Source organism: Megalops cyprinoides, chromosome 2, assembly GCF_013368585.1.
Source record: "Megalops cyprinoides isolate fMegCyp1 chromosome 2, fMegCyp1.pri, whole genome shotgun sequence".
In the NCBI taxonomy this organism is placed as follows: domain Eukaryota; kingdom Metazoa; phylum Chordata; class Actinopteri; order Elopiformes; family Megalopidae; genus Megalops; species Megalops cyprinoides.
The window spans coordinates 23,935,650-24,224,007 of NC_050584.1; the positions used below are offsets into that span (position 1 = coordinate 23,935,650).

Consider the following 288,358-nt stretch of genomic DNA (forward strand, 5'->3'; position numbering starts at 1 on the left):
CTGGTGTGTCTGGCATCCTTTTTGAACCTTTTACTGGATTACCTCAGCAGACCACAATTTTGTTACAACTGACTTCTGATAACTACATCTGACAGGAGCTGTTGTGGGCGCGGTGCGTTTAACCAGCGTATCAAATAGCCTATGCAATTATAGAGTTGGCTGTCTTAAATTAAATACTGATTCACACTTAACTAATACAGGCAAATAATTGTATTGGTTTTCGTGTAGAACTAACAAATACACACGCAGAAAGATAGCAGCGGTCAGAATGTTGGAAGGTGTCAGTTTAAAATTTAAGCATTCAGCTGGCTTTATTGGAGCTAAAACTATTCTTTATTTACAGTTAGGTCCATAAGTATTTGGACAGTGACACAATTTTCATGATTTTGGCTCTGTAAGCCACCACAATGGATTTGAAATGAAGCAATCAAAATGTGATTGAAGTGCAGACTTTCAGCTTTAATTCAAGGGGTTTAACAAAAATATAAAACCTTATGAATTACAGCAATTTTTATACATAGTCCCCCATTTTCAGGGGCTCAAAATTAATTGGACAAATCATATATAAATCATATATAAAATGATCATTCTTAATACTTAATTGAAAATCCTTTGCACCAAATCACTGCCTGAAGTCTGGAACCCAAATTCTGGGTTTCCTCCCTAATGATGCTTTGCCAGGCCTTTTAGGCAGCTTTCTTAAATTTCTGCTTGTTTGTGGGTCCTTCTGCCTTCAGTTTTGTCTTCAGCAAGTGAAATGCATGTTCAGTTGGGTTGAGGTCAGGTGACTGACTCGGCCATTGAAGAATATTCCACTTCTTTGGTTGCTTTCGTAGTATATTTTGGGTCATTGGCCATCTGTACTGGGAAGCACCGTCCTATCAGTTTTGCAGCATTTGGCTGAATCTCAGCAGATAGTATAGCCCTATACGCTTCAGAATTCTTCCTGCTGCTTCTGTCAGCAGTCATATCGTCAATAAACAGTAGTGATCCAATTCCATTGACAGCCATACGTGCTCATGCCAAAACACTGCCTCCACCATGTTTTACAAATGATGTGGTATGCTTTGGATCATGAGCCGTTCCTTCCCTTCTCCATTCTCTTCCCGTCATTCTGGTACAGGTTAATGTTAGTTTCATCTGTCCAGAGAATATTGTTCCAGAACTGAGCAGGCTTTTTTATATGTTTTCTGGCAAAGTCTAATCTGGCCTTCCTTGAAGCTTACCAGTGGTTTGCTCCCTGTGGTAAACCCTCTGTATTTACTTTCATGAAGTCTTCTTTTGATTGTAGACAATGATACACTTACCTTCTGGAGAGTGTTCTTGACTTGACTAGATGTTGTGAAGAGGTTTTTCTTCACCAAGGAAAGAATTTTGTGATCATCCACCAAAGCTGTGTCCCGTGGTTATCCAGGCCTTTTGGTGCTGCTGAGCTCACCAGTGCATTCTTTCTTTTTAAGAATGTACCAAATTGTTGATTTAGCCACTCCTAATGTTTCCGCTGTCTCTCTGATGGGTTTGTTTTGGTTTTTTTTCAGCCTATGGATGGCCTGCTTTACTTGCATTGACATCTCTTTGGACCTCATATTGAGAGTTCCTAGCAACAGCTTCCAAATGCAAATTCCACATTTGGAATCAACTCCAGACTTTTTAACTGCTTAATTATTATTGAAATAATGAGGAAACAGCCCACACCTGGACATGAAACAGCTTCTCAGTCAATTGTCCAAATACTTTTCAGCCCCTGAAAATGGGGAGACTATGTATAAAAATTGCTGTAATTCTTAAGGGTTTATATGATATTTTTGTTAAACCCCTTGAATTAAAGCTGAAAGTCTGCACTTCGATCACATCTTGATTGCTTCATTTCAAATCCACACTGTGGTGGTGTACAGAGCCAAAATCATGAAAATTGTGTCACTGTCCAAATATTTGTGGACCTAACTGTAAATAAACCACTACATTAACCCTACATTTCCTAGTATTGTCAACAATTTAGAGTGTCAGGTCCAAGGGATCAACTGAAAATTTGTTTAAAAAATACAAACTGTGTTACACTGCTCAAAGGGGATTGGTGATTGTGGGGACTAGTGAAGATTATGATATTGATAGAATTTGAAGAATATGATATAATATGAAGAATATGATACTGATGGTCTTAAAGGAGAGGGAGAGTAGAAGATATGTGTATCCCTACGTTTGAGAGGTATGTCTTAAACAACACAAAAAATATATATCCTACACATGAAGGTATTCTTGTTATTTTTCTCGAGTCGGTAGATTTGAGACCTTTGATGAGAGAGGTCGAGATTCAGAATATTATAGCACTGTATCGCCACAAGAGGGCAGCAAAGGATAATCTGGATTTTGTTTTTAAAAAAAGAAGGGGGGTCTATTTTCCTTCGTGATCTACGCGATAATAGCCCGTTTGCCTTTGGGATGGAAGCAATGGGATCAAACGGAATCCCACACAATATAGACTGTACTGTGAAGGATCCGTATTCGCATCGCTTACTGCCCACATTTTCAAAAAGTGCATTTCCTTCTTAACATCTGTGGAGCTGTCTAATAATGTCGTAGCAATATTCTTTTCTCTCTCTTGAAAACTCCTCTTCGCCTCTAAAACACTAAACGGTGAGAAAACACCTATCTCAATAAATGCATAGTTAAAAATAAATAAATAAATAAATAAATGCACGGTTAAAAACCTTTACCTTTCAATTTACTTCCTTTTATGGGACGTAATAGGCCTACACCTAAAATCTGATGTCATCAAATGTGGATCTTTAAAGAGACAAGAAGCCACATTAGTGATCAGTGAAAATTACCACCGCCCCATACCCCTTTTCTAAAAGTGTGTGAATTCCAGCAGTAGGCACCGCTATCGCTGAAACCATCATGAAGGTCCAGTTTAACTGTAACCCGTTCAATGGTACAACGTCTTTTGCAAACCTGTAAATCTTTGTTAATTGCAGATAAATACAGTTTACGAAGCAGCTCATTTTTCAGTGTTTTGGTCGTATCCTATTATTAAGGGAAAAGACGGCACAAAGAAGGTCTTTGTTGCGGTTAAAAGGACCAATGCCCAATTGTGCGCCAGTGGTGCAATCATCTCGCCCGGTCTCTCCAATCAGAGCGCACTGGGTGACCTGGAGGGAGGGGCTTTCCTTCTAGATGCTGCTTACGATATTGAGCGCCGGACAGAACAGAGCGGGTTCTGATGACACGGCTTCAAATTAGGAGGCAATGCGTTTCTACAGCACGGGAGATGCATTTAAAGCGTTACTGCAATAACATGGCAACAGGATACAGGATGAGATGTTACGCGTTGGTCTAACGCTGAACTATGACCGTCGCACCTGCAGGAGGTCTGCGTTTATACAGGTGTGTTACCTGTAGCTTCCACGGAGAAGGGATTGGGTTTGCGGTATCAGCTCTGGACTCTTGCCGGAACAGTTTAGACACCGGTCTGCTACATTTCTCTTCTAGCCGGTGTTTCAACCAAATGGAAGACGTTGGCGGTGGAGGTCCGGCATACGTACGTCTGTGTCCATACCACGTTGGGGACAGCACAGGCGTCTTGATTTGAACCTGCTATCAACCTGAAGCGTCTATTGTTCAAAAGCATCTAGGACGGACCATAGCAGTCGCTTGATGAGCTTTCTGAAGAGGTCGCTTTTCAGTGTTGTGACTATTTTATTATTTGCGCACGGTTTGCTTTCTAGCAAGGGATTGGTGCATTGTGGAGACAATAACACGCGGGGTTGGCAAACCCGGCTGCGCTCCTGAATTTCGCTGAATATAGCACAATGGCCGTAGTTCGACTGGAAACTGTGGACCATCAGGAAAACGGCTTTGTGTCCTCAGAACCGGCTTTCGCTAGATTGCTCCCGCAGATCGATGGCTCCGTTTTGCCATTTCTTGGGGGATTTGGGAAATACCAGAAACAGCTAATTGTGCTTACGTGGATCCCAGCGTTATTTATTGGATTTAGTCAGTTCTCTGATTATTTTCTTCTAGCTCAGCCTAATAACACATGTGTGTATCCGGCTGTCAACAAGGGGAACTGGACTGGAAGTTCTCTGTCGTTAAATGTAACAACTGGCACAACGCCCGCTCCGTTTACTCAGGGCAATGACACTAAAAGTGATACTAACAACACCCAATGTATGTGCAAAGAATGGATATTCGAAATGGAAACTGGACTCATACAAAATGTGGTTACCAAGGTAAGATCTGTTGATGGCAGGTTTTTCAGAATTACCGCGACTGCGTAGGCGTTGCCACAGACTATTAAGGTATTATTATTATTATTATTATTACTATTAATAATAATAATAACAATAATAATAATAATAACAATGGTCGTATGGGATATATTGCATGCTGTGTTGTGTGGTTGCACGAGGACGTGCATGGATGGAATATTACTCTGTACCATGGGTAGCGTCAAATTCTCAACATATTACAATAATATTCCTTCCTTCCTTCCATCCTTTCACGTGTTCCTCTAAGCGCTTGCAACATGCATCGACTCATTTTTTACAAGTACAGTGGGTTGATCAAGCCGTTCTTTTACACATCGTTCGTGTGGCTTGGCCTCAACTGTGTTTGCTAAGACAATTACCTCAATCGATAAATTAAATGCGTGTTCTGTAATCATAGCCTAAGACAATGACAATGGCTAATAATTAAATCAGGAATAAATTAAGAATAGAACCGTGGAAAAGTGGAGGACGGTACCTATTGTGTGTGGTGCGTGTGATGATGTGCGAATCATTGAACCAGCTGATCGACAAGCGCGAGGTATCGCACAGAAGTTCCGCTGCTTTCCCACGTGCTGACAAGATTTAATAAACTTCAAGTCCACAAATCGACACAATCAGTTAAATTACTGCACTGCTGCTCCCATGCCTATTAAGCAAATTGTAGAGCGGTCTTCTACTTTGTCAGGCCCCCACAGTTTTCACCACAACATTGTTTTTTTTGTTTTGCAGAAACGTTATTTGAGCGATATAAAATGAATATCTAATATTACATTTACATTAAATAGACGTGCACATTATTTGTCAGGGATACTAACACAAATACAAGGATTGTGAAATACATCATACTGGAAGTTCACTTGTTGGTATCATACAAACATTTCTTGGTCTCCTATGTTTCAAGAAGTTGAAGTCTTACTATGCACAGTGAACCAGTGCAAGGACTGTGACTCATTCTAACATTCTGAAGGCAAAATGTGAACCACTAACACTGGCCTCTGAGCCTGAGGTAGCCCTAAGTTTTGGGGTTATTTAATATTAAACATAGCTAACACACTGCATCTGTAGGTCCAGGATAATGTTGTGGGGTGTATAGTTGGCTTCCAAATAATCTTGCTTTATGTATTTTGCACAACTGTGCATTTTTTGGCCCTGAAAGGCGCTCTTTCTGTGGAGCTCAGCTGTATTCTTCCTCCTGATTTACAAACCCAGGCGCCTTGGACAAGCAACACCCATGTGCTGCGTCTGTCTTGCGAAAAGGCACTCGGCTCACCTACAGGCTGTCAGAAGTGTGTCAGAGGTCGGTCCATAAATAGTAACCCATATTTATTGATAACAGATCTTGAGATCTCCTGTTGTGCTCACCGGTTGTGTTATAAGCATTGTGTTCAATCCCTTCTTTTAATGATCTTACAAGCATCTGAATGAGTCATAACATTCTTTGCTAAGTGTAGTCATCCCTATACTCTACCTACCCAGCATCAGCACCTAGCTATAAAGGTCTTATTTTGTTTTAGAATTTACACCCCTCCATAAGCTCTTGCGATGACATATGGCCGCAACAGATGAATTGTGCAATACAATGTGTCTTCATTTTATTATCTTATTTTTCAAATGCTGGATCACAGGATCACAATGTTGTAATCACACCAAACTTCTGCATGCCAGATTTTTCATGTGCAGTGGCAGGCGGTCTTGCCTGTCAGCTGTTTTCTCTTGAGACGCGTCACTGTAACATCCAGTTTTCGAAACACTGTTGCACTGTGAACTACATTGAACCCGTACCTGTCATCACATCTGTATCTGAAGCGGAGGTGAGGAGCACTGTGGGACAGATGGTATCCGTGTAAAATGGGTGTATTATCTCGCAGACTGAAGCCGTTTGACTGCCTCTCTCCCCCTGTGCCGCCACGTGCCCTCTCGCCCACAGCTGGCTGCGAGCAGAAAGCTCTGCACTTCCCCTAACAGCTGTCAATGTAGATAATCATGCCGTTGAAACGGCCCATAAATAAACCTATTAGGGACCGGAATTATTTTCATCGCATTGAGGCGAAGCAGAACAGTTTGCATCGCTTATTTATTGCTTAGCAGACGTATACAGGGAGACTTGCCTAACTGATTTTTTTGCATATTTTTAGTGCTTGATGTAGAATATTTTTGATTCTCAAGGGTGCAGAACCAGTATCCCGCCCAAGATTGGGACTTGCAGCCCCCTGGTTCCATGTTTTTTTCTTTGTTTATTTGGTTATTTTTTGGTGTTTCTAACTACCATCCCAAACTACCAGCCAAATATCCAATGGATGTTGTACCAGTGTAAATGTATGCCTGTAGCAGAGCCCCCAACCAACCCCCCCCCCCCCACCCACCCACACACAGACACACTCACTCACACTCTCACCCACTCACACACACACACACACACAAACACACACACTTTTGAGTGACAGCTATTTAGCCAGATATCACAGTACCAGACCTCAGATAAGTCCCCTGCGGTGAAGCAACCCTCATATTGATAAGCTCTGTTTGTACAGGAGTGCCCTTTCCCCCTGCTGTGTGTGCCGTTCCTTCCACGGAGGCCTTCATTCTTCCTGAAGCCGAGGTCATGAGGAAGAAGTAGGGACAGATGCAGGAAGTTAAAATCAGATGTGATGGTGCGCCACATGACTGTGTTCATTGGTCTTTCTCAGTGCCATGTATGTGAACAGGCAGACCAAACTCAAAATTAAATTTCACCTTTTTGAAAAAGCATTCATGTCATCAAATTTTTTGACGACTGAACTTTATACAAAATCCATATTTTTTGGTTTCAGCTGATTTCCAAAAATACTGCTCAAAAGATTAATTGGAATACCACAGAATATTTTTTTAAAAGCATAGAATTTACACTAATAAACACATAACATGTTACCTTGTGTGCTTACTGCCAATAGCTTCATGCCTGTAGTGCTGCATTAGTGCGATGTCAGGCATTATCAGTCCTGTGTTAAATTAAGCTGATTTGAGGGCCAACACCCAACTGGTTTGTTACCTGCCTTTCCCCTCCTTGTTGGTCATTTTGGATACCATCCACCATCCAGGCTTTCAAGCTAGTCAATCTGTCCAATTTTTTTTCCCAGTTGAAATGTTTGATAGCAAACATTCTCCTCTGAGGCTGTACTTGTCAAATTCAGTAACATGACATAGTAAAAAGTGGAATATTAAGATGTGCAAAATTAATTAATCATTTTAGGTTTGTAGAAAAATGTCTTAATGAAAGTTATTTGTATTTTTTTATCAGCTATTTTAAAAATTTGCAAGGGTAGCACTGGATTAAAGCTATTCATTACAGCCTGCTTGAAAATGACTGTGCCATTCTTTAAGTCTTGCATCATTGTTTGAGGGATGTTTCTTTTCTGTGTTGGGGAGTTTTGTGGGATTTCAGTAACAGCAGGGCAGAATTATTGCCACAGCTTTCAGTAATTTTACTAGGCCTTCCCACTTGTACAAATATTGTATTGTCCTCCAGGGAATGCTCCAAGAGGTGGAGTTTTATCAAGAGCAGGGCTGTGAACAGTTGTTGGCTTTGCATTAAATGCATATCAGTTTATTAAAATCACCCTCTTCCACTAGGATAGACTTGCTCACTTAGAATGCGGGAAAATTATATTTTGGGCAATAAACGGATAGCCACCACTGGATCGTCCATCACCCATTTGCAACATATTTGCATACATGTGTCAAGGCAGAGATGAAACATTCAGGCTGAACCCAACATTTCTTGCTCAGTTCTTACTTTCTTAAACATGGAACTAGAATTTCTTTACAGGAAAGGTGTTTTTTTACATGCTATTTAGCTATGGATGTAGCTGAAGGTGATAGAGGTCAATGTGCTCATGGAAAGATTTGAAGAATACTCAGCAACAAGGCTTGAGCTTGAAGTAGCCTCTTCCTCGGGGACAGATGATGAGCTGCGTAGATCCACTTTAATGGAGCTCAGCGGTCTCACAGGACACTCAGAGACTTGACTTAATAGGAGTGAACCTAATGAAATGGTGATGGAAAGAAACTACTGACAGGTCCAAGGCACTGCTGTGTCTAAAGTAGGGCAAATCTGTTTCACTAAATGTTATTCTCACATTTTAAGTGTCAGTGCCCATATATTTTATGTAGGTAATGGTTTTATTGAGCCATGTGGTGGATTCTCTCTAGGAGGGACATAAAAGTGAGATTCTTAATGTGGGAATCTCTGCTTAAATAAGCCCAGGAAGGCAGTGTAGAGGAAGACTGCCACACCTCTTCTGCTTTCTCATTCGGAGTATACATGTAATGAAGTCAGGAGACAACAGTTTAATTGAGTGTTTTACCATCTCTGGGACTTGCTCATGCTGACATTTGAAGTCGCTGCTGTCTCAACTTTTAAAATAAGCCACCCAGTTGTGAATCAGTGCAGATACACAAAGCCGTAGGGAGCCAGTCACCAGAACAGACTCAGTAACTCTGTCTGCTTGGCTTCCAGCTGTTTTGTCAGGATCACTGTGTCTGTATTTAGGGGTAAATTGTCTGTTGACTGAGCTGACCAAAGGAGATCAGACGGTTGACTCAGAAAATCCTTCTGGTGTGCTGGGACAGGTGGTCCTCAATGGTCATAGCCCACAACAACCTACCCCAGTTGCACATGTGGAAACTGAAGTCAACCGTGGGCAAGCAAGCCTTTTAACTTGAAAACCATTTGGTGCACAGGATGGTGCAATGTCTGGATCTGCTGAACTGCAACTGGAACTGCTGCCTCAAGTTATCACTGAGAGCAGGGCAGGTTCAGACAGTACTTTAACAGTTCATTATCCGAAAATGAAGTGACAAAAATGTGAACTGCTATCAATGGGATTAAATTTGCAAGGCTTATGTACGGTACACAGATGGTGAAACTGGCCTGATTGCAGATTGTATGGCAAGAAACTATAGCTAGTCACCAAGAATCGACAGTCTTGGCTAGTCAGGGGATATCGGGTTGATGTGTGAGCTTTAAACTAAATACACCCCTCCTGCTGGAAAGTGCTCTTTCCAAATAATTGAGATGTTTACTCAGCCGTGAGGGCAGTGGCCTGTCTCCAGACCCAAGAGCTGTGTGTGTGTCAGTAGAGTGGACCGCATAGGTGCCATGAACCGGAGCGAGATGGCTAGGCCACAGTGACGCGCTATTGGGATCAGTTCCAGTGAACTGCAAGTGGTAAACATGGATGAGAGTGCTTGACCTTAGGCAACACGAGGGCTTGGTGAGGCTGAGTTTTCTCCCATTGCTGTAAATGTTGCACTGTTGACTCGTGGAACGGGGCTAACACATGACTGCTTACCCCCCGAGGCATTGGTTCTGAGTAAGAGGTTTGCAAACATGTGGTGACTAATAAGCTTTTAAAGCTAAATATTTACGCCTGGCAATGACGTGCATTTCCACCCAAGCCTGCGTGTTGGTCCTTGCTATACCAGCACAGTGATACACACGCACACACGCACATATACACAGAGCTAACTCTTTCCCCCTCACTCTCTATCAGAGCACAGGTAAATTACTGAGTTTGCAAAGTAGAGCTCAGAGCTGCCTATATCAGTCAGCAGTTGAGCTTTGAATTCCCTAAGTAGCACTCGCTGTCAAAGGTACTCTCTGGTAATGAGACCAACACTTTTGCAAAGCCCCCTGCAAATTCCTCAGATTGAGGAATCTTAAACACATCATTTCTGGCAGTGGGGGACTGTGTTTGTGACAGTGTAGCATAGTGGTAAGGAGCTTGACTCATAAGTGAAAGGTTGCCGGTTTGATTTCCCACTGTAGCACTGCTATTATACCCTTAAGGTACTTAACCCAGAATTGCCTCAGTAAATATCCAGCTGTATAAATGGGTAACATGTAAAAAAAATGTAAGCTATGTAAGTTGCTCTAGATAGGAGCATTGCTAAATGCCAGTACTGCATGTAATGTAACATTGGTCCTACTGCATCTGTGAGAAGAACGTTTTCACGTTCGGCCATTGTGCTGCACCAGAGTGCAGCATAATGTGGAGTGGCATGTTGCGGTACAAAGCGAAATGGCCAAAACTGTTGACGATGTGTTTTTATTACGCATCAAGCTTCTGTGAATATTTGATTAAATCCATTAAATTGCACAGGCTCTTATTGAGGGAGATTAATAGTCTGAAGTATTAAGTAATGGACGGTTGGCAGGGTCTTCAGCTGCTCAGCATTTCACTGTGGTGGTGGAGTAAAATGCTGCTGTGTTTTCCCGTCCCATAATCTCATTGCTCCTGGTGATAGAGTGGTAAATATCAGTGTCATTTCATTTAGACCATATTATAAGCTTGTTGTCTGTGATGGAGAGCCCTGGCCATTGAACAACTTGCAAGCAGGACTGTAATTTCACCCTTCATGATTTAGGGTTCGGGAGGCCCAGTGATCAATACTTGTCTGTTCCCGTCAGGCTATTCAGCATCTTGCCTGGGAGCGGCTGTTCTTGCAATTGAAAGGTCTAAATCTCCGCTTGGATTCCAGCTCTGAATCTCTATCACAATTCCAGCTCAGAGATTCTCTGGTCTTTCTTTTGCTTTCTTTCCATGTCCCTGTAACAGAGTGGCTCACATCACACTGTCAGGAAGCCCAATTAAGACCTAAAACTTTATTACAAAGGAGCCGCCCTCTGGGCGGCGATTCATCTTTCATGTAAAATGCTTCTCAGAAGCAGCTGCTCTTCCTCTGGAACCGTCCCGGCGTGCTCGCTGTGTTAATCGTCTGCCGGGGGGGGTCGGCGAGACAGAAATGGCGAGACAGAAGCGTCGTCAGAAACGTGGCCGCCTCGTGCTGCCGGTGCGAGAACGCTCCCAGTGTTCGCTCGCTAAAGACTGACTCCGTTTGGCCCACACCGCTGTGCTTTAGCTTTGAGGCATCCGCTTGGAAAGGACCGCGAGGTCAAAGACGCAGTGAGCGCGCAGCTACACCCAGAGACAAAATCCAAAAATCCCTGTGCCCAGACAAGATGACATGACCCCCCCCGCCATATCTTGCCATATCACCCGTGACACAGAGACACACAATGCTTGTCAAAACGACCTGCAAAATGTGAAAAGAATACCCACACTGCCACTGCGCTCCCAAGTGACTCATTACCTTTTACCCGGCAGCAGTTTGCAATGTTTCGACTGTTCGGTCTTCTCCAGGTGTTGCATCATCCCTGTTTTCAGGTGACATGTATGTCGCGGCACGGTTAGTACTCTGCGGCTGTGGTCCTCTAATAGGTGTGGTCTGCACTAGGGGTTTGGAAGTGAGACCCTGGCTTCCCTCTTCTGTCCCCCCTAACAGCCCTGTCAGCCCATACAACACAGTCCATAGCGTCCTCTCCCCCAGCATGCTGCTTTCGCAGGACTCTTTCATAATGCCCTTATGCATAGTACTTAGCTGGGGATACAGCCTTTTGAAACCATAATTAATTAATTAATTATATAAGTGAGGCACTGACACCGTCTTGGTGGGAGGAGTGCATGGCAACTCTGCAGGTGTGTATATGTGTGTGGCATGTCCATGTTGTGTGTGTGTGTGTGTGTGTGTGTGTGTGTGTGTGTGTTTCAGTCACACTCTCTCTGGCAGGACTTGCTTCTATTGCACCAAATTGGCATTAGTGGCTGCCACACCACTCCCGATCGTTTAACCAGGCACTGCAAATAACAGCGGCGTGCAGCTGCCTGCCCCTGAGACCAAAATAGCAGAGGCTCCGCAGCCCCGCAGCCCCGGAGCCCCATGGTCCCATGTCCTCTCGACCTTCACTGATTGGTGGGATCGCCACCTGCTCATTGTGACCCGTGACGCTATGTTTGGTCCGATTGGTGGGAGCACCGCTGGCTCGTTATGACCCCTGACACCGAGACTGATCTGATTGGTGGTTGTGCCACCTGCTCATTATGATCTGTGACACTGACTTTGATCGCAGTAAATGTGAGCAGCCAGCCGTGGAGACCATTAAACTCGCTATTGTTTAAATGTTAAAGGGAGGGGGAGGCTGAAATAATCATCAAAGAAGCAGTTCACTTGCTGTCCCTCTGTAGAACACGGCCCATGCCATCATCTCTCACACAGTGAAGGTCGTTCATGTTTCGTGTGCTATGTCTCTCAGCCACACCCTGCAGGGCTTAGCTGTCAGGCAGCTGTATTGGGTTCCATCCTCCGTTCACCGCTGCCTTGATATTTACATTATGAGCCTAGAAATGATTCCTTTGTTGCCATGGGAACATGATTGGGGAAAAAACCATTAGGCATTTTATTATCATGAGGAACAGGTTCCTGTGTCCACAGAAAATTTTGAATATATGTAAAGAGTTAGATATAATTGAGAGATTTCATTCCTGTTCATTATATATATATATATATATATATGTGTGTGTGTGTGTGTGTGTGTGTATATATATATATATATATACATTGATCTATATATATATCGATATATATATGTAGATATAGATAGATAGATAGATAGATACACATAAAAACTTAAATGTATTTATGTTCACCTGATGTTGCCTTTTGTGTACCCCTATTAGTCAGTTGATCTTCACAAAAGTCTGCTGTTCAGTTTTTATGAAATACTCGTTGAAGCACCCAGGGTGGATAAACTAGCCTTTGCAATAATCTCCTAACCATATGGAGTGGGGTGTCCTAGAATAGATTTGCCATGTTTTAGGCCATTCTGAATCTGATGTCAGAGAGTTCTGGAAGGATTTCGGTAGAGTTGGGGGGGGGGGGGGGGTGTCAAAGCCTGACACGTCCCGTACCTTCCAGAGGGAGCTGAGAGTTTCTTTGTCCCAGGCTGGCACGTCCACACAATGGAAACTGTCTTGAATGTGAAAGACGCGGGCGCTGAACTGTACTCTCACCGGTGGCGGAGCCTTGAGCAGCTGTCCCCCTTCCCTTTGTGCTGACGGTCAGCCTGCTGCCCCCCCCCCCCACAGAAGGTCACGCCTTTCCACCTTTTCCACCTGCCCCCTCGGCTCCCGGCTCTCGCGGATGTTTTTCTAGTTCTTGCGCGGCCTTTGTGCTTTCCGACAGCTGGACACACCACGGGGCCCTCAGCCGCTCCAACTGCAGTCAGCTGGACACACATGTAGCTGCGAGACTTGTTCAGGTTTTTATACAGGGGGAGTAGCGCTGGGAGCTGCTCTGTATGCCAACTGGATATGTTTCAGGTGTGTGCGCAGCAGGCTTGGCGCAAAAAAATCGTAAATGCTATGTAGACATCGGGATATAAGGAGACGACTGGGGGTGCAGTGGGGTCAATCTGGGGGTGCAGTCCACCCCTAAGCACCTCCATAGCACCGGGCCTGGTGCACACACACTAGAAAGTGCTTTCTAAGAAACTTTTTTCTTATGTACCATAAGAAAATCCTTGTCAGTTTAGATATTCAGACATCAGTTAGTAAGAAGCTCGTCTGAAAATTCAGTTTAGGTGGTTAGTTACTTAGGTGTTCATCTACTTACACACACAGATAAACAATCTTGCATACAAAGATATGTTTCTGCTTACCATGACTGTACTAAGTAGGGTGTGTTTTACATGGCCATTATTTTTGTGTGGACTAAAGCCCTCACTTTTCTTCATATGTTGACCTACTAATACCTGTTTGTGTAGGAGATTGCTTTATCTAATCCAAATGCCAAGAGAAAACTTGGGAGGTCATTCCAGTAGGGCATTGAACACAGCTGTGAGGCTCGTTCGGGTTTCTCAAACTGGGGAGTAGCACTGGAAACTTCCCTGTATGCTAATAGGAAATGCATTTCAGGTGCGTGCACGGGGACTAGAAAGTGCTTTCCAAGAAACTTTTTTTGTGTTGTGTACCAAGAAAATCTCTGTAGTTAATAAGAATCTCATCTGAAAATTTAGTTCAGGTGACTTCTTTACTTGAAGAGCTTATCTGCTCAGTCCACACACACACACACACGCTCATACATACAAAGATACAATATACCCTGAATGACACTCCATCCTGTGGAAGTGATTCCTGGAATTCCCTGTCCATCACTCTCTGTTGCCTTGCACTTCAAAGTGAAGTGGTGATGGGGGGGGCAGGTTGTCGACTGTGTGGAATGATGAAAATGTAAAAAAGAACTCCACTCATCATCATGCACATCCTTGAGGAGTGGAAGGACACTCAATAAGAGAGGGGTCTGTTGGAACCCTAGGGAGTGGGCAGTATAACATGTCCCCTTGCCCCCGCCTCACGAACGCTGTGTGCCACACGAGGTCCACAGCGGGACCGAGCGATGCCGTGGCTCCTATTGCTAGTGTGCCAAAGATAGCCCCACATGACTACATTTGTGTAAATAAAGGCGGAATCGTGGTGAAATCCTGTTCCTGGATCCTGTTCCTTCTCCTGGGTAACCTTTCTCTCATTCAGCATGCATGAGTTGCGTGCGCTCCGACCGCACGGCATAACAACTCTGTATGAATAATAAAACTGTGTCAGTGTGAGAGCATAAAAGTCCGGGGGAATCTTGGGATATTCTGGTGCTATGCAAGCTTGCGTGTAGCACTCTCTTCTTACCGCATTGTATTTTGATGAAATCCTGAAATTTTTTCCCCTCAGCTACGTTTGAGTAATGTAATAAAACATTAGCTGTTTGTGTGCCATAATCATTTCATTATTGTCACTTAGCAGATGCTCCTATCCAGAGTGACTTACATAGTTTACAATTTTTTATGTTATCCATTTATACAGCTGGATATTTACTGAGCTGTTTCTTTGTTAAGTACCTTGCCAAAGGGTATAATAGCAGTGCTACAGTGGGGAATCAAACCGGCAACCTTTCATTTATGAGTCATGCTCCTTACCACTATGCTACACTGCCACCCAAAGTATTCGTAGATTTTCATGCTTGCAAGAAAAAAGTCATATCAGTTCTTCCCCTGTGAAAAACAGCATTGGGATAATGAGTTGTGAGATTTTTTTTCTGTCTAGGAGTTTGTGAAGAGTCAGAATTACACTTCAGGCATTGGTGGGAGCACAGCTCTGCAAACATACAAGATAGAGCTGGCATGCCCTGCCTCCTTAAACTGAAGTCTTCTAGCAGACTGAAGGTTAAACAGTATGAATGTAATATTGCATTAAACAAGCCCCCCTTTTGTGGGATAATGACGTTCCTATTGGCTGATTGCTCTTAACAAGAATGCCCGGCAGAGATTTAGTGTGTTGGATTTGAAACGGAATTAGGTATAAGTCCATGTGTATTTCACCCTCTCTCTGACTTGTCTCTCTCACTGTCTCTCCCCTCTGCAGTGGAATTTGGTGTGCGATTCCGCATGGAAGGTTCACATTGCAAAGTTCTCTCTCGTGGTTGGTTCCATTTTTGGATACTTGGTGATGGGAGTTCTAGCTGATTGGTAAGTGGGTCTCAACTTATGCTGTGTTTCAGTCAATTTGTATGCTACATTGTTGTGTTACTGTTTAGTGTTGCAGAGATTTTTGGAAACATTTTGATACTCTGTATAAGACAGACTCTACACTCAAGAGCTATGGTGTCTACAGGTTTTTGCTCTGCCCAAGCACCTAGCCACCTGGATCCACCAATCATTGTCTTTATTTTGACAATATGGGGTGGAATTTGCCAGGCACTACATTCATTGGCTGAAAATGTGTAAAACATGAGGCCAGACATTTGAAAAGCTCAAGCATAAATAGCCACCATGGGAAATTTCCTATTTGCATTTTTATTCTTTTCCAGGGGAATTTGTCTGTTAAGAAAGTACCATATGTCAGATTTGGCCTTTGTATTTTCCCCAAGTTGTGAAAGTGTTGGTGGTGAGAGCAGGTTTGATAAAATGTAGTGTAATGTAATAAGTCTCCAGGACCATGGTAAAGGTAAAGGTAGGTAAAGGACCTACACTTTACCAAGAGACAGCCAAAGAGGCTTCTTAGACCAGAGTACCTGCTGAATCCATACAGACCACCCTGTTTTTGGCAGCAGATAACATCTGCTGGTGTTGCTGCCAACTTTCCTTGAATTAGCTTTGATTTAATTGTACTGATTTTTATTTGACATTTAATCTGGTATGCACTCTTTGTGAGAGAAATGTGCCATTGGTGGTACATTTGTACTTGAAATTGTGTTGTTTGTTCAACAAATTTGGTTAATATTCATTTGCTTAGTTTAATTGTAACTTCACTTAATTGTTCTGGGCCTCAGTAATAATTAACAGGCTCTCAGGAAGTGTGTGGGTATATGAAATCCAAAGTGTGAGTGGGTCTGTATTTTTGCTAAATATTCACGCCCTTTCTACTCCCCCCCCCCCCCCCGTTTGGAACAGGTTCGGACGCCACCCCGTCCTGATCGTCTCCGTGCTGTTCATGCTGGTGTTCGGGCTGACGGTGGCCTTCTCCGTCAACGTCACCATGTTCAGCACCCTGCGCTTCTTCGAGGGCTTCTGCTTGGCCGGGATCACACTTTCCTTGTATGTACTGAGTAAGTAACCCTCTACCATTCCTGTCTGGCCGGCCTGAGGAGCGATTATAGAACAGCGGACTCCCACGATGGGTATTGAACGCACCGTTCACTGGTCTCCGTATGTGATCTTGTGAGGTTGATTTGATTTACCGATGATGGAGTTTGGTAGCACAGGAACTTACACCCCTGGGGTTTACATGGATAATCACACACTACCCACTATTATGCTGCTCGTAGACTGACTTGCTCTGGTGTGTACAATGTGACAGCCATCAGGGTTGTCCTCTGCTAAATTTAAAGACCAACTGTAACATTTCTGGCCATTTTTGCCCTGCTGTGCTGTACTCAGTGTTCTTGCACGTTAGGATCTTATTTAATTGCTCACTCAATCAATAAATTATACTTCAGTCCTAGTCAGGACACTTAGTAGAGGCAGTATGAACAAAGATACAGAATAAGATGACTCAATGCTTGCACGTGTGTGAGGAGACTAATTCTCAAGATTGTGTTGTGAGCCTGTGAGAATACAGGAAACATGAAAAGTTTCCATTCATGATAGAATTTCGTAATTTAGAATAGTGCTTCCCTGCCCTGTTTTTTGGCAGCACATCACATCTGCTGTGTTTGCTGCCAGCTAAGCTTTCCTTTAATTAGTTTTGATTTAATTGAATACTGATCCTTATTGGGCACCTCGACATTTAATCTCTACATTCATTCCTTGGAAAACCTTATTATTTCTTTATGAAATAAATATACTGTTGGTAGTGCTTTTGTACTTATCAAATTACGAAATTGTTTATTCAACATGTTTGGTTAATATTCCTTTGATAAGTTTAATTGTTAGTTCAGTTAATTGTTTTGGGCCTTGCTAATCAAATCACTACTACTAATTACAACATATAACAGTATAACTATATTATATGTTCTATACTACATAACAAAGTATTACTACATAACAAAGCTGAATACTTCTCTAGTTAATTGTGTTTTAAGGGGTGTAATTGAATGGAAAGTGTAATGGAAAGTTACAGTAGCAACTTTATTTGTCATAGCAAACACTTCCAACAACCCACAAAGCACTGACCACTCATACTGAGTTGTGGGATCAGTATCAGTTGATCAATATTTGATTGACAGCTTAGTCAAACATAATTAATAGAGAGCTCAGATGAAACTAAAGCCAGCATGCGTAATGTGCCCCCAGGACCAGGGGTGGAAAAATTGATGTAATGTAGTAACTCAGAGGAAATGTGCAGTAACAAGCATCACAAGGAGAGTCCTTTTAGAGGTAGGATTTGATACTCTGAAATTCTCTAGAAATTAGATATATTGTAATATTTTGAGAAACATGCTGTTCAGCCCAAGAATATATTGCATATACAATTAAAATACATTAATATAAATATGAAGCTAAAAAGGTATTCTCTGAAATATGTTCTCAATATTTGTTTTTTTTTTTATATGGGGAAGGCCAGGTAACTAAAAGTGCTGTGCTGGGCCCCTGGAATCCAAGTGCGTTGTTGATATCTAAACAAGCCTCCAGCTTCAAGGTCAGAAAGGCTGTGTGTCCCATGGAGTTATGATGAGGAGAGCGGTGTTCTCTGCACTGACTGGCAGCACTCTGTGTCGGCACGACTGTGGATGGTTGAGGCCTGTCGCACGGCCTCTTCTTCGCTGTGTGGGGTGTCTGTGCTGCAATCTCCCGCTGTGGCGGTGTCGGAGTGTTTGGACATTCGGGATTGGCTCACGCTGGAGGACAGCGCCGTTGTCGCCAGAACGAGAGGAAGGGGAGCCCTGATGCGGCTGTGTGTACAAAACACGGCAAATGTCAGAGCACCGCGGAGCAGCGACAGGGCTATTTTTACCGCGAAGTGCTCGTGTGGCTTCTCGGGTGGAAAAATCGGCGGGGCAGGTTTCGCGCAAAACATCAACACAGTTTTGTTTTTGCCAGTCCCGGCTCTGTCCCCTGAGCAGAGGCCTTTCCAGGAATCCTGTCCTTCATGGATAATGCTGGGCTTTCAGGACTGACATTTTATGTTCAGATTCATAGCAACAGAAACTCTGACACTAACCTTTCAGAAGAGTTTTGTCCACACTTTAAGCCTAACTGACATTTTCAAGGCAGGAAACCAGTACAGAAGGCACAAAATGTCCAACGCGTCGATCCTCTCTTCCTCTTCTCCCTTGTTATGTCCTGTTTTGGTGTTTCCTTACATGCTTTTTTCACTATGTGTATGACTACTAAGTCTCTTTTTCTGCAGTGTCTCTGGCACCGTGATTAGTTCAGGTTTGCCCATCTCATATAGTGGCATGTCAGAATGAGGCATCTTCTGCTTTGCGAAGCAATCTCGCCTTCCTCCCAGCACCTAAGGGCTTTTCTTAATGAACAAGCTCGTTTCATCCGAGAGATTAATTTCCTCAATTACAGTGAGGACCTTACCATCATGTAGTGGGCTTTCGATGACTCATGATACACTGGTGGAAACATTTGCTCAGGAAGGAGATCTTCACCTGGCCTCGCGGTAGGTCCACTGTTCATTTAAAACTCTCCGCTTTTGATGAATATTTATTGTTGTACAATAAAGTCAAGGGAAGCGGAACAGGGGGACCATGGTGTCCTTGTCATTCTAATTTACTCCGAATGGTCCATCTGCAAAGCTATTTGGACCCTTTGTAAGCTTGGCGGTGACTTGAAATAGAGGACCGATCATTGTTGCATTGAGTGGAAGGCCTAGAAAAGGACAGGTGAAGCCATTATGCTGGCCTCTCTCTCTCCCTGGCTGGCACGTTCTCCTGGATGCCTGACTTTCAGATGCACCAAATCAAGCATTAACCAGACAGTGACACAATTGAGGAGATAGCTCTGTGATGGGCTTCAGGGACTTGAGACTTGCGAATTGAGTGAAAGCTGCGAGCTGTGTAGCTTCTGTAGGAAATTGCTTGCGCGTAGAAGCGCGATTTCCCAGCAATGTAAGCATTACCGGGGGGACAGGAGCCCCCGCTTGACCCCATATCCAGCTGTGAGTGTGAGGCTATCTGAGTACAATTTAGCCACAGGGAACAAACCTCCTCCTCACTGATCCCTGGTCTACCAAAGTGAAGTGAATGTGGAGTGAAGGATGCTGGGAAGTGGTGTCTTGTCATGATTTCATTGTTTGAAAAACATGTATGCTTGGGGAATGCTCTGGAATGCGAAGTTGTTTGCAAAGGTTAACAAATTTAATTCCAGTTTCTTAGGAATGTGGAATTCAAGGCTTCCTGGCTAGAATCTTCACAATATTGTTTGGCTGGAAGACATCCATAATTGATATTTAGTTTTACTAAGGAGGGTGTTTGCTGATGTTGCAGTAAAACGAATATAACACGTGTATATAGAGCAGGCTGTAATTTTCTGTTGAGCCTTCAACGAAGGCCACATTAGTCTCCACACCTGCCAGAAACGTCCCAGCCCCCTCCCCCTGGTGTTAAAATAGACGCATGTACCAAGGAGATAACCTTCCCCCCTCTCACGCCTCTCTGTGTTTTTCCATTAACTGTTGAATACACTCCTGGGTCTCTGAGACTAATGAGATTAAATTGAGTGTCATTGAATTATTGCCTCTTAATCAGCTTTGCCTTTCCACCGAGGCGAAGCGGGAGATGGTCAAGGTGCAGCGCCGCGGCTCAGGGGAAGGAGCGATCGAAAGTGCACCTCCTTTTGCGCTCTCTGCAGGAGGACCGCTGCTTCTGATTTGTATGTGTCAGTCATGGCCTGAATTTAGCTTTCACTGTGCTTCGGGCATAATCTTTTCTAGACTGATTGCTGGTATTTTACACATTCGATAGATGAACAAGATGATTACACCAGAGCTGGGCTACGGAGGTTAAGCGCCTTGATCGGGGACATAGCAGTAGGACCCCATGCTCATTGGCTAATCCTTATTTCACAGTTTGAGTGTTAGTGCAGTTAGTGCATCTGTCTGTCAAAACCTTCTTCTCTGTCTCGCTCTCTGTTTTTCCCTTTAATTGTTTTGTTGGAGCTCATTGTGTCAGGATGAGTTTTTTGGCATTGTTAATTAAAGAGCTTTTTAGGAATCAGAATATCGCTCCATCTCTAATGTGTGCTGGAGTAGGCTTTCATGGCCATTATTACATTACATTATTGGTATGTAGCAGGCGCTGTTATCCAGAGCAACTTACATCAGTTACAGTTTTTTTACAATGTTATCCATTTATACAGCTGGATATTTACTGAGACAATTGTGGGTTAAGTACTTTGCCCAAGGGTACAGCAGCAGTGCCCCAGCGGGGAATCGAATCGAATCGAATCGGCAACCTCTCGGTTACGAGTCCTGCTCCTCAACCACTATGCTACACAGCCGCCCCTATTGGCCCTGCTGTTTAGAGGAGACTGCTGATGTGATGGGTTTTTTTTTTCCTCCTCTGGTGTTGTCACAACTCCAGCTCATGTTGGTGTTTGCATGGAGGTCTGTCTCAGGCCTGGTTCAGTAACAGTAACAGCCAAAAGGTTGGACACACCTGATTAGGATAATGAGAAACATGCATTCAAAGGCATTTTGATCTAAAAACGCTTAAATGCTTGAAATTTGTTTCTTATATGAATATAAATAGTGAAGTTGATGCGTATGTATTCATTTCTTAAAAAAATAATAATTATAAAGATTATTTTTGGCTACTTCAAAGAATCTAAAATGTAAGTTTTGGTGTGTTTAACACTTTTGGTCTCTGCATAATTCCATTTGTGTTATTTCATAGTTTTGTTGACTTTGCGATTATTCTAAAATATGGAAAATAGTGAAAATAAAGAAGAATCCCTCTGTGAGTAGGAGCGTGCAAACTGTTGACTGGTACTGTATATCAGACCTCCTGATTCCTGCTGAGGTCCTTTGTTTGGACGTTTCGGATCGCCGCGCTCCTCTTAGTTGTGAGCATGTTTCCATAGGAGTTGTGGAGAAAGTGTTCGTGTTGGCTCCCCTGTCCTCGAGTCAACCCTGTACAGCGCTTGTGGGTCTGAACGTTCCTCTGCTCCGTGTCTGGTTTCAGCCTTGCTGGCCGTCATGCTTGTCCCTGCCTGTCCTTGAAGACTGAGTTCACAGTAAAGTGCGTGAGCTACTCTTTACAGCTTCATGTCTGACTTGAAGTGTTTATGGGATACCGTTGAGCTCTTCCTGTCAGCTTTTGTGTGGGATGGAAAAAGAACTGTAAGACATTGTGAAGTAATAGCAAGAGATTGTGGTATAGGAGTAGGGGGACAAGTGTAACAGTTGTATAAGATTATACGTATTAAATTAATCTTATATACTATAATTGGGGATGGACCTTTATAATAATGGTTCTTTCACTCAGCATGCATTGTTTAAAATGGACATCATTCCATGCGCTGAAGACTACATGGTGCTGGGGTGACACCTGGGAGTCTCTTTTAAATGCGGCGGTGCTCAGTGCGGTACAGGGTGTATTCTTTGAGGTCACGTCGTCTGGCATCGTGCATTATTGATGTGATTAAAAGGCGGGGTTTGCCGAACGCGCAAGCCCTGAGAGAAGCGTGCCGCTGCAGTGAGAGCGGTCACGAGACATCCAGCTGGGCTTTTCGCTCTCCCCCCCCGCCTGCCGGAGAGGCTGTCTTTTACCCATCAACCACTGCAGCTCCAGGAGAAAAAAGGCTTGTTGGTCCCCGAGCGGCGTCAGCGCGATGTGTGAAACGCTGCTAGAGGAGGGAAAAAAACGCTGTTAGAAGAATGCCGCTGTCAGCAGGCTGTGAGAGAAGAGGGTGTCGTTCCTTGGGGTCGAATCACAGTGCAGGAGGGAGAGAGCTGATTGTAGCCGACGCCTAATGCTCCTGTCACTCTCACACCTAGGTTGGTCACCCACAGAACCAAAGAGAAGACAGGGAGCTCATTCATTACATTCCATTACTGTCATTTAGGAGGTGCTCTTATCCAGATTGACTTATATAGGTTACAGTTTTTGCATGTTATCAATTTATACAGCTGGATATTTACTGAGGCAATTGTGGGTTGAGTACCTTGCATAAGGATACAGCAGCAGTGCCCCAGGTAATGGGAGCCTGAGGCTTTTTGAATCCTAAAATGAGTGTAGCCAGCACGTGTTAGCAGTGACTCCCTGAGATGAGCCAATCAGTGCTTTGGTGTGGAGAGCAAACTCATTGGTTCATACGAGTCAGTGATTGACAGCACATAGTAGAACTGCCCGTTATGGGCCTCATGGAGCCTCACAATACCTTCACTGCTTTTAACTGAATCACCACTAGAAGTGACTTGCAGCTCAAAATCTGTGTTCAATAGGGTATCAATGGTTTTTGCACCCTCAGTGATGTTGTGCGAGTAGGTGCACACACACACATGCCTTCATGTTTATGTCTGCGTAAACTGGCACATGCTTTTTTGTGCCTTTTTGCTTGTACATTTGTGTATGTGTTTGTGCATTTGTGTACTGTATACTACTATACTGTGTACATGTGTGTTTTAGAGTGTGCAAGGTTGCAGAATGTATGCATGTGGAGGATGCACACAAAAGTTCCTCCTGAGTACTAGTCCTTCATGCCTATAGACCTGCTTCTGACATCAGCATCAGAGATCCGATATGAATGTGAGTGACGGCTGGTTTAAAGTGTCCTCAGTCAGGAACAGTAGTGCTGTTTTCATTTATATGTCTATTGTCACTTTGACATAATGTATTTCACATTCTTACGTGATAATTATCTGCTTTTTGGGTATTTACCTGATATTCCTCAGTCTCTCACACCCTCTACTAAAGTCTATACTATACTCTGTACTATATAACCTTTTTTCTTTTTTCATAAAGAAGAAAGAAACAATTTATTCTGTGATTTCTGATACATTCATAGCAATCCTTGTCATTTTTCAGATTAATTTTCCGAGACTTGTTTGTAAGGTGTGTGTCGGCAAACATAATTGTTTTACAAAGCAGGGTTATTACCAAAATAGGAACTGGATCTAGAGCGCTTCATCAGCATCACTGATGCAATATTGTACATGTTGAAGAGCACCTGAGAAATCCTATGCAAGGTCAGGCGCTGATGGACAATTAATGGCACAAAGGCAAACAGTTTAAAATTGGCTCTGTGTGTATGCTGTGAAACAAAAGCTGACTCAACAGGAATCCATGGATCAGAAACCAGGGGTGTGCCTCTGATGACATTGCTATCCTCCTCTGAGGAAACTGTAGTCTTTCTCCAGCTTCTGTAACCTGTGTATGTCCACCATGTAAACCGGTGAAGGCAAGCAGCACTGGCTAGTTAGTCTGCCTTATCAGGGTTAGTGCCTTTACCCCAGCTGTGAAACTCAAATGGTTGGCCAGTGGAGCGCCACTATTGCTCCGCGTGAACGAGCTCCTTCCTGTGAGTTTGATACCCACGCAGGCCAATCAGAACGGGCCTTCAGTATCCAGAAACGGTCGCTGTGCCTAGCGTTGCCAGGTGGACAGAGGCTAGAAAGAGGGGCGTGTGGGAGTGGTTTTTTGTTGTTGTTTTGTCGTGCTCGCTCCGACCATCGCACAAGGCCGAGTCTGAGTTCTGAGTCATGCTGTCTCCAGTCTGTATGAGGTCATTGTTACCAGCCTGTGCTTGAGTTTCTTTAGCAGGGGCTTGCAGGGGAAGATGCATCTCTCGGTCTCCTCCTCTATCCAAACAAACATTCTGTGGGATTCATTGCAGTTATTATAACCCTTTAATTACCTTGCGTTGCTTTGTTTATGTCAGTGTAATGGCTAAAATGTCTGATTTAGATTTCACGTCAGTCGGACATTTAAAACTCCACAATCTAACGGACAATAACATCACAGGATCAAGCTGAACATTTTTTTTTAATCCAAAGAATGAGCACTCGTTTGACTGTTTCTCTTTCATGTAAGGGCTTTAAGGATGTCAGGTTTCTCATGGAAATTTGAATGCAGGCATGCGTAATTCTTACGTGATATAAATATGATGAGAATTCATGGTGATAGCCATGAATAGCACAGGCCATGTTGTCATGGTAAATGTGTAGTATATGACAAGGAAATACTTCACAGATATATTTAATGTCGCAATGTTGGAGCCCTCATTCTAACGTATTGGTATTAGCACTAGGCTATGTAGTCATTGATAATTATTTCACACACTGCTAATATATCAAATTGTGAACTTTTGCATGATGACCAGTTGAACAATACCTTACGTGTTCCTCCACACTATTCTCACTACAGACTGATAAGAAAAAAAAACATTCTTGAATCTTACCATTGTTCAGTTTTTAGGTCATCTCATTCCAAACACACCAAATATAATGTAGTCAAATTGCATTTAGCACACAGTATATAATGTGAATATTTCTGTCGACTAAAATAATGAAACTACAGTCTCTCCACAACACAGTTGCTGGGAACAAAAGAATTAACAAATGAGTAAGTGTAACTGCATGCATATTTACCCCTGTCTGAAATGCAAATGTATTCTTGTGGGAACCAATTAGAGTCTGTCTGGAAAATTAATGAAATTCAGACATACATTAGTCTCTGTATGTTCAGTTGTGCTGACACAGTTATATTTTTTTCACATAATGCTGCTAACAATACAGGACCAGTGTTTTTTTTAATCAAACTCTCTGCTGGCACTTCCCATAATGCATCACTCTGCATCAAAATGCATCCTCTATGTGCTGTGCATTCATCAAAGCCTGTGCAAAGTGACAGACTAACTCGGCTGATTTGTCTAAATCAGAGAGAGACGGAGGGCGTTGAGTGAGGAGTGAAGCTCCCTCGGGCAGGAGGCGTGAGGAGGCCGTCTTGGGTGTCATTGTACCCCCCGTGCGCGCCCCCCCTCCCACCAGCTCTCACCAGACAAAGGGATCTTTCTCTCCGAGACGCTGGGGGGAACAGCTGAGCCACAACCCCGGCGTGCCAGCAGCTGCCTTCCCCCCCTGCGCAGCCGTGCGCAGACATGCGCAGCCGATGCAGCCACAAGGGGTTCTTTTTCCACGCTATGCACAGAAGCTGACTGGAAGGCCCAAACCCAAAATCTAGGGGTTCCCGTGGGCCTCCCCTTTCCACAATGCTGCAGTCTTCGCTCAGCCACAATGTGAAAACACTCCCCTGGGACGCTGAGACGGGCACGGCCCACGCAGTCAGAGCAGCCTGGGCCTGGGAGTTTGAGTGGGAGTGGGATTCTGAGTTTGATATTTCACAGCTGAAGGATTGCCAGACATGAAGCAAATCTCTGCGCTCGTGCCTCTCCTTCGATGGCAAACAGATGATGAGAAGGCAGACATGCCATGACCCTGACCGTATTGCACTAAAATATGTCTGTAGTTTACCCTGAACGCTATGAGCTAATTGTTTTGTCACATTTATCTCTGAGGCAAAATAGCATAGATGCCGAATGCAGCTTGTCTGCCTTTCACCGTGGGGAGGCTCTGTCTTGCTGTATCTTGGCTTGAGTCAGCTCTTTAACCCTCACTGGAAGCGCTGATCATATCTCCAGCCTGGGGCTCTTTAGCGCTGCCCCCAAATGTGGAAACTGAATCTCTGAACCCCAGATGCAGGCTGGGGGGCTGAGAGCAGTGTGAGGAGCATGCCATCCGAGTCCAAGCGTGAGCTGGTGAGTGTGTCAGAGGTGCAGGGGTCGAACATCAGCTCGGCAAGGCAGTATAGACTGTCAGTGTCAGAGTGGGTTGGTGTAATGACAGCTTGCTGGGGCAGGGGAGCCATGTGGAACCGAGGCAGTCTGATCTCCTCGTCAAAGCTGGATGGCCATGTGTTCTCCTGCGTTCTGCTGCCCTGTCAGATACTTTAAATTTTTCGTTGACTTTTATTCTCGCAAGGTCACTAACGCGCCACATATCCTAATTCTCCACTCTCCTGAGTTTACTGAAAGACATTCGGGTCAACAGTATAAGTATGTCACATCTGTTATGCAAGTCATGGCTGGATATCTTGTGATTTTACATTTTCCTTGTGGTACTGCTAGTGGTTAATAATGTGAATTACATTTCTGTCTAAGGGCAGCAGTGTGGAATAGTTGAAAGGAGCTTGTATCAGCTTGTAACCAAAAGTCTGCTGGTTCGATTCCGCACTGGGGCACTGCTGCTGTACCCTTGGGCAAGGTACTTAATCCAAAATTGCACAGTATACGGTATATCCAGCTGTAACATGTAAAATGGATAACATGTAAAAACTGTAACCTATGTGAGTCCCTCTGGATAAGAGCGTCTGCTAAATGACACTAATGTAATAATGTAATCTAGGGATGTTCCGGTGCCATTGATCCATCACAGAATCCTCAAGAACCTGCATTTGTGTGACAGAAATGGATTACACTGGTTATTACCATGTAAAAAGAGGGTGCTGGTAGGCCATGCTTACAGTCCTTCTCAGAAGCAAAATACCATGTGCCTCAAAATTCTGGGAGAGCAAGCGTTGGTGGTTTTGCCGCTCCAGACAACAAACCAGGCTCAACAAAGACTCCATTAAGAGCCTCAAAATGAATTCACAGCGTGGCTTGATTGACATGCCACCACCACCCACTTGCCAGCATTCCTGTGAGAAGCAGCTGGCCTGTCCGCGGGAACCCGGTCTCGTCCACCGACCACTCTGCGCCATGCCTCTGGTGTCCTTCCTCCAGGAACACACTGCGATGTGAGGGTGTGGCCTCTCTCATGCCTTGCTCCTTCCTGTCTGATGTCATGGCGAGGACAGGCCGGTATCAGGTGGTTGGAGACACCAGGTTGCGGCCTGAGATTCGGTGTCCCTGTGGTGGTTATATGTGTGCGCCATGGTGGATTATTTTCCTGGGAGTGCCTCACTTACGGCAAACAGATACATTACTAATCAAATGTTATTTTATTCTCTTCTGTGTCTCATCAGTCTGACTGAATTATGGTTTAATTATGATTCTATCTTGAAACCATGTACTTTGGAGAAGTTATTTGTTTTGCATTGCCATATCGTGTGCAACTGTGTAAACATGCGGCCTAAAGCAATTCTAGGACAGCTGGAACTGCCAACAGTTTCTCGAACAGCTCCCTAAACCCACAGAAGCTGTAAAATTACAAATGATATAACTGTGTGGCTCGATCATGAGGTGCTAAGGGAATGGAATTTGTAGCTGGAAGAGTTTTCTGAATCATCTGAAAAACAGGGACAGACCGGCCTGCTCACTGGGGTCGAGTGAGGCACGCAGTCATTTGTGGGCTTCTCGCTGCGATTGACTGACATACATGATTTCTCCTAGGACTTCTCGCTTTGGTCACAGCCAGAAAGGAATATGCTTTTTAAAATGGCGCTGTGAATCGTGGCTGCTGTCTGCAGCAGACACTCTGTGTCTTGGGAGTGGGTGTCATGTTGGCTGCATGCTGTGTGAGTTTTTTCATTAAAACCTCCCCAACCAGAACTGTAGACATGACAGAACAGTCCCTGTAATTGCCTGCGGAGGCTATGGACCCCTCGTCTGAAGAGAGACGGTTTTCCTTCGTGTCTGACAGAGAGAAGGGCAGCAAGGTGCAACTGCAGCCCATAAGAGGTCTGCAGGCAGCCAAGTGAAACATCTAACAGCTCTCATTTCACTGACTCCGACCAAAGCTTAGCAGTATTTGTAATCACAGCAACCCCCCCCCCCCCACACACACATACCTCCAAAAAATTTTGTATGTGCACAGAACAGGCTAATGTAGTTCACTGGCCATTGGGTCTGGTGTTTCACAAAATGGCTTTGTCATGTGTCACACATTGCACATTTTGTAATGACTTAACAGAAAATGGGATCTTCTCAATGGCTGTGTCAGAGGGAGGGGGCATTTCATGTATTTTCAATTACTCTGCCCTCTGAACTTAAAACTGTTTATTTTGAGTCACACTGACGGAATTTGGCATCATTGTACATAACAGGAACAAGGCAGAGAGCAGCATTCAGTATCTGCCAATCCACTGTAGGGGAGCTGATTATGCGGCCAGATGTAGAGAGGCAGTCTGGGAACAGGACGCTGGGGTTAAAGAAGGGCTGAACCTTCTATATCACAGGGGTCCCATGGCTGCAGGTGGGAAATGGATTTTGTTTGGCCCAGAGGGAAGAGTGCCCCCTACTGGAGCAACAACCCTACTTTGAGCAGAAACCTGGTTTTCCCAGGAAGTCTCCCTTCAAAGTGTTGAGCATGCCCAACCCTACTGGGCCTCAGTTGTTTGGCATGAGGAGGCTACAGCATGGTATGGCTTGATCACATGTTTCCTCAAGCCATCCACACATCAAGTACAGACTGTTACAGGCAAGTCTTCCCTCTTATTTAAGCAAACACTCCCATGGGAATTGACTGGATTGGTGGAAACCATTAAACGTGGTGACCACTTGAGGCCTCTTTTGCCTAACAGCCAGTCAGGCACTTACATTTGCACTTGTTCATTTGGCAGATGCTCTCATCCAGAGTGACTCAAACAGAAGAGGTGTAGGTTATAATGCCACCTGAACATCAGCAGAACACGTCAGACCACTTTTAAGCAAAAGTTTCATCTCATAATAACCACTGCTATACTGAAAAAGTGCTACTCTAACAAAAACATCCAAAATAACTAAAGTGTGACTATGTGTGACTGAGTGCTGTAACACCCCTGTAGTAGGGAAGGGTGCTCATTCTGTTTTGTGTTTCCTGAGACGGGGTCATAGGTGAAAGGTCACAGCTGGACGAATGGGTTTAGAGCAGGAAGTAGCTATGTAGAGGGGAGAGCAGGAGATATCAGATGGAAGGATATGACTGAAACAGCAGAAAGCAGGAAAAAGGATGATATCCTTTGTTCTGAGTCTGGACTGTTTTTATTATTTTTTTCCCCTGCCCTTTCACACCAGCACCTCTCATTCCTGACAGCTGCCCTGTACCCATTACCTTCTGTTGGCTCTCTGAACCCCCGAAACATGCCACTGTTAGGTGGCCACCCACACATGGCTGCGGGAGTAGAGTGGGGCAGGCTCTCTCTGTTATGACAGATCTGATCCCCCTAAAAAAAGAGGCTGCTCTGTGGAGCATGTTGTTTTCAGGTTAGGCAAAGCCCCATCCGCGAGTCAGCTGGGTACACGGTGACTGGCTCTCTCCCTCTCTGTGCTGGAACAAAAGGTTTCTGCATTGTGGGATTCCCAGAAAGTCTGGAAATCCAGCTGGTTCCCCTGTGACTCTTTGTGGGGGGTGAAGGGACATTCCTGACAGGGAGAGTTACACAGATACCTCAAGCCTGAACCTGCAGGCTGCAGCCGGGGTGATTTAAAGACACCAACAGGGATTTATCAGTTCTTGCATGGATTTGGTTTTATACGGGCTGGGGCGGATGGGATATGAACTGTCTGTTGCTCAGGGCCTGTTTAATTTCCTTGCTGATCGGGGTGATTTCCTGAGGGGTGCTGGGGCACCAATCCCCCCCCCCCCAACCCCCCTTCCTATCCCCACCCCAACAGTCATGCTTTCTGTCTGGGTAAGTGGGGGTGAATGAAGACTAAGCTGAGATCAAGCTGAACTCTGTGACTGTCAGTGTCAGTGTTCTCCCAGACATGACGGTTTAAAAGGTACAGGAGACAAACGCTATCATTGTGTTGAAAGCGCTGTGGGGATCAGTGTTGCAGAATCATGAGCCTGCGTGTCACTGGGAGCATATTGAGTCATTCTGTGCCGTTAATGAGCTTTGTTTGTGATACAGCGTGGGCGTCCTTGGCAAATGGTAACACATGGAAGTGAAGGTTGTGCCGGTTTTGAGGCCTATCTGCCAGACAGACATTCGGAGGTACAGGGCTGAGGGACCCCTCACTGGGCAGACACAGATGGGAACACAGCTGTGGAGACAGTGTGTGGGTGTCCCCGTGGTTTGGGTCAGTGTGGACCCCCCCTTTGGACGCTGTGTGGCCCCTGCGTGGGCCAGGCTGGCCTGGTGCCTGCTGTGATCTCGATCGACTGGAAGGATGTGTGCGACCAGGTCACAAAACTGGTGGTGCACACAGATATCCGCTGCACTGATCTCAGGCCAGTGGGAAAACAGTGGGGGAAGTGACAGTCATGCAGGGGAGTGGAGGTGGTGGTGGGGGGGGGGGCATGAATTTTGGAAGTACAGTGGGGGGGGTGGAGTGTTAGTGGCAGTGGGCAATAAAAGCTTAATTGGGGGGGGGGGGTGTGAATTCTGGGACAAGGGGTTTGGTGAGCGAGGGGGGTGAGCTTTTTGGGCAGGATGTTTAGACAGTGGAGGGGGTGAGTGTTGGTGATGTGGCATTTGGGGGTGGGAGGAAGAGGGGTAGAGCCAAGGAGGAGCTGAGGGTAGGTGAGGTGTGGGGGGAAGGTCAGAAGCTGAGGGAGAAGTATCCGGTTTATGATTAAACCATACGGTTCACTGGCTTTATGAATGAAGCAAAGAAGAGAGTTATTCTTACACAGTAAAGTTCTGCTGAATGTGTCCTCCTGCTGTGTCCTCTCTGGGAGCAGCGAGAAGGACACACACACACACACACACACACACTCACACACTCACACACACACACAGCTGGGCTCCACTCACTCCCACACAGCCTGGACTGACAGGGAGATATGGCAGGGGTCTCCACCTCCTTCCCTTTGGAGGGCTGCCTCTCCCTTTCTCCTGAGTGAATAAGAATTTAAAGCAAACAGCTCTCTAAGCATGAGGTCTAGCCACAGGGCGGAATGAGCTCTTTTCGTCAGAGGAGGGTCTCAGATTTATGAGAGAGCCAAAATAAAAAAGAAAAGGAATGAGCTCAAACTTTGGCTGCATTATTGTGTTGTGAGTGGGGTTTGGGCCCTTCTCAAACCCAAGCTAGCTCTTCATTCTGTTATGAGAGTATTTTAGAGAACAGATTTTGGACTGCTTCATCCAATAGTCGATTTATACAGAAGTCTTACTGTCTTCACAGAAGCATTATCTGGGCACACTAACATATATGAGGCCTCTGTGTGGTGTGACTTGCTGTAATGACATTACATATTGAAGAGTTTTTTTGTTTAGTACATAGGCTTTCGAAGCACATATTCAGTTTGCGTTCCAAGATCAGGTACACACAAAGAAAACCATTGCCTCTGTCAGGGATGTTCCCATAAAAACTTGTTAATTAGTTTCAGACTAATGCTTGTAAAGACAATGTTATAGTACATTTTGCTTTCAGCAGTCAAATCCCCTTGAGCTTTAAGGATAACCTGTGGCAGTGAGAGGTAATTCTCCCTATGGTCTTTAGCTGCAAAGGCCATATGTTACAAACCAAGTAGGACTCTTGTTTGAACAGTTGACCCCATAGCAGCAGGCCCTCCAGTGTGCTCATGTGATGGGGGAAAGGCCATGCTTTCATCACGGTTTGAAAACCGCACAAGCTCCCCCCCGTGGCTGATGCTGGATCTGCCCTATGTCTAACTTGTTTACTAACATGTATTTGGGTTAGATGTCAGTTCAGTGACCTGAAATGAAATGGAGCACTCACCATATGTAAAACACTATAGTGCTGTTACAGTTGTTTGTTTTAACTTTTATCCTAACTAATCCCAATCTTTTGTTAGCAGCCTAACTTTGTCTGTGAAATAGGGTGGTTTAGTAGCGTAGCTCCCAGTATCTGTCCTCAAATGACCTCAACACCCCCCACCCATGTTCATCCCAGGAGTGGGGCCCTGAATGGCACTGACCTGTGATGTTTTTGTTTGATTAGGAAGAGTTTGTATCTACGTGTTTGTGTGTGTGTGTGTGTGTGGTTATGTGTGTGTGTGTGTGTGTGTGTGTGTGTGTGTGTGGTTATGTGTGTGTGTGTGTGTGTGTGTGGGGGGGGGGGGGGGTATTCCAGCAGTAAACACTTGAAGAAAAGCCCAGAGTCATAGCATTTATGTTTGATTAGAAAGAGTGTGTGTGTGTGTGTGTTTCTGTGTGTTTCTGTCTGTCAGTCAAAGGTTCAGTGATAAATACACTGGAAGAGAACGCTGAGTCATAGTGTTCATGTTCACCCTCCATATCACTCAGCTACAGGCAGTGTGTCCTCACATGTAATGGAGTGGCATCCCCAGAGTCTGCTGTTTTGATGGCCAGTGCAATGCATTGTGGGACCTCTGTTCCTGTGGACAACTTTACTGTGCCTTCAAGCAATGAGAGCACAGTCCTTAGAAAGTCATTTTCCTTTTTTCAGAGCTGGAGTGTTTGTATGTGTGTCTGTAGTGGGGGGGGGGGGGGGGGGGTTTATGTGCGTGCATACAGTAGTGGTACAGTAATTATTCTACACAGTGAAAGAGGCTTAGCTTCAGTTTCATCTAATCTCTTTTGTAAATATTTAATCCTTTCATAAAAAAAGGTTTAACCAGCAAAACAAGAGATGCAACTGGAATATTGTAGCTTCATATCAGTACCACTGGTATTTTTTAACTTTTATAAGCATTATTTTCTGAGCATCAAAGCATTTTTGCAGTTCAAATGCTGGACTGAGAATCCCCTTCACAGGAAATTACTAGCTTAGACCTCTTTTCAGTCCACCACAATCCACTTTGTCCTTGATTTTGAAAAACAAATTCAAGAAAGTGTTCCACTTTTATTACTTAAAAATATAGACATTGATTTCAGAGACTGCTGAAAGCATGATATCATGCAAGAAGTAAGAAGCTGTATTTGCTGAAGTTCTTAAACAAAAGGTTGCGTCAGTGTGACAAAATAGAGGCCTTAACAATGCAGCACGGGGCCACACAGACACATCAGTTTAACCTCTTTATGCTTAGTGCTGTATTTCAGTATTTCTGCTCAGATCTGCTCGCCTCTCGCTCTTATTTAGTGGGTTAAACACAGCACTGAAGTCCGAGCACTCGGAGCTGGGCGTCTCTCCTTAATATGCCGTGACCGGACCCAACCGCTTCATTATTCGGCCTCCCGATACTGTCACTGAATGGAGGGAATTATTCCCTCTTCCCAGGGGTGCCTCATTGAAATTCCAGGCTCCTCTGTGGGACTTGGGGCAGGGGCTGGGCCGCTGCCAGGCGCTGTGCTCTACTCTCCAACCCCCCCCCCCCCCCCCCACCACCACCACCACCCGTCACCTTGAAATGGCCCATCTGGCCGCTGCCACCGAGGGGGTCGGTGCTGCGCGGGAGAATGGGCGCAGGGGGGATGTCATACTGTCCGGAAAGCGGTGGATGACAAAATGGCAACGCCGTCACAGAAGGGGGTACCCCCTTTTATTAGTGTTCCTGAAGCGTTTCTGGAGATGTTGGGGGGGCGGGGGGGTCGTCAGGGGGTGAACACTCAGCTTGCTGTAACCTGGCAGACATGTCACTTGTGACGTATGCTCCAAGCAGGCCAACCTCAGACTGATATAACACTGCCACACGCCCAACAATGACACTGTGCATGAAAATGAGTGTATAAATCTCTCCTGAGAGTGAACATAGGAGTCCAATTGCCACTATAATGCTCCCTAATGGTTTTATTTGCACACAGAAATAACATGGACTGTGCATCAGTCTTCACCAGGTTCCTAGGGTTTGAAACACCATCTGTCTTATTTATGTGTGCAAATAAAAGCACTTCGAAACAGTACAGCAGCATGCAGATTGTCGTTCTTGTATTCATCTAATGTTTTATTCCTTCACTTACCACAGCTTTCAGGATGTGTGTGTGATCACGATGATGACAGTCCCTCTAATGACTTTATCCAGTGCTGCGACACTGGGTAGCACTAACTGCTCTATGCAGTGACTGTAGGTCCAGTATTGGCCAACATTGATCAGGGCAGTATTGATCAGTCAGTGGCCATGGCCGTGACCAGGTTGTTAAAGGGTTTTCGCAGTTCATCCAGAACTGCGTTTCCATGACAGACCGAATTTCCATGACTGACTGCGTTTCCATGACCACGTACATCCTGTGTTGAACAGCCAGTGTGGTGACAGCAACAGCACTGCCATTGTTGCTGATTACAGTGTTAGACACTGATTCCTCTATGAGTGCTGCAGCATGCTGCATTCTGTATGTCCAGCACTGACTCATAGAAGTTCCTCTTTTTGTGCATCCATGTGAATGAAACGGTCAGCATGTGGGTGACGCACATATTAGACTGTGTCTCCTCTCTATCTGCACGGACCGAGCAGCATTTATCTGTTGCATTTGCATCTCATGACATTATTGTCATTTAGCAGACACTCTTATCAAACAACGTTATCCATTTATACAGCTGGATATTTGCTGAGGCAATTGTGGGTTAAGTACCTTCCCCAAGGGTACAACAAGCAGCACCCCAGCAGGGATTCAAACCGCCAGTTGCAAGCCCTGCTTCTTACCACTATGCTGTTACTAATACATGGTTATGGTGTATGACTCTATATGTGATTGCGACAGTCTGGTATATAGTGTATGTGAGTGTGGCAGTGTTTCCCTGTTACTGTGACAGTGTAACACTGTGTTGCACTATACAGTACCAAAAATTTGGACACACCTACTCATAGAAGAGTTTTTCTTTACTTTCGCTATTTTCCACATTTTAGAGTAATAGTTAAGATATCAAAACTATGAAATAACACAAATGGAATTATGCAGTGACCAAAAGAGTGATAAACAAGTAGCCAAAAGTGATAAAAAGTAGCCAAAAATATTACATACATAGGCGTTAACTTCACTATTTATATTTGTCCAAGAGACAAATTTCAAGTATTTAAGCATAAGTCTTTATATCAAAATGTCTTTGAATGCATCTTTCCCATTATCTTAATCTGGTCTGTCCAAACCTTTGACTGGTACTGATACACTCTGTGAGTGTATGTGAGTGTGACAGTTTGTGTGGTGTGTGCGTGTGGCAGTGCGGCAGTGTGCAGCGCAGTAAACTTTAACGTGTCCGCGTCGCACTGCCTGGTACTGGTCAGACTTACTGACACTGTGTCACATATCCCTCTCTGTCCCCCAGGGATCGAGCTGTGCCTGCCCGGGTGGCGCTTCTCCATGACGATGGTGGCCAACTTCGTGCTGCTGGGCGGGCAGCTCCTGATGCCAGGGCTCGCCGCCCTGTGCCGGGACTGGCAGGTCCTGCAGGCTCTCATCATCTGCCCCTTCATCCTCATGCTGTCCTACGTCTGGTGAGATCACCGTCCCTGCGTGTCCCACAATCCCGCAGGGCATGCATCACACGCGCTATAGTTACAACAGTGGAAGTGAGAGCAGTGAGATGTGACCAACTGCCTAAGAAAGCCACTAATGGGGCAGTTCACAGTTTATATATAGTAAGGTGACATGTAAGCAATTATTTCCTGACAGGATTAAAAAGCAGGTTGTGTGCTAGCAAGGAAAAAAAAAATAGAAAATTTCCCCGCGGCACTTACTGGACTCCAAAGATAAACTTTAAGAGCAAGCCCACTTAGTCAATGAAAGAGCAGAGCTACCTTTGATGGAAACCAAGCTGTATGAGAAGCCCAGCTGAGTCCCACAGAACCACCGCTTCAGAGCTTCTCAACAGACCCATCTCCAGGCTCAGCCTCCGCAGTGGAATGGATTTGTTGTCCGATTCACTGTAGACAGGTCGGACGACGGTGCCACTCTGTTGCTGGACATGCATAGTTTATCCGGCAGCGCCACCGTTGTGTGTAACGTAGCTGCCGTTCTCTGCAGGGTTTTCCCGGAGTCCTTGCGGTGGCTGCTGTCCACTCAGCACTACTGCAGGTCCAAAGGGCTGATGCAGCAAATCGCCAAGAAGAACCAGGTGGACACCGCGCTGGACACCAGCGGGATCCTGTCAGGTAAGACACGCAGTCAGGGGCTACTGCCAGGAGGGCTCCAGCATTTTTATTTTACTTTTTGCAGATGACATAGTGAATTTGAAGTCCCTGTTAATAATACGTTTGTTGAGGTTCCAAACAAAGGTTCAGAAGGAGATGTTTTAGACAGTGCCCACTCAATCCACAGACCCATCCCATCCTGAAGCATGAAAAAAACCCTCTCACCACTTCCTTCTCGTGTCAGCTGCTCATAGCATCCCTCCTCCGCTCCATCTCCTTTCTGTTCCTATGTATGATGTCCAAAAGGAATTGGTGGGGTGGGGGGGTCACCAACCTCGGCATACAGCAAGGTGCAATCCCTTCCTCAGACTGCAAACCAAAGATCTGTACCCCTATACCCTCATCATCAGCAGCACCCTTTATTATATTAAAGTTCATACCTATTATATTAAAGTTCATGGAGAGAGGCGGGCGCGAGTCAGAAGGTGACTTCCCGACGGCCTTCTGTGGAACATCTCCACAGAGCCATAAACCCAGCAGATTCCTGCAGCACTGTGACTCCGCCAACAGAATGGCAGAACACGTCATTCTTGTGCTTCTCTACTGTAGTGGATGCAGAAGTACGTCTTAAGTCATGGAGTATTTGTTATGTAATAAGACATGGTCCTGGTACATAATAGCCTAGAACATCAGCCCCTGTAATCCATACATTTTGGATTCTCTAAAAAATCAAGAAAAGGTATTGTATAAACGTATTAAAAGCATCTGCTCTCAATACTAATGAAACTGCAAACCCGCTTACCTTCTGACTGTTGGGATTGTTAAAGATGGCCTCACACCCCTTTAATGAATATTGAATATCCATATTGAGTGCCTCGCTCTCATGAGGTTTGGTGTAGGATTCAGGTATATTATTGCTGTAAAAATAGATTTACAAAGTCTGGATCCAAGGGACATTGATCATCACAGAATCAATGTGTCTGTTTTTAGAATCAACCTACATGAGTAGAGGAAGGAGTTCTGTGATCGTCCATTAGCGTCACTCGTTCACTCAGATCTTTTTGTTTTTCCTCTCTGTCTGTCTCACCCTCTCTCTGGCTCTCTCTCTCACCCCTCTCCTTTTCCTCTCTTTCTCTTGCCATATTTGCACAGTGTACTCTTTGTAGATGCTGCCCCCGTCCTCAGTTGACCATCACTATCAGGAAAGCTATGTAAAATTTATGAAGTACAAGAGGGTTCTCTCTGCCTGTGCTCCAACGGTGTATAAACATTCTAGATAACCTTTATCTTTCAGCTCCAGTGTAGCGGCACATTGGCCCATAGGCCTTTTGTAGGTTCTTGATAGAGAGATGGAGGTAGGAGAAGAAAGGAATAGAGAAAACTCTGGTATCCTATTTGTAGAAGAGGGTGTTGTCCATTATCTTGTTTGTTTTCTGGCCCACGCTCATAAAAACATACTACATCCCCTGTGATCATTTGAAGTTAAACTTCAGCCTATTCTTCATTAAGAATTTTGACCTTATAAAACCCCAGGTGTAATAAAACACTTTGACCTATGCTTATCTGTGACTACATTTTGTTACAGGTGATGGTATGTGTCTTCAGCTGCTTTAAGGTCTAAGGTCCTTCCTACGTTCAGAGGTTGTCTGTGATTGTAGATACTGTCACCAACAAAATGACCTCATTGCAAGTTCATTGGACGTATCCATGCTCTGCGTCAGTTACAGCAGCGGAACGCACAACATGAAAACACATTTGATTCAGTGTTGAGGCCTTTACTAGCCCTTTTAACTCTGAGTATAAGCTCTGTTTGTAGGCTTGTCAAGGCTTGTTAGCTTGCCCCCGCACTGCACTGATCAACAGTAGTGAGCTGCTGTACTGCCTTGTGAATTCGTGTTCTGTGCATGAGTGGTATTTTTTTTTATTGAGGCCTTGCTCTGACTTTTACTTTTATGTGTAAATAGAATGTATTACAGAAGCCTTGTAGTGCTGTCGTATGTGTGGCCAAAACAGCTTTTATTTCTATGTGCAAGTAGTATAAATGATAGAGGCCTTTTGAGTGCTGTTCAATAAAGTGCAGACGCTGAGTGGTGTGTATTACTAAGGGCTTTAGAATACTGTTCAGTGACTATTGGAGCCTTGTGCATAGTAGTGTATATTATCAGGCTTTAGAATACTGTGAATGGCTGTTGGAGCCTTATGCAGAGTGGTCTTTATTATGGAGCTTCGCTAGAAGCCACATCACTGCAGATCAGAGGGTGTCGATCCGAGCTGTGGAGCCTCTCTGCAGCCGCGCGTAGGTGATGAATCAGATTCGTCACGGAGATGGGGTTTCCATGGAAACCTCTCTGATCCCAAACTTTCACCTTGGCAGCAGCATTGTGGCTGCGGGCAGAGTCCCAGAGCAGCGGATTTTTCATCTGTGTCACGGTTCGTGTGGATGAGGCTCTTATGACTGCCACTAGCTCACTGCAGCGGCCAGATGGTCTCCTACAACCGGGTGGTGGGTTCTGATATAATCGCTCACATGAGCAAGGACAATGATCATAACATTGGGTAACCTCTTCCATGCCAGAAGCAATTGGCCACTTTTTATTGACCGAAGTCATGCACCATGCATGTGGCTGGTCTCACAATAACAGATATATCCATTCTCAATGTAGGTACCAGTATCTGAACTCAATGCAAGTGGTGTTACACAAGTACTCAGAAATGGGAGTGAAGAGGATCCTTTGCTATGTGTCTCAACCACCCTTATTGTACAGTCCCAGATGTAGTCGCCTCCCCCCAGACAGTTACATTCAGTTCATGTCTCATTATGAGTCTGATCTTTCCCGTCACACAGACAGCTGCCCATAAACACATGCGGGTATTGCTCTCTGGTGTCTGCATTCAGTCATTCCTGAAGAGGGATCTTCCCTGAGGGCTGTATTTATCTCTCTAAATGGTGTGCAGTCGTGCATAATGCATATTTTTGCTGCGGACTCACAACCGTACAGATTTTGAAGGGTTTTTTACTGTCTTCTTTTGTGTTGTTGTTTTGTGCTGCTGCTTTTCTGTGGGGTTTGAAGAACTGGAAAGGGAACTTCAGAAGAAGCCCAAGAAGACGTGCATCGTGAAGCTGGCGGGGACGAGAAACCTGTGGAAGAACATTGTGGTCCTGTGTGTGAATTCGTAAGTCTACGGGCTGAAACCACACCCCACACACACCTGCACTGCCTGCATCTGTCTTAGAAAGGCTGCCAGTGAGCAGTGGTGACAAATTTGGTGAAGCTGTGCTTCTGCGTCCACATGCATACGGTTACAACAGTTCCATGAGGGGACCTCTCCGAGAACACTCTGTCCCGTGCAGAGCGTGACTATCAGGAAAGCACGATGTATTTAATTACCCAGAATTCATAAGGTAGCCCCCCGATTAGCGCAAAAGCCTACTTGTGTGGAAGCGCACTTCTTATCAAAGGCAGACTGGCTGCATGAATATTTCATGAGCCGTGCTCATGAGGGTCTGAACCAGGGCGTGAGTGTTTGCTTACTGCACAAGACAGCTCAGGGCTGAGTTAATCACTCATCAGGGGTGGAGAGTGTGTGTATGTGTGTGTGTGCTTGTGTGCGTGTGTGTGTAGATGTGTGTGGGTATTAGTGTGTGTGCTTGTATGTGTGTGTTTTTAATGTTACCGTAGTTGACAGCTTAGGTCCAGGATACGAATTGTGTGTGCATTTGTCCAGGGATGTGTGTCTGTGTGTGTGGTGGGGGTATAATACTGTCCCTCTCTCTCAGGCTGACAGGGTATGGTATCCACCACTGCTTCGCTCGCAGTATGATGGACCCTGAAGCGAATGACCCCACCATGTTTCACAGCTTCTACGCAGACTACTTCACCATGGCGGGCATCGCCGTGGCGTCCTGCATGGCGCTGTGCCCGGCTGTGGGCTACATGGGCCGGCGGGGCGGCCTGCTCATGTTCATGATCATCACTGCCCTGGCATCATTGCTGCAGCTGGGCCTGCTCAACCGTGAGTCTCTCACACACACATATACATACACACACACACACACACACACACACACACACACACACACACACACACACTCATTTACACATACATACACACACACAGACACATGTATACACTTGCACACATGCACATATACAAACTGGCATACACATACACTCAATTGTACACATGCATACATACACACATGTCCATATACATGTACATTCAATCATATTCACACACATACGTTCACATGCATTTACTTTCAATTACATACACGTGTTCTTAATAGCATACAGACACAGAGACACACACATTCTTATACTCACATACTCTCATCCACTTGCACAAGCAAACACATGTTTGTGTACACACATAGTACACTCAAGTCAAACATCACATTTCACATCTTGGCAGAGGTACACACACACACACACAGAGGCACAGAGAAGCAACTGTGCACGCACATTGACAACACATACATACACTCCCTCTCTCTGAATGAAACTGGTTTGCTCTTCTCTCCTACAAATGAACTCACTGACCCAAGATAATGGGATATTTGCACTATAGTGCATGATCAAGACTAGCAGGCAAGTCCAATGACTGCTCATTTACTTTTCAGTCAGAGAAACAGCTCCCAACATTATGCACAGCACTGAGCTAAAGACCAGTGGCTGTTTATTTATATAGTAAAACGTGTGGGTGTTGGATCGAGGCCAGTCTGGGTCCTGAACATGCAGTACCGCCTTCACCTACGTCGAAGTGGCAACGTGTTCTGGAGAGCAGTATCTCATCTGAGTCTGATTACCTAACAGCCCTATCTGGATGTCATTATTTCATCAAAGCAGCAATCAATGTGCAATTCCAGTCTTGGTGCTCCCGATAACAAATTGAGTAATGAATTGATTGTGTTTAGTATAGCACTGCCATTAGAGTAATTAAGTCAGGGGCCTCATACGTGGAGCAGTGTTTGTGTGGGCCCTCTTCTCTCAGCTATTAATTTTTCCTATTTGCTAGATGACTAACAGTAACTTGTGTGCTCATTTGTATTAATTTGTGTGGGTTTTTAATTATTTTTTTCTTCTTTTCTATGTTGGACACAGTCATTGGGAAATACAGCTTGCACCACGACACAGGTAAAGTGTTGATCTTCCTGTCGTTTACCCTTTCCCAAGCATGAGTCAGTAGCTTCAGCAATAGGTTCATATTTCAGCGTTGATGGTCTGTCTCTGATTAAATGTACAGGTCTGCCTTGAATAGGTCACAGCATAGGTGTACGCCTCATATTGTTTGTCCCTAGGCTCACTGGTGTGAGAGATTATGTGATTTCTGCCTGTGTGGTATTGCTGCCATCAGACTTTCAATTAAAGATGGGGTGATACAGGGTCACAAAACACAGAACTCAATTTATTGATAAGCATCTTCCTGCAAACACTCTAAGGAACTTTTTATGCTAGAGTTCAGCTGTTCACTAGGGCATATTTTTTATCCTGTTTTCCTGCTAAAAATGATGAATAAAGTCCATAAAATCTAATGAATGTAGCTGTAGATATCTCATGTTGTCAGCTGAACTGTGTCTCCCTCCAAACCTTCTAAAACGTTTACGGTGAGACTGTACTCAAAGCAGGTTAGTGAAATTGACGACCCCAGCTGTTCCGTAAAAGGAAGAAAGTTTGAGGTCTTGTCAAAGGTTGTCCTGACTTGACTGATTAGGGGAAACTTCTGAATCTCAAACACAATAAAAAGAGATTGCAGTAGATAGGAAGCTGTGGAAAATACATCTCCGAAACTGACAAAGGACTACCAATCAGTTAGAACTGACAAAGGACTACCAATCAGTTGATTGTCTAATGCAACCACTTCAAAGCAAAGATCAGTCACCAATCTCCCTCTCGGCACTCAACAAACACGAGTCAAGGTTGAGCTGGTTAGACATAGCACTCTGTGTACTATTCCAATGTCAACAGTCTATCTGGCCTCTCAGGTTGAGGGAACGCATATTGAGTAAGATAGTGCAGATTACATAGGGGCTTGAAAGAATGCATCAGGCTCTAAGGAATGCCTAAATACCTGTCTGTAGATTTGCTTCAGTGCTCACCTGAGGGTCATTGGCTTTGATCCCCAGGTAGAACACTGCTGTTCTTACTTCGCAAAAGGTGTGTGCTACACTTCACCCCCATGAACAGGGATTACAGGAGAAAATATAGAATGTGTGAATTGTATAGGGTAAATTTCCTGGTTAGGGTGTCCACTAACAGCACAAAGTGTGCAAGCTCGCACATTCACTATCTACCCCATCTCCCAAGTTTGTTAATGGTGAGTAATTGTGAGACCCCCCCCCCCCCAGATGTCCTGTTCCTTTTATTACATTTGCCATTTTAATGATCTTAAACTCTTCTCTCTGTGGCCTGGGTGGGGATGCCAGAATCGCAGCCTCTCTCTCTCTCTCCCTCTCTCCTTCTCTCTCTCCCCCAGCAGTGCGGGAGAGCAGAGTGTGTGAGTCCATTGTCCTGGACCATGCACTCCCTGCCATGCGCCATGCACCGCGCGGCTTGCGCCATGCGCCTAGCAATCCCTGCAGGAGGCCGCCCCGCTGTGCTCCATAATGGAGAATTAAAGGCAGGGCCCCAGCCTAGCAGATGTCTCTTTTCTGACGTCTGAAAAAGAACGAGAGATCACGGCATGAAATAGAGAAAAAAAAAACCCTGAGTCACATAATCCTCTTTGTGAACTGGAAACATATGCTTCCACCTAGAGCCCTGCTTGAAAATGGTAATGCCAAAAAACCCTCAGCATACAAAGTACAGGCATATACAGGACCCAGCGTAACACAGGTTTCATTTTATTTGAATGGGTATCATCGGCAGAAGTCTAGCATAGTGGTTAAGGAGCAGGGTTCAATTCCCTGCTGGGGCACTGCTGCTGTACTCTTGGGCAAAGTACTTTACCCAGAATTGCATATACGTATACATATAGAATATATAAGAATACATATAGAATAATGTACGTGTTACTTATTTTCTACTTGCTGTTACATTCACTGGTAGGTAAGTAATGCTGATGACTGTTAAAGCAGGGAGTTTCATTTTTTAAAGTTAATTTGGATTAATTAATCTAACTTAATTACATTACATTATGTTATTGTCATTTATCAGATGCTCTTACCGAGACAGACTTACACAGGTTACAGTTTTTGCCCAAGGGTACAGCAGCAGTAGGCCAGAGGGGAATGCAACCAGCAACTTTTCAGTTATGAGCCGTGCTCCTTACCACTATACTGCACTTCTGCCCTTAATCAGATAACTTCACACTTGAAGATAATTTGGTGTTTCTATGTCTTCATCATCCTCAGTGCTGAGAGACACACTCAACAAGAAGTTCTCGGTGGCATTCTCCATCATCGGCATGTTCTCCTCCCACGCCGTCAGTAATCTCAGCATCTTCTTCTGTGCGGAGATCACCCCCACGGTCATCAGGTCAGCCTGTTCTGGGAGGGAGGGAGGGGTAATGCAGCGCAAATGTGGGGGGATCCGGAGAGAAACTTTTATATAACATCACATTACAGCACATTATTGTGATTTTAGCAGATGCTCTTATCCAGAGCACCTTACATAGCTTACACTTTTTACATGTGACCCAGCTATACAGGTGGATATTTACTGAGGCAATTCTGGGTTAAGTACCTTGCCCAAGGGTACAGCAGCAGTGCCCCAGTGGTGGATGGAACCAGTAACCTTTCTGTTACAGGCCCAGCTCCTTACCACTATGCTACGCTGCCAAGACAGGGGGAAGGGGGTACATAGTGGAGAGAGGGGAGGTGATATCACCCCTATGGTCATCAGGTCAGCCTGTTCTGGGAGGGAGGGGTGTTCAGCAAGAACAAGGGGTATCCAGAGAGAGACAGGGGGAGAGGGGGGCTGACATCACTCCCACAGTCAGTAAGTCGGTCTGCTCTGGGGAGCCAGGTTTCAAGTCTGGGAGCGAGGGTCTCCAGAAGAGAGGAGAACCCAGGGAACTGGGGGGCAGTGGTGAACCAAAGAGAGTGTGAGGGGAACCCAGAAAGAGAGAAACAGCCCTGGGGAGTTAGGGTGGAGTATAAAAAGTGGAGAGAATCTCAAGGACATGTCAGGGCTTTGTTTGTCACGGCCAAGGGAGTCACATGTTTTAGCTCTTAGTTGTCGGTTTCTAGTGTGAAACTCCTGCTGTCAGTCACTGGAGCGACCACAGTGTGTTTTTTTCCAGAGATTAGTCATCATGTTGTTTTCTAGTGACAGCTGAATCACAGTACCACTGTGTTCTCTAATCATTGATTTGTCACAGCACAGATGTTTTTTGTTATCAGAGATGAATCCGTGTACTTGTTTCTTTGTCCTAATCAGAGCACCTGTGTGTTGTCTAATAATAATAAATCATATTACCTTGGTATATGTGAATAATAGATAAATAATACTTTAATCTTTTTAATCACTTTTATTTTTGTGTCCATGCCTCTTCTGTTAGATGACAGGGTCAGGTACAGAGTGAAAGAGCAATTATGGTTATTGAAAATTGTGTCAAACATCCTATGGCCATAGCAAAGGGCACAGAGCTTGATAGAATGTTTTGAACACCTATATACTGATATGTCTTTAACTATTTAACTATAAGACTTAATCGTATTCTAAAGGACTAAAGATCATAAAGCCAAAAAACATCTATGAATTTACAAACATAAAATGTGCATTATCTGACATTATATGACATAATTTTGTGCAGTCTTTGCCAGCATAAAAACGAAGTTGATAAAGTTTCTGTAGTATAGATAATACATTATGGTAAGAAGGTTCACAGTCTTTATTACATAGACTCTTGTTACAAGTCATTTTTTGATAGAGGTTGAGTATTAGTTAGGAAAGGCCCTGGCCTTTGTGTGTCTGCATCTGTGCTGCAGTGTACTGTCTTTGGTCAGTGATATAGTAAACTGAGTCTACGCTGAAGTGTACTGTCTTTGGTCAGTGTTAAAGCTGGCTGAGTCTATGCTGAAGTGAACTGTCTTTGGTCAGTGATATAGTCTGGACAATGGTGCCCTTTGATCTCTACTGTTCTAAACCTGGTCTCCTTTTGCTGATTTTGCTGCTGCGTGCTAGATTTTTTTATGAACAGTAGCCGTAATCATGCAGGCTGTGGACAAGAATAGGGTACACAAATCTGAGTCTGTGTGCCATGTAATTATATGCTACTATGACTAATCCATATGGTGCTCCTAAATTGTTACTCTTCCTCTGTGGAGCTGAATGTGGCTGTAGAATACTGGGCAATCAGCGCCATCTAGTGGTGGATTGTGTGTCCCATGGAATTGCTGACCTTAGGATAAAAATGTCTCAGTTTAACATCACTTTAACATCATTCGCACGCTGTGTCCTTGTGAGACAGGTGGATAATTTGGGGTTTTCAGCAACAATGGAGGTTTGTTTAGGATTGTGCCAATTGACTCTGCTTTCGAAAAATTAGTTGTGCAGAAGCTTCATTCTATCTGACCTGAGAGGTGGTATCTGTGCTGTTCAGTGTGTGATGCAGAGAAAACCATATTTTGATCTGTCTGTGGTGTAGAAGCCCCATTCTATTCTGTGATAGGTACTGAGGCAGCACCTGTTCTGACATGTGTGTGTGTGTTACATTACATTAATGTCATTTAGCAGACACTCTTACAGTTATATCCATTTATACAGCTGGGGGCAATGATTGAGGCAATTCTTGGTGAAGTACCTTGCCCAAGGGTACAACACCAGTGGCCCAGCAGGGAATCGAACCCACAATCTTTTGGTTACAATTCCTGCTCCTTGCCGCTATTCCACACTGCTGCCTGTGTTGTATTTAGGAACACTCTCTAAATGACCTCTCTGTGCTCTGCCCGGGTGCAGGGGTGGGGGGCTGGGCCTGGTGCTGGCCAGCGCGGGCTTCGGCATGCTGACTGCCCCCATCATGGAGCTGCACAACCAGAAGGGCTACTTCCTGCACCATGTCATCTTCGCCTGCTGCACCCTCATCTGCATCATCTGCATCCTGCTGCTGCCTGAGAGCCGCCACCAGGCCCTGCCCGAGAGCATCGCCGACGGGGAGAGCTACACCCGCCAGCCCCTGCTGCCGCCCAAGAAGCCCGGCGAGCAGCACCTGCTGCTGACCAAGTCGGAGACCAGGGACTACTCCCGCGTCCAGGACACGCCCGTCCACCAGGCTGCCACCGGTGCTGCCGCTGCTGCCTCTGCTGCCGAGGTTGAGGTCTCGGAGAACAGCACCGCCAACGGGGTGAGGTCATCATGATGGCAGGCTCCCCCCCCCCTTTCCCTCCCCTCCCTTTCCCTCCCTCCTCCCCCCACTCTGCGGGAGGAGTGGCTTTCGGCGGCCAGGAGGCCCTGCAGTACCCCACGGATCCTGCATAATATGACAGAGGACTGAATGGCTTTTGTGCAAGTGTGCAAGCTGCTCCACCAGCAGACATCCCACGCGGTGAGGAGGAGGCAGGGTCTTTGTCCAGAAATGCCCACTTGGAGCCATGCGCACCTCCCCACCACACACAGGTTTGCTGACAGGTTTGTGTCCGAGGACATTGAGCAACGCTGTTTTACTGATGTGAAGCACCTTTCTTGCCTATTCTTGAATGTCATTGCTTGTATCGCACGCGGTTAATACCGAATGTTGGCTGAGAGAGCTGCCATTGTATCTTGGTGCTCGCCGCTCAAGGTGTGGAGGGTTAGCTGGGAGAGTGGACAGTCATTGAATGTGCACCTTTTTCATCTGAATCCGCGTGAACATTTTCAGACTTTTAAGTATTACATCAAACAGAAGGGAAGTGTGATCTCCAAAAAAAAAAAATCACAAGTATTTGCCTAGTTGGCAGGTTTGGTGTCGCCCAAACTGTGTCGCATATGAAGTAAAATAGCCTCATAATACAAAGTGTTTAATCCCAGAACCAAAAGGACACAAGACATCCCTCAAATGGACTGAAGAAATGAGTCTGATAGTAAACAGTGGTATAGTTAGTGTTTAGCGCTGTACAGTAGATGTTATAGATTGCACAAAACAACTGACCTGTGTGAATTATGAAAGTTCAAAGGTGAGGAGATGATATGAAATCCTCTTGCCCACATCTTTTCTTAGGCCATGAAGTGAAATATGTTTTTCACTATAATACCTTTTTTTCCATATTTTTAATTGAGCTTTTAAAATGCTGGTGTTGATACCGATAGTCTTGTCACATAAAATGATAGTTATGGAGGTGGAGAGGGTGAGTCAGTCCATGACAAAGCTGTAAGCCATAGTGATTACTAAAAATGTCAGGTTTTAAGAAGCATTGTGTTTTTCCTACACAGCTTTGGTCATTTTTAGCTCTAGAGCTTGCAAAAAGAAGTATCTGCTGTGAATCAGATATCACTATGGCTGAAAGATTTGTCCTGGATTCAGTCAGCCCTAAAATTGTGATTGTACCAAAAAACACTGCAATCCAGTTCCCTAGTTACTGTTACTGAATGATACCATTTGGCAAAAGAAATTGTTTATTGACTATGCCAAATTGGACTATGCAGGTGAATTGTTCTGAGGGTTGTATCCTGTGGGTGACAAGACTTTTAGGGTTCACCTTTTAACATTCCTTAAGTTTCTTGCACTAGATTCAAAGACACAATCAAAATGTTTGCCAGCTAATTCTTGTGAATGTAGTGGTGTGGGTCCTCTTTTACGTGTTGTGCTGTGTTACTAACTGATGGCTTAGTCATGCAAAAAAAAAAAAAAAAATAGATATTTCACAATTTTAGCATATGAATGATGTGGCCCCAGTGCATATTCCTGAGGGGTCTCTGTTACCATGGTTGCGTATTTTGAAGTGTCACTTTATCCTTAATGATGGGGTGTCCAACATGCATTGGTTCACCGTGGTGAAGGATGGCTAAAGGGGATTCTGTGAACTAAACAGAAAACCACTTCAGATCATTGTTACTGTAGAAGTAGATACAGTATGCTTTAATCTCTTGTTTGAGATATGCAAAGCAACTTGTTGTATGTACCGTGCCCACTGGTTGTATGATAATGTAACACAGTCCAGTACCTTGTGCTCCTTTGTGTTTTAGCATAATGTTACTGGATCTGTGCGGTAATTCATTTTTGAACCACTGTTTACACAAATGTAAAAAAACAAGTACTGTACAAACCTGACCTTTTAATTTATTTTTTTTTCTGCCTTGGGGGATACACACTGTATATTGCCAAGTAATTGTGTAATGGTTGAGCCAGCCAACAGTAACCCTCTTACGTTTGGATGACCTAACCTTTGGTTTGATCTCAAACTTGTATGAATTGTGTACAGCACCCCTGTAAATTATGACTTTACAGTTTTAGTATACCTATCCCAACCACGAACAAAGAATGACACAGGCAATGTCTTAAAGCACAATTTTTTTTCATAATTATGAACCCATTAATTCAAACTTTTTTTTAGTGTGGGTTTAGGTAAATATGAACATGTTTAAACACCACTTTTTAAAAAAAAATTGGACATGCCCCTCGCTCCCTCCTTTGCTGACTGAGGTGGAAGGGTAACCACAACAGCAATGTGTGTGTGTGTGTGTGTGTGTGTGTGTGTGTGTGTGTGTGTGTGTGTGCATGTGGGGGGTTGAGAGATTCAGAAAATTCTTGAGTCTTCCTCAGGGCAAAACATAATCTTTGAGTCTCCGTCACCTGAAAATGGAAGCGTGTCACTACTCTCCATTAAATGTACTGCAGTCCTTGTAATGGTTTTGAAAACAAATTAACTATACCATTACAGCCTAAAATATGATTTTAAAATTAGCTGTATATTTTATTACATGTGAAAATATGTCATATGCTAGAAATGTACAGGTTATTGCCACTGTCATATATGTAATTCTGTACATTTTGTAGAATGCAAAAAATATATTGTTTACAAAATTTGCTACAATATATACAGAGATGCATTTGAAAGTGACAATATTGTCATATTTCTAATCTGACTCATATTGACATATAATAAAATATATTCCTTACAGTTCTTTCATATTTTTGAACATGTAAGTTAAAGTTTGGTGAATGATTACAAAGAGTGAAAGAATGTAAACCACTATTTTTTTTTATCCATATGAATGATGCACTTGTACATAAGCCATACACATTGTTGGTATAATAAACCATATTATTTATTGATCACATATCAATAAATGAACATTCTTGAAGTGACTTCTCCTATGGCAAGTGTGTGACTGTGTGACTAAAAACGGTATGTGACTTCTTTTACTTCTACTTTGGGAGGTGGAGTGCACCAAAATGCCACAAGAAGACAACCAGCTTTTTCAATGAGAGATCAGATAGATGTATTACAGTCTCACCTTTACCTTTCCTTTTGTCTTTCCTGATGTGTCTCACAATGCAGTGATTCGAGAGATGCGGACACAGCTCAGCTCCCTCTGAAAAGTTCCTTTCATTTGGAGAGTGGTACAAAGGCCCTATCCCCCTTGTGTGTGTGGAACATCAATCATCCAGAATCTGTGTCTGCAGAGGCAGCAACAGCAGCCTTCCCGTCTGCACAATGCCTGCATTCTCTGTTAGATCCAACCGCTTACAGGTCATCAGTTCTGCCGTCAGTCACGCACAAGGCTGTGGAGGGTGTGCAAAGCTGCAGTGCGCAGTAAATCAGTGGGATTTCAGCAGTAACACTGAGCTCTGTTGGTTTCTCGTCATGGAAGATACACAGCCAGAAGAGGCTACTTCCTGCACAACATCACCTTTGCCTGCAATAACATCACTAGGAGCAGCAGTGTAGCGTAGTGGTAAGAAGCAGGGCTGGTAACCGAATGGTTGCTGGTTTGATTCCCCCCATGGGCACTGCTGCTGTATCCTTGGGCCTTGAGGTCCTTAACCCAGAATTGCGTCAGTAAATATCCAGCTGCATGAATAGGTAACGTGTATGTAAGTCGCTCTCGATAAGAGCTTCTGCTAAATGACTCACCAGCACCCTACCGAGGGCCCCGCGTTAAAGCTGAGACCAGGAGGGTGGACGCACAGGGGGCCGTGAGCCAGCCACAGAGCTGCCAGTGCACAAGGGAGGCTTACTGTATCACTGCGCACTTCAGAGAAACTGGCAGGGCAGTGATGGTGGCATGTGCCAGTATTTGAAAACACTAAGAGGTCAAGTTTCTGAACCATGTCACATTAGCCTTCAGAGAAGTGGCACTGCAGCGCACTGGGACAAATAAAGTGCTTTGCTGAATCGATACTACCATTTCAGAGGACACCTTGTACTTTTGCCCATTTATCAAATACCGTAAAAGGTTTATATCGTACTACGCTCTTGGAAAGAACAATGTCCTTAACCCCTATAACCTTCCAATTCCCTGGCAACATGGATCACACTTGGATTGTGAATTGGATCAGTTATTGCCATTGTAGTATCCAAAATGATCATGACGTCAGGCATTCTCTAACTGAAAGACATCCGAAAAATGTGCTGAACTGTCCGTAAAATTTAATACAGTAAATTGGAGCACTGGCAATGTGCTCCTTAATGGAATATCAAGCCAAAGCAATTTACTAATGGTTAAAACAAAACATTGACAGTGTCCATTAAAACTTATAAAGTGGTTAACCGAGAAAGTACATTCTGAAAAAAATGAACTACATTAATTCAGTTTAAAACATACATTGCCAATAAAAAATTTGTCCTCGTTTTTTTTTTTTTTTTTTTTTTTTGGCAATCAAACGTAGATCAAATTCAGCTTTCTTAGCTTCTTAGTTTACAATGTGTAATAATCTGGGCTTTAATTTCTGCATATTGGTAGTACGTCTGAATTTCATTGCATTTCGGAAGAGGAACGTTACATTTGATGTCCAAATGGCATTCCAGTTATGGAGTATCTGTAAGTGGTCAGAGTGTGCGAATCAATAAAGCTAAGTAAATACTGGTAGTGACAAATGAAGAGCTAGAGGTGAAAACATGTTTGTGGATATTCACATTACGCATTCTGTCAAATACAAATATGTTAATTTATCCAGAAGTAAGGCTACAAGGAAAATTGGTTGAACGATCAAAGGTAACACTCTGTTACAGTACAGGCCAGGGCAAGCACAAATATGTCAGACAGACTTTCCACCTGTGTGCACACTTATCAGAGAAGACAGCGGTCACATATTTCACTTCATCAACTGAGACACGACATGACACAGAATGATATCCATATCCCTTGTTATGTTTGTTATTTTTTTATTCATTTTCATATAAAACAAAAAGTCACATTAACAAAAAATCTAAAATTTGTCAGGGAAAAGCTCCATTTCTTTCTTTATTCTGTTTTCCACCAGTAAGGTGAGGTTGGCTTCTGTGCCAGGAAGATTGTAGCTGACAAAGACCTGCTTTTTTGTCTTCTTGGCTGAGACAGAAAAAAGAGTGTAGAGAATCAGTCCAACATTTACATGCTTTGACACAGATACTATTAATACACTTCACTACCATGGGGATACAAATTAAACAAATGGCAGACAACACAATACTTAAAAAGCAGTATCTCTGATTGTGTATCCCAAACTGATTTCAACTGAACTGACTTGTCTACTCTTTACAACAGTACCCAGTTACATTACATTACTGTCAGCTAGCAGATGCTCTTATCCAGAGTGACTTACATAAGTTTTGACATGTTATCCATTTATACAGCTGGATATTTACCAGGGCAATTGTGGGTTAAGTATCTTGCCCAAGGGTACAGCAGCAGTGGTCTAGTAAGGAATCAAACTTGCAACCTTTCAGTTACTTGCCCTGTCTCCTATCACTATGCCACACTGCTGCCCTGTTTGCGTTTTCAACTCCTGATCTAGTGTTGGTACACTGTGTGCGTTGATTTTAGCAAAATTGTACACTCTGGACGTGACATCACTTAACTGTTAGTCCCTTGTGGGAGAAATGACTTGTGGGAAATGTAGGCCATCTGCTAACAGTCCCATTTTTTGCGTTGTTGACAGTTGTTATTTTCAATTTAAATAATATTTACAGGTTTCATTATATGAGCGTTCAGTAGGGTCGGTCAAGATTTCCCACTTAGCTCTGGATACAGACTGGCTACTGAGCGGCAAGTGTGCGATTACAAGGGAACGTTTGACCAACCATTGACCTTCTCATGTCCACTACGGTACTTAAAGTCTAACAGAATGGATAATGTAAAATGACACCAACCCAGTCGTTGCGCTAAAGAATTTGGAGCAGTGTCTGACGGGTCCCCAAGCACTAATGTCGACAGAGGCATTGAGTCCTAAAGGGGAACATAAAATGCACTGGTTTTAGATAATGTTAACAATGCTCACATTTATCATTCAAACTTGTCTGGTGGCTATTGCTAGCTCGAGTTACCTCGGCTCCAAAATATCTACTCACACAATTCTTCGTTTGTAGAACTAGAGAGAAATCACTCTTCGATCTAGCGCTTCAGCTAGTTCACAGTGGTAACATTTCTTTTTTCATTAAATGGGCTTCTGTTGAATTTGCTACTTAGGTAGCTAACATTTACAAAACAGCACAGTCTCAGCGAAGACCGAGGAAATGTAGCTATATGTCTATTTCTAATATCTTAGTTGTTACTGCTGTTAGGGTAAGCTATATAAACGAGCAGATATTAAGGTATACTGTCTATAAAGTTGCATTACAGACTAATCCAATGCAAATCGAACTTAATCAATTAAATCAACGGTATCTGCCGGCGAGCCAGCTGGACTACGGCTCACCGCTGCCGGTAGCGAGCTAGCTTTCTGTTAGACTTCATTCAGATGAACCGGTCTTCCGTTAAAATAATCTTTGCTGTAATTTTATACGTTTTGAACTGTTGCTAGGCTGTCGACCCAAGTCCATCGCTCGCCATTCTGAGTTGCTGACGAGTTATAAGGAGTCCACTTGTATAAAAGAACAAAACGATAAGAAGCAAACACCATACTGTACTCACATATTTGCTGCTCATGGCAACAGCCAAATTGGAGAGATGAGGACTTGCACCGACCCAAAGGAAAAATCCACCTTTCATTTTCATAATGTGGAAATGAATCACCTGCTCAAGAATCTTCTCGGAAAAGTCGTGCACTGAAATGGCATCATCTCCTGCTGCCACTTGATCTAAATTTCCACATTCCACGTTATTCATGTTTTGGTAAGACACAAACCTTGGTAAATCCAACTACACATTCATTGCTTCAACTCATGTGTTGTTTCAAAAACGACGTGCAAGTCACTTCCTGGTTTCACTTTCCAGTACGTTGTCTGAGCAGGCAAAAGCAATCAATAACTGCGTTTATCATGACAAATAAAACTATGTTTGTACTTATTCTTATATTAACTCAAGTTCTTACTTACACGTTGTTTACTCGACTAGAATTGAAACAACACAACGTCTCTTATACTCCTCCAAATGCGATTACCATTCTTGAACAATATTACCGCAAACAACAGTCAATGTACTCCATTCAAGAACACTGACCTCTAGTGGTTGGACGACTTAAAGAGTACAGGTGTGGTATCCTGGCTGGTTAACTATGTATTTATTCCAGATGCGTAAAAGTCGAGGAGAATGTTGTCCGTACAAATTTATTATGCCTGGTCACTTCAAATCGCATATATTACAATACTATTCTCCAAATATTATTTACTCGTACGTTCATGTGGGAAATATTTTTTATGATATAGTTTTGGCAATTCATTAAATTGAAATTACTTTCCTAATTAAACTAAGTAGCCTACTTATTTTCAACTTTGTATAATATATCACAGTTCATGATTAAAATACGTCATGTTCTTGGTCATAGCCTCAGATCCTTGCAATTTAGGGGTGAGCCGAAGGAGTGACAGGCAAAACGTGCGATCCAATGCACAGGCAACAATCGTCTTTGAAAGTAACACTGCATCAAACCTGCGCCTGCCGACAGCCTATCAGCAATGCCCGTTAGCCACACTGATGCGGCCTTACCCAATCAGCTGAGGAACTGCGACCATGCTGCTACGCCGGGGAACGCTGGAATTTATAAGTGCTGATTTGGAGAGCGTGTCGCATCTCTCTGGACACCGGGGTACCCACACATCGCAAAGGGTGCGGCTGTTCAATAGTGAGGAGGCTTCACACCGCATTCGTCTTTCATCATGAGGGAAATCGTGCACATCCAAGCAGGACAGTGTGGAAACCAGATCGGTGCTAAGGTTAGAATTTTTTATTTATCCCAAACTCCATGAGATTTTTATGCTGCCGTACTTTGAGAAAAGTTTTACAATTCATTCTCACTTTAAATGATTCAGTACAGCTGGCTCGCCTACCCGACAAGTTTCATGTTGCATCATTATGACACTGTTGTATATTATGTATCAAGTTGGACTGCTGTCTGATCTGAGTTGAAAACTACAGATAGCCTAATAATGAATAAAATGACTGTCATATGCATAAATACATGAATTAGGCTGCATAAGAGAATGGTTTAGAATGGGGATGATTTATGTTCTAGAAAACATGTTGTAGGCCTAGTGATTGAGTCATTGCACATAAGCTGTATTTTGTCAGAAATATAAAGACAAACGAGCAGACCATAATCATACAATGCAATCGTGTCTGCTGGATGGGTGCGGCTATTAGGTGTGAGTCTCTGGTGTAGAGGTCTGAGAGGCAGCGTTTGTATACGTTCATAATATTATCCTAATTTTGCCCTTGAGGAGTGAGCCCCATCAAGGACTAATCAGTTAGAAGCAACTTCAATCTTTCTGTTCATGTTTTAAGCCAAGTTATATAGCTCATCGGAATCTCGGCAACTATTCCCCGTGTGTTGATCATTGGTATACGGATTAAACAGACTGCCTGTCTGTCCGTTACAGTTCTGGGAAGTGATCAGCGATGAGCACGGTATCGACCCTACCGGCAGTTACTATGGCGACAGCGACCTACAGCTGGAGAGAATTAACGTGTACTACAACGAAGCCACTGGTAACTCGGCGTACATGTCAGGACTATATTGATTTAAAACAAACACCTAAAAAACAGCGGTTTAATGTTGTGTTAGTATTGAATAGATGAATAAAAATTAAGCAACAATATATCTCCCTGCAATTTTAGCCGGGGGTTTCCTCTTAGGTGGAACCGAATTCAAGTAATTTTGACTGTCCATGATCATCTCTCCAAATAAAGAATGCCCATGTCATACTGCCAGGGGGCAGCAACATTGTAGTTGAAAATGAGAACAAGTCAGAGAAAGGAGAAGTAATCTGCCACAAGTTGGTGAGGGCAACGTGTGGAGAAGCGCAAAACGTTAACTCACTAGCTTTACGTCATTGTAGCTGTACGTTGTTCTGTGGAGACCACGTGTCACTTCCCTGAACATTTTTGTGACTAAGCAGTTACAAAATATTTTCCTCCTCCTCCTTCTTTACAAAATGTGCTACTTCCTTGTTTATTTCAGCAGAATCCATAATACTGAGGGTGAAAACATGCTGATACATCCAAATGATCTTACGCATATTGTACTGCAAAACAACTGCCAAGGACTGAAATTAAATATAGGTTTTTAAAAAATGAATACTCATTTTGTTCTGTTTGCTCTGACACCCAAAGCAGCTCCATTTTCCCTGTGTTCCTAGACAATTCTGTCTAGATGGAGCTGTAAACCAATTACACTTACTGTCTAGGCAGTTGGATGGCTGACGCTTTCAGTTCTTTTTGATCTTATGGAAAAAACAGCATGTGAGAAATGACTCTGCCACCAAACAGCAGGAAGTCAAGAGAGAGATCCCATCTTATCTTCAGCTGAAATAATTTGGAAGAGCTCAGCGCTTTTTTCTTTTTTCACTGGAACAAGCACTTTTTCTCATCTTGGTCGCAGTCAGTGGGGGCTGCTGCATTGTGGAGAGATTCTTGTTGTTTCAATAGTGCCACAGAAAAACGTTGCCCTGTTCACTCACAAAAGCTTCTCTGTTCCTCCCACAGGTAACAAGTTCGTCCCTCGCGCCATCCTCGTGGATCTAGAGCCCGGCACCATGGACTCTGTCAGGTCTGGGCCTTTCGGACACATTTTCAGGCCGGACAATTTTGTGTTCGGTAAGCGTTGATCCCCACAAGGAGTGGACGTTCCTTCTCTGATCCCGCTCTCAACTGAAAAAATGCTAACCATTGGGAAAAAAGGGCAATATTGACTTAGTTTGGAACAGTCAAGGTATAATCAATATGTACCAATGGGGGAAGGGCAGGAGGGACAGATGAAGCGCGTTGGGATGTAGCTAGGGCAGGAGGAATGACTGTCGAGGTGCGCTCACGCTAACTCAGTCGGCGGTCTGGGAATTGAGTGTGATGTGAAACTAGAGGCTCCAGGGGGCTGTAGAAGTGAGTCAGTGTGCTGCAGCCTGGTGAAAATGCCACTGCAGTGCAGATCGACAGGGAAGATACAGACCTTCCAAACCTCCAGCACGAGAGCGCAAGGACACACACACACGAGAGGGAAAACAACAAAGCCTTGTCTAATCTGGCCTGCGTGTTGTAGCTTTATCATTTACTCTCACTGTTTCTCTCCCTTTGTCTCTCCCAGACATGCCCCTCCCCCCTCCACACACATACAACAGTGAAAAACAAATCATTTTGATTAAGATTTTGTTAGATTAAAATCAGCTGCTGCCCCCTGCTGCGCTCTACATGAGTTGAGTTTCCAGGCTGTGATATTTTAATTAAACAACGATGATGACATTCTGTTGAGCCCCGAAGGTCATTTGACATCATCGGTGCTCCCTTGGGTGGCAGTATGTTGAACAGATGACTTCTGAGTTTTGTTCTTTTGGTGTTTGCACATGTAAGGAGCAAGGTTTCGTGATTGTGCTTCTGTGTTTTAAATGCACAGGTCAGAGCGGGGCTGGAAATAACTGGGCGAAAGGTCATTACACAGAGGGGGCAGAGCTGGTGGACTCAGTCCTGGACGTGGTGAGGAAGGAGTCAGAGAGTTGTGACTGCCTGCAGGGCTTCCAGCTCACCCACTCTTTAGGAGGGGGTACAGGGTCCGGCATGGGCACCCTGCTCATCAGCAAGATCCGCGAGGAGTACCCTGACCGCATCATGAACACGTTCAGCGTCATGCCCTCCCCGAAGGTGTCGGACACAGTGGTGGAGCCCTACAACGCCACACTCTCAGTGCACCAGCTGGTGGAGAACACGGACGAGACCTATAGCATCGACAACGAGGCACTCTACGACATCTGCTTCCGCACACTCAAGCTGACCACGCCCACTTACGGTGACCTCAACCACCTGGTTTCCGCCACCATGAGCGGGGTGACCACCTGCCTGCGCTTCCCGGGCCAGCTAAACGCCGACCTCCGCAAGCTGGCTGTCAACATGGTGCCCTTCCCCCGCCTGCACTTCTTCATGCCGGGCTTCTCCCCCCTCACCAGCAGGGGGAGCCAGCAGTACCGCGCTCTCTCCGTGCCCGAGCTCACCCAGCAGATGTTTGACGCCAAGAACATGATGGCAGCCTGCGACCCGCGCCACGGCCGCTACCTGACGGTGGCCGCCATATTCCGCGGGCGGATGTCCATGAAGGAGGTGGACGAGCAGATGCTCAATGTGCAGAACAAGAACAGCAGCTACTTCGTGGAGTGGATCCCCAACAACGTGAAGACCGCCGTCTGCGACATCCCGCCGCGTGGCCTCAAGATGTCCGCCACCTTCATCGGCAACAGCACCGCCATCCAGGAGCTTTTCCGCCGCATCTCGGAGCAGTTCACCGCCATGTTCCGCCGCAAGGCCTTCCTGCATTGGTACACCGGCGAGGGCATGGACGAGATGGAGTTCACTGAGGCCGAGAGCAATATGAACGACTTGGTATCCGAGTACCAGCAGTACCAGGATGCCACTGCTGATGAGCAGGGCGAGTTCGAGGAGGACGAGCTGGATGACGACGCGTGACTTCTCCGCCGATGGTGTCGATCCAAAGCACACTTGTCCCGGTTTTGGCCTTTAAAGCAATCCATCATGCTGACATGCTGAAACAAAAGTGCATTTCTAACCATTGCTGTTAATGTAACAGTGAGTTCTGGTGTGATTGTGTGAGCTACAGTAGCTACCATACATGTCCCTGAGCCAAAGCTGGTCTCAGGTAACAAATCATTCTCATAACATTCCTGTGACCTTTTAATAAAGTTATCATGTGGCCACAATGTCACAAGAATGTTAGCTTTGAAGTCAGTGTCTGTTTGCATTTCATATGAATACCTGATATATGGAATATCTGGTATATGATATACCATTTTCAGCAACAGGTGTGAATTAAGTGCTGCTGTGCCTATCTGGCCCAAAGAAATGTGTGAGATGTATGGAAATAACTGAAACTGAAAGCTGTTACAAATGTTATTAAACATTTATTGAGGGTCCATATTATACTAAGTGTCATGGCTGTATGTCCTTGATTTAATTAAACAAATACATTAAAAATTGAGATGGCTGATGTGTGCAATTCTACAGATAGCATTACAACAAATATGCTTTCGTAAGCTCAAATAATAAGTATATGACCTTGTTTGTTAAAGAGCTCAGCTCATGGTCACTGTTTTCAGTGTTCATTAACGTTTTAAATGGTATAGTGAGCATACTTAGCCATTGCGTTAGTTGTTTTGCATCCAATGCATCTGAGAAATGATGGTCATTTTTAAACTCTATAGTTCACCGCCCATGATATTTAAGTCTACATTCACTGTTACCCTGATATGAACACTTTAAAACAAAACATTTGAGAAAAAGGTTTATTATACAATCATATCTGATAAATGTGAACATCTCTTTTGTACAAATTATTACTTTTTCATTCAAAGACATTCCTTTATTTTCACAGTGAAAGGTCATACTCAGAATTGTGTAACTCAATGAAATGAAATACTGTGACATTTTTGATGGGAGTCTGATTCTTCTGCATATAATTTCAGATTATTATTGTCAGTCACCGAGAAATTCTTCCACCAGCTGGTTGAACTCGGCAGCAAACCTCAAGTGCAGGTTGTGTTTCCCTTCCGGCATCAGATGCAGTCTGCACAGAAATATAAATATACATATTCATTGTTCTGTCTGACAGTATGCATGTGCTTTCTTATACATAACTCCTCCGAGGCAACGTGTCAGAGTAAGGTGACAGACAAACACAGCAGACACAACTAAGCAAAGTGAAATGACTGGCATCCATACATTAACACAAATTACTTCCTGCAATGGCAGTATTAACCAGTGCAAAGAGGCTGTCTACAGTCATGTGATTAAAATACCAAACATGTCTTCTGTTTCTATTCACATTATAGACAGAAAAAATCCCTGGGAAGAGAAAATGGCTGAATCCAACTTTGAAGGAAGTCTGAGTCACCTTTGGACAGTCAGGCTTTTATTACGAAATCTTAAATGAGCCTTAACAGAATTGGTGTACAATATGTATATACATTTAACTGTAGGCTTACAGGAAGTTTAAGAAAAATACTTTGTTTAAAAAATGGACAAAGGCTTAATGAAATACATACAGCAAACTGAATACCATCATGGTATAGTGTGAAAACACTTCGTCCCTTGTGGGTGAGTGCTTGAACGAACTGCTGAGCATTCATTTGCTTGAAAGTGCCTTTCCTGCCAGTTGCTGTCTGCTCGCCTTAGTGTGCTGACTCATGCTTCTCGTTTTTTTGTGCCCCTGGGGAATGTGACTCAGCCCGTCCTCTCCTGACAGCTGCACTGTCACCACACCACGCTCTCCCACAGTGAGGCGCTGTTTCTCACCGAGAGCCCCGGATGCGCTGCAGGAGGTACTGAGGGTGGAAGCCAGGCACCATGGGGTCCTTCCCTCCATGCACGATCAGGGTAGGGCAGCTGATAAGAGGAAGTAGCTCTCGACAGATGCTCCCTGCGGAGACGCAGAAAAACAGGTTTCTCAACATCGTGGCAAGCGGGGGTTGTGGTGGGGTCAAAGAAGAGCTCACCAAATATCAGTCACATGACGGACAAATGGATGAAATGAGACACCGCGCTGATGCAGGCCGTTCTGCGGCCCACTCAATCAACACAGCAGACACGAGATACCATCTGACTGTCAATCTCAAAAGCATTTTGGCGGCAGTGTAGCACAGTGCTGAGGGCCAGGACTTGTAACCGAAAGGTTGCTGGTTCGATTCCCTGCTGAGATGCTGCTGCTGTACACTTGGGCAAGGTACTTAACCCAGAATTGCCTCAGGAAATATCCAGCTGTATGAATGCGTAATATTCTTAAAAAAAAAAAAATTGCAACTGATGTAAGTCACTCTAGATAAGAGCATCTGCTTAGCTGCTGTAATGTAATGTAAATTAGGTGTCAAACCAAGGTGTGAGAGGGCAGCTAGTGATGCAGCAGCACTCTGTCTGCTGGCAGTATTTCAGTATGCTCCGTGTCTCCCTCACTGACCCGTAGCTCCCCCATCCCAAGCACAGCTGCTAAATAGGCCGGGGGGCACTTCCCTCCGCTCACCGTCGGGTCTCTGGGCAAACTGGCTGATGCCGTCCACCCAGGCCTCCCAGATTTTGGCGAAGTCCCGGGCCCCGTACATGTCCTCCATGGGCTTCCTCATCCTCTCGCTCCACGTGGACACGTCCCTGATCGCTGGGGGAGAGGGATGCAGGAGGTCAGAAACATCCCCTCCCACATTCGCCGCAGGATATTCCTAATTCACCGCAGACAAGAATGCTGATTCTGATTTAACTCTGGAGCTTTTCTGTAATTCAGCACATATACAGTACCAGTCAAAAGTATGGACACACCTACTCATAGAAGGATTTTTCTTTATCTTTAGTATTTTCCACATTTGGACACAACTGGAATTATGCAGTTACCAAAAAAGTGTTAAACAAATCTTATTTGACCTATTTTAGATTCTTTGAAGTACCCAAAAATATTTTTTTAAATGAATTTTTTTTTATTATTTGAAAAATTCATACACAGGCATCAATTTCACAATTTATATTTGTCAAAGAAACTAAAAGTAAAAATTAAAAAAGTAATTTCAAGCACTGAAGCATAAGTCTTTAATTAAAAGTTTCTTTGAATATATGCTCCCCATTATCTTAATCAGATCAGGGTTTCCATTAGCCGGAAATTCTGGGTTTTTGCCTGGTAAAATTTCTAAAAAGGAAAAAAAAAACTATAAATTAAAAACATGCTGGTCAAAATGTCCAGTAATAATGCTCATTTTTGATTTCAAGTAAGCAGCAGAGGACTTTACCAATCTTTTGACTGGTACTGTAACTAGTAAGCGGTATTCATACAATTAATGCCACATATTTAAATTTTTTTTTTTTTAATACGAAACCTTTTGAATATCCAGCATGGTCAGCGTGCAACTGATGTGAGCTTTTTTGCTCAATTTAAATGACTGGCATAAGATTATATTAAGCTGTAAAATACAAAAAGCAGACTGTGCCAACAGCACAGTCATCGGCAGGTTAAAATAAAAGCATTCACCGTTATAAATCTTTAGGTCTTCCTCTGTGACATAAGCATTGGATCCCCAGACAACCAGCTTGTTGATGAGGGAGGGGTTTCGAGCTGCTGCAATCAGTGCAGTGATTCCACCGTCACTCCAGCCCAGCAAAGAGAACCTCTTAAACTTTAAAGCCTAGAAATCAGACGGGTACATTTCACAGTACTTAGAAACAACCATTTTATTTATTTATTTATTTATTTTTTAAACAGCTATTGCAGCTAACAGCTAATAAATATTGATGATGGTCTATACTGTCATCTGGGTATGCATAGTTGTCTAGCACAGACAGCTATGCTGTTCATTTTTAACACATCGAGCTTCTCCGACCTCTTTTTCAACAGATTTGTGGAAATCTCTGTGTGAATGATGCTGAAGATGGGATTTCCAACAGGACTGAAAGGAAGCAACCACTGTTAAGTGCATCATTCTCTCCAGTGATGATGTTTCTATTCTACCCATCCACATTTCGGCCAAGACTCCATTAATATGAATGGAACTAAATGTACATACAATGACTCTCACAAAGAGGAAGGATAATTCACTTCCTCAAGATAGGCCTGATCTGTATGTTGTCTTGTACTATACATAGTCAGTGAAATCAAAATGGTTTCAAATAATTAAATCGTATGAAGTAGAGTCTGACCAGCATCAGGTCCACGGCATCTTTGGCATCTCTGTCAAAAAAATCCAGGGGGAAGTCTCTCTGGGGCGGCCGGGAGTGTCCATACCCTCTGGGATCCCAGCTCACCACTGTGAAATGCTCTTTGTTCAGAGACTTCAACTGAGGGCCAAAATCAGTCTGTCCACTTCCTGATGAACAACAGTAATTCAGAAATACTATGTTTGTCCATTGGTATCTTATTTTTCCTGTAATACTGCAACCTAGACATCCAGTACCTAATGCACGTCTCCACACTATAACACTAGAGCATGCCATAATAAATGGTAAAAATCACATTATTTATACCTAATGCTCCAGGAAGTAGCAAGACAGCATGCTGTCCTCTTCCAGTTTGTTGGTAAAACAAGTCCACTCCATTTATTTTCTGTTTAGCTGATATTATAGAGGACATGCTGTGAAAAGTTGAGACACACAATTAATTAATTGAATTACTTGACTAATTAGCAAATAAATTCACAGTGAAGAGAATGTATGTGTTCCAAAAGATTACAAGCCTTCATTCACCACACAACTTAACTGAAACTATGTATAGTAAGTAATTTCTTCAGGTCATTTAAATCCCTTTGTTATGCGACTTATGTTGACAAGCTTTGGGACCTGTATTGGTTTTGCCATATCTCATGGCACTGCCTTGTCTCATCTTCAGGACAGGATTACAAGGGTTGCTTGCTATCTTCCATAACAGTTAGTTAGTGCTATCCACACCAACATTCTCTGTCAAGAATAATTCACTGTACCTTTTTGCTCCAAGCTTTAGTGGGTGGCTCTTTTGTGGTGGTTATCCATTGGCATATACAATCAGCTACACTGGCAAATACAAATTCAGTCATACTGCCCAACTGCCACCAAGGCAATGAAATGTCCTGCGCCATTTCATCCAAATGATATTCCTCTAAGCCCATTAATGATTATTTTGATAAGAAGAACATAACCATTGGGCAGTTTCTGTTTACAAAAATAGTACTATAAGGAATATCTCCTCTTCTGCACAAATATGTTTCCTCTTAACACAGTCTGGTTTTGTTTTCCACCTGGACCAACATTCATTATACAAAACTCAGATTTTTTCATTTGAGTTTTCACAGTCCTAAAAAGACATGATTTCTAGTGCTACTAAATCACACTTGATCTAGGACAAGGTTCTGTGGTTGTACATCTAGACCAGACATTTTTAGTGGCTTCCAAACATAATAATTTTACTAAAAAAAAACTTAATTAAACTGTTTAATTAGAACTTGGGCACAGCCGGCATAGAAAACGCTTTTCTGAACTTCATTTCTCCATTTCCACAGTACAAGAGTTCTTAATACAAATTTCTGTATACTTATCATCAGCGCAGAGTCCGTGTTTCTTCTGAAGTAAACAGGCATTTTAAATTGCTGGAATTTTATGGTTGATGGCTTTTGTACCTTTCGCGCTTCCGTAGTGTTGAAAGTGTCTTCCCTTCTCAAACAGTGGTTTACAAGAAGTGTCAGTCAGGGTTATTTTTAATTTAAACGAAAAAAACTAAAAGTAGATTAGGATTTCATAACTTGCTACAAGACATTAAGCATTTATACACCCGGCAGTTTAGGAGATTTTAACATGTCATTCGCTAATGTCTTAGAAGATAAGCATCCACTTAACTTTACTGCGCAAGATTCTACATTTAACCTTACAATTTTTCTTCTGTCTCTACTGAACTAGTACATTACATTTTTTAAGTTCCTTGCTGAGAAGAGCCGCTGTGTGGACCTTACACTTTCAGGCAACGCCCCCACTATCCGTCCAGCTTGGAACCTAGAGCTATTCGCTTCATACAAGACATTTGCAAGCAAGCGAAACGCCGGTTCCCGAAAGAGTAGGTGACTACAGGTTGAGAAAGGAAAGTACACGAACAACATTTACACTAGGTTCTGTACCAGTAGAATTTGACTCCTGGTGACGCAGCAGACAGAGTGCTTCGCTTTGTGCAAACTGAAATTAGTCCTCTTCTCCAGGCGAGTGCATATGCAGCCATGTTTTATGCGTTTGCTGTTGCACCTAAATTGCCCTCTTCTTCACTTTGTCTCGACTGAAAACGATTTGCTAGTTAGATAGCAAACTACTGCACACTGCGACTGCAGTGTGTTAAACAGTAACGCTTTACCTGCCTACAATTAATAAACAGCAGCCTGCACGCGTCCGATTCGGTATTACTATTTTCAGTTTGATTTCTCGAAAGTGCGGAGGCAAAACCTAAGTCAAACGATAGAAGGTGTTTGATGATAACTTATGTTTAGTTGAAATACAGCATAGGGTGATCATTTACTTGGCGACTAGAGTGGTCAGCGGAAGTAGATTAGAACAGTAGTTAACGATTGCCACTTATTCGATTATTATTCATATTATTATCTTATTTATGAGCATTTGTAACGCAATGTTCAATTTTGGTGTCGTCGCCAAACCCATATATATTTACACACACACACACACACACACACACACAGATATAGATATATACACCCACGTTTCAGGTGCAATACTGGAAAAAAATACAGTATTGTACCCAGATTGCTGGGTACTCAGCACAGTCTGTGATGAAAGCGACTGTTCGACAAAAACACATCTGCATGACTTTGTTGACGACACACTTTTTGCCTTTCCCTTCACTGTTTTAACCATTTTGTGGAAACTATTCTATAGGCTTTGAGCGCAAAAAAAAAAAAAAAAATCATGACTGTATCTATATTGTCAGGAACTATGAAGTGGTGTGACCCTTATCATATAACTATCTTTAATTACCCGATGTTTTTTCCTCAGTGTTGCAGCATTACATGTTCAATGTCCATCCTCACCATTTGATACCTTGTGTCCCTTGTTCTCACGTACAATAATAATAATAATAATAATAAAAGCTGTAGTGAGTTGCCCTTTGTACACTGTCATGTAATTACATGCTGTCATCAGTGATACAATGACGACATGAAATTATCAGTTGTCTTATGTAAAAATATAATAAAGTAACAGGTAAAAAGGTTTGTAGATGACTGACACACACTTTACTTGCAACAGGTGAAATATGTGAAAATGCATTCACCAATAATTTAAAATGATGACAACAACTGGGTTTTAAATAAATTTCAACTTTATTATAAAAAGCATACACATAGTTGCAGGTCACTGAAAAGTAACCCAAAGACAGAAATATGTTTATTATGGAGAAAAGCATTATTGTATAGACACCATATTGTGAGGTTTGTTGCAAAATGATCATATTTCCTTCAATCATACATTCTTTTGCATGAATATAAAGTACTTTTTCATCTGGTACAAGAAACTGAGAAAATTATGTTTTGGGACTGAATAATGAAAGTTAAAATGGTGAAGGCTAGATGTAACGGAGTCCACCATTGTATTTTTTTATGTTAGTTACCTAGAGGTGGAATAAAAATGGTTTAACTTTTACATTTGCACATTTGTAAAATTAAAGATAGTAACCTCAATATAAAACTAAACCACTATCCACCATGGATACATAATGTAATACCTATGAAAGTCATACTGAAAAATGCACCAGAAAATATCTTTTTGCCTTATTAGTATTTAGTGACATGAGATTTGAATTTACAAAATTTGATTTTTACATTTACATAAATGTAATTTACACAATTTGATGAACCTATTGGTAACAGTATTTGCTGAGAACTGTAATTTTGTGTAAAACGTTACGTAGAACAACACAGAAAAGCAGCACTAACTCCTGCGCCATTCAAAACTTTAGATCCACCCACCTAGATGCTGAGACTGCTAGGATCAACCTAGCATCAATGAAAATCATTTTACATTCGAAAGTACTTAAAAAAACAAACAAAAACAGTATAAAGTATTAGTTTTTAATACATGAAATATGTTCAAGTAAAAACACAACTAGGTACAAATTGGTTTTATCTTAACCTATAGCTAACAATTAATGTAATCATAGGAACTGTAATTGTGCAATTAGAGCCATAGCAAGTAATTTCATAGCATGACTATCTGATATTCTATAAATTAACATCAACAGTCCTGACAAGATCCTAAATCAACTTATTGCTTTAGCAGGATTACCTTTGGTGATGAGCTGTCTTCTGAATACACAAGAAAGGGTTTTGTAAACCTCTGCACTGTAATTTTTAAAAACAATTTGCCACTTAGGTTTTTTAGATAATGTTCTGCAAATATATACAATTTATTGAATACTGTAATTTTATTTCTGTGAAACCTGCTACCTGAAATCAAAGAAATATGTTTTGGTTGTGCATTCTTATAAAAAAATGTAAAAAAAGACTTTTAGTCAGCTCACATTCAGTACTCAGTTTCACATTCACTCAGTATCAATGGAAAACTTCAGTGTAAAAACAAAAGCAGAGAATGGCTGTAACCCACACATTTAAAATTACAATGTCAAAAGCAAGCATTTTATAGGATGACAGTGTCCAGGGCTGGGTATTGGCACAGATGCCCTGATTCGATTCGATTCGATTCCGATTCACAAGGTAACGATTCGATTCAATCCGATTCGATATCGATTTGATAGGAATGAGACATGAAATTCTATAGCAGCTTTCCATATTTTGAGAGATGCTTAAAAAACTCTAAAGGGAACACAAATTTACAAATGCAGAGTGAGAGTCACTGGAAACAAATTGTGAAAATCACTAAAGAAAAGGCCAAAGGCTTGTACAGTCATGCGCCGCTTAACGTCTATTCGGACAATGTCCGTTCGCATATACGTCCGTAGTCCCATAAGGTTATAATCAAGTTTTAAATCCCGAGTTTTAAAAGATCAATCCATAAGTTTTACAGATCGATATCGAATCAGACGAATTTTAAAAAAACAATCAAAAAAACAATATTTTTGCACACCCCTAGTCCAGACCTAAACTGGGTCTGTGCTGTAATACCATTCAAAAAACAAACATTTGAAAAAGAAGCATGGAAAAGTTATAGCTGTTTGTTGTAATATGGTTTTGTTCTAGATAGCATAAAGTTTTCGCGACACCACCGTGACACTGTAGAGCAGCAGCACAATAAGGTTTGAATATACAGTACCAGTCAAAACTATGAATTAACACAAATAGAATCATGCAGTAACCAAAAACGTATTATAAACAAATCAAAACTATCTTCTACTTTAGATTGTTCAAAATATGTAAAAGACATTTAAAAAAAAATTTCTGGAAATAAATTCATACATAGGCATCAACTGCACTATATGAATTTGTCTAAGGAACAAATTTTAAGCATTTAAGCACAAGTCTTCAGATCAACATGAATGAGTGTTTCCCATTATCTTAATCAGGTGTGTCCAAACTTTTGACTGGTACAGTATACTGTTCACATCTGCCGTCTGCCCAGCTTTGGTTGGGGTAGAAGGTGATAAGTGTAGTGCAAGAAGGCTTGACTGGCCCCCCTGCTCCAGCCTAGGAAGTCGTAGTGCTCTGGCACATCTCCAGCAGCTGGCAAAGAAGGTCTACTCTGACATTGTCCCGGAGCGCCCGGCAGAGCCTGCCCACTGTGCAGTACACGCAGCCCTGCTTCATCCTCCACTTCTCCAGCATCTGGTGCACCATCTCCTTCAGGCCGCCGCTGTTGTAGCAGTCGTGGTGGATGGTCTCCACCTCGGTCTCCGTCAGGCCCAGCTTGCGGGCGCAGTATTTCCAGTTCTGGCCGATGTTGTCCCGCAGCAGGTCCAGGTGCTCCTCCCTCACCGCGCAGTCCTCTGTCGCGGAAGAAGGAGAGCCGCACCGTGTTGAAAACGAGCAGGGTGCACACATAGCAAACACAGTAGGGGACAGTACAACATGGCGCGGTCATTCTAGGACCCTGCTCTCTAATGCTTCGTAATTCTGCATAGCCAATGTCACAGCAGGGCTGGTAACCGAAAGGTTGCAGTTCTATTCCCCGCTGGGGCACTTCTGTTGTACCCTTGGGCAAGGTACTTAGCTCACACCTGCCTCAGTAAATATCCAGCTGTATAAATGGATAAAATGAACCTACGTAAGCCACTCTGGATAAGAGAGTCTGCTAAATGACAATTATGTAACGGCTCATGCCAGGTTTGCTCAAAGCCCATCTTAAGTAAATTAACCCTTGCTAAATTAATGCATTTACTTACTGTATAATGATCACATATTTATATTGTACACATCTCACATACTGTATTCTGTATTCACAACCCTTAGGTCAAGGCTCTGACTCCTCAAGGACAGTTAACGTTCTTACCATATTTGCGTAGCAGCTTTTCGTAAATCACATTGGTCGGCATACTGGGTTGAAAACTATCCACACCGAAGTCTTGACTGCCATAGTTTAGGCAATTGTTATCTCCAATCTGTATCCCAACTGCTTGTTGTATAATAATTCTTCCTCCTGAAAACGTAGCACACATTTTTAAAAAGTGTCAGTGCTGAAAAAAATGAACAATACCAGATTAAGCTTTACAGCTTTCCCTGGTTAAAGCACATTTTCTGGGTGCGCAAGTTAAGGAAATCCCTAAAATATTGTCACAGTGTACTTTCAACACAATATGTCTGAAGGCACAATACAACAAATATTCCTGCTTATACATTCAGGGTTTTTTTGTTGTGTATCATTAAGGATCATGGCATCTGTTGGGAGAGTTACCTGACTCTTGTTGAGGTAACACCTTTGCGGAACCAAAGAGGGTTCCGTCCATGAGTCCACAAGCCGTCTCCTGTTCAGGGAATGCCGGCCAGGACCGGATGCGCTGGAACTGAGTCTGTTGAGGGTTCACAGGTTGGCTGGCGCCGGGGCTGGGGGTGGGAGCGCAGGAGGTGCTACGCCCTGCCATGGCTGCTGTCTTCAACGGGGTCCCACCCCTGAGGACACTCGTGTTTGGTGGTGGGGTGTCCTCACAGGTCCGCGACTCTACCGAAAACATTGGCCCGGAGTCAACAAGCCTCAGGGCAGGGAGGTTGCCCCATGTACTAGACTGGAGGTTGGAGTTTGAGTAGGGACTCATGTCTGGCTGGCTCGGGAGACTGCTCTGTCTTTGGTAGAGTGGTGCCTGGGCCACCGGGTCAAACCTGGATGCATCCATTTGGATGGAGTCCAAGCAATGTCCCCTCTGAAATTGAGGGTTCTGGACACCAGTCTCATTCGGTCTGCACAGGGTGTCTGGAGAGTTTTTTAAGAGACAATATGTTCACCAAATATGAGTTTGAATATTCACCCACTATTTGTACAAAACAGTTACATACAGAGAATATCACCATTAACAAATAATGACATGAAATAAAAAAAAAGATGTATGAGTGGTCATAAGCCATTTAATTTTTCCAAGAGATTCAATATTGCTGTTTGGAAACTAATTTCACTTGTAATAAAACATTTATACCTGATAGAAACCAAAACTGAGATGTCACTAGTGGCTGTGTATACTGTACCTGTCTGCAACTGGGGCTGTCCCAGTGTCAGTGAATTCATCCTCTGCACAACGTCATCAGGGCCTTCATACAGAACCTGTTGGTCATGGAGGAAAAGAGCTGAATTCAAGGTGTAGGGGGAGGTGGAAGGATTTGTACTGCCGAAAAGACTAAGAAAAGGAACAGTACAGCTGTTCCTTATCTTGTAGACATTTTAAAATGCCTGCTCTAATCCTATTTTGTATTCATGGCATGCATTATGTGAGCAACGTTTTATTTTGCCATTCTTTTGTGTGACTTTAATCATTATGTTATTCTGCCAAACCTGCACCACATCTGGGGATAGTAATAATAATAACTGTGGAAGAACAGAGAAATAAAAAGTAGAAGAATAATAGAATAGAAGGATAGGAAGATACTAGAAGAGAAGGATTAACACTGTTAATCATTTGTTAATACTACGGTAGATACATATTTGTGTGTTTTGGTTGTATCCTGACAACGTGAAGCAATCTACACAAACATGGACAGCTGTATTCCTTCCTGTTTTTAGAGCTAAAGTATGTGTAATTCTGTTGAAGACCCTGTGTATTCCACTTCCATTTTACAAACTGCCATGGCTAAGGTTTTTTTCCATCAGCTTCTTCTAATCCAGTTAGTGCACATAGTAATGTGTACGTGTAGCAGTATAGGCAGTGAGTATTTGGCTAAATATTTGATCTGCCACACATCCCAACTAAGAGCAGTAGGTGACATGAATGAGTCTGTAAGTAGGGAAGAAAGCAGTACTAGAATAGGGAGCTGGGGTGGAAGGCATTCACCGTTTGTTTTATCATTGTTATGCCTTTCACCCTCAACTGTTTTACTGGTTTTAACTTGTATTTATTTATTATAAATTCATCCTTTTTGTGATACTTCTGTCCCTGTTGTTTTTAAAAGAACTTGATTTTTCTGAGAAGCATCAGCCAGCTTCTGTCAGGGCTCCGCCCCCCTAGCTGTGGTGTTTTTGTTTCTCCCTGTCCATGTGCTTTTTGTTTTTCCTTGTGTTCCAGCCCCGCCCCGCTCCCCGCCTGGTCCCCGCCCACCTGATTGCCCCATTACCTTCACCTGCCCGACTGCTCACCTCCATCCCATCTCCTCATCAGCCCAGCCCTATTTCTACCCTGCTTGTTCCTGTCTTGTTTGCCAGTTCGTTGCAGTGTGTTTCGTACCTGTTTCGTTCCCACAGTTTTTTGAATGTCTGATTTCTCCTTGCTTGACTCTGCCTGCCCTTCGTCTTCGTTTTCTGCCTGCCGTTTTGTCCCGTTGCCTGATCGTTTGCCTGCCCGGTTCCTGACCCTGCCTGCTTCTGTTACCGACCCTGCTTTTGTCCACGGACTGCCTTCCGGTTTTCGACCCTGCCTGCTTTTGTTGCGCAACTTGCCTGCCGTCATTAATAAACCTGCCTGGAACCTGAAGCTCTCTTGGTCTGCAACTGAGTCCTTGCCTGAGCCCTTACAGCTTCACTTTGTCACATATCCATAATACTTGCCATGAGACTTTGTAAGTCCTTATCCACATCTTTTTCTAATTCCTTTCTGTAGAAGTAGTGGAAGGAGTCATAGCTGGCTGTACAAAGAGAAAATAATGAAATTAATACAACTATGCAAGTCATCAGTCTGAATGCTCTGTGAATGCACAACATGTTTAAGTGTGTAGCTATATACAGTTAGACTAAAAGGAATAACTTCTTTTTTTTTTTTAAAGTTACATTTCACTTTAAAATGCAATTAAGTTACCATTTATTCATTTGGACATCTTGCAATGAAATATATACAAATGAATCAGTACTGATAGATATATAGACATGTTTCATATTAATGTCAATCATAATTACCAATATTTTTCTGAGACATTTTGAAATCAGTAGATTTATGTATGTATGTATGTATGTAAGCAACATGAGCAGTCAAACAGATTTAAGATGTCAGATAGTTGGTACCCAAATAGCATGTGCATCAGTTGTAGAAATGGCAAACTTATTTAATGTGTTAGGAGGAACAGTGCTGAAAAACGTGATGGCATACAGAACTGAATCTACACCTCTGTGACCCAGTCAAAAACTACACTGTAAGCTTCACAAAACTGATATTTATGGTAGGCCTGTCATTCAGAAACCACTGATAACCAAGACCAATGTACAACAATGCATAACCTGATGTATTGAGCACAAAACCTGGACTTCTGAGAAATGGAAGAAAGATATAACTGTTAATTTCCTTCCCTCCCGAAATACACATCACTCCTGAAGAATCAGCATGTCTCACTGACATCTTGGGCTGGATGAACAAGCAACAGATCAAACTGAACATTGACAAGACCATGATAGTCTATGTTGCAGCATACTTGTCTCCTCTGAGGAACCTTTCAATTTGTGTTGACAATGCAAAGGTGGCAACCACAGCTGCCAAAAACCTAGGAGTAACCTTGGATAGCAATCTGTCTTTCAAAGAGCATATTGCAGCCACAACCAGGATCTGCGGATTCCTTTTATTCAACATTAGGAAGATCAGACCTTACCTCTCCAAATACACAGCCCAAGTTATGATCCAGGCTCTTATCCTGTCACGTCTGGACTACTGCAACTCACTGCTTGCCGGATTCCCGGCATATGCCATCCAACCACTGCAGCTTATCCAAAAGGCAGCAGCCTGTTTGATGTTCAACCTCCCCAAGCAGGCCCATGTGACACCTCTCTTTGAGTCCGTCCACTGGCTACTGGTTGCAGCAACGATCAATTTCAATACCTTGTTACTAACCTTTAAGGGACTTAATGGATCAGCCCTCCAATACATACAGGACATGATCAAGGCCTACAAGCCAGTAAGAGCGCTGTGCTCTGCTACCTTGGGTCACCTCTTTGTCCTGAAATACAAGGGCAGCATCTCTCGGAAACACCTCTTCTCAGTACCTGCTCCACACTGGTGGAATGAGCCTCCTGCTGAGATTTGTACAACAGACTCCCTGGGTGCCTTCAAGAGAAAGCTGAAAACTTATCTTTTCAAGCTGTATCTCTGGTCTTCCTTTCTGGTCTGGTACCTTCCTCTCTATGTATCCTATCAAGCCCTATTTTCTATAAAATGTCAGACTATAAAGGTCTGACTATGACTCTGCATAGTAGAATTATGGCTGAAGAATATGAAGACATTTTAGGTGCACCCTATGGTGCAAACATTTTCTTCGAGATGTTCCCATAGTCTAACGTAATAACACCCTCATACACATACACACTGCGGATTCAAGAGTTGTTTCATGAACACCAGGATGAAGTGAAACACATTTCATAGCCTGCCCAATCATCAGATCTATACATCATCAAACATTTATGGGAAGTTCTTGGATGTAAAGGGCAGAGTAGATTTCCATCTCCTTTCTTTTTGAAGTTAGTAGTAGTAGCAGTTAGTAAATATTAATATATTGTTTGGTGATTCTATTATTTTGTCTACCTCTGTATAAAGTTGAGCTTTTGATACACATAACCTGTAATTTTCAGATACAATTTTTTAATACAATAATTTTAATAAATGCTCTTCCACAAAATCTCAAAGGGAGAAGGTAATTTGTCATAATAATTACACAGCACAGCTGCATGTACAAGGGGACTAGAATCCTAGCCTCAACACTGAGGTGGAGTCTCTGGACCCCTAATGAGCATGCAGGACATGATGTGCTGACCTCCAAATGGTGGTCGTTGCCTTGGGTCCTGATGCCAGCATCTCCTCATCAGTGCTGTGATTGTAGTTGGGGTGGAGGAGAGAATGAGGGTCTCATCTGGACGGCAGCCATTCCGAACACAGAGGCAAATGTGGTCATCACTTTGGCTGTCTAGGGAAAAAAAAAACATGCAGTACCAGTAAAAAGTCTGGACACACTTAATTGATTTTTACAATTTTCTACCTTTTAGAATAATAGGAAAGACATCAAAACTATGAAATAACACAAATAGAATCATGCAGTGACCAAAAAAGTGTTATAAACAAATCAAAACTATCTTCTATTTTAGATTCTTCAATATATTTAAAAAATATATATTTATTTTTTCTTTTTTGGAAAGAAGTCCATACATAGACATCAACTTGACAATTTAGATTTGTCTAACAAACTAATTTCAACCGCTGAAGTATAAGTCTTTAGATCAAAATGTCTTTGAATGAATGTTTCCATTATCTTAATCAGGCACTGTACTTTTGACTGGTACTGTATACAGTGTAGAAATTTAGAAACTCTTAATGGGAAAGATTACAATACATTCATCAATATTCATCTTTAATGGTAGTGGAAGATATACATATTGCATGTCCAACTGTGGGAGGTCAAAGCAAGCTCTCAGAGAGTTCTTGGATCTAGTCATTGATAAGGACTTCTCTGTAGTTTTCCTCGGTGGCAGATTTAAGGTATTCCACCACAGCAAACAGAAAAGTATCCCCACAGATAAGGTCCAGAGTGGAAGAAGGAAGGGGAGCTCAGCCCTTACTCGCATAGGGCTCTTTGCTGGTGAGGATGACCCAGATGATGATGGCAAAGCTGTAGACATCAGACTTCTCAGTGAAGGGGGTGTTGATGTTCTGTAGGTGCTCAGGGGCCATGTAGGACAGGGTTCCTACTGCCCGGCTCATGGCAATTCTGCCGGTCCTGCGGGACTCCTCCCTTGTCAGCTTGCTCCATGTGTGACAAATGGCCAAGCCCAGATCTGCTATCTGGATGCATGAGAACATGTGTACCCATGAAGACACATGCATGCACACACACACACGCACACAAACACAAAAACTGCATGTACAGAAATGCATGCCCCCACACACACATACACACTCCCTGAAATATAGATTACACACACACACACAAACGCATGCACAGACACACACATAGAAACACATGCATCGAAAACATACACATACATCAGTGGCAGCTGGTGAGCTGGAAACAGGGGAGGCTGAAACATGACCTTTAAATCTATCATTATTTTCAACCTGTTCCCCTTTATCCTCCTTGATTAACAATAAAATAAATAATTCACAGAATAATTGACACCAATGCGTAAATAGAGTACATGATTATACTCGCGAAAAAACGCAGATTGTCCGTAGTGTGTGCGCTACTGCGAAAGCTACAGCATGACGTTGTTTAATTAACAAGGACGGCAATTTGAACAATTAAGTGGCAAGTAATCCCAAAGCGTTCTCTTAAATGTTCCACCTAATAGCTTTTTGTGTTACAAAATTCAAATTACAAAACGGAGCTAAATTTAGTTCGATTTTTTTAGATCGATTTAAATTACTGAGAATAAACTTTTAGGTTAGGTTGAGCGAACGTTTAGAACACAGACCTCACAAAAGCTGGATGTGTCATGAGCATTTAACGTAATTTAAATCGATAAATGCCATCTTTGTTAATTAATTTCATGTTGTAGCTTTTGTAAGCATACAAACTACAGAAAATCTGCGCTGTTTCGCGAGCATAAGCATTTACTCCATTTACGCGATTGGTGCCAATTAGTATTCTGTGAATTATTTATTTTATTGTTAATCAAGGAAGATAAAGGGGAACAGGTTGAAAGTAATGATAGATTTAAAGGCAATGTTTCAGCCTCCCCTGTTTCCAGCTCACCAGCCGCCACTGACATACATACACACACATACTAGATACACACATGCATGCATATACAAGTACACACACATACATACACCCAAAAAAATGCATGCAAACACAACATAAGCACAGTATCAGTATGGGATTTCAATGAGGCTTCTAGCTAACTGGGTGTGATACACAGTGTGTCATGAATGTTTCCTGATATATGACACAAAACACAACCCATACCTTAATCTTTCCTGGGATCAAAATTAACCATAATATTAACCCATCTACTGATGACAAATTAAAGAAAAGTAATGGTGACCAATTTGTGTCTGACACAATGCAACAGAACTAGTTACAACATAACTAGCTACAGAAGGCACTGTTGGGGAATAAGCATGTTCATATATAAAATGGGAATTGTAATGAATAATAAAATTCTAGCTGGAGTTAGCTTGAAAGGGTATGCTAACTGGAAAAATGGAATCAATTATGCCAGTTAGGGAACTCTCTGGTGTGAATTACTTTCCTGTTAAGTGGCTATTTTGTTAATGTTCAGTTTGCTTGTCTAAACAGCTGTCAGTCTGAAACATATGCCTCATACTACTGACTCAGAAGAATGGTAGCCAAACCTTTATGTGAAAATCCTTGTCCAGCAAAATGTTTTCTGGCTTCAGGTCCTTGTGTATGACTTTTTTGTTTGTTAAGTACACCATTCCTTCAAGGATCTCCAAAATAATCCTCCCCTTGATGGACATAGGCACTGTCATCTAAAGCAACCAACAGAGGACAGCGTGAGTGACTGACCTTTGACCTTATCCAGCCCCTAATACTTTAAACAAATAGCAGATCCGAGTAACCTTCATATGGCCACATCTTTTCGCTCAACAGCATATGATTGACACATTTGAACACAAACAGCCCAAACTGACCGAAACATCAAAATTAAACACACTAAACATATTACATTATGGCTTCACAACCCATATGCTTCAACTGTCTGTCCAGCCTGCTAGCCATTTTCAAGAACTCTTCACAGTGAGCCAGCAGGTACATGCATAGGACCACAGCCTGGGCTGGACATGAGTATACACACACACACACACACACACACACACACACACACACACACACACACACATACTGCATCATGCTTACTTTAACAAGCATAGAAAGTAGGTTTCCTTTCGGGATAAACTCCATGACCAGGGAGTAGTTCCCATCCTCTAAAACCACTCCCAGCAGCTTCACAATGCGGTTGTGATTCAGGCTGTGCAGTAAACAGGCCTCTTTCATAAGTGATTTTCTGTTTCTCCTGAAGTAAAAAAAAAAGCATGTATGTATTTACGTTTTGCATTAAGTTCCTGTGTCCTCTTTCCTGAACATGTATCAAGTGTTTTTTTTTCAATATATGCAGACATACAGATATTTCTACACACAGTACATACAAAATGTTTGACGCACGTGACAAATCAGCAGTACCATTGCTTTTTTCTCTTTCAATGTAACAAAAGAGGAAGTGTTAACAAGCCATGGCTTCCTTTTATCTGGGCTTAATATTTTACAAGAAAGACCACTGGGGAAAACTTTTGAGTGAGTGCATACAGACAATGAAATGGCATTCTTATTTATGTCATTGACTGAGAACACATAGGCGTCTTACTCGTTGCGATTGGGCCCAGTGTAGATAGTTTTGACCACCACCTGACCGTGAGTGCTGTGGTGACACAGGTAGACCTGCCCAAAGCCACCACAGTCCAAGGACACCTTCGCCATGAAGTCCGCCTTGTTAAAATGGATGAAACCCTCAGCCTCAGCCATGACGTCTTTCGAAACTGTTCTTCACAGCATGCAGATCTACAATAACACTGACACACACAAACACAAACACAGAGGGACAGAAAGAGAGATTTTTTCTTCACTTTGTCATATGATGGTATGTAGTTAACACAGGAAGCAGCATTAAAATGTAAAAGGACAACTGAACTGGTCCTTGAAGTCAGCCTTTCTTTCTTTTCTCTCTCTTGATTGCCAGTCAACATCATCCATTGCATCGCACTACATTCTGTGTATTTTTACTGGGAGGGCACAGAAAGATTTTTTTAGCAACGCTATTTACCCTAATAACACCACAGACATTAATTGTCCACATAGTGTGGCACTGGCACCATGACATGTACCGTACTGTTAGCAAAAAAAAACAAAAAAAACAACAACAAACAAACAGTTGTTCTATTGGCTGCACGCGTCTCACTCCACTGCATTGCTGCGGCGAACTGAGACAAATGCAGACGTTCCCAATTTCCGACTCGGATCTGTCTTTGCCTGTGACTAGCACGTTAAAAGGAAACACATCACATTTACAATGTCTAGCCAGCTGATGTTATTTGAAAATAAACCACTTTGGTCTAAAAACTGCATATATTCCAAGAACGGCAGGCATATTCAATTACAAACTTACCTGTTTTCACATGTCACCGATCACTGTGCAAAAACATCTCCACACTTCCTTGTTCCAGTTCTGAAACTGAAAGTGAACTACGGAAACTTCAGGAGTGTCTCTATTCTTTACAGACATTCTACCAGTACTGCTGATTCTGGATCAGCTTTGATTGTTTCATTTAATGGGTAGGTATGCGATTTCAGTTGGATAAGCAGATCCTGGGTCGGCTAATTAGATAATAATTAAAACCACATTCCTTTAAAAAGACCGGCGTAATCACAACCGTATACCTTCGTAAAAGGTATGAAAATTAACTAGCAGAATTCTTGCATTATTATGTCAAGAATTTCATTATTGTTTTCGGCTGTCATTGTTATTGTTTTCATAGTGATGGTGGTGGATGTTTTTCTAATGTCCTACTTACACTATATCTAAGAAGACATTTTGTGTTTGGACTGCAGTGTAACATGGTGGTAAGGAGCATGGTTCATAACCGAAAGGTTGCTGGTTTGATTCCCCGCTGGGGCACTGCTGCTGTACCCTTTGGCAAGGTACTTAACCCTAAATTGCCTCAGTAAATGTCCAGCTTTCTACATGGATAACGTGTAAAAATTGTAACCTATGTAAGTTGCTCTGGATGTGAGCGTCTGCCAAATGACAATAATATAATGTAATGGTAATATACGATATTTATTTCAGATTTAACGTCATACGGGTAATAATATATCTCGTGTCACCACAGCGACAACTCTCAATGGGCCGGATATTCATTACCACTGTTCTTTCATAAATAGCGGTGTGAGGCGAGTCCTCTCAACCGCATCCTGTGCAATCAGGAAAGTGGGCCACCGTAAGCTTGGAAGGACGTAACAAGTCGTGCTGTAAATGCTTTGCGACGTTTCTACTTGTGTTAAGGAATTTATTTTTCCTCTTCAAATTCATAAGCATACGTGGTAATCATAGGTGGTAATTATATTTGTATCTTGCTCCCTACACGTTTACTGTAGGCAAGGCTTGTAGTTAATATCTGATTTTTGCGGTCTTTAGGCATCTTTTCTGACCCATCTTTTGAAACAATATCCCTTTAAATTCTTCGAGATTTCGCTCAGATAACTCGGTTTTCCCACGTATGTGCGTGACAAGCACCGTATACAGTACAAAACGGCGCATCCTCCGCGAATGGTCCATTTCAAGACCAACGAACTCATGACAACTTAGCAACAACAACGAAATCCAAATATTTGACCTGCGAAGAGTTCGGTTTGTTGAAATATTCTTTGAACAGTCCGCCTGTGTGCTCTTCCTTATCCAACAATGACAGATATAACATACATAATATATTCGACAGAAAAACTAATTAATTCACGTAAATACAAGCCTACCGTTGATGTGTTATTTATGTTTACACTGATGCCTAGACGTCATGTGACGAAGGTTTTGAGAGCCCAAAATTTCCTTTAATTACTTGATACGTACGAATGTATCCACGTGTTTTCACATATTAGTTTCAATCGTTCTCACCGGGAAGCTTTCGAAGCGTTTCACAACTTCATTATTCATTCACAGGAATACAATTTACTGAAATAAAATATAAATATGTGTGGATCGAAGCTATATTTTACATGAAATATGATCAAATGATCATGATCTAGTGTTTGCAAAGCAGTGTCACGCTGAATATTGTAATAAAACAACACATACAGTGGGTTAAATCAAAGTTTCATTTTAAAATTTCTTTTATTGACGTCAGTGTAAAATACCCTTTTATAATGTGAATTGAACCAATTTACGGAGAGCAATGGCTCTGTGTTTGAATGTATTGTACTGCCATCTATTGTCGATTATAGATATTGCAGACATTTTGTCAAGTAACCAACCTGCTGAATCATCGTCTACTGCGTCTTACAATAGGTGTGATTCTGGATTCTGACCTTCGTCGCCAAATGTTCAGAGCAGAAAGTATAAAGCATATATATTTTTTATTACAGACCAAACTTAAAAGAGATATGGCTGTATTTCCAGGGAGAATAACACGTTCAGTGGATATCACTTTTATGTAACATACTATTACTACAATGTATTATTCTTATTCTTATTCTTATTCTTGGTAGTAGTACTTCTAGTAACTGCTGACTGGTTGACTGGGTGCTCTAGCACCGAATTCATGTTTCCAGACATCTTTTATGATTTATGGTGTTTGGACTGTGGTTTGAAGATGAGAGGATATTGGATAGGGAAGAGGGTAAACTGGGAAAAAAAACAGCAACAGCACCAACAGAAACATGCAGATTATTTGTATCTTTTTTTTACTGAGTGACTGGAGGGAAGCAATAAGACCAAAGCAATCAACTGAGTTGTTCATTACATTACATTATTGTCATTTAGCAATGCTCTTATCCAGAACAAATTACATAGGTTTCCAAGTTTTAACAAATGTTATCTATTGTTACTTCTAAATATTTTCCTGAGGCAGTTGTACCTTGCCCAAGGGTCCAGCAGCAGTGCCCCAGTGGGGAATCGAATCAACACCCTTTCAGTTACCTGCTCCTTACCATTATGCTACGCTTCCTGCTCACAAATCAAAGAATAGGCCCAGAACCTCCTCTGCTCCCACCTATGTACCACCATAAAATCTGCCTTCATTATTGCAGAATCAGTATATTGTCACACCACATGCACACCTTTCACTGAGATTTGACCAAAACTAATACAGCGAGTAAATATCAATGAATATCTATGTATGTCACAGGGCACACTTATTCCACCTTACACAGATGTCTGTTGCCCTGAGAGGGGAAAGTTAGAAAGTAAATTGCTTATGTCATTATGCCTAAGGAATGTAATAATAATAGTCATCATCATCAAGTGTATTTATGGGAGTATTTGTCTTATTATATTATAAGTTTAATGGCTTTATGCTACACGTGAAAGCTTTCCCTAAATGCACCTTTCCCTGGACAGCATCTTGTCTATTGCACAACCAAACAGACACCACATCCAGAGCCATTTACTTTTGAGGAATCAATATGCAAGCATTCAGAAATGAACCAATGTGCCCCCCAAATAAATAAATAAAAAAGCTGACCGATCACAAATAAGATGCTGGCAAAGTATACAACTATTTACTTCTACTAAGTCATGCATAGAGATAATCTCGATCAGAAATGTAAAATTTGAATCTTATTCACAGTTATATGTCAGCGTGCAAATTTCTGGGGATAATAGCAGCCAAAAATTCCAGCAAATCATGTGATATGTAAAACAAATGTATTGCTCATAAATACCAGTATCCCAGCCCTACCATTTGAACCAAAGCTTATTTATCTTTTATTTATCTTGAAAAAAAAAAAAAGGGTTAGGTTAAGGTATCTAGAAGGTTTCAGGAATTTTCATGCTAATATCCAGGATTCACAGCAAAATGTGTTTGTGCTCTGAATTGGCTGATGTGGCAACCATATTGTTACACAAGACATTAAAGAGATTTCTAATCATAAGTTGTGATTCATAAATTTCTTGCCCAGCATGGAAAAACTTGCATTTTCTTGCGCAGCATTGAAAAACTTGCATTTTCATCACGTGGTACTGAATGGTTTTTAGAACAAATTACATTCAAACTTTGAGTACTGTTCATGCACAGTCCAAATTGTACGTCCACTGAATTTGACATTGATTGACCCCAAAAGGGAAATAAAAGTTTCAGGGCATTGCACCTTGCTATTGATTTATTGGATCGTATTTTTGTAAAGTCAAAATGTGGGTGACATATTGGGTATGTTGCTAAACATAGACACAGAAAAAGAAACTGGCATCTGTTTTCAATCAACTGCTGGGGGCACAGAGAAGGTGATCGCCTGAGGAGCAACACATGGAGATGCATGCGGTGCACACACTGTGCAATGCCTTACAAGTCATTAATAGACCATCTCAGTGTCAGCTCTATACACAATGGGGAGCCAGAGAATGGAGGGCAGAAACAGTGGACAGAGGCGGAGAAGAAAAAAAAAGAGACGAGGAGAGAAGAGAGAAAGGGATAAATTTACTCTGCATTACTCACACAAACATGGTGACATTTATACAAAAAATACACATTTATACAAAAACCAGTCCTATAGAATCAGCAGTTTACATAATGCAGTACTGTACATATCGGTTTCCAAATATATTTGCTAACATTTTACGCATTAATTGACTCTGTTCTTACAAAATGAGGAGATAATTGCTGTCCTTGACTCTCTTTCTCCTTCCAAAACCTACTCGGGTGAGATATTTCACCTCAGTCCTGTAGTCTCAATGCCTTTCATAGCCTTTCTGAGCCTATTTTTTGAGAGTAGTCAGAGTGCCATGTACTGATATTTCTCATCTTATCGTGATCACCCATTACTTTATGGTCTTGTCTGTTTTAGGAAGTGCTAGAAAACATTCAAGAAGTATACAGTATATCGTACTATCCTCTGAGGAGCACCTCCTACAGAGCACACTAGGCAAGTGCTGTCCTCATGGACCAGAGAGAAAAAAGCCCCCTACTGGTTCACCAGAGACACTTTCATTGGAATCATTTTCCTAGGTGGTTTTAGTCATGGATTAGTAAAGTCTTGGACTGCTCGTTATAAATGGTTTATCCAGAGAAGACTGCATGCTGCTGACTCATTTAGACAGATAAGGTGGTATTTCTGTTAAGCCAGTGAAATATTGCTCATTTCAAAGCGGGCTGTTGCTCATTTCAGACTCGTGTTTTGAGGTACCCCTTTCCAGAAACCGTCCTGCCGTTGACAAAGTCCAGCAAGACGCTCATTCACAAGAACCCAATTTAAATGAGGGCACAGCGTGCTGAGGAGAGGGAGAGGGAGGGGAGACATTCATTGTCGCTGTTTTTCTCCCTCTGTTTTTCACTTTAACAATTCGTGGGACATCCCCGCCCTGTGTGCAAACAAGCAGCCCCAACGCCTTGAAACGGAGCAAATTTCCCTCCATTCCTCCATCTCCCTCAACCACAAGCGTTACCCCCCCCCCTTTCTCTTCACGTGTCAGAGTCATTTCCTCAAAGTGCAGCTGCACCCAGCCTGCACCCCCCCACCCGCCTCTCCTCGCTTACCCTCGCTTGCCCACTTCCCTCCTCCCATCCTACTGTTTCCTGCCAGACGCCCACCACCAGCGTGCCGCAGGTTCGAATTCCCCCACCTCCTGTCCCCCCTCGTGATTCAGCACCAGCGCTGACGGTGACAGAGAGCATTATGGGGTTTTCCTGTTAGCCTTCTGCGTGACCTTTTCACAGTGCGGATGGACCTAGGAGCCGATGACAGTCCAGATGGTGCTGTTTGCATGGATCCTGTGATTTATGGTCAGGTCTTTTTCTATTTTTTTTTTTTGGCTTTTTGTGCAAATATGAACAAGCACTATGTGGATGCTGGGTGACAAATAGAGAAACATTATGGCATTGCTTGACATAGTTAACGCCTACCACAGGAGGAACAAGTACAGCTACAACCCATTTCATGTATAGAATAGTTATATAGCTATATAGTACAGTACAGTAATATAGTAATAAATATAGTACAACTGTAAATAGACACCAAATAAAAAGACAAGCTCAAAAACAATTCTAAAATAGAAGCAACCAACAGTGAAAACAAAGAGCCTGGCAGAATCACACTTACCTCATGCTAAAGTGAACGTAGATCTCAAAAAAGTTCTATTAAAATAACATCTTAAAATAACTATAAATTATCTTAAATCATAGCATTTACATGGTGCTGCAAAATGACCCAGAAGAACAGCTTTAACTTGCGTCACACTACCATACCTATAGTAAGAACAAAGAGCTACTATTCACTATGTCAGAATTCACTTAAAGATTCATTAAAAGATCTGGATACGTATACTAGGTATACAACAGCCCCAAATCCTGGAAGCCAAAGTAACATCAGAACTGATTGGTACTGAAAGATGGTGTTCGATTCTGTAGCTCTAAGCAGTTGCAGGTAGCCCATTCCACCAGTGACAGTCCAATAAGGAAAAAGAAATTGGGATGCATAATCATAAAGAGGTAGTGTAAGACGTCAGTGGTCAGCAGGGCAGGCTGATAGGGAGCAGTAACAGCCAGAGGTCACTGAGCAAGATGGTTGTGCAGGAGGGTAAAGCCGGCAGATCATATGCCCATAGCAACCAGTGAACCAGTTGTACTTGTAGCTCTATCTCTTACCTTGTATTTGTAGCACGTTTTTTTGCCTAGGTAGTATAGCGGTACTTTATTGTCCCAATGATTGTATGTGATATATGTACCCTTAGATCAGATTAGTTCTGTCTCGCTACACTGACCTTGTGCTCAGCTTCAGCACTATCTGCTTTGTATTACCTTGTATTACCCTGACATCTTGCCCTTGTGCCTGTGACTGTTTGCCCACTATATGCGCTTTTGTACGTTGCTTTGGATAAAAGCGTCTGCTAAATGAATAAATGTAAATGTAAATGCACCTGCAGCTGGTGATAACACATGAGGTCATGTAGACTAGAGAAATGAGAGTTATGGCAGAAGAAACCTAAGGTGGTATTGTACAAGCTGTATCCACTTATTTCTCATAAGGATACACTTTACAAACACACACATATACTGTGCACATATGTGTGCAGTCTCTTTCTTGAGTGTGCCCTAGACTCTTCCCACACCCATACTTTGATTCCACATATATATTTTTATAATCGCTGAAAGCAAGTTACCACAGCTTCCATGATGCATCACTGTGTGTATTTCCCTATGTGTGCAGACGAGGATTTCCAGGGAGCGATGATACAAAAAAGCACAGAGACATCACAGAGAGAGGTCTGATAACTGAAGTAGGTCTACATTTTTATTTTGCTTCATATTATACGATACTATTTGTACATGCAAATAATCTGTGCCATTCTTAAAAATCTACTGCAGTACAGTCAACACACTAGTGATGCATGTAGCGCTGTGAAATCAGACTGACGATGCTGGCAATATTTCCGTATGTAATCTTTGACAGCTCAGTCAAATGTACTGCTAGAACCAGCTGGGAGATAAAATGAAAGAGTTACAGCTGCAAAAAATATAGTTGTGTGAGATCAGGCCTTACGTTGATCATTTTAATGCTTAATGTTTAATGATAATGTGTTATTGTATTACATCTCAGTCCCCTAAATTTAAACATGCAGCAAAAAAAAACTGTTTCTGGTATTTCAACTACTGTATTGTACAATGACATTATGAACAGCAGGTTTATGTCAATAAATGTGGCATTGATATGTTGGCAATATTGCCTCACGATGTAATACAGGTGGAACAGTCCGAATACATGGAATGTTTACAAAATGTTTAGAAAGTTCCTCTTTAGTGATTACAGAACAGTGAGGAAAACTATTATTTCCAAGCAGGATGACTCATCCTGTTCAGACCAGATTCTTATATAAAGAGAAAGATCACACATTGATTAAAAAAAATAGCAAATCACTTTCTCTGTGACGCCCTGCAAAACCACTAAACTGGAACATTCTTCAGACATTTGATGACATGCGGCAGCAGTTGCTCAACTCTAACCACTTTCAAAATGTTGCCGTCTGTAAACACCTCCTCTGTTTTTCTCATGTGTACTGCTGTATACAAAACCACAAATCGAAACTGCCAAACCAGAAGCAAAGACCTGCTTTAAATAAAGTACCACACAATGGAAGAGCATTAAAAATTTAGCTACTGGAAATGACAAGACAATTATTATCTTACATAACAAACACGCACCTTTACTTTCATATAAACAATGGTACAGTATCAAAAGGAACCAATATAATAAGATACAGGCAAAACACAATTCACCAATTCCATACATTTAATTAAATTCCATACTCATTTAAATTTATTTCATACATATATTTATCAATTGTCCATCTACTTTATTTAATAGCAGTGGCAACAAACTCGATAAACCTCTTTGCAAGTACATAAAAATAAAAATTGCAATGCATAAAAATTGCAATTGCATAAAAAATGCAATGAAGTATCACTGTCAACATTGCAAAGCAAATTAATATTTTGGTCTGTGTCTGAACAAGTCCATGAATGAGTCCAAAAGGTTTAGGTCTAGCTGTACTAGTCTCTTCCTTGTCATTACTGTCAGATTTGCTCAGCCAAACATGGCCTGCTTGGCAACATCAACAGTGTTCATACAACCAGGTCAACGTAAGTGAATTTCAAGGCAAAACAATGACGTCCATGGGGGTGTGACAGAAAATTACCTATCGAGATCTGAACAGTACGGTGCAACCAACATATTGTTTGTTACACACAACAAAAGATCCTTAATGTAGAATACATGATAACTGGAACTTCTCCCTCATGAAGATAAAACAAAAGTTCTTCTTACTCGCTCACAACTTTGTTACTCTGCATGTTAGAGAAATTAGCAAAGCAATCTCTCAGTACTTGGAAAGGGAGCAATGGTAATAAAACCGAAAGCAGGATGCGTATTCAAACAGAGCAATACAGAAAAGTACCTTGTGCAAGCTTTACGGGCAATTCTTAATCATGATTTACTTTTGGAATGTCTGTTTCCTTGCACAGGTGCCTGGCCTTTTAATAGCAAAGTGAGGAGGAGGGACGAGGAGGAGGTCTATGCTTTTGCTGGCAGAGCAACAATGGCTGTAATCAGGGAGGTCTAAGGAGGGAAGGAGCGCAAAGCTAAAAGCTTTCGTCTGAGGTAGTCTAACTTCTACTTAGCAAGTGTGTGTGAATTTCTCCCCCACAGCTGGGAGGGTGGGTGGATGGGGATGGGGAGCAGAGTTTTGTCTTCTAGTGAACATACCTAAAACAGCCCCAGACAAATCGGCCTCAGTAAGAGGCTTCCTTGCTGTTCACAGCGTGATTGGATGACGTGAAGAGCCAGCAACACCCCATCCAGGATGTTGATATGCAGTTATATAGGGGTCTACTCTGTGCCAGGGGAGAGAGTAGGTACACAAAAGGGTGGTAGTGTAGAATAGTGATAACAGGCAGGGCTCATAACCAAAAAAAGTTGCTGGTTCAATTCCCTACTGCGGTGCTGCTGCTGTACCCTTGGGCAAGGTACTTAATCCAGAATTGCCTCAGTAAAATATCCAGCTGTATAAATGGATAACCTGAAAAAAAATTGTAACTGATGTAAGTTGCTCTGCATAAGAGCGTCAGCTAAAGGACAATAGTATGACGTAATGTAAGTTGCAATGAGCCTCCCAAACTGAATATTGACAACACAACAATCACAGATGAGTCATGACACTGTGGGAACAATGAGACAGTGGAGGTGGTAACAAGAATTAACGCCATGCTGTAGTCCTCTTTGCTGTTACAGTGTGGTGTCAAGGTCACTCTCTCTCTCACCAAGCATGAGATACATTTTTACTTAAACCCAGTGGCTGATATCAATCTAGTGGTCTGTTTGTGGTGGTTTTCAGACAGTGAGTCAGACTGAATACCCACTGGTGGGTTTTTAAAGGGGATAAAGCGAGTGTCCAGGTATATGTGAGAGACACAACACTGCGCTGGCTCTTGTATATGTTGCTGTTTTGTATTTTAAACATTCCATATCTAAGCAACATAGATATGTTGATACGTAACTGAAATGTTGCTGCTTTGATTCCCTGCTGGGACACTACTACTGTACCCTTGGGCCAGGTACTTAACCCACAGTTGCCTCAGTAAATATCCATTTGTTTAAATGGATAATGTGTAAAAATTGTAATCTATGTAAATTGCTCTGGATAAGACTGCCTGCTAAATGACAATAATGTCATATAATGTAAAGTAAACACACGTCAGGCCATGTAAGTCATGATATACGTTCTTAACTGGGTCATGAGAATAGAAGGTTTGGGAACCCATGGTCTATAGACATAAATCAGCATCAAGTTGGGTCATGACCCTAGGACGCTACATAAATGGCACTCACTTTAACCTGAGGGATGCAGGTTTCATTCCCATTTCTGGCACTGTGATCTTTGATTACATGATCTTGGTACCTTTGATTAACACACTTAACCTTAATTGCTTTGGTAAATATTTGGCTGTGCAATTGGCTAATATGAAAAGGCTTGTTTTCTCTCTACTCTAGTATGCTATGTTGTGTTAACTGTAAGAAACTTCTGCTGAATTCATAAATTATCTTCATAACTTTAATGTTGACCAATTGTAATAGCAGCTCCACATTTCGCTCTCTCTTGCTTGGGAAAAAGATTTTGTTTCGGCTATGGTAACATGGATTCTATGAATCTCAGCCATTAATATGTACTTGAAACATGTGAATTTATCTTCTGTTTCATTTTATAAAACCAGCACAAGAAAAAAGGTCAACTACTGGTGCTACCTTACAAATCTCCAAGGACACATGAGTAAAAGATCAGCGACCCTACAGACTCTTGGAGATGATGGCAGACACAAGATTAATATGATTTAAATCTCTGATGACTTTAGACTCTAATTGTTAATTGTTGTCCATTAAAACCAGTAATAACACCAATAAATCTATATTTTTGGTTCCTTCCCTGTGAGGAACCAATGAATCCCACGGAGACACACCTATATTTCTAAACTCAATATATTTGCAGATGCATGCATCCTTCTATCCACCAGAAATACCCATCATAAAAACTAGAATGCTGTTGCTGCCCGTATATGGATGTTTCAACATTTAGTTAATCTTATCTACTTATTTATTTGTTTATTACTTTGGTTGTTTTATTTAAGGAAATCAAAGCGGGGGTAACTATGACACCCTGTGTAGCCGATCTTGATAGCATATCAGAACCTGATGGGCTTCAAAGAACTGAACTTCAGCCTCATATGGAACGCCTTGAATTACACCATCCCACAAAACGTACATTTAAAGCAAAGTAATTTTGGAAGCATAAATCTGGTAAATGTAGTGCCTTTCGAGTAGAGAATCGAGGACTGCCGCTAATAAAAACTACATATCCCAAGGTGCTTCGCGAACGACCGACTTTCTGGTGGTTTGTCAGGGCGAGCTTGACAGCCACCTCCAGGGAGGTTAATGTAATCAAATGGTGTAGTATTTAGCTAACAATATAAGAAAAACCTCGATAAGGAATAGAAAATCAAGGCTGCAGTTCGCCGTTGTGCGCTACTCTTGTGAACGTCGGCGAAGATGGGAAACGGCATAAATAAGGTAAATTGCATCTCGCACGGCTGTTGTCTGCGAATTGATAAATTGCTGCTGTCTAAGTTTTGAGAATCATGGGTTACTTTTCTCCCGTGCGGGCGAAGTTTAAGGAAGAAAATGGCGAAGTAAAAAATAAAAACCGTGTCATTCTATCACACATTTTCCCTCGAAAAAGTTCTGCCTATTTTAACCTAACACGTCCGTAGGTATGCAAACCAAGTAGCCTAAAGTCTATAAATGGTAATGATGCTGCTTGGAGAAATCTACACCCCTTGTTTTTGTTCCGTGTTCCACTGATTCGCTTTTAATGGTATTTTCGTTGCGTAAGGCTGCGAGTGTTAGAGCTACTATGCCATAGTAATTTACTTGTCTCACACACCCACACGCGCGATTGTGGGTGGCGAGCTAGCTTTGTGCATTTGCCTGCGTGCGTATGACAATGGTTTATAATCGTTTGTTCTTCAGCGCCCGTATCATGACTTAATTGAATGAGATGAAGGATGAAAAGTTTTGATGATTGTGCATATGCTTGTAAGGGCGATGAAACTGAAAGTAAGCATCCAGAGCATAAGCAGAAAAAGCCAAGCCCTTACAGAGCGAAGGGAATTGACGGAACCCTGGAAAGGAAATGACATTTGCACCGGTGTTCCCAAATGCGCCTTTCCTCTTTAGCCGGAGTATTAAATAATTACTAACGTGTCAGACGAATTGAACCGGCCCGTTTCACATATTACCCAAAGAAAACCGCGGGGCATAGGCAGGAATGGGTAAAGCAAACTGACCTGTGTTATGACAACAAGAGATATGCACGTCGATAAGTCCGTATGGAAACATTGTTCCCTAAGTGATGTTTATTTTAGATGAGATAGTGGTGATGTTGGGTCCCTTTTTCAATCTAGCGAGCTGTCGTTTAATTTCCCACTGATGATAGATATTAGAAAATATAATTTTGTGCTTCGTGAAAGTGACTGATTCAAATAGTAACGATAGTGTCTTATCGTTTGAATTCTGTATTAAGCTACATGAAAATTACATACGTTTTGATATTATATTTAACAGTCACTCGTGATCCTGAACTCACTAACACAACATAGTTCCTCAAGTGTAGTTTTTTCATTTCTGCTTTTTCTGCCTCCTCTTCAAATGTAAGCCCCTACTAAAAATAGACAATTCTTTGAGTATTATCTCACAAAACAAAGAAATGTTGGAGTTCAGGATCACTGGTTCCTGCTCAGTCGTCAGTGTTGGTTCTAGAAGACTCTCGGTGCTGTGACATTAGTTCCTGGAGCCACTGCCCAGACCCCCTTCCATTTTTATTTAAAACCTCATATATTTTCTTTCAGAAATGTGTAGTCCCCTTGTTTTTTTACAGGTCACGTGGAGTGTATGTAGAGATTAACTCAACCCACATTCTCACAGGGTATTATCGCGCAGAGCAGTGTGCGTTTCCAGTGTGTTTAAATAGAGTGTCAGGGCTAGATAAGAGGTATTAACACTCAGGACCCCGGCCCCTCTTGTCCCCCCTCCCTTTCAAAGTGAGCTTCTTAAATTCAAGGTCATTTACAGATCAGACTGTCTGCCAATGAGAAAGGAGCAAGCCTAAAGGGAAGAATGGCTTGTGAGGAGAAGTATGGGCTTGCTGGGGGTTCTGATGGTGTAGTTGGTGCTACACCCCCCCCCCCCCCCCCCCACCCCCACATGGCTCACACCTTGTGCCATCTCATTTGATCACAGCATGGCTGTGTCGCTTTGTCAGTGCACACTTTTAGCTCCGGGACTGCGGCCATCTGTCTGCGGCGTTAAATATAACAGCTCTCTCTGTGTCCCTGCGGGTCGTTTGTTATTGTTGCCATTGTGGGGTTAATAAGCAAAGTCACGTTTTGGGATTTCGTTTTGAGCCCTGTCTGTTACTGTGTGTCGGCTGTGTGTATTTTCAATTGCGATCATATGAGGTATTCTGCTCACTATATGTCCGGTCACAGTAGTATTTCAATAAAACATTTTTTTTTCATCTTACTATAGCGATGTCATGTCAAATGTTGTTTGGTAATAATTCACCCTTCAACTGAAATCTTGTTTTCACGGGATGGTTATGAAATAATATTGTAGGTGTAAAGGTGATAAAATCTAGCTCAGTGGCTTCACCTTTGAAAACCGACATGATTGTAGTGTTAATGCACTCTGTATGAAGTATTAAACTGATCAATCATCAATCCATCTCTCATTTCTCATTGTAGGTCCTGCCGGATTTGTACCTGGGGAACATCAAAGGTATGTAACTTTCCTACTCACGGATGAGGTACTCTGCTCTGCTTAGAAATTTTTAATGATGGATGATACCCTTGATATATGTGTTTCAGTTCCCCCTCTAAAGTATCACTTGGTGAAACGCAGGACTGCCCCCAGTTTCAATAGGTCTATCAGTTGACATGGATCAGCAGGCGAGGGTTGTGGCCACAGTCCCTGAGAGAGAATCGCAGTCCTTCCCTCGCAGTGCTGATCCCAGAACAGTGAACCGGAGATTTTGAGGTGGGTAAACCACCATGAAAATAGGTAGATGTATTTGGATAGATGGGGGGCAGGTATTAAAACATGCAAAGCGATATTGGCGAACGATATATAACTGAATTTCGTTCTGACTTTTGTGGATTCCTACAATGATGAGGGGAGCGCAGCGAAGGCTTCACAAAAGTTTGAAGCCACTTTTGGTGAGCAATATCTGAATGAATTTCTCTCAGATAACTGGAAAAGTGAAGGGTTACACATCCTGTCAGTGTCATGTCTCGTTCATTCACGCCGATCAGTGCTACTCTCAGCTGCCGTACCAGCAATGGTTAAGGCAACAGTGAGACCTTGTGTTGCTACATTATTGCCCTCTGCAAAAGGACTGCAGAAACCTGGGACAGGGACTGTATCGACGTGCGGAAGGGCTAAAAGACTTATATGATTGTTTTGTCAGTTAGTTTCACACAGAAGACAAGGACAAGGGGAATCCCCCTCAGATGCATCTCAGTTTTGCCCTGGGATGGAGAGACACGCTGTTGGCAGTGCGATGGTGTCGTGGAGCGGGCCCGAAACCACCCAGGGGCGCTCTCTGTATGTGCATGGGTGCTGTGGAGATTGGCACCCACCTTGTGCCCTGGCGGAGGGCGGGTTATTGGGTTGGGGGGGTCCCGTGAGACGGAGGAAAACCATGCACTGAGCGCACATTCAGCTCCCCACTCTCAGACTGCCCAGCTGAGACTTTTCTGAAGCGGCTACAGAGACTACCTACCTTCTGTCATTTATTTTCTATCATTACTTCTGCAAGGATCTGTTATTTATCCTGACCAGATTTCTTTCAGCCTTTTATTAATGATTCAGTTTATTTTAGAATGAATTGCCCGACTAAACTGGCAAATATGCACAGCATCATCATCATCTCATGCAACTTTAACTGCATAGGTATTTCTTTGGAGGTGCTCAGTGTTTTGGGACATTTCACATTGTTCTTGCACTGCATTCTTAATAATCACGTTATTATTCATTCATAATCAAGTGTGAAATAATAAAAATTGCCAGTTGTGTAGCCATGTTCTTTGCTGAATCTGAGCTCTTACAAGATCAGTACTGATACAGACATTGTATATTTCTGTTCCAGGAGAGCAAGAGTTTGTGAGTGAAAAAATGCTTCTGTTTATTTGCTGTGTAAGGCCAATCTTTGATGGAAAAGATTGGTTTTGTATAATTTTAGTGGATGCGCCTCTGATCTGTGTGCTTTAGACCCCATTACCTCACATCCAGACTTGAAAGAGGAAGTCATCGTCATACCATATGGTCTGCATTATATTTTGATAAATAAAACGGTTGAATAGCGAGAGACTTTGATACCGTGCTCCTTATTGTCATATCCTGCAATGTATTTATGATTGATTATAATTTTGAGGAACAGAGAATTTCTGCTTTGTGAAAAAATGACCCGAAACCAGGCCAGGTTTTGATCTCGAACAGAAAGTGATGCTGCTGTGGGTACACAGCTTAGTTGTTTGTCTTATTAGGTCTCCTCCTTAACAAAATGTATCCTCATCTCTTTCACATATGTATTTGATTGGGCTCAGATTACTTTAATTACTTTAGATACAGCAAACCTTGCTGTCTAGGGTTGCATTAATAAAAGATGTGTGGAATAAAGTAATCAGTAGTTAGAACAATTAAAACAAACCATCCATGTTGGCTTTCAGTAATCAAATTACTCCTCTTGAGAAATGACTGTTTTTAAGCACGATTAGTTGTAGTCTTGCAATTTTTGTTACATTTTTAATGTACTTTGTTGACAGTTATTTTTTATTGTTTGCAGTTTATGTGACTGTTTAAGTTGTGTAGCAAAAAATACCATTCTTGGAAAATTATTCTTTTTTTGTGCTCACAATTAAATTTCTTTGCTTGAATATGGTTGATTCAAGTATATAACAACATGAAATAAATATTGAACTGTGATGAAATTATATTTCATTTTATTAGTATTATTTGCACACACTGTAGTTCTGCGACTCTTCACGCCCTGCCGCTGGGTCCACGAAACCATTTATTTGCATAATAGAAATTAAACTGTACAGTTCAAGAAAAAAAGCAAGTAACTCTGAACTTTTATTCAGACCTAAATGATTTTGTCTCGCATGCATTCCGCCCTTGTTTTTTTTCTCTCATTTTTTGCACATTTTGCACACTGCTGCCTTGTGCTGCCATGCTCTCCCTCTCACAGCCCCTGCACTCTCATCCACAAAGCCTGCGAGGGTAGTCTCAGCCTGGAAATACTACGGTATCCTAGAGCCTTCCACCTGCAGAAATAAAACATAACTCACCCTCTTTGAGGAGTGGGCAGTTTATCTAAGAGTCCCCTTGCATCCGACAGCAGGCATTGTAATGGTAATAAAAACAAATCATTTGGAAAAATGTTCACTTAATGTTCAAATAGATCTCACCTGTTCAGAAAGTTTTTTTTTTTTGTATGTTTCTGTTTGTTTCTTTGTTTTTCTCAATTATTGAGGGTTTATGGTGGTTAATCACATCAAGATTAAGGATTAATTTGTCTGTTGTTCAACCTGGTCTGTATTGAAGGTATATACTTTGAATTTTTATTCTGAAACAAATTAATGACCTTTTTTCTTTCATGTAAACATTAAAATAAATCTATTTCCTTGAATCAATCTGAACTGCACAGGAGAATCTCCACTGTCTGGGGGCTATAATGAAATAGGTAATGAATAAATGCAGTACATATCCTGTTCATTGTGCATTTGACTCGCTTTCTCATGAGACGGTTTGCAAAGCAGCTTGAAGCCATTCCACAAATACATCTGTACAAAGCAGAAAACTTATGGCTTCCTTTTAAAGAACAAATTTGATTATAACATTTGCTGTATGGTGCTTTTGAGCCAAGGTGTTGGACTGTTTTAGAAACACTGGTTTTCCGGTTTTTCTTTCAGTTCAAGATGAGAAAAGTCTGTTTTTCTGGCCTTGGCCTGGCCAGCTGAGGTGGGGTAGGGCTGTTGCTGGATGGCAAAAAATTGTATTTGCTTCACGGATGCAGAAAGGTCCGACCTTATTGGTTGAGTTGAATCAGAGATGGTTTTTTCTTTTTTTTCTGCCCTCTCAGATGCACGGGACAGAGAACAGCTGGCGAGGCACAACATCACCCACATTCTCTCCATCCACGACAGCGCTGCTCCGCAGCTACCGGTATGGTCAGCTCGCCCCGCCCCTCACAATGACCACCTGGCCCTACCTGACACAGTGTGGCAAAAGGCACTGTTCTGAGTCATGCTGTAGCAATGCAGCCCTGCTGTACAGAGCTCTTACTTCCTAAATGCAGCAGGGTGCTGCAGGAGTGGTTTGTCACTTTTTAGGCACTCAGTGGGACATTCATGGTATCCAAGGTTACTAGTTCCACATATCAAAACAGGATAAAGTTCCAAAAGAGCCTAACATGGAAATTGTAGTATTTCAGAAAAGAACTAGGAGGGAGAGTTTGAGGACAAACTAAAGCTGGCTTGAAAAAGCCTAGCATGGTAGTAGCTAGTAGTTACAAGCTTTGCTTGAGAGACGGTCTACACAGTAAGCACCAGCAATGCCATTCCATACTAACTGAAGCCATTGGCTAAGTATCTTAAGTGTAGATGAAAAGCTGTAGGAGGGGTTACATACAGAAAATGAGTTGGAATAACAAGAGAAAGAACCAAACTTTATTAAATTTTATCAAGTATGGTGAATTTCAGAACAGGATATAACTGATAAATGCTTTGGTAAGTAGCAAGTTCATGGGAGAGTCATGGGAGACAAGTTGTATTTGAATGTCCTGAACTGAATGGCCACTTGCTACTAGGAAAGGCCAAAACAGTGATGAGAGCACTTTACCTGTGTGTATGCACATACTGGATTTGATTGGGTCTGGGAAGCCAATCCTTATGACCATGTCTTACGTCACTAACATCATCAAGCAGCCTCCTATTAAAAGAGCTTTGCCAACATTGTGTCTCAAACCAAAAGGGCCAAATAAAGGTTGTTTTTCACACCATGCATGCTTCCATTTTGATTGAAAAAGCATAAAATAGTGTAAAATAACATTAAAAACCAATATGTGCCATGAACCAAATGTAAAGGAAACATACATCCTTTCAAACAAAAATATTTTCAAGCACCTTTAACTTGAAAGGGTGTGTTTGCTGTGTGGCACATCCTGTCTATCTGAAGAGGGTGTTGGATGAGGCCAGTGTTGTACAGCCATGCACAGTGCAGTGAATGAGTCATCAGTTTTCGCTAACTGTATGATAGAGCTTTGACAAGCCACAGCCTTATGGCTTTATCCTTTTTAACTGAAAAATTAAAATAGTTTAAAGCTTAATCTCAAATTTAGTGCTGATGACATATCAGATTGTTTTATCTGACTTTGCTGCAGAAAAATTTTAAGGTCCATTGTATTATAGTGATAAATTCATTCTTCTCATACGTGGGAAATAGTGTGTATGTGTATTTATATATATATATATATATATATATATATATAATGTATTATCCATATATGTGTTTGTATATGCATTATACATTATGCTGATGCAGTATACATTACATTAATACAATGTGTACTAATGAATGACAAACAACGCATTTATATGGAAAGTAAAAAATCATGCTTTCTGGCATAGTGACATAATGAAAGACATATTGATTATAGCTTTCACCTCATACAGTTACACAATGCCTGGCTCAAGTTCCATGGTTTGAATGGAACTACCTTTGAAAGTGTTACTTGCTCTTAGTGCAAAGAAAGTGCCTAGTCTCAGTAAGGGCTGAAGTTTTCATCCTGAGTTATGTAACACAATTAAAGGTATACTGAGCCTGCTCTGTGCAGTATGTTCAGTTATTCACTTTCTTGCTTATTTACAGCTCAGGTTCGGATGTAAAGAACGCTGTGTCCCACTGAATGCACTGGCCAGTGTTTTTAATTGTATAAAATTGTATTTAATTGTATAAAAGGATTATATCTGTACTTGCTTGGGGTCTTGAAAGTGCAACTTTCTAAAAGAGTGTTTCTGATTTCTCGGATGCTGCTGCTTTTGGAGCTCAGATGTGTGAGAGAGAACTCATACTGAAAACGCCAAAAGTAGACGGTGTGGTTTGGTCTCCTGTATCGAGACACCTGATTCTGGCTGTTTCGGTTGCAGTGTGCTCTAGAACCAACAAACAACAGGTTTATATGATGATGATGACTCTCTGTGTCCAGCAGATTGCATCATAAGTGATGATGCTGAACTCATCCCGAGTGTGATTTGTGACAGTGTAAATGAGACAGTGTGACAGTGACACTTTAGTGGTGTATCTTTCTCAGTATTGTTCAATAATTTGATGGTGATGCCTCAGTAACAAGGAATATGTCCTTCTTGCCATTAATTCAAGTTTACTTACAATCCTGATGATATGCGCGTAGGTTGTATTTTCACCAGATGGTCATTCTACCAAATTGCAATGCTTAAACCAGTTGGACAGATTCAGCATTGGGACTGTCTCACCTCAACTCAGGAATGTTGGTTGTTCCCTGAGAGAACCTGCTTGTTCAGATGTCACACCCAGCAGAATGCTCTGTGAAATACTGAGTGTGCTGACACAGGCACTTTTCTCCCAGTGCCTTGTGGGAGCATTCCGGAAATGGAGCCCCAAGGAGTTCTGGGAGCTCTCCGGGTTTCTGTGGCGTGAAGCAGCCGGCTGTCCCAGCGGAGGTGGTGCTTACCCATGGAAAGCACTTCGCCCTAGTTTATGTCTGCAAATGTCAAGAAGAATGACAAGACAGCTTGAACCGACTGAGGTGTTTTTTGAAGAAAGGTGTTCTCTGGGGGTGAGCTGAGGATCTTGCCTACTGTGAGTGGGAACACTGCCACAGATGCTCAACTCTGTGAGCTCAATATTCAGATACTCAATATACAGAATTCCTGTCACTGCCATTGTTGAAGCTAGAGGTGTCCAGATGTGCTGTCTCGTTAGAAGGAATGTGGTCAAAGATGGAAGAACAGCTAGCATACCAAGGTGAACAGCAATACAACCTTTTGAACCAGATCCGATTGAGCTGAATTTGGTTTGTCATTTAATGCAGCCAAACCAAATTGGAGGACATCACTCTTTGACTTAAGCCTGATCTACTGATCCTGTCCTAGACACTGAAATTTGGAGGAAGGAGGAAAGGCAGGGCTAACAGTTCCTTGTTTAGCTGTCTTGGGTATCACCATCTGTCTCAGAAATCTGCTGTGATCTACACTTTTGATCTTAGGTCACTTTTGCTTTGACTGATCCTTCACACCATTCAACCCCTGTGTTTTTCATAGACACAGCGTATGTCTTTCTATTTTAAAAATGTAATAATTAGATAAATAAAGAAATGAAAATGACACCATCTTTAATCGTTTACTTCTTTTTTGTCCGCAGAAAAAAGCCTTGGAACTGATGGATTTGTACTCTCATTAGTGCAGTGTTATTACAGTGACTCTGTCCCATTCATTAGCTCCGGGTAAGGCTTCTTCCGGGAGTGCTTCTAGATGGTCTGAGTGCAGTGCCCTCTCATGACTTTCTTCTCTTTCGTAAGGAGAACAAAACTGAAAACCATTCTGAAAGCCAAAACGCCATCTCGACAAAGTTTTTCAAAGGTTCGCTGTGTGTTTTCACTGCTTCTCAGCTGCGACAACAAAGCAGTTTTTGTTGACCTTGTTGTCCTATATGGAGCCTCACTGGCATAGCGCCAATCAGGTCCGTGCTGAACATCCGACATTCGCAGAAAGAAAGCTCAGAAGCTCACTGTATTCAGTTTGATGTCCACTGTTAGAATTGGAAAATTGATCAAATCAAATACGTCACACCATTTTTTAATGTATTCTGTATATTCCATTGACCACTGCATTGTCCTGTAAGGCATTTTCACATGTGTATTATCATGGGAAAAAGGTCAATTTGATGCCATTTTCTTTACCATTATTAATACTTTCCTCTTGATTGTAGAAAATACCGTACCATAAGTACAATACCGATAAAATGCTATAGACTTATACATGCCATTGTTTTCAAGAACATTTTATTTCTACAGGAATGATAATTATTGAAGCTTCTTTTGACCAATATTCCCCTTTTGGTGTTGTGGCTTTGAATGAAGCTCACTGCTGCTTCCAGTGTCAGGCACTGAAAATAACCTTAAGGAACCTGGAGGCCTGAAACATCAGTGTGCACTGCTGATCTACACCAGTCCTTCTCTGGGAATATAGGATATCCAGTGACACTGTGTACTAGTCTTCTCCATCAGTGTCTCTCAAAGTATATATTGAGTACTGATATTCATTCGTTTTCAACTGAAGTCATTCAAAAACATATACCAACATATGTTTCCTGTTGAACAGCGGTCCCTCTCAGAATATATACAAGTGTGTAGGATGTATACCAACTCCTCAACAGCTGTCCATGTATGTGTTTATAGGGAAGTATTTATACAGAAGTGTGGTATAATTAATAAGCAGTTACTCTCTTTAATAGAAATATTTTATTAAGCAGTAAATCTGCGGGAGGCTGTATAGTAAGTACAAGATTGTGTGGTAGAATTAATGAGCAGTTACTCAGTGTGTAGTATAGTTTATGACAGGTTTCTCTCTGGGTATATACTGAATAGAGTTTGATGAGCCAAGTAGAGTTTAGCAGAGATTCTGGTAATATAGTTTACTGTGTAGAAGTGTGTGTTAGAGGTAATGAGCAATTACTCTGCGTATATACTGAGTAAAAGTGTGTATCAGAGTTGATTAGAAGTTACTCTCTGGTAATGTACTGAGTATAAGTATGCAGTAAAGTTGATGAGCAGTTATTTGCTGGGTATATGCCGAATACATGTGTGTAGCAGAGCTGATTAGCAGTTACTCTGTGGGTATATACTGAGTAGTCCTGAGTGTTCGATTCTGAGTCTGTACATTATACTGAATAGAAGTATGTGTTAGAGGTAAGAGCTGCCACTGTCTGGGTACAGACAGAGTGGAAGTGTGTGTTAGGGGGTAATGAGAAGTTACTCTTTGGGTACATACTGAATAGAGTTCAAGTTTGAGTTAGTGGGTGTTCGTACTCTGCGGTTGTTGAGTCAGTGCTTCTTCGGGGCAGGGATGTGTAATGGTCATACTTCGGTGGTCCCAAATGATCTGTTCACACACTCGACAAATGGAAAGAGGGCGCCCGCATTTACATCTGAACCGTAATGTCTCACCACCAGCGCCGTAAAAGGGTTTTTTTTTTTCTTCAATGTCCAGTGGGTATGACTCGGCGCTTTTTTTTTTTGGTTAGCGTGACGGATGAAGCCAGGTGTCTGGGGTTTTAGCATTTGCATACCTGACAGTCAGCCCTGTGACCAGTTTCTTGGAAGTCAGATGGAGGGGTCGATCTGATGCAAAGGTTTGAGCCCCACCCAGATCAAAAAAAAAATTCATTAACGGATTTCAGGAGCTGTTGCTTTGTTATAACTATTAAAAGTAAACCAAAAAAGGGTGGTCAAAAATGAAAATGTTATATTTTACTTCCTTTTCCACTTTATATATGTAATTCATGGAGCATATATAATAATATATGCTGTCTGTGCTTACTTTTACAGTATGATATTTGTGCATGTCACGGATAGAAAAGATAAGAAAAACAGAACCATAGATAATCAAAAATATTTATTCTAGAGCCTGTCCCTGGCATTCAGTCTTTGAACACTAATTTTATCACAACGACGTTGAAGTTCTTTACTTACGATTCAGATTTCACAGTTTCATCAAAGACAGAGATAAACATACAAAGCGGTACGATAGCATAACGGTATACAATCGCAATCAAAGCAACATCGTAACACATAGCATGAGTTCTCTTAGGGATATGTAGCGAAAGGTTTAATATGTTTTCTGCAGTTTGGTTAGAGTTTGAAGTGCTGCACTGAATGGCGTACTGCCATACTGAATAGAGTACCATGGTCTATGTTTAGAGAAAACCCCGTCAGTGGTATATTTATATTTGATAACCGTAGATTACTAAGCATTTTTAAAAGGAGAAGAAGATGGACGTGCTCAGTCATTGCTCAATATTGACATGACGCACAGTCTCTCCCAAGGGACCCGCTCAGCTTGTGCACCCAAAGGGAGAACAGGATGTACTATATCACAGAGTGTATCAAGTGACGGACCTGCGGCTCTGTGCAGGGTCTTATGTTCACAGTTATTTTGAAGCTGTAATGCACAATGATCTCTCTCTCTCTCTCTGTATATATGCATATATAAAATATACAAGATCATACTGTATTAAATAACACTAAATGTTTGCTATGGGAAACCTCTATCTATCTCTCTTGTGGACACACATATGCAGGTATACCTTGATTAGCTAAAACTTTGAGAAAAAAGTTCCTTTTTTCCCTGAAATTGTCACTTTTTTCGTGTCAATATTGAGTAATAACTGAGCACGTCCATCCTCTTCTCCTTTTAAAATGCTTAGTAATCTGTGGTTATCAAATATAAATATACCATTGAGGGGGTTTTCTCAAAACATAGACCATAGTACTCTGTAGTACGCCATTCAGTGCAGCACTTCAAACTTAAACCAAACTGCAGAAAACATATTAAACCATTAGCCATAAAGCTCTAGAAAGACTCATGCTATGTGTTATGATGTTGCTTTGATTGCAATTGTATACCATTACACTGTTGTTTTATTTTGAAAATCTCCAATGATCGTTGGATGTGACTCAGCTGTGTGAATCCACTCTCTTTTGTTGCGTCTTTCTTTTAAGCAAATGGTCCCTGTCTTCTCTCTACCTTCTTCATGTCTCATCAATGGCAGTGATTAAGTAACTGGTATCCGAAGGATCTTTAATGCAGCTGCCTTCTTGGGAAAAGGCCAAATCAGAGATGAAACATAATAGAGTTTCTGTAGTCTGTAAAAGGCAGATCATAAGAGGGTACAGTTGGGAGAAATGAAAAGAGAAGTGGCACAGTCACGGCAGGTGAGCACAGAACATCGGAAACCGTTTTAAATGAAGCAGAAAAGGTGATGGGTTCCGTGCAGCATGCTGTTGACACTAACAGCTGAAGCTAAGCCAGTGCCAATTGAGCCGAGTGCTAACTGAGAGCGAATTGTGAATGTTAATGCATCTTGGTTAATGCATGATCATGTAATTTTGTTAATACTTAAAAATATTTTGCTATCTATCCATTTTTGAAGTCCTGGAACAATTTTAGCCAATGCTGTTTATATCTCCAGTAACCTGATAATGAACTATGTCAAAAAATGCATGTACTTTGTTAATTGAGTAATACCTCTGTATCTTATTTTTCATTGCCTTGAAAACATGTCTTGAAAAATACTGCTGTACCAGTACCTGAGCAGCAAAACTGACTGCAGTAACCGACAGTGGACGAGAGTCAGTATTATATACATAGAACACAATAATCATTTCTCACTTAAGAAAGCCAATTATATTTCTAAGGGTGCCCCTGAGATACAGCAGAGAATTTTGCCCTTTCCTGGCTGCAGCGATTTAACTGAAAACAAAGAGATTGTCATGGTTTCAAATTCCTGCGGCATCACTTTCGTGCACAGGCATTGAACTCATGGAAAACAGTACTCTCTAAAGAAAGAGAAAGAAGTGTCACCTAGTAAGTAGGGTTTCTATGTGCTGCACTATTGTATAATGATGTCTTGTGGTAAGGGCTTTGGTCTTTGTTTCCTATCTCAGTTGTGATTTTCTGCGGATTCTTTCTGTAGATGAATGTCAAAGGAACGCAATATGAGTCCGTGCACTCACGTTTATGCTGTGTGCTACTCTGCACAGCAAGTTTACGCACGCATGATAGGGTCGTACTGCGTCTAGTGGCAGAGCTACACATATACGATCAAGCTAGGCTATATGATCTCGCAAGCCATAATAACACACGTGATCATGCCACATGGCGCACTGAGTGCATACCATCATCTGCTGAACTGATCCTCAGGCTGCACTCAGTCCTGTACACTAATGTCTCCTGCATGGCTGTCCTCCAGGCTGGGCTCTGAACTGCTGTAATTTTTCCCCCGGGTGGTTCGCTGAGACGGCCGCCTTTCAGAAGGACAGCCAGGTCCAGGGAGGGACCGCAGGGTTCGTGTTCTGCGCCTGTGCAGTACCAGTCAAAAGTCAAAAGTTTGGACACACCTGATTAAGATAATGGGAAACATGCATTCAAAGACATGTTAATCTAAAGACCTATGCTTAAATGCTTGAAATTTGTCACTTAGACAAATATAAATAGTGAGCCTATGTATGAATTTCTTTCCAAACCAATTATTTAAAAAAAAAAAAAATTGCCTACATTGAAGAATGTAAAATATACAATTTGTTTTCAATGCTTTTTTGGTCACTGCATAATTCCATTTGTGTTATATCCTAGCTTTCATGTCTTCACTATTATTCTAAATGTGTAAACTAGTAAAAATAAGGAATGAAAGTTAATCGTAGTGGCTCTGGAGTATGTGTTGCCTTAGTCTTAAACCTCAGGTTCTCATTTCAGTTAAACAATGTAAAATTGTTTAAAAAATTTTAACGGAAAAAAAAAGTTTGGGTTTCTGCTCATAAGCACATGGCATGCACTATACTGCAGGATGCAATATGACTGTTTCATATGTATTTTATGAATCAACATGAGACATTGAGATTTTAAAGGGGATGAAGGGCTGTTTTCTGAAAATAAATAAATAAATAAATATGTGTATATATATATATATATATATATATATATATATATATATATATATATATATATATATATATATATACATTCAATGTATATATATTTACCCTGCTGTTACATATATACAAGTGTCCCTAGACCAAAATGAAACTTTATTAGTGTCAAATGTCAAATGACTCAGTATGTATTTTAAAGTACACCTTAGGGAATAGCTGTAGTTGAACATTCAAAATATACATTCCAGGTAAGTTGCCCTTAAAAGGCTTACTGATAAATGCTTATATAACCAACCAAACATGTTCCCTGAGCTTTATTTCCTCTCAGAACCACTCTGGGAGCCATTTTAAACCACTGACATTAGTGGGCGTTTGCTGGTCCTGCAACCGGCTCAGCTGCGTATCCCTGGAAGGAAAGAGGGGTTTATGCAGCACCAGTCATAAGGCGAAAGATCGTTTCGGGTAGCGCGGGCAGGTGAGCTAACGCTCGTCTGGGGGTTGTCACGATCAGCTGCTAGTTGCAGGTTTGCTCAGATTCTGTGTGTAAAGCCAACTTGTGAAGGCATGTCTTGTTACCCCGCGTACACACGCCGGGGTAAAGCAATTGGTCCACTGGGCAGGCAGGTGCTGGCTGCGTTGCCTTAGGGGCCTTAGCAGTAATCCGTTTCAAGGACACCTCTCAGTTTTACACAGAGGGAGGTTCTGTGCCCTCTTCTCACAGCTCTGTGTTACATTACATTACATTACAATATTGTCGTCTAGCAGATGCTCTTATCCAGAGCCACTTACATAGGTTACAGCTTTTACATGTTATCCATTTATACAGCTGGATATTTACTGAGGCAATTGTAGGATGAGTACCTTGCCAAAGGGTATAGCAGCAGTGTCCCAGCCGTGAATCGTATCAACAACCTTTTGGTTACAAGCCCTCCTCCTTACCGCTGTGCTACACTGCTGCCTATGTTAAGTGGCGCGATGTGAGAGACAGCAGCAGTAACCTGTCAGGGATTCGAACCACAGCTCCCCGTGACTCGGGCCCACAGCTCCTGCTGCTGTAGCATAAAAGAATGCTGACAGCGATCCACTCTTGGTATGTTTGCTGCAATGCAATACAGGTGATCGCATGTCCAACGTGCGTCTGTCAGCTCTCGTGTAGCTGTGCTTCAGGGCCTACGCCAGCTGTCCTTGTCTGGTTCCCCTTTCTCAGGACACACAAGTGTCGCACCTCTTAGAAAACTAAACCCCTCCATGTTCCTGCCTGGCCTCTTCTCCCCTCTGCTCCCTTATAGGTCTTCCGAACTGACGTTCACCTGTCATAACCGATGCTAGCTTTGATCATCGGATTATGTTTCCATACAAGAATCCTGCATTGCATTGATTGGTTTTGGGGCAGGTCTAGGGGGTAGTTTATGAGAATGCTGATGCATTCCCACCTTGGTTGGATGGAAACTTCCAAGCAACATGACAGACACTGTTTGGCATTAAGCCAGAATGAATGTCCCACGGTGATGTTTACATGCACACAGCATGCTGGGTAATGGTTCTTATCCTGGGTGCAGTCCTGTTCCAAATAAGCTGTTAACATGCATCATGAAATATGATCACTGCTAACACCCAGAAGGAGCCCTGTGAAGGACAGGTGTGAATTTTCCTGCTGACTTGGGAGAATGCCTTGGAGCATACACCCTTTTTCATAATTTTTTGGTATTTTTAACATTTTTGCAAAATGGCTCAGAGAGAGCAATTGTCTCCTTATCAAACCGGTATGCAAGCTTTCTTGTTGTCCATGACAGCTAGCTGGTGAGTGAATTATGATGCAAGATTCCTGGGAATTCATTGAACACGTGCTGAAGTAACAGGAGAGATATGTGTCTACATATTTCAGTTGTGCTTACCAGAATAAGGTGTTTATGTGAATCATGTCATATTTAGAATACTTGACTATTTGTGTTGACACAGGAATATCAATGGATAAATATAGTAAGTGGAGCCAGTGCAGTCAGTATGTGATAAATATCTATTTACATGGCTTGGTATTCCTTTTTACAGAAGAATATCCCACTTGCGATATTTATTATTGCAACTGTAATACTGTGTTATTCAGGTTGTGCTTATCGGAATGAGGTACTTGCATGAATTTGGTTATATTCAGAATGATGCAATTAGTGGAGCCAGTGCTGCAGGTGCTACTACCCTGCTTCATCTGTTGGTGTTGTAGGAGAGTTTCTCTCTGCATAGTGCCTGAATGAGGCGCTGAATACATGCGTGTCTTTGTCCCTTTTAAATCAGCACCGCGCCAGCCCATTTCCACAGCAGCTGTGACACTGCAGAGCTGGACAGAAGTGGAAGATGAGTGAATCGGGGAGAGAGAGAACCTCAACGGGGCTAGCTGGTGATTGAATTATGACCCAAGATTCCTGGAAAGGCATTGAGCATGCACTTAAGTAACAGGAAGAATATGTGTTTACATGACTCAGTATTCCTTTTAAAAGAGGAATCTCCCACATTTCATATTTATTATCACAACTATAATACTGTGTGATTCAGGTTGTGCTGACCAGAATGAGGTATTTGCATGGATAGTGTTACATTCAGAACACTTGACTATTTGGGTTAAGATGGGAATATCAATGTACATATTTCTGTAATTAGTAGGGGTTGTGCAGCAGGTACCATTGACTACAGTGAAATATAAATGTATTCTGCAAACACTGCTTCATCTGTTTGTGTTGAAGGATTATTTCTCTCTACACAGCACCTGAATGAGGCGTTGAATACATGCCTGTCTTCTGTCCATTTTAATTCAGCACTGCGCTAACCTGTTTCCACAGCAACTCTGAAGCTGAAGAGGAAGATAAGTGAATCGGAGAGAGAGAGAGAGAGAGAGAGAGAGAGAGAGAGAGAGAGGACGCAAACGGGGGACGAGGCAGCTATGTGTGAACCATCAAAGCAAGCAACAGTTAACATGTGCTCAGCAACATATGCTGACTTATCTGTTCACACAAGATGGAACGCACACTCAACTCAAAAAGCCGCTTCATGGTATCGCTGCTCCCAGACCCAAGCTACAGAGATGAGGTGCTTCCCTAAGGGGCACCAGCTATCACCGCAAGAGGCAAGATAACAGCAGAAGTAAATAAGATAATTAAAGATAATAAGACATCAAAGAAAGGGCTGTTCTGAAAGAACCACACAGTAGGCTACTCGCATACTTCTGTGAAAAAGTGTAGCCCACACAAAGTGGTTTGATGGACCAATCCTTGTAATGGCCAGTTATGTGTATATATGTGTGTGTGTGTGTGTGTGTGTGTGTGTGTTGGGGTGCTAGGTACCCCCCAAATAAATACTGTTTTCAATTCCTTTTCAGACATCCATTGATTTGTCTCTGAAAATTTTATCCTCAACATTTACTTGGCTTCTCATAGTTTTCTAGGCTGTCTGGTGTCAGGTTAGCACAAGTTAACTACTAGTGGTAGTGCTTGAATGGTGTTGTGTTCACACCAGTGCTATGAGAGTGTTGTTAGCCTGGTCTCATTCAACATGGATGGATACACTTCTGTTCTTTTGTGCTGGAACTTGCTCTGGATAAGAGCATCTGCTAAATGAATGTAATGTAATGTAACTACTACAGTACTGGTGTGAAATGATAAAGGTCAGCTACTTTTCTGTAGTTTATTGCTACCTGTATGTGTATTAGGTCAGCTTAGTGAAGTGGAAATGTCAGCAGCAGCAGGGGAAACGCGTGCTTGGTGTGCAACGCGCTATCCGTTACACTCCTCTAACCCCTGCGCTCTTTCGTTTGACCGTGTGATACTCCGTCATCGCCCCTTCCTGGGAACAGGTCTCCCCCCGCAGATGCTGGGCAGATGTTGACTACCGAAAAGGACAGGTGCTCCCTTGCGGGGATCACATGGTGTTTCTCCCTCTCCTTGTGTTCCGCTGTGTACTTTCCTTGGGTTTTCCCTCTCCGCCCCTTTGTGAGAGGGGCCCGCTGAGGGTCCCGGGCCTGCGGCTGGTGCCTCCCCACGCATGACTGGCGCAGCAGAGAGGAAGAGGGAGTTCTCATTTGAAGAACGTGACCCCCCCACCACACCCCCCACCCCGTCCCAGCCACTCCAGCGATGCATATCTAATGACCAGGGGGGGGTCTTTTGCAGCGTCGGTGCACAGAAGCGCAGGGGTTCCCAGGTCTGTGCGCTACCCAAAGCTGCCTTTGTCAGTGTCACTCGGTTACAGAAAGACTTTTGGAAATTAAAATGTCAGAATAAAGAAACAACTTGTGCGTGTGTCTGTGTATGTGTGTACAGTGTTAACATTCTGAACAATCTGTTACATTTACCTGTAGCAGGTATTCAAATGAAAAAGCAGGCAGACTTACCCTGCAAGCTCCTCTGATTCAGTTTAAACCCAGTTTATCTGGGTTTTTATTTCCCAACAGCTCCGTTGTTGTCTCACAAATTTCATGTACTTATTTGGACAGGATACATTCACAAATGTTCAGCAGAGGTTCTGTAAGTCCAGCTATATTGTCTTTTATGATGGAAATAAGGGAAGAATGCCTGGAAAGGCAGTACGGCGGCTGCCATCAAAGTGATAGTATCTTTTTCACATTAATGAAGGCCTGCAGCAGATTCCTACTGTGATGCGAACCCAGAGGAGGGGAGAGGAGGGGATTTGCTCTGACAGTGCATCTTATCCAGTCTCACATAGGTTACAATTTTAACCATTTATAGAGCCTTGCCCAAGGGTACAGCGACAGTGCCCCAGTGGGGAATCAAACCTGCAACCATGTGGTCATGAGCGCTGTCCCCTACCACTACACTGCAGTGCCACCCAATATATACACAGATTCAAGGGTACCTGGTCCCATAATTCCGCCATGCCCCAGACACTCACACCGTACCCCTAAACCTGAGGTGTCCTGAAGACAGAGTGGAAACAAGGGGTTTACATAGCAATCCTATCCAAAAAAATGTGCTTTTCACATCCGGTGTGTAACCTGGGATCTTCTCTTTACCCACAGGAGATGACATACCTTTGCATTCCTGCTGCAGATCTGCCTTCACAAAACCTGTGAGTATCTGCGCTGAAGGGTGGCTGTTATTCACAAGACCTTACCTGGCTGTAATTCACAAGTTCTGACCTGGCAGTAAATCACTTTACCTCACCTGGTTGTAAGTCATATGACTTTACCTGGCTGCTCACAATTCACAAGACCGATATTACCCCTGCCACCCACCTTTGGCTGCTTGAGACAATCATTACACATCTTGACTCAGAAAAAAAAAACACGGTGGTTTGAAACACTAATGTGCCAGTCAAAATCTGGAACATGGCCTTAGATTACATGATGATTACACAACTTCAGCATGTAGGTTTGAGTTGCGGCAGAATGTGTTTTCTCGTACCCGTTTTCCTCTCTGGTGGCTTGGCCAATGTGAACTAGCATTGACACCTGAGAAAGGAAAACACCTAGGTCTTGTGGTGACCCGTGGAGCCTTTTCAGCTAACTGTTCTCGTGTAGACGAAACAGCTGCTTGCACCGTACGCTTTGGTTTTAAAAGTGAATTAACTACGACTGAAAATGAGATTAGCGAGTTGCGAGAATTTCTCATCAATGGCTGTTTCAGTACATGTCTGGTGGCGTGCCACTTGCTGCGATGGTTACTCTCGAAAACATGGAACACTTCAGGTCCGCACTTACTTCCGCCTCCGAGGCTTCGGTTCGACCCTCTCTGCCCCGAAAATGAGCTACATAGATAGATGTAGGCTAAATGCTAGATATGATAAATAATTGTGGCATCAACTTAGGAGGGACCTTACCTGGAAGTGGCCATAGGGCCCAGTGCAAATCATGACAAGCAGAAAATACACAGTCCATTTTGAAACCAACCATAATAGCATCAGTGATAATTACTGTAATCGGGGGACAAACAATGACGCTATCCAAAAATCTGTTTTAGAAACGATGATATTCATGTGTATGGTCCCCCATGATGTGACATCACTTCCTGTCTGTGTCTGCAGACAGTGGGTGGAAGTGTAGTTTTGATTTGAGCTCATTACTGCAATGTTTTGAGTGTATTTCTCAGATGGATTAAAATAGTGTTGATCTAAAGAATGGAAATGCACTTGATATCCTTGGATGCACATTCATACATACATTGAAACATTCAAACCCTGCTGATTTGCTTTGCATTTCCTTTGAGTCAGAATCAAAAAAAGTACATCCTTTATATATTGAACAAAGCAAAAATGTCCCCCTTTCTCTTTTGTGGAGAGACAATCTTGTTTAGGTTTCTGATCCTAAGGCATCATGCTGAGGTGTCACTCTTGCACACTTGTTGCTGGATAGGACGTTCGCCTGGCTGTGCTGGGGGTCAGCGAGGTGGTGTTTGACCTGAACTCTTATGAAACACAGAAAGAAACAGTTACACACACACACACACACACACACACACACACACACACTCACGCACACAGCCTTCCTGTCCAGTGGCAGCAGCCAGGGAAGCCTGGCCCCCCATTGGAGGAAGGAGGAAGGAAGCTCAGGGCCGTGCGCCATGACTCTGCCTCATCTTCTGGCCCAGCGCTATTTTTACAACCCCCCCCCCCCTCCCCACCCCCACACCCCACCACTGACTCCCCCCCCCCCCCCCCCAGCAGCTTGCAGGACTGAAGCCCGAAACCTGCCTGTGAAATCTGAAACTGGCCCCTCTAACCAGCCTGGACACATTGATGGGTTTCTCTTCCTGGTCACATCAGCTGCTGCACTCAGGGAGCAGGGCTGAGCAGGGTCAGAGGTGTGGAGCTTGCGTGTCTGCGTGTGGGGCTCAGGGCCCAGGGCTCTGCACCTGAAGGATGTGGGTTCAGACCCAAAATTAGACATCACTAATAGAACCTTGAGCCAAGTACTGTGCTTTAATAGGTCCATTAAAAAAACAAAAACAAAACATCCGTATAAATGGCCTATGGGTCTCAGGTAAGAGCATCTGCCAAACAAATAACTAATGTAGCATTCTGGCACAGGGTGAGGAATAAAAAAACCTCCAGAGAAGATGGGCTTCTCTGAATCATCATTCACGTTCTTGCACAAACACACACCATACTCTCTTTCGTTGGAATTATATACGTAGAGACCCATTAGGGAACTTCCATTCCTCAAGGCAGTTACGTTTTGAAAAATTCATGATTTATATTTGCCTCCAGCACCATCTCCAAACCGCAGAAGAGCACAAACACACACAGTGGTGTAGCCTGTTTTCTTACTGACTCTGCCCTAATTGTGGGATATGACCTTCCTTCCCAGGGTCCAGCACTTCAAAGACAGCATCGTGTTCATGCACGAGTCCCGGCTGAAGGGAGAGGGCTGCCTGGTGCACTGGTGAGTGAGTCCCCCCTCGGGGCCTGTCTCTCCGCTCGGTCTCCGCTCCGCATCCAGACACGCTACTGACTGTTCTCCCCAAGCTCTGTCTCAGTGTGTGACAGCACACTGGCGAATCGCTCCGGATAAGAGCGTCTGCTGACGAATGTAACGTAATGTAAAATCATTCATCACGGGCAGTTGCTGCCTATTAGAAAAGATCAACTGCTGTGTGATGAAATGTGCCCCCCCCCTCCACCACACACCTTCTTAGTTCAGTGACTTCAAGGTTTTTAAAAATTTCTGCAGAACAAACCAACAGCCAAACCGAGTTGTGTTCTGATGAAGGAGGTAAAGATCATGCATAACTCTGAGAGAGTGCAGATAAGTAGGTGCTAAAGGAAGGCTATTCTTGAACTTCCCAAATCTCTTCGATAACGGTGGGCGCGTGAATAGCCCCTTCACCACTGCAGACTCTCGGGGGACCCCACAGACAAAGGAAGAGCTAGCTGCATCCGTAACCGTGTTCACAGTCCTGTGGTCTTCACTGAGTGATAATTATTCTCATCACAGAAATGCAAAGTCTGACACTGTCCCTCGTGTGTAACACATGGATAGCTGTGTTGTTACACCATTTTGAGTGAGTGCATTCAGACTGCTGTGAAAAAATGTCAGTATAAGTACAAATACGATAGTAGCTTACAGCTCCATATACCACTTCACTTTAATGCAATTGTTACTTTTCTCTTTAATTCTGTATAACAATCTACTCTCTTAGGGAAGTGCAGATAGCTACAAGCTGAAATTTAGTTGTTACCACATTTCTGCAATATTAACACTTAACTCTTCTTAGCTGTAATGTAAAGTGCAGCCAAAATTTCCATAGGTATTCTCTGATTACATTTATCTTAAAAATATCTGGAGAAAAGCGTTAATTCATTGCAAAAAGGAATGACTTTAGTGAAAAGAACAGAATTAGTCATTAAATCCTTACTTAGATGATCTGCTTTGCTTAGATGATTGTTTGCCTGTTATGAAACCTCCTTGTGTCATGTTGCTCCTGCAGTCTGTTTCTTGATTTGTATTTTTCCCTTATCCAGCTATAATAAGACAGTAATTGCTTAGTGTGTGAGATATATAGATAGTACTCTGAGCTGTCAGCTGAAAAGTTGTAGTGTTTTTGCTTTGAGTGAAAAAATGTTCAATTGCTGTTCCAGAAATGTTCTTCACAGTCCATCAATGTTCAATGCTAGAATTAAAAATTGATTAAAATACATACACATTTGCATTGTGCTATATCATAATGCTTTAAGATGTTCTGCTTGCTAATTAGTAGCAAAGGACTCTGTGAAACTGTACATTGATTGATTGATTGGTCGATTGCTTGCAGCCTAGCGGGCGTGTCCCGTAGTGTCACTCTGGTGGTGGCCTACATCATGACGGTGACAGGGCTAGGCTGGCAGGACGCCCTGGCCGCTGTGCGAGTGGCCCGCCCCTGCGCCGGTCCCAACATCGGCTTCCTGCGCCAGCTGGAGGAGTTCGAGAGCACTCAGGCTGCCCAGGTGAGCTCAGCGCCCCTTTCCTCTGGGACACAGGCCCACAGCCTGTCCATTTCTCCTGGGACATGGGCCCAGGGTGCTGCTCCTTCCTGGAACACAGGCCCATGGCTCCCTTCCCTCCTGTGATAAGAGCCTAGGACTCCCTTCCCTCCTGGGACACGGGCCCAGGATGTGCCTCTTTAGTGGAGATTTATGATGTGTGAGGCAGCGCAGACACCCACTCACTAGAGGGTGTCATGCCACACTTCTTCACAGAGCTGAGGGGGATGCACTGAGGCCTGGTGCTGAAGGCACAACAGCAGAAAAGCATCATTTTCTTAGTTACTGTTAGCATTGTTAACATAGCACCGGTTGGTAAAAATAATTTCAAACTAGAGAACACAGACAACACAGAAGTATTCAGGGTGTACAGGAGATCACTCAATACACCCTTCATTTAACCTGCAGCTAGATAAATGACAATAATAATATAATGTAATATGGACATTATAATGTCCAGGTTGCTTGCAGTTTGAAATATACATTTTGAGGACTCATGACTTGAAATAAAATACCTCATCACATCTTAACTCAAGCCTTGACTTAATCTGGAACATTGTGGCTCAGGTCTTTCCTTGAGCTGTAACCATTTGATTTTTAATAAAGTGAATCAGATGAATGCACGTGGTTTGCACTCAGCTGTTTGATTGAAATGCTGACTTTAAGTTTGGATTTGTCAGATGTAATGCACTGTTGAATGGAAATCGGAAGTGAATGAATGGATGTGACAGCATGTACTGTTATTTCATTCAGATCTGGAGTGTGTAAATGGATTTGACAAATGCAGCAGACTGCTGGTTAATTCAAATCAGGAGTGGGAGGACGGATTTGACAAATGCAAGGCGCTGCTTTGAATCGCCTCTGTTTCCCCCAGTACAGGGAGTGGCTGAAGGAGAAGTACAAAGAGAACCCCTTTAACGATGAGGAGGAGATCAGGGTGCTGTTGGCCAAGAACCCTAAATCCACCTGCGTGGAGACACCACCCCCGGCGATGCGGAACACCTGACGGCATCGTCACGGTGTCCGTCCACGCAGCGTGTCCCCTCCCACACCTGGGCACCGCATTCGGAGCAGAGTATTCTTCGCCAATCACCTCTTTTCGTTTTACAGGAGCGTTGGACCGAGCCGTGCTTGTGCACGCGCGCGTGTGTGGGGTCGTGGCCTTTGCTCTGGGAGGGATGAGAGCGCATATTCAAGCCTGTGAAAGCATTGTTTGCAATGGGCAATGCAGCCTCACTCAGTTTGGTTGATGGGGAAACACTACTGTCCAAATCCACTTTTTAATGTATGTAAATAAGTACACTATGTATATTGTTCACAGTTTTTTTTCCAAGCCAAGGAAATTGAAATGCCATTTTATGGTACTTTATGTAAAGTTTTGAATTTATTACGCAATGCCAAATTATATTACAACTTATTGTGTAATCTGTTTTTTTTCTTCAAAATAGCCAAATTGGATAAATGTGTGCTAAATATCTGTATAAAATATCTGATAAATAAATGTTGGGAAGCGCTGTGGAGGTAAAATGTACAATGGCATAATGTACTGCCTTAGAAAAGTCTTCTTAATTTCTTCCAGTAAATTTTGAACTATAGAACATATGATAAAACACCGCTTACATGGCTCTTTAGGATGCCTGTCATGTTTTGGGTGTAGTTAGTTTATGCTTTGCCAAGATGATTAACATTCATATGTTGCATGTTTTATGAAGTAAACTCACAAGGAAATTTGCAATGACACAGCGGAACCCTAGATAACACCAGTATTAAGACTGTGCCTTATTTGTATAACTGGTTAAGGTATTACTGTGCCTTGTGGGGACTCTTGGAGGTGCGTAATGGATTCTAGAACAAAGATCAATAGTCATTATGTGCATTCTTCAATTATGAATACGGTCTGTCAAATAGCCTCCTTACACCAGTTTTATTCCATTTAGCGCTGACTCTGAGCAAATGAGGGACGATTAGGCTGTTAGGCCCAGCATTTGCATGAAGTCACACCAAAGTTCATGACTTCTCGAATGCATGCCCTAGTGTAAACACGGGTGTGTGTTCTGCAGTGGATCTGGAGAGGGGATTTTTCTTCAGTTGAATTCATTCGGTTTCTGAGGGGTTGAGGTGAAACCGTTCACGCACCAGTAACCTTCACTGGATTAAGACAGGCACGCACACATGCACACACGTTTGTGCGTGCACACATGCACACATGGTCATGCATTCACATATATGCACTCTTACACATGCACATCTACACATTGATTATTGGACTGCTACTTTTTCTAACCTCTGACAGTCTACCTGTCTACTTCAGGAGTGTGCAGGATGGAATTTGCTGAGGGTATTGCTTAGTGGACCATCAAAAATAATAATGATAATGAAAATGATACCATTTCTAAATCCTGTCTGCTAGAGTGTGTTTTTATCAAAGAGGTGTTTCCTCTAGCACTTCTTCATTTTTCTGGGCTGGACTACATTTCAATCAAAACATAAACAGTCTCCCCATAACACTCTTAGCATGGACATCATTTTTCTCCGTCAGTTCTGAGAGAGATTTACTGCATGTCTTTTTAGTGAAGGATGGGTAGTTAGATTTGTTGTATTCATCATAGGTGCCACCATCTTTTAGATGTTTTCAGATGATTTCCTTTCCATGATGTGAAGACATAGGAACCAATATGTTGAATAAACATTTTCACTGGTGTTGAACATAGTACTCCAAAAGAAACAGTGATTGGCATTGTATAAATTATCCTGAAAATACTGAGTTGAATAATCAAATAATTAAGAAAAAATAAGTTCAGTAAGCAGGGTCCAGTTCTTATGGAAGATTTTAAAACATAAATTGTACAAATCATATAAAAGACAGTGGGAAATAGATCAGCATAAATTAAAGTTCCAGCTATTTTGAGAGGAAAAATCACAGAAAATGTAGAAAGAAATCTCAAACACTTTTTGGATGTTATGATGCAAAAATGACAGCTGATGAAGTACAATGTCATATTATAATCGGAAAGGGGTTTTGACAGTTATGGCAGATACAAACATACACTTTGTTGAGAGGCTCACCAGAGAACAGGTCAAGAATTTCCCTAATTCCAGCTGCTGTCCCAGCAAGTAAAGAATGTTGAATTAGGGGACGCTAAAGTACTGGAAAATTACAAACAAATTACTAGTCCCTGATGGTATATCCCCAAGAGTACTTTAAGGAGTTGGGTCAATAATGTATATGCAAAACATAACTATCAAAAAAGTTTCTGTAAGATCTAGCTGGAGAAACTCCTGATGACTGGATGGGAGGCCATGTCATACTAATACATCAGAAAGAGAATCACTCTGGTCCAGGAAGACATGTGACATGCAACTGACATAGCTTTTTGTGGAAGGAGATTGTTCTAAATTTTAATATTTTATCATATATGTAATATTTTAATAATCACCTGGACTTCTTCAAGGAGGGTATGAAATGTGTCCCTTCAAATTTATGGTATTAAATATTTGAAATAAATAAATAAACTAAAAACTTTTGACTGGGTACCAGAGAAGTGACTCATCAAACTGAAATCAGTGGGCCTTAAAGCAGTCATTTCAGTGATTCATATTGGGTTTCAGCGAATGAAAAGTGGCAATACAATGAGTGAGAGATCATGGCTGAGTAGATTGGGAGGTCCTCCATGGATCAACATTGGGACCTTTGTTTTTCCTTATTTACAAAATTGAAAGTAAGAATATCAATAGCAGAATATTTTCCTGTGTTGATGGCACAGCTCTCATCAGCATGAAGTAAACAGTTTGATGCCCACCAAAGTAGATCAAGTAGAACCCAAAATTAGGCAGACACTTGTTGAATGAAAGTTAATGTCATCAAATGTGAAGTTATACATATGTCCTGAATGAAGATTCACGAGGAGACTTTTCAGACGATCCCTTTGCCATTAACTGAGCTTAAATAAACCAGATCTATCTACTAGTACCACCTACTACTTCCTTTCTATGTGATCTGCTCACAGCATCCTCTCCTCATCCTACCACCTCATTTTTTCTATTTAAGACAGTCAACAGCCTCATCAATAGCCATGTATGACCCCCTCAGCAGATATCAAGCCACTATCCCTATACTGAAGTCAAACAGCCAACCTCTACACTTTGCAGTACATAGGCCTACATCAGATTTGTCTTGAAATCCATATCTATATCTAATCCATATCTATAAATCCTATATAAGGCAGGATTATCTTCTGGGAAGTACCAAGATAGAGTTTTCACAATATGAAGAATACATGGGTGTAATAGTACATTCGATTTTCCCTAACTCTAGACTCTAACTGCTAAAGCAGTTAAACAGTCAAGCATAATGGTGAGGTGTACAATTATGAACATTGAGTATTAATAAAAGCAGATTGTATTAATGTTAGAAAATGACTTTACCACATTTAGGGTTTTGTACTCTAATTGTCGGTGAGTGAGTGCACCTCTGAGTGCCACACTATCAATATAAAAAGGACACAGAGGTTCTCAAAAACAGTAGAGGGGGCTCCAGAGTGGCTCAGTTAGCAAGTTATTCCTCCTCAGTACAGGCAAGGTAGAGGTGGGTTTTTCATCAGGGTTTCCTTGTCTCTCCACTGTCAGGCATCATGCCACTCAGGATGTGAGTGGAGCCATGCCTATCTTTAAATCAGTGCTCACTTTATTGTAGTGTACCGTGGGACATGTGGTGTGAAAAATAACCTTGGCTGCTTAAAAATATTGGAGGATTGCGTAACTCCAGTGCACCTGCATGAGGCTGTTGCTGTAAGACAAGCCTAATGTGAAACAGGCAATTCCAAAAACAGGTTGCATAAAGGGGAAAAGGCATTTAAAATTAAAACTTTCACAGAGGGGAATCAAGACTAGTCCCAGGGAACAAGCATATACATTACAAAGAGTGTGAAGACAGGGTTCAATCAACATTGGTCTTTGACAAATTCATTACACAATTTTTATCTATATTTTTTTTTTCATTATTGCTGGGCTATCCAAACTGAAGAAAGATGACTGCATTTCATTTTTGAATTGAAGGAGGAAAACTGATTGCATCTGGGAGCTAATCTCTTTAGTCTAAAAGGAGGATTTTATGGAGACTCTGTAAACTTTTAAAAGGTAGTAATCAAGTGGAGTATAGAAGCTTTCAAGAGGTCATGGGTGGAAATGAGTTCAAACTAGTTTGAACACTAGGAGGCTTTTCACATCGTTGTGAAAGCAAGGTAGGAGTTTGAAGAATTCATAGTGGACACAGAGTCCCTTGGAGTGTTCAAGACCAGGTCTGACACAGTCTTGGAGGCACTCTTGACTTTTGAGGGGTTGAATGGCCTGTTGTCATGAGTATACTCTCTGTATGCTTTTAGGTTCCTAACAGCTTCCAGGCAGGACCCTGCCAGTGTTGGTTATCTATGAAACCAGCCACAGCAACCTTTCACAGACATTTCCCAGACATTCAGAAGTCTTACCGTTTCTGGGTGGTCCCCTAACCCATTTGGCAGGTGTCCATATATTTGAATACACCGACTAAGTAGTTTCTCAATGAATGATAAAAATCAAATCGGGCATTACCGCGTAGTCCCTCGCAATTCTTTGTAAATGCAAATGGAAAGTATTATTCGCGCACCTTAAGGTAGAGTAATGTGGTGATTGCCACTGCACTTCATTCTAATCAGATGGTGTTATTTTTATGCTCTGTGGATGGTGGAGGAGATAATTTGCGTTCAGTCACAGCTTCACACTTGAAAAATCTTAGAAATGGATGAAGATAAGAGAGGATGTGTGTTTTGAAGCAGTTGTAGAGAACTGGGTCACGCATGACCTGTGACCATGCCTGCAGCGTTCAGAGACGTCGCGTATTAATGTGAGTAAACATAGTATTAGGTGCTCATCACGGGGAGCAGATTCAAAACAGGTACCACGAGGAAACGTGGCCATAGAATTTCATGCGTTCAATGAATTTGGGTTTAAAAATGAGCTGTAATTTGATTTCTGGTTTGAGTAAAGAAATATTGTATGCCGTTTTCAACAACAGACTGTCGATGCAGACCACCATCCTGAGCTGTTTTTTTCTACCTCTGAGGAAACAAAAGTATGACTTGGAGAAACAATTATTGGAAGTTTCTGTTTGCTTGTATCCTTGACTGGAGAGTCAGTTGAGCTGAATGGTCGATTAGTAGAATACTGTATCTTGATAGTTTTCTTTTAAGGATGTTGGTTTGAGGAATACAAAACGTGGCCGACCTACTACTTGCACAGCAGAAGGCGCGCGGGCGCGCGCGCGCGTGTGTGTGTGTGTGTGTGTGTGTGTGTGTGTGTGTGTGTGTGCGTGTGTGTGTGTGTGTGTGTGTGTGTGTGTGTGTGTGTGTGTGTGTGTGTGTGTTTGGGACTGGGGGCTTCTATGTGATTCTAGAAGACGCTCCTTAGTGTCCCGTTCCTTGTCACAGCTCGAGAATCGAGCTCTCTGCTGTTATCTCGCGCATGCCTTCCTCTTACTGTGATATACTAGAGTGGCCATGCTTGAAGAATTCAAAAACATTCATCACTACTGTGATCTCAAAGAAGTGGAATGTAATAGAAAAAAGCACAAATAAATGAATAAATAAGGCTGGCTGCAACAGCCCCGTCAGCTGCCTGTAACTGTCACTTTCCCTGGTTCCCCCTGGCTGGACAGGCAATATCGGTCTCCCATTCAGTCAATCATTTTGATTCACATAAAACATTTAGGGAGTTCCCAAAGGTAAGTACACCCACCACATAACATTTTTTTAATCTATGTTGTCACTGTTGCCATCTGTTATTAGAACATGATAATAAGGCTACCACATAACGCGGAGGTTACAAAACAATTCCTGCCATGGTTCATTTGTTTGTTGTGATTATGTCTGTTATTTGTCTGTGTATGTATGTATAACATATGTATCTATTTTGACCAGACATTTTATACTGTTTTTAATTAAATTTAGAAATGTTGAGTGCAAAAATAATATAGCATTTTAGCATAATATGCATTTTATATAATTCCTTATAATCCAGATGTACCGATAAACAATTATATTTTACTGAGCAAGATCAATTAGCAGCCTTTCAAGTTTGTTATCCATTCCATGTTCGGTATTGTTCTTTAGGAGTGTATTATTTGATTAATCCTAAAAGAAATGAAAGCGTTATAATCATGACTGTGGATAATGTCACTCTTAATATTCAATCTGACTTTGTAAAAGTATTACTGATAGAGCTCCTACATATTTGTTTTACAAATTTATTAATTATGGAATGGAATGTTTGTTTGAATTGTATTTCCTTACTTTGCACATTGGTGTCGTATCGTCTTTTGATTGAGCATACGAAATTAGTTGTTTATTTACATATGCGGTACAGTCTCTGGATATGTTCATATTGTTCTTTTTGAACCTTCACTTTTGGCAATTTTGTGGACCAGATTTGCTGTACTGCAATTACTCTCAGTAACCAGATGATGGCAGTCGCTCACGTACAAATCGGCCTTCAAATAATTTTTCAAGGTCCCAGTCTCACAACACAGTTGGCAGGGAACGACAATAATTCGTGGTACTTTGTAGACAAACACTTTGTTCAGACGCCAGCACTTCAACGGTTAAATTATTTACCATAATGACCACTTTATTTTTTTTTCTTGATATACGTGCGGGTTGGGCAGGCTATAAAATTTGAAACAAATGAAAAAAAAAATTAAGAGAATAGTAAAACATCGGGGTATTTGTAATAATTGCAATTTATAATGTTTTTTAATGTATTGAAATGTGTTTGTTCCACTGTCCGTACGTTTGTCTAGAATTTTAAGGTTAATGCGGGGTTTCCCTTGTGTTTACGGTAGGTCCTCACCAGATAAGCTTCACAGAACTTTCGTGTAGCTTTCCGCGCTACACATCCCCTTCAAGCGCGTTAGAAAGGACCAAGGAAGCTCCTCCCATCGCGACGCCCCTAAAGACAAGAATATTTAAAAGAAAAAAGCTTCTGGTTGAGAGCTGATCTGTTCAGAGAGTGATTGATTTCAGAACTTAAGCTACAGGGTTTCAAGTTTCAAAGGTAAGAAAGCGCGCTCAGCAGTAAGGAGTTTGTTGAAGTAATATTAACAGAAGAATGTTAATATGAAATGCTGTGGCTCTTGCTAATACCTGTAGTGGTACATACGCTAATTTTTATATTTTTAACAAGTCCGCTCTTGAGGGGAAGTTATTTGTAAAAATCACGCTGTTAGCATAATGTCATTTATGAAGCATCACTTTAAGATGACTTTAGAGTAAATATAGAGCGTGTGCATTTACAGAATACATACATGTTTATGAAAGGAAATAAGAACTGAATACTTTTTTGAAGAAGCGGTACAGTAAATGTACTAAACCACTGTGCATGATTGTATACTCTACTGTACTCTAGTACAGTAATACTACTACTGGTATTTTTTCCACAATGTTTGTCTATTCCGTGCTTTGTCTTAAAATGAAAATGTAGCTGGTCGCAGGTTAACCTTGTTTAACAAATGAGTAGCATTAACTAGCAAAAGCGAACGTTGTGTAGTGAAATTTTGCATGCTATTTATCAATTTCTCTGCATGATATTTTAAGCGCTGAACACATTTTACCTCATGCTCATCTACGTTCAGTTTTTTGTATGTTTGAGATAAGCATGTGTTTGCATTGCACCTGTCTTGTCACCTGCTCAATGTTCTGCAAATGTGTCTACCCTCAATCACCTCCATCTACCCATTCTGTTGCATGCATTTCGACAGAGATGAACTTAGACAATGACTGCAGCATGTCAGTCAGTTGTGGCAATGGGAAGCTTAGGCAATGGCTGATTGATCAGGTTGACAACGGAAAGTACCCCGGATTGGTTTGGGAGAATGACGAGAAAACCATTTTTAGGATCCCCTGGAAACACGCCGGGAAACAGGACTATAACAGAGAGGAGGATGCCGCACTCTTCAAGGTACGTAATTGTACGCGCGCGCTCTCTCCCTGCGCGTGTCAAGCAATGAATGGAGCCCGGTCACTTGTTACCTGTACTTACAGAGCTGGCGAACTCGTGTTCTGTCAAAACTCACCGAATCCGCTACAGACTCGTGTAACTCATGTTGCCATTTTTAGCTGAACTTTTTCCCCTTAAACTAAACTAACAGGCTTGCACCTGCAGTGATCGCCACGAAGCATTAGAATTGCCCTTAGGGTGATGTACATATTCATTTTGTTTTTCATTTTAATTTTCATGTAATTTTTTTTATCGTAGTTTTTGTCATGTCCACTGCAGCATGAACTCATATTTATTTCATAAATAAGTAGTGATGACTGTGATCGTGCACATGCAGTACAATTCAAATAAATCAAGTCCAAAGTCACAAGAGAAAAATGTTGGCATGATTGAGTGTGGGAAGTTATAATCTGTGTAAAAAATACCGAGTCCATGTCACAGTGTAGCTAAAACATTAATGCAATGTAAAACAGTAATGCAATATGATATGTAATATCATCTAATGTTGATGATAGTGATGGTTATGTTAAGACTGAGAGCATGCCTCTCTCCGCTCCTGTTGTTGCAGGCGTGGGCGCTTTTCAAAGGGAAATATCGAGAGGGGATCGACAAACCTGACCCCCCGACATGGAAAACTCGTCTCCGATGTGCACTGAACAAAAGCAATGACTTTGAGGAACTGGTGGAGAGGAGCCAGTTGGACATTTCGGATCCATACAAAGTTTACAGGATCATTCCTGAAGGAGCAAAGAAAGGCAAGTTCCAATGATTTTTTAAATGAATGACTTCATAAAATGTACTTTGCTGTACATTTATTGTTTTGTCATCTAACTGTGTTCAGTTGGAGATTAAGTTCTGTCAGATATGAGCCAGAGATGAATTTAATTCACAGAAATGTAAGCTGTTATCAGCAGACCTTTGTTCAGGGGTTATTTTTTGCCTGTTTGTCGATCTCACATTGCAACCACATGGACGGAGTTTCCAGTAGTCAAATTGTAATACACACTCATGTGGCCTTCAATCAGAGCTGAAAAATTATCGACACACAATTTGATCACACTCAATGAAGCAGGAAATGCTAAGGAAACTGACGCATGTGCTAAATGCTTGAACGGTTTTTGATGAGGGCTTCAGTGACTTCAGTAGAAAATGTAACAACATTGCCCTCCCACAAAAAGGCGGCTGTATTCAAGAGGAGACAGTTGAACACACCACCGCCTTCGCGGTCTGAACATGGTGCAGTGTTCATGGCTTTGTTTGTGAAGGGATTTCCAGAATGTTTCAAGAAAATAATGAACAAGTACAATCAATCAAATTAGATTCAGCACAGCACCCTCTTTCAATACATTGTGAAGTGGTGCTCACAGGGAAGACAGCCACAGACATGCGTGTGTGCAGGATGGATGGCCTTTTGGTTGTTGTGAAAATATCACAGGGAATTGATATGAGCCTATTTCTTTCTTCCTTGCAGGAGGGAAACAGATCAGTATGGAGGAGCCCACAACACACATGAACACTTTGAGCTATTCTATGCACTCTCCATACCCTCAACTGCAGACTCAGGTAATGCCATTCTCTGCAAGCTCCCCAGCTGGCTGTAGTGCAGTGCTTAACCCTTAGTCGACTAAGTGATTTGACAGAACACAACATATATCTCACAGCCCCAACAGAGACATTTATTTAGTTTATCACTAAATCACTTGAAGCAAACGACTAAAGTAAAAAACTAAAGTAAAAAGTTCATGTAAACTCATTTACATTAAAGTAAAAAAAAAAAAAAAACGCTATATATATATACACAGTTAGATTCATGGTTGTGAACTAGTTGTGCCTGCACTGTGCCCTGTATCTCCTGACTCTGCAGCTGAGAAGCTGAGGGTTGCCTCAGCTGATAGGCTGCTTGTATGGCTGGTACATGCCCCTCTGAGTTCTGACATAATACGTGTCACATTGATTGATCCCATTTCCCATTTCTGGACAATGCAGCATTTCCAGCATCCCCTGTGTTAGAGACTGACTGTCACACCCCTCTTTCCCCCTCCTCTCCAGGTGCCAAACTACCTGGTGCCCCATGAGAGGAACTGGAGGGACTACGTCCCAGAGCAGCCCCCACATCCGGACCTGCAGTACGGGCAGTGCCCCTACCCCCCACGCAACCTGCCCTGGCAAGGGCCGCCCGTCGAGAATGGTACGAGGGGGGTCCGGCCCCATGGCAGCACTCACCGGGCATGGTCAGAGGGGTGACCATGAACCCCCAGCACCGCATTGTGTGAATACCTTTCCCCTGAGACAAAGAAAGTTGATTTCCAAACTCAGAGAGATGTTACCTAAAATTATTGGCATTTAGCAGATGCTCTTATCCACAGCGACTTACATTGGTTACAGTTGCTTACATGTTACCCATTTATACAACTGGATGTTTATTTAGACAATTGTGGGTTAAGTACCTTACCCAAGGGTACAACAGCAGTGCCCCAGCAGGGAATTGAACAGGCAACCTTTTTTTTACGTTACGAGTTACGAGTCCTGCTCCTTACCAGTACGCTACACAGCCATCCTGTAACAAATGTACGTAAAGAAAACAGACAAAACCAGTTAGAGTGCATGCGTTTTGTGAGGAAGATACCTGCTGAGGTCCAGCTCTGTCTGCGTCAGTTGGTGCTAATGTCCTTTCCTCTCCAAACGTTGAGGGTTTTATTTAATGAGCAGCCAGTTCCTGCTGAGAAATGAAAGGCCCGCATTCAGTCACACTTTGTCTGCAGAGGCCACAGCGACCTGTGAACGCCCAGGTTGTAAGGTCCTTAATTAAGGAACCAGAGTAGATAGCATGCAGATGGTAAACTTATCAATGGCTTATGTGTTCCTGGGACTGGCGAGTCTCAAACAGCCTGTGAAAAGACACATGGGAGGTGGGAATGTTTTTTTTTTGGGTGAACCTGTAGTCTAACTGAGCGAAAGAAGCCCTTTTTGCAGACAGCGTGTTAAAAAAGGTTGACAACTTCCTCTTCTGCATTTGAAGTATGTTAGAGGTGACGTCTTGCCAGTCTAGCACTAGAAAAAAAGCACACACACACACATAGCTGCTCTCTGAGAGATGCTGTCCTCATAAATTGATAAAGAACGAGAGAATACTCTTTGAGTGTCTCGTATTTCTGATGTCATGCAGGGTACCAGATAACTGGATCGTTCTATGCGTGCTCACCCACGGATTCCCAGCCACCAGCGTTTTCCCTGGATCCCAGTATGAGATCTGCAGAGGCTATGGCCCTGTCTGGTAAGAACATGCCAAACTCTGCATCCACAGTCTACACACTCACACACACACACTCGCAATCACACTCTATTAATGTTGTTTTCAATAATAATTTATCAAAAATTCAAGGTTGTGGACTACAATGGTACACATTGTTGTCTGTTTATAGTCGTAGTAGTATAGTTAGTTTATTGTTTCTGACCCAGGACAACAGTGTTGCTTTGTACAATGACTTCCCCATTTTACGTGTTTTTTTTTAAAAATCTTACGTCAAACTTTGGTTATAAGCCAGAAATAATAGTTGGTTTTTCTGTGAAGTGCTTTGTGTTCTTGCCTCAGTGTATTTAACATTGAGAAGATGGAACGTATTCTTTTATTAACTAAATACTAACGTATTTCATTAACTTCAGGTATTAAAACTGCCCCTTACCAGTCTCTTAACAATACTGTAGCTAAAACTGAAAATAAATAAGACCTCAGTTGTTGTATTTGCCCTTAAAAATTAATTTGGACAGATTTGTTTAACTAAAAATAGAGAGATTGAGGAAATGTCTCATAATTTCTTCTGCTAAATGACACGGATCTCAGACCTATTTCAGTAGGTAGCTAAAGTATTAAATTAAAGGAATTTGTGGATAATTCCATTTCTTGATCATCCTTCACATTCTGAATCCGTCATATAGTGGAGATGAAAGCTAAGTGTTGAATCTTGTGTCTGATGCCCCAGTTAAGCAGCACAAGTCACCATGGTCTTTCAGCTGAGTTACCGCTGTTGCCCACATTGTCAAATATCATCCACAATTTAACACTCCACCTCCTTTCAGATTTCCGCCTGCACATCTCCCTCTTCTACCGGGAGTCCCTAGTCAAGGAGGTGACCACCACCAGCCCGGAGGGTTGCCGAATCTCCTCGTCCCTGGAGGACAAGCTTTACGGCAGCATGGACCACGTGCTCTTCCCCTTCCCTTACCCACAGTCCCAGAGGAAAGGGGCGGAGAAGCTGCCCAACACGCTGGAGAGGGGCGTCCTGCTGTGGATGGCGCCGGACGGGCTGTACGCCAAGCGGCTGTGCCAGAGCCGGGTGTTCTGGGAGGGGCCCCTGGCACCATACGCCGACAAGCCGAACAAGCTGGAGAAGGAGCAGACCTGCAAGCTGTTCGACACCCAGCAGTTCCTCTCCGGTGAGCCCCTGTGCTGCTTCTGCACCTCTGCAGCGCCTCTGTCACGCCCTGCGGCACAGTCTCGACCATCTCAGGGAACACCAGGGTGGTGAAATTAGGAAAAATGCATGAAATAACCCACTACGATACACCCAGCTTTTTAGTAAATAGTACGTAAAATAGTAAGTATTTTTCTGCTGTTGAGTGTAAGAAGCTTCATGTAGTTTGTTCAGCATCAATGCACCCAGAATTAATTGATTTACAGGATTTCCTGTAGCATTCTAGAAATCAAAAGTTTATTCCTCTAATATATGTGAACATATACTCTCCTCTTTGGACCGCTACCTGTTTGAGTCCCATTTCTTCAGATATTTGCCCTCAATATCATGCAAGGGTAGCTCTTCAGTTTTGCCAACCTCACAAAGGATAGGTGCCAGTTTCTCCATGACTGAGGTAGTGACATGTCACTATCTCCAAAAAATGACCTTCTGAAAGTGATAAACTGATTACAGTCGTCTAACAAAGAAAGAGACCAGTGCCTCGCCACACAGCAGCCAGTGTGAGTAATATTCTTGTCATGTGCACAGTGGCTTATCAAACTGAGTCTCCCAGCAACAGCCCCCACCCACCTGGCCACCTCAGCTGGGGCCATCTTCCCACCAAATGTTTGATGGCTAATTACATCTATTTGCATATGCGTTCAGGACTTTCCAGTTGATTTGGCCTCAAAGAAATGCCTTGTATATCCTTTTCTCGTAAATTTGTACCACCTACAGCATGTAGCTCTTATACCAGTCTAGGTTCAACAGCTGCTTAACTTAGATATCTGGATGCCTTCACTAGATGGAAAAGTCACTGAAATGAAAGTGCCTGCTTTCTCACCTGCTCCTCTCCTCTCTTTCTCCTCTCCTCAGAGCTCCAGGGCTATGCCCATCATGGACGCCCTGTGCCCAGGTTCCAGGTGGTTCTGTGTTTTGGGGATGAATACCCTGACCCCCAGAGACAGAGGAAGATGATCACAGCTCAGGTGCCTGTCCTATTCTACTCATCCTCCCCCACCCAGAAAAGGTTTTTCACCAGAATACTTATAGACAAAAGCAAAGGATAACTATGGCTGGCTGAGGATTTTTTTGCATTGACACATATAGGGCTCATAATCAGTGTTCACCTGTAATGATTTATTTATGATAACTGCCACTGTTGCATTCGGTTTCCATTCCTGAATCTTTCAGCTTAAGTGAATAGGAGGGGGTCTATGTCTTGGTCTGTCCAAGGGAGAGAAATCAAACCACGTTGTACGGTTGCAGAGCAGGGAGAAAGTGGAAGCAGCCTCTCACTACAATGGAATGCATCTTTGCTTTTCTGGAAACAATTTCCCTTTGGTATGGAAAGGATACTGCGTTAGCGAGCATTGGTCCTCGTTTGTTATGCGTCAAACACAGATTCAGCTGATTGCAGCAGTTAGCACCTCCGCAGGAGGCCTGATAGGTTCAGAGACCTGCAGTGAACCTGAGGTCACACCTTTCAGGGGTTCGGCCCTGACAGTGACTCACTGTCCGAGAGTAGATGTCAACCATCAGTTCCCTCGTTCCTTCTCTCATCCATCGGTTCACTCATTCACACTCTCATTCATTCACTCAGAATTATTTTAGTCTTGAGTAGGGTGACCCAAATGGGGAAGTAACCCTCTCAAAAAAGCAGAACCTTAAAAAGTGAGTCATGTAAAATATGCAGCAAACAATACAGGTAGTTAAAGCATCTTTATGTTTATTACAAGTTGATTAATTATTATTATTTCAAGCATAAATTATCCCATATATTGTAGAATTGCTATATACATTGTGGAGGGAAACATTCCACAATATATAGAAGTACTTTAGGAAAAGTGCAATAATTAGTACTTGTCATATGTACATTTTTATATGTACGTAACGGAAGTGCCCCATCATATTAGAAAAAGCATTACATGCATCATCATGAATGGATGCACTGGGTCACTGTGGACTAGGGGTCGACCGATATGGTTTTTCAGGGCCAATACCGATGCCAGTTATTAGTAATCAACTGACTGATGACCGATATTAGGAAGCAACATACATTTGCAGTAGAAATGAAAATCTTGGTGTCAAAATTTAGAATAACACAAACTCCAACACAAAACTTCGTTGAAATGCCTTTAAGCATATGTTTAATTAAAAGAGAACTTTTCAACATTATCTTAAAACAAAAAGTGCAGGGAGCTCCCAGCAGCATTTCTTACAAGGTTAACTGAAAATTTTAATAAATAAATAAACAAAATAGTGCCCCGAAGCTTTATAAAGTAAAAATAAATAAAACTAGTAAAACTTAAATTTGAACTGAAATTTGAGTCTTTAATTAGTAGTCCCAATTCAGCAGCACCAGACTGTGGTGCAGAGAGCAGAGTTGCTCAGCGTGCTCAACCAGTCAGCTGGCTAAATCATGGATCAACAAATGAACTTGTTGACGTTTGCTATCGCATTCAAGTTAGCTCTACGAGACTCAACATTAGCTTACGTTATTATGATACAATTCGGATCTTGTTAGTTGCCCTATACCCTGTAGTTGTATGAATTAGCTAGTATTTGTTAGTTGCCCTATACCCTGTAGTTGTATAAATTAGCTAGTACTGCATCCTCAAACAGACTTTGCTCTCAGCTGAGAACTACTGTCTCATTGTGGAACTCTATACATCCTGTCCCCGTACTCTCGCTATACTTACTGTATGCACTTTTGTACGTCGCTTTAGATAAAAGTGTCTGCTAAATAAATGTAAATGTAAATGACCATCGGCTACCTATAACATATACATAGGTACACACATTACATAAAAACACAACTCATACGGGTGAGTAATGTTACGTTTGTAATATGGTAGCTAAAATAAGTTCCAGTTGCACTGGCACCAACATTACTCAAAGATATAGCTATCATTACATAAATAAACTCTATCGTTTCCTTATAGTTAACTGTATATCACTGCAACAAAGTGCATTATTCCGGCATTTTCAGTGTAACTGGGAAACTGGGCATGCTTGTTATCATAGAAATGGATCATAAGATTGTGGTGTTTTTGAAACTTCAGCGTAGAGGATTGTGAAGTTTATTGCAACTTCAGCAATATCTGCTGCCTTGCCTTCAAAACACAGCTCCGCTCACTCACCAGAGCTGCTCCAGTCTGCAAATGTGCCCGTCTGTGGCACAGTAGCCTTCAGTGTTGATAGGCTATTACTTGTGACGTGTAACCAATCAGATAATGTTGTTGGCAGGACATTGCTCGAGGCCACAGAGTGGTGACTACAGACAGAGAGAGGCAGTTGAATCAGAGCCAAAGTAGCACATTTTTAAATTTATTTATTTTATTGGCAATCAGATAAAAAAAAAAAAAACGATTCCGATAATCGTAAAAATGCTGAATATCGGATCCGATAATCGGCCAGGCCAATAATCCATCGACCCCTACAATGGACCTGGTTAGGTGAACGAGACACCTGGACCTGGTTAGCCAAAAACATGAAGGAATTGAAACAAGAGAGACTGTAGCCTGACCTGCCTTGTCCCCAACACTGATGAAATTCCTCAAAATGATCATTGTTACTATGCATGCATTTGTAAGCAAAAACCTTCAACTTGTCAGATGCAAGTTGTTTAAACTTCTAACATTCATAGCTCTGACACTGAAGTATAGATTCTCTTTTTTTTTGTTCTGTATAATAACGGCCATCTTGTCCTTGGTCCTCCAGGTGGAGCCCATGTTTGCCAGACAGCTCTTCTATTTCACGCAGCAGACCAGCAGCCATTACATCCGGGGCTACGACTTCCCTGAGCACGGCGTGTCCCCAACGGAGGACTACCAGAGGGTCATTCACCACAACCCTCTGCAGGAGTGACCGGCCCTCGCCCCGATGGGGCCTGTCTTTCCCGGGACAAAAGGACTGAGACTTGCGAACATTACTGAGAGCCGGGAGGAGGCTGGAGGTCATTTCATCCCCAAAGCAAAGATTCCAGACACCCTGGGGAGGAGCCTGGACTGAATCTACCCAGGCTGGACAAAGAAACCCTTGCCCTGTCTCTCTCTCTCTCTGACTGACTGTAGAGTAGAAGGACTGATCTTGCTTTGGCTTTGTACGAACCTGCATGTTAACTGGATCAAACTTGGCGGCCCACCCCCTAGCTCTTTACTGTGATGTTGTACTCAATATGGTGGACAACCCGGCTTCACTTACTCCTGCTCAGAGCTATTGAACATGGCTGTTAATGCAGATGTAGTTTTTTTTTAATCTGGTTTAGTTGTGAGTGAGTGTGAGTGTGAGTGAGCTGACATGACTGAAGACACATACAGTTCCTACGATGTGATGAAAATTTAATCTTGTAGCCACAACTAAGAATGGTTCTAGTAGCAAATTGAGATTAGCAAATTTCTTGTCTAGATGGAAATACCAACAATGTGTGCATATACAGAATGGCCTTAAGCATGTTGAGTTTCAACTGTGGTGTCTTTGTGATTATTATCACGGTCTTATACTTGATGTGATGACTGTTTTCTGGGTGTGAATGCAGTATTTCAAAAGGCGGACATTGCCTTCAATACTACTAATACATGCGAGTGTATATGAACACAAAACTCTGCAGCAAACACCGTGATTTAATACGGTATTCTGCTCAAAAGTGCATACCTAGCCTCTGTGCATGTGTAGTGTACTCTAGGATTGGACAAATACCATATTTTTCTCTCTCTAAACTGAGTCAAACTACTTTTTCCAGAGCCAGTCTGAGGAAGCTATTGAAAACTTGTAGCGTCCTCATATTGCCCATGTGCCTGTGTATTTCTCCCCTCTTTCCTGCTCCTGCACGCCATGAATGTTGAAAACCTGAGAAGCACTGCCGCTCGCCAGGCACGGACAACGAGCGAAGACTGACATTGCGCGTGCTTCCACTTTCGTGCGAAAAATGGCGACACAAACCCTTTGTACAGTACAAGTATTTTTTAAATAAAATGTTTCATGAAAAAAGACAGAGGTGGCTTCACAGGTTTGCCTGTCATTCATAAATCTGACATTTGAGTTGTTGTGCGGTGTGCTGTGGGGATGTTCATTGTTAGGCCAAGGTCTGCCTCTGAGGTGCGTTCTATTTCGCACTTCTCCGGGGTGACCCACAGCACAGCGGTGCAGATGTGTGTGCACGCACATGTGTGTTTCCCTTGTGGGGGCGTGAGGCAAGGGGTGTCTGTGACGGGTGTCTCTTCACATTTGTGGAGCTGCGTCACTAGTGCTGTGGGCCAGCCACGTTACCTGTGGCCCTCCTGGCCACACTGACGCCACCATCAGCAGGGGGTCTGCGTCAAGGCAGCCAGGAGAGCCTCAGGTAACGTGGCCGGCCCACAGCACTAGTGACGCGGCTCCACAAACGTGAAGAGGGGGAGGGGAAAGAACCTGCGGCGAGGGAGACAGGAAGGCTCACTCTGTCTGTCTCTCTGTCTCTCTCTTTCTCAGTGTCACCTGCCCTGCCCCTCGCTCTGTCACCTCTCCCTCACTCTGCCTCTCTCTCTCACACACACATACACACACACTCTGTGTCTTGCACACACATGAACACACACAAGGTCTGTCTCAGCCTGTTACCCACTTTCTCCTATTTGCTCTTTCTCACTGTCACCCGCCCCTCGCTCTGTCTCCCTCTCCCTCACTGAGCCTCTGTGTGTCTCTCAAACACATAAAACACACGCACACACATGCACTCTGTCTTACCCTGTCATTTACTTTCTCCGATTTGCTCTCTGACTCTCCTTCCCTGTGTCTCTTTGTGTCACTATGTCTGTGCATGTATGTGTGTGTGGGTGTAGGAGTGTGTGCCAAAGGCCTCAGATAGCACTGAAGTGTTTATAAACAAACAACCCCCAGTGCAAATGTACTAAAGCACAGTGCTGATGGGCTTTCCCTCATCAAATACAGTGTGAACAGAGCTGAAGATATTACATACTCCAAAACATGCAGATTACACTAGAATGCTGCTATATGGGATCTACAATTCATGCTGTCTATAAACACATTGACATGATGTGGCAGGGTACTATGACTTGTATTACGATGCATTTAAACATCATAGCTAAAGTCAAGTGCAGGAATATCTACCCTAGAGCAAGTCACTATCCTACCCTTCCCCAGCATCAGTCACTGCCTAGTTCTGCAGGTGTAGCATAGTGGTAAGGAGTAGGGCTCATAACGAAAGGTTACAGGTTCGATATCCCACTCAGGCACTGCTGCTGTACCCTTGGGCAAGGTAATTAACCCAGAATTGCCTCAGTAAATTATCCAGCATTATAAATGGGTAACATGCAAAGTTGTAACCTATGTAAATCACTCTGGATAAGAGCATCTGCTAAATGACAATAATGTAATGTCAGGTAATCTGTCCTCACTCATTCTTGGAAGTAAATAGTACAGGCTGTCTTAGAATATGAATGCACCCCCCCCCTTAAAATAACAGAACAGATAAGGGAACAGAAAGGCCTTCCCCCAAAACACATACATATACACACACACACACAAACACAGACACATGCACAGCTCTGGAGAAACTGACCTGCAGATTAATCATTCAGACAGAGAGGAGAGTGGCCTCACTGACACGCAGCTACCAGAGCAAGAGATTTGGGGGGAATAATGTGACTTCTGAAGACCTGAAACAGGAAGCATGTCACAGATGCACAGGAAGGCTACCCACAAGAAGAAAAAAAAAGCCTGTACGCATATAAATAATACTCGCTTCTAATCCCTCACAAATGCAATGTGAATGCACAGAAAAGCTCACATTCCCTCATTAATTCTGTAATCCCTTGTTTCCAATGCAAACTGCCAATTGACAGGATCAATGTGGGGATACCACACATTGGGCATAGGGGATACTACAACATCTCAGAAGACTGAATAGGCTTATCTATATCCATCACACTAAAATTAGATTATATTTAAATTAGCCCACAATGCAAACTGATGTTATACTGGGTTCAAGTGTACTGAGATCCCTTATAGGCTGTCTGATTACATAAATGAACAGACTGATAACGTCCCATTCAAATGGCCAGATTTAAACTGAGGCAAGACTCTCATGGTATTGTAGCATTGTTTCCAAAGAAAAATGTCTAAGGGGAGATACATATGTTGCTAAAGATGTGTCCTGCAGAGACAAATGTGTACTGTGGTGGGATGTTCATATATGTGGTTATGTTGGTACAGATGAAAAGGTTGTCATACACAGTGTGCTTAATCTGAGATAGATATTTTGTTTTGTTGGAGGATGTAAATCTCATGTCAAGATGGTGGTGTGTGAGGGTTTTTTTTTCAGAGATAAAGATGGTGGTATGTAGGGTTGTGTCACGATGAGGATAAATTGGGGGGTATGGCTGTGGTAAAATTATGATGGTGTATAATTTTGTAATATGTGACATAAATATATTGGCATGTTCAAGTTTGCTAATCTGACACAATTATGTTAGTGTGTAGGAGTATGTTAATTTAAGACGAAGATATTAGTGTGTGGGGTGTGTGTTAATCCGAGATAAAATGGTGTGTAGGGTTTTGTTAATCCGAGATCAAGGTATGTGTATTGCTGTGCTGAAAAGGGATGAGAGCGTTGGTGTGTAACGCTGCGTTAAAATAATACGAAGAGGTCGGTGTACGGTTGCGTTAAAATGAGACGAAAGTGTTGGTGGGGTTATGGTTCTTGTGTAACCACAGGAAATAGTGTTCAGAGACAGGAAGGTGATGGTTAAAAGGAAAAAAGGCTGAACCGAACAACAGGAGATGCAGAGTGTCACGGCAGCAGGGGATGCCGTAATGAACAGCATGTCACTAGAGTTAGAGGAAGAGGAAGTGTACACGTTCCACGGGCAATGGAACGAGGTCTGTTTACTGTTTTGCACTTGCGGAGCTGGGTTTGCCCGGCCTTTTTAATTTTCTTCGCCTGTTATTGAACATTTCCACTGAAAAACATCCTCAGTAGAAAACAAATATTTATTTACCTTAAAATTGCCTTCGATGTTCCGATTGTCCAAAAGTACCGAGGCTGCGGCGGTCACGGTTTTAAGTTCTCAGGAAGCCTCGTACGCTAGATGTGAATGGAAGCGTGCACAAACAAATGCGCTGGGTGCTCAAAATAGTTTCCAGAAATATTGATGCATGCACAAAACCGTCAGAATGATGCAGTCTTTACATGAAATATCGGGTATCTTCTGGCCAATGTTTTGGCATTGCCTACATATATGAACAGCAAACATTATATTAGACATTAGAAAAGCTGCTATTGAAATGAAATTAAAATTATTTAAAATAAATTTGTAATTTTGTTTTAAGAGTTGTGCACATACGATAGACCTATCGTATGTCGTCTTGCCCACACATTAATCCTCTTGAGACGCCTGTCTTCTCACAGTCCAACTCATTTGCTCAGTTTTGCCGATTAAAACACCAATTACGTTGTGGATTCCAGTAAGCGAGACTTGAGAAAACGTGAGGCGAACTGCTAAAAAAAAGAGAAGTATTTCTAATTGCACTCGGTATGGGCCATTTCTGTGCACTGTTCAATCATTCAGTCTTCTATCCATTCGTCCATGCACTTTTACATTTCATTTGGTACGATTCAAGTAGTATTTTGATGTTTCTTTTCGAGCCATATTCGGCATGCATTTCACATGTTGAATTCTGGAGAATAACATTTTGCAAGACCTTCTGGATAAGAGTGTCTGCTAAATGACCAAAAATGTAAATGTAGATCTTTCGCCCGATCCTTGAACTGCGTGACCTCTGTGAGGGAAACTTGCTTTGAAAAACAGAATGAATACCTAGAAGACTAGCTTGTGCTGTAACCGGGAACCGCCGACTTCACCTCCGTGGAATTCAGAGATAAGGATGTCTCTTTGTGAAATATAAGCTGCATTGTGACCAGGATGAAGATCATGCACTGATTTTAATGAAGATGAGACTCACGCGAAGCTCTCCCGTCACAGTCACCGATAGTGTCAACAAGCCGTTTGACTCTGCCGTCTTTAAATCTTATCATCATCATCATTACCAGTAAGTAATTTAGCAGGCGGATTTGCAACAAGCGCAAATAATTATGCATCAGACACGATAACCATTACACTACCAAACAAAATCAAGAATAAAAAAAAAACTCTAATAGGCTACTCCAATGAGCTAAAAACTTAACTTAAGTAAATTTCGGCACCGAGCAAGAATCGTGAGCAAAAAAAGACAATGAATGATCACACAAAAAACACCAGGGATTTTACACAACTAAAATAGTCAAGCAGATGATGGTAATACAACAAAGTAATCAAATTTAAAACTAACACTGCTCATTCCCGAGGCTTCATGTTCTGCCAGGTAGTTCCTACTGGGATGAAATAAGGTCACAGTGAGCAAGCGATTCTTGAATCAAGTTTTGCATTCAGATTCCAGCAACTTCTAATCAAGTCGGTACAGGTAAAATACCTACAATGCTGGGACTCAGGGTAAGAGTGGTGTCATTGTCCGGGTCTCAAGATGTCTTCGAACCCTTCTGGGAATGAAATAAATCACAAGTTAACTGCAGTTCTTGGAAACAAGCACTGTTATCTCTGTGTCCAGTATGTCCAATATGCAACCTCAGTGTTCACTATGGGTCAAGTCCCTTGACAGAAAAATATGTACAAATAAAAAGTAAATAAACTTTCTATGTTCACCATTTACACTGTACAAAGTTATTATGATGTGGGCCAACAACATTACACTATTGCCATTTAGCAGATCCTCCTATCCAGAGTGACTTATATAGGTTACAGTTTGTTGGCTACATGTTATCCATTTATACAGCTGGGTATTTACTGAGGCAATTCTGGGTTAAGTACCTGGCCCAAAGATACAGCAACGGTGCTGCAGTGGGAAATTGAACCAGTAACCTTGTGCTCACGAGCCCTACTCCATATCACTATGCCACAGAATTGGCTCACTGAACTCCAGCTGGAATGAAGCTGTCTGGACCAGAAGTGTCCTCAACCTCAGCAGTAAAAAAATGTTTGCCCACAAACTCTCAACACGAGCAAACCGGTGTTATGAGTAGGTAAACGAATGCAGCTGAAGTACAGTCCCCGTCAAAAGTTTGGACACACTTCTCTTTCTTTATTTTTACTATTTTCCACATTTTGAAATAATAGTAAAGACATCAAAACTATGAAACAGCACAAATAGAATTATGCAGTCACCAAAAAAGTGTTGTAAACAAATAAAAACGTATATTTTAGAGTCTTCAAAATTACTAAAAAATATTTTTTTAAAAATGATTTTTTGAAAGAAATGCATACATAGGCAACAACGTCACAATTTATATTTGTCTAAGAAACAAATTTCAGGCATTTAAGCATAAATCTTTAGATCAAAATGTTTTTGAATCAGGTATGTCCAAACCTTTAACTGGTACAGTATGTGTTTATGACTTCTAGGTGTAAGACTGAATCCTCACAAAACCACCACTCTGGTACAAAAATGTACCATGCTGGTGCTGGGGTCATGCCAGCATCTGCCCCTGCTAGACCGATACCAAATGTGAGCATACCACAACTGTTGTCTGCAGACTGGAGGAATACCAGGCCCCTCAAAAAACTGTTTTTTTGTATTTATTGTATGAATTACAGGTGAAAAAAGCTATACTTTCTCACCATTGACATTTTTTTAATCCAAAAAGGGGAAGAGATAAAACCTAAGTCTTGATGAGATGTTTACTTTGACTCTGCTGATCAAAATTTATCTGGTCTTTTTTGACAATAAGAGTAAAGAGAAATCAAATAAACTTTCTGAAAACCTGTCAAAAATAAGAAAAAAAAGATAAGGTTTGATGTAATAACACAAGAATCAGAAGGTCTGAGGGCATTAGGTAGCACATTCCAGCAGTGCATGGCTGTGCTGCAGAATGTTGAAGTGCAGGGCATACACTCTGAGCTGACTGGTGATCAATCAATCATGTGCTCCTGCATAATATGCCCCGCAACTTACTGCAATGCAAATCAAGTAAGTATAGGTTCATGGTCAGTCAGTTTTTCCATTACATTATTGTCATTTAGCAGATGCTATTAGCCAGAGTGACTTACACAGGTTGCAGTTTTATCCTTTGATACAGCTGGATATTTACGGAGGCAATTGTGGGTGAGGTACCTTGCCCAAGGGTGCAGCACCAGTGCCCCAGCAGGGAATCGAACCAGCAACCTTTCACTTACAAGCCCTGCTCCTTACCACTGCACTACATTGCTGACACACACACGCACGCACGCACGCACACATACACACACACACCACGCATGAAAACATGACCCAATGTGTTTGTTTTGCTCATTTTTAAACAGAACCTCCAAGATGGAAAAAAAGTGTTTTAAAAAATCCCTGCATTACCTTTTGTTACAGTAAACCCATTTAACTTGAGAGGTGTTTTTTTCATCAGAGAAGAAAATACCTTTGAACCCACCTTTTGTGAGTGAAATCCGTGGGTGTTCAGGGTGCTAAATTTGGCATGAAACCTCTTGTTTCATGAAAGAGAAAAACAACTTGATAGTTTCCTTTTGTTTTCAGCTTGGGTAGGGAAACAGTTTCACTCTTTGTACCTGTACATTCAACCAATGGTGTGCCTTCACAGTGTCCTTTGCTCAGAGTCTTCTGAATGAAATCCTAAACTGATGGCTGAAGCTATTGGCTCAGGACCCACAGCTCATAATCAGTCACCAAGGAATTTAACCAAGAATCAGTATGACACTAAAAGCTAAAAATAGTTGTAAACTACAAATCCATACTCCAGAAGTACAGATGAGTTACATTGTGAACTGTGAACTTATACAAATTGTATTTCCAATATTGTTTCTTATAAATTGTATTTCAAATCCAGTTTTGTGTTACCTGTGCTACGTATTGATGTTATAGAACTGGTTGCTTGCACAGTCGCGTGTGCGCACACACACACACACACACACACACACACACACACACACACACTCACATCACTACTTTTCATGTACAAAAATTGACTGTTCCTCTTGTTCTAGGCTCCTTTTTGATTTCCTCTAGATCCCCTTTTGCACAGATTTCTTGAATTTGAAGCACAACTTTTTGGTTGTATTGATGGTTGGAATTGAGGCCAGTTGCAAACATTGATTTTTGCTCAGTCTGTGCTCAGCATTTCTTTGTAGGTTTTTCATTACATGACATTGATTTAGCAAATGCTCTCATCCAGAGCAACTTCCAGGACAAGAGAACATACAAGACGTGGACAAATTTGTTGGTACCCTTACAGCTCATTGAAACAATGCTTCATTCCTCCTGAAAAGTGATTAAATTAAAAGCAATTGTCTCATGTATACCTGCATGCCTTTGGTATATCATAGAGTAAAGCAAAGAAAGTGTGAAAAGAGACAAATTATTGCTTATTCTACAAAGACATTCTAAAATGGCCTGGACAGATTTGTTGGTACCCCTAGAAAAGATTAAAAATAATTGGATTATAGTGATACTTCAAACTAACTATTTTCTTTAATTAGTATCACACATGTCTTCAATCATGTAATCAGTCATTCAGCCTATTTAAATAGAGAGAAATAGCCACTCTGCTGTTTGGTATCATCGTGTGCACCACACTGAACATGGACCAGAGAAAGCAAAGGAGAGAGTTGTCTGAGGAGATCAGAAAGAAAATAATAGACAAGCATGTTAAAGATAAAGGCTATAAGGCCATCTCCAAGCAGCTTGATGTTCCTGTGACTACAGTTGCAAATATTATTAAGAAGTTTAAGGTCCATGGGACTGTAGCCAACCTCCCTGGACGCGGTCGCAAGAGGAAAATCGACCCCAGGTTGAACAGAAGGATAGTGCGAATGGTAGACAAAGATCCAAGGAAAACTTCCAAAGAGATACAAGCTGAACTCCAAGGTCAGGGTACATCAGTGTCTGATTGCACCATCTGTCCTTTTTTGAGCAACAGTGGGCTCAATAGAAGAAGACCCAGGAGGACTCCACTGTTGAAAGAAAAACATAAAAAAGCCAGACTGGAATTTGCTAAAATGCATATTGACAAGCCACAATGCTTCTGGGAGAATGTCCTTTGGACAGATGAGACATAATTGGAGCTTTTTGGTAAGTCACAGCAGCTCTATGTTCACAGACAAAAAATGAAGCTTTCAAAGAAAAGAACACCATACCTACTGTGAAACATGGAGGAGGCTCGGTTATGTTTTGGGGTTGCTTTGCTGCGTCTGGCACGGGGTGCCTTGAGTGTGCAGGGCACAATGAAATCTCAAGACTATCAAGGCATTCTGGAGCAAAACGTACTGCCCAGTGTCAGAAAGCTCTGTCTCAGTCGCAGGTCATGGGTCATCCAACAGGATAATGACCCAAAACACACAGCTAAAAGCACACAAGAATGGCTAAGAACAAAACATTGGACTATTCTGAAGTTGCCTTCTGTGAGCCCTGATCTGAATCCTATTGAACATCTATGGAAAGAGCTGAAACATGCAGTCTGGAGAAGGCACCCTTCAAACCTGAGACAGCTGGAGCAGTTTGCTAAGGAAGAGTGGGCCAAAATACCTGTTGACAGGTGCAGAAGTCTCATTGAGAGCTACAGAAATCGTTTGTTTGCAGTGATTTCCTCTAAAGGTTGTGCAACAAGATATTAGGTTAAGGCTCCCATCATTTTTGTCCGTGCCATTTTCATTTGTTTTATTATTTAAAATATTCTGTTGAATAAAAAATCAAAAGCAAAGTCTGATTTTTATTAAATATGGAATAAACAATGCTTAATGCCAATTACTTTTGTCAGTTTCAAGTTATTTCAGAGACAATTGTGGGTTTTTCTTTTTTCGTGGAAGGGTACCAACAAATTTGTCCATATCTCTACTTGCATCCATCCAATTTAAATGTGCAAGTGTCAAACTAGGTTAACAACACGCCCAGACCAGTGAGTGTGTGCATAACATCATTCAAGCACTACAAGTAGTTAACCTGTGTTCCCCTGAAACTAGACAGCCTAGAAAACTAAAGGAAGTCAAGTACATATATTACACATCAATGCTTTGGACCCCCCTGTCATATTTCACTGTGAGCATGTTCTGTTTTCCCCAAAAAGCGTCGCGTTTTTAAAGCCGTTTAACACATGACACTATTTAAACACTTTGTATCCTGAAGCTGCCAGTTTGTTTTGGAGATGTCTTAGTGTCTTAGATGTCTTTGGATATGTATTAATGTAACCCTGAAACTAACACATACAAAACACACTATATTTAATCTTTATCAGAATAAGCTAACTATAACTCATTCTACATAGTCATACCTTACTGGCATCCCAGCCAATGCACTCTAGACGTACTGCACTACGAGACAATTTATACTGACGAATAACAGAATATATTCATTAAAATATTTTTGACTTATTTGCAGAAATTACAGCAAAAAGAAGTCCATCTACATTTCACTTGCAAGACACGACTCTGACTCTTTTATTCTGTGTATCAAAGTTTAATGTGACCAACTCATTTTCTGTTCTTTTTGGCCATGTAGCTCAATTAATTCAAAAGTTGTGGCTCAGCAAAATGTCCAAATTAGTCATCAAGATCGCAAAATGTGATTTTTTTTTTTCGACAGAATGTGCAGTTTCTTCAAACAGTCTGCCTGTCACATCTTCCCTACAGCCACACCTGCGTGCGCGAGTTAAAGGGTGTGGTAACCGTGATTCTTAACCCTCACAATCGGTGGGAGACTGGCGGGCTAGACACCAGACCGCGCTTACCACAGTTCAGATATTGATATCTGTTTTACACATTCACTCCCCGTCCTGTGTCTAACTGGGTCCCGCACCCGCTGCTCTGGACACGCCCGTCACCTTAGTAACACGTTTAACCGTTTATTTCAGGAATGACGCAGCCCCTAGACGCTCCACCGCTGTCCTCTCGCTGTCTCTCTCTGATGTGGAAAATTGCCCGTATTAGATCCCCCCCCATACCCCCCTTGTCGTTTCTTAATCGTGTCAATCGATAGATAACCAAGAATTGCAAGCTACCCCCTTTCACTATGTGGTGTTAGAAATGAATAATTAAAATGTTTCATTCGTGGACTCGTCAAAAATGTGTGACACTGAACTGAACACTGACACACGGGTTTCCTTCCCTTTGAAGTGCCAGTTTAGCTCAGAGAGGCTGGTAACAGACGAGCTAATACACCGCCACACACTAAATCACACACTAAAAAAATATATATTTCTGCAAACGATGAAAAATCATCTGCAGAGCGTTCTACATAGCACCAGAAAGGGTTATTCTGGAGCAAAAAATGAAGAAGAGAGGGAATAGGTAAGTGATATCATGTAAATGGAGACAACTAATTCAGAATAACTATAACTTATTACCTCCAGGTAGAAAAAGAACTGCAGCACCTTGAGCAGCTTGCAGAATAACACTTTGATTTTCTGAATACAGTACCCAAATCCAGTCGCCTCCGGTTTTACATAAGAATTGCTGTTCTGTGCAAGACTATTGACAAATATTGCACCCTCTTGTCCACTGGGCTTTTTAATACTCAACAAAGGGTATTTATTAAATATAAGATAAACTGCAGTAGGGAGAGAACCCCACTTTCCATTTGGGCTAACAGCCCCTTTTTCCTGAGTGGCTGATTCAAACCAATCAGTGCAACCTTGCTGCAGGCAGTGAAGTTCTCCAACCTGATAGTTTTGAAGATGGATTCATTCCCTTGATGCAAACTGTGGAAGGTGCAATACTTTGCGATGCTCCCTTCAAGGTCCCTTTTGCCTTCCACTGGTTTTATCATTCTATTTATCACTGTTCCTGACTGTGCTGAGACACTCAGAGGGCGGGTGTATTCACTGAAAAGCTAAACTTCCCAGAATAAACAGTAATTTGCACGCAATGCTTCAGTGGTTTACTGAGTGAGAAGGGGAAATTTATACTTGGTCTACGTTAGACTAAGGGGAAAGCAAAAAAAAGTAATTGTGTGTTAACATACAGATTGCATGACTAATCATTTTTCACTGAAGCAGAATGATCAAAATGTCAAATTACTAAACCATTATGTTACATCCTTCAAGAAGATGATGGCACATGTGAATCTTTGTTTATCAACAATTTACCCTGCTCTCTACTTTTACTTATTCTGACCTCTTTTTTTAAACTTAGGGGCGAAACTTCAAGTCATTTCAGAAAGATCCAACACTCATAACTGGACATACTGGCTTACTGTTTTGAAAGGGAGGTCTATTATGGAAACTGCTGATAGGAAAATGCATTGTATGCCAGTTAAACCATTTGCTGCATAACAAGAGCAAGCACAAGAACATAAGGCCCAGTAAGATGAGGGACAACTGCTGCAGCAATGTGGACAAATAATTTCAGTGCTGATGTAGGAGAAATGTTTGTGTTATGATGGTGGAAAGAAGCCATGGATAGCATACATAACCACTTACTAATAAAATATGTTAAAAGTTTTGCTCTGATATTGCTTATACTCGGGTATGGGCAGTATTTCTCTTACATGTATTTGAAATACATATTTGAAATACTTTTGTGTATATTATAGTTTGTATTTGATGGTCTTGGCAAAATCTTGATGTAATTTGTATCGAGATACAGTACTTCAGAGAGACATATTTTTGTATTTACAGAATACTGAAATCACTTCCTGGTCCCCCTCTCATTACCCCCATAATAGACCTATAATTTTTCTATGAAGTCTCTTTGATGTTCAAGTGAACACAGGTAAGAACCACATGAGGCTGAATGCACCAACACATTTACCACTCCCTCACTCTGTTTCATGTCTTTTCACCTGATAGGCTCATCCACTTGTGTTTTGTAATCTCATAATGTGATTCATTGTCATCCGCTTGTCATTTTTTTGAATCAGAAATACTGCACTTACTATACTGAACTACAGAAGCTTGGCACTCTGCGTTGTGAACTAGTGCAGTGTTTGCGAGCAAGGCTGTGTATCCAGGTGGAAGGTGTAGCTGACTAGCTATCTAATATTGATTTTCTACCATTTAAGTTCTAAAAATAAAGTAATTTTAAGAACTGCAGTATGCTGTTAACATTTGACATTGAGCATTTCATAAGTTCAGTACTTTTAGTTCCACACTTCTGTTATCTGATAGCTAGATAAAGTAATCACTTGAAATAGGCTATGCTGCCATAATTTCTAGCTAGCTAAATAGCTGATGCTACTGTAGAACACCACTTCATACATTCTCACTTGATACTTTGAGAAATGAAAGTTATTTAAAGTTATCCAGAAAAGTTTGTCTACTCCCTGTGCATTGAAATATAATCATACATTTGATTTGTCCTGGAAAATATATTTTTGTACTTTGTTCAAATAAATTATACTCGCTATATTTCAGCAAGTTCAACTAAGAATATCACCGTTACTAAACAAAAGTGCTGCATAGTGAGTGGAATAGATTACAGTTTATTATGAAATTCTGAGCTTAATTCATTAAAGTACAGACACTTTAAAACATGCCAGTATTGTTTTTTTTTATCAAAAGACAGAAACCCATTATGATACTGACGTGTTTTAGGTTAGTTACTGTCCAGCTTACCCCTTTGTGGACATTTAAAAGTCTAGAAGTGATGGCAGAGTGAGTGGTCATTAAGGGCAGACTGATAATGCTGTCAACTGCTTTGATCCAATTATAGTGTTCTCCTAAAGGCCGAAAGTCATTTGATTGGTTCCCACAATTCAGTGATTAAAAGCATGTGGTAGCTGCAGCCACCATGAAACCTCAGATGTATGACTGACGGAAAATCACAATGTTTGACCTTCAAACTTTTTTTTTTTTTTTTTGTCAAAAGCAAGCTATAAATGGATTCTTAGAACTTAGAAGCATTCCAGAGTAAGACAGATGACAATGGCAGTTCCTCTTGGCTACTTTCATTATAAATATCCCTTGTGACAAACATGCATCCAATTCCTGTAAGAGCGCTAAAGCAGCGTTCTCTGACTATGGTCCTGAACGGCTTCACACATGCCCCTCAAGATAAACCACCAACCACCGCAGACAGCCGCGTTACCTTTATCGCTCAGTTCAGCAGGTGACGGCTTAATTTCCAAGTGACTGAGGACCCTTTTTTAATCGTTTTAGAAGAGTCATGCCTAAATTCTTCAGACTAATGCCTACATCTTACCCAATGACAACAGTGCCACCAATGATGTCTACTGAGGATAAGAGAAACGTGTCACCATGGGAGGGAAATGAGTGATTGTCAACACTTAACTCTAAAAAGGTATGACAAAAAAAATTCAACTGTAAAGTCTGAATCACTTTACAGGGGCACCATCCCAAGAAAAAGGCCTTATTTTTCATTACAAAGGATGCCAGAACACATTCTAAAAGGGGCTTTTTATTTTTTTTGTAAACATCCAATATGTGACAAATTATTCCGGTACGTACGCAGCCGATGGTATCAGTCGTGTAGTGGTAGGGGAAAGGAAGCTGTGTTTGTAAATCGTTTCCTCCTCGCTTTCAGGACGAGATACCAGACTTACCTAAGAGGCACGGTTTCCACTTAGTGGAGAAAAGAACCACACGCCGTGTGAATTCTTCTCAAAGTGTGAGCCTTGCCGCGCCGCTAATGGAAGATGGCTACAGTGAGTGTAATCATCGGAAACACTGAAACGGTCCAGGGCGATACACAGATGACAAGAGAATGGTAAAAACACGGGAGTGACCTGACAGGTTCATAGCAGCAGCTGTCAGGTGGATTTTTGGTGAAGATGAGTCAGTGATTCTTTGAGGCTGACATTTTAGGGCCCCTACAGCTCTGCTGGGAAAGACATCTCTGCCCTGGCTGCGAATAATCACTGATAAATTTCAGGGGCTGAGGAAGAGAGCTGGCTAGATACTGATCCCATGATTGAGTTCATGTTGGATGATAGTGCAGAGAAAACCTTAGTCATTTGATGATGCGCCCTTCCCCTGGGTGACCGGCATAGGCTACATTCTGCGCTACAGCTGACTTTTTACTCCATTTTCACATTCCGCAACATTGACTGGGGAACATTAATGTGAGATTTTATGGTTTAGAGTGGTTTAGGTTTAAGTCTAGGTGCCCAACTAACACTCCTCAGAGCAAGCCGGCTCAGCCCATAGTGTACAGGTGAACGCTTCACTTTGAGCAGAGACCCCGCTAAGCACAAAGCGAAGGTGAGGACGCACATTCACAGTGCTGTGCGGCGCTCCTCGTCCGCTGGTTCACAGCGCAGCAGGGAGGAAACGCACAAGCCTGGGAGCAGGTGTTTCACATCAGTGCGTTAGGAGTGCTCGACCTTCCCCACTTCCCCTTTCCTCTGCGCGTCTGTGCGGGGAGGGGGAGAGGGAGAGAGAGAGGCCCACAGTGCTCTCAGGCTGGGACGAGAGCGATGACGCAGGCAACTTCTCCATTTTGGTCAGCAGCCATGGTGGTTCCGGGGGACTTGTGTCGGACCCACTCTGAAAGGCCTTTGAATGATGCTCCCAAGGCTCCCGGTGTTAGCACAACGCCCATGTTTTCAACTCTTACATGCCTGCATACTAGATTAGTAAAAACATGTGAACCCACTACAGTTTCGTGACACTCTAAAGCTGACAGAAACATTGTTACAGTTACAATCCATAGTGAAACAACATTAACAATCCATACTGAAACAACAATAACAACATTACTGCAGGACAGTAATACAATACACAAATGTGTATTCCTGCAGTATCATACACATAGCCTAATACACAGTTACAACTGTGGTGCTCTACCAAACTTACTACCATTGGGTTACAAGCCCAGCACCATGTAGTTACAGTGCTGTATGTATACCAAACGATAGTAAAGAACATTTTGTGTACATATAGGTACAGAATGTTACTTAAAAAAAAGAAATTCTGAAATGAAAATTTCAGATTGAAAAAATGATATATAATATAACAATTACAAGTTTATATACATTTAAAATTAGAATGGTTTTAACAAGTTAGTTTGATTATTCAAGAGGCCTTGGCCTGTTGTGAAGTTATGACGCATACACTTCTGAACAACCTTTTCCAAATAAGGTAGGTGGGAGCAATTCTGTGAGAAACCCCACAAAATGTTTGGAGTGAATGATTTCATACCACAAACCAAATTAACACCACTTCATCCTCAGAGAAGATGAGAGAAGGTAAAGGCTTCGTACTGGTAAGAGGCAATCAATCAGGTACTGTATGATTATGGACTGTTAGTTACTACATTCAGTATGAAATCAAACTTTCAGCAACTGTCATACAATTTTCAACAGGCAGTTATGGAAAATTCAAATTTCTGGTGTTTTTTGCTTGTGATAAATAGCTGTCTAAAAATCACCTGAATGAAATCAAGTACTGTCATGGTGATTGTTTAAGAGTGCGGCTTCTACTTGTGAAAGACAAGACAACAGATTAGTCAACAATGAAAGTTTTATTTTATCATTATAATTCAAAAAGAAAGAATAAGCAGCCTAATTATCCTTTTTGAAGCACATCCAGACATTATGTGGCACTTACAAAAGGAATGCAGAAAGACTGACTTAAGCAAAATGTTAGGTTAAAAAGGTTATAACTGAAACACATTTGTTTAGCCAATTTCCCAGTTCTGAGATGCAGACTGTTTGATATTGTATGATCTTGCAGTGACATTCACAGAAAAAAACAACAAAAACCAAAAATGAAATTGCAAAAGGTATATATTTTTTAAAATTTTTATATAGTAATAATGTGGAAACATATTCAAAATCTTATCACAGGATCCTATTTAATGATCTGATGCTAAGCTAACATGTTTTATTTATGAGATGCTCTTCATAGGCATATTTAGGCTTGTTCATATGCGGTAATGTAATCTTCCCCTGTACAGGAACAAAAAAACATGTCAGATATGACCAGGTAGTGTGACAGTGATACCAGGTACCATGTTCCCATGAGCGCATTTTTGGAGGCTCTGCTGGGGGCATGGAGAGAGCCCTCATCTCTTCACAGGAGGGACGGAGGAGGCCTGGAAACAGGCCAGCTGGAGGTGCATGCTGCTCTTAAAATTGTTGAGGAGCTCCTCCAACAGCCTTTGGAGAAAAGGGAAACAGGAGGTAAGGAGGGGATGGGAACGCTCTTACCGGCACCGTGCCAAACTCATTTGTGGCGCTCTTACTTTTTATCGGCTCCGCTGTGCAGCTGGGGGAGGGCTTCCAGGGCCTGCTTGAAGCTGGTTCTGAAACACAACACACGGGAAAGAGTCTGTTCAGAGCCCAGACACAGCAGGCAACACCCCACCGGGAGCAGGCATGCGGAAAAGATACTGGAAGCCTTTGCTGATGGCGGCTGCCACTTGGTACAATTTCAGCAACTGTAAATGCTGCTTGATGTCGCTCTTTCAGCCAGGCATCCTACAGAATGGCCGCAGTACAAGGACTTTCAGGGGCACAATCTTAATTTTGTACCGAAGCACGTATTAAGCCGTAATAATCGTTACATATTACTGACTATTACAAGGACAAAAGCTTACCTACATCATCTTCCTTGACTAGAAATGCTGAAACATTATCACACGATGAGATCTGGATTTGGGTGTGTTGTGAATCAAAACTTTAATCATGTCTTATACGTGAGAACCTTGCAATCTGATTCACTTGGTTCTGTTGCGTTCATTAACTAATTCACTAACTAGGTGTGGCTTTCTGACCTAAATGGAGGTCCTGCTTTATGTATGGCTATCAATGGAATAAGCCCTATTTATATCTATAAGGTGAGCAGAGATTTAATGTGATCTGTGACAGACTGTGATCTACGGTGACGAAAAAGGAAAGAAAGTGCGTTGTGTTTACAGTTACGAGGCGCTTCTCTGCAGCGAAAAGATCGGTTTCGCTTCCCATAGACGGGCCACCAGGTAGCATGTGAGCGAGCTGGGAGACAGGGGAAGAGGCTAACCTCAGAGCCCAACCCTTCAGAGACACACCAACGAGCCGTAAAGCCCCAGACCCGCCCGACCGGTCCTGACCACAAGCATGACATCACACTCTCACGGGTAACCGTGTGGAGTCTCACTGGGCCTGGCCCTCTCTACTGCTGCTTAGACAACAATCCTGCGACGTCCACAGAATGATCAAAATTTCGATTGTATTACGAACAAGAACAAAAAAAGCAATACAACTCATTGGACACCATCGCCAGTCCTCACTTTGAGTGGACAGATACACCTGTGCAATGCATGTGACAGTCTGGCTCATGGAAGAAGCCCAACTGGGCTGCCAGATACATGTGGAAAACATGTTACACGCTAACATTAACACTTGCACTATCCACTGCAACTGTATTATTTATATTACTTGTATTACTTGCTGTTTATTTTAGGTGTAGTGTCTCAATGTGTTTCTCTGACCTAGTGACTGTGATGTATGGTGGTATACTTGGCTTCCCTTGTCTAGTCAGCTTGTGGTAGGGCTGGAATAGTGTGAATGTTCACACTCACTGGTCTGGGAGTGTTGTCAGCCTGGTCTGACACTTGCTCATTCAGCTTGAATGGGTACACTTCTGTTCTCTCATGCTGGAAGTCGCTCTGGATAAGAGCGTCTGCTAAATGAATATAAACTTTAACATGGGGTGGGTCACAAAGCATGTATTCTGCCATTAAGGTGGCTGTGGGTTTGGAAGGCGCAGGGCCCTCCTGTACTGGGAGCAGCGCACAGCATGGGAGAGCGTGCGGGCGATGGACAACGTGCTCTTACTTGCTCTCAGGGGTCAGGTATGAGGCTATGGCGTCGCTCAGGGCGCAGATCTCCAGCCGCGCCTGGGGAGGAGAAAAAGAGAAGAGAAACGAGAGGAGAAAGGAGAACACGGTCACAGCAGCCCTCTTCTGTGTTTTATGCAGTCCACGCAGTGGAGGCGAGACTCGTTAGTTTAGTCTATCTGGCAGTGACACTGAACATGGAACTCACTCTATCACGGCTCTTTTAATTACTATTCATTTCTGACCCACTATACTGTCATTCCTTAAATGATTCTGTATCACTTATCTAACGAGTTAATTAAGGTGTTACTACAATACTCATAGGGACTGATGAAACTACTGCCAACTAAATTGAAATAATTTGGTCTTACAGTTGTTGTCTAAATGTTTTTCCTTCCTGCTTGTATGGGTTTATGTTTAAAGCTATTACCAACCAAACTGAACTTTGAACAATCATGTAACATTAAAGAGTCACTTTTGGGAGAAATGTTTCTATATGAAAGAGCAACACCTGGGATGTAGAGTCCACAGGCTGAAGACAGACAAATTCCCCTACAGACTTGAAGGTGTACACTTTCCCCCCTTTCAGAACAGGGTCCAAATGAATTTACTCACCAGTTGAGTGATTAAGAAACTTAAGTGCATATAACGATCACAATGAACTCAATTCTTACTGCAGAAGCTGGTGTAGACTGAATCTTTCATGTGTCACAAAGCTGCACTCTATTCCTCTATATGCATTACAGTAGCTGGGCGCATGTCAACAAGGCACCAGATGTGACCTCTGTTGTATTGGAAGGGGAACTGGGGAACTGTGTGTGTGAGTGGTGTGTAACTGTATGAGTGCTTGGGTGATATTCCTGCAGCGGCAAAATCTCAATGAGTGGAAGTGTGTGTGTGTGTGTGTGTGTGTGTGTACATGTGTATGTTTGTGTGAGTGAAAGTGTGTGTGAGTGTGTGTGTGTGAGTGTGTATGTGTGTGTGTGTGTGTGTGTGTGTATGTGTGTGAGTGTGTGTGAGTGTGTGTGTGTGGGAGTGTGTGTGTGCATGTATGTCTGTGTGTGAGTGTGTGTGTGTGAGAGTGTGTGTGTGTGTGTGTGTGTGTGAGAGAGTGTGTGTGTGTGTGAGTGTGAGTGTGTGTGAGTGTGTGAGTGCGTGTGAGTGTGTGTGTGTGAGTGTGAGAGTGTGTGTGAGTGTGTGTGTGTGAGAGTGTGTGTGTGTGTGTGTGTGTGTGTGTGTGTGTGTGTGTGTGTGTGTGAGAGTGTGAGTGTGAGTGTGAGTGTGAGTGTGAGAGTGTGAGTGTGAGTGTGTGTGAGAGTGTGAGTGTGAGTGTGTGAGTGTGTGTGTGTGTGAGTGTGAGTGTGAGTGTGTGTGTGTGTGTGTGTGTGAGTGTGAGTGTGTGAGTGTGAGTGTGAGTGTGAGTGTGTGTGAGTGTGAGTGTGAGTGTGTGTGTGTGTGTGTGTGTGTGTGTGTGTGTGTGTGTGAGTTCACAGATGTACATGCATTGCTCAAATCTCAATGAGAGGAAGTGCATGTCTGGGTCTGTGTGAGAGCACAGGCGTACCTGCAGTGCTCCGTTCTTGCTGAAAGAGGACACGCACTGCATGAGGCGGCTCATCTCCTCGGCGACGGACTCCACGATTCGGGACAGGACGCGTGGGACCAGCTCCTTGGATACGGTGAAAACCTGCAGTGGGGGGACAGGTTCTCTCCTCAGCATGTGCTCCTTGCACTGAATCTCTGAACCTTGAAAGACCTCGGTTTCTGATCAGTTCAATGAGTCAAATGAAACTTGCCGTTGGAGAACACAAACAAAAGCAAAAACTCTATTCAAATGCATTTCAACCATGCAGTCATCTTTAGGTGTCACTACATAATCCATATAAACATACAGTACATACACACAAAAAAGACAATGCGTTGACACTCATTGCACTCTTACCTCTGCATGGACTGTGATTATGTTCACTAATGCTTCCTTCAGATAGTTTCTTACACCTGCAGACAGATCATTGCACATTGGTTACCATCTCAAGTGAAGAGGAATATGATAAGCAGAACAGCTTTAAGAAGGCGTTGAGAATAAAAACAACTATTAAAGAAAAACTTCCCCCTGCCCTCTCCCTAATTCACAGAATACATTTCGAGTGCCTGGAATGAGCACTTAGTTTTTCAAAGATTAAATCTGAAAAGATGAGACCTGTTTAAAATCTTACTTTTATCAGTTCTCATAAATTTTTTAATAAATATGTTAAAGGAAGAAATGAAAAACTTATTGGACAGTTAGCATGCACATCCTCTTCATGACTAATCTGATCTCTGTTGCCCTTTGCAGTTACAGCTTTATGGCTAATCTGAACTCTGCTTCATCGGGTTTGATTTAGTAATTAACCATACAGCATGCCTGAACTGAAATTACAGTAATATCCTTTTCAGCAATTAACTGGGAGACTACAGGTTTGATTACTGCTTCACTGTATAAGTCAGCATGATTGAAAAAAATCTAACTGTAAATCAAAGCCTATAAGTAAAAGCTAGTCAACTTAAAATGCATTGAATTTTTTCATATGGAGAGTGAGTTGTACAAAATATTCCAACACAAAAGCAGAAGTTAAACAGTAGCAGCAAAGAGACAATACTTTGTGATGTTCTCATTTGCACAGATTAGCACCATATCTGATTTGTGCCAAAATCTGAAAAAAAGCAACCTCACAACCAACAGCAAATGAGACATGGTTATACTCTTCAGTGTATCCGTCAGTCACTCCTCTGGGGCACAGGGATTAGCTCAGGGAAATGGCCATCATTGCTGTTCCCACCTCAGAGGAATGATTGACAGGTTTATCTAAAAGTCAATGTAATGGAAACTCAGCCAGAACAATGCAAAAGCACCATAACCTAAAAACAACCTGAAGGAGTACACTATAAAGCAGAAGTTTTATTTTCCAATTTTTGCACAAATCATCCTCATGACTTTCCAGCAGTTATTATTTAATAAAGTCACAACTCCAAAAAAGAGAGTGAAAAGAAAGAGGAAAAAAAGACCAACGAAAGTTACCACAATTTCAATCGGTTTCCGGTAGCAAAACCTAAAAAGGTGAAAGTCTCATATCCGTGCACTCGTGGTTGATCTGGTCAAACGTTCCTCTTTCTTTATATGTAATACAGGACAGCGTGTAGCTCTAGACTGCACATCTCTCTGCAGTGGCTGCAGAAGCTTTGGCACAAACATAAACTGAGATTCTGGGTCAATTATCGAGAACGATTAAAAATGAGAAAATCAATATGAAAGCATACGCTTTTACACTTTGCCATGCACACTTTACCATTCTCAAAAAGAAAGGAATATGAACACGCTACAAAACAAGGTTAACCAGAATAATGATCTAAAAGAAAAGAGTTGCATTTTCATAAACTAAAAAGTCAAATGATCAAATATAAAGCATGAGAGAACTGCCAAGAAAAGTGTTTGTATAATTCTGTCCAGACATCCTATATGTAGTAGGTCTGATTTCAGTGTAAACAGTAAACCATACATGCAGTATAGAACTGACTGATATAGATTATCTAATGTAGAAGTTATAAATAGTTTTAAATGATATAAATGCTGAAACTCCATCTATTACATTCACACAATTGGCAACGCACATGTTAACTATGTACCTTCACTTAAGTCTTAAAATAGACTTAGAGGATGTAGCCAGAGAAGTCCGATTCTAATTGTCCAGAGTGCTGTTCCCAACACCTAACTTCCGTTAAAAAGTCAACCACAGCAGTTTCACCTTAGCTGTGCAGAGAAGTTACACGCTGATTACACAACTGAGATTCTACTTCGGGCCGTGCAGCAGGGAGAGTGTCGAGTCCACATCCTCCCACACTGGCTGAGATATGCAGGAGAGCAGTAACATTTATGAATGAACCAACAGAGTGGCTGTGAACTAAGTAAAAGAGGTTGAAAACGTCCTCATACCAAAGGCCAATCACTGGACACCAGGCATTCGCTCATCACCACTGTTCAACCAATAAAACAAAGCATGTCCATTGTGAGGGCACAGTGAGGATTCGTGATCCGCCAATGGGAGGGGCAAGTAGGTGTGCTGTCAAGGACTCACTGATTTTAACCAATCAGTGAGTGAGCAAGTCTTTTGACTGATGCATATGAGTCAGTGATTGACAGCGCACTGTCGCTCCTCAACTCTCCCAACACTCAATGTTCATGGAAATAAAAGCATAAGAGACTAACTCCAAAATGCTCTGGCCACCAAACTGCTGCCGATGCATGGTAATGGGAGCAGGTAAGCTGGCAGGCTGTCAGAGCCTTTGACTGCACTGTAGGTCTTAGAGGCAGCAGTGCACTGTAACTGTACAGTTAAAATGTACAGGTGTATTATAAAATCGTACAATGTGAAACACAATAACACAATGTGTTATGGGATCTTCCTGCAGAGGTTACATTTAATGAGCCAAAAAACATTATTCTAGGTGACTCATAACACAAACAACCAGCAATGAATCCAGCACTTAAGCAACATCGCATGCCGTTTTTTCTTTACAATGGTAAAAAAGTAGTGACGATAGCATGTCAGAAACCCCTTTGGTTCAATGTCCAGATTTGTCATAGACAGACACTTGCAGCTCCTCCCTGGCCACCAAAGACTAAAGCTACTACCGTTCCCATGCTAATAACTGTCTTACTCACATCCTCTTCCCCAGTTTCCCAGTAAGTGACCTATAAAGTCAGCAACAGCGAATGACAGCGAATATCAACATGACCACCAAAAGCACAGTGGCGTGGGTTCCCCCCCCAGAAAGCCGATATGTCACGCAGAATTCGCAGGGGGCCGAGCCGCGGCATGCATTTTCACAGCGTCCACAGCTTGCGCACGCGGTTTCCCTCCTGGCGAAACGCTGCTCCATGCCCACACACAGCGGCAGTGCGGTGCACTGATTTCTGAGCTGGGTACCTGGAAGGTTGCAGGTTCGAAACCTGAGGGTAGCGCTGCTGCTGCACCCACGAGCAAGATACCTGCCCTGTGCTGCAATAGCAAACACCCAGCCACAGAAAAAAAAAAAAACTAAGCTATGAATGTCACGTTGGATTAGAAAATCCAACAATTGTGTTGTACTGTGTCTCACCTGTAAGTCACTTTGGATAAAAGAACCTACCAATTGATACATGTAAATATAAATGTAAAATCTGCTCTGCAAATAAATGTTTATGAACAACAGTGAAACATAGAACACAAATAATACTTTTGCTTTTGTTATGTAAGCACAGGGCAGCACAAGGCAGCACTGGCATGTCAGAAGTGCAGGCATGGGAGCATGGGGGGATGGGGGGATTTTTTATTGTGCTGAGAACAACAGCATGCTCCACTCCACTTGCCCAGGCCTCCAGAGTCTGTACCTGGGCGAGACACGCAGCCAAGTCTTCCCATTTCCTGTGTCACCTGCACCCTCCGCCACAGCAGCAGCAGTGGGGCGCTAATATTCAACGTAAAAAAACCACAACCTTTTCCACACAGGTTCGCCTTGCCCCCGGGCCATGAGGCTGCGTGCTGACATTTTGGCAAGCCAGGATGGGCCTCGTACATGTGGCTTCCCCACCCACGTGGGACTGATCAAGCCGCGCTGCTTACCTCAGCTGCTCTCGCACATGCCGAGCGGCAGGGCGGAGGGGCTGAGCCGCTGTGGAAACTCCCCTTCAGAGGGCGACACTCAAGTGCAAAGACCCCCCCCAGCTCACATGCAGTCTCATTTACTGTAAGGCCGATCACTCAACCTGGCAACCCCGCACACACACAGACTGACCCTGCATGGCCTTGTGAGCACGCCCACCGAGAGAAAGGAGAGAGCCATGGCGTCACATTACAGAATGTCCCAAACCTCAAAATACTATGACGCTGCACAGGCAAATTTAAATAGGCTTCTTTAAACCGCGATGGACACACATGTACAAAAATGTCCCTAGTATAAAGCTCTTTAGTTCCTTGACTGTGTAATGTTACCTGCTTCGATTTACCTTCAGTCTAACACGACAGATTATGTCAAACAATAATCTCAAACACCTGAAGCTGTTAATGCATAGTGTACAGACTCTGTCATTTGCATCTGACAGTGTTGCTTGAGGCCAATTACTGATTTGGATGAAAGAAACATGTCAGATGCTGTGTGCAGAATCCTTCGGCGCTTCTGTAGGGTGTAGCGTGCGGTGAGATCAGGCACATCCGGACACACTGCAGGTGGACACTGGGGCTTTCATAAAGCTCTATTTAAAAGTAAAAACTGGAGATCCTAGTAAAACATAAACTATTGTGGATGAAACTTAAATCTGCTGTCAGTCAACTCACAATACAATTAAGCTATCTAGCTTTTTGGACAAATTCCTAGCCTGCTTAATTTTGTGAACAGTGACACAAAGCCCAAATGGAAAAAAAAAACAAAACAAAACAAAACATAGGCCATACTGTATACATCACTTTCATTTTTGAAACACTCTACCACGTATTTATGTTTATTTTCCACCAGATGGGAAAAGCAAAGAAAAAGAACACTCTGAAGACCTGAGTTAACAAAGTAGGGTTTCTTGAGGTTGAAGGCAGGAGCTGATTCCAGTAAGTCTATTTTTATGAAGGGGGTTATCAAATGCTCTGACAGCTATGCAGAGGGTTATTCCCTTCTGCTGCGTGGCCCCACCGCACTGCACCTACCCACTAAATTCACAGACAGAATTTCTGCAACGAAGAGGTGCCACCCCTTTATTTTCAATGCGTTCTGCTCGTCTGCTGTTTTTTTATGTGCGGCGGTCCACGCGAACGCTCAAAGAGACCCCCGGGGCCCGGGCCGTGGTGAGGAGGGGGGGGAGGCCGGCCTCACCGCTTCCTCTTAGGAAGCACGGAGGGCGCGCCGCTTTGCACAGGTCGCTTTCCTGTCGAAAACCGTGGGGGGGCGGCCTCGAGCGCCGAGCCGCGGGTGCCCATTCATAGACTTACCTCTCTGAAGAGAGAAGCGAAAACGAGAGGGAAACGTAGGCGAAAATTTGGCTGGGCAGAGAGAACGAGAGAGCGAGAGCGAGAGAGAGAGGGAGAGAGGGCAGGACACAGACAGATACAGACTCTACAACTTTCAAACCACATTTTCCACTTTTACAGTCGCTGTTTTTGAAAACGGTCTCGAATTTGGTACTGTTTTGTAAACAGGAAGTGGACGTAAGCAGAAGACAAACTGGAGGGAGCGAAATACGTGACACAGCTAATACAGTAGTGAGGAGTAAACAAAACAGCACACTGTGGAAAATGGAATGTTTTGACTCTTGACTCCTTCAAGACCTGAAACAGTGCATTCAGATAGTGCATTCACTGGCTGCCAAAATGCTTTGGCAAGTTGATCATAGCGGTTCTGGAAAAACATAGGATATTAACATTGCAGGTGGCGTCGTTGGTGCACACTGCAAAGAAGGCAGCAACAGAAAGCTGCTCCCATGTGCAAATCCATCAAATTCAGCATTAGTGCCCATCAATGGGGTCCTTGCTCATATCATGGGCCTTTTCAATAGCATTGAATCTGGACTCCTCAGTAGACAGAATTGCAGGCTATATGATTATATCATTAGACACCTTAACTGTAAGATAACCCGCACTACTAAGGATACTTGAAGATGCACTCTCTGGCAAATGCCAGTCATGGGTGACTGCTAGGAGTGGGCAGGTTAGTTCATCATGTCAGTATGCTAACCCTGCTAGAGCTGATAGTAAAGGACATCATACTACTGGGTCATAAAGGAAAGATGCCCACACTGTATTAAACTGGGCATACAGGAGAAAGAAGACTCACTTTTGTTCCAAAGTCCGGGAGACGCTCCATGACCTTTCAAACACAGTGGAACCGCTTTCCACAACCTCCCAGAATAAAACCATTTTCAAGAATTTTCAAGTGTGATGGCATAATCAATCATAGAATTAAAGCCACCACTTAGTATGAACCGAGGGAGTTGGGTGACTTGAATACAGCTGAGGAAATGAATACATGATATTATCTAGGCAGCTCACACGGAAACATTTTTTTGGCGTGTATCTATTGACAATAATGCAGGACACATTTATAGTACTCACTGTATGATCACCAACAATAATGAGCTCTAAGACATTTGAAATGCACCCCAGACAAGACAAAATGAAAAACTCTAGAAGTCCCCTAACAAGCAGCAATTGGTGAGTATGGTTTTAACACATTACTTATCACACTGGCTACAACACAAACCAGACTCACAAGACATTTAAATTTTAGACTTAAAACTTACTACTCATGATCACTTGGCACTTCATTAATTACCCACTGTTCACCGCAAACCACTGTACTGTGGTATCACTCAACCTTTTCTGAACAGATCATATCTATGCTGACCTCTGCAATTCCTGCTGAATGAAGATTATTGAAATGTCATAGGAGCGTCATACTGGTCACATGATGAGATGGATATCAGGTGTCCTCCAATTAGGGCTTCATCTTTTTCACTGAAATTCTAGGCCTATTTTAGAAACATCTGGTGGAAAATGTTGCCTTTACTACTGCACTAAGCCTGCAAGGGTTATCCAAGTTCACTTCATTATATTAAATTATTGTCATTTAGCAGATGCTCTTATCCAGAGTGTCTTACATATGTTATTGTTTTTACACATAGTCAGAGGAGACATCCTTCACCCTGTTCTCAACAAGCAGATGAGTGCATATGTGGTGCATGCCAAACAAAACCTACAGGCCCGAGCGCACATTTCTCAAGGTGAAGGGTTCTGGTGGCTCTGGTTTGATGTGGGGTCCATTCTCCTGGCATGGTTTACATGACATTAACATATTACATTTTTGTCATTTAGCAAGTGCTCTTATCCAGAGCACTTTCAAATGTTACAGTTTTGAGCTCACTGGCCAATCTAAACCCACATTACTGCATACTAAAATGGTTGCTTAATTCGTGACAAAAATATTATCACTGAACTGAAGATGTACTCCCCTCAAAAGCAATTTTCTATATTAGTTAGGTAACAGGGACTAATCTAAACAGCGTAATTTTCTACATTCAACTAATAAGCACAACATGCAGTAAACAGCTTTAAATATTTTAGATACTATGAGGTAGCCCAGCTGGCTGATCGTACAGTGCTCAGATGCACCCCTATATGACACAGCAGCACCCCCACTACATTATCTTCAAACATGACACTACATTATTGTCATTTAGCAGATGCTCTCATCCAGAGCAACTTCTGTATGTTACAATTAGGGCTGCAACTAACGACTATTTTCATAGTTGAATAATCTATCGATTATTGAAACGAATAATTGACTATTCGGATTATGAATCACTTACTCAGTGGCTCTTATTTATCTATCGGCTTTTAAATTTAGCTTGAGGTTGTCTTAGGCATATGCTAACTACCAATAAAGACAATAAAGATGAGAACTTCATTTAAAAATGCGTCTTTTAATGAAGGGTTGCTAGGACTAATTCAGTGAGGGCAGTTGCTTGCTGGGGACAAGACTGTTTCCTTTGAAGAAAGCCATCCATGGTAGCATTACGAGATCCAACAAACCCATAACTCGTTCGAATTAATTCGAATGCAACCCACATTGGGCACGCATGTATAGACACAAGTTGTAGAAATCTTTTGCGATTTAGACAGTATCAAATTCTCTGATGTTCTCTAAACTTGTGCACTCGGCAGCAACACTCCAGCCGTAAACGTCACCATGACAACGATGCAACGTTTAAGCAGAGAATTTCTAAATAGCAGACGGACTCTGGTTTAACATTGTAAAGTTAGGGCACATTTGGAATGTGAACAGGATCGTTATGAATAATAGGTTATTATTTGCTACACTATGTTCAACGTCATTAATAATTTATTGATCAAGAGAAAATGTATTTCAATATAGAAAACGTTACAGCTCATAACATGAAGTAACATGGCTTTTAACATTAACATTAGCTATGATAGCTAGCTAACTAACTTAACGAGACGAGTCTTCATCATCCAGAGAGCCAAAGTGCCACCTCTTCAGATGCTCGAGCATAACTGATGTGCTCCCATGCCAGGCAAGGTCAGGTTTGCAAATGTTGCAGTTCACAACCTTCTTGGCAGAGTTAACCCTTTTGCACGTACGGTCACATTGGTGTGATTAGCCGTTTAGCGTGTATGCTAAAACCGGTGCAATTAGAAAACTAGATTGGAAAAATTCTATCTAATTTTAGCTTTGAGGAAACAGCGATGTAACATTAAAAAATATAGCAAATGCTAACTGAAAACTATGAGAAGCTTAATAACGCTAATGAAAACATAATGAACCATGTAATGTAACACGCGCGCTACATAGCACAAAAAACAAGTTACTGTAAAAGCTGTAAGTTGATTAAATGCTGCCACACTTTTGAGGTCTTTGGTCGTGAAGGTGTTTCCATCTCTATTGTTCACTCCAGTAAAGCAACGTAGCTTAGGCTACATGTCTGAGCGTTCCGAGTCAGCATGACAAACACACACGATGGCGTTACCAACTAATTTTTACTCATTCCTTTCAGGCTTCTGTCCTTAGACCAATGCCTCTATCCTCCATTGTAGCCAACAGTACACATGATTAACAACCAAAGCTGAAAAACCTCACAGTGCCTATCAGCTGTTACAATCTTCCAGCTCATCTGCTCAGTTTTAGACACCTCCCCAACCCATATTTTCACGAGCGTTTGTGTATGACAAACAAGCCACATTTGGACAACAGCAGCCATGTAATTTAGGGGTGTGAATCCATGGGGTAGTGAACAAGCAAAAAGCCATATAAAGAGTCAAAATATGGTGGTATGGCCTGGTTTCAATAGTTGGACAGACAAGGTACAAGCTAGCTGGTAGAGACATGAGTCTCTGAACTATTCACTCTATTCCAAAAAAGAAAACTTTTTCTGCGAAAAGTCAGACTGCCTTGGTTGTTCCAGTAAACCACTCATCTTAATTTAGGTTAGCAATAACTCTTAAACAATTAATTTGCAATACATGTGTAATAGCTGCCATTAAAGACTGATATAAAGCACTTACACTCCCTCTGTGAATAATGTCTACGCAAAAATAACATTTATTACCATTTAATTAACACGATTAATCCCTTGATAATCCATTTTACCATTTATAAACATATGAAAGCCCTGTTCAATAGCATTTGACTGAATTGCTCTTATGCATTTTGAGAGACAGCCGTTAATGAAAACACACAAGATAGGCTATTTTTGATGAGTGAATTCATAACACTTTAAACCACCTCCACTTGTAGACACAGTGAGCTCCAGTGACCTGTTTCCCTGCATAAGAGGCAGATGAAGGGGCAATAAGCACAGAGCAAAAGCACAGGATAAAGGTCAGATGGTAAACCCCCTCGTTTGATGACACCATAGTCATGCTACTTATCTGAAAAATATGATCTTTTGATGAAAATGTCATTTTGCACAACTTGTAACACCTGTTTTCACAGCTGGTCTCCTCAACTTGGCTGGAGATATTTTTACCATTTTCAAACCTACCAGAATAAATGCATTGATATTCAATAAAATAATGGCGAGCTTAGTGTAATGGCGAGCTTAGTTGGGCTGAATGGCCTGTTCTCGTAATGATATGTTCTTACATTATATGTTCTTACAGGTGCATTACATTCATTTCAATGAATGTGATGCACCTTGTAAATACCTCTGAACTTACCATGCCTCTTTTGTGTGTGTGTATGTCAGTGTTCCTGTGTGTATGTGTGAGTGAGTGTGAGTGTATGTGTCTGTATGTGTGTGAGTGAGTGTGTGGGGGATGTGGGTGGGAGGCGAAATACTCAGCAGTGTTACTTATCTTGCAATCTTTGTACTTTGAGATGTGTGTACAATCATATATTACAGCACTGTACAACTTATGTGGTATCATAACATCAAACACTACAGAGACCATGTTACAGTACACCCACTGTTAACTCACAACACTGTTAATTAAACTGTTTCTAATTACACCACCGAGAGCATGGTACAGTATAGTATGGTACAGGGGCAGTACTGTATCATAGTGGTAAGGAGCAGGGCTCATAACTAAAAGGTTGCTAGTTTGATTCCCTGCTGGGGCACTGGTGCTGTACCCCTGGGCAAGATACTGAACCCAGAACTGCCCTCAGTAAATATACAGCTGTATAAATGGATAACATGTAAAAACTGTAACCCATGTAAGTCGCTCTGGATAAGAGTGTCTACTAACATAACGGTAACATAATGTACCGTAACAGTGCATTCACTGTTACCTCTTAACAATGTTAATTAAACTGTTAAAATAAGCCTTAAAATTACACCACAGAAAGCATGGTACAGTGCATTCAGTTAACTCGTAACACTGTAAATTAACACTGTAAATACAACCCCTACAATGGACAGGAGAGGCTCTTCAATGCCAAAGTGTGCACTGTTCTCTCATGACGAGGGTAAATAAAAATAAATACCTGTAGGGGACAAGCAGTCTTTCCAGTCAAAGTAGCCTGCGTAGATGCCGGGTTCCAGCGAGCCCACAATGGGGTCAGCCTTCTTCTCAATGTAGGACTCAAAGAGCCTCTCGTCCAGTTCTCTCACCACTTCCACACTCACCTGCGAACACACACAGCCAAAGCAACTCCAGCATCACTCTGCATATAGCACTACCACCTGTCACAGCACCTCTTACTGGGTCTCGATATTCAGTGCAGTTGTTGAGGAAAACATTAGGAACAAGAAAGTGTACAACCTCTTTTGTGGCCGGGTTAGAGGAAGACTGTCAGGTCAGTTTAAGGGTTAAAAATAATTCAATTCAATTCAATTCATTTTTATTTGTATAGCGCTTTTTACAACACAAGTTGTCACAAAGCAGCTTTACATTGTTCCCAGGCCTGAGACCCCCTGAGAGCAAGCCAACAAGGCAACAGTGGCAAGGAAAAACTCCCTATCAGGAAGAAACCTTGAGCAGAACCGGGCTCATGGGGGGGCCCATCTGCTTCTGGCCGGCACTGGGCAGATAGAGTTAGACACAATATTATGCAATGTACATTTGTTATTGACAAACAATAGCAGTTAACAGTAGAGTGATTATAAGAATGTCTCCTAGGATGTCCGGGTCTTGGAATGCAGTTGGCTTTGATGGGCAGGGCAGCGAGGTAGCAGGACTGGAAAACGAGATGAGACGCTTGGGCTACAGCTCCGGACAGGAGCCCGGAGCAGGGAATAGGAAGCAAACAGAAAACAGTGGTTAGTGGATGATAAGAATGGCAGGGATGTAGAACAGAGAGGCAGGAGAGGAGGGGCAGAGAAAAAGGTGTGCAACAAGGAAAGGCCCCGGCAGGCTAACATTATGGCAGCATAACCTAGGGGACGGGAGGCAAGGGACCGGCATAGTCATGAGGGCGACCCTAAGACGGTCAACACCAGATCACGGCACAGGGTCCATGAAAGCAATGACCACTTAGTCCACCAGAGACTCTATGATCCACGCCAGCACCAGGCCATGTCCCTCAGCTGAAGGATTTACTATATAGATATGTTTTGAGCCTAGACTTAAAGGTGGAGAGAGAGTCTGTTCCCCGAATCTCAGAGGGTAAACTGTTCCACAGGAGAGGGGCTTGATAGGAAAAGGCTCTACCGCCTACAGTAGTTTTGCCCACTCTTGGAATGGTGAGAAGCCCGGCATTTTGGGAGCGAAGGGCTCTCTGCGGAAGATATGGATGAAGAAGGTCCTTAAGATAGGGGGGGGCAAGCCCATTTAAAGCCTTAAATGTGAGTAAGAGTATTTTAAAAATGATCCGGTATTTAATAGGTAGCCAATGGAGAGAGGCCAGAACTGGGGTGATGTGCTCAAAGCGTTTAGTTTTAGTTAAGATTCGAGCAGCTGCGTTTTGCACCAGCTGAAGGGGTTTTAATGAGACGTTTGCACATCCTGACACGAGGGCATTACAGTAGTCTAATCTGGATGTTACAAAGGCATGGATTAGTTTTTCAGCGTCGTTAATTGATACGATTTTCCTGATTTTAGCAATATTTCTCAGATGGAAGAAGGCAGTCCTAGAGGTGTTAGTTATGTGAGTTTCAAAGGAGAGCTCGGGATCAATAACAACACCAAGGTCTTTGATGGCTGCACTCGGGGCAAGGGAGACACCATCAAGGTCCAATGTAAAATGAGTGAGTTTGCTCCTGATTGAATTTTGGCCTATGACCAATATTTCGGTTTTGTCCGGGTTGAGGAGGAGAAAGTTTCGGGCCATCCAATTCTTTACATCTGTTAGGCAGGCCTCCATGTTTGAAATATTCAGAGGGACATCGGGTTTGACTGATATGTATAACTGAGTGTCGTCCGCGTAACAGTGGAAATTAATGTCATGTTTACGGATGATATCGCCAAGAGGCAGCATGTATAACGAGAAGAGCAGAGGTCCAAGCACAGATCCTTGAGGTATACCATATTTTACTCTGGAACGAGCGGAGGATTCGTTGTTGATGGAGACAAACTGATATCGTTCTGATAGATAAGATCTAAACCAAGATAGGGCATGTCCACTTATGCCAACCAGGTTTTCGAGGCGGTCAAGGAGGATACAATGATCGATGGTATCAAAGGCTGCACTTAGGTCTAGTAGCACAAGAAGAGAGATACAGCCATTGTCACAGGAGAGTAGAAGGTCGTTGAGCACTTTCAGGAGAGCGGTTTCCGTACTGTGGTGAGGTCTAAATCCGGACTGGAAAACTTCCAAAATGTTGTTAGAGTGTAGAAAGGCACAGAGTTGCTTTGATACCGCTTTTTCCAGAATTTTGGAGAGGAATGGAAGGTTCGAGATGGGCCTATAGTTTGACAGGTCATTGGGATCAAGATTAGGCTTTTTCAGAATAGGCTTGATAACTGCTACTTTAAAGGGCTGAGGTACGTGTCCAGACATAAGAGAGGCATTGATAAGATTTAATAGTGGTGTGCCAATTGCAGGCAATAGCTGTTTTAGGAAGCCAGTTGGTATGGGGTCAAGTTGGCTGGTAGAGTTATTAGATGAATTGAGAAGAGAAGAAAAGTCGCCAAATTCAATGGGTATAAAAGAGTCGAAGCGCGGGGCGGGCCTAATAGACATGTCTACATAATCTGGAACGGGACTGGCCAGGCAGGAACCAGAAGTTGATGAGAATTTTTGTATTGTGTCTCTTATCTTTAAGATTTTACTGTCAAAGAAGTTCATGAAGTCACTGCTACTATAAATTGCTGGTATGGTAGGGTTAACTGATGCAGGACTCTTGGTTAATCTGGCAATAGTGCTAAACAGGTACCTAGGATTGTCCTTGTTTCTCTCAATAAGAGTAGAGAAATATTTGGATCTGGTAGCTGTGAGGGCATGCTTGTAATTTAGGAGACTTTCCTTCCACGACAGGAGAAAAACCTGTAGTTTGGTGGAGCGCCATTTTCTTTCGAGTTTTCGTGTGGCTTGTTTGAGAGCACGAGTATGGTCGTTATACCAAGGTGCTAGCTTCTTGTCAGTGATTTTCTTCCTTTTGAGGGGAGCAACGGCGTCTAGAGTTTTACGCAAAGTAGAGTCGATTCTGTCCGCGAGTAGATTAATTTCAGTTGAGCTGGGGTTTGAACATAAACTAGAGGAGATTTCGTTGTGCAGGTAGTATGATGTAGGGAGCTCGTCGATAAAGGCATTTGCTGTAAGAGAGCAAAACGTGCGCCTGGAAGAAAATCTAGGCTCCGAGTATGTGAAGCACGTTAGTGGTAAATTGAAAGAGATGAGATAGTGGTCGGATAACACAGGATTGTGTGGCATGATTTCCACCTGGTTAATGTCTGCTCCATATGTGAGGACCAAATCAAGAGTATGGTTGCGGTAATGTGTGGGTTTGTCCACAGCTTGATAGAGTCCAATGGATTCGATGATGGACAAAAATGCTGTTCTGAACGGGTCATGTTCATTATCCATATGGACATTAAAGTCGCCTACTATTACAGCTTTTTCTATATTGACAACCAGGTCAGATAGAAAATTGGCAAATTCCGATAAGAAAACACTGTAAGGGCCAGGTGGCCTGTAAATTATAACAAGGGTAAATAGCTGAAATGCAGTCTTGTCAGGATGTGCAAAGCTAAGTACTAATAGTTCAAATGAATGGAAGTTATAGCCAGATAACAGTATAAACACAAAGCTTATTGTCTTGATGTGCAGAAACGTACGGAGCCCATTAGATGACAGTTGAAAAATAAATTTGCTTTTTAATAATCTGCACACTCAAATTATCAAGCCATACCCATGGTTTAATAATTTGTACCTTCAAATTATCAATGTGTGCCAACTGCATGCCCTTAGTTTTTCAATCCAAGCCTGTGTTCATTTCTTTGAATGTGTTGCTAACATTGTTGAATGGGAGCAGATGATAGAAGAGAATTAATTTTAATTAAAATGTGCTTATCACCCATCACACATAAAATGTGGTTTTATTTCTGCTGCAGGTAAATGCCAACCAAACTACTTTGTGTGCCGTTTCAAATGAGCGAATGAAATGTATGCATGAAATCATGCTTCAGAATCATAACCAAGCGATGCTGAAGGAAAAGTTGGTGGATGGCCAGATAGCTCGCACTCAGTCTGCCTTTACCCAGGATTCCTGTTAATTTGAGGGTACAACTGAACGATGGGTACACACTGATGAACAGAAGGTACAAATTACTAAACCGTAGGTATGGACTGAAATAGTGAGGGTGCGAATTAGACAGGGAAAGTTTATTTTATGACCAAGCCAAGGGGCTCCAGGAAAACATACTATGACATAGTGTAAAAATTTCTAGTTGTTCATTTAGTTTATAATGACTTCCATGAATGTCAAGGAATTTTGCTCTGAGTTTGCTATGAGCTAGAGCTTTTTTCACTCTATTTCTATATGCCATCTTTGTGTAGACAAGGTCCTCTGATGTTATGATCCACATTAGAAGAGATATATGTGACCTGTATTGTAACTCCTACATGTATTTTACCTGTATTGTAATATATTGTATATACTTTAATATGTATAATATATATTTGTGTGTGAGTGTGTGCATGCATGTATATATTAACTGTACTTATTCTTCAAAAATCAGTGTTTTATGATAGATGTAATTGGCTGTTTATGGTTCAGAGCACAGGTTTAAATTAGAGGTGCCCTTTTCAAATGCAGCCTCGGAGACCACCCCCCATGTAATGTGATCTGCAGATACTAATTTGCATGTTTTTGTCACCGTTTTTAGAACATTTACGCACATTCCCAATGATGGCACATTGTGCCCATTGACATACGTAAGAAAAAAAAAAATTAAAAAAGAAAAGGAGGAAACCTACATAAATTCCAGTGGAACTTTTTTCTGTAATGTCAAATAGAAAGAAGACCAAAAAAAGAAGGGCAGCTATCCATGCATGACCAGCTCTTCCCCCCGTGATCGACTTTCGAGAATCTGGTGGAGGAAACCACCAGGCGCCACAGTTGGCCTCCTCTCTCGTCTGGTGCATCTTTAGCTGCAGACACGTGGAGCGGACCACCGCGCTGCACAAGGAGCGAGAAGAGTGGGCTTATCCGAGTAGCGGTTCACGTGCCATTTGTAACTGACGACAGAGGGAGGCTGGTAAACACCCACTCAAAACGCGCTCCAAGCCTCAAAGCTGATGACAAGGTCAGCCATCACACCTGTGCTGCCATGTGAAACTGAAAAATTTCAGTGGGAAATTCAAGGCAGGGACCAGAGCTCTGACCTGTGATCTCAGTGATGAGTTGTGAGAAGGCGCCCCAACCATGTGGAGAAATTAACATACAGGCAGCTGCATTTACATTACATTACATTACTGGCATTTAGCAGACGCCCTTATCCAGAGCGAATTAATTACAGTGTTTTTACAATGTTATCCATTTATACAGCTGGATGTTTACTGAGGCAATTTTGGGTTAAGTACCTTGCCCAAGGGTACGGCAACTGTGCCTCAGCACGGAATCAAACCGGCAACCTTTCGGTTATGAGTCCGGCTCCTGAACCACTAAGCTACACTGCCGCCCTTCCCTTAGATTCTAGGCTGTGTAGTCAGGTTAGTAGAAGTTTACTTGTGGTAGGGCTTGAATACTGTTATGCGGACACTCACTGGTGTGAGAGTGTTGTTAGCCTGGCCTGACACTGTTGTTCTCTGTTGCTGGGCGGATACAATTCTGTTCTCTTGTGCTGGAAGTTGCTCTGGATAAGATGAATGTAATGTAATGTAATGTAATGTAAATGAGATATGCTAAAGAAGGAGAACATTCTTAATCTATCACTCAATAAACAATATTTGTTATATGTTTTAAAAGTTAAAATTTGATCTTTAATGATATGCATCCAAAGTAATTAGATGTGCATTTTGAAGCTGGAGGCAAAGTACAAGACCGAGTGAATGATGTAAGCTGGCCTGACAACCAGTCACAGAAATCCACTTTTTACTTGCTTTTCACTCAATTTCTAAACAATGAAAGTGAGAGTTACCAGTGGGTAAAGAAAGCAACTTTCTGACAGGATTTTGCATTTCTCCTTTCACTCTAATGAAAGGCTCCTGTATATTTCAATTTGGTAGCATTATACCTACATAGGACACTTGCTAAAAACAAAACAAGTGATTAAGAGAAATTAATACCATGTAACCTGCTTTAAATACACAATTCAGCTAGGAGTAGTGACTGGCTGGTGCATTCTTACTGCTCAAGATGTGTCCATGGGAATGTGAGGGTGTGATTCGCTTGGATGACCCACACATTTCAGGAGTGGACTACTTGGATGGCTGAACAATCTACCTAAGCAATCTTGGTCGTTTTGGTGAGAAGTTTCTATGTAGAATTTTAGCCTCTCTACTGAGTCAGAGCCAGCGAAGGGCATGATTCGTTGCACGGAGAGAAATTTGTGCTTACTCAGCAAGCAATACATCTACATTTAGTCATTTAGCATTTACATGCATTTAGCAGACACTCTTCTCCAGAGGCACTTACAGAGAGCAAGTACAAAGTGCATCCAATAAGGTGGCACAAACGACTGAACATGGAGCTGACTACGTTCCACTACAAATCAGTCTCTAACAGGACAAAGACAATTAGAGTCTACATGCTTGATGCATAAGTTCCATGAAAGATACTTCATATGAATACCACAACATGTATAACAGAAAAGATAAAATGTACACCATGCTAAAATTCCAGCATATGCAATCCTAGTCAGATTTGCACAACTTAACTTGTGGTAGGGCTTGAATGGTATTATGCTGGCACTCGTCTGGGAGTGTTGTTAGCCTGGGCTGACACTGTTGCTCATTTAAGTTGAATGGGTACACTTATGTTCTATTGTGCTAGAAGTCGCTCTGGATAAGAGCGTCTGCTAAATGCATTTAATATAATGTAATGTAATACGCTACAGTAAAACTAAAGAAAAGGGGAAGGAGAGCTCATGCTTGGGCAGGGGAGCTGAGGTTCAGTCTGAAGAGGCAGGTCCCCAGTCCCTGACAGAAGACGACCAGCGTCTTCGCTGTTATGACCGCCGCTGGAAGCTTGCTCCACCGCACTGGGGGCCTGAACAGACAGAGGAAGCAACTGGGAGGTGCGGTTATGAAGGGGGGACCGGCTTGCCAGGCTTCCTGAGGTTTCAGAACAGTGGAGACACAGGCGGTGCATAGGGTACAATGATAGAATGAAGATAACGGGGGGGCTGCAGCCCAGCAGGCTAACACCACTGTTTTGAAACCAATGCAAGCTGTTACTGGTAGCAAGTGGAGGGAGGGCAGAAACATGGGAGAGAATTTTGGAGACACAGGAGAACTTTTGACCAGCCGAGTAGCAGCATTCTGGATTCCAGGTGGGATAGAACCTGGGCCTGGACCAAGCAGTGGGCTGAGTACCTCTAACGTCTTTTCTCTTTCCCTCATCTGTATAATTAATTGGAAATGGGTCAAAACACACTGAGGACCAAGCCATTGACTACGAACAGCGAAGGGACCTGAACATTGATCTATGGCTATATTGTGTGCCCCAGACCATCCGTTCAACACCTCAAAGACACAAACAGAGCCCCTCCATCCTCCCACATCACTCTATAACAGACTTTTACTTTTACCGTTACTCAATGACTCATTCATTACTCATACAAATGTAACGTGCACACTGACATATTTCCAAGAATTCATCTTCTGCAAGGGGTCAGGGAATATTTTTTTCTGTTTCAAAAAAGACAGTGAAACTGAAGGACAAAAATAAATAGAACAGTACCCGCCACGGCCACACCTTCATAATTACTGAACCTGATACAATGTTAAGACAGCTGCTGACAGGTCATTACTCACCATTATTAGCCAATAACATGGGTGAATGGGAGTGCGGTCCTTTGGTACTTCAAAGACTCATAGCAGTGCTCTTGAGCTACTCTCAGTACTCATCATCAACTGTGGGGGAATAATCTTTTACCAAAGAAAAAAAAAAAAAAACACCCACCATGTAACCATGTTCTTTGAAAACGTACAGTAGCTTGACATTTCAAGCCTCCGACTGGTCAGTGTAGTACAGTAGTGTTTCATGTGTGCGTGTGTGTGTGAGTGCTCTCAGTCTGTCTCAGACATATACAGTTGACAGTAACGTCAAAGACTCATGACCTAAGACATGGTGACTTATCTTCGCTTTTGTATTACTCACAGGTGAGTCTACTTAATCATGCTGAGAAAAAACCAGTGGGATCCCATGTGTGCTGGCGTGTGCATGTTCATGAACCAGCCCATGGGCCCTTACTGTAAGTCACACGCTGAAACCAAGCGCCGCGTGCTACAAAGCTGACCCAAATGCCACAGAGAAAAGGGGCTCAACCGACAGAGAATGGAGCGGCTGTGAATGTGACATACACCTGCAGGGACGAGTCTGTAATGTCAGTGCAGCAGTGGATCAGCTTAAGGAGAGCGAGGTGGGCGAGAGGGAGGGAGAAAGGTTAAGGGTAAATGGAGGGACGAGCAGTGAAGGGGAAGACGTAGAGAGAGAGGGGAGGAGAAATGAGAGAGGGCAGAGGGAGGGAGAGAGTGGAGGAAAGTGTGAAAGAGGGAAGAGAAAGGTTGGGGTAGATGTAGGTATGGCTGGAGGAGCGGAGGGGAAAAGGAGGGTGGGGGCTGAAAAGAAGAGGAACAGGGACGTGAAAAGGTAGAAGGCAGAGGAGGGGGGAAAGGTGAGGAGGAGTGGAGAGGACTGGGTCTGAGGAAGGAAAAGGGGGGCTGGAAAAGGTAGAGGGTGGGGGGAGGGGAGGTGAGCATAAGGGGCAGTAGAACTGCAGAAAGGAGCAGAGGAAGGGAGACATTAAAAAGGGATATGAGGAGTAGGGGGATGTCTCTTCCACTCACCCGAGTGATCTTCTCAGTGCCCAGGAAGCCGTGCTTCTCAAAGTGCTCGGCCAGGTTGATGAAGGTGTGCTTCTCCAGGTGCTGGCAGTTACTGAGGATAATGAGCAGACGCTGCTCCTGTGTGCAGGGAAACACACATCTCACATTACTTCTGTCACCATCTACAGCCTTCACAGAGCGGTAACTGACCCAGGATCACCTTCTGGAGGAAAGACGGGCACATCTCACTTTTCTGATGCCACCATCTATAGCCATCCCAGAGCTGTAACTGCTCTAGGATAAGTTCTTAGAGGGAAGACAGTAACATCTCACTTTTCTGATATTACCATCCACAGCCTTTTAAGAGCTGTAACTGAACCCGGATCAGCTGCTAAGGGAAAGGCAGACAAATCTCTCTTTATTAGTGCTGTAACTGATCTGACATCAGCCGTTAAACAGAAGGAAGCCAGGGTTTCTTGATAACGGCTTTTGACTCAGCACTAATGGGAGTTTGGGTGCTTAGACTTGTTCAGTTTCATGCAAAACTATAAAGAACGCGCATAAGAACGGATCAATAGCTAAAGTGGGGAAAACACCCAGGTCGTTTGTACCAAGTGTCACACCCATTATACACTGATACTGGAATGACACACACTTTAGGGCACCCGTGCATGCACTTCCTAATCAGAATAAACTGAATCACGCAGAAGAACACATGGATTCAGCACAACCAGCAGTACAAGCGGAGCAGAGGAAGCCTGCATTCATCTCAGGACAGATCTCAGCGGTTTTCAATGGAGGCACGCTCTCTCTCTCTCTCTGCACGACTCCTCAGAACCTAAATTTCACACAGGGCTCTGATTCACTGCGTTTGATGTGCTGCTGAGAGAGCGTTGAGTAAGACCTGCAGACAGGGGAAATCAGTCGGGTTTTATATCATGGGTAAGGGAATCCCCCTACGAGAGAGTGCCATTTTTTTTTGTTGTTTTTTTTTTTTCAAAGCTCCACTTTTACAAGAACCGGCTCCTCCCTCTCCTCCTCCTCCACGTCCTCCATTCAGGTACATTTCCTTTCAATTCAGTGAAAACAGTTTGTAAGAAATAAGCCGCACTTATCTCCAGACTTACCAGGAACTGGTCATGAGTTTGCGGTCTGGCCTTGTGGTTAGTGATGGGCGTGGGAGAATAAACCAGCATTTTTGCTTATCCAGAGTGACTTGCATAGCTTACACGTAATCCATCTACACAGCTGGATATTTACATTACATTACATAACATTCACTTAGCAGACGCTCTTATCCAGAGTGAGTTCCAGCACAGGCTACTGTACGGTTTACTAAGGCTATTTCCTCAGGCCACTACATTTACTTGTCCAAGGGTGTGGTAAGGAGTACCCCTCAGGGAACTGATGCACCAAACCAAACAGTGACAGGTTTGCAAGCTTTGTGGGGTCCAGTCCATGCACACTGAGCAAAGTTTTAAGCACAAATAGCAATTATGCATCCTGGTTACATCCTGTGTCCATTTTGGCCCATTTATGATGGAATGAGCTTCCTGTTGTGGTCAGAACAGTTGAATCGCTAGCCACATTCCAAAGAAGACCTGAAGACCCACGTCTTCAAACCCAAGTACTATCTTGTTCACCGTTTATGTAATTTTCATAAAGTTATGCTGTTTGTAGTGGTTTTTAGTTCTCTGTAGTTTTTAGTTTTTCATTCTCATGATAATTAAATTATTGCATTTAACTTTACATGATGAATGATTGGCCATGTCCTTGTTTTTGTACATTTCATGCTGTTTTATTAAATATACTTTGTATTTGAGCTCTGGAGGTCACTCTGGATAAGAGGGTCTGCCTAATGACAAAACATACAGTAAATGTAAATGTAAACAGCATTAGTAAATATGCCCCATGTGAGGCTCACCTGTAACCTTAGGAACAGTACCAGTGGAAAGTTTGGACACACCTGGTTAAGATAATGGGGAAATGTGCATTTGAAGATATTTTGTTATAAAGACATATGCTTAAATGCCTTAAATTTGTTTCTTAGACAAAAATAATTAATGAAGTTGATGCCTACACATTTCTTTCCAAAAAAATATATACTTTTGTCTACTTTAAAAAATCTAAGTTTCTTTGGTTAGTTTCAAATATATTAGGTTGCTGCCTATTTATGAATTTCTTTCCAAAAAGAAAATAATTAAAAATATTTTTGCTACATTGAAGAATCTAAAACACATTTTTGTTAGGTGTTAGGGTGTTAGGTGTTAGATGACGCTGACTTTTTCTTCTTTTTTATTAAAGCACTTTACAGGGTGTCTTTGCATTTACAGAACAACGCTTTCCTGGAAACCCCGCCCTAAACCAGTCCCTGAAGAATTTCCGCATATTTCCAAAAGACCCCCGGAAAATAATACATACTGTGATATATAGAGAAACATTTTGATCAGCCGAGGAATATAATGCATACACAATTTAAATATATTAATTCAAATCAGACATGTACTGCAATACACCAAAACAGAAATTTATATATATATATATATATATATATATATATATATATATATATATATGTATGTATCTACATTTCTAAACATACACTCACATAAACATTATTCACAAACAGGCAAGAAAAATATTGGATAATTTCAAATAAACAAGGCATTCTATACATATACTTACATATAATGTATGCTACAAATATTCAGTATTGTGACATCACAGCATGCTACTTCAGACTTGGGGCAAGCAGCTTGTACTTTACAGCTTTCACATTACCTAAGTTCAGTGACATCTTCACTTTGGTCTTATGACCTTGTATAATAATGCACATACCCTGGGGAAGTTCAGGTAACTGCTACTTAACCTTTTAGTCTTACTGTTTTTACTTGCTATTGTTAGTATTTCCTATTTTTACTTATTACCCTTAAGCCTGATCTGTAGAGTGCAACTGGCAAAAAATTCACCCAACAGAGTGCTAACAGAAGGAAACTACATTTATAGATACTATCAGCCCTCTACTGACCCAAGGCAAGTGGGTTTTTCCTTTATCAGTTTTCATTAACAGAACTAGGGTGGGAAAACAGAATGGCTTCAGATAAGACAATGATTAGCTGGTTAGGTACCGGACCCCAGTGTAAGTCTGGAAATAATCAGGACTTACGGCAGACAATAGAGACAAGCAGGGGTGCTATGAACAATTCAGGGGCTGTCGCTACTCAAATCATTTCTGTCGTGTCTGCTTATCAGAAGAAACGCTTTCAGTCAGAATACGTTATGTATTATTCATTACAGTTTTAACTGGACAAATGGACATGTACTGAAATGAATGTGACACTGAGTCACACTGCCTCTCAAAGAGAACACACGGTAATATATTGGGACCGCAGGAATGGTAGCCAGCCTAAGTTGGTGCGGCATACACCATAGCTATACAATACTGAGTGTTAGGCCCTTTTCAGGATCGTATTACACAAAACATACCGGGGATGGACTGAAGTCCTCATGAATACTGCTGAAGATGTCTGGAGATGCAATATCCACAGACATGCTGGTGAGAGAGAGAAGGGAGAACATTAGAAGGTTAAAGTCAAAAGGGAGAAAACAACCACTCATTTCAAACTGTCAATATTAGCAATACCTAAGGGGAAAACTGCTGTTGCTTCAAATATCTACAAATTCGACAGTGTGCATGTGTGTCTGTGTCTATATATATATATATATATATATATATATATATATATATATATATATATATATATATATATATATATATATATGTGTATATCAGTACTAGTACTATACATACAGTACTGATTGAAAGTTTGGACACACCTACTGATAGAGGGGTTTTTCTTTATTTTTTGATTTTTACTATTTTCCACATTTTACAATAATAGTAAAGACTATGAATTAATATGGATTAATAATGGAATTATGCAGTGACCAAAAAGTGTTAAACAAATCAAAACTATCGTATACTTTAGAATTCTTGAAGTTCCAAGCATTTTTAAGCATGTGTCCAAACCTTTGACTGGTACTGTGCATATGCACTATTAATCCTACTCAGAGTCATTCAAATAAGACGAGGATACAGTGATGGTATGTCACTAGAGCCTGAAGTAGACCAGCATATCAATCAAGTGTACTGTGGACATTTTTTTCCTAACAACACTTTCTCTGAGAGTGTCAGAGTATCCCCTCTCAGGAGGATAACATCTCTGACTTACAATGATTAATGTCAAGCTGATGACTGGTGCTTCAGTACCAAAAAACAGGATGTTCAAGAGGGGAAAAAAACTACAGTACTTACTGGGAAGTGTCGATGTCACTGTCACTTTTTGTGCTTAATTGTTCCAGGCAATTTATAAATGCCTGAAACGGAGAACAAGGACAATGGAAATACTTGATAAATTCTCCACAAATTCTCCTCAATATAAACAAGACCTTTTAAGCTGTAAAATAAAAACAACTGAAAACCAACCAAAAGAAAAACAACAAAAAATCCCCCTATGTGTCAGAAAAAAAACTCCAGCTGCAAAGAGTTAAAATCACTGATGGAACAGATGCACTCATTCTAAATTTGATTAATTAAAGAGAAACATTTCAATCACTTAGTAAGAACTTAGAAAATAAGAGAAATGATCAAATTCATTTAGCATTCACCTCTAGGGGCAAACAGTAAAACATCATTAGTTATTTATATACGTTAAACATTTATTTGTCCACGAAACTTTCCTTTCTGTTCTATGGGCTAGGTTTACAATTGTCTGGTACAAGAACCAGACAGATAATTCAGTGGCAAACAGGTGTAATTACCTTCATTATACCAATACAGAGTTCACAAGCCCTGCCCTCAGTTCCCTCCTGCTGAAAGATCTGTGGAAGAAAGGACTTTTTTACACACAAGCTCCATCATTTTAAATGGAAGAACTATCCTTTTTGATCCCAATAAATTTGTCAGATTAGTTAAATTCAAGCCAGCAACTCTGAAAGCAGTCTAAACTACAATATGAAATGACAAAGTTATCCCTGAATGGATAGCCAACATACAACATAATGCTATTATTATTATAGTACAGTGATATATACAGTGATAAGGTATTAAGTATAGGGTGTCTTAATAGTGTCTTAATAGGGTGTTGGCCCACCACAAGCCACCAGCACAGCTTCAGTGAACTTTTGCATTGATTCTAAAGTGTCTAGGTCTCTGCTGGAGGGAAGTGGAAAATTCCATCATTTTGTTGCTTTTTGATGGAGGTAGAAAACTGTCCCATAAGTGAATCTCACGTAAGGGAGATCTGGTGACTGAGACAGCCATGGCATATGAACTACATCATTTTCATGCTCATTAACCCATTCAGTGACCAATCCTTCACCGCAATATGAAGGTGATCACTCGGAATGGCTTTGAAATTACTGCAGTTTACCTTGCTCTCTAAGGAGTTGAATGGACCTAGACCATGTCATGAGAATGCACCCCACCCCAAACCCGAGCCAGCAGAACCCTTCACGGCGGGAAATGAATGCTCGGGCCTGTAGGTTTCATTTAGCGTGTGCCACATATGCACTTATCTGCTTATTGAGAACAGGGTAAAGGATGAATCATCTGACCATGTGTCTTTTTCCACCGCTCAGTAGACCACTGCCTGTGTTGTTTACACCAAATTATTCAGACACATGCATGTTTAGGTGAAATGAGGGGTTTTTGCAACTCGACCATAACACCCCTGTTTGTGAGGTTCTCGAAAGACTGTTCTTGATGAAACCGCCTGCTTATGTCTGAGATTGATATTTACAGTCAGTTGATTCAGAGCTGCTCGTATGTTTTGCCTTGAATCTCGAACAAGTTCAAAGACATCATGCTTGAGGAGTTTGCACGTTCGACCGTAGCCGACCCTTTCCCTAAGGATTACATGGCCACATCACCTTAGCCAATATTCCTCGAGAAACATCAACAAGTTGATCAGTCTTTGCCGCTGAAGTTTGTGACAAACCTGCCTGAACAATCATTGCTCTCTCAAAGTCACTGATCTTTTCTTCTAACCATGGTAGCCAAAATCATGGGAAACCACACCTGCCCTGTATTTTTATATATGACTCTAAGCATGATGATGTGCTTAATTAACACAGGAACCACGCCTGTGTGGAAGCACATCTGTTTTCAATACACTTTGTACCTCTCATTTACATGTTTGCTTTACACTGGCAGTTAATTCATAACGTATACCATTAAGGAAAATAATGTCAAGAAGGAAACTCAGGAAATGGCTGGCATACAGAAGGGGAGGGAGAGATAGAGACGGTTAGGAAGAGGGAATGGGAATGGGGGATGGGAGGATGGAGAGATGACATTAGGGGAAAGAGGGAGAGATGAATAGGAAGAGGGGATGGGTATGCGGGATGGAGAGATGGAGAGAAGATCTAAAAGGAGGGGATGGTATGTCAGGATGGAGGGGGAGGGACAAAATGTATGTGTGAGAAGAAGGGAATGGATAAGGGGGGTGGAGGGAAGATGTAAAAGGAGGAAGGAAGGGATGGCTATAGGGGATAGAGGGAGGGAGAGAAGATACATAGGGAAGACAGAGGAGATCGGGGATGGAGGGAAGATGTAAAAGGAGGAGGTGAGGGAGGGGGGTGGATATTACAGATGGAGGGATGGAGAGAGAATGTGACAGAGGCTGCTGTAAAAGGATGATGGGCCTGGTAGAGGACAGGGCCGGCGATCGGCGTCACTCACATTGCCTTCCCCAGGCTTGCACTCCATGGCTTCTTTCAGCGACTGCAGCATCTGGACCATGCACTGCTCGAACTGCGCCGGCTACAGACAGAAAACATGTGATAAAACACAGCACACACAGTGCCCTGCTTACCTGGCACACCTGACCAACAGCACACACTGTGCCCCGACTAAAAGCATGCTCTCTCTTCACCTTCTCAATGCTACGGGACAGGCCCATAGAGGCACTGAATCTGCCAATGATTGACGTATCACATATCTCAGACAGGGCAAGCAGACAGCGCATCACAGATCTCAGCCACATTACACAGGTCTCTGTGACACACAAAGAGAAGAATGGCAACTGATGCTCTTCCTTGATTTTATTGATGTAAAGGAAATTCTTAGATGTGGTTGGCAGGCTGCAGGCTGTAGATCTAGATTGTCCTTTGGCTCTGTGTGCCCTTTAGCATTCTGTAAGTACGGTATTCTCAGCAACAATTGTATGGATGTTTTAACAGTTACGCTATTTTAGCCCTGATTTTGTCATCTTGATACTTATTACCCATCTAATTATTACTGCTGTTCTTGTTTCTCCTGTGATATTTAACACCATATTAGCTTTGTAAAATGTCTATGTAGCATATAAATAATGATAAATATCCATAATAAATTACTTCATACCAAGGAGGTGATTCCCTCATTGTCCACGACCCAGTCTTCCTTCTCAGCCAATCGCTTCACATCTGTAAACCAAACAGCCACATGTGACTAACAGCTATTATACAAAACTCTATTTCACATAATACTACATTTCACAGTGCATTTGTCTGTGAATAAAATAAATATTATCACATAATAATATAACAAATATCATGTACTGTAATGTAACATAATACACTGCTCCTTGGCTATTTCTGCAATGCTCATGTTTTTTCACATCCAAGAAAAAAATGAAGATACTGGATACTTGAGATTGTATGTGTGTTTAATGGTTACTGGAAGAATATAAAGGATTTTTAACAAATAATATGGAGACTGAACTAGAAAAATGAAATACTGGCAATATAGAAAAATTGGAAAAAACAATTGCAAAGAAAAAACCTAAACAGCAAAATTAAACACCAATGACCCACACACACCCACCTACCCACACACCCACCCACTCACACACACACACACATACAGAAAAAGAAATACTAACAGAAGCAATTGTGTGAAATGAAGTAATTAGTCATCATCTCCTCAGGAAAGGCAAATGTCAAAACTGCCCTATCACTTGTCACCACAAAAAACCCTTTACAATTCCTATATAAAATGAAAATAAAAACACATAAGAGTTCTTTCCCTTTCACTATTTTTGTAATGGAGCTCGATACTGTAATACATTGTGTCTTGGATCAGGATGTCTAACAAAGTCAAGAGACCTGTGAAGTACTGTATAAACGATTATCAATCGTGATGACAGAGAGTAGTATTTTCAATGTGAAACACAAATGCTCATGAGAGGATACCTAACAACTACATGATTCTCATCAGAAGTTAAAAAAGTAAAAGACTTATGCATACGCATGCACGCAAACAGGCACACACACACACACACACCTTCAGTGGTCTGCTGCAGGGTCACCATCAGGCAGTGCACACGCAGGTCCAGCAGCAGGTCCTGGATCACTTGCAGAAGATCATTGGGGATCTCTAGGGCAGCAAGTGCCTCGTGACTCACTCTGAGAGGAAAGAGAACACAAGCCCATTACATTACATTACTGGCATTTAGGGAATACCCTCATCCACCATAACTTACATCAGTTACAAATTATATGTTACCCATTTATACAGCTAGATATTTCCTGAGCAATTCTGGGTTAAGCACCCTGGCCAAGAGTACAGCAGCAGTACCCCAGCAGAGAATCAAACCGGCAGCCTTTCAGTTGCGAGTCCTGCTCCTTAAGCACTATGCTACACTGCTGCCCAACAACACACACGCATACACTGTTCACCAATTACTCTGTCACATCTGTCTATCTATACACTCTCCTTCTGAGAAATTTGTTCTCGCTCCGTGAGGTGATAAAATGGTCAGCAAAAGGTGAGTAGGTGAGGGGTTGTATGTTTCTATATATGTAGTGTATGTAGTGTGCATATGCTATGTATTACACATACAAAGACCTTTCACCTTTTAGTTTGTTAATTTATCTGTCATTAAACTCTCCATTTGAGAAATTTGTTTTTGGTATGTGAGATGACAAATTGGTCAGTAAAGGGTGATCACTAAGATCCAACTGCAGGGTGTGTAGGTGAGCGGCTGGAAACACAGTCAGACAAACTACACAAATGCTGGCAAATATCTTTTTCCATACACAAGTCTTATAATTGCTATAGTAATGTGCAAGACTGAGCATGTCATATTCCTAAAATAATAATGTGCCAGATTCATTAATTATCTAAACCTTAACATATGAAGTTTGCTGAGATTGCATGAAATTTTCAGTAAACAAGATTTTCAACTACGAATTTTATTCTTAAGTAAAAAAGGCAAGAGTAAGGCAAAAAGCAGGGGTTGTGTAAGCATGTTTCACATGTGATAAGACACACAAACAGCAGAAAATGAATCCTCAATGAGATGCAGGCAGATAAAAGGAGAGAAGGGGCCTTTCATCACTGAGGGAATATAGTGGAAAACACATGAGTCACTCAGCACCACTTAAAAAAAGAAACATGCACACACACACACACGCACACATACACACACGCATTCTTTCAGGTGCACATGAACACATACACGCACACACAAGCACACACATACATGCACACACGCACATGTATACACACACACTTTCAGGCGTACATGAACACACACACTTTCAGCACACATGAACACACACACACAAACATATATGCACACACACACACACACACAGACGTACGCTTGCATGCACGCAGATTTTGGCAGCAGGTACCTGACAGTGTGGATGACCTGGGTCAGCCACTGAGCGGACAGCTTGCTCTTGGCCTCCCAGCCCCCATACAGCCGGAGCTCTGCCTCTGACAGGGAGGAGGGCAGCAGGGCCCCCCGTACCAGCTTCACCAGGCGGTGAGTCACCTCCTCAATCATTTTCTGCAGATACATGCACAGGAGAGCGCTGTCAGAGACCCAGCAGCAACACTGTACAGATACACACACAGTACTGTTATTGAACCTGCAATAACCTTCTACAGATACACACACACAAGAGCACTGTCAGAGACCCAGCAACAACCTTCTACAGATGCACTCACAGTACTGTCAGAGACCCAGCAACAACCTTCTACAGATGCACTCACAGTACTGTCAGAGACCCAGCAACAACCTTCTACAGATGCACTCACAGTACTGTCAGAGACCCAGCAACAACCTTCTACAGATGCACTCACAGTACTGTCAGAGACCCAGCAACAACCTTCTACAGATGCACTCACAGTACTGTCAGAAACCTAGCGACAACCTTCTACAGATACACACACAACAAAGAATGAGAAACAACCTTGTTCAGGTACACACAAAGCACTGTGTACTTGGAAAATATCAGAGAGGAGATGAGAACCTGGGACTGGGTATTGACATTACTTCATAGTTTATCCTTTCATCACAGAAGAATCTGGCCAATGATCATTTTCTACAAAGAATACTGATATCAACATTGAGTATCGCACAGTGATAGGAACAGGTTGAACTGGACTGGCTGAATTTTGGACAAGTCCCTGGTTTCATCTTTCTCTGCACCGATTTCATGTATTACTGTGGGTGAGGATCAGGGGTTCAGCTGCGAAACAAACACGGGGGGTGCAATCGGAGGCCATTTGAGTAAAACAGTTCGTCCTCTCCCTCAGCGATTCCCAATGTGTTGCCAGGCAGAGCTGAAGGTGGGGATGACTCCTGAGAGTGACATTGCACGGGTACAGTCATTACACCAGTCTCAGACTTCGGCGACACAAAGGTGAAAGACAGGCTGTCATTTTCTATCTGAACAATCTGTCAATGGGACAGGTTACAACTGTGCCATAGACACAGTCAAACTTTTGACATTTCCCCTTGTTGCATAAATAGCTCCGGGGTGATCAAGGAGTCCAGCCCACCCATTGCCTTGTGTAAGCTTATTCTCAAAGGGAGAAGCCAGTCTCCTATTCTGCTTCTATGATTGAGTCAGCGTGACTTTCTACACTACTGAGAGAAGGAATGCAAGATGCCTCTGCATTGTAGGACCACTTCAACAACAGTTTGCATCACAGGCACACCTATGAACACTGTTATAGTCAAAATGGTATTCAATTCAATCTTGCTCACTAGACCTGTGTGCTTTGATTCCTGAGTAGCCTACACAGTCAAAGGGCTTGTTCCAGCTCTACAGCCTGAGTCTGAAACTGACAACTCATAGACTCCAATGACCAGGAGTCCACCATGGCAGAATCAATTGCTGGGGGTATGGATATTTTGGTTATCCCAGGTCATGCGATTATACCATTATCTGCACCCCATGACTGGTCAGGCGCCTGCAACTTGCTCGCATCATATCAGTGAAGTAGTGCCCATGTCACTGCAGTGCACTGTGGGACTTGGAGTGAAAAACAGCTGCGCTGGTGTGTGTGCACGTCACGGGACAGTGTTCGCCCCTCCACACAGTCCTGCATGAGGGCACAGGTTGCTGTGGTGACACTAGCCTAATGGCCTAATACAACTGGCCAATCACAAGCAGCTGAGTGAAAAAGGAAAAAAAAATGCAAATACAAAGATACAAAGATAGACAGATACATAGATAAATAAATATGCAAATGAATAAATAAATAAAGTACAGCATCACAGAAGCTCTTCAGGAATCTGCTCTGAAAGGACAGACTGCAGGACTAGGTCGTGTTGGGCTAAATGAATGCATCTCTCACAGGGGTCACCTCAGCACTGACCTTGAAATCATTCTGTCTTTGCCTGGCGTTCTTCTTCGACTTCTCCACCTGCCCAGATTTTTCACCCGTCTGTTCACATAAAAGACACACACACACACACACACAAAAGGAGGGGTGATTCATGCTCTGGAGTCAGATGATCCTCACCGTTTTATTGATTAAGATTAATTATGGGCATATAACTCTGCCCTACTGTACATGGTCCAGTCATTTTAAAGGTCATGTCAGCTAAATTTTAAATGGGTGTCAGCTATGACCACAGCTCAGCGGTGCCTCAAATGAACATGTGTGTGACCTCTGTCCCTTTGGGGTCTAGACCAGTTTCAGAGTAGACCGTGTTAAAACCTCTCTTTACCACCAGCTGGAGGGTGGTGGTTGAGGTTGGGACAGTCTACATAGGGCAATGCTAAATAAGCAAAGAGCATGACACTTTGACATCATGCCACCTACAGAGCGTGACACCAATAGTGCAAAGGGGCTATTTTAAGATCATTACGTTACATTAACGTCATCTAGCAGACGCTCTCATTCAGAGCAACTTACATACTTTACAATTTTTTCATTTATACAGCTGGATGTTTACTGAGGCAATTGTGGGTTGAGTACCTTCCCCGAGGATACAGCAGCAGTGCCCCAGTGGGGAACTGAGCCAGCAACCTTTTGGTTATGAGCCCCGCTCCTTACCACTATGCCACACTGCTGCCCGAGATTGTTGCAAATTTTCAACACATCTCCCGGAAAAACCCAGATGTTACTGCTTATGTCAGGTCACACTGCATATTTTAAGATTATATTTGTAATATGATGACTTGATGCTGCAACAAGACAGAAAATGAAAGCACAGAAGGTAGAAAAAAATAATCCTACAGAGAGGGCAAATCAACATCTTAGATTGTACAGCAGTGACCTCTGCTGGAATCAGAATGATCTACACCCACTTGGTGTGAGGCTGACTGCCGTTTTGTTTCCCGGTTTTCAGTATAAACCTACACTTTATTCAACATTAACATTTAAATTAACACTATTGCAGTTTTTTATTTATTATTGAAAAACGTTTTTGCAAACTTACACAGAAATTTATTTTCAATTTCCCTTTAAATAAAAACAAAAAGCTAAATTACTTAATAAAATGCTACCTACATTTACATTTATTCATTTGGCAGACGCTTTTATCCAAAGTGACTTACAAGTGAGGCAGAGTACGCAAGACTACCTTTTGGAGGTTTTAGTGTATTTTAATTTAACGTGCACATGGGAAGAGTGCATGATGTGTGTATAGTCTGCTTGTGTGTGCACATCCATTAGTTAAATTATTAAAGTCAGTTCTGGAGATGGTGGAAAGAACACTGGCAATTATTCTTCAAATGCACCATGAAGCCAATGACAGGTAAGCACTGTCCTGAGCCTGAATACACAGATAAGGGGAAAACAGAGGCAGTGGTTGAGACAGAGGGAGTCAGACAGGAGAGCGGATGCGGAGGGAGTGTGTGTGGGATGTAGACCTGATGTGTTCTCTTGACTGTTGGTGTAGATGTGGACAGAGTATGGATGCGGGATGTACATTACATTACATTTTTGGCATTTAGCAGACACACTTTTTTTTACGTTTTTACATTTTTAAATGTATATAGTGGGGTATTAACTGAGGCAATTCTGGATAAGTACCTAAAACTAAACCAAGGGTACAAAAGCAGTACCCCAGCAGAGATTCGAAGCAGCAACCTTTTGTTTACAAGTCCTGCTCCTTACCACTACGCTACACTGCCGGATGTACATAACAGATGTGAAAAGTTGACTGCTGACATAGAAGTCGATGTGGATATGGAGTATACATGTGGAATGTATATATGATGTGAACTGTTGACTGTTGATGTAGATGTCAAGTGATCTCATCTGGTACCTCGCTGAACAAGCTCCCATTCACGTAGGAGATCCACAGCTTCCAGAAGTTCGGCAGCTGGCTGATGACCACGTCTGTCAGGTTCTCCACGAAGCTCACCTGCTGCGGGCCCTTGAAGCGCCAGGCTGAGTGGTAACCAGGATACAAAAGGCCACAACCAGGCCAAGTTACAAAAAAGGCAGATGACAAATGGGCCAAGTTACAAACAGGGCCTACTAAGAACAGGCCAAGTTACAAACAGAACTGATAGCAAACAGAAGCAGAAGTAAGTGCTAAATAGATGGTTCCATGTCAGGTGGCTGCTAGAGAGGACACAGTTCTCAGTTGATCAACGGGGGTGGTGTGGCTGGCTAGCTCAGTTTGAGATGGTTCTTGTAGATGATGAAGTTTCCAGAGGACAGTATTTCATGGTTGCCTGGTTAAGTTAAGTGTGTCATGGCTGGTTCAGTGACACATGTTTGGTGTATGTGATTGAGCTCTCAGAAATCAGTACCCTGCGGTTCGCTCAGAGTCAGGAAGTCGGTGCATATGATGAAGCTCTCGGACGTCAACACTGCATGCTTGGTTCAGTGGCAGATGTTTACTGTATATGATTGAGCTCTCAGATGTGAGTGCTGTGTGGTTGGCTCGGTGGCAGATGTTTAGCGTATATGAGCGAACTCTCAGACGCGAGCGCTGGGAGGTTGGTTCGGTGTTGCGTGGTTGGTTCAGTGACAGATGTTTGGTGTATATGACTGGGCTCTCGGACATTGTGTGGGGGGTGCTGTGTGGGTGATCCGCCGCACTCACAGGCATCCCCGGGGGTCTGGAAGCTGCTTCCCCTCTTCAGGGAGGCGGTGTGGCTGAGACGGCTGACTGCGGACGGCCGGGGGTCACCCTCCAGGTCCAGCCCTGACCCGGCACCTCCGGGCCCCACTGCCACAGACAGAGAGAGAGAGAGAGAGAGAGAGAGAGAAAGTGAGAGAGGGAGAGAGGGGGGGAGGGGAGGGAGAGGAAGAAGGGAATGAGGCAGAGGGAGAAAGAAACAGAGAGATTGTACCTTGCAGATCACATACGATATAGCTTTTTTTCATGGGTCCCAGTGAAATCACTCATTTCTTGATATTCATTTACATAAATTTCCTTTCAAAGACAATAAATGTCTTACTTCTTACCAAATAAAACGTCTTTAAGAGAAAGCACGCATGCATGTGTGTAAGTGTGTGTGTTTGTGCGACTGTGTGTGTGCACGTGTGTGTATGTGTGTACCCAGATGGCAGACACATACACATTTTTACTTTTGCAGAAGGAATAAAGCATTAGCACTACCACATTGTTAGGTGTCCTTTCACCTTAAATACTCCTGAAAAAGCTGCTTTGAAGTGCCATTTCAAAAATTGTAAAAATTTAACCTCATTATTATAATGTCAAACACGTATCTAATTTGAGAATGGAATTAGTGCTACGTGCTCTGGACAAAAAGTCTCTCCATATTTGAAAGCCAATCCTGGAAAAAGTGTTTGGTTGGAGCTACCAAGGACACAGCAGGCAGAACGCCCTTGTAAGGCAGATGGGGAGATGTTAGGTATGTGTACCACTTTTCTCTAACTCCAGATAATTCTAGCTTTATTCATTGTACAAACACACAATTATACAATTGTGTGAAACGCCAAACCTTGGTCAATGCCTGGGACAGACTGGGACAAATTAATCCACAGGTAACGTTCTCTACATGAAGAACCTTTTTCATAAATATGGCAGACTTGTGGCCAGCTCCGAATTCCTCCATAATCTCCACTGGTTCTTAAACCAAACAAATCCAGAGCAGCCTGCCTTAGTTCTTCTGCCCTTTTTAGTTCTTTTTTTTTTTTTTGCTGGTTAATTGCGTGTGCTTGAAAGAATGCCCCGTTGTTCCACGAGGGGAAACCGCGCCGGTCTGAGGAAGCGCGTGCGGCTTTGACACGGAATCGCTTCTAAATGGGCCGTCTGGCAGGGCCCGGCAGGGTCTGTCCGAAGGAGCTCCGCAGGGCCGGCCTGCGCATCTGCGTGCGATTACTCTGGCCTGGCGCAGGCACAAAGCCCCCAGGAGATAGCGCTGGAGAACCGCGGACAGAGGGCAGGACGTGCTGGCATGGCCGGCGGCTTGCTTCCTGGGATGCTCTTGGTGAAGCGGGCTCTATAGGGTCAGGAGAAGCTGGGGGGGTGGGGGCGGGGGGTTCTGTGGCTGAAGTTTTGAACATTTTAAAAATGTTGATGAGCCACAAATTATATGTATTATATATGTAATTATATGAGGAACAAATTACACGTACATTTATATTTACATTATAAATATATTAATTATATATACATTACATAAACAATTATATAAATTACATTTATTTTTATTTTTCTCATTATTTAACAAGTTGTAATGACTTCATCCACACTGTCACATTACTCAAAATTCTATGAATCCTGTGGTATGTTATGGAGAAAAGGAGAAACAGCAGCCTCCCCAGACAAACACAGTGTTGAAATTTAAACAGATGCCATTATCCTTGGCAGAATCTGTTTCTTTGCCTATCACTGGTGTGTGTGGGTGTGGCTGTGTTGTGTATCGAGCCTTCCCTTCATTCCTAGGCTTGTTTTCCTCTCTTTTTATAGAAAGATGAGAGCCGCTGTTGTTCCAGGTGTTGGGGATCGCTTTCCCATGGTGCCCTCCATGTGAGACTGTGTGTGTGTGTGTATGCGTGTGTGTGTGTATGTACAGATTTATACCTATACACACAAAAACCAGTACACACACACACAATCACACACCTCATCCGGAGGTCCTCTGGTCCTATACTATAAATTTACAAATTGTGTTTGTGGGACTGTGTTTGAAAGACAGAGTCTGTGTGTGTGTGTGCGTGTGTGTGTGTGTGTGTGTGCGTGTGTATGTACAGATTTATACCTATACACACAAAAACCAGTACACACACACACAATCACACACCTCATCCGGAGGTCCTCTGGTCCTATACTATAAATTTACAAATTGTGTTTGTGGGACTGTGTTTGAAAGACAGAGTCTGTGTGTGTGTGCGTGTGTGTGTGTGTGTGTGCGTGTGTATGTACAGATTTATACCTATACACACAAAAACCAGTACACACACACACAATCACACACCTCATCCGGAGGTCCTCTGGTCCTATACTATAAATTTACAAATTGTGTTTGTGGGACTGTGTTTGAAAGACAGAGTCTGTGTGTGTGCATGTGTGAGAGAGAGACTGCATGCATGTGTGTGTGTGTGTGAGACGGAGGGAGCCTGTGTTCTCTGTCAGTGGATGTGCAGAGGGGGTGATGTAGGGTCTGGGTCGCGGTGGGGCGGTGCACTTCCTCTCCCACCCTTAAACACCTTTGAACAGAGCTTCCTGAGCACAGCGGGCCCCTGAGCCTGACCACCCACGGCCTGCTTTCTCACCAAACACGCCGGCCGCTGCCTCGCCACTCCACCGCTCCGCCCGCCAGCTGGGACAGGACGGGGGCCACCTGACAGGGTGAATCCTCTAAACAAGCCTGCTGTGGGTCCCCCCTGCCGCAATGTGTGGTACAGAGTGAACATTACAGCTTGTAAAAATCAAGTCAGCCTTAATGAAAGCCGAGCTTCCACATGACACTGCAGTGCGTGAGTGAGGGAGGGCTGAACTCACAGGTGTGTGAGCAAGAGTTAATGATTCTCAAGGAGTACCGTGACAGTCATTCAGAGAAGGCTACGTGCTCAACCAAACCAAACAATGCGTATCACCTTTATTGCAAAATGACTCTCGAGCGGCTCTGTGGAGACAAATCGGGAGCTTATCTTGCAGATCCTCTCAGTGTGTGTAATTTTATCACCATCAGTGACAGAACATGAAATTACATGAATCACAACTAAGGACAGCCTCTACTGTCCTTAGCTGTAATTCATGCCTCTGCATTTCCTCGAATCAAGTGATATTTATAATAAGCTACTCTAACTCTTTACGAAATACACCACACCCTTGTTATTCGGGGTGTTTCGGAAGGTACCAATACAAGCAGACATAACGAGGCCCATAGTATACATGAAGGTGGAGTTTGGGAACAATGGAAAAAGTAACCAATACATATCATTTTGATATGCAGTCCCAGGTGTGACAATGAGTTTCATTTCACAGCAAAGAACAAACTGGAGAATTTGGTAAACTGATAAGGACATGTGCACAATGTCCCTACAACAGCACTGCACGTTCTGGTGTATATATAGCCACATGAAACTCTCCTGTTGCATTGGCGACATTCAATACTCTAGACTACATTGCGTTTCACTGGAAATGTATACACTGAATGAAAAACATAGATGTTTGTCAGACAAAATGTCAAGGCTTCGGTGAATCATTTCAAGGAGTCGAGTTACTATATTTTACAGCATGTGTTACACAAACAAATTCACCATTAATGTGATAGTGGAACAAGTGAACGCCCACACAGGCAGAAACCAGTGACAACAAAAAAATGATTTATACCAGTTAAGTGTTACAGCAAGGGTGGAGGGCAGGAACCATTTCCTTTTTCACTTGAATATGTTGCTAATCCCAGGCTTCCCCCAATGCACCGATGCACAACATCTTCCGATACATTCAGGTACAGACTGTGAAGCCTCGCTGGAGTTTTCACCTACGTCACCTTCTTTGTCAGACTTTGCCGACCACGCATATTATACCTGCATCACTCAAGAGAGCAGGCCTAATACAAACCACTGCCAAGCAGAGGTTTCAGCCATTGTGAACTCAATCATCCAACTGAGGAGGAGCACACGACGCTGGGACAACGCTGAGTTTTGCATGTAACTGTGTGTTTGGTGAAGGCGCTCACAGACTGTGACAGCATTTCAGTTTCGGAATAAAAGTTGCCAAATAAATTCTGAATAATAAAGTTATAAATAAAAAATATTTGAATCTGATTAATGGAAAAAGTAAAAGATCCATAGGGGCATGACTCTTCAGAAAAGAATCCACACATACTGATTATGGTCAATAACATCACATCACAGGCAGCACCTTTAACACTGAGGACCTGATTAAATGTCTTCCAGTATGAGCTGAACTGTAACGGGGCTGAACTGTGACGCTGAAAACAGACAAAACGAATCAACGACAGCACGATTATGCATCGTTCTCAATATTCCACATTTTCAAGAGCGTGTAACCGGCTGGTTTGGGATTCCTGATTGTAATTGCCCTGGTTTCTGCCCACTTCCGTCTGAGCGGGGCGGACATGCGGAGAGCAGCGGCCATCGCTGCGTGAGAAACGCACCCGCACATGCAATCAGTCATATCTGCAGCTAGATGGAGATGAATGGGAGAGAGCCGGCGCGATGGTTTACCTAGTAAATATTTTGGTTGGGGACGGGGGGTTTCTGGCTGTCGGGGGGTTGGGGGGAGGATGGGGGGGGAAGTGGTCAGGCCTTTCAAATGGCTGCCAGCTGCCAGAGGCCTCTCTATACCCCTGCAGAAGTACAGTAAGCGGCGGCGGTGGAAGGGAACCAGCTGCTGGAATAACAAACGGAGAAAGGCCCTTTGACACGGGGACCCCAGGGGCCCCTGGCCCATCCAACAGAGACCGATCATTTAGATCATACATCATGCCAGAGGAGGGGGGGGCGTGGCTCTCGCGTAACAGCTGCCTCTGCTGTTGCTGCGAATGTGGATACAACAGGACAGTTGCGGCTCACCCACAGTAATCCAAGTGCCTTCTCAAAGCGATGTGAGCACACAGATGCTACAGGGATCCTACATCTGAGAGTCACAGCGCTGCCATACCCCACTGATGCAGCACTGTCTGCTTCAGATGGTTCTGGCATTACAAGATCTTCCATTCCCACCCCTGTGTTGGAGTTTCAACCACACAGAGCAACCTCCTACAGTGCTCGCACTCATACTGTAATCCAGGTTCAAAGGGGTTGAAGCCTTTCCTCCACACCTGTCACCAGGTACAACCAGTATTCTGGGATCACAGCACACAAGAAACCTCCTTTGAAGAAATGTCTTCAAACACACACAAATGTTCTTCAAATGTTCTCCTGCACTAGGCCACCAACATTCAAACAGACATGAGCAGCGAATGAGTCTCACAGGCAACTAACGATATGAAACGCCTCTGTGTTCCCATATATAATTATTCCTAAAAGGCATGAATGCTGAGTATTAGGGATACTGTGGGAAAGCACACAAACAGAACGTAACCCTGAAATGGCCAGGGTAACAGTCATCTGGGGCTAGGTTTTATTTTCCAATCCAACAGCACGTGGCGGACCTTCGCCGCGCTGGCCCCCGTGATCCCAAAAGGTGTTCTTCCCGAAAGAAACAGCCCCGTGTCCATGTTTTTCCTCTTGTGTAATTTAGGAGAGAAATGGCTTAATTGGGGCTAATTGCTCCAATCAATCTGCGAGGCAACACGGCGGGGAGGTGGGACGGAGCCGCTCGCGAGAGGCGAGGGGGGGGTGGCCACAGACCGCAGCGCCACGCCGTGCGGGGGCCCCTGAAACCCAAACCCCTCGCCAAGGTCCCCCCTTTTATCCCAACAGTTCGCTCGCAAAATAAACAGCAGGCCTCCTGGCAGGATGGGCCAGAGCGCGCTATGAGACTCGGCGCTGGGAGAGACGGCCAACGCGCAGTGGTGTGTGGGCTAGGCTTGTTCAGAACGTGCTGAGGTATAGTTGTGATAGCGCTTATTGAGACAAACTGTTAAATATTCCTCAAGCCTGACTGGCAGGCTGGTTAGTTAGGGGGAAGTAAATCAGTGTGACACACATCCCCAAGGAAGTGCACTTCCTGTAGAAGCTCCAGTCTGTCACCTGGAGGGCTATCCTTCAGACTTCTCTTGTGACCTTGTTAGCACCTTCAGGCACTACAGAGTGGAAGGTTTATTAAATACACCTGTAATAGACTGACACTGTGTTGATGGTGAAGTGCTTAGGAAAAGAAATTCATCTTCAAGGACAACTGCAGGATAAACCACAGATCCTTCACAGGAAAATCGCAGGTAAAAAAAAGCACAGTTCAAATATTTTTACATATTTTTACGATAATTTTTCTAATAATCTCCCCAAATTATATAAAATATACATAAGGAAAAAATTTGGTCTTTTTATGATTTTTTTGTGGTCTTCTTTATAATCAATACATAAACTACAACTGCAGTTTTCAATGCCTATACTGTTTTCTATATTTAATCCTTTTTTTATACTACTATCTTAACAAATTTTACCTTCAAAGCATCTCAGAATATGTAGGTAAGCATCACAGAGGGAGTGCTGAGGGAGACCTGAATTTTACTGCTTTCACCCATCAAGCAAATTGCTTTTGAGTCTTCAATGCAGCGTTAAAGACTGAAAAAAGAGGGGCTTCTTTGTGCGCTATGACCCTCCCCTGCCCAGACCAGAGCAGCGGAGCGTGGAGCCGCTCACCTCTTTGGCTCTTGACGTAGTTATCCTTGCAGGTCTGCATGAGCTGGAGGATCCACTTGTGCTGGGCCACGATGCACTGCCAGGCCGGGTCACCCGAGGCGTGCAGGTCTGACAGGTACCTGCAAGGATGCGCGACACAGAACAGAGCTGTCAGGGCTGCGCTGAGCTGCAAAATTTGGGGACCCTCCCCCCCAAGCCCTCGCCCACGTGGGGCCCAGTCCAACCGACTGACCGCAAAACATCCCCCCTCTGTTTACGCATAGGCAGTAACACAATGTTACCAAGAAAAAAAAAGGCTTTTTTCACGAATCAATTAAAGCTTGCAAACATAGCCGGGGCCTGCACTTTATCATGGATTTAACAAACTCCACTTCAAAAGCGCGGCTTCATTTGGGGTTTGTTACAGGAATCCCTTCGCCGCTAAACTCCCAACCTCACTGTGTACTGTATACAAGTTAAAAAAAACACAGCGAGACCAGGTCCCCTGTTTAAAAACGAGCCCTAACGTCTGCAGATGAAAGATACGTCCTCTGCTGGGCCCAGTTCAATAAAGACGTTTTTGACAGTTCCGTTAGCTGCGCAATAATAAACTCGGGTTTGCCGAAAGCTTTGTGCGGCAGGGAAGAAAGAACCGTTTCGATGCAGGGTATCGCCTTACAGGCGCTGTGCTCTGAGATTTAAATATTTAGAATTTTTTGTCAGCATTTGGGAGAAATAAAAGCCTGACGTCGGAGTGGGCCACACCGAAATGCGTGAGAGGGCTGTGCAGACCGCATTCAGACGGCAGTGTGGCCCAGTAGTAAGAAGCAGGGCTCGTAACCTGAAAGGTTGCTGGTTTGATTCCCTGCTGGGGCACTGCTGCTGTACACTTTAGCAAGGTACTCAACCCACAATTGCCTCAGTAAATATCCAGCTGTATAAATGGATAACGAACATAAGAACTGGATAAGAGCATCTGTAAATGGCAAAAATGTAGTTCAAATGTAAATGTAAATACTTCATCCCCGGGACCTCCATTTGGGTAAGCAGCGAAACGATCTACATCCCTGGGCAGGAACGCATGACGGGTCAATGTTAACAAACGAAATTGGAATGAAACGAAACTAGGCCAGGGGCGTTGTGCCGAGGAGGGGGGGGAACAAACGGGGGCAATAGAACGGCAGAGCCGCAGATGTTAGCTTTAGCGCCAGACGCGTTCGGTCTGTTGCAGCCGCTGTGTGCGTGGGGGAACGCTCGGCGCGGAGACCCTCGTACCGTATGTAGCGCTTCTGGTCGTGCAGCGTGGATGGCGTCTCCAGGAGCTTGTCCAGCAGAAGGCTCCTCAAAGCGCCAATGCGCGTTTCCACTTCGGCGTAAACTAGAGACAAACAAAAACGTTACATATATTAACACGACCGTCACATATATTAACATGTATAATATACACAATACACACTACAATATATTATACACGTAATTATATATAATATACATACATATTATATGTTATAATAATAATATACCTTTATAATATTTCCAACCCCAAAGTGACTTCATAGCTTTACACAGGTTGAATTAAATGTACTTAATGAGAGGATTTTGGGAAACTTTTTCCGAGTTTAGTTTGTTTAGGTAATATGCAGCAGTTCCTTTTGCAATGTGAATTTAAAACAAACATGCTCTGACATGTGGGCAGGGGTCTGTGAGGCAGTATGGGAACTGGTGGTTCGCTTTCAGTTTCCAGCCGGAGCTCGCAAGCAACTGTGTGTGAGTGTGAGTGTGTGTGTATGTGGGGTGTGTGTATAAAAATGCGTATAGGTATGAGTGTGTGTGTGTGTGTGTGTGTGTGTGTGTGTGTGCGTGAGGGTATATATGTGTGTATGAGTGTGAGTGTCAGTGTGTGTGCATGTGTATGGGTGTAAGTATATGTATATGTGCATGTGCATTCTCTTCAAGCTGCCTTTCTCTGCCCATCTCAGGCAGTTCACTCCGCGTTAAAACTGTTTGCTCCATATCCGCTCCTAATAAACACCCATTTACAAGCCCCGCCCCTTTCCGCCTGCAGGTCCCGGGCAATACCCCTAACAGCTCAGTGAGCCTCACCATGCTTGTGTGCTGAGAATCTGGCTCATGGCCTTTAGACCCTGGGGTAAGTGGAGCTGCTCCTCTCCGGACCGCCTCCAGAGCGTTTACACGAGGGCCATGATTAAGAGGCCAGCTCCCTGCATAGGGCCCAGATGCGCCCCCGCTCAGGGCTCGGCCTGTCCCCCCCTCCCTCTCCCCGGATCCCTGTGTATGCTCAGTGCTATTTATACACAGACATCTGTATCTACTACGAGCTGTCAAGCACCGACTCAACTAGTATGCAAGCATTTTATTATCATGTACATACGGCACTGGCTACAGTGTTCTTATGTACAGTATTCAGTGTGATTATGTATTCAGGCTACGCTACTTTTGAGACTGGGAATTAGGATGGATATTATTCTCTCAAACTGAATCTAATTTTTCATCATTATATCTTTCTAATGCACTGACAATACACTGGAATGGGGGTAAATCACGTAAATTCCAAGTGTAGATATTCCATATGTTCTCGTTCCAATGACTATTATAAAAGGCAAGCCCCGCTGGGTGTGTGCTGGAACGGAATTAGCAAGTGATCACATAAGCTCACAATGAAACAAGTATGAATGTGTTTACATCTTTACTCTCCATTATAACAATTATGAAAAGACCAATTATGAAAAGTCATTTTCACGAAGAAAAAAAAAAAGTTTTACTAAACAATGAACAAAAGACTCCAAATCGTGTTTGCCAAGCCATCACTGGAAATACCAATATCATGTAGTAATAGATATGTACTGATTGCATATTGTATGTCTCATCATATATTTTGCTATTAATCATGACGCTTAACTACTGCTAATTAAAATAGTATGCCAGAACTTTCCTGCCCACTCAACATGAAAAATGCAGCCATGCACAAAAACACCGACACACACCTACCTTTTTTGAACACCTGGACTTCAGTGTTTCCAAAGAGAGACTTGGCCTTTTCATAGTCATTGATCACAACATCATAATCTCCCTGCATTGGAAAAAGTAGAAAAATATATTAAACTAAATAAAAGTGCACGGAAACACTGAACTCAAGTGTCTGCCCTATATGTTTCATCCCTCTGTAATAACTGGTACTAACCAGTTGTACTACACTCAGCTAGCCTGGAATTGATTTTTAACATTTTTGTTCAAAGTATAATGGAAAAGGAGGCTGGGACTTTGATGCTGCATACTGACAGTGGAGGGAGGAAAACCAGCTCATATATATCATATCATCAGGGTGGCAGTGTAGCACAGTGGTAAGGAGCAGGGCTTGTAACCAAAAGGCTGCAGGTTTGATTCCCCACTGGAGCACTGCTGTTGTACCCTTGGGCAAGGTACTTAACCCACAATTGCCTCAGTAAAAATATCCAGCTGTATAACTGAATAACATGTAAAAACTGTAACTATATAAGTTGCTCTGGATAAGAGTGTCTGCTAAATGGCAATAACATTAACTCAGTTGAATAAAATTCTGTGAGTCACAGGGGGACTGTGCACAGTGCTGGCGCTGCTGCGGCTGCTGCTGCTGCTGGTGTTGCTCGGCGCGTCAGCGTCAGCACCTTCTGAATGTTGCGCTCGATGTTGAGCGGCAGGTTGAAGAGGAACTTGAAGCGCTGCAGAACGTTCAGGGCGTTGCGGGTGGAGTCCGCCTTGTCCTTGCGGCCCAGCACTTCCTGGAACAGCGTGTCTGCCGTGTCGCTGGCACCTGCATCGAGAGGTTGGGTGGGGGATGGGGCACTGCAGCATAAGCCAATCTTTCACACAAATGCACTCCAAAAAAAGAAACTACATAACTAGTGCCAATGTTACTGTAGTACTAATTAGGGGTTGACCGATTATTGGCCTGGCCGATTATCGGATCCGATATTCAGCATTTTTACGATTATCAGAAACATTTTTTTTTATCCAATTGCCGATAAAATAAATAAATTTTAAAAATGCACTACTTTGCCTCTTTCAGTCTGTAGTCACCACTCTGTGGCCTCAAGCAATGTCGCGCTCACAGCACTATCTGATTGGTTACACGTCACAAGTAATAGCCCAACAACACTGAAGGCTACTGTGCCACAGACGGGCACAGAGGAAAGCATTTGCAGACTGGAGCAGCTCCGGTGAGCGAGCGAAGCTGCGTTTCGAAGGTGGCAGATATTGCCAAAGTTGCAATAAACATCACAATCCTCTATGCTGATGTTGCAAAAACACCACAATCTTATGATCTATTTCTATGATAAGCATGCCTAGTTTCCCAGTTACACTGAAAACGCCGGAATAATGCACTTTGTTGCAGTGATATACAGTTAACTATAACAAGATAATAGAGTTTATTTATGTAATGATAGCTATATCTTTGAGTAATGTTGGTGCCAGTGCAACTGGAACTTATTTTAGCTACCATATTACAAACGTAACATTACTCGCTCGTATGAGTTGGCGTTTTTACACGTTACCTGTAGCCGATGGTCATAATAAAGTAAGCTAATGTTGAGTCTCGTAGAGCTAACTTGAATGTGATAGCGAACGTCAACAAGTTCATTTGTTGATCCATAATTTAACCAGCTGACTAGCAAAAAAATTGATAGGCTATAACGTTATTTCTTGCATGTCACTTACTAGGGACAGTCATACTCTCAGTCTCAACACATGACTACTAGTAACGTTAGTGAAGTGTGTCCTGAAGCTGTCTCTTGTAGAGAGATGCAGGATACTGTTGTTAAGAGACTTTAGATGTGGTGCTGCTGAATTGAGACTTCTAATAGAGACTCAAATTTCAGTACAAATCTAAGTTTTACTAGTTTTATTTATTTTTACTTTATTTACTTTAAAAACTTCGGGGAGCTATTTTGTTTATTTTTTTATTTTTTTACATTTTCAGTTAACTTTATAAGAGATGCTGCTGGGAGCTCCCTGCACTTTTTGTTTTAAGATAGTGTTGAAAAGTTCTCTTTTAATGACACATATGCTTAAAGGCATTTCAACAAAGTTTGGTGTTGGAGTTTGTGTTATTCTAAATTTTGACACCAAGATTTTCATTTCTACTGAAAATGTATATCAGTTCTAAATATCGGTTATCGTCTCCTTGATCACTAATAATCGGTATCGGTATCAGCCCTGAAAAAAACCATATCGGTTGACCCCTAGTACTACTGTGTGATGTCACAGTTACTGAATTCAATTCAACAAATCCTCTGAAAGACAGAAGCTTAGCTTATCAAAAATAAAAGAGGGCAGCAGTGTGGCGTAGTGGTAAGGTGCGGGGCTCGTAACTGAAAGGTTGGTGGTTCGATTCCTCACTGGGGTACTGCTGTTGTACCCAAGGTAATTAACCCAAAATTGCCTCAGTAAATATCCAGCTATATAAATGGTTAACATGTAAAAACTGTCAAAATCTGTATGTCGCTCTAGTTAAGATCATCTGCTTAATGACAATAATGTACGTAATGTAAAAATCGAGGATCTTTAAGTAAGGATAAGTGTGCCAATGAATGCAATCATACCCATAAATGGGAATCATGAGAATAATATTTATTTCAGCAGACAGGCAATGTTGTATCCTCTGAAAAACCCATATGTACCGGGCTAAGTAAGTTTTACTTTAAATAAAGCCTTGCAGAAATGAGCCAATTATGAATATTTTTAATATTATTATAATAATTTCCATGTTTAACACCATTTTTGAAAATTGTATTTAGTGATCAAGGCACAAGGCCTGGCTCCAGTGTGACCTGGTCACATGACTGCCCTAAAATCCGGGATGGAGGGAGAATGACATCAGGCCGGGGCGGGGGGACTGAGGGGGGGGGGGGCTTGAGATTGTTCCTGCCTCCGTGGGTGGCCTCGGCAACGCAAAAACACACTGCTGTCAAATTCTTTAATCATAACAAAAAAAGAACGCTCACGCTGAATGAAAACATTTACGCAGCCAGCAATAAAATATTTCACATTTCTTCCCCGCTCTGCTCAAATCGTTCGACTGATTTCTTGTCATTTGCTAGAATTCGATATCCTGATTAAACGGCAAAAAGGGAGGCTTTTTTCAGCGGGAGGTCCATTATTTCAAATATCGTAAACATAAAAGCGCCGACCGCCCGCAAAGTTTATTTCTCTCATTCTTCTTTTTTTTTTTAGAAACCGTTCTAAAGGAAAGTACCTGTTTATTGACTTTCCATTACATGAATGAAATTATCATGCATAAAATGAAAGAATATATGTGAGGCCTTAGGGATCGGACAAACTCGCTTCAGACTCAGCCTCCTATGGGAAGAAAAGGATGACGCTCAAATGGAAACAGTTATTAGGAAGCAGGAAGGCGGATGACATGTGGAAGTGAAGGCGCTCAGCAGACTCAGAGTTGTGTCGCTCACCGATTTTTGCTGAGACTTCCTCTTTTTTTTTTTTTTACTTCTCAGTGACTACAGCAGCAGTGTTTGATGTATAACCAATGAAATCAAAGAGGAGAGAACATTTTCACACTTTCCTGATTCTGCAGTTTAGTGAGGCAATGAAGCAACTTTTATACTGAAGCAGGATTTATAACATACTACTGTACTATTTTATGTCTTTACTACTAGATTGGTATAGTAGTACAGTACACTTTACTACTATAGAGTAAAGAATAAATAATCAGTAACAGACGTATAATTGTGTATGCTTAGACTTGTAGTTAAAAATGTATAATTACTCAAGATGCCATTTCAAGTGCCATTTATCTTTTCTTGTGTAGGCACTTGAAATGGCATCTTGAGTAATTATACAATGATGGGAAAAATCCCATCACCAACATGTGAGGACAACTTAAGCATTCCTTTTAAAGCGATTGGAGAGAGAGACCGGCCTTGTCCTGAAAAGAGACACCAGCTCTTCACCCCCCAGGTCATCGCTGCCACGAGTGAGCACGGGGGGGTGGGTGGGATTTGTGGATGAGAGAGGACGGCGGTCTCTCCCGCGCGGTCGCCTTACGGTTCAGGACGTTCTCCAGCCTCTGCGTCATGGAGCCCTCCACTTTCTCCGTCCCGTCGGCCTCCAGCTTCTGATGAATGGCTGGGAAAATAAACAAGGAGAGAAGCGTGCTCAGACTCCCCGTGCTCAGGCGCTCAGACCCCCGCCCGTCGTATGATGAAGACCCGGGTAATTAATCGCACGTGCGGGCAAAATCAAAAAGCTCTTTCACAGAAGTTTTAAAAAAGAAAAGAACAAGGTGACAACACGAATGACACTTCGAATTTCAGCTTTTAAGAACTCCAGACATAAAGCATGTGTGTTTTAACAGAACAAACTGTAATATTACATGCTTTGAAATGCCAGTTCAATTTCTACTTGGACACCCAACCAAAATTTAAGATAAATTATTATGCACTTTGTATTAAAATACATAAAAGATGTTTTAATTCAGGTTCCCAAGTATTTTTCCCCAAATCTGCAAAAATGCTTCAGAAATACAGGAAATAATAAAGTTAATTTTTCTATGTGGACACCCAACCAAAATTTGGCTACATTATTATGAACTTTGAATTAAAATACATAAAAGATTCTTGAATTCAGGTTACCAAGTGTTTTTTCCCCCCAATGTTCAAAAACTCCTCTGAAACACAGGAAATAATACAGTTGAAAGTTTTACGCTTTTTTTCCGAAGGGACAAAGCCAGGAGAATTCCACATACATGCAAGCAGACATTATTTTTTATTTACCCATCTGACCTTCTTTTAAAATTTTGAAAAAGTGCTTCCGAAAATCACGGTCATTAAAACTGGCAGCAGTCTGCTGGGACACGTGTGAGCGAGGTAAACGCCTTCGGCCAATTATGAGACCTCCACTACACTTACATGGCTTTCCTGAGGCTTCGCACGAACCCTTCGCTGGAAACTCAGCGATCTCGGCGCATCAGAAAAACGGCAGACTGAAAAGTCATTCCGTTTCCGCAGTCCGGGAGCGAGGGAGAGAGCAGCCCGCATGCGGTTATTTTAAGAAATCTCTCGTTAAAAAAAAAAAAAAAAAGAATGAAGAAAAAAAACCACGTCTCTGCTGCTCAATTTAACTTGCGTAATTCCGGGACATTTTCAATTTCAGGAACCGAAGGTAAAACAATAAACAAGCCTATTCCTGATGGGAGATAACCTCGGTGGCCAAATGTCTGCACACATCTCTCCCAGAGCCGCCGGCGCGGGGAGGTATTCCCACAGAACTGCAGCTCGGGTTCGAGAGCCGGCGGTGACCCCCGTGACTGCGGCCCGATCGCGCTCCACCTCACATCTGACTTTTTATCAAAAATCTAGCCAGCTGGATAACATTATTGCTCTGTCCGTAATTAATGATAAATGACAGAAATGTGAAGTGTGTGGAGAAATGCACTGCTGTGCCAATCACTTCATGCAGATTCTTAAATGCTGATTTTATAAGAGATGCTTCGTTTTCCATACAAAAAAAATCGGTTTCAGTGATGGAGTCAGTTTTTAAGAAGCATTAAAGAAGGAACTGTCTTGAAGCAGAGGTAAACCACATTGCTTGTGGATTTCTTTTATTTATGAATTTGAATACTGGTTATACCATAAAGATAACAATATCCCCAAACATGCTGAAGCACAGAGAAAGTGCTGTGTAGGTGCATGTGCGTGCGTGCCTGCCTCAGCACTACCTGAATTTCATATTTCACTGCTATTTCACTATTTTTTAGAGTGGTGTTATGGGTATTAGGAAGGCACAGTTTGATCCTGAACCTCTGTGTGCATGTGTGTTTTTATGGTCAAGTGTGTGTGTGTTTCTGTGAGTGTTTACGTATGTGGGCATGTGTGTACATATGCACATGTATGTACCTGTCAATATATATGTAAATGTGTGTATGGCCATGGATGTCTGTGCTTGAGTGTGTGTATGTATGCACATCAGCTTTCCTGTGTACGTATATCTGAATGTGTGTATGTCCATGCATGTATGCACTTGTGTATATGCATGTATGCACATGTATACCTGTGTATGTGTATATGAGTGTGTGTATGTCCGTGCATGTATGCAGTTATGCATGTGTGCATGTACGCACATGCGTGTACCTGCGTATGGGTAAATGAGTGTGTGTAAATCCATGCATTTATGTACTTGCATGTGTATGTATGTATGCACATGTCTGTGCCTATGTCTATGAGTGAGTATATGGCATGTATGCACATGTGTACCTGTGTATGTGTATATAAGCATGTGTGTGATGTGGGGGATTGTAGACTGTGGGCGGTCACCCAGCTGTCCCGGTGCTGGTGCTGCAGCTCCTTTAATTCGTTCCTGTATTTATTTGAGCGGGGGGAGCCAGGGCTGTGGCAGGAGGGGAGAGGTGTCACATCTCAGGCCCAGGAACAGCCTGTCGTCAGGGCAGGCTCCTCCAGCCGCCCAGACAAAGGGCCAAACATGCCCGGGCCGGAGAGCCTCCAGTCCCACCAGAGCTGCCCAGATGAACAAATAAATCATCCGGGCTAACCAAGCAGCCAGCCCGGCGTGACTCTACTGGAGTTTATTGACAGAAAGAAGGAGGGCCGGGGGGGGGGCGGTCCTGAAATAGACTAAGCTCGATTTGGGGGGGGGGGTCGTAGAGAAAAAAGGCTGATGCCGGCCTTCAGTTCGGAACAAGAGAGCGAGTGGGGGGGGGGACGAGAAAGATGACACATCCTGTCAGAACGCTCTCTCCTGAATCCACCAACTGTGGTCAGTGGGGGAAAATAAAAAAGGTTTGTCCAAATAAATGTGAACCGCTCTCTGACAGAGTGAGGCCTGGACTTGAGAGCAGAAATATGGCCAGAATGTGGAAAAAGCGCATACAGGCAAAGACTTATCAGCCACCGACATCGGCAGCCAAAGCACCAGCTCCCATCAGAGAATGGTTTAGACCCTGCGAAAAGGGGAGGGGCCGGATGCTGGGCTTCAAATAGGTTAAAACAAAGACTCAACCAATCAATTCTCATAAAAGATGAGCTTAATTCACTGTATTTTCACAGGGGGTGTTCTGAAGACAGATATTTGTGAATAATAATTTAAAAAAAATTGCTCATGCATGAGAAAGAGGAGTACAGTCTTCTTGATTGGATATATTCAAAGAATACCCAGATTGCTCCTTTCTGGCTTTACCATTCAAAGGGCTGCCCTATCTTTTCCTGAACTCTCAGCCGACCCCTGAAGCTGTGGATTCACCTGTTAGAGTAAGTTGCAGGTGTTTTCTTTGTGGAGGTTAATGGAAATGGCTTCCATTACTGTTCATGACACCACCAGCACCTGCAGTCTTTTCCCTAATACTGCATGTTTTCCACTGTGCAGTATTCTTAGTCTCTGGCTGTGGATTGAGATAACTGTTGTGGAAGTGCCTGCATTGTTTTAAACTAGGACAATGTGTTGCTATCCTTAGTGCCCTGGCTAGCTCGTTAGCTGAGAACCTTTTTTTTTTTCCAATGGTAATGACATTCCTGGACGCTGATGATTTGTTTCCAGGAGCAGTGAGCTTGAACAATGATGTGTTGCTGCCTTCTGTCTCAATGAACTCTATGATCGACTATTTCAGGCTAGAACAATCTGGAAGGAACCACAAAATGTGGCCATCTTAACTTGCCAACGGCTTAAATAAAAAATGGTAGTTACTGTATGACACACTTCTTGACTACACTAAGAAAAAAGGAATATGGCTTTAAAATGAAATGCTTTCTTGACAGTAAAAAGGTATGTTAAAAACCACATTAGTTCATACAGTGGTGATTGGAAAACAGACACTACAGACCACTGAATATGCTTACTTTGACAAGTTTGGTCGGACTGAGTGCTAAGTACTTAGGTCGGACCGAGTGCTACTTAGGCTAAACAGGCAACTGTATCCTGACAGGTGCATTTCCAGCTGACCTGGGGTGTACCTGGGCTAAGTGTAAACAGGTCTTATGGAGGTGGCCACATGGAGATGCAACTGAATGTGAAAAAAATCTACATTAGAGCTGCAAGTGGGTGAAAAAATCCAAAAAAAAAAAGTCACCCCATACATATAAAACAGCAAAATCAACCAGCTTCCCACCACCTACGTCTGTGGCATAAAATACACAACCTTAAAAGCAGCAGAAGGAATCTGAAGTAAGTGAGCTGGACACAGAGCAGTAATTCCCTGACGTAAAACTCCCGCTGTTATGCACTCCACAAAGTCAGACTCAACCGTTTGGTATTGTAATAAATCGCAGGCCTCAGCGCACGTCGCCAGCGAGCACTTAAGAAACGGTGCTGACGTGGCTATAAAAAGAACTACATGGAGACAACTTTATTACGCTTCGGGGGCCATTCGTTAGATGTGTGTGTACACTACGGCCATGAATTTGTTGATGCTTACAGTACAAGACGTGCCTGTGTGCACTAACTTACGCTGCCCTAGTTCGACACTATTGTTGCTCCTTTCCTAAAGCGAGGCTGATAATCTTCTATACTAGCATCCCTCAGTTCATGACGTCTCTCTCTAAGGATTTCTATTGCAGGATTTAAAGAATACATCCATGGGTAAAGCAGACACTTTTCATACCTTTCCCTACCAGTGGAAGTACCATTTAATGTGCCTCTCCTTCCCTCCCTCTCTGCCTCCCTTCTCCTCTCCTTCTCTCCCCATATATCTCTCTTGACCCCCCCCCCCCCCCCCCCACCCCAGTCTGTGCACAGCAGTGTTCCTGTGTGGTATTACGGGCGAGCGGGATACACACAGATTCACCTCTGTCAGGCCTGCAGCTGGGCAGACAGAGGCCTGCCTTTTGTCACTGCAGACACCCCTGCCTCCCCATGTCCTCTCCCTCCTTCTGTCTATAATCCACTATCAGTGCTATGGCAAGCGCTGGATGTAACCAAAACAAACCCGCTAGCCCCGAAGAATTCCCATCGCTCCAGCGCGGAGGGCCTGGCCACCGCGGCCCTTCCTGGAAGCGGCGGGCCGAGCATCCCTCGTATTTAAAGCCAGGGGGACGTTTTGACTCGACCAGAGGAGGCCGGTACCTCAGGAACAGGGCTACGTCCTGGGAATCTGCGAGCTGGAACGGGCCAGACCACTTCCTCCTGACAAAAACTTCCTTTTCGCAACAATGAGGAGCGCCGGGCAGACGGTACTGCGAGCGCGCTCGGCTGTCAGTCAACCCGTCTGTCCGTCCGTCCGTCTGTCAACTGCGTCCCTTCAGAAGTCCCTTGGGGGTTGCCTTTCCCTCCATCCCTTTCTGTCAGCCCCCCCAAGCACGGGTCAGGGAGAGGTGAACGTCTTTCGCCCCTCGACGATATGCAGACGGGACGACGTTGCTGACGAAGCCCGTTTCCTGTCTGACCCCAGCCAGGGCCGCGTGCCCCCAGTGCGATAACCCCCAGGCCGAGGTGGGGGGGGGGGGGGGGGGGGGATTCGGACCCCTGAAGCCCCGCGTCTGACCCCAGCAACCTCTGGCCAATTTTACATGCCCCCTTTCGACATCCGCCACCCGTGACAAAAACAAACAAAGTCCCAGACCACAGACTGACTGTCTCCTGTCATTGAATTACCGGCCTCAATCACCCCCCACGAGGAGACAGGAATCAGGAGAGGGTCCTGGTATCTAATGGCATCTCCCATTCGAACATTCAAACATGCTTAAAATCAGAGATATTAAAAGGACAATGTGCTTATTCTTTGTAAGCTTTTCTAAAATTGCATTCTGCTGTTTTCAGACAATCGCTATCAGGACGGGCGATGGGTACACTGCCACATGACGAATAGTTATGACAATACAACAAACGAAATGACGATTCTATCAAATATTCTAAAGTGTATGAAAAAAAAAGAATGACAAGATCAATCAAATAAGCAGAAACCTTTGAGGAATTGCACTGAGTCTCTCCACATTTCCCCAGTTTTAAAAGTGTTTATTTATATGAACACATGTAGGCCAAGGGGATAGAAGCTTTTTTTCCCCTTCTTAATCCACTACTCTTTTCCTGTAGTGAACAAAATGGTAACACTTAGTGGCCATATTCCTTGCAGAACTGCAATACAGCTCCTTAATTCTGCTTTAAACATACCAGAGAAACAAAGAGCATAGTTATTACAGAAGGAGAGTCAAATTAAGCCTTATTAGATGTAACCTGGTCTTGTATTTCTGTTGGAGGGGGCGTCTGGAGAGCTGCTGGTGTGGAATTTTGTGGTGGGAGGTTTCGGCGCACGCTACAGAGCCTGCAGCTGAGTGCAGCAGTGTGGACACCCCACCCCCACCCCCCCGGGGCGATCGTTTACCTTGGCAGTGCCTCCGCTCGGCTGCACCCTCCCCATCCTACAGGGGCTGGGTGCCACTACTGCTGTCTCCTGCAGACGCACAGCTGCACAGCAAACCCCGCAGGTACGGAGCACCACTGTGCAGCAAGTCTTTAGGTGTAGAAGACAGCTGGGCTACAGTCTACAGGTACAGAACACAGCTGCGCAGTCAGCGTGCTGGTACAGTCCACAGGTGCGCAGCCAGTCTGCAGGTGCAGAACGCAGCTGCGCAATAACTCTACACAACACAGTTCAGCTAGGGCCTGCACATTCACAACACAGCTGCGCTAGTCTGCAGGTACACAGAAGAACCACGCCCATTAAATTCACATCCACACAACAGTGGACAGGGATGCAGGCTGACTCCAGCACAGCCCAGAGCAACACACCTGGCCCGCCCACTCCTGCAGATCCCAGAGCTCCACATCCACTCCTTTAGCCGTGAGAATATGATTTGACAGAAGAGAAGCATGGGGGAGAGGTCTGGATCAGCAGACACATTGGAATGGAACCTGTCCCTTCTAATACCCGGTGAGTTCAGGTGCCTGAGAGAGGAGGAGTAATGCTGTAATGGCCTGCTTCAGAGAGCCTGTTTACTTTTCCCCAGCGGGGCCGACACACCTGTGAGGGAAGCGTTAGTCAGCGCCGGGACTCCGTGCCACTGCCGAACAGCGAGCCAACGCCGCGGTCTACCCGTGTGTGCGTGCCGTGCACCACGGCGGCTCTCAGAGCCAGCCCCTCTCAGCTCCCATGCCCAAAACCACAAGCAAACTGCCCTCCTCTCCATAGCCGCTCATTAATATCCCTCATGACATTCGCCTGCGGGCGCGAGGCGTATTAAGAAACTCGAGCACCTCGGACTGAAACTTGGTCGATCATGAAGGCAGAGGCTGAAGACGTAACCGTGGAGACGGCGTTAGTTCCCAGCACGACCCAGCGGCGCTGCACGCCAGCCCCTCAGACAGGCCCCCGGCGTCCGAGAGACGCCCTTACCCGGCCTGACCCAACATGCCCCGGCGCAAAAGATCGCGCCAGTACACACAAACGGACCTGAGAGCTGATGACAGCAGGGACCTGACTATTCTGATTTATGGTGGCGGAAGAAAAAGTGCCATATCTCTCATGTCCCCTGTCGTTACTGAGTCTTATGGGCAAAGCGACCAGACAAGGCTTGTGAAGTGAAACACAGATAACATTACACTACATTATTGTCACTTACCAGATACTCTCAATCAAAGTAACTTACAGACTTTACAAGTTTAACATGTTACCCATTTATACAGCTGGGTACTGGTACTGAGACAATTGTTTGTTAAGTACCTTTCCAGGTGTTCAGTAGCAGCCCCAGTGGAGAATCGAATCAGCAGACTTTCGGTTACGAGCACTGCTCCTTACGACTATGCTACAGTGCCACCACTGGTGCTTTCCCAGAGGGAGCGTCCTCCAGGGAGGGGCTGCTAGCTACCCCAAATTTCACATTACACCCACACTTAGCTATTTTCTGCCTCCCTAAACTCTCTCACCTCCCCCAGCCCCCCCAAACTCCTGGTCCAGCCAGCATAGCTTAATTGCTCACCTGGCGAACGACCAAATGGATTAATTGGACTGACGGCCTTTTTCGGAGAGGCAGCAAGGATACTTCTAACGTATATTATTACTGGGCTGATGAAAATCTATACAATCTCCCGCCATGCTTTCCAACCTGTTAACTTTAACAGCTTTTTAAGATGCTCGGGGACCGCGGCCCTGCTGGAGCTGTTTGCGTTGGCCTGGGCGGAGGTGCCGAGAGGAGTGGGCCCGAGCCAGAAACACTTCTCCACAGTTTATCGAAGCGGCTGAGGGGGCTGTCGGATTCCACGCCGCTTGTGAAAACTCCGCTGCCATCCCGTTCCAGTAAAGCATAACCAGAAGGCCGAGCACGGCCCCCGGGGTGTGGAGGTACAGGAGTGATGGGAAGATGAATGATGGAGACAGGTTCGGAGGGAAATGAACGGGAGAGCACTAACAGGAGGTGCATCAGTACCTGGAGAGTGGGAGGGGAGCAGAGAAGCACTCCCTGGACTCCTCTTAACTCCTCATGGCAGCAAAGTGACGACACTAAGGCTTACCTCATCCTAACACTCTGATCAGTGCTGTCATTATGGTCCCAATGGAAAAAGGAGAATGCAGTGTCAACACACTGCCAATACACAGCAGTGACTACAGGACAAAGCAACCACAGCTGACACTCTGACCAGTGCTGACTGTATGATCCCACTGAAGAAGGAAGCATGTACTGTTAATACATGAACAGCAGTGACTACTGGACAAACAACTAAAATTCTCCTCACTCAAGAAACAGGCTTAAAACCCAGAAACGTATGCTGCAATTCAACGGACAGTTGAACAGACAAAAACAAGAGAAAACATGAAACACCAGAACAAAGTCAAAGTGAGCGATAACCTTAATTACCACAATAACCTTTAATGGGGCAACAGTCTAGCACAGTGGTAAAGAGCAGGGCTTGCAACCGAAAGGTTGCAGGTTCGATTCCCTGCTGGGGCACTGCTGCTGGACCCTTAGACAAGGTACTTAACCCACAATTAATTAATTAATTTCGCCTCAGGAAATATCCAGCTGTATAAATGGATAACATGTAAAAACTGTAACCTATGTAAGTCACTCTAGATAAGAACGTCTGCTAAATGAATGTAATGTAATATAATGTAATGTAACCTTAATACGGTATGTATAAAGCAATAAGGTGGGTGAGACCAGGGGAGACAGCTCTTTTCTTACTCACTGTGTATGAATGCTGTGCAGCACAGCAGCCTCTGTGTGAGTCTCTTGGTGATAGTGACACTGCAAAGGGGGCAGCGGGCCCCCCGCGCTTCCTGAATGGGACGCCGTGCGCGTTCCCTATTGCTTCCAGCAGCCATTCACAGGCCCAGGAGCCCACTGAGCATGCTCTGTCCAACGTGAGAACACCGCATTGTTCACAATAGTCATATTAAAAACTGTTATCACCCGTTATTAACTGGCAGACATTGTATTTGGCAGCCCCTATTTATTTGGATTTTTTCGGATAACAATGCAAAACATAGTTTCTGCTCGCTTCGAGCACAAACATCGGGAAAGCAATAATAATTCTATAATAAAAAAGTACATAAATAGTCAAGGGGGGAAATGACCAACTGGCAATGGGGATTTGTATAAACAGACAAAAAAAAATTGAATGACAACGTTAACAATTGATTTGGGCTACCTGGCAGGGGGACAGCTCTCGCTGCTACCTCGGTGTGTTTATCTGTGCAGTATCGGCTGTGAGAATGCAAGTGTGTGTGTGCATGTGTGTGTGCCTCTCCCTGTAAGGTCCACTGAGGCCAGGAGACAGCCCAGCTCAGAGGCACCAACAGTCTGACTGAGCAGGCCCTGGCTTCAAGTGAGTGACGGACGCCGACTGATATCATTTTAATGAACACAAATTAAGCGTGTTGTGGTTGGCTGGGACCTTACTACTGTAAATTGCTGTGCGGGATTCCACACTCCTCCACGCGGAGCAAAAAACGATTCTCTTTAATCAAAGCCTTTTAAAAAGCGATGCCATGTGTTAGCGCCGACCTCGCAATGGGGGAGAACGGCTGGCCCCACGAAGAGGGCCAATTTCCTCCAGTTGACGTGAAAAAGGCACGAGAGACACTGTCACTAATTAGGTCAGTATTTCCAATAACTGTTTTCCTTGACCCTATTAGCGTAGCTTAAATAAACGTCTCGCCAGGGCTCTGCCACGCAGATGAGAGATGCAGACTTCCTCAGCGTCGCTGTAGGTAACTCTCACAGTGACAGACACGCACACACACGGACACGGACGCACGCACATATACACAAGTACAGAGGTACTCTCACACTGACATAAACACTACACTCACTCTCACACTGACACACACACACACAACCAACCATATGTAGAGACACTCTCACACTCAAACACAAAGACAAACACACACACACACACACATATACACAGAGTCACTCTCACGCTGACACAAGCACACACACATATACATAGAGACACACACACTCTCCTCTCACTCTCACACACATATAGACACTCTCACACTAACACACACACTCACCCGTACAGACACTCTCACACTCATACAGACACACACACAAACAGGCTTGCACGCTTGCATGAAGTCATCGTGTGGCCAGCGCAAAGACTGAGGCAGACACTAAGTTTCATGGTTTTAAAAGGGCTAAGTATTTATTTATTTAGTTTGGCTAATTTCTGCGCAAAAAGCCACATATTCTCCAATACTTTCATTTCCCTTCCTCGGCACTTTAAAAATCTGCCCAAAAACGGGTAAAACATGTAGTGTTTTGTGAAAGGTAATTGAAACCCTACCCTTAAATTGCTTCGAGCTATGGCACACTGTATCAAATGATCTCTTTAAGCACGGCTTATTTTTCTGAGGATAAACTCGGAACAACACTTGGTTTTTGATTGCGCTCTCGAACCAGAAACGTCGTTGAACCCCGGTATATGTTAAAAAGGAAAAAAAAGGGCAGAGTGGTTGTTAAAACGCGCGGTGATTGAGAAATGTGTTCTGCATGCCACGGGCTTTCACGAAAACCGCACACACTGCTGATGATAATGAAACACGCTGGCCGGGCAGAGCCGAGACCGGGGGAATCGGCAGGCATGGGTTTGGCTTGGCAGGAGGGCGCACTTTCCATCCATTCATCATTCGGGCCTGCGGGAAAAGGGGGACCAATATCTCCCGCCTAAAACACATTTGTGCCCCCCTCCCACCCCCACCCGCTCACCCCACCCCTACCCAAATCGCATCGCAAGCTCATAACAAATGAAACAGCTCTGAGTCAAAATACTCTGCTCCCACTGGCATCGCAGGAGAGAGATCGCACCACTATCCTCGCTGAACCCCAGACCCCACAGACCCCACTTTAGGGCTCAGTGTTACCTGCAAGTGCATCCTGGGCCTCGAAGAAGGTGCTGAGCCCCCCCTTGACGTAGGCCAGGCTACCTTCGTTCTTCTTGTTGGCCTGCTTCCTCAGGTTGCTGGCGGCGATGCGGAGCTGCTCAAAGCTGCGGCAGGGGGGAAAGGAGAGAAGAGGAGAGGAGAGAGGCTGCTTTCAGAGGGCTTTGGCTCAGCCTGGCACCGGGCGCATCTCCTTCGCACCTCCGACGCCTTGCCGGGGGCCTGGTGGCTCGTCTGAAGCCGGGCCCGCTCCACCGTGAGGACAGCGGATCAGATGCTGCCGATTACACCCTAGGTGGAGGGGGCGAGAGTGCCTCTCCAAACACACAGGGCTGGCGGTGCTGATTCCGCACAAATGCAGAGTGACCCCTACGCTGGGGACGCACAGGTAGCCCCGTACCTGAGTGACCCTGCGTTTCCCAATGCACGTACACACACACACACACACACGCGTGCACAGGCATGCGCGCACACACACACACACAGGCAGGCACACATGCATGCACACTCTTTTACGCCTACATCGGAAAAAGGCTAGCCGACAGTGTTTGTGAAAACCCAATTCCTTATAATCCCTTATGATCTAAATCCTTATAAACCCGGATATGTTCAGGCTCAGAGCTCTCCCTATATATGTGCTCTGCTGTCTGCCATTTTCTCACACAAGCACCACCACAACTGTGCTCTAACTTCTTTCAAAAAAAGAGAGACTCAAAAAATGAATGCCATGTCCCTTCCTAACACCCACCTCCATGTGGATGTATGCAATGTAAATGGATAAATTAAATACATACATGGCTTCTTAGCCCATAGGCCGCAATGCTTGTATCTTTCCAGTATTATGAAACATCGACACGCCGCACGAAAGCACAAAGCCATCGCACAGAACACGTCCGAGAGGGCTGCATTTAGCCCACTCACACTTTAATTAACCTGGCCCTCATTCACTGCCGGTTGGCTGCCAATACGGTGTTTTTGTTTGATAGTCAGTCGGGTAATAAAAGTGAGCGGGGCTTCCTGTTACCTGCTGAAGAGGCCTTGGGGGCCCCTCGGTATTTGTTTATACATGTCATGATGTTCTGTCAGGAAAAGTCATTTTGGGACCAAATCAGAGTTTCCTCGGAGGAAAAAACACACGCACGCTAACCAAAACACTGGAGCTACCAATATGCACGGTTCCTGTTATCTGGGTCAAATAAAGTGTAGAAAGGGGAGTAAAAGGGCCCTCAAAAATAGAAGGCCGGAGCTGCTGATGTGAGTTCAGCCATGCTAGCGGCCTGTTTGAACTGGTGCTTTCTGTCCTGGCTTTTGCTAAGCAGAGAGACTGCCTGAAAGAGGCAGAGAATGAATCAAAATGGATCTAGAATGGACTTAGGCTAAATGAATTGGGCTAAATGTCCCCAAGGTAACACAATAAACTTCTAAGGTAAAAACCCTGACTTAACTTAACTTAACTTAACTCAACTGCAGTTGTGTGCATGGGGAAGGTGTATTGGTGTGAATGGAGACAGAGCTCAGAGACTTGCCTGGTGGAGGAGTGATTCTCAATGAGGTACCAGGTGGCCGAGAAGTTCTCGCTGGTGAAGTCTCCGCTCATCCCAGGGAACATGGCTTCCAGGTCCTTCTGGGGCACCTTTGACCTGGGAAAACAAGTGGGTCAAAGTTTAACAGACTTTGACAGAGTGTCTTCTGACCTAGAAAGAAAAAGAGGGGCAAAAAAAAAAAAAACAACAATCCAACAATCCGCCCTGAGAGCCTCCACTCTGTGATAAAGAACTTTATGCTGTCAGCGTTTAAGGGCTGTACTTCAATCTCCTGTCAACTCTCCTTGCCTTTGAGATCCTTTGAGAGAAGAGCTAAGGGGCTTCATTGCCTCATTAAATACCCAGCTGTATGAATGGCTAACATGTAAAATGTAAGTCTCTCTGGATAAGACTGTCTGCTAAGCTAATGTAACATAACAAAATGTAATGTAGTGTAATGTATTTAGTGTCTGACATGCACTGCTCTCACTCTCTCTCTCTCTGAGCATAGCTATAGCATAACAATAACACAATAACCAGAATAACAATAATGCTTTCCACCCTTGCTATTATACCTGTGTTGGACCTCAAAGCCAAAATGTCACATATTCACTCTGAACTGTCACTACATGGACTAAAACTGCTTAGGAGATAAAAACAAGAAAAGTGGATCTTAGAGCAGCCAGACCTAAAGGATGGAAGAAACAAGATAAAATTCCCATCTTCTCATATTTACTATACTTTTAAATAGGAATATATGACTGATGTGAATGACTGGATATACAGCAGCCTGTCATTCAGGGAAAGGGTTTGGTCAGTAAATCATTTGCCACTTCTAACTCACAATGCAAACGTGGGACAAATACTGTATTATTGCAAACGGGTAAAAACACACACAACGATGCATTCTCAAAAGTATTCCGTGGCCATTACGAGTGACAGAATTAAGCCTGATAGCTTGTATCTAATAGGAACAACAACTTTCCTATGGATTTATGGATGAAGAAACCTGGGGGGAACTTTCAGTTAGCTGTAAACAGTGCAGTCAGAACAGGAAGTGAACCCACAACCTTCACGCCCACAGGACAGGACTTCCAACACCCACTGCACAGGAGCCAGCAGATAGATGCTAAGCTCCCTGGCTGAGGAGCTCTACCCTGGGTGTTCCAGTATGCCAGTACCTTGGTGGAGGGAGAGATGCACAGACACCCACGCACACACACAGATGCACACACACCCATGCCCCACCGGGGGGCAGGGGGGGGTAAGCCGCCCAAAAACACAGAGAAGATGGCTCCACAGCCAGCTCAAGCTGAGGGACAGGTGGCTTCCTTATGCAGTATTACAGGACTGAGAGAGAGAGAGGTTCTCGCAGTACTGGAGAAGCCGAGCAGCAGAGGCTCATGGCTCTGGCCCTGCAGCGTGCTGGACACAATCTCACTATTCAAACACAGCGTGCTTTACACACACCATAACACCGCTCGGGTGCTCTGAATCCTGTCACGGACATAATATCCCTGAATCTGACTTAATCAAACAATCGTCCAGTCAGACGATTGCTTGACGACCCAAAATTACTCAACACATAGCCACACTCACAGGCTCGCACACACGCTCACATATACAAATTCCAGACAGCAGCGGTGGTCTGAGAGGAGTCTGGTGCACTTTGCGGTACGTCCAGCAGGGGGCAGCGTGAGACCAGCCAGCCTCGCAGAGAGGGGTCCTTTGGCGTGGGAAGAGCCCTCCCTTGGTCCCGGGGCGTCTGCAGCGTCGGCGCTGATCATTAGAGACCATCCAGCCCATTATTTACACACGGTTTGATCCCCGCTAATGACCCGTGGAGAACATAAACCGGCTCGGTGCCCTCCCCCCTCCCTCCGACTCTATGGGATTTGCTGTTCCACAGGGCCCCCACCCCACACATGCACCCCCCAAACGTCACAGGATTCAATTAGCACCGGGTGCTGATCGGCCCCCCGTCCACCAGCTAGGGGAATGTGGTGCCGGGGGGGGGGGGGGGGGGGGGGTGGGCGGGGTGATGCTATCAGTGCTTAACGGCACTGTTCTTTGCCAATGCATGCCGGGGGTCTCCGTCATAAGGCCGTCCGTGTTTCTCTCCCTCCCCAGCCCCGGCCACACGCAGGAGGGATTTCTGCTCCCCTGTCACACACTTAAGGACCGGCACACGTTATCGCACCAAAGCATCGCTGACGCTCGCATATTCTCTGGAGTGTGCCCATCGTGGCGCCTAGCATCGCCAATCCCAGATCACACCCACACTATTTTCACATTGCTGTCATTTAGCAGACTCTATTATTCAGGCAGACTCACATACATTAGCTTACAATTTTATTCATTTATAAAGCTGGATATTTACTGAGATAACTGTAGGTGATGTACCTTGCCCAAGAGTAAAACAGCAGTGCTCTAAGAAGGGAATAGACCCAGCAACCCTCTGGGTACAAGCCATGCTCATTCCCACTGAGAATGGGAGCCACCTAGAATGTGCGCAATTCTGGGGAATTTTAAAATGAGTGGACCTGATTCAATCCAAGGTGACACATGTTTTACATTTTACTGTAAATGTACAGGATGGATTTAAATGTCATAGTGGGGTTTGCCTGTGAGTAAGAGAAGGAGGGCTTTAACAAACTGCGAAAAATCCAGTGAATCACCGTATGGGGCTAAGCAAGAGACGTAAATAATAAGCTGTGTCATTTCCGCACTCGTCCGGTCCGAGCGCGCGACGTGCGTCAAACGGGGAGAACAGCTAATTTAGTGATGCGGGTGATTAACCTGTGTGATTTGAGACAATGAAATGGCTAACAGAAGAGGAGATGATGGCATCAGGGCCTGGCGCTTCCTGCGCTGTTTAAACCAGAGGGAGAGGACGAGTGGGGCGGTCCAAATGCAGGGTGCTAGCTCGCTGCACCGCACGGAGAAGCCACTCACTGTCGCTATCCCGTACTAGTGCTGTTTACGCACTTATTCAGTACGTTAACACTAATAGTAGCGTTACATACTTGCACATCTGAAAGAGATCATAGCCCTCTTCTCCCAGAACCCTCCTGGCTAAAACGCGTACTAATACACTGTTTCACGTCTGCCTTCTCCTATCTTTCTGAAACTGTGCTGCCATTTTGGGAGACCTTTATTTTTCAGAACGCACTGCAAGCCCTCAAATTGTCCATGTTTCCTCATCCTCCGCTCTCACCACCTGCAACATTTCACCAAGCTGCTGCCGCACGGACATGGGGGGGGGGGGGGGGGTTGTTTGGGGTTTGGGGTGAGCCAGTGCAGAAAAAGCCCCCAGCTCTCCCCCCTCCCCGTGTGACTCACTCATTTCCATAACTGGCACGCATTGAAAGGGACCCTCTGATTCTCGCCGTCCTGCTCTGCAGCGAGGGGGGAAACGACTTGGGGGCGATGGAGAAGCGTGACTTTATCATTGGACCACTGCGAGGTGAAGCGCTCGCACTCTGCGTGCCGGATGAAGGAACGGGGCAGGGGGACAGGACGGGGGGGACGTCTGAGTTAATTCATTCCCTTAAACGTTGCAACAGCAAGGAAGTCTGAAAAACACGAAAATGCGTCTGGGCTTTGACGAGCCGAGTAACCCGCCGCTACGTCATTAAGCAAATGTGATCAGTCTACCCGGGGCCCCAGAGTAATTCATTATCTAGCTGACTAAACCAATGAATGAAGTCACTGGTTACTTGAGATGAACTTCCATGATGAGAAAAACATCCTACCTCAGAACAGCGTGAATTAACAGACCCTAATTTCTGTCTTTTTTGAGAGCCCATTCCAGGGACTGAAAGCTCTGGAAATGACGCATGAACTTCGACCGCCGCCATGCTTGCCCGGGTCAGCCTTCTTGTGCTGCAGAAAACATGCTGCCAAAAACAGGCCCGGCACATGATATGAGGCTGTTTTTTATTTTTGGTGAAGAATCCACACGCTCCACCCTGCCCCCCCCTCCCCTGCGTCAATGGCACGGCCCTCACCCATAAACACGTGTAGTGGACTGCTGCTGACTCATCACGGCACGGGGGTGTCAGGCTGCGATTAGGGCCATTTATCATCGCAGATCCACAGAGATCCTGTTCCACTCTCGCCTCGCTCCTTTTGGATGAATCACGCCCTGCCATTAAGACACCCGAGCGGCACGGAAAGTCCGCAGCTCTCAGAGAATTATCACTGCGCAAAGCCAACAGCAAACAGGCTGTAAAGGCTTTCGCCTGCTGGGTTTCGTGCTAAATTGTGCTGTGAATGTGCCCTGTGAGACAAAAGCAAGGCAGAGAGGGGGGGCGGCCTTCTTGGGTCTGTTCAATGCAGTCATGTCCGTACCCATGCTGGTGGCCTGCTGTAATGGCATGAGGGGGTGTATTCTGCACCACTAACTAAGAAACATGGAACACAATGGCTTTTTAAAAGGCACTGCTCCCCAAAACCATGGCAGGATGGCATCAGAGCGTTGCCTGTTGCCTTTTTTCCCCCCTTCTTTATAGAGTGATGAGCTGTTTAAACGGCTGTTCTTAGAACTCTAATAAACATGCTGACAGTACACTTCTTAACACATCAACAAAGTATTTGCCTGTTTACCGCTGCAAAGCTTCACTGTATGGACACAATACACCCACGGTCAGAAAAGAAACAAAGATAAACTCGTCTTCACACAAGATGAGCAGATTCTGCTATGTCATTTCCACTGTAATCATTCACATGCGCGTCGATCTTGCTGATGTGTCATGAGCTGAGTGTGTGTGTGAGAGTTATGTGTGTGTCTGCGTGTGTGTGTGTGTGTGTTTGTGTCAGAGTGTGGGAGCTATGTGTGTATGTGTGTGTGTGTGCGCGCGCGTGCATGCGTGAACTCCACTGCTACACGTCTACAGAGTGGGGTGGGGGGCCAGCCCGTACAGATCTGTAGCCCTGACACATCGCACAGAACAATGCAATTTGCTCTTGTTTACACTGCTAAATGACAGACAAGCGATATGTGCGCAGAGAAACCAGCCCTGTTAATCCGTCGCATGTGGGCTCAAAGGGACGCAGTTTCCCCGCCTCCCTGCCTGCACGGAGGGGGGACCAGGGAACCGGCGCGTCAGGCCCCCCGCTGCCCACTCATTGTGGCTCTGCACAACAGCTCTTAATTTGCCCCTAATCCCGCGTTGCTGGAAGCAATCAGGGGACTAGGGCTGGAATGCTGCAGTGGGGGCGGTCGGTGGTGTGGCTGGACAGGGTGGGGTCGGGATGGGGGTGGCCTGTCGAGTGGTTGGGTGGGTGCAGAGGGGTTTTTTTTTTGGGGGGGGGGGGGGTTGTACCTACTTGTCAACGTCGATCCCAAGGGGGTTGGCCGGCCGCAGGGACAGGGGCGAGATCCCCTTGTTCCTGTCCGTGCGCATGTCGTAGTAGTTCATCTCGTCCACCCACACAGCCGACTGGTCCAGGATACCTGCAGCCAGACAGCACCAGCTGGACGTCAAACCAGGAAACGCATACCTAGGCGGTGACGTGTGTGTGTGTGTGTGTGTGTGTGTGTGTGTGTGTGTGTGTGTGTGAGGCTCGCACAGCTGCAGCACTCTGCCTTTAAATACGGTTTATTATTATAAAGACATTCTGAGAACAGCCTGAAAAAAAAACTGCAGAGAAAGTGCTGGAAGAACGAATCATGCATACTACACTGCTACCCGTTTAACTAGCACATAAACAACGCAATGAAAATATGAATTTTGACGATGAACCACCTTGTAAAGATTTACTTGTGATGTTGTCTGACTGACTGCAACACATACGATGAAAATTTGATTCAGCATGAACTGTCAATGTATATCAATGGCAATTCAATACAATGTTAATACACTGTTATTTTAATGTCTTGTATCAAAGTCCAGGCCTCAAATTTCAATTACAACTATTTGAAAAACAGTAAAAAACAAAAGCATGTAGCCCCTTTTAATGCAGACTTATGAACTATGCATGCTTATTTCAAAAAAGATAAAACTGCAGAATTACTGAGTATCGAAAAATCATTTACAGTATATTACAGGATCACACAAACATTTTATCCATACAGCAAAATGTGTAAGTATGGTTAATTATCTTTGTTCACTCAGACGCTCCGATATTGTAACAGTTTACAGCCAACATCACCTGCAACACAAATGACTATTAAACTTTCATTTAACAAGCTAATGATGATTAGAGATTTATTCACAGAACTGAATCAGCTAGACTATGCTAACCTCACACCACTGACAATGTTGGAGATGAGACATCCAAGACATCCAAACCTTCATTTCTGTCATTTACATTCAGGATATACATGATTTACGTTTACAAGAGAAGTTGCATCAATGTTTACAATACCTGTAAACTGCTACACTACACTACATACTAAATATGTGCACATCTGCTACACTACACTTACACTAAATATGTGTAAACTGTAAATCACTTTTTGAGAAGTGGCAATCTGTTACCGCGTTTTCAGTAATGAAGAATCTGTGTTTACAACACTCTCCGTGTCATTTCCCTCCTGTACTTTTCATCTATCAAATGTTTGCTTTTGGTTTTTGTGTTCATATGGACTGTCTGTCTCATAGCGCTTAGGATCCCAACAAAAAAAAAAAAATGTGTGTGTGTGCCAGTCAGGTAACCAGCGTGCACAGAATGCCCTATTTGTTTCATATGCCAAGACAAGATCCAATGGAAAATCATGAAGTTGTAAAAATTCATAAATTCACAGCGGTCTCTTTAGCTATGTTGCTGTATTTATCTTTGGTATGTATCATTTTCTTTGGGAGGTTTGACATGTCAACGTTTAACGCTGAACATATACGTAACATTACAAATAAACTTCTGGGAAGCCTACTTGTGAATTTGAATGTTCTCGTCACTTAATATCCATGAGGAACAAAGCCTTTTGCCCTGAAATTGAGAGCAGAGGTGACGCCATTTGGGTGACGGGGAGAAATGGCAGCCGCGTGCTGAACCTTCCCCCACCTTCCCAATGAGTTACAACGTGACAGGGAGAGCTGGTCGTGGCCGGGCAGAGGCCTACATGGTTCACCCAGACTGGACATTTTTACCCTGGCTTTCTCTGCTGGGGGTGATTTGAGGGGTTGAGTACGGGTGGCTCACACAGTGGCACATAAGGGCACAGATCCTCATGTTCATGCGCCCGGCAGACCTCCACAGCTGCTCTGGGGATGATTAATGTGCCCTCTGTGCGGATGGGGGAGAGGGGCCAAAAACAGTAAACCCCGGGAATAAAGACAGACCCCGCGATGACAGCCTGGCACGAGGGCCCCCGCACCCCCCGCACCCCCTCCGGGCTGCTTACCTATTTTCTCTGTTTTCAGGAGCTTGAAGGAGACAGTGGAGGTCCCGTGGCCGCCGGACTTGGTGGTGACGATGATCTCCCCCTTGTCGTCCTTGGCCGGCCCGACCCGGCACACGATCTTGCTGGCGGACATCCATTCGGCGGTCAGTAGGCAGTTGTGTCCGCAGATGGACAGTCCTGGGGGTCAAAGCAGAGAGGGCGAGGGCCGTACATTTCAGAGGCAGCAATCGAACGCGGTGTGGATAGCACCCAAACTGTGCAGCAGCGTTCACCAAGCGCAGCCACTTGATGAGCGCTTTACTCCAAGAGGGCCTTGTTCAGGAAGAGGCAGCGGGCATTTAGTCAGAGCTGAGTGATAATCACAGGAGGTCAAAGTTCAGGCAGGGTCGAGGCCTCGGTCTTGTAGGTGGCCGACCTGCGTGAGGATTCTTCGCCCACACCCCCGGAGGAGTCCCCCCCCCAGCTTATCCCGCCTCAGCCCCAGTCATCACCCACTTGTGAGTGCATTTATCACCGCCCCCCCCTCTCCCTCCTGGGAGAAGGCTGTCACTTCACTCCTAAGTGGGTAATTACACATTTATCTTCCCCCTCTCCTCTTCTCTCAGGAGCCCCATTACAGGGCTATCTGGATCAGGGGGGCCCTCGGAGACACCACCGTGCCACGGCAGATCAAACCATGGTGAGATCTGCCCGGATAGCGGAGGGGCAGGCCCCGCTTCCTCCCGTTATCGCTGGAGAGCAGAGCGGAGTCGTGCCAGCGCAGAGCATGAATAATTCAAATAAGATAGCAGACTGTGTGAAAAGAAATAACCGGCAAGCACACGCAACGCCGCCATCAGGACAAATTTTATGGCTATTATGTATTTTTTTTTCCACCTCAGTAAAACTGCCAACTTTAGGTGGGGTGAAGATTCTGTGATCACCCCTGTGTGTTTCTGTCTGTCTGTGGGCAGGATAGCTGAAAAAAAAAGATGATCTGATTATAGGGCTGCTACATATTGTACATACAGATATTATGCAAAAAGATATTTATGTGCAGGTTATCTCACTTACAGGGGACTTTCATTTTAAATGCATTGAATAAGACAGCTATCAAGTGTGCAGGAGATATGCACTCTATTGCGTACCACTAGCTTTGTTTAAATGTAGAAAATATGGACGGATGCCAACCAAAAGCTGTTACTCCTAAATATTCCTAGCTTTTGGTACTGGTCAACAATACACATAGGTTATGATTGCTTGCTGTGCAAAGGTCTAAGAAAAAAAGCAGCAGCTTGGCGAAGCACCGCGAAAAACCTCCTGGAGTCCACGGGATGCTACCTGCGGTTTGGCAGCGAACAGCCGCGGCCTGCAGCGCTCCAGATTTTTACCTGTGAAAACACCCAGTGAGAGGACTCGCGGGCTCACACCGCATACCAAGCGGCCTACTCCTGCCCACCCCCCTGCGCCAAATCCGCTCCTGCAATAATGTTTTTGCGGCTTTAAATACACCTACAGTTACAAGTGCAACAATCTTTTCAATAAGCGTGTTATGTGTCAGAGCTGAAGCAGATTAGGAGACTCCAAGAGTGTAATCAGAAGGGGATTTCTCATTAAGCCTTCACACGGGCTATGAAAACAGCCCGCTCCAAATCAAACAGGGGCTCCGCGTGAAAGTGTAGGGGCTCCGCGTGACCCCTCCGGCAGCCTTCACCACCCCAACACCCCCCCCCCCCTCCCCCCCCCGGCCCCCACCTGGGGCTTTCCTCAACATTCACTTAGCGTAAATTTGGGGAGAGGATTTTCTTTGAAAACCTCTCCCCCAAAGCGTTCCTGGGCTGTGTGTGTATAAGTGGGTGGCTTGGCACCGCTCGCGAAACGGACAGCTTTATTTTATTTTCCTGTGCGTCAGGACGAGCTCGGGAGGTCACGCAGCTACGCCGACGGCCCTGTGCGAGGAATGCACAAGCGTACCGGGGCTTTTTCCTTTTTCAGCAATAACGGCGAAGGCACTGAAGCAGTGTGTATGAGAGGGGTACGGAAGACAGCCTGTTTCTGCATTTACGTTCGGTTAGCGGATGTTCTCATTCAGAATAAGCCAGGCTGCTCGCCACGATGCCACACTGCTGACAAACCACTCATAGTGAATTTAACCATGGTTTCATATAACTGGGCAGCAGTGTGGCATAGTGGTAAGGAGCAGGGCTGATGGTTCAATTCCCTCCTGGGACAATGCCATTGTACCCCTGGGCAAGGTACTTAACCCACAATTGCCTGAGTAAATATCCAGCTGTATAAATGGATAACATGTAAAACAGTAGTTATGTAAGTCAGTCTGGATAAGAGCATCAGCTCAATGTAATAATGCAGTAACTGAAAAAGAAAGCGTTTCAAAGTGGTTCTCTGTGATTATGTGACTGGGATCGAACACGTTGCAAAGCGTGCGGACGCTGTGTGCCAGCGCTGGCCTGGAAGAGCCAGATACAGGCGCGTGAGGGGCTGAGGAGAAGGCCGGCAAACCGCAAGTCCATAAAAATGGGGTTAATGTACACACTGCCGGACAAGGAACAAACAGACAGACAGCAGCTCTGATGAAAGGACAGTGGGCGAGCGTGACTCACTGCCAGACAACCCATTCCGGGAGCTTGGCTTCTTTCCTCTCTCTGATACTCATTTTCTCAATCTGACACTGTGATGCTGTCTCTGATACAAGAGGGTCTCCCCCTCTCTCTCTCCCCCTCCCTCTAAGTCTGATAATATGATCTGAAAATATAACAGTCGCTGTCTCCCTGTATGCCTCAATGAAAACTCTGAGAATATATGAGAATCTCTCTTTCCCCTTCTATGTCTCACTCTCACACTGATACAACAGTCGCTGTCTTCCCTCTACTGGAATCTCTCTCCTTGGAGAATCTGAGAATCTCTCTAATATGAGAATCTCTTTCTCTCTCACTGGATCAACAGTTGCTCTCTGACTCTCTCTCCCTCTCAAAATGTCACTGAAACCCTGTGATACAGCTCTCACTCTCTCTCCATATCTCACCGATTTCAAGAGATGCACGATACAAGAGTATGTCTCTGTCTGAAACTGTGTGTTGTCAAAAAAGTCCATCACTCCTCTCTCTCTCTGTGGAACTGTGGGTGAAATGAGAGGGTCTCTCTCTCTCTCTCTCTGTATGTAATTGTATGCTATCCAAAAAGACCACTTCTCCTTTTCTCTCCCTCTGGAATTTTGGGTGAAATGACAGGGTCTCTGTCTCTGAAATTGTATACTACTGAAAAAGACCATCTCTCCTTCTCTCTCTGGAATTGTGTGTGAAATGAGAGGGTCTCTCTGTCTCTCTCTGCTCCTTGCGCTGTGCGTGCCGGGTCTGCGCCCGCCGATGCGATGACAGCCGCCACGTTTGTACCGCCGCCCCGGAGAGTTGCCTTTCGTACGGTACCGTCACAATCCGAGCGCAGGAAACCTGATCCGTGCTCCCTTCCTCTCAGAGAAACGTGGGCAAAAAACACAACAACAACATTCTCCACCGTAAACATGGAACGCGGCGTCCCACATGTGTGTGCGCGTGTGTGTGTGCGTGTGCGTGTGTGTGTGTGCATGTGTGCATGTGTGAGTGAAGGTATGCATGTAAGAACACAGCAGCCACAATCTCACACCATACCTGCAAACGCAAAACAATGTCTCTCTCACACACAAGTGTGAAACCTGAGAATGATTTCCTCACATGAAGGCCACGTTGCATGTCCAAGACAACTGCTAAAAAATGTGCATAATACATTTTGTGCATACTACATTTGTTGCTAGAATATCACTATTACAAATGGATTTGTGCTAGATTATATCACAGGCTAAGCTTTAGCAATTCATAATCAGGTAGATTAATTAAAGCTTTGATTATTTTTTAAGCATGGTAGGAATATTAATATTTACATTGTAATAACAAAAATACTATACACAAAATATTAATGTAACATCATTGGCTCTATACTATACAAAACTGCTTATTCATTAAATGTGAATGTGAAAACTGAATAGCTGATGAATTCCCAAAAAAGGAATAAATCTTAAACACTATATCAGCTTAAAACATCAGGTATTTAAAATTAATTTCTACTTACTATTTATTTTATGTAATAATTATTATTTTAAAAGTATTTTGTAAAATATTAATTCTTGTAAAAGTAACTGAAAATTCTGCTTTATTATTGTCAAATGTCTGGACAATTAAACCGGACAACTTAAATATTCAAAAGCGGAGAATTAATTGAGATTTATTTTGGAATCAAAATTGGAAACAGCTTTGAGGTATTTATCACAAAGAAGAGAAAGTCATAAAATAATAAAGTTAGCAAAGCTACTAAAACCCATTTGAAATGGTTTTCAAATGGTCTGAACCAAGATTTAAACTGAATCTGAAACTATCACACAGAAAATTTGACTTCAAATGTCATTCTTAATTACAACAAATACTGAAGAAAAAAATCAGAAATGTTTCTAAGGGATATTAAGCTCAGCATCTGCACACATTTTTATCTTTTCAGCCAAGCACCTGGAAACTCAACTCTGACCTGACAATATTTTATCAAATATATAGTTATATATTTTATCCATCAAGCATTTCTGCAAGCCTACTGAGAATAAAAAAGGAATCTCCTGGAAAATGAGTATACATTTTTCTAGGAGATTTTAATGTCAAAATATCGCTAAAATCCAAAAAGAATCTGGACTCTATCTGAGGCATTATTAAATTCCAAAAAGTTAAACATATAAAATATTGAGAGGTGAGAAGGCACCCTATATGGCCCCTTGCCTGATGAAGAAATATTTTTCTTAATTTTTATCTGAAAACATTTTCAAACGTGGCAATATCAGGCATATTTGACGATTTTGGAAACATGATAACTCTAACACAGTTCATTGTATGAAGGTTATGAATCCTAAGATGACTGAGGATCTCCATAGTTTTATTTATTTATATCTCACACCAGTTATGTATGAATAATTTGTGTTATTCTATCAAAGTGGGGTTTAATACTTAATATAAAAATGATACATTAAATTTACAAAAAGTTAATATTTGGTGCAACTGTAAAAAAAAACATTATATATGTACACACAAATAAATGTAGAATAAATAAAACAATGGCATTTCAATTTTGAAGTATTTATTTAAATATAAGCCACACAGACGCCTACTTCAAATATATCTGAAAGACCCTTTTCATTATGCAACATTTCAGCTATGTTTCGATTGTATCAAAATAGCCCTCATATGAAACATTTTGAGAAAAAAAAAGGCTACATTCTATTTTCTATGGCAGAGAGCCAAATATGGGGCCTATATTTACTATTTTCAGTTCAATACCAAAGATTAAAGATAAAATTGGCACATGGAGTCCATGCAAATCAAATCTATCTACAGTAAAATTGGTATATAATATTGGACACTGGGTTCAACTTGAACAATGTGGGTATTGTAAAATGTTAACAACTAAATATATCACTATAGTCACCTTTTCGCCTTTAAGATCATTGTGAAGAATTAACATGTGATAAAAATAATTAACGAAAGAGAAAAGCGTGCAACACCAAAATACATATCAATTGTCAAATTTGTCGTTTCCTATTTGTAATAAGTGATTACAGTATGCACAACTGAATAAAAGGCTGCAGTGCAATGAAGCCCTAAAATTATTTTTTGGATGTTGAAAAGACTGCCTATTTAAATGGGCACAAGTACATTGGCTTTTTCCCCCTTCAAGTCTCCAGCTTTCCCTTGTTTGTTAGGTTTAGCTAAAGGCCACAAACTATTCATTAAAAGCACTTTCATAAACTGGGTAATTAAGTCAAACAATAACTACGTTACCAAATCTGGATCATAACTGTTTGTGTTTCATACTCAGGTCTGTTGACTTGTCGAGCTAAAAAAACTAAAATCCCCATCTCAAAAGACAAACAAACAACACCCGTGCTAAATTCAGGCCTCGCCTGGAACATTTTTTTCTTTTTTTTTGCGTTGTGTTATTTTTCTGAGTAAATGTTGTTTTGTTTTCTGAAGGACGGGGACGAGTGAAAGGTAAATTACCAATGAGATCAGCAGGTCCGGTGCCCAGGTTCTCTCCGCGGATGGTGACTTTGGTCCACGGGGTGCCCTCGTTGGGCGAGATGCCCGTCACCAGCGGGGGCTGGCGTGCTCGAGACATGGCGGTGTGTGCCGCTAGCGGGGGGGACCAGGCAGATATCAGCAACCTGTAAGAGAGACAGAGTCAGGGAGGCCTTTAAGGTGACACAAGCATCGTTGGTCATCAAAGACATGCGGCAGTGTAGCACAGTGGTAAGGAGCAGGCACATAACCGAAAGGTTACTGGGGCACTGCTGCTGTACCTTTCAGCAAGGTACTTCACCCACAATTGCCTCAGTAAATATCCAGCTGTATAAATGAGTAACATGTAAAAAATTATAACCTCAGTAAGTCTCTGGATAAGAGCGTCTGCTGAATGCCAATAGTAATGTAAGGATGAAAGACGGAAAGACGGACAGTACATGGATCAACAGTTCAAAGAGAGAAAACACAGCAGCGATCGGCAGAGACTGGCACTCAAAGGGCTGGGGCTTTAAGGTCACCCGGCCAGGCCTGCGAGTGTTATGAAACGGTCTCTCTCTTTGAGGAGGACACTATGGTACTTTCAAGATTCCAAAATAAACACTATATCCTGCAGCCCTGGCGTAGGCAGTTCTATGTGTACAGAAAACCTTATTCTCTAAAAAGATTTAAAAGTGCACTTCAGGTGCCTCATCAAAGAGCTGAGAGTTTAATTGAAGTCGCACTTTCATTCAAGTAAAAAAAGGGGCCGCTACCTAATCTACAATTTATACTGAGGGTTACTAATAATGTTGCAGAATGACAACATTATTGTTGTTTTAGGCAGTGAAAAGGCTGATAACTTCACCACAAATGGGCATGTGACAGGGAATCAGAAATCCAAATCTGTGTGAAAGAGGCCATATCATGAATAAATAGTTTACATTTTATAATTAAAAAATAAAAAAAATAAAAAAAACAGAACAATAATGCAAATTAGAAAATGGAAATGTATTCATTCAGATAAGTTACACCTGGAAGGCATTTTGCGGAGCGACGAAACGCCAACCTCTCGGTCGCAAAATGCAGTTGGCCCAAAACAGCCATAAGCAGCACATTTTTTGGGCCAGTGCTAAAAAAGAGGTAAAGGGGGGGAGGAGAGACACATGCATCTCTCATTTCAGAGAGGGAGAGGGAGAGAAAAAAAAATAACACGTTTAATGCAGTTAGAAAAACATTGCCGATGTTTGCAAATACGTGGCTGCCAGCTTTCGCCCTGGGGGTAACAGACCGGCCTTTCTGCAGCGCAGCGCGAGGCTGCTCCCCCCACTACTGCCGAAATGTGCTCTCCGCAAACAAGGCGGGAGTTCACACGGAACCGGCACCAAAGCCGGGCCCGTCCGAACAAACATGGGGAGGGTGACGGTGTGGATTTATTACTTTGCTCAGATATGTTTTGTGGTTTATGCGTTTGTTTTTATTTGCTTGGCAGACGCAGTCGCGCGGGGTGCAGCTCCTGTTTTATCCCGGATATTTACTGAATTCAAGCACTTTGTTCAAGTGTACAGCGGCTATGTCCTGCCAGGCAACTGAACCTGCAACCTTGTGTTTATGAAGCTGGGTCCACTTCCGGAAACTTCCAAGCTTGAGACTGCTATAATACTCCTCAATGAGCTGGCCACCTAGACATTCTATAAAATAATTAAAATTCAAAAAACGATGGCATGTCTGACTGTGATGTATGGGGTCAAAATGTAAAAAAATTAAGAAACACTGAACATGTGGCCAGAAGTATGATCACTGACAATGATGATGTACATTGAGAAGTACGATAACCCGAACAACAACCTACATACATTGCTTTTTTTAAATCAACATTTAGTATCACAAAATATAAAAAGTTAATGAACTATATACAATCATCAGGGTTTATAGGGAAAGAAGAGAGGCATACAGGCAAAGACAAAAAAATTAAAGTACAGAAGTAAGGATCAGAACAGAGCACAGAAAATAATAAAAAATAAAATGATTCTTTAGCAGATGATTCCTTCCTTCCTTCAGCTTTATTTATTTTTTTGCTGTGGAGCATTCTAATAAAATATTATTGCTAAATTCAAAAAGCCATGTTATTTCCACTGGTCGACTGGGTTCAAACCAGTGGCATAGAATAACTTTCTTAGCAGTCGTTTGGGTAAAACGTGATATCCGCCACTGATTTGGGGCAGGATTAAGAGAGCAACGATCATTTCACAAATAGACAATCCACATTGTTTCTGTTCAAGCCGAATGTCAGTGTGAAAACGGCAGGGCGGGCGTCTCTGGCTGCGTTTACACTAAGCAGATCTGGGGGACCCAGCGGCCGCTGCACCACGAGCTCGCACACCTTGCCCCCTCAGGGCCAGAGGCAGGCGATAACTCAGGCTGGATGTAACTCATTCTCTCCCCGCATGCCTCCGCAGGGGGAAGATAGGAGGTTAATAGCCTTTAAATGAGTGCTACCCTGGTCATTCATCAGACCTGTTTCGGCGTGCGGGGAAGGGGGGGGAGGGGGAGGTGGGGGGGTTGCGTCTCGTTTCGGCAAAAGGCCACGACCGTTGTGTTTTCTCAGCGGGAGGTTGAGCCCCCCTCTCACCCCCCCGCACACCTCCTCCTCTCACACACACTCACACACACGCACACACACACACACACACACACACAGGCGCTCTGTGAGCTCCTGCAGGGCTGGGCAGAGTGACAGCTCGGAGCTGTTGCGTGCGAGGGGCCCGGGCTGGCTCTGTGTGGTCTGGGTGTGTGGTCTCCAGCGCCGAGACCAGAAAAGACCCGGCGTGTTTACTTTACTCTGGGCCTCGCGCGGCCGCAGGAACCCTGCCCAGACGCTCCGCCGGGCTGCACCACCCCCACGGGGGAGTGGGGGGGGGGGGGGGGGCAGGGGGGGGTGCGGCGGCGCGGCCACCAGCGGCACGGCAACCGCTCGCTCATTGGCCGGCTCCACACCGGGGAGAGAGACCCGGCACCGGCAGCACCGGTCCTGGCTGCAGGTGGCGGCCAGAGACACGCTTCTAGGTTAAGGGAACGTGTGCAAAGTACAGATTCACCACCACAAAAAAACTGCGCTGAACCTTCTAACAGCTGCTCAAAGTCAAAATGGCTGGAGGTTTTCAGGCATGAAATCAAAGGGAGAGGTTAACACAGATTGAGAATTCTTGTCCGTATGGATTATGACAGCGACATTTTTGTGATTTCTCTGATTAATGCTGTACTGTTAATCTTACGAATTCAAAACCATACTGACATATCAGTACCAATGTCTGAAGCACCTAATCATCAGCTATCAAGCACATTATATTGTAAACATTCACACTCCATCACTATGATTGCTTAATCAACAGCTGGAGGAACACATGGGTGGCTGAACAGGGAGTGTGGAAAAACATGCACATTTTCAGCTTTCCAGGAAAAATGAGAAAGCATGTCTTAAATTCATACACTGTACTCTATATCCTATCAGATGCTGGATCGCAGCACCTTCCTGGCTTCTGGGAAGGATTTCAGATCTGCACTGTCTCTTAGCACTGTTTGTTTTCACAAGGATCCTTTAGAGGGCAGCAAAGGATCCTGCTAACGCCACAGTGGACTATTCTGGCCCACAATGCAACTGGCTTATCAACACCTTCCCAGTGACAGTCCTCACAAGTCTGCAGACAGTAAAACTACTATGGTTTCAATGTAGTGCCTCAGTGAAACTTTCTACAGGGGCCATTGCAAAAGAAGTGTGTCCTGTGGAGCCTGTTTTTGTGCAGTGTTTATCAGCCCTGCTGCTTTAAATTCTACGCTGGTACAGTATTTCACATACTCTGATTGTTATCTGCTTAGGTGTCCTTGAGGGTGCATTCCTATCCTCAAGTGCAATGTAAAAATAGAGGCATCTCTTCACCACACAGAGGGAGTGCTGTGCTTCAGATAGTTAGCCTCGCTGTTTACCTAAGACATCATCAGATAGTTCTGATGGTTTGCTGTTTAGCTCGATCAGCACTGGTGACTTTCCTATACTGACTCATCCTGCACTAAAGATCTCAACACCATCTAGCTGCCATATGAAAGTGATATGAACAACACCATGTGCAAGTTCCCGTTCCTCCAGACTCTGACAGCGGCCATTTTAAAAGCAGCGGCAGGGGCTCATTGCACATGTCACCTCCTTCACTGTTCTGCGATTGATTAAGGGGACCAGGGGAGCTATTGATCTGCGATATGTAGGGCAGGCCTGGCGCTCTGCTCTCGCTGCAGGGTGGGGGTAGGTGGGGCAGGGAGCCGGGGGAGGAGCTGATCTGGGAGCGCCCGAGCCGGGGCTCCCGCCGGGCTCCTGCCGGGCTCCTGGGAGAGGACAGACGCCGTTCCCTGGAGTCATGTGTTGAGTCTGGGAGGCGCGCCTGAAATGAGCCCTTCGCCCCCGCGACCCCCTCTCCTTGACCCCCCGTTCTCCCGACACTCCCAGTTCGGGACGCGTCCAAACACTGGAAAATGAATACTTGGCTTTGCTGGGTGGATGTACGTTACATTACATTACATTACTGTCATTTATCCAAAGCATCTTACAGTTTTTACACGTTATCCAGTTATGCAGCTGGATATTTACTGAGGCAGTTCTAGGGTAACTACCTTGTCCAAGGGTACAGCAGTGTCCCTGCAGGGAATCGAACCTGCAACCTGTCGATCATGAGCCCTGCTCCTTACCACCACGCCACACTGCTGCTCCAAACCAAGCACTATGGCAGAAGTGAGGAATGCTCGGCTCGATGCTGCTACGGTCAGTTCACCTCAGAAGAGGAGAGACAGAGGGAGGGGTGATCAGATCGGAGCGCTTTGCCATCACATAAACAAACAGCAGCGAAATAGGCACCCTCCCGAAACACACTGAAGCCCTTACCCTTCCACCCCCCTCTTGGCATCCCAAGAGCACCCATCCCCAAACGCTACCGAGACTGTTCCACAGCACCAAGCACTCCCAATCATTTCCTCTTCACTGTTAACATTTTAACTGGGAGTAAATCTGGAGATTTGTTTTGCTTGGAAAAGGTCTTTTCAACAATTTCCATTTGCCCCCCCCTCCCCAAAACAATTAGTAGTTTTGTCACACATTGTAATTCCGCCAGCAGTGCCCCTGCCCTTCCCATAATTCCCCCAGGCAGAGCCGGGTGGGCCTTCCCCGCAATGACTCGGGGAAGGGGCCCCTGCTGAAAAGTGACATCCTGTTGGCGGCTCTGACGGCAGGGGCCCCTAGCTAGAGGGTGGGAAAAAAAAAAACCCTCGCCAACCGAGAGCCGACAGCACGAATAAAACGCGCTAAACTGACAGGAAAACAAAGCGCTGTGCTCTCGCATAAATACGGGGGAAAGGTTTAAGCTCCGATCCGGGCTGACGCACCGCTGCAAAGAGAGACGGGGGTCAAAGACCCGATCGCGCGCTTTCCAGGGCTTTGAAGTGCGCTCATACAAACAAGTCCTAATTACGGAGCTGGAGCTGGAGATTTTAAAGGCCCTCTCTGCAGCTGATTACTGTCAAGGGACGGAGCGCGCCGTTCGGGGAATCTCCAGAGGTGGAATGCACTTCTGCGCACGGTGTCAAACCAGTAACAGGTTTTCTGTGTCGCTCTAATTTTTGGCACCCCCCTCCCCCCCCCCGAGCGCAGCTCTGAAGCACAACGTGCCAATTGCAGTAATCAGAACTGCGTGCATGCGGAACAGCTCGAGCGAGGGTTTCGCCCGCTGAGCGTCTGCGGGATTATATGTGCAGAAACGTCTATCCGAAAGCAGATGGAAGCAATCGTGTAATGATACGTATTGATACGGGGGGGGGGGGGGGGGGGGCTCAGGAGGCCGAGAGACATGGGCGTCCCGCACCGCAAACCAAATTGCGCTGAGCGTGAAACGAAACCACTGCATGCAAAGGAGCGGATGATTTTGCATTGTTCGACCAATACCTGTAGCGTTAAAACTGCAAGAACGCAGCATAGTGTTGTAGCTCAACACAGACGTTCTACAATTGCGTACAACAGCAAAGATGTTTTGCAAAAAAATATGGTGACACAATTAATCTTGACAAAAAAAACATCAATGGGGAGGTTTATTCCTGGATCAGTAAATATTTTACGTCAGCATTAGAACAGTGTTTTTTCCACTCTCTTGCTCTTCCTATGGTGTCAGATCTCTCTCTTCTCCCTCCCTCTTCTCTTCCAGCTCTCTCTCCCCCCTCCCTCTCTTCCTCCTCTCTCCTCTCGGAGCAGTGTAGAAGAGAACGGGAGCCCCTCTGTGAATTCCCACCTCCTGCAACAATCGGGGGGTCCTGTTTTTAGATGCGTTGTTTTGCCAAGCGGCAGCGTCTTGACTCCCGCTCAGACCCCCCCCCCCCCCCCCCCCCCGAATCAAAGAATCAAAGGCCAATCCGGCAAGCCCCCCCGTTCCCCGCCACCCACGGAGAGGCGAAACACAATCGGAATCAAACACAATGTGCTCTTCCCTCGGCATCCTGGATAAACAGCCTTTGAACGCCACGCCGAGGACGATGCGGCCAGCCGAGTGACGCTCGGCGGACCTGGAACCTCCACACTCTGAATGTTTTTCCCTTCTACCTTCAGGGGTCGACTCGGTGTGTGTGTGTGTGTGCGTGTGTGTTCAAGGGACATATTTCATTTTCTCATTCTTTCATTAAGATCCCGATACTTTTGTTATATAATTAAAACACACAGTTCCCATGACACGCAATCCAGGGTATCAAATTCGAGTGACACTTGAAGTATGATGGGGAAGCCCAAACGACTAGCAGAGTGCAGGGTAATCTGTTTTTTTTTTGTTCAAACTTCACTGGAGCTGACAGGCTGGTTTTACAGAGACAAGGTGGACAGACCGTCCTAATGGTGCTCAACCCCAGCCCACCAGCAGAGGCAGAGGTTTAAAGTGAGGGGGGCCACTCCGCCTGCCTATACGTTAGGCTAGGATAGCGTGCGGTACTGTTGTTCACACAGTACCTGTGACAGAGCACAGACCAGCAGAGGCAAAGTCACTGGCTCTAGCTCTAACACACACAAACACACACTCTCTCTCCCTCCCACTCACATATACACACAAACACACACTCTCTCTCCCTCCCATTCACACACAGACACGCACACTCTCTCTGTCCCAGTCACACACACTCACACACACACACACACACACGCATACGCACACGCACACACATACACTCTCCCTCCCACTCACGCACACACTCTCCCTCCCACTCACGCACACAAACAGACACACACACACACACTCACTCACTCACGCACAGACACACACACACAAGCACTCACTAAGACATGCTCACACACACACACACACACACACACACACACAGAGTCTCCTGAGGTCTGGAATGAGGGCTCCGCTTTTCCCTCCGCTGTGCAGAGGAATGGGTGAGCTCTGAGGGCTGTCCTGAGTGTGGATCCGCAGGGGGAACAGCCCAGCTGGAGACAGCAGCGCGGTGGGCCAGGCCTTTGTTTAGAGAGCGAGCGGCGGGGCAGACAGAATGTGCTCGCTCAGAGGGACGCTCCTCTTTACCCACTTAAAGAGCAGCTCCGCAGGGACTGGGGGCAGCGCTGGGAAGTACCACACACAACACCACACACATGCAACATACTCACACACACATATAACATACTCATGCTCACACACACACACTTTCTCTCTTTCACACGCACATTCATACACTGCAAATACTTCAACACACCACACACACACACAATCATACATACATAAATACACATACTCAGAAACACTCACACACATGCACACGCACATGCACAACATACATCGACAGTCTCATAGACTCTCACACACAATCACATGCACACACATGCAAAGTCACACACACTAATATTACTTTACTTATATATGTATATATATATATATATATATATATATATATATATATATATATATATATATAAAAGAGTCTACATCATATCCTGTGGAATCTGTATTTATATTTATATTTTTATATTTCTAAACCTTCCATGTGCCTTGATGCCCTTGCTGTAAATATTTGCAGCTTGTTTCTGTGAGAATTCTTGTTCTTGTCTCTCAGGGTCACTGTGTTATGTCAAACTGTTGTATTGTCACCGTGGGCCTGAGAGAAACGCAATTTCAATCCTCCATATGTCCTGTGCATATTGGAGAATTGACAATAAAGTTGACTTTGACAAATACGAGTGGTTCTTCTGGGTTTAACTCCCTCATGCCTCCTCTCACACCTTCCTTACCTCACCTAGCTTCCTCTCTTGACCTCAGCTGGCCTCTGACCCGGTCCCCAACACTGGACCCAAAAACAGCCACCGCTCAGGCTAACGCCCACCGAGGGGGGTTCGTACACAAACCATTAACACAGACATGGCATGGGCTGAGTGGCCCGTTTCACCTGTGTGCATTCCAATCTCAGAAAGGGGGGGTTGGGGGGGGGAGAGAGAACCACGCACATATGGGAGTGATTGCCGGCCGCTCCGCCTGCGTCTCACAAAGACCCCCTTTCAGCCCTGGGGGGCCGGGGGAGCGGCGGGTTTTTCGACGTACAGCACGCGCCTCTGTCCTCCGTCAGCCCCCCCCATGACTTCATTAAGCCAAGGAACCCCGGGGTCGGACCGTCGTGCGGTCCTGCGTTTAAACAAACACCATCAAGGACCCCCTTTAAAGTACACGAGTTAACCAAACATTACAGCCCTCCTGCTGTTTGAACGTAAAAAGACATTACACATCGTAATCTAGAGTGTAGAAATTTTACAACATTCCATATTCTAGTATTACACCAATCGACACCTACTGCTGCTGTTTAAATATGCTGAATATGCAAGGCAAGATATCACTATGCACGTGAGCAGAACTTAAGTGGAAACTACAGATTACAAATATCTATTAGGTTTAAATAGTAGATGATGCTAATGAAATAAAATTTTACCATTTAGAATAAATAAATTACGGTTTTGGAGGGAATTGCTCAAACCGAACTACATCTCTGAATGAGCAGTATCACAACTTCTCCTTATTACGCAAATTTTAAGAACCGTAGGCTACATTTGCAACCTGCAGATAAGTCAGTTGTTCATTATAAAACCAAGATAAAATACTGTACATCAAAGACCTCCATGACTTCGGTGATTGAATGCAGCGCATGGCTTATCGAAAGGATACGCTGAGTGGGAGACGTGCCTGAATCAGACAAAACAAAACACATGGATCACAAGAGAATAATATCACTCTGTTTACAGCACAGGCCAAACTGATGTGATAACGTTAAAATGGCTAAATGTAATATTGTAAAAACATCCTTTGATTTTCCCCAATTCAGCTGCTGTTTGTGAAGATTCGTGCAGTAAATGGGTTTGGAACCGACACAAAAAATGAGGTTCTTACATTCCCTGCAACAGGATTAATGCTGACCCTGCAGTGGCCTGAGATTCCCCCTCTGAGATGCTTTTGTGATGCGTTTGTCCACCTTGGGAGAGTAACTGAGCATGACAGGCAGGCCATAACATCTTCCCTCTGCTGGTTTTCAGACCAAATTCTGATGGCTGTCTTCTGACATCACAACCATTTGTTGAGGAAAAAAATACCACCACAGTTGCTTGGAGGGGCAGCAATTATTTGACAACAGGGAATACCCTCACAAATAATAGCCACAGCTGAGCTGATCTCTACCCATGACCTTTGACCCTCAACCTCCCCTTACCTCTCGCTCACCTGATACATCTCAGAGGAGTGAGGAGCCAAAGAATACTGAAACTTACAGTATGTTAAATGATGATGTTCATGTATCACCTTGCAATTAACCCCCCCCCCCCCCCGCCCCGACACCACCACAGCCATGAGTGACTTTAACATTTTACACCAAATCTTATTCCTAGATGAACTAGCAGTGACTTTAATGAACTCACTGTGGTGTGCTAAAAAAAAAGCCAGAACAAAACAGATTATATCATAAACATATTCCAACCACAAGCTTTATTTCTGCTAAACTTGGACATTCATTTCTGGCAGTAGGTGCTGTCACTTCTGACAGGAAAAGTGAAAAACAGCAGGCTACATTCACCTAGACTGGTGGGGGAATGAAACTACTTCCTCTTTCAGCCTTCAGTGAAAAGGGGGCACATACAGAAGACAAGCTAAACCTAATCAGAATTCTGAAAAGCTTGGAAATACATTCAATGCACATTGACAGAGATACATTTTAAATGGAAATGATGCAAATGATCCTAAACAGCAGTGTGGGATGTCACGGGATGCGACTGGGTGGCATAGTGGTGAGGAACAGGGCTTGTAACCAAAAGGTTGCTGGTTCGATTCCCCACTGAGGCACTGCTGCTGTATCCTTGGGCAAGGTACTTAACCCAGAACTGCCTCAGCACATATCCAGTATAAATGTCCAACATGTTAAAAAAAAAAACTGTAACCTATGTAACTCGCTCTGGATAAGAGCGTCTGCTAAAAGTCAATAATGTAATATAATGTCAACAAAACCGATAAAGGTCAGCTAACTGGCAAAAATACCTTACTAAACCCAAAGCAGACACCTGGTTTAAGTGTGGAAGCCTGGACTGCGTTAGGTTTCCGTTCTCCGTTTCTGTCATTTGTGTCAGAGTGAGTCAGCACTTCTTGTCCGGAGCATATCTAATCCCTCCAGCGTCCAGCGCATGAGAAAGCCGTGTCAGCACAGGTCAGGCGCAGGCAACTGTTTACTCTCGTTTGTTATATTTCGATTGGCTGTTTGTTTGTTTCAGATTTTTTTTTCTGTACATTCCCCGCCCGGGCGCCCGTTCCTGATTTAACACTGTAATAACAAACACGGCCCCGATAATCATGGAAGATTCATTTAGCGACGTGTTTTTAAAGGCTTAGCTATCGGAAAACATTACCGGGCGGCTCTGGATTGGAGCAGCGGACATGGAGACAGCAGGGTGACCGTGCCAATGAGGGCTTCTAATTTTGGCATTTCAAACATTTTGTTGCAATCATACACAATAGGTCTGACCACAAAAAATAATTCTCTATGCCATTTCACTGTCATTCTGATTTTATTAAGGGGTATATACAAGCCATATGTATAAAACCACAGTGCACATGGCTTTAAAATGGATGCAAAACTAATTTGCATACAGTACAGAAACAATATCAATATTCTTGAATTTACAGACACTGTCACTGTCACCTGAAACACTTCCCCCCTAAAGGAACTTCTCATGTCTAAAAAAAACTATCTCCTACTAAACTATAAAATAATTTAAAAAAAAAATTTAAAGTAATGGTTTGGTTGCAATGGTTTAACGCACTCGTTAGCTTTACCTGCTAGTTTGTACCTCGCCTGGCCAAACTTTGGAACTTTGTCATGCAGTACTTCTAATATTGTTGACTCTGGTTTTTCGCTTGTGTTGTACTGTACCTCACTTCTAAGTCGCTTTGGATAAAAGCGTCTGCCAAATGAATAAATGTAAACGTAATGTAAGTGTCACTGTAGACAAACCTTCATACTAAACGGCACTACATGTCCAAGACAGTGTAGCAACCTGAATTGCACGACTATTTTTTTGAAATCAAAGAAATATATTTGCATTCTGCAAACTTATGCACGCGTAATAGCTCCAGCATCCTCTAACATCAGAGCTCAATACACACTGTAAATAACAATGCATGAGCAAGCACACTCCCTTAATTGCACTGTGCTTTTTCTAATTAAACAATGAAAAACGTTTGTATTCCACAAAACTCACAAACACATGGCAGCTATAGCTACAGCCGCAGAATCATATCAGTTATTCAGCACTTATCTGTGCTAAATACTTATCGTAAATAACAATACTAAATAACAAGGCACACGCAGGCACACTTCCTTAATGGCATGTTTGTTTCTTAATCAAACAATGGGAAATATTTAGATTCTACGAACTGATGCACACTTGATAGCTGGAGTTACAGCTACAGAAGGATGTGAACGTTTAGCACTCAGCAGTGAGGTAAACAGTGTGGAGATGGCAGCAGTGTAGCATGGTGGTAAGGAGCAGGGCTTCTTCCCAAAACGTTTCTGGTTCAGTTCCCCGTTGGGACACTGCTGCTGTACCCTTGAGTGAGGTGCTTAACCCACAATTGCCTCAGTAAATATCCAGCTGTATAAATGGATAGCATGTAAAAAGCATGTGAAAAACATGTAAAAAAAAAAAAAAAAAAAAAAAAAAAACCCAAAAAACAGTAACCTATGTAAGTCCTAAAGCCGCTCTGGATAAGGGTGTCTGCTAAATGACAATAATATAATGTAATATGATAAAAAGAAGAGGCATTACAGAGCAGTGGCTCTGTCCTTGGCAGCTGAGTGGGGGGGGGGGGCTGCGCCTGCCCTCGCTGGGGACCTCAGTGTACGAGGGACGGCGAAAAACACAGAGCCGGGACCGGTGCGCCGCAGTGGGGCGGCAGCGCTGCGTCGGGGGGCGCCAGACTCCCCTCTACCCCCCCACCCCCCCACCCCTGTCCTCTGAGGCTCACAGTCGGGATCTGTAACGCTGCACTGCTGAGAAAGTGCCATGAAAATATAACCCGCCGCATTCCACCAAAATAAATAAGCAGGGCCACCCAAATTTCCAATTAGAGCTGGTGCAGAAGGCAGGAAATGGCCAGCGATCCGTCAAAAGGCCGCCCCGGGCCCGGGGTCGGGGGGATACGGAACAGCGGCAGGAAGGCTCGGAGCGGGAACAAGGCCCTTTGCGTGAAGATGGCTCCCCTCCAAGCCAAACGCCGGCTCTAATAGCTTAATGCAGATTTCCTGATACACGCCACCTCGCCACTGCGTTATAGAATAACGGATTTTCGGTCGGGGGAGTAAGGGGAAAGAAAGAAAAAAAAGAGAGAGAGAAAAAGGTATTGTTATTGTTTGACATATCTTTACGTGCAACAACATTAGCTGGCTTAAGTCACATTAAAGATATTACACCTTAAGCTTCGCAAACGATGGAAAGCACTAACAGTGCAAATTTCCCCGTTCCAGCTGAAACAGCAATCGCGCTTGGCCCCGCTGCTACCGAAAGGGTGGGGGGTAGCAGGGGGTTGGCGGGGGGCAGGGGGCGTTGTGCGCTCCTGTGACCCCAGCGGTACAATGATCACTAAGAAAAGGAGCATTGTTTCGCTGCTAATTAAACGTGGGAACCTCCCTGTGAAATGATTCGCTTACAGGTCAAAGGTACTGAAGGTAAAGCAACTCTCTGTGATGGTGCTACAGCTAGGGATACCATTGGTATGGTCTGGGCTGATTTCTCTACGAAAATACTACGTGTACCACTGTGACTTCAGTGGAAGGCCTTCTCTGAGTGGGCAATATGGCAGAACAGCTCATCACGATTGCTCTTACTGTCCATGCAAAGATGACATCACATCAGTGACAGCCAGCCATCAACATAACTTGTGGCAGTGTAGCATAGTGGTAAGAAGCACGGCTCGTAACCAAAAGGTTGCTGGTTCAGTTCCCTGCTGGGGCACTGCTGCTGTACCCTTGGTCAAGGTACTCAGCCCAGAATTTCCTCAGTACATATCCAGCGGTATAAATGGATAAGATGTAAAAACTGTCAGCTATGGAAGTAGCTCGGAATAAGAGCATCTGCTAAATGATAATAATGTAACGTAGTATAACTAACAGCACAAGCAGCTTATGGAGAGATGAACAGTGTCTTCACAATGCACACTACGGGCAAATAAAGTGACAGTTTATCTAACCTACAGCCATTACACTAGGCTGGAGAATTCAAGGTACAAGTATAGCAAGAAACTGAACACCAACAGCGCAATAGTGCCTCAGTTTTACGGCACCTCAGGGAACATCATTTCATGTGTTGCTGTTGTTTATGGAGATGGAATCTAAACAGAATGAGAGTGCAGTCCAATCCATGTAATGAAATACAAATTAAACCGCAGCCGGAATGTGAACTTCAGTCAGACGGGCTCTCAACGAGGCTGAATTCTCATACGAGGGGCATTACATTTTGTGACCCGGTTTACCATCCATAATCCCCATTTGTTTTGACAGAGCACTCCCGCACATATATGAGGAGGGACGACGTCAGCCAGGCTGGAGCTTGGCCTCCGTCCATCGCGGCTGAGCAGAACTGAAGCAAATGGATGCACAGCACTGGGGCTGGACCCAGAGATACCGTGCCGAGAGGCAGCACCAGGGGAAGGGGGTTGAGGGATTAAATGCACCCAAATAGGGACGCCAGCCTGCCGTGATGAGGGGGGGAACTCCCTCTGCAACGGTACTGCATGGACTTAACTGACTCCGAAATACCGTGCGTGATAATACTATGTTAATCTTAAACTTACAAGGCAGCAAAGTCTCTTTCCACTTCCCACCACACAATTACTGTAAAGACCACTTAAGGACAGCAGGATAAAAAAACAACACACACACACACTTACATACACACAAAAAACCCAGTGTGTGGCTACTGCACAGCCTAGCCAGTCTAGCTAGCCTGAATGGCCATGGAAAACAAAGAAAGGAAAGGAACGTCTCATACGTACCTTTGTCAAGAACGATTCCATCCTCGCAAGTGGAATTCTGGAGGAGGAATGCATGCACCTATCCTCAATGCCAGTTTGAAAGTAATGGTATTTCTGCTCTGATTTAAGCCAAAAATAGTTTTTTAGGAGGGAAAAAAAAATGTGAGGGTAGCGTCATTGTCCCTGTAAAGCTATATGAGTTGGTAACAATATCTGTCAGCATATGTTGGAGCTGAAATACTACACACTTTTTAAAAATCCTGTTTTTTTTTTTTTTCGCTCTCAGATCATTACATGTGTTACTTATTGCAGATAAACAAGAACTGGCTTCCATTTTTGTTTTTGTTTATTTACCTGTTCATTTAGGCTTACTGTTCTTTTTATTTTTTTTAATTTTATCATTCATTATTACTGCTATCAGACATGTAAGTCATATTGTCTATCTTACTGTCTATTCTAGGTTTTACTGCAGCTCTGGCATTGTTCGTGAATGGCTTCCACAAATGCTAAAGCACTAATTGACAAGAACCATATTCACCAATATAAAAAAAAAAAGCTAGAAGCCACACAGATATATAAACACACACACACAGCAAAAGAACAGAAAAGTAAAAAAAAAAAAAAATGAACCAGTCTGCATACTGTGTTTATTTCTGAGGTTTATAACTTAGTGCTTGGTGCTTAATCAAACAAGACATAAATACATGGACCTGTATAGACCAGCAGTACACGAGTGAATGTTTTATATCAGCAGGGGCAATGTGCAAGGGATTCGAGTGAGCGCAAATCTCCACAAACCCTCTGAAGCCACCTGAAGGAACGGGGCGACAGGGATTTCCCTCCACTTACAAACCAAGTCATCTGCTTTCATCCGTTCCTATTGTACAAAGGAATCATGGCAGCATTCACAGGCATAAGGAACATTATACAAATCCAACCAAGGAGACTGAGGCAAAGGCACTAGACAACAGGGCGCTGGTACCAGCAAAGGCTTCTGGGTACAGCTTTATTTGTGCTACAGAACGGGATCCGCTCAGCTGTATTTCAAAGATAATGCTGCAGACGGTTTATTCCCTATGTCACACCGAGCAGCTGCAAGTATCACATTGTAAACAGATGTCGCCCATCAACAAAGGCAGATTAGTATATTTACTCAGCGGTACACCTCTCTCAACCCCTGCACAGAAAATATGCACTCTGTGCAAGCTCCACACTTTAAATACTTCAGACCCTGGGTACAGTCTGTCTATTTTTCATATCAGAAAAAATGCATTTCATAACTGTTTACATGATTTTCATAAATGAAAATTTGCTTTATTTTACACCATGACTATGAAAAATGTGTATCCACAAAATCTAAGTATGCATGTATATGTCATCATTTAAGGAATGTGTTTAAATATGTTACTGATTAACATCTATGGGGCTAAATTATAGGTTCACCATATGCAAGGATAATCCCACCCTCAAAAATGAATTATTTTGACCGCTGTCTTACCTGATGGAAATTTCAGGGATTAAGTTCTGAACCTTCTAACTAGGCATTCAACAAATCGGGACATGGACACTATCTGACAGCTAAATAAACCCATATTATTCATCAAAAAGCAAATTTAAGACACCTTATGTTTAAGACTATACTTCTTTGCTTACAGACACCTTTACATTGACCAAGGCTACATTTAATATACTGTCCATTAATACAGATGGATATTTACTGGTGCAATTCAGATAAGAGCAGCATGCATCCCTTGTTTCAAACTAGCAAACGTACAGTTACAATTCCAATTCCCTAACCACACCTTCACACCGGCAAAAACATGCAAAAAAACGATTTTGTATTAACTACGGCATTTTCAGGAAATGGTTGGGAAGCGTTTATGAGATAGTGTCTCTTTTCATAACAAATCGCATTGCCCTCAATAATCGCACATGGGAGATATTTGGTCAACTAATCGTGTGTTCAGACCACACTAAGAATCCCAAGGGTGAGAAAAGGCCACATGAGTCATTGCTACCGATGCATTTAACCACAATATATATTAAATATCCACTTGACCGACCGACATGCATATACCCACATTGGAGGAAGTGTGTCAAAATTAAGACTAATACTGTGCATATAGATAGGTCCCAGAGCATACTGACCTAGACCTCAAACGATAACTTAAGCTTTTGTTATTTAGCAGTATCACAAGTTTACACAAAACGAGATGAGACAACTAGAACATCCATGGGACAAGCTGTTTTGATTAGCTAAATGGTTAGCCAGATATACTTATGACAGCTAAATTATTTTACTGTTACACAGTATGTCTGCCCGGGTGTTTCTTTAGCTGGCCAGCCAGCTAAGGTTACTAGACTAGGTATAACTTGGGAATGACGGCATTCACATCTTAAGCACAGATCGATTAGTTAGCTAACTAACGTTAGTTCCCAGGTTAATAAAACCATACAGTACCAAAACGTTTCATCTAGCCAGAGTATCGTTCCACTATTGTACCAACAATGTCACCGTACTGTTGACTGGCTAGCGAACAGTCAGATCTACATTATTACACTGCTGTGGTATGGGCCGAGTTCCTTATTACAATAAACAAGTGGTGACTGTTCCGGTCCAAACATTATTAGCGAGCTCCGTTGCCTGTCAACTTAGCAAGATACCTTAAATTATTTTTTCCAGTGGGTATTTTTAAAAATACAAAGCATCAAACACACGAACAGCAAGATTGTAACGTTATCTCCACACCTCTATTTCAGCTAGATAGCTTGCTAGCTTGTCTGCTAGCGCGTATTTTTTTTTTCTTGACAGCACCGCATCAATAACATAACTGCTCGCTGCTGTCATGCCTAGTCAAATACACATTTTATGCAACGTTTCTGTTGTTCAGAAAACATTATCTTTAAGAGTGTATAAAAGAAGAATGGGCAACTTACAGCGACCAGCTGCAGGATATGGGCGGCTCCGGTTGACCTGCAATAGAGTCGCAGTAACAACTGCCGGGTCACAGCGTCCTGTCACAAGCCTACGTCATTGCTGAATCTCTGCTGTGTGCCGTGTGAGACAAACGCAGGTTCGAGTTTGTGTGAACATTGGTGTCATACAGTTACAGAAATCGTTCCGACTTTGAAGAATCCAAGGGACTCCGTTTCGGCTCTGAGTCCCGATGAGATGTAGTATGTGTTAATAAAAATGTGTGGGGAAAAATGACTTCGACGTATGAAATGAGCGGCAGTGTAGCACTGTGGTTAAGGAGCAGGTTAAATGCCAAAAATGTAATGGAATTTACGTTTAATTTCCACCGATCCTTCTGTTCTCCTGATGCAGCTTTAAACTTACGCAACGGTGCCGATACGCATAATAATAATGGCAATAATAATTTGCGTGCCCCTTTATGTATTTCATAATGCAACTACCATATGTATCAGCACGATTTATACACATAGTCTAAGGAATGTCAGAGACCTCTGCAATATTACATTCTCTACCATATTTAGTCTCTGATTATCTGCAGGCTTAACGCAACAAATATCTTTATTGTCAACCGCAGTGACTTAAGTTTTTCTTTTTTCTTTAAAGAGTTAAAATTACTCACCATCTGTGTTTTCGATAACATGATCCACTTATTAAGTTAGAGTCAACCTCCGTATCTAGGACATGTACATAATTTTCAATGAAAATAAAATTACACCTGGAGGGGTGTGGGGTGTGAATACCATTCCTTTAAACCTGTATAATTTAGTTTAAACTGTTTAATGTGGGCCTTTCTCATAATTTTAAGATAATCAAATGTAATCATGTTACAAGAGCTCATTCATGTGTCATATTTCGTATTTTAGAAACCTTGTTGGACTTTTCGACTTTTCAGTCTTTTACCACCATCGTGATTTGGCTTTGGGGATGACAAGTCATGTTTTTCTTTTCTTTTTTCTTTTTTTTTTCCAAGGAAACCAAGTCTATGATATAAAACTGTAACATTTTATTGTACTCGGAGTCTGTTTCCGGGTTTCACACAGCTCTTCCTAGAGGCAAAAAGTACAAACAAAATAAACATCCTGGCATTCTGTTAAGAGGCTTCCAGGACTTTGATTGACACATGTCTTGGACGATATTCTGTTTGGAAAAAATGGTTTCGGAAGCCACCCCTTCAGTGTTTGCTTGTTGGATTCAGAGCCTTTGAATTGTAAAAAATAGGAAAAATTAGATGCCACCCAGTTCTCAACACAATATTCTCTTTTGTCTAAACCTTTTAAAAGCACCATTTTATTGTTTAGATTGGCTGGTTTTAGATTTAGTAGAATTTTCATATATGAGAATGCTATACCTACCACACTTTCTTGTCAAGGAAATAATGAAAATTTCAAATTATGAATGGATATGCATGAGTTCTGAAAACTTTCAGTTTAGATGAATTTTATTTTGGGCATATAATGGTGAGGATCATTGTTATTAATGTAATTATTAGTAGCATTATTGTTGTCATTGCTGTTGTGCCATTTTTCCCATGAATACAGGATCATGCATTTTGATCATTTCATAAGTCCAAGTAAATTCAAAACAAGTCAACTTGTTAATGAGTTAAATTGTTGTTCTCATTTTTCAAGTCTCAACCAGCTAATACATTTCTAAACAATCCAGCCATGTTCCAACCTTGCTCAGAGATAATGTCTGATTTGCACAATGTTGAAGCATTGTTTAATGTTGCAGAAATGTTGTGAGTATGTTGTGTCTGCTGGGAGTTTGCCCTTTATTACTTTTCATGGTGTATCAATACAGCATTTCCACTTGTTCTGGGAATGGCACAGCATCAATAGAAGCCAAGGCAGGGACCACCCAAGTGAATTGTAGGCAAATATATATTTATTTCATGTAATTGTCCAAGGCGGACATTTCTTTGATAAGGGGAGAGGAATCTCCAGGGAACCTGCACTTTCAAATTATGTGGGGTTAATCTGATAATTGATGGATCAAACCCAGATAGACCGCCTGGCTATCGCCCCATCAAGTTCCCTGTTGCCTGCCGCCTGATTGTACTTAATGCCAAATTACTACAGGGGCTATTTGTTAACATAAACATATAGCTTAGCGTAATTACTCCTGAGAATTGATTCTGCTGCTCAGAGACATCGTGGCCTTTCAAGAGAATTGCAGCGGTTTAGCACGCACAGCTGACCTGTCCCCCGCGTTAAACCGTGACGTCAAGGCGAGATCGGTCCCCGCCACTCAGGGGAGGGCAGTGGCAGAGCTTCCTGGCGCTGGATGTCGGCTGCTTTCGCACACAGTCGCGGTGGCCCTTTCCCCCCCGTGGAGAACAAGGCCAGGGCGGCCGTCCATTTCACACACCATTGGGTTTCATTGCCACTTCCCAGATCAGCCGACTTCTGTGGGGAGACTGCCGCGCGCTTGGAAGGGATGTGAAATTTCTGGTCGGGGGTAAGCGGGGCAGACCCCAGGAGAGGAGGAACGCTTTTCCTTACCCAAAGCGTGCGAAAGAAACTGTTTCCAGGGCCGTGTGCAAAGCTTGCAGTTTTACACCTTGCATGCTCAGTAAGCAATTTGTCTATTGAAGTAGCTAATGGACACTTAGCTTGCTGAAGGTGCAGCAGCAATGCCTTACCTGGGATTCTTATTCATGACACACTGCCCCAGGCCTCTAAGCTCTACACCACATGTTTTCCCATAGTCACCTGCTCACCAAATGAGCAGCCTGGCTGCTCCTCTGCACAGCTGCCAACAGACACGGACAGCCGGTTTATAGGAGTAATAGAGGCTAAGGGCAGGATTTGTCAACATCTGTCTTTGCCTTTAACCGCATGCAGAGTAACACATTGAACGCAAGTGTTACTTTCTTTGGCACAAACCGAACAATTCTGGTGTTGTTTGTGCCAAAAAAAAGTAACGCTTGCCTTTACTTGTGAGTCAGCGTTAAGGGCAAATGTTGATTGGATCCAGATCCTCCAGCTTTCATTTCACGGCCCCATCAGGTGTGTCCAGTCATCCAGAGACCGTGGTGTCATCAACGCCTTGGAGAGGAGACTTGGGGAGTTGTGCCCCATTGTGCAGTGGCACCCCATTATTCCAAACTCCATTGTTCAATGTTTGTCTTTGCCTTTTTTTCCCATGGGCCACCAGCCAGCGAAGGGAAGTGGTCACTGTAAATATCGAGCTCGAATTCCTGTTCGCCCCTTTTGAGAGGTCCAAAGAGAGCTTGTGAACAGAGGGGGGACTTTTTCCTTCCTGGAGAACCGCTTTCGTTTGGATCCAACTGGCCCAATTCAGGGGCAATATCAATCACTGTCAGTGTTTTTGGGTCTTTTTTTTCTTTGGGGGGTGCAACAGACTGAGTTGTAAACTCAGAGGGCCTCAACAAGATTCCCCCAAAGCAGCACTTCTTAAGGGGAAGGTCAAAGCAGAACGTGAGTGCTTTGGCACACTGCAGGGCACACAGCTTCTCAACCCCACTGAAACACAGTATGATGTCAAAGGCTTATTATGGGACCATATTGCTCTCATTTCCCCCCTGAGTGTTCACTGCTGTTTGGATGCTGCGCTGAGATGACTAATTCAGCTCTCTTCACTTTTTAAGCGGTGATGTAATGCACTCTTAATTAGAACAAACATGATACATGCAGGGAGAACAGATTTGAAACAACTGTAAACCGATTGTACAATGTAATTATCCCATTTTAGCCTCATTAGGGTTACACAATGGTCGAAAATAACACTATCAAATGCTTGCACCGCACAGATCAACTTCATTAAATGAACTCACACTGCAATCCTGTTGGTTGATATGGTATGTTTTCTTGCTGTAGAAGAGCAACCAGTTCCTGCCCATAGCCCACCCATTGATGAATTTTCTGCAATGCATGCACAGATGTAGAATACAAAGGTAGCCACTGGAACTAAATGGACCCCCCCCCCATTGTTATGTTAAATCAAAATTCCACTTACCAAAAATTACAGGCCACTTTTCCTTTATTAATTTTTTCCTTTATTTTTTTCCCCTTATTAATTTATCGTAACCAAAGGTAGTCACAAGTGTAAATAAGGATTAAGATGTTAAATAAAGCTTACATGCATGCCCAGTTGTGTTCTTTTAGCTTGGCAGACTTTTAAGTCTAAACTTAAAGGAGGGGGTATGAGGTCAAAGAAACCACAGTTTGAATTCATGTGTCAGTTGGAGCTGCTACTTAGGAAGATCACTTGCAGAGGTTTCCGTTTTCTTTCTTTCAGATCGAGCTTTCAGCATTTATTCACCAAAATCTAATATTTCCACTTTACCTCTGTGAACAATTTTATGCCTTAAAATAAGAGGAAGTGAGAATTTGGGCATTCTGAAGTGCTCTTTTGATGAGACACACACAGGGCCTACTTATTTTCTGTACGAGAGAGGTGACAAAATTTTATTTCTGTTTTTGGAGTCACAGGTCTGGGTTTACTTGTCTCAAGCGGCGAATGGGGTAGCGTAGAAAAACAATGAAAAAGGGTGGAAACCATTAATATGTTCTTTGAAATATACCAGTCATGGGTTACAGCCCTGCAAAACGGCAGCAAGAAGCACAAATCACTGATGTAAACTGGAGTCATGGGTCAGATTCTGTCCTCTGGTTCAAGGAGGTACCAATGAGTTTAGGCTGCTCTGAGCTGCATTTTTAGTTCCAGAATGAAATAGAACATACACTGATAATGCTGCATGTTATTGACTGAAAATTTCCTGGAAATTTTACACTTGAATAATGGCTTGCCACATGAATCCTGTGGAAAATATTGTGTAATTTAGAATCAAGTGGCAGACGAACAGGCACACTGTAATGTAAATAGAAATTAATTGCTATTTCTTTTTTATTCGCAAAATAAACATAATACATTTCTTACCATTGCTTTTTAACTTAGGAATATTAGTTTGATGTACATCAACCATGATGACACATCAATATACATTGCTTCTCAGATGAATTTGATGAGACCTCAGGGTCCTGCTGAAATGTTAACTACCGCCCTGCAAAAATACATGAGCATGAGATTCCAGTAAGATGAAAAAAAGACAGAGCAAAGCACACAACCCGTGTGTAGCTAATCATTAGCTTGTATTACCACTGTTAATGTAGGATTTAGAGACTTAAATAAACCATGGATACTTTCATTTGTTTTTCTTTGAATGCCCTCCTTCTCCCTCAAACCCCAGCCTGACAGCTCTTTGTGTTTAGGCCGCATATTTGCCATGAGGAAATCCAAACCTCGCCGAGGTTTTCTTGGAAAACCCTGGATGGATACAATGGAAAAGGGCGAGAGGGGTGTAACAGAGTCCCATTCAACAGAGGCCGCTGGGACGGAGCCTTCTCTGGGTGTGCTGTCCCGTAGATGGGGAGCAAGATTGGTTGGATGGCCCTGTGATATGCACCCTGTGTAAACTCTCGCAGATGCAGACTCATCAAACGTCAGTCAGAGAGAGAGAGAGAGAGAGAGAGACATGTGTGTGCACATTTGATCAGAGAGTGAGAGAAAACAAGATGTCTGATTTGCCACTGTGGTGTAGCAACACATTTCCTTGTTTGTTGCTTAGGCAGCACATATTTTATGTTTACATTTATTTTCAGTAACTTAGCAGGCAGTCTTGTCCAGAGTGACTTATATAGGTTACAGTTGCAACATGTTATCCATTTATACAGCTGGGCGGTTGCTGAGGCAATTCTGGTTCAGTTCTTTGCCTGAGGGCACAGCAGCAGTGCCCCAGTGAGGAATGAAACCAGCAGCCTTTGGGTTACAAGCCCCGCTCCTTCCCACTACACCACACTGCTGCCCAGATGTATGTAACTTGTGTATATTTACCATCCCATAATTCATGAAACATCAGCATAAGTATGGCCAGTAAAAGCATTAAAAATATTGTTTACTGTTATCTCACAATTAAAAATAACATTTCTTGTACAAGACTGTACATACAGACCTGAGGACTACAATAAAGTCACTTTCGCAGAGGCCTGAGGACCAGAACAGACCACAGATGAAAGGAAGGATAAGCTGGGAGATGAAGACACAGATACCCACCTCCCAGTTAACACATTACAGGACCACACAGGTGCATCTGTAAGGTGTGAGACGATAAAGGCGCGCGGTGCTGCTAACACTAATATTGTCCCTCCATAAGTCCATGCTTACTCTGCTCTGATGGGGTTTTTACTCAAGCCGAGGCCGTTTGCGACAGCGGACCGGCGTATTTTTCTCAGCAACATGGGGGTTTTAAAAACCCGGGTTAGAACAATAAGCCCCCTGATTCACAGAGCAGTCAGGTTACCCGGCCCGAACATCCGAAGTCTCTCCTAATACAGGGGGGAGAACCGCAGGGTTATTAACTGGGATGTACTGTGCACAGTGAGGGCCCGTTATCATGTTTCGTCCAGAGACAAAACTGTCTGAAAGCTCTCAGCCCCCCGGCTCTCTCAGACGCTGCTGACCTTGTGGTTACGGTCTCGGCCCCAGTCACAGGAAGGCTCTGGGTTCAGCGCCCCGCCTCAGTCACTGTAGATTTTCGAAAGGGTTTCGTGCTGCCTCTCTTCTGGGTGCGCAGGATTACAGACCCAGATGGAAGCGACAGTCCCAGGGCGGACCAGCGTTCAGCTTGCTGGCTTTTGAATAAAGACTCTGCATATCAGGTAAAATCAAGATTTCCAACCCTAGGGCTCAGCCACAGCATCATGTTACAGAACACTGTCCAAACCTGCCACTGATAGATACTAACAATCAGGAGTTCATATATGAATTTCTTCTGTACGTCTTTCCCTTATTACAAAGCTTTTTATGATGTTTTACTCCCTTTTATTAATATCTATGGTCCATTTTGAGTGAATAAACATTGATCAGATGGCTGCTGTTGAGAGGTGATATGTAATAACTATATTTTCTTCACTAACCCATTTATACAGCTGGATTCTTACCGGAACTTTCCGGGTAATGTAAGATGTTGAAAGCTGCAGCATGGCCCATGGCCCTGAGCCACCGTAATGAATTGCTATAACCACAATACCACTACTGAGCTGTAAGAGGTAATGAGAGGCATTTGTGCCTAGTCTACCAAAATGCTCAATACAAAACCCTGCAAATCAATCAGCCAGTCTCCCTAAAACAGTGTATGCACATATACCTGAATGAGTATGAGTGGATAGAAAATGCCATATTCTGCCAATATCCTTAAGATAGTTTGCCTCAACTGCTCTTGTAAATAGCAGAATTGTGCAGAACTGCATAATATGATTGCAGAATGACGTGAATTATTTTGGCCATTCTAAATTCTCCATGAGAAGAGCATTTTGAAAGCAATGTCCCATTGTATGCCTCAAATTTTATTCATATGAGTTATGACAGTACTTTTGTGAATATCTGTTTGTTTGTTTTTGGGTTTTTTTTTCCTCCAAAGTGGAGCTTATTATGATCTGTGAATGCAAGTGGCTAGAGTCAGTGAAATATGATACAGATATGACTTCACCAAAACTACAGCCATGATCACGGTGTGTCTCACAGTATTTTGGCCCTGCATTATGGGAAACCCTTTCTCTACTTTTTCTTTTTCAAGAATGTCAACATTTTTACAAAGCCAACAAAGACTTATTCATGTTCACCTTCGTTATTGCCTCAGGCACTCAAATCGGCCCTGTCATTCTGGTGATCCGGAGAGAACAGGAGAGTTCTGGTTTTGGGGGAAGTTCTCAGTTTTGCACAGGATGGTACAGCATATGATAAGAGCACATAGAGGGCTGCGAGGACAGGCCGGCCTTCGCTGCCGGGAGACACGGAACTGTGTGAAAGGAAATACAAGTCTTAACTCTGATTAGCGATCTAATGCCGGGCCAGTTCAGGCGGATTTGGTCGAAAACCAATACTGATACTGTGAGGCGTCTCTCATTGGAGGTTTGTTTAAAAGGCAAGGGTAGCATAAAATGGGGTGATTGGTCACACAAGAATTTTTACTACCCGTCCAGCCACCAGTTCTGTAATGTGAGACGCTTCCTGGTGTAAGCCACTGTGGAGTATGCTAAGTGCAATAGAATTAGAGGCATTGGTGACCATCCGCTTCTGAGAGATGTGAGGACATGCAATATTTATCCAGGTCACACGCTATGCTAAAAGAATCCTTTGTCAAATAGAAGTGGATGGTGGACCTTAACATATAAGTGGGCCACTGTCCATCCTCTTCTTCCTCTTCTCCCTCTCCCTCCTCCCTTCCCCAGGCTCAATGTAGAATACATGAAAGCTCAGATCATTCAGCACACACGCACACATCTATTCAGGCAGAAGACCAAAAAGGTCTACTACAATACCACATACAGTAGTTACCAATAAATATCATTTCTGAGGGCATTAGAAACTGCACAGCCTCAAATATTTTGTTGTAGAGTTATATTATTATAACATAGCCAACAGCCTGTGGTTTATGACACATATTGGAGGAGTTCTGGAATCTTCCAGCACATCCAACAACTGCCTTTTCAGAGAGACAAGGCAGAGAATAACTCAGGACAGTGAAAACAGGCCCTTTCGGGACAATGGGGCTAAATATAAATAAATAAATATAAACATAAACATGAATAAATGTGTAATTGTTGTGTTTAAATCTAGAAAAGGGGGCATTATTAGACAATCCTTTCAGTATTTGTGAAGACTGTGAACAGTTCAGTGCAGTGTGGTGCTGTTCCTCCAGCCTATTGTACTCATGACATGCAATGAAAAAAAACATGGATGTGCTGTAGGACAGGTGAGATGAACGAATATCATGTGATCATCAGCGTAAAGATGGCACAGCAAAGATGAAGTGTTAAAACAGACATCTGATTCGATATCTATCCGTGAAGAAAAACTTTATACTTTCACTATATGTGTAATTATCCCCCTTAACAAGTAACTTAACAAGTGGTGTTGAGGTTATTTCTCAGTACATAGGCTACCACTGCTGGCATCTTTGCATCTTAAAAAAACTACTCGATTACAAGAGTGAAAAAAAGAAAACCAGAACTTCAATCAGCTTAGATTTCCATCCCAGCGTTTGGTTTAATGACTAAGGTGTAAGCTGTCCAAATGCACTGTTTATAGTTCACTTAATTATGCCGAATGGATATTAGTTTCTTATGTTGAATCTAAGCTGATGAGAGGAAATTTAGCAGCGTTGTGTTCGGCTCAAGTGAATTAGTTTGAAACTGCGGAGGTTTAACGTGACCCCAAAACATCAAGTCCTCATGGCGAGTGCATGCAGTCAGCTGATCATGTCTGGTTATGATGTTGTAGATTTTCCTAAAGCAGAGCCTCTCACAACAGGGGCCTAGGCTCCCACTACATCTTCTCTTGTTTGTTTCTTTTTCTGGTCGCTGTTAAAACATGATCAATTGATCATCATTTAAATTATTAAAAACATGCATTTCATTGCTTCCATTATTGTCTCTTTAAACAGAGCAGAATATAGCTTTGGGTCATTATCATTTGTTTTTCTCATTCTTTTCAGGAGGCAGCCACTATGTGTCAATACTTTCAGCGTTCAGGGCAGCCCAGTAGATTGATCAGACAAAGAATAAACCTAGCAAGCAAGCGTCCATTTGTTCTGAAGGCTCTGCCATGGAGAACCTCACAGAAAATGAGGCAAGTCCTAGGAAACATTTATTAAATGCGTTGTAATTAGTATATTATGTTTCCTTGCCACACATACCTGTTTCTGACATGTTGTGACCTCGGAGGTCAAATCATTGTAAAATGGATAATTCAGACTTGTGATCAATTAACAGCCCATTACACTCGGGGAATAGCAATTTCAGCTGGAATGAAAACCTGTTTACACAGGGAGGCCCTGGTGCTGAGCATGGGAAGGTCTGTTTGAGAATAATGCGGTCCATTACAGGGCTGCCCAGCAGGGGGTGCACAAGAACAGAGCTTGCACGCCAGGGATGCAGTGAATTCCTCGGAGTAGCTGAGAGCAACCACATCCTTCTCTTGGATGGTGAGGTGGGAGGGGGGACACGGAAGGAGGGGAGGGGCGAGAGGCTGCTGCCCAAAACAGTGACCTCAGAACGTAAGACAGTCAGCTCCGCTCGCCCCCCTCCAAGTTTGGCCTTCGCTTCTTCGCCGGGCCACGCGCTGCATTAGCGCTGTAGACTCTGTGTCTGCGACCGTAATGGCCGTGCTGTTTATCGGATCTACCGAATGTGTTTGTCCAATACCGTGCGGGCAGAAGCACTGCCAAATGCAATTCGGAAAGAGAACAGACAAACCCAACTCCGATCCCACATCTAGTATAAAGCCCTGTAATGTGAGCACTGGCTGTGTCATACGTGAAATTATATTATACCGTATGAGCTACATTGTCTTCTAATGTCTTTTTTTCCTTTACTGAATGTAATAATACAAAAAGAACTACATATTATTATTATTTTTAATAATAATAATCATCATCATCATTACATTCATTTTTTTAACAATTTTAGTGACTCATACAGTGTAATATCACTTTTTCTGATGCTCTGAAACAAACTGGTACAACTGGGGCATGTGATTGCAGATGAGGGCAATTTTGCTTCTGTGGAGGGCACTTCAGGTTGTGTGATTGTTGGGCAGACATGTCCATCCAGATTAATTTTCAGAGCAAGTGGATGTATGCTCTCGTTGATAAAAACTTTACAGTTGTATATTTATTCACTATATGTTACTGTGCATATACACGTTCTACAGGTCAGCTGCATTTTACTGGTGCTTTCAGATGTTGACTGGTTGTAGGTGGTTTCAAATATCATATTTTCTTTAGTGTGTGTGTGGGTGTGGGTGGGTGAGTGGGTGGGAGTGGAACATAGAAAATGTTTGTATTGAAAATACTGCCACTCAGTAGTTAGAAAGGAAGCACAACAATTGACGGCCTTTGAAGTGTGGAGAGCCACGGCAACCGGGCTCTTAACAAATACTGCCATCTTTGTGGGAGCGAAGGAACGTCCCTCCCAGATGAGCTGAACTCCACTGGACCTTTCTGGAAACATCCGTAAAGGAACGTGCTCCAGTCGCTCGACGCATGTCAATGCTGCCACTTAGCACATTAAACGACCGTAAACAAATTAGGGTTTTTTTTTTCCTTTTTTGTTCTGTGGGTCAGGGAGAGCTGAGGAGCGCTGGAGACCGGCTCTTCCCATGGAAACGCAGGAGCCCGGAAGGAGGAGGACGTGCCATCTGTCCCCCCCCAAGAACGCTGGCTCCGAGAGGGCCGCGGAGTGCACGGTGCAAACCGGGGTCAGTTTCAGTGAACTGCCCACCGCTTTGATCCCCAACAGGGACGGATAAAAGACATCCTGTCTGCTTTACACAACTCTGCCGCCCTCCCACCCGCCGCAGCCACACACACACTTATGCTCACACAGACACACATACGCACACAGACATACACACATACACACACACACACACACACACACACACACACACGCACACACACACACACACAAACATAGCCACACAAACACACACTCCCAGGGGCACACGCATGTTCACATACACACAAACACACACACAGGCACATACACACACATATACATACAGACACATGCTCACACTCACACAGGCACATACACACATACATGCACACACATGCATTTATTCACACAGGCTCACACACATACAAGCATACACACAAATACACAGGCATAGGCACACACACACATGCGCACACACACACACACACACAGGTAGCACAGGAACATGCACACATACAGTACACACACACATGCACACAGAGACATACGCACATCCTCTGCCACAGTGCTGTTGTTTTGTCACACAGGAGCCTGTGAAGAGAAACGCTGAGGACAGGCCCCAGAGAAGTCTCCTCTCAAATACTGTACTGTACTGCACCACACCTCACACATACACAAACACACACCCTGAGCCCTACTGTACCTCACACATACACCCCCACACATACACATTTTCCTCTGTACTGTACCCCATAACAGTATGTATGTATGTAAATGATACACCCACTCTCCCCACCACTTTTATGCCACACTACACTTTAGTTATAACCACAACCATGCACTCTCCCATACTAGAATATATTCAAAACCGTGCCTGTGCACTCAACAATATGGCACTTAACTTGTAGCTACTCCCACATACGCTGCCATATACTACTCTTCACTCATAACCACCTTGCACTCATGCTCTAAACTACTATATACTTTACTCATAATCACCCAACACACTCTGCCATACTGCACTTTACTCATATCCCTACACACACTCTGTCACACTACACTATACGCATAACTACCCCCGCAAACTCCGCCATATGATATATTCATAATCACCCCCACACACTCTTCCATACTACACTTTACTCTACACATTACCATACACTCTGATCAAACAGCTCTGATAAATATTACACATTCAAGTCACACAAAGCTCTTTTATATCATTTAAAGCTTGTTCAATATGTAATTGTTTGAAAATCATTGTAAACATGTATTTACCAAAAGAAAAATGCAGCAAAAATATTGCCAAAAGAGAGCAATTCCTCTCAGTAGTGCTCACTGGCCTTACTTGTTTGAGGTGAGTGTCACTCTGTAGTCCTGCAATGGACCACAGACTCCCCAACATTTGCTAAAATCACAGATGACCCAGCAGTCACCAGAGCCCTTCACTGTTGGCCTGTTCCCACCCCGGAGCGTGGTGCGATTCAGAGACTAACAGGAGGAAAAAACTGCACAGAACAACTTCTCAGTATCGATAATCTGGGGTTAATCTCTGATTACATCTGCGCCCACGTCGCTCTGTAAATCAAATGTTTTCCTGCTAATATAAATGCAGCTGGACTGAGTGACAGTCTCTATCAGCAGCCTGACCCTTGCTTTTATCTCCCTGCGCGGCCCCACGCTGACATTTAGGCCTAGACAAAATCAGAACTTTGATCCACCCACGACCTGCCAATAAGAAAGCTCGAACCCCTGGTGATACAGCATGTTTCCTGCTAAAAGCTTTTTTTTTCAGTTGAGTTCTGCCGTGTTGTTGAAATGTGCGTGTCACCAAGAGCTCTGAATCACAGGTCCCAATCGGATGCCACGTGTACGAGTTTTGTGAATTCTTCTCAGGGGCCAGTTCTTGGAGGACGGCGCTATCCCATGCTTCTCTGGGGGCCTGGCGCTTGCCACGCCAGTGGCGGTTCCCGTTGTTCCGTGATCAAACGGCATAGTCCACTCTGTCCCGGCTGGCAGGCATGACTCACTTTATGGGAGCCCATTGTCACCGGATGATAAATCTGTTTTTCCTCCTTCCTCTCCGTTCCACAGTGCTTTCATGATGCCAAGAGTAAAAGCACTTCAAAGTTAACAGGTTTACAATGCGGCTTGGATGATAATGGAAAGAACATATACAACACGTGATGGAAACGTGAAATATATAGTTAGCTGGGTATATGGCTAGCTGGAGGGAAAAAAAAACGGGGGTTAATAGCGTACTGTTTTTAAAGCCGTTTTCCTCTTTCAGGGGGCGTGTAAGGGAGCGTTGGTGGCTGGGCTGCAGATGTCTGATCAGAACAATATTAGAAAACAGTGGGTGGATGCAAATATGGACTTTATAAAATAAAAACATTTGACAGATGAATCTGCAAGATAATCTATCCTAATGTCATGCTTGGAATAGATTACTTTGGTTACACATTATATTTTGTTTCGTTCTTTATTTTAATTGTTATAATAATAGAGGGAAACAAATCTCATTGACTTTCCAGTGACTTTCCATTTCAACTCCTTTAACTTCAGTTTTACTTAGAATAATGTTTCTGTGATAATTCAACTTTAAAACTCCTTCAGATATGTCTGATGCCACTTGTAATAACAGTCTATAATGCACTGAACAATAACCAATGCTGAAATACAAGAAGAGGTAATACACAATACACGTTACACAATTATAATATAAACATTACACGTCAAAAACCAGGTTACATTATTTGCATACGATCAATACTACATTTAACATCTTGAATGTATTTACATATGGAAGGATTAGGCTGTACAATGGTACGCGAGAGCCGACATTATGTAACACGACAAGTTTCAACAGCTCTTAATCTACTGAGTTTTATAGGTAAATTGTACGTGACACTGTGCTGGCAAACACACCTTCTCCCATATACTGCGAGAGTAATCATTGATATCATTAATTAACTGCACAATTTGTGCAGTTTGATCTGGATAAAATTTCACTTTGCCCATTTGATTTGATAATTATATCTACATCTGTAAATGCGTACTGTTATAGCAACTGGGTGATTTCATTGCAATAACAAAGACCAGATGTTAAGTGCTGAATCACTCATGGGCTATTAAAAACCTGACTTTTTTCATTGTTGGGGTCAATGTATATACCAAACAGCCCGTGGCTATGACTAACATATTTATAGTTATAGACCTGACCAAAACAACTGTATCCTTTAAAGTCGCAGCCCTGACCAGTAAGTCCGTGTATTGAACCAGGTTGAGCCCATTATGGTGTCAACTGAGAGGTGTGCAGCGAATTTTCTGGGTCATCCTAAAGGGATAATGACTTGCGTTGACAAGTAATACAGAACGTGGGGTGGGACTTTTTTCGAGCAGGAACACCTGGAGTCACGTCGTTGGACAACAGAACCTTGCCAATATCAATGTTTATCAATGACCGTGGATTTGGTGAGAATGTTTATTTTCTGTCACAACCGTCCGTCAAATCAGTTATATTTTCGCCTATTTTCAACAACTACGCAGCCAAAGTAAATCGGGCCTCAGTCAGGGATCACAAAACAGGGTGATCCGCCATACGTGTGACCAGATCCCAGACATAGACCAGTAGGCTATTCTAAATATGCTTTCAGTTTATGAACAATATATTTTACCCATATGTACAAAATTCATGTTCTGTAAGTCAGGAAAATAAATTATTCTGCCATTAAAATTACATCAAAAAGCTACATTAAATTATCTGGTCCATATTACCAAACAATCTGAACAAGCACTACTAGAAGGTGAATTCAATGTTGGGTCTTCAGCCACTTTTGATGCAGGAAATCTGTAGCATGCTTAAGTAAATAGCCTTACAGCTGCCTAGCTAATGAGCTAAAACACATTTCCAGAAAGTCAACAATGTCTAAGTGTCATCATTTTATTAAATGTAATGCTGTGTTAAAGGTAACAGTGTAACTGCTAATCCTTCAAGTATCTACATAGGTTTATCAAAGGAGTAGTGACATAGAGGCACTTATGAAACCCAGGTTCTCCAGCTTACTAGTGTAGTGTTAGCCTACCAAAACATGACTATGACTAAAATGGAACAAATCTAAGGCACCTTTCACTAGCTTAGTGACTAAGCTAAACTAAGGTACAGTGAGTGAATATGGGACTAGCAAGCTAGCTAGCTAAGTAATATGGCTCTTTAGCAAGGCTTTGGTACAACCTCACTGTAGCTAGCTATCTACATTAATGTTAATTACCCTGTTAGCTAGCAATAAGTGAAACAAACATTTGACAAGCTGTAACAGGTGGCAGTGTAGCACAGTTTTAAGGAGTAGGGCACGTAACTGAAAGGTTGCTGGTTCAATTCCCCACTGAGGCACTGCTCAGTAATTATCCAGCTGCATGAATGCATAACGTGAAAAGTCACTCTGGATAAGAATGTCTGCTGTAATTTAATGAATAATATATAAGGTATAATGGTATACCTTTTAAAGTAAAATACAATATTATCAAGTAATAAATCTCAGATAATTAATCCAATCTGGATTCACTATTACTCCATGAAAATATTTAACGATTTGGAAAGTACATTTTCCATCTCTTTATGCCACAGGCTTGAAAAGCACCATCGTGTATTATTGGAGGAACATGAAAACCAACAGCAGTTTTTCAGCAATGTCTCTCACGATACATTGTACAACTGTTCAAGGTCTCCTGACCACTGATCTCTACTGAATACAAGGGAACTCTACCCCCTGTCTTTTCTGTTTGAGAGGCTGTAGATGATTTCCACCCCCAATGACAACACAGGCTTCAGTGCTGTGGTCGTAAACTGAGAACCTGACCTGGGAAAAGTAAGACTGAAACAATCTGTTAGAGGTAAACATCCGAGGGATATTACCCGTGCCACAAGATGCTCAAGATAAAGGAGGAACTCTAAACTCTAAACTCCCAAGGTGTTCCCGGGACAGTGTGTCTTTTCCGATAGGAAATTGGGAATCAATCCCGAGAACTTTTAATTGCATCTCATCGGCCCTCCTTTGCAGCAGGAAATGGAAATGGTGGAATTTGCATTGGTTAATACATTTCATAAGCACAAAAGTAAGGGCATCATTATGAGGTAACGATTTCCACAGCCCACATTTATCAAGGCAATATTTCAGTCAGCAGGCAGAAAACCTGGGGCATCTTCTCCATTTCAGACAGTGCAACTACTGTGCTGAGAATAACACACACAACACACTTGGGTATTCAGGCACTTGTATGCACGCACACACACACACACACACACACACACATTCAGTACATTATAATATTGTCATGGAGCAGACATTCTTATCCAGAGGTACTTAGGTTACAATTTTTACATGGTTATCTATTTACACAGCTAGACATTCACTGAGGCAATTGTGGGTTAAGTTCCTTCCCCAAGGGTACAACGGCAGTGTCCCAGAGGAGAATTGAACCAGCAACCTTTTGGGTATGAGCTCTGCTCCTTACCACTATGCTACACTGCCACCTATATACATACATATGCAGGAACAAACACGTTCAAGGACAAATGGTCCTACATAGAATAAATGAATATAAATTTAAAAATCAACAACAGTTCATTTGCTAGGCTGGTGTTGGGAAGGAGCACTGTTTACTGGGGCAGATTTAAAGGGCTGCACCCTTGGTCTCTGTGTAGACATGCGAGGCACTCTACCTGACAGGGCAGGGCCTCTCACCTGGAGAGCTGTCAGCACACGCTTCCTCCCGGCCGCTCAGGGGTGAAGTGTGGGCTTGTCACAGCAGCAGCTATCCCCCCACCCCCCACCCAACACACACGAAGGCACGCACATACACATGCACATGCACACATACACACACATGTGCACACGCATGTACACAGGTACTCTTCTACACACAGATACACACCATTAAACACACACATACACAAATACATGCACACACATGCATGGATGCATGCACGTGCGCACACACACACACACACACACACACACACATATACATTCTCAGGCAGAAATACACAAACACATGAACACACACACTCACATACTGACACATATATACAGGCACATATGGAAGCACACAGGCTCATGTGCACACACACAGGCACTCTCACACACATACACAGTCAGGCACACACACACACACACGTATGCATACACACACAAGCTCACACACTGACACATATTCACAGGCACATATGGGCGCATGCACGCTCGTATGCAAACACACACATGCACACAGAAACACACACACACACACACACACACATACATATATACAGAGGCACGCCACACACACACACACACACACACACACACACACACACACACACACACACACTGCTACAACAGTTTACTGTTTCTCTTTATCCAAAACATGCCCATCGCGTGCGATTGATGTGTTCACGCAGAGTGCAGGGGAAGGTTTTCTTAGATGTAGGACATGCCATAAAACCAGTTTAAAGAGATAATGAGGCGACAGTTGGATTGTTATCGAAATGGAAAACAAAGGACTGATTGAAAAACTCTTACAGCTCTGCAGCCACTTGTTGAACCGAGGTTCAACTGGCCTCTGGCAAACTGTCTCCTCCGCACAAAGAGGCAACCCATGTAGGCTCACATAAACCAGCAGCCGCCATATATCACTCCAAGGTGTCAGAGAGATAAAGGCGCAATTACACATTCTGTTCTGAGTTGTATAAACATGTAACGTGAGCACCGATTTACCATGAAAAGAAGGGGGGGAGGGGTGGGTAACGAAGGGGTTTGAGGGTTTCAATTTTCAGTGTCGTGTCGTGTCATGATTGTACTTACCTTGTTGGGTGTCCCTTCTTAGAGCGGTCGGCGCACTGCGGGGACACACACCGAGGCTGAGATACAGAGGGAGGGGGAGCCGCAGAGAGGGTGAGGACGTGCCAAATCAGCTTGGAGGATCATCAGAGGGCAGGGTTACTGGCGGGGGGACTGGTCACTGCCAGGGGGGCCAGGTAGGCCAAGCGATGGGTTTTAACACTGTGCCCTGGAATCGATCAACATCTGTGCCCAACCTTGACTCTCAATTTAGTGCAAGTGTTCCTTTTTTTTGTCTAGTTCACCATATTCATTACATTACATTATTGTCATTTAGCAGACACTCTTATCCAGAGCGACTTACATAGGTTACAGTTCTTACATGTTATGCATTTATACAGCTGGACCTTTACTGAGGCAATTCTGGGCTAAGTACTTTGACCAAGGGTACATCAGTAGCATCCCAGCAGGGAATCAAATCAGCAAACTTTTAGTTAGGAGCCCTCCATCCCACTATGCTACACTGCCACTCCATACTTAGCAATCGTTTTCGATTGTTTATTGTTTTTTTTTTTTACAAAAATAACAAATTGGATTTTGTGTTGGAAAATAGCAGCACTTGATAGTACTACTTAATCTTGAGTCAAAGATCAGGATGGATGTTGAACCCATACAGGCCTGTATATCCATCCACAGACATAAATTGAATTTAGACAGACCTTGAATTTAATGCGGTGTCATAGTCTGCTGTGGTACAGCCTGCAGCCTGGAGGAGCTTTCCCACAGGACTTTCCCTTTGGAGATTTGGATTATGATTTCACCCTCATATTATCAAGTGGAAAAATATTTTAAAGTGATATTAGTGCTATTTATGTACTCAGTAGACAGCCTTATCCAGGGCAAACTACCTATAAAAAATATTTATACATCAAGATATTTACTGACGCAGGTCAGCTTAACTGCAGGTGAACTGCACACAAGGAGAAGGGCAATGTCTCCCCTTGGAAGTAAGCCTGTAACCTTTTCATTGCGAGGCCTGATCCCTAGCCATTAAACAGCATTGCTGCCACGATATGCTTGGGTGTATTTCTTTGTGGGTCAGTAACCGTAAAGGCCATTCAGTCAAAGGGGCAAAAACCTACTCTTAAACTATAAGAGGCAAACTCTGCATAAGTGAACAGGTGATTATGTTCACACATGGCTTAGAAGCCTGTGATTTAGGTTCACTAATCAGCGTTCTCCCAGACCGAGACTGAAAGTCCATGTTTGAAGAAGCAGTGGTCCCCTTTTGTATACATTGAGTGGATATTTGATATGTTGTAATGCTATGTAAGTTGAATGTTGTAAACGCCCATAATGTCCGTGTGGAGATACAGCTGGTACTTTGCACTTGTTAAATGTTCAGAATCTGATTAATCCATTATCCCTAAAAACAATAGGCAGAAGTCAGAAAACAGAAAACAGTTTCAACAAGATGCTGTTTCCAAGTCATGTGAGGTGTTGTGTTATAAAGCATCATGAACCATTCATAAAACCAGCTGCTGCTTCACATCTATGAAAAATCACAGGCATTTCAGTTACTACTATGATGGGTGTTAGTGGTAACAATGGGTGATCACCATTGCCATAATTAATTAAATCCATTAAAAAAAAATTATGGCAGGTGTTATGGTGTGAAGTGTTGTCCTATGAAATATTATTGGGCCATGGCTACAACATGCATTATAACAACGTACCTCCATTGTTTTCTAAGTTTCACAATACTGATTAACTTATGATAGTGGAAATGCTGTCATCTATTGTCTTCTACAGGAAAAGCATTTGGGCAAATCAGAGGGTCTACAACATGACCGCTATTTTAGTATTTCTGAAAAAAAACGGACTGCAAAGCCAACCCTGACTGAGGGGGGAGATGTAAAGTCAGCCATTTCTGCAGAACCCTGGGCCCAGGAGATCCACGGCTCTGTTCCTTCCACAGTTTATTTGTTCCCCTGTTCAAAGTGGTGGTTAGACATTGTGTGGTCTCATGCTATTAGTTTGTTTACAGAAGTTAACACTGAACCTATTGCAGTGCCTGGGGCCTGCATTCCAACCATGTGCTTCACTCAGTGAAAGAGCAAGAGTGAGAAAGAGAAAAAGAGAGAGAGAGAAGGAGAGACAGGAGAAGGAGGAGGAGTGAGAGAGGGAGCCTGGGGGTTTGATTAAAATAGCTGAGCAGGCTGCCAGGCCACAAGCTCAGATGGTGCTGCGGCAATCACGCTAACATTGTGTTCCAACAGGTCCTCTCTGTTCAGAAGGCAGGCCCAGATAGGCAGGGGGCACCGTGGGGTCAGCCAGCCCCATGCGGACAGAGAGGGGGTGGCTGCGTGGTTATCACCCAGGGGGCCTGCTGGCTCGGACTCTTCCTCGGCTTTTGATAAAGTGCACTCAGTGGAGAAGTTCCCTCAGATGTTGAATTAGATGCTACAGGTACCATTTGGAAAAGTTAGGGCAGGGAACCACGATTAACAGGACAGCCTCTGGCATGAAGCAGCTGAAAAAAACATTAGAAAAAGCCATTTTGCTATTTTCTCAAAATATATATATATATCCAGAAATGTCAGAAATGATTGGCACCTTACTGAACATTTATCAATGGCATCCTTTCACTAAATGCAAAGTCATTTCTTTTACTCAGTTTCATTTTATACCTTTTTTATCCTATATGCTTGTTTGCTCGGCACTGCTGAGTCTTTTTTTTATCGTGGTCATCGTGTTCACACTTTATTACGGAACAATGACAGACTCAGACAAGGTGCATGTGTCAAGGGCTTATTAGAAAAGAAAATAAACAGAGTCATTAATTAATATTTGAATAAACTGATGAAGTACACTTATCTGATAATGACACGTCAGGACCATGACAGTAATCTCTCAGCATGGAGAGTGACTAACGAGTGACTTAGACGAGACCAAACTGTTAAAGGGAAATTCTTGTCTAAATGGTATATATGGATATATGAAGTCATTGCTTGGATGCCAGGAAATACACACAGACACACACAAACACAGACATAGACACAGACACACAGACACACAGACACAGACACACACACATACACACACACACACACCCAGTATAGGCTGCAGCTTGAGTACTGGCTAACAGCACTTACAATGCCACTAAATCATTTGCGCTGTCTGGGCATTTTTGGCAACCAGTAACTCTTCTGTCTGAAATTTGGAGAACATGTTCATTCTCCTCACAAACAACTCTGGTCAGTTGAATAAACAAACCCCACAGCACTTTATTTCACTGTACACTATTTATCTGGCAGGTACCAGGAGAGTACGTGGTAACTGTTAACACTGTTAATGGTAAATATTTAAGACACCAATGAGACTAACGAGAAACTGGTAACACTAACACAGTTACTAATATATTGACCAGGAAACTGCTTAATAACAGTTGTTTCTCACCTCAAGTAATTCCTGTGAAACTAATTAGTACTTATAAGGTAAGATCATCGCTGGTACTGGTAAATACTTACCATTTGCATGAAATGCAAAAAAAAAAACAAACAAAAAAAAAAAATTTATAATTCAGGTAGGTTTTTTGAAACTTTTTCTCTAAACAGCAACATTATTTCTGTTAATTACTGTGTATTCATTTCCACAAAATACCTACTTACTTATAAAATACCCAATACATGTAATTATCTATCTCCATCTGTAGCATGGAGTAGTAATGAATTATTACAAAATAATGTCCATGAAATTTAGTGACAGCATAGCATTTGTACACACTAATTACTAGAAATGTATCTTAGCAATTGCCAGTTTCATAGAAAGTGAACTGTAAAATAAAGTTATACCTTTTACCTGGATATTATCCAGTAGTTACACATTAACTTTCTGTGTCCCTCAACACAGCTTGTATGGGGGTTTTACATGGCAATTAATTGGGAAATATCTTGGCAATGTTATTTCATTGGACTGCAAAATAGAATGAAACCTTTTATCTGGTTATTATCAAATAACCAACCATTTTTTTTCTGTATTCACCTGTAAAGTTTTTATGGCTGCTTTCCTGCTAAATTCTTTGAAATTACATTGGCAATTAATATGTAATTTCACAGAAATGACTACAATGGGAAGTGATATCTTTTCCTCCATTATTGTGCAACAATGATTTCTATCGTACTTTCGGTTTGGAGCTTTCGGTGGAATTACCCCAATTTGCTGTGCTTGCATTTCCAGTGTTACCTGCTAATTATGTTGTCAATTGCTATGAAATCCATCCAACACAGTGGAGCGCTCGACTTTAATAAACAGACAGCCTGGATATGACACTACGATGACTCTTTTCAAATGATTTTATTTTTAACAGGTAAAAATGAACAGGTTTTAACATGGGGTAAAGTGGAAACTGAATTGAATTGAATTGAAGGTTTATTACCATTATCATTTCTGTTGCAGGGATTGCCTGACTGTTCGACTGAATATCAGACCTGTAAGAAATGGAAGGAGGAAAAGTTGGTCAGAGTAACAGAGTGAACACTGGCAGCTACCCTTTTGAGCCAACAAAGACTTCTTTGGATCCTTCATGAGTTAGGAGAAAAAAAATGTAACACTTGCACAACTGCAAAAGAAACTGCAGTTCAAGCATAGATTGTACCCAGGGATAGATTTCCATTCAGGTGTGTGGATGCAGGTTGAAGTGTTGCCATGGAATCCAGAAAATACTGGTGTACGATAATGTTCCTCTTCACAACTGAATAACCACAGTTCTGTTTCACTCTGCAATGTGGCCATTGTTTTCTTCTCTTTATTTCTTTTTTTTTGGGTACAGTTTCTAAGTGCTGCGCTTATCATCCCAGGTGGGTTCCCTGAGCCCGTGTTGACTTTAGGAAAATTCATTTTGAAACAGAGCACCACCTCTTTGGGTAAAGAACCCCCTTATCTAGTTTAAACAGGGCTGGCAGCAATGGCAAAGGCTGTTCACACCTTGTTAAAAGAAGAAAATAGCGATAAAGTGCCACTGCTCAAGATTGCCAGCCACTGTTCTCACACAGAGAGCGCTACGTGATTAAGTCACATATAAACTAACATGCCAGTAAAACACGGAAAATACTCTGAATGAGCAATGTGTGTTTACAAGCTCTGGTCAGCACTGTTTCTCATGGGGGCCACTTTGTTGAAGCCATGTTTTAGTCATTGCATCATTTACCTACAGTACCAGGTAAAAGTTTTGACATGCCTACTCATAGAAGGGTTTTTCTTTATGTTTATTTTCCTCATTTTAGAATAATAGTAAAGACATCAAAACTGTGAAATAAAACAAATGGAATTATACAGTGACAAAAAATATTAAACAATTCAAGACTATCTTGTATTTTAGATTCTTACAAGTAGCCAAAAAATATTTTTGGAAAGAAATTCATATGTAAGCATCAACGTCTGTATTTATATTTGTCTAAGAAACAAATTTCAAGCATTTAAGCATAAGTCTTTAGATCAAAATGTGTTTGAAAGCATGTTTCCCATTATTTTAATCGGATGTGTCCAAACTTTTGACTAGTATTGTATTTGCTAAGCATTCGCCCCTTTTTAGCACAACATGTGTAGTGTTTTTTTTTTTTTACATGTGATTCATTTATACAGCTGAATACCTACCACATATTTCAGGTTTAGTGTCATGCTCAAGGGTACAACGACACTGCCCCATCTGTGAATCAAGCATGCAAATTGCAGTTTACGATCCAAGCCCCCTCAAATGCCATGCCACGCTGCCGCCAAATGACATTGCATAATATTGAATTACAAATTATATCTGGCTGGATAATTCACACCTATCTGTTCTTGCTCAGAGCTGCATAATGGACAATCAGGTTTTGTGTGGGTGTTGCAACTGGGATGGACCACGTACCAGAAGACGCTAGTGTTCAAGAGACAGGAATCTCGCATGAAGTTCATTATCTACCAAGCACATGCTCTGCCTCTTAGGTTGTCAGGTATAATGCATATTTTAATAACTGTGCTGGAGAAATGAAGCAGGAAAAAGGCTTCACTCAAAAGCACAAGTCTGTGGAAGTGTTGTACAATTACATTACATGATTGTCATTTAGTAAACGCTCTTATCCAAATCAACTTATAAGTTGATCCATTTATACAGCTGTATATTTACCAAGGCAAAGGTTGGTCAAGTTCCTTGCCCAAGGGTATAACAGCAGTGCCCCAGCAGGGAACTGAACAAGCAAACTTTCAGTTTTTAGCCCAGGTCCTAACCACTATGCAACACTGCTGCTCCAACAGTTACAGTTCTTGACTGAGGCTTCATGTTGAAGAATGCTCTGTGCAGGCCCCCATGGATGTAATGAGGACTGGATGTAATGTTACATTCTTATTTTGCATTGGTTAGCATTGTCTAAGAAAGTTCAGGGTTACCTGCAATCTTTGAGCTGTAAAACCTGCACGTTCTGGAACTTAAATAGACGTGTGCATGTGTTCTATGTCTTTTACTACACTGGTATGCAGGCTTGCTTAAAATTTCAACAGCAGACACACCTGGGATTCAAAACCAAAGTCCTAACTTGCCCCTCACCTTATTTTGGCCTTCTGTTGGTGACCCGGTCAGAGAGTGTAAGATTATGACGTTTTTACCTGGAGAGATTCAGTCCACCTGTTCATATTTGACTTTCACATTTCTCTGTTGTTAGAAATGTTTGCCTGTGTTCTGCCCCAAGATCCAAGTTCTGTATTTTCAAGTTTTAATTTGATACGTGAGTGAGTGACGAGCATTGTGTCCCGCTACACTGCCTGGAATACGTCACCTGCAGAAGACAACTCCTCTTTCACAGGCAACTGAAGCTGACCCAGACTAAATGCTTTCTGAACAGTGAATCTCCCGTAATAGACAAGTTGCTTCTCTCTGCCAGACCCACATTCATGCCAGATATAGAACAAACAGACTGGAACACTCCTCACACACTGTAGTAATCCGAGGTGACTGAGTGTAAAGCCCGCCTGAACTCCGCTCGCCCTGGGCCTGACCTTGGGAGCAACGTTCATGGGTAGTACCTGTTGTTGTTGTTGCCGCTGCCACACCGCCGCTGTTACAAAACTTTGTGTTATGTTACCAGGCTGTAGTGGAATTTCAGTGAACTCTCAACCCCTGTCATACACACATGCAGGCACACACACACACACACACATCAACACGCAGAGCTTGTGAAACTGGTAAGAAGTTGGCAAGTCGCTTCCCGGCAGAGAGGGCGTTTCTGTGGCTCACGTACCTGCCACTTACCCCGTGACTCACCCGCAGGCTGTCGGGAAGCAGGCACGCACATTCGGGGGTTCTCTCTCCCCGCCCCCGTTTACCGGCAGCTGAAAGGGGGCACGCAGGTGTCAGGAGGGAGATTGCGCGCAAGGCTGAGCTGCAGGCTGCGCAGCTCTCGTGGACCATGGCTCAGTAAGCGCCACTGAGGGGCAGCCTCCAGACCCTGCGTCTTTAGAGGTGGCTTGTGGAGTCTTTCTCTACCTCTATCTTCAGAGGCAAGATGTAGAGTCTACCTCTGTCTCTGTCTTTAGAGGCAGAATGTTGACTCAACCTCTGTGTCTGTCCTCAGAGGTAGCATGCAGAATCTACCCCTGTCTCTGTCCTCTGCCTCTGTCTCTAGAGGTGGAATGCAAAATCTACCTCTGTGTCTCTCTTCAGAGGCAGCATGTGAAATCTACCTCTGTCTCTGTTTTTAGATGGAGCATACAGAATCTACCTGCCTCTGTCTTAAGAGGCAGAATGCAGAATCTACCTCTGTCTCTATATTTCAAGAAAATATCCCTGTGCCTGTCTTTTTCTCACTTTTTCTCACCATCAAACATCTTTCTGATTCTGTTTCGGTGGGTCTGTCTGTAGAGGCAGCCTGTAGACTGCCCCTGCCTGTTTCTAGACATATTAGGTGAGGGCCTCAGAGTTTTCACGTTTTTCAGAGTAAGAGGCTTCAACACTAAAACCTCCATTTAAGACTCCTCCATCGTGTAAGATTCTCCAAGACCACTACCGCTATGATGTCACTTCCACTTGATGAACAGCAATTCTCCATCAAAAGAGCAAAAACAGACTACCTTTTGTCATAACAGATTTGAAAGCATCGCAAATAAAACCCAATTGACTTCTCCATTGTGACAGATAAGCACAATTCCCTACTGACAAGCCCTCCATTTATGTAATAACCACACAAATAATTGTTTTGCCCTCTTTTTTGTCCTCACATTGTTATACATCTACGTGCAGAGACAATTATATCGCATTAGGCAATTTGGGGAATGTAATCACCTTATCATTTAATGAAAAGGCTAACCTTCCCCAAAGGTAACTGTTACACCCATTTTATGTACTTGTTTAATTTGCCATTAGAGGCACTAAAACTGTCATCGTGTTTTGTTAATGTAATGCTTAGTCACACTAGCACAGCATGCGTGTCGAATCGAGCTGGAACACCTGTGCGAATGACCCAAACGTGGCGGAACAGCGGTGGAGAACGCCTACCGATGCATAAACTAACCGCTTGTGGACACAAAAGCAGGGTTTGCATGCGCACACTCTATTACAAATCAATTTACTGTCCTTTGTACTATTCTGATACCGAGCTTTGTGAAATGTTATCAGCAGTTTTGAGATAGGGTAACTCGGCTACAAATGCACGTGTTTGCATACACAGCGCTTATCTGATTTCGGTCCGCAGAATTCAATTTACAGCCGAGGAGAAGTCGACTGTTTATGCAGTCCACTAATGCGGCAAGGCGCTGTTTCTTTTCGAATAAAGCTGGCGGTGCCACATCGACAAGGCAGAAGAACAAAGCCATGTGGCAGCCACTGATGCCTCAAAACGATTGCTGGGCGGTGATCACAGGACGTTACACAGCAGGTACAATGCATCTAGTTGGAGGTATGTGGAAAAGAAATACACTGATGAGCCAAAACATTATGGCCACCTGACTAATATGCTGTTGGTCCTCCGTGTGCCGTCAAAACAGCGCCGTCCCACCGAGGCATGGACTCCTGAAGGTGTCCTGTGGTATCTGGCAGCAAAACATTAGCAGCAGATCCTTCGAGTCCTGTAAGTTGTGAGGTGGAGCTGCCATGGATCGGACTTGTCCATCCAGCACATCCCACAGATGCTCAATCACATTGAGATCTGGAGAATTTGGAGGCCAGGGAAAGACCCTGAACACTTTATCATGTTCTTCAAACCATTCCCAAACAATGTGTGCAGGGCGTATTATCCTGTTGAAAGAGGCCACTACCATCAGGGAATACCATTGCCATGAAGGGATGTACCTGGTCTGCAACGATGTTTAGGTAGATGGCATGTGTCAAATTGACGTCCACATGAATGGCCAGACCCAGGGTTTCCCAGCAGAACATTGCCCAGAGCATCACACTCCCTCCACCGGCTTGTCGTCTTCCCACAGTGCATTCTGGTGCCATCAGTCTCTCAGGTAAACAGCGCACACGTACACGGCCATGCACGTCATCTAAAAGAAAATGGGACTCATTGGACCAGGTGACCTTCTTCCACTGCTCCAAGGTCCAGTTCCGATGCTCACGTGCCCATTGTAGGCGCTTTCAACGGTGAACAGGATATAGATGCTCCGACCCAGTTGTCTGGCCATAACAATTTGGCCCTTGTCAAAGTCGCTCAGGTCTTTACTCCTGCCCATTTTCCCTGCATCCAACACGTTGACTACGAGAACGGATTGTTCGCTTACCATTTAATCTACCCAGACCTTGACATGTGCCCTTGTTTGGAGATGATCAATGCTATTTGGTTCATCTGTGAGCAGTCATAATGTTTTGGCTCATCGGTGTATATAGCAGTATACTGAGAAATACAGCCAAAGAATATATTGGAAATATAAGCATAAACATAAACATATTCATGCAAATCAGAAATATACTACAATACATGAAAATAGCAATAATTTACACATTTTAATATATGAAGTACTGTAATGGTAGTGGGGTTCAATGCTCCACTGGGGCACTGCTGTTGTACGCCTGGGCAAGGTACTTAACCCAAATTGCCTGAATAACCATCCAACTGTATAAACTAATACAACTGTAACCCATGTTGCCCTGGATAAGTGCATCAGCTAAATAACAATAATGTAATATAATAATGTATTTTATTGAGTTGAAATATATAGTCTCTAAAATACATTCTCAATATTGATGTATTTTTATATCGTAAAGGAGGACTGAGTAGCAGTCTAAAATGATCAGTTACAGATAGTGAAAATAGGTGACAAAGTGCACAGTATCATAAGAGTTGCATCTCTATGTAACTCCATAGAGATGCTATGGTGATGTTCTTGATACATAATTTACATGCGGCCCTCTACCTGAACTAATAGGAGGGACACCATTGTGTAATCATCACATGGCTCTGAGCACATATGCCTATTAGATATTTCTCTATTTTCATATGTTACGGGTAACATGAGAAATATTGTGTAACAGAATACAATGCATGTTGATGGAACAACCTTTCCGACAGCCAAAATAAAGTCTTTTTTCAATTGTTTAACTGGATCAATTTCTCTTTATAAGAAATTGAAGCCTGTAGTTATCCAGTCTCTCTCATTTAATGCTCAGAATTAGGCATGTCCTACAAACACACACACACACACACACACAGACACATAAATAATAAATAAATATATACATACATTTGATTTAATGATACATTCTGACTGTACTAACCACTCACAACATTAACCATCCATGTGCTGAAAATTCTCTCATTCAAGAGAATGGAGAGAAAGCAGTTTCTGCAGAATGCTGGATTTATGCAGACAGGACCTTCAGCTCATTCAAAGTCAGAATAAATCAGAAAGACCTACAAAGTAAAGCCAGCAGGACATGTACATATTCATCAAAAATGCAAATTATTTGATCATAACAATGCAGGCCCATTTTTATCTAACTGCTAAACATTTTGGGCTTAATTTTGAGTGACAAATTTAAGTGTGTGTGTGTGTGTGTGTGTGTGTGTGTGTGCGCGCGCGTGCGTGCTTACACGTGTGCGTAAAGTGTGTTTTTTGATTCATATGAAATATTTTGATTTCCACAGATGTTGAAATTCATTAAAACTGTGGTGTAAGATTTGAAAAATGTTAATACTTGATTGAACTCATCACTCAGTGTTAGCACATTAATATTAGAATTAATCAGTATTTAAGATTCATCATCAATAAATTTAACCAGATTCACAAAATGATCATTTTCACAAACAGAAAAAGCATAGGTCAGTTATACTGTATCTGTTTGATGTACACAACAAAACCAGAACATAGGGTCTTGCCTGTCAGAGAACACTGAATGTCATAAGGGTTTATCCTTTCTATCTTTCATTTTAAGGTTGTTTGGTTAAGCAATATCCATCAGTGAACATTAACCTGTTTCTCAATGTGAGACCTTCAGACTGCACAAGCCAGGGAGTCTGGGGTTGGTTACAGGTCTTGGTTCTGACTGCCATGGCACTCTAATGGGGCCACAAGGTTAAGTACGGTTCAAGTGTTCCACACACACCCTTCCTGCTCTACACAGCCCTCCTAAAACCCCTCCCACCCCCCTTCTTCCTGTCAGTCACCTCTCCTTAGCTTCCTCCCGGTAACTCCCCTCCCGGGGGGGCCCGCACCCCCACCCCTTGCTCTGTAGTGAGTGAGAAGTTAATGGGCCCCTGGGTGTCGGATCCCACCTTGAGTAAACCACAGAGCAGGTGCAGGGTGGTGGCAGCGGCAAGCTGACTGGGAGCTCGTTACAGTCCTGGCAGCATGGCGTGACTGGGGAGAGCCAGCTGTCAGAAGGTGTGGAAAGCACTGTCTCTCTCTCTTTGCCTCTCTCTCTCTCTCTCTCTCTCTCTCTCTCTCTCTCACTCTCGTTCCCTCTGCCTCTCTCTTACCCCTTAACCTCTCCCCATGTCTCACATTGTCTCTCTCTTGTTCCCTCTTTCTTACCCCTTCCCCCCCCCCTTACCTTCTTTTTCACTCCTTCCCTTCATCTCTTGCTGCCCACATTCTGTGGTCCAAATTCTCAAAATGCTTCATCTGCATAATGACTTACGAATTACAACAGTAAAATAAAACAAATAGCACATTGGCATGAACTTACCAAAAAACATGAATGGATTTCACTCTTTTGGTCTGATTTTGGCTGATGGTCAGTGCATCAATGGTCACTCTCCCTCTGCGACAGTTAGCTACTTAACTGTTTGCAGAATGCACCTCCTTTTCTCCCTAAAGAGGAGGAGAAGTTTCTCCATCTTACTCTCTATCTCTCCTTTCCTCTCTCCCTCTCTCTATCCCTCTTCCTTTAATGCCCAGCTGTCTAAGGAGTCAATATGTCGTTCTCCTACTCCCGGCTCGACCGTGGCCCTGATGAACACCCCCCAGCCCACCCCACCCCCCCGATCCCTCCCCCACCCCTCTTTTGGTGGTGGAGCAGAGCAAGGCAAGTTGGCACGGAACCACACGACAGCAGCTGAAAGGTAGCTTGATTGATATGACTCTGTTTCCCTCGGCAGCCTCCGAGCCACCCCGAGCAGGAGCACGCAAAGTGGATCACCCAGGAGAGAAAGAGAGAGAGAAAGAGAGAAAGTACCCCCCCCCCCCCCCCCACACACACACACACACACCCCGTCCCGATACACACCCACTCTCACCTCAGTGCTGTTGTTGTGCTTTGGCATGATTCTTCACGAATAAACAAATGCTGCATTTTCTCTCTCTCTCTCTCTCTCTCTCTCTCTTTTCCTCTGTCTGTCTCACCTCCAAACCGCCTGTTCTTTTCTCGCCCGCTCCCTCAACTTTTGAACCCCTGCAATAAACAGCCGCAGCTCATCGCATGGAAACAAAGGCAAACCTGTTGAACCCAAGCCTGAGTGTGCGAAGACAGCGCTGGAACGTTCCGGAGTCTCTCCGTCTCAGTATGCTCTACACGGCTTGGGAACGGCAATCGGAGTAATTATCACAAGTATAATTTTCATATTGCAATATCTCATAGCACAGATCAGTGCGTGGGAGAAAACCTGCTGACCGTCTCATTTAATATTTTATACAGTTGGTGTGTTTTCTAAAAAAAAAAAGGTATGTATATTTTTAAAAGTTTGTATTAACAGCATCAGGCCTCAAAAAGAAATCAGGAAGTTTTCTGCAATAATATCTGGAATGAGAGCACGTGACTTGAAATGCTGGGTAGCTTTCTGTTGGAATAGTGCCTCTTTAGTCAGGTGTAATTTGGGCAAAACAGTTAGCTGTGGCCAGCACAGTCAACACTTTGAGTGGCAGTTTTGCAAATGTGTATGTACTTACTTTTCGGCCATCACAATTTTGACTTATTTTTGTGTATTTGTACATTTTTAAAGATTTATGTACATGATGGTAAACTGTCCATTCTGCACACTTAAAGTGTTTTGTTAAGTCATATACTTTGAATTTACACCCTGGGATAATTCTGACCATAATGCCAAGTTGTAGAGAAGGTTCCCGAATACAACCGTGACTATTGTCTGATTCAGATAAGGATAGTGCAATGCCAGATGTAGTTTTCTTTAGTAGATTCTCTTCTTTTCCCAGGTTTACCTGAAGAAGACCTCTGACCAAATGTGCTGCCTCTGGCCAGAATGCTTCACTACTGTTTCAATATTATCTTTCAAAGGACAACCAAAGATGCACATGAGCATTGGTCAGGATTTAGAGTGGGGAAAGAAATACATTCATTTGAGACCTCCAGCCACCAGGTGGCACCATTATATATGTAACACAATTTTGCTCCAGGGAGGTGAACACAAACTGATTACCTGAAATGAAGAGGTGTAAATACATAATGTTTTGAAATCTATTGGCTCTTTCAATGAAGGCATGTAGGTAATTACTGTAATTCAACTGAACACTATGTATTGTTCACTAATTGAACACTATGTATTGTAAGCATAATTCTATTTCTGATGGAAAAAAAACAGATTCCTGTTGTCCCTTTTGAGGTGGGGATAGGGGCATCATTCTAAATTTGGCCTTGGTCCCCTCAATCTCTTAATCCGGTCCTTGTGACCCTGGTTGCACAAATTACACAATCCACACATACTTCATATGCACACCGCACAATAACAAGTGAATAACAATAACAACTTAATTACCATGTGGACAGACGAAACTGGGATACAGTTGTGGCTTCAGAGCGATTTAGATGAAGTCCCAAACTGCGTTCTGACATGACAGCTGTCTCTAATTGCCTTCGTGCCAGTGTGGATCAATACATTACTCAACCTGTTCCAGCCTTTGGAATTCTGACTTTCTCAATCTCCCAATTACAGCAGCACCTAGAGCTGAGCCATCAGAGCAAGGCAGTGGTTGCCTCCCTCTTGCCTTGTCGTTTGGTTTCTGGGTATTAAAAACCCCCGGCGATTAAATTTTCTTCCTCTGCGTGTGCGCCAAAGGTTGTTTGTGGTCAAGCTGTGATCCCCCTCATTCACACAGTGATGTCTGCCTTTTTGCCGAGTCATGCTCTGACCTCACTGAGGTTCCACAGCAATGCCAATGAGCACAAGGGGAAGAGGCCTCTTCCATTAGGCCATTGTTGTAAGGCTTCAGGCTTAGCCTAATCTGTGTTTACGTGGCGACAAAGGTTTTGCATTTGTGTTTGTCATTCTTTTGTCAGAACCATAAGCGGCCTGAAATACTGTTCTCCTTTGTAAGGTGTTCAAAGGAGAACAATAACGTTGTTTCAAAGAATGTTGCTGTTTGCATCAGTGTCCTGGGGTATTCTTCTGATAGGCTCTCTTGTCTTTTAATAAATATTTTTTGTTATGACATTTATATTCTTTTACTTGCTGATCATGAAAAATATCATACAGTAACTAAAACTCAGAGTAGCATACAACAATTATAATTTCATTAAAATTTTGAAAGATCATGGAGATGTACTGTACATCAGATTTTCTGTATAAAAAGGCATTTTCCTATAAATTTTAAAGTTGGCTGTTTTGAGATCTAAAAACATGCATATGCATATTATGCATATTTTCTCAGAAAAAAAGCCTGTCTGAAAATTTAAACACTTTATATAAAAGGATACAGTTTGGATTTTGGTCCGGGTTAACAGGAGTTCAAAGAGGCTAGATCCACTCAATGTCATTTTAAACACAAAGCTAAATAATTTGTTTACATGCTTAAAACAGATTTGTTTGACGAGTGAGGCAAACGGTGTATTGTTTGAAAAGCACACGCCTTAAAGTTACCGGTATCTAGGGCCATTAGTCATGGCATATCAAGGTTAATCACTTAGGCCTTTGAGATGTGTATATATGCTTGGGAGCTCAAGGTGGGGTGTGATAGCTATTTCAGCTGTTATCTCTGTTATTCTTGCCCTTGTATCTGACTATTCATACAACATTCTACATGCAGTGATACAATACACCTTCAAAGACATGATTGAGAGTTGTTTAATAGAGTACACTTGTGTCCCTTCTATTAACAATTGTTAGGATGGAAGCTAATGTTGAAGAGAAGCATTGTGTTGGCAGGTATTGATTTAGTTTTGTACTACAGGAAAATGTGTATGTATTGCATAAACTTGGTTTAAACAGGAATGACATTAAACCTCCTTGCATTATATTATTGTCATTTTAGCAGACGCTCTCATCCAGAGCGACTTACATAGGTTACACTTTGGACATGTTGGTCACGTTATCCATTTATACGGCTGGATATTTACTGAGGCAATTGTGGGTTAAGTACATTACCCAGGTATACAACAGCACTGTCCCACAGGGGATTTAAACCAGCAACATTTCAATTATGAGCCCTGCTCTTTACATTTACATTTAGGTCATTTGGCAGATGCTTTTATCCAAAGCGATTTACAAGTGAGGAACAGCAAGCAAGCTACAGTAGTGTAGGAGACCTTGGAGGAGTGTAGGAGACCTTGAAGTGCAACCTAAGCAACTAAACTCAGCTAAATAAGTCAACAAAAGTAGAAAACAAAGCTAAATGAGGTGAAAACACAAGGATAGACCGGCAGAGCAGACAAACAAGTAGTGACAGGAGAAAGAAGTGCTAGGCAGAAAGTACGCAGAGATGGAATTCTGTAAGAGTTGTTAGAAGTGTTAGCAGAGGAGGTGCTCTCAGAAGAGTTGGGTCTTCGGGAGGTTCTTGAAGATAGAGAGGGACGCCCCTGCTCTGATAGCATAAGGTAGCTCGTTCCACCAGCGGGGAACTACATATGAGAATAGTCTGGACTGAGATTGCCTTGTGTGTAGGGATGGCAATGCTAGACGACGTTCCTGGGAGGAACGTAACGGCCGAGAAGGATAGTAAGTCTGTATGATTGAGCTCAGGTATGTCGGAGCAGACCCAGAGGTCACTGTGTAGGCAAGCATGAGAGACTTGAATTTGATACGGGCAACCACGGGTAGCCAATGGAGCTCAATGAGCAATGGGGTGACATGGGTCCTTTTGGGATGATTGAAAACGCGCCACCGCGTTCTGAACCATTTGTAGTGGTTTCACCACACATGCTGGGAGGCCAGCTAGGAGGGCATTGCAATAGTCGAGGCGGGAGATAACCATGGCCTGTACCAGAAGCTAGGTAGCATACTGAGTCAGGTAGGGCCGGATTTTGCGGATATTGTATAGTGCAAAGCAGCACGATCGAAAGACTGAGGCAACATGGTCCGAGAAGGACAATTGGTCATCAATCATGACAGCCAGGCTTTACCACTATGACTACACTGCTGACCTACTTTTCTACCACTGGCAGTCTACCAACTAAAACATTCAATAAGTTTTAAAATGAATACAGTTGTGTTTCTCATAACATGGCAACACATGATGGTCATATCATCATGATGACAGTCTGTAGTAGCCTGTATTGTCACCAGAGAGCCCTCCATGGAGGTTTTGTAAATACTTAACCATTGTCTAATCAGTATTCATGGACAAACCCACACCCCTCGCCAAATTCACTTGAGCCCCACCACTCTGCCATGGGCTCACAATATGATGGTCACAGCTAGCATGGAGGAACTGCTGGTAAAAAATGGATTGGGGGCCATGATGGCAACACATCGCTACAAGTCATTACCAGTGAGGGGGTCTGTCTGTGAGGGTGCACACCATTAGAGTATGAACCCTACATCAGAGTTACACCAACCAATCTCTCCGTCTAGATGTTACAGGCCTGAAGAGTCAGAGTCATACCGTACATGTGCTCCTAGCACACACAGGACAGTATTAACAGCACTGTAAGACTCAGGCAACCAAAAGCATTGCTTCAATGTGACAAGCTCAAAGCCTTTCATATACAGCATCATATCCCGGTACTGTTTTCTAACCAGTCTCCCAGGTACTGTCTTATGAGCTCATACCATGAAAGGTAGCCCAAAGGTGCAGTGCGGATATTTTCTCTTTTTATGACATTCAGAAGTTAGGTAAGGGACAATACAGAGAGTATACCTGTGGGTGTGTCGGTAGCTCATTTTTGACAGAATTGTGAGTTAAAACCCTCTAAGTGAATCTTGGGTTATATGCCGCACACTCCTTTATACATGACACCTTAGTATGGAAAGGAAAACATTTCTCTGAACCTCGGAGTTGTGCGTGATGTGGGTAATTCCAACCCATCTGTTACTGCTACAGAGGCCCGGCCGGATATTCCCCATCTCTCCACATTGCCTTTTGTGTTTCCTGAAAGCATTAAAACAGGGAGGATGAAAAATAAACAGAAAGGGGTTTTTTTATTTTCACTCCACACAAGATCTCTGGTGCTGTAATCTACCTCCAAAGGTTGAGGGGGAAAAATCCACCCAGCCAACAAACCGTGCCGGTATTAATAGCCCGTCATTAACATATAAAGCTGTCAAATGCGCTGCTGCGTCTGAGCCAGATTACGGGTTTTCCACACAAACAGAAGCCAGATATTGAGAGCGCGCATGAAAATCTGCAGGCACCCAGGCCCCTGTTTAAATAAGCCAGATTCCCCATAAACAGAAAATAAACATGGAGCTGGTCTGACATGTCATTTCTTTGCGCCATACTTGCACAATAAGAAAAAAAACATTGACTCTAGCCCAAAGACACAAATGTAGCTCTCTTCAAAACAGAAAAAATGAGTCAATAAATAAAATACTTAAAAAACGACCCACTTGGAAACAAAACATCAACCGATGGATTTCCCAATCAATGACTCAGAGCGCCAATGTGTCACGGATCCATTTTGTCAATGAAATTGGAAGTGGTTGGTGGTACACTCTGGAGCACGAGTTTGTGTGTGTGTATGTTTGTGTTACGGATAAGATGGGTCAATGAAATTAGGTGGCGTCTCAAGGATTTCTTAAGTGGTCTTAAGTGTGCAGTACTGCTAATGATTGGTTAATTAATTAAGTGCTCGTTTTGCTCTGCAGTCACAATGGGTTGCACATGGATATGATTCATGAGCCTAAGTCAGTGGATTGCCTTGAGGCCGAAACCATGTTTATTCCTTTACAAATGTATTGTGAAACTCGGGACACTCCCTGTTGGAAAAATCCACCTTGAAGCGGATCCATAGTGGTATTAACCCATGGAAGTTTGCATCTGTTTGTTTCTTTCAGTTATAATGTTAACATGTAGAGTCTGAATCATTCCTCCTGCAAAGCAACGTCACAACTTTCAACTACATCAAAGCTAAGGCAGTCTCTTTTTTCAGAACTTTTGTTCATTTCATTTAAAGCTGAAATAAATTCAAATATGTTGATTGATGAACCTACCAAATCAATCTCTGATTAAAATATATATATATATATATATATATATATATATACACACACACACACACACACACACACACACACATATATATATATATATATATATATATATATATATATTCATGTGTACGTTTACAACAAATGTTGATTTGTTGATTTCAGTGGTTTAGAATTCAGTGGTTAATGTTAAGACCAAACAAGCTAAGGAAAATATTGAATAAGGTCCCAAGTCCATGCAGGAGTGAACAGAGCAAGCATTGATATGTTAATAAAACTACCAATCAATAAAAATGTAATGAAGTCATTAATCAACACAAATGTGAACTTTACCTTACACAAACATTTTACTTCAAGGTTACCTTGGGAAAACATGTCTCCTAAATCTATTAATGCTAATTTGATGTCATATAATAGAAAGTCAAGTCATTTTAGATATATCTGTGAACTTTGGTATGTTGCAAAGCTTTCTCTGTGTTATTGCTGTACATTTACAGTAACTGAGTAATTAATATATGTCATTAATCATTTAGCACCACCCACACAGAAATGGCAGAACACAGTATTCATTTATTATATTCATAATCAGTCCATCATTGCTATTAAATATATTACACAGTTCAACAGTTTGCCAATCAGAATCTCTTTCTTTTATCCCTAGATGGTTTCCTTCACGACCTTAATTTCTTCTGTCCATACATAATTGTTCTTTTATTATTAATGTCTTGGAACATGCACACCTATGCCTACACTGATTAAACTATTGAGTTGAATAGAAGAGAATTGTGAAGTGTGTCCCAGATATGAAACTCCATTGCTTTCCACACAGCTGTGCATTCTCACTGCCTTCCTTTATCACTGCAGTGTTTAAATCCCTAATCTCTCTCTCTCCTGGCCCCTTTTATTAGGCCAATAGCCCGTGGCGGCCGTCTGCACTCTAATAATCACTGAAGAATAAATCTTTTCTATAAATTAAAATCAATACTGCCTCTGCGGGCTTATCAAACTGCAGGATTCAACAGCGCATATTTGCCTTGCTTTACAATGACTTCCATCATTTCCATCCCCTATTAGGGCTGGTAACAAACAGCAACTGCACTCTCTCGTCGCGAAAGAGTTATCAGCGTCAACAATGAAATACAACCGGCAGGCTTAAGCATAGGAACACATGGCAAAAGAGCAGATTGCTCAATTGCCTGATAAAGTCTTTATTGCCTTACTAATACATTTATTGCAGTGCAATTGATATACAAAGCTGCCATGAGTTTGTTTTAATATTTAGCAATCTATTTAGTTCTTCTTGTGTTTAAATGTCATTCGCCAGCGTGTCTATTTGTTTTACGTCTGGTTGGCTTCTGTCCTCTGTGGGTATTGATCACTGCCCTGCAATGAGACGTGACCAAGAACATACAAGAATACAAGTGTCCTCTGCCAATTAATGCTTGTGTCAAAGTTTTGCCCCAGCTTGGATAGTCTCATCAGGTAAAGGATTCTACTGTACCAACCACTGGAGTAGACGTCCAATGGAAAGCCAAGTTTTTATTATCTGTCCTGACAGTAGTCAAATTTTTTTTTTTTTTTTACACTTTTTTAGTCCTTCAGTGTGTGCTACATTGGAGTCTACATGCTTGCTGCTTCATCAGTCTGAAACAAGTATGTTTGCAACTGCCAGGGAAATTTAAAAAATACATATTCAAAAATGCACACTCTCTTGTGGGCATAACTGTCTAAAGTAAAACACAGTGTCCTTTTTTTCTTGTTCCTTTTGTATTTGTATTGTTTTAAATGCAGTGGAACATCCATTCTTGAGTAATCAAGGTGCCATGTCTCATCCATTATCGAAGTCATAACCAAGCTCCACCCAGGAAAAAGTTGCATAATAGTAGATATGATTATAATTATGAATAAAGGGTCAGGTATGGATTCTTGTTGATCATAGGCCATACAGTATGCCTGTGAGTGTAGATTATCACTCAAGACCCAGGTATCAGTTCTTGAGGCTCTTGCCAGCTCTGTGGCACTGCATCGCCAGGCACTGTCCAAAGTACCTGAGCGAGAGGACCTGTACCTCCCGTGTAAGCGGCTCTCACACCCCCACTCTTTCCAGGAGATTACATCACGGTGCAGAGCACTTATACTCGTTATGCAAGACTTTCAATTAATTGGGTTCGATGTAGGTCAGGTCACAGGTTGATCCTTCATTAATATAAAGGCTGCAACTGGAGATCCATTGTGCTATTGTTACCAGCGAGTATACATCACGAACGGGTCATGGTTTCATGTGAATATGACAGCACAACACCAAAGATTATCTTTCCCTGTTTTCATCTCCCATTATACTATGTCTGGTTCGCTGCCACACCTTACAAATTATGAATATACGCGCTGTAAATTATGCATGGTTCGTTATTGAAGCTGTGCCTGTTCAAAGATGTTTAAACACTTGGAGCTGACTGAAATATAATTTCACTTACATTTCACGTTGTAGACAGAGCAGCACACCTGTTCATGTTCAGCGGGGAACAGCAAAGATCTACTACCCTTTTGTCTTTTCCCAAAAAGCCAGAACAAATTGTGACTGACACCAGTAAGCAGTGGTAGCCACAGGCGAGGAACACCAAAAACCATCAAGTTCGGTGGTTTGAATTACTTCACAAAGAGCGCAATCTGCTCTGTTTATGCTGGGATCAAGGAATTTAAATTAAAAACGGCTGATTTCATTTGACTCTCTTCATTTACAGACAGCTGTTTTTTTTTTTCCTTCCCGCCCACCGAGTCGGCTTTGGGCCTTTTTTAAAAAACGCTGTGTTTCTGTAAAACCCGGAGCCCGGAGGGCAGTCACGCCCCGGTGGGCAAGCACAGAGCTGGGTACAGGCCGGGCTGGAGTCCCTTCTCATCCGAATGGAATGGAAATTATGAGGCCAATTGTGCTGAGAAGAACTGGAACCGAGACACATTTGCAAGCATCAGAATGCACAGAACTGGATTTCAATTTAATTTGACCCAGTGAAATTCCACTTCATTCCTGTGTTGTGCTATTTGCTGCATTTTTCCAGAGTAGTAGTAGTACCTTTTTTTAAAACCTTTTTAACTCAAGGAAGCCTCTGTGAATCCTTACATTAAAAAGTATTCAATTAAACAATTGGTCCATTCTCCCTCAGGGCCATAAATCAAAACTGGTATGTCAGACTATTATTATTATTATTATTATTATTATTGTTATTATTATTCAACCATTTGATTTGCCATAAGCTATTTATCTACCAAATTACCAACTTTCTCAGGCCATTTAATCAGAGGAATTCCCCACAGCTGTCCTCACCTTCATAGCTGTGTCAGATAAGTACAGCTTGTGAATTGAAATCAGTACCACCCTTGTTGCTTATCAAATGCAGGATTCCACACTGCATATTTGCCTAGATTTACAATTGCTTCCCATTATTTGCCCCTATCAGTAGGTGACAAACAGCAGAACACGCATACCGCCTGTGAACGCAGTTATCAGCCCACGGTTATCGATGTGGTGTGTGCTGTGCCTTAACTGTGGCTGTAATAACACACAGTGCACTTCCATGTAAATCTCCTGTCCCGGGGGTCCTAGCTTCCCCCTCCACGCCCCAGCAGCTGCAGCAAACTTTATCTTTTGTGATATTACATTACATTATTGGCATTTAGCAGATCAAGAGTGTCTTACATAGCTTACAGTTTTTACATGTTATCCCTTTATACAGCTGGATATTTACTGAGGCAATTCCTGCACAAGGATACAGCAGTGGCCCAGTGGGGAATCGAACAAGAAACCGGTCGGTTACAAGTCCTGCTCCTTAACCACTATGCTACACAGCCACCCCTGTATGTACCACCTATAATAACCCCTACAACACCCCTACAGATATAGCGCCTTGACCATCAAAATTCTATGCACAAGACACAAAAGAATGAATCGCGGATGTGCCACCCGGGACTGTCATTAGCGCCAGCGTGAGAGGAAAATCCCCATCAGAGACATCACGCCACAGGCGAGGTGTACGTTGCCATGAGACACGTGTGCGGGCCTGGCCCGGCACGGCTCACCACGACGCTGCGGGAGAGCTCGGGCCGAGAGACGGGGAACTGAGTCATCGCTGCATGTTACACAAGCTAATTCAGCCCAGGGTTAGGGAGCTCGCGGGAAGCAGCCCGTTTTCCGGAAAGAGGCCGATCTGACACATTGGGGAGCAGGAAGACTGACACAAATGGCTCTGATTCGTGTAGTGACAGTAAATATGTTTTGGCTACTGAGAAATATTAACTTCACAATTCAACTCCCCACCCCAGCTGTACCACACACACACACACACACACACACATATGCTTTCACAATCAAAAACGAAAGCTGCCACAGGATCATAAGCGGCCCACACAGAGTGACTCAAGTCCCACCATTCCCAGTCTATTGTTCCATCACAAAAAAATACACATCTATCGAAATGTATCCTTTCATTATAGGTGGAAACGCCATTCCCTACGCCCTGATTGCCTCATCACACCGTTTTGCCCAGCAAGACCTCTCAAATCCATTTATTTCAAATTGAACAATTACCTCAACTGTAATGATCACCTGCAGAGTGCTCAGAAAAAGACACTCTCCTTTGCGCCCACTCTCATCTTTCTGCTGGGAACGATCAGTCCCACTTTAGATTACAGGTCACACATACAGGCGGAGAAACTCAATCCCCTCAAAGCCCATTGTCCTAGACTGGTCCCTACAGGTGCTATAGAGCACCCTTTTTTCTCCATTGTGACGTAATGGCCCTCTATTTGAGCCGTTGATTATTATGCAAGCATATGGGGTGCGGGAGGTTAAATATCACTTCTGAGCAGCGCAGTTATTGTATCGTCATAAAAATACTCATGTAATTCCTTTTCTCTGCTTTCTATTCCTGACAGCATTACACAGTTTAAAATGCCGTCACAATAATGGGACAATAGTTTCAATGGAATGTAAGGAGGTCGCTGTGATTAAAAACACAAAACACAGCACCCCCCCACCCCCCCAAAAAAACCCTAGGGTAGATATGTAAGGTAGCCACTACTTCACCCGGCAGTTTATTTTTCAGTGTTTTCACTATTGGTTTTCCAGCAATTGAAACAGGTGTGCTATTGGTAATCTTGCTGTCTCCATGCAAATTTGATGAAACAATCTATTTTAACCAACCCAGGGCCCAACACAAGCAGACACAGTGTTCACCTTGGGCCTGTTACACCAGTGAGTGGAGGGGGGTGTTAGATAGTGAGGACCAGCCAACATCAATTGAATTGTTTTGATTTTTGTTCAAATCTGGCCACAGGGATGGGAGAGGTTATAACTTCAACAGCTCTTCCTGTGCCTTATGATCTATTTTCCAGGTTTTTCAGAGGTCTTTGATGAATGCAGGATAAAAAGAGTCTGCACTCTGAGCTCAAGCCAAGCCTAAAAGAGCATGATTAATCAACTCAACACCGATTAATTAAATGAAATACCTCAACACACACACGCATGAGTGCAACTGTGTCTGTGTGTGCGTATATATGTGTGTGTGTGTGTGTGTGTGTGTGTGTGTGTGTGTGTGTGTGTGTGTTTGTATGTGTCTGTGCATGTCTGTGTGTGTGTGTGTGTGTGTGTTCCAGCCGTGCTCTGACTTATGAAACCGCGCTTGAGAATGGGCTGTCTCTGTTTGCTCCTCGCCGGCAGACAGAGCTTTGGCATATTGCAGCACAACAAGCAGAAGCGCGGGGCAGCCAGCTGTGTCTTTTTATCTCTTTTTTTTTCATGCAGCCCACATTGCGTGCCAGATGAGAATCGCTGAGGTCAAATCAACCCTGAGAGCGAAGCCATATTAATGCTCCTACTCCTACTAATAGCATAATAACTATACTTTTGTCTGGTCACAATGCCTGTTTATGCTCTTTAGGTCTAAACTGAGCTTGAGCAATCAAATCTGAAGAGCGTAGGGAGATAGGGAGCTGGGCAAACAAAGTCATGCAGCAATCGGGTGAAAAAACCACACCCATGCCAGTTAGCTAGATACTATGTCAAAACAACATGGAACATCAAAGACGTGCTGACAGAGCTTTTGATTTGGGAGTGAGGAGAGTGTATTTTATTATTATTATTATTATTATTTTTAATCCAACCATTTTGATAAGAACACCTTTCGGTCAATCGGGTTTCATTTGCAATGACTTAGTGTTTGAGGAATTGCAGCTCACACACGCTACAGGAAGCAGAATGTTTGGAACGGCGAGCCGGAGGTGGAAAAAACCAAAACAGACCGCACTGGGGGACATCACCGCGCTGAGTCACACCGGAGTGTTGAAATACTTCAATTAATCAACTGTAAAGAGTACTGTCACCATTCATTTTCAAATGATCATCCTCTTAGCTAGATGAATATTGAAATGTGGTCAGACATGGCTCCATCATCCCGAGCAACTGCAAAGGCAAGACAAGGAACTGCAGTGAGAGCTGCCACTGTGTAGATGTTGTTGTAATACAGTACTTGGCAGCTGTGAGGAGAGGGTCATTGGAGCACTGTACTCTATATCAATGGTATGTACAGCTCTGTTTCCTGGATAGGACATTGTTGTAGAGCCCTTGAATCAAGTACTTTCCCCTCATTTCCCCCCTACTGAAATCCTGTTGCACAAATACACTGCTGAATGTGTACAATGTAAAGTTGTAAGCATTTCTGCTTAGCAGGATAACAGTCAAACCATAAATATTCATAGTTTTTCATTATCTGAAAGCAAATGCTATGAAAAAAATGATCTACTTGGCAACTCCTTTGGCAAACTGTTCTTCTTCAGAGACATGAAATGAAACTGTAGTGCTTCTAAAACGAGTAAAAAAAAAAAGTTTTGTGAGCGCGCCTGGTAAAGACAAAAACAACAAAGAAACGAGAATATGTCAACCAGCTAAAAATAAAACCATACAGGAATTTGTTTATGACAATGCAGTGTCATGTGCATGTGTTGATGTGTGCCGTGAAAAGGCCCCATGAGAAAGTACAGACATATTACTCATGTTTCCTTGGCATTACAGATTAGTCACCTTTGTTTCTTACGGTGTTCAACCCCAGAGAACTTGTGTTATTTGAGGGGTTAACCGTGGTTGGCTTTCTGGTATTCCAAAAAGCCACGCCACACTCCCTAACAAAGGAGGAAGCCAGGGCTAAGCTGTTTGTGTGCGCGCACACGCCTCGCTACGTTTAATTAGACTGTTAAGATACAGGTGAGTCATTTCGGTTGACAGCCTCAGATGGCCTCGGGCTAACCTGTTTCTAACCTCCGAGAAAGGAATTGTTCATTGAGAGAGGGCGCAGGACAAAAGGTTAAAGCGAGGATCCTCGGTGTGAAATAAACAAAACAAAAAAACAAAAGCGTGCCTCGACATATTCCACTTTGCAAGGAACAGAAAGATGACGGGCCTATAATTAATGGCTGGAACACTCTGCTCCAAACAGAAAGGGCAAATATGGTGCTCTGTTGGAGCACATTGTAAATTTGACGTAACCTTCTGTGAGGTACACACAGAGGGCAACATATTTTCAAAAGGTGGCAACTTTTTTTAGGGCAGTGAAGGAGGAGCTATCTTTGTGGCCTTTTTTTGTTAGATAGATTGACAACACCAGCTTCTAATCTAATATTCATATTCAGCTGAAAAATTTCCTCTTCAACATCAGCTTATAAGCTGTATTGCCAAAGTGTGTAAATGTCATAAGTGCAAGTAAAGAAATTATCATGATGCACCTAATGCTTAAAAAACAAAAAGTACTTGTGAAAATAAAGAATCAAATGGCTTAGTCCATCCTTACTTTTAAAAATGTTTTCTTGTCTGTTAAAAATACCTTATGGCTAAAAAACACAACATGAAAACATTGGTGGTTTCTGATTATGTGATTCTCACTGTGTTTGCATTTTTGCAGTTTACATTTTTTAGGTGAGAAACATTTCGTGTCCAGTGTCAAACTTTATTAGTTTTGTTTTGACTGCCACTGCTATCACAGCTCCAAGAATCTTGTTATGGTTACGACAACACCTTAGACTGGAGAACTTGAAAGACAAGATTTGAGATTGCGCCAAGCTTCCCTGCTCCCCCCCCACCTTATCTGAACTGTTGGTCATCAAGGAAACTAGCGGGGTAGTGTGGCAGTTATGTGCCATATACCCCCCCCCCCCAAAAAGTTAATATGCTATAACCTCGCCTGCAAAATACAGCAATCAATATGCAATACACTACAGACAACATACACCAATCAATATGCTATGCTCCAAAATACACTAATTAATATGCTCTGCTCCACCTCTAACATACAATAGTCAATATGCCATGTTCCACCTCCAATGTGCACTAATCAATATGCTATGCTCCATCTCCAGCATAAATCCAACAATGTTCCATAGCCCATGAGCAATAGACAGCCTGGAATTTATTTAAATATCTTTAAAAACATGTGATTTTCTAATATTTGTTAATACAGTAGGATCTGATTATGTGCCCGATAGCAGGTGGCTGCACATGGCAGGGATGTGTAAGGCTTCCTGTGGTGGCAGGGGGCAAGGAAACAGACTGAAAATGGATCTATGACATTGATACTGTTCGTTATGAGGGAGAGATAAGCAAGTGGCCTCCTGACAGGTAAACAGACTGCTAAAAGTAGCCAGTTTGTAGTTGCAAAGCAGCAGTTAGCAGGTGGGTCAGAGCAGTGATTTTAACTCAGATCAGGGTTTGTCTGATTAGTTGGACACAGGTTCTGTATCCCAGTCAAGGAAGAAGAGTTGAGGTTCTGGTCATTCTGTCTAAGGAGGTTAACCTTTGACCTCTCCAAGAAAAAAAAAAAAAAACCTCTTGCGCCATCCGTGAGGCCAACGCAAGAGGAGGAATGCCAGCTATGAGAGAGGCACCGCGATCTAAGAACAATCGCCCATCGCGTCAGAACATCAGAAACATTTCTATTTGCCGTTTGCACGGAACCCTCTGTGCTGTACAACTCTCTGGCTTGCAGGCAACCGCTATGACTGTCACTATCAGCCAGGATATCAGAGATACTGCCATGGCAAATGTGTAGTGACAGGGCGCGTCAGTTTTAGGCAGATAGTGTGGACAGCCCCAGGACGGGTGCAGATAAACAGGTAAATATAAACAGGGCTGTGCTGGCATGCCCCGACGGGGGCTGCCGCACATGACGTGGGTGTGAGGGCGGGGAGGGCAGCGTCACACGTTGTGCTTGGGGGGAGATGGCTTTCAGTTTGAGTAGGAATTTCTTTGAATGAAAGCACCTCAATTTTACCACCCTGAAAAAAACAGATTTTGAAAAAAGAATAGCTAGAATTACTGCTGACATTTATGCCTGGATTTAATCAATTTTTGTCCTTAACTTTGACTGTCCTTAACTTTATCTGACTAATTGTATCTGATATCTTTTTTTTTTCATTACAGTTAGTTTGGCAAGCTTTGTGGCCACTCTAATTCATTAAAAAAGAAAAAAAAGAGTGACCCTTGCAGCCAATTATTTGTAAAAGTTAAGGACTGCTGCTGACTGACCCCTCAAGTCTAGATTTCAGAATAATTTCTGTTTTATTCACAAGTAATAGAAAATGCAATAACAGAGACAAATATGCCCCTTTAGTGATGGTATGAC

The 288,358-nt window shown here is 43.1% G+C and overlaps 8 protein-coding genes across 12 annotated transcripts; 4 read left to right on the plus strand and 4 right to left on the minus strand.

The window, feature by feature from the left end:
- Window positions 1–3,197: 3,197 nt before the first annotated feature.
- On the plus strand, window positions 3,198–49,059 carry LOC118768943 (solute carrier family 22 member 23). Its single transcript, XM_036515930.1, has 10 exons — window positions 3,198–4,229; window positions 15,554–15,657; window positions 16,582–16,736; window positions 35,623–35,791; window positions 36,321–36,448; window positions 39,499–39,601; window positions 40,206–40,441; window positions 41,530–41,562; window positions 43,779–43,902; window positions 46,327–49,059. The coding sequence occupies exons 1-10, from the start codon at window positions 3,810–3,812 to the stop codon at window positions 46,724–46,726; spliced, it is 1,872 nt and encodes a 623-aa protein (XP_036371823.1). The 5' UTR covers window positions 3,198–3,809; the 3' UTR covers window positions 46,727–49,059.
- Window positions 49,060–51,715: 2,656 nt separating this feature from the next.
- psmg4 (proteasome (prosome, macropain) assembly chaperone 4) lies at window positions 51,716–53,862 on the minus strand. The gene is made up of 3 exons (XM_036521898.1): window positions 53,398–53,862; window positions 52,638–52,713; window positions 51,716–51,837 (listed from the first exon to the last, which is right to left on the minus strand). Exons 1-3 carry the CDS (start codon window positions 53,590–53,592, stop codon window positions 51,716–51,718), a joined length of 393 nt encoding a protein of 130 aa, XP_036377791.1. The 5' UTR covers window positions 53,593–53,862.
- A 381-nt stretch (window positions 53,863–54,243) lies between these two features.
- Window positions 54,244–59,211, plus strand: LOC118773118 (tubulin beta chain). 2 transcript variants are annotated; one of them, XM_036521892.1, is made up of 4 exons: window positions 54,244–54,638; window positions 55,302–55,410; window positions 56,407–56,517; window positions 57,308–59,209. In XM_036521892.1, the coding sequence occupies exons 1-4, from the start codon at window positions 54,582–54,584 to the stop codon at window positions 58,366–58,368; spliced, it is 1,338 nt and encodes a 445-aa protein (XP_036377785.1). In that variant the 5' UTR covers window positions 54,244–54,581; the 3' UTR covers window positions 58,369–59,209. The 2 variants fall into 2 exon arrangements, with proteins under 2 accessions (XP_036377785.1, XP_036377786.1); XM_036521893.1 differs by lacking the exon at window positions 55,302–55,410 and having other exon boundaries at window positions 54,564–54,638; window positions 57,308–59,211.
- A 71-nt stretch (window positions 59,212–59,282) lies between these two features.
- Window positions 59,283–64,812, minus strand: bphl (biphenyl hydrolase like). Of its 4 annotated transcripts, none has more exons than XM_036521896.1 (8): window positions 64,527–64,600; window positions 63,950–64,068; window positions 62,911–63,017; window positions 62,587–62,753; window positions 61,922–62,075; window positions 60,932–61,063; window positions 60,211–60,334; window positions 59,283–59,482 (listed from the first exon to the last, which is right to left on the minus strand). In XM_036521896.1, exons 3-8 carry the CDS (start codon window positions 63,014–63,016, stop codon window positions 59,392–59,394), a joined length of 774 nt encoding a protein of 257 aa, XP_036377789.1. In that variant the 5' UTR covers window position 63,017; window positions 63,950–64,068; window positions 64,527–64,600; the 3' UTR covers window positions 59,283–59,391. The 4 variants fall into 4 exon arrangements, with proteins under 4 accessions (XP_036377789.1, XP_036377790.1, XP_036377787.1 ...); XM_036521897.1 differs by lacking the exon at window positions 64,527–64,600 and adding an exon at window positions 64,320–64,513; XM_036521894.1 differs by lacking the exon at window positions 63,950–64,068 and having other exon boundaries at window positions 64,527–64,812.
- A 3,189-nt stretch (window positions 64,813–68,001) lies between these two features.
- Window positions 68,002–77,440, minus strand: LOC118770560 (receptor-interacting serine/threonine-protein kinase 1-like). Its single transcript, XM_036518309.1, has 10 exons — window positions 77,293–77,440; window positions 76,788–76,944; window positions 76,262–76,399; window positions 74,527–74,749; window positions 73,728–73,877; window positions 71,545–71,621; window positions 70,035–70,110; window positions 69,253–69,765; window positions 68,851–68,997; window positions 68,002–68,347 (listed from the first exon to the last, which is right to left on the minus strand). The coding sequence occupies exons 1-10, from the start codon at window positions 77,403–77,405 to the stop codon at window positions 68,049–68,051; spliced, it is 1,893 nt and encodes a 630-aa protein (XP_036374202.1). The 5' UTR covers window positions 77,406–77,440; the 3' UTR covers window positions 68,002–68,048.
- Window positions 77,441–89,078: 11,638 nt separating this feature from the next.
- LOC118773338 (dual specificity protein phosphatase 22-B-like) lies at window positions 89,079–113,762 on the plus strand. The gene is made up of 7 exons (XM_036522227.1): window positions 89,079–89,240; window positions 91,472–91,505; window positions 94,870–94,952; window positions 108,497–108,546; window positions 110,783–110,857; window positions 112,227–112,398; window positions 113,309–113,762. Exons 1-7 carry the CDS (start codon window positions 89,220–89,222, stop codon window positions 113,438–113,440), a joined length of 567 nt encoding a protein of 188 aa, XP_036378120.1. The 5' UTR covers window positions 89,079–89,219; the 3' UTR covers window positions 113,441–113,762.
- A 6,701-nt stretch (window positions 113,763–120,463) lies between these two features.
- LOC118772588 (interferon regulatory factor 4-like) lies at window positions 120,464–130,840 on the plus strand. The gene is made up of 9 exons (XM_036521054.1): window positions 120,464–120,516; window positions 121,220–121,419; window positions 122,027–122,213; window positions 122,930–123,021; window positions 123,508–123,646; window positions 124,625–124,732; window positions 125,536–125,892; window positions 126,786–126,898; window positions 129,633–130,840. The coding sequence occupies exons 2-9, from the start codon at window positions 121,222–121,224 to the stop codon at window positions 129,777–129,779; spliced, it is 1,341 nt and encodes a 446-aa protein (XP_036376947.1). The 5' UTR covers window positions 120,464–120,516; window positions 121,220–121,221; the 3' UTR covers window positions 129,780–130,840.
- A 15,897-nt stretch (window positions 130,841–146,737) lies between these two features.
- On the minus strand, window positions 146,738–241,874 carry exoc2 (exocyst complex component 2). The gene is made up of 28 exons (XM_036521077.1): window positions 241,817–241,874; window positions 224,319–224,482; window positions 218,251–218,427; window positions 216,234–216,360; window positions 210,906–211,019; window positions 209,362–209,486; window positions 198,099–198,179; window positions 194,702–194,847; window positions 194,046–194,127; window positions 192,312–192,414; window positions 191,058–191,176; window positions 184,411–184,536; window positions 183,622–183,746; window positions 181,722–181,790; window positions 179,744–179,901; window positions 178,389–178,510; window positions 177,468–177,529; window positions 176,805–176,885; window positions 174,884–174,943; window positions 174,378–174,439; window positions 173,549–173,615; window positions 170,084–170,200; window positions 161,177–161,318; window positions 150,618–150,673; window positions 150,240–150,362; window positions 148,674–148,735; window positions 147,101–147,160; window positions 146,738–147,014 (listed from the first exon to the last, which is right to left on the minus strand). The coding sequence occupies exons 2-28, from the start codon at window positions 224,434–224,436 to the stop codon at window positions 146,921–146,923; spliced, it is 2,778 nt and encodes a 925-aa protein (XP_036376970.1). The 5' UTR covers window positions 224,437–224,482; window positions 241,817–241,874; the 3' UTR covers window positions 146,738–146,920.
- Between the last annotated feature and the right edge of the window lie 46,484 nt (window positions 241,875–288,358).

Bases quoted from the DNA above. Each gene is read 5' to 3' on its own strand.
- LOC118768943 (XM_036515930.1), top strand. From the start codon at position 3,810: ATGGCCGTAGTTCGACTGGAAACTGTGGACCATCAGGAAAACGGCTTT. The intron at 4,230-15,553 runs GTAAGATCTGTT...TCCCCTCTGCAG, and splicing joins TACAAAATGTGGTTACCAAG to TGGAATTTGGTGTGCGATTC. The intron at 41,563-43,778 runs GTAAAGTGTTGA...CATCATCCTCAG, and splicing joins CAGCTTGCACCACGACACAG to TGCTGAGAGACACACTCAAC.
- psmg4 (XM_036521898.1), bottom strand. From the start codon at position 53,592: ATGAATAACGTGGAATGTGGAAATTTAGATCAAGTGGCAGCAGGAGAT. The intron at 52,714-53,397 runs GTGAGTACAGTA...GTTCCCCTTTAG, and splicing joins TTGCCATGAGCAGCAAATAT to GACTCAATGCCTCTGTCGAC. The intron at 51,838-52,637 runs GTTGGTGTCATT...TTTCTGTCTCAG, and splicing joins TTCTTTAGCGCAACGACTGG to CCAAGAAGACAAAAAAGCAG.
- LOC118773118 (XM_036521892.1), top strand. From the start codon at position 54,582: ATGAGGGAAATCGTGCACATCCAAGCAGGACAGTGTGGAAACCAGATC. The intron at 54,639-55,301 runs GTTAGAATTTTT...TGTCCGTTACAG, and splicing joins GAAACCAGATCGGTGCTAAG to TTCTGGGAAGTGATCAGCGA. The intron at 55,411-56,406 runs GTAACTCGGCGT...TTCCTCCCACAG, and splicing joins GTACTACAACGAAGCCACTG to GTAACAAGTTCGTCCCTCGC.
- bphl (XM_036521894.1), bottom strand. From the start codon at position 64,624: ATGGCTGCATATGCACTCGCCTGGAGAAGAGGACTAATTTCAGTTTGC. The intron at 62,076-62,586 runs GTCAGACTCTAC...TCTGATTTCTAG, and splicing joins ATGCCGTGGACCTGATGCTG to GCTTTAAAGTTTAAGAGGTT. The intron at 61,064-61,921 runs GTGAATGCTTTT...CCTCTCCCCCAG, and splicing joins AGACCTAAAGATTTATAACG to CGATCAGGGACGTGTCCACG.
- LOC118770560 (XM_036518309.1), bottom strand. From the start codon at position 77,405: ATGGCGAAGGTGTCCTTGGACTGTGGTGGCTTTGGGCAGGTCTACCTG. The intron at 74,750-76,261 runs GTTTGGCTACCA...TCATGCATCCAG, and splicing joins ACAAGGATTTTCACATAAAG to ATAGCAGATCTGGGCTTGGC. The intron at 70,111-71,544 runs GCAAGTATTATG...CATGACCAACAG, and splicing joins AGGACTTACAAAGTCTCATG to GTTCTGTATGAAGGCCCTGA.
- LOC118773338 (XM_036522227.1), top strand. From the start codon at position 89,220: ATGGGAAACGGCATAAATAAG. The intron at 108,547-110,782 runs GTGAGTATCTGC...CTTCCTTCCCAG, and splicing joins GATCTGCCTTCACAAAACCT to GGTCCAGCACTTCAAAGACA. The intron at 112,399-113,308 runs GTGAGCTCAGCG...TGTTTCCCCCAG, and splicing joins AGAGCACTCAGGCTGCCCAG to TACAGGGAGTGGCTGAAGGA.
- LOC118772588 (XM_036521054.1), top strand. From the start codon at position 121,222: ATGAACTTAGACAATGACTGCAGCATGTCAGTCAGTTGTGGCAATGGG. The intron at 121,420-122,026 runs GTACGTAATTGT...CTGTTGTTGCAG, and splicing joins AGGATGCCGCACTCTTCAAG to GCGTGGGCGCTTTTCAAAGG. The intron at 125,893-126,785 runs GTGAGCCCCTGT...TCCTCTCCTCAG, and splicing joins CACCCAGCAGTTCCTCTCCG to AGCTCCAGGGCTATGCCCAT.
- exoc2 (XM_036521077.1), bottom strand. From the start codon at position 224,436: ATGTCTCGAGCACGCCAGCCCCCGCTGGTGACGGGCATCTCGCCCAAC. The intron at 216,361-218,250 runs GTAAGCAGCCCG...GTCTGGCTGCAG, and splicing joins CCTGAAAACAGAGAAAATAG to GTATCCTGGACCAGTCGGCT. The intron at 161,319-170,083 runs GTGAGTGGAAGA...GTGTGTTCGCAG, and splicing joins GCACTGAGAAGATCACTCGG to GTGAGTGTGGAAGTGGTGAG.